Source organism: Melopsittacus undulatus, chromosome Z, assembly GCF_012275295.1.
Source record: "Melopsittacus undulatus isolate bMelUnd1 chromosome Z, bMelUnd1.mat.Z, whole genome shotgun sequence".
NCBI classification, from domain to species: Eukaryota; Metazoa; Chordata; class Aves; order Psittaciformes; family Psittaculidae; genus Melopsittacus; species Melopsittacus undulatus.
The window spans coordinates 87316126-87604483 of record NC_047557.1 but is presented as its reverse complement, the minus strand read 5'-3'; the positions used below and the strand labels follow the sequence as shown (position 1 = coordinate 87604483).

The following is a 288358-nucleotide window of genomic DNA, read 5'->3' as shown; positions in this document are numbered from 1 at the left end:
ATGTAACAAACTAAAAGCAGCCTAACTAAGCACTTATTTCTCTTAAGCACCCCATCCTTCAGATCTGACTACAGAAAGCGATCATAATTTCTCTCATTTCATAGGTCCAGTAACAATTATGTGGATGTTCATAATGCTGCAGCGGGATTCTACCAACATCCATTACTGACATGAAAAGGCACTGCTTCTGACAAGCCTTCCTATAGAAGGGCAGTAAATATTTTCTTTTCTTCAAAGTCTAGCTAGCTTAGCTCTCCCATGTAATTTTTACCTTGGAAAATTATACTCCAAGAATATTCTTTTAAAACTGGGAATCTAACTCCAACCACCTGGAGAAAAAAAAAAAAAAAAAATCTAAAATGTCATGAAAGTGGCTGAAGTTATTAACAAAAGGAAATAATCACACAATCTCTTGCCTACTTCCTAACCAGTAATTAGTTACTTGTTGAACATAATTTACACTGTAATTTCTGATATTAATCTGAGAGCTGTTCTGCATAATCCAATACGAACTTTATCAAACGTTCATATGCAGAGGATTTCATAAGAGTAAACTTACTTGTCCATTGACTGCACCAAAAATACATTTTAAGTGGAAAGTCTTCCTGGTAAGAGTGAACTGCATGAGCTTTGAACTTAAAACAAAACAAATAATAACAATAAAAGAGAGAGCAGTAACATAAAAAAAAAAGGCATGCTATTCTAGTCTGAGGAACTTTTTTTCCTATTGATCTTTAGATATGAAACTATATCACAAAGTTTTAACAAACCAGAATTCAAATCAGATGCAAGAAATTTCCACGGGGACACTCTTTCCATTCGATCCAACTGCTGCCCAGAAGCAGCACCTTCCTGCCAGTGCCCCCAGGACCAGCGATGCTGCGTTTGCCTGAGCCCTGCACAGACTTCCCACGAATTGGCAAACCTGAACCCACAGTTCCCCACGAGTGGGGAAGAAAGGAGCGCCTCGAATTTCGGGGGTTTGTTTTGAAATTTCCAGGCATATAATGCAAACTCGCCTTCACCGCAGCTTGCCCACCCTGTCTTGCCCAAGTGGAAAGCTGCTGCCAGGGCTGAGGACCCCGGAAGGCGGCGGGTAGCTCTCTTCTAACACTATTATAGCGTTTTGAATCCCGAAACACCATTACAAAACACACCCTCTGGGCAACTGACTGAAAACTTATCGTCTAACCATGTAAACCAACCATAACCCAAAATCATTACTAGAGAAGGGCGGGGGAGGCTCCTACAGATTTTATAGCAAAGCACCCTGTTTTTTTAGGAAAACGGTGGGTATTTTTTAGAGTAAACTTCGTTATTTACTTATTTGACTTACGATAACCGTGCAAACTAAACCAAAGCTGCACTTCCATGTCACCGTTTCAGCCAGAATACAACTAACTTCAATAATTCAAATCTAACACCCTTTAGCAACAGGCAGGAAAGCTGCTCAGTGAGCATTCCTTTCTCCCACTCCCACTGTCTTTCACTTGAAAACGATGTGCAAAATAAGATCAAAAGACTAAAACCAAAAGAAAACAGCTACTTTTTTGAAAAGATATTTAAAAGTATTTTTACGTACTCTATCTGCTAAAAACAACAAAAAAAAAAAAAGATAGCGAAGGTCAAAACATGCAAACCTACAAAGTGAAGATGTGGCAATTCCCTCTCTCCCAGCAAGATAATTTCCATTTTAGCTTTTCCTTTCTCTGTTCACTCTAAGAAGTTCCAAGTTCTTTCATAGGAGGCCGATAAAAGACTAATAAACCCTATCGTAACCCCCAACTCCTGCTCCAAACTTCGAGCGGAAGTACAAATAATACCGGACGAAAAATAAATACGTCTACTGAGATGAGAAAGGGGATTACGCTGAGCAAAAGGCGAAACTCAAGCGCACTGAAAAGAGTGCACAAAACTGCTAAAAACTAGAAGTCGCCTCCCGGGTCCCAAATGACTTTCTAAGCAGCGTTTCGGCAGAGCTACGCGATGAGAGCACTGATATATTTGCCACTTTACGAAGCGGGCGTTCCAGGGGACTTGGAAGGCATGTAAATGCCCACAGACGCAGGGAAACATCCCGCGAACTTTCAGACGCGGTTTATCGCGCCGATCCCTGGCAGCCGAGGGGAGCGGGCACCACGCACGGCACCGCTGGAGCAGCCGAGGGAGAGGAGGGTTCCCCGCGCCAGCTCTTCTTCAGGAAGTTGCCAGGGGAAGACCAAGGTGGACCCGACCGGCGGAGCCGGGAGGCCAGGGGGCCACTGCAACGCCCCGTCCCTCCCTTACCTGCCCGCCTGAAGCACTCCTGCCCCGCGCTGCCCTCGGCTTCCGACGCCGGCCTCTCACCGGCTCTCCCCTGCCTCATGGCCGCTGAAAGGCAGGACGCTGTCCGGGGCCGCTCCTCCCCACCAGCCCGGTCGCCTCTCTAGCCGACCACTTGTCACCCCGCGTCCCGGGGCAGGTACGGGCAGGGGCACAGTCCCTCCGCCGCCTGCCTGACTCCTCCGAAATCCCCTTCTCCCGGAGGCGGGGGGAGAGGGTGGAGGGTGGGAGAAGGGAAAAAAAAAAAAAAAAAAAAGAAATAAAAAGATGTTTCACACGCTCCCTCTCCCAGTCCTGGCGGACACAAAGCCAGCGCTTATTTCTCGATCATCGACTTGGAGGGGAGAGGGAAACTAAGGAAAAACAAAAAAATAACCTTAGGGAAAGAAAACAAGCCCCGCGCTGCCCGACCTTCCGAGCTGGCGGCCCCCGAGCACCTCTCCGGCGCGGTTGTAGCTCCGGGACGGGGCGATCCCTCCCTTGGCCCGGCGGCGGCAACTTTTCCGCCTCCAGGAAGCTTTCGGTGCAGCGGAGGCCGGGGCTGCTCGGCGGCGGGACTCCGGAGAGCGGGGGGTGCGGAAGAGCCGGGGTCCGCGGGGGTGGTGCGGAAGGCAGGGGGGGGCAAGAAAGTGGGTGCCAGGGGGGGCTTTCCGCCCCTTTCGTGGGGCCGGCACGGGCAGCGTGTGTGGCCAGACGGGGCATCCGTCCCGCGGGGCTCCGGGATCAGCCTGCCCTCGGCAGCTCCACTTTGTTCCCCGGCTCCGCGGGGCGCGGAGGAAGGCTCGGGGGGCGCGGATCCATCTCCCGCGGGCTCAGGATGCCAGACCGCCCCGCAGGGGGAGGGCGGAGGGAAAACATCAAAAAACGGAAAGAGTTTGGAGTTTCGTTAAGAAACAGGCGAAACACAACGCCGAGTTAAAAAAAAAAAAAATAAAAAATAAAATAAAAGCCAAGAACTCGGAGCAAAAGCGCAGCAGGACTCCCACCGGTACGTCGCTCCGGGAGATCCAGCTGCCCCGCTCCGCTGCCCGGCGCAACTCCTTCTCCCCGGCAAGGTAAGTTGATCTATTTTGTGTGTTTGTGTTAAAATGTGTGCGAGGGAGAGGAGAAGGACTCACCATTTCGCTGGGATAACAAGGCCAGATCGGGGTCGGATTGGAAATGCTGAGGCTTCGCCTGCTTCCTCCGCGACATGCTGGCTCAAACATCAGCTGGGGCAGAATAAAAAATTACTAAAAAAAAATCTTCTCAAAATTACGGAAATCGAGCCTCCCCCCCCAGCCTCCCCAGTCCTCCGCGCACCGCGCATGTGTCCTGCTATAATTATGATTATCAATAATGCATTGCGATTAATCATAGAGGGGCTCTTTGAGAGGCGATTGGCACATGGCCAGCTCTATTCAAACCAGCTCGCCTTAATCAATTAGGCGCTGATTTGCTGGAGACCCTTGTCTCTCCGCCGCTCCCACCCAATGAGTCGATCCATGTGGCGGGAGAAGGGGCTGGATTTCCCTAAAGCTGTTTGGATACAGTTTAACCCTCTTAGCAACCCGCCGGGGCTGCTCCGCGCCATCCCGGTTACTATAGGAATGTGCTGTGTCCCCTCACTCCTGCCTCCAGCCCCGACGGGCTCCCCGCGCCGCCCTCCCTCCCGTAGTTTTGCGCTGCAGTTCACTTTTTCCTTCCCTTTTTTAAGGTATATTTTTAAGCCCCCTCTTCCCCATAGCCCGGGGGCAGAGCAAGCAGTGACCGGCAGGGGGGAGGACGCACTGCAGGGAGCACAGGGACCGCGCCCCCGCACCGGCGGCAAGTGTTTGCCAGGGGCAGCCCCGGCCCGCTCCCGGCCCTGCTCCAGCTGCCGCCGAACGTCCCGTTCCTGCGGCTGCACAAAGTTTCGGGTGGATTTTTTTTCTCTTTTTCCCTTTCTTTTCGTCCCCGCTTTTCCGAATATAGATCCATTTCCGCCTTCCCCCGGCTCTCTCCCGCCGCCCCCCAGCTCCCCCCTATCCCCATATATCACAGCCGCGGGGTGCTGAAAATAGGACGGGTTTAGGTTTTACCTCACACATTCCCAGGACAATTAGGGCACTGCTGGGAGCGGCGGGAGGACTGGCCGCCAGCTCCGCCCCCCGCCCGACGCGACGCGCCGATTGGCTGTGCCTAACGTCAATCAACCCGCGCCGCGCAGGGGGTGGCCGGTGTGAGCGGCGGCGGGGCTGGGGTTCGGACCGCTCGTGACCTGAGTTCTGCTCCAGGATGCGGGAGCGGAGCGCCCCCGGCCGCGCAGGGGCCACAGGTGCCCGAACAGGAGCCGGCGGGACGAGCGGAACCACCGCGGGCCCAACCGAACTTCGCCAACTTTGAGCTGCGCTCAGGGCTGGAGCTCCGGCGGGCGCAGCTGGGCCGGGCCGGGAGCCGGCCGGCCGTGCACTCCCGGGCTGGCGATCGTGCGTGGTCCCAACAGAGTACAGCCCCGGGACCGTGGGGGCTCCGCTCTCCCACCGTGCAACACCAACTTTAACTCCCGGGTGTCGCTTCCAGAGCAGGAACCTCTTGCAAACTAATTTCACGATCTCGAAATAAAAAGTAGAGTTGCAAAGAAACTATAAGCAAATTATACTTTTGAAACCCCGCGTACGCAGCGGCATGCGTACACCGTGGGTACACGGCGCATCCCACCGCTCTCTGCCGCCCCCAGACTCAGTCCACTGGCACCTAGAGCACCAAAAGTTACGCTGTGAAAAATAGCTGAACTCGGGCCATTTCTTTCCCCCCACCCTGACCCATCCAGGGCTCTCTCCTCCCACTCCCCACGCTTGATTATTTACTCTTCCTTAGAAGCTACTCCTTTTCTCCGTATTAATATTAACAAACTCTCTGTAAAAACAAGATGCTGATCAGATGCAACTAATTTCAATTTCAAATGAGCCTGTAAAAACTCGAGAGAGAGAGAGAAGTGGGAGAGAGAGAAATCTTCCCGTTCCAGGAGCCGGCTTACCGGCGTTTTCTTATTATTAAACGAAAGAGACTATAAAACGTTTAGCGAGAAGGGTGAAAAAAAAAAACCCAAGAGCCACAAACCCCAGCCAACCAAACGCATACGAACCGAAAAAGCCTCCCAGGTGCCCCTCCAGGATTTAGTGCGCGGTGCGAAGCTGCCACTGAGGCTCCTTACCATTCCTCCACAGGGCGAGCCTCCCCTTTCTCTCCCTCCCCGCCGCACTCGGTACAGTAGATTTTGAGAAAGAGACAAACGAAGCTATCAGCGGGGATGATGTTGAAGAATGAAGATAATAATGTTGCTATAGGTGGTACTTCACATGACATTATTTTTCACTGAATATTTAAAGAGCTGTTTCGGCAGAGATGGATACACTCAGCGCAGGCTGTCACCCGCCTCACCCCGAGACGGGGGGACGAACCCGACCCTGAACGCAGAGAAACGCACACGTTACTTACAGCTAGCCACGCGGAGATACACACTGAGTACCCACGCGCATATATTTACACGTCTGTGCCTGCATTTCTCACTGTATCAATCACTCCGTTAGCTTCCCACGGTTTCTACTCTAGCCGCTCTCCCAAAATTATTCGCGTTTACAATTTCATTATACATTTGTCGATTAAGCTCAAGACAAATTTCCCCAGATGTGCAGTACCTTTGCTTCGTGGCTGGAAAAGGCGGGCGTGAGCTGGTAATTAAAAAGCAACAACAGCAGCAACAAGAAGAAATCTAACCGTTTTAAGAAAAAGAAATTAATCTGGAGAAATTAAGTTTTATAACTTTTTTCTTTGTTTTCGTTTCTCTTTCTCCCTCGCTAGTGCATAAAGCGGCGCCTGGTATTTCATCTAGGACCTCTTGATTATTTATTGTTTGTTTTCCTCTCCTTCGCTGGGGGCCGGGAGGGGTGGGGAAAGGGTGGGGGCAGAGCAGCATTGCCAGGGCTAGAGAGAAATCGGTCTTTATTGTTGTTGATAGCAATACATCAATTAAACGTCATTGTCTCTAGCAGAAGTTGTGAGAGTTCACCAGCGTAAATACTCTGATCTCGGGTTCTCCCTCTCGAAGTTACAAATGACAGTGACAGATATTTTTCCCTCCCCGCCACACCTTGGAGATTTTTTATTCCCTCCCCCCCCCCCACCCCCCCCGTATTACTCTTTTCCATGGAGGTAGGAGGCTTTCTAATGTGCCTCAATGCAAATCAGCCCTGCTGGAAGACACCCGTGGTGGGGATCGATCTGCAGTTCATTGAGATGAGCACTGAAGGGAGGTGGTAAACAGGGGATAATTTGCAGTTCATTCTGCTGAGAGACGATTTCAATGAGATGCCACGCACTAGGTTGGATTATTGTTATTAAGGGTTGCGATCAGACACAACCACCCTTCACACGCAGGGGTTAAAAGCTATACAATCCCCACGTCGTTATAATACATCGTTAATAACGATCCGGGGGGGGAAGATACAATTGATTTAATATTTTCTGCAAATTTGCACGCCCGGAGCCTGTCGGAGGCGGCCGGTGCGCGGCGGCGGCGGCACTGCAGGGTCAGCCTGGCCCGGCCCGGCACCGCGCGGAGGGCGCCGTCTTGCTCCGTGAGACCCAACCGTCCGCATTTTCACCCTGAAAATACCTGCTTTGCAGTTAGCAGGATAGTTGCTCTTTTTTTGATTCTTTTCTTTCTTTCTTTTCCTTAATTTTCTTTTCTCCTTTTCTTTTTCCCCTTCCCTTCGCCCCCCCCCCCCCTTTTTTTCATTTTACTTTTTCTTCTTCCCTCTTCATCTTCTATGTTCTCCTTTTGCCCTTTTTTGAAACTAGAAAAAGATACACCGCCCAAGAGTTTCCAGCGTTGCTACAGCTGACCTCTCCAGCAAGCCCGTTTTTCAGCCAACCCAGGTTACATATCTTTTAGAAATGTGGGTAATTAGGGGCTTCCAGATGCTGCAGTCAGCTGGGAACTTGGCTTTGTGCTCCGATGTATAATAAACTTTTGAGACAGTCCTGGGGCACAGCTACCCAGGGGCAGTGAGCACCAGCAAGCAAGGATTGTTTTATTATCAATAGCCTGAACCACACTATTCAGCATGGACATGGCCAGTCCTGTGATTCCGTCGGTTTAGGTACGACTACTTTTGTTGACACGCTGTCAGCTCCCCCCTCCCTTGCTCTCTTCTTTTCTTTTTGTAAATTTAGTTTCTAATGAAAACTCCCCAGAATAAAATAACATAAAATAAAATGGGGGGGATGGGGGAAAGGGGCACCAGAATTTAATCCTTCTCCATTATTGCTGACAACTAATAATTGATCATTTTTGCTCACAAACACAAGCTTTTAGCCACATAATTGAATCATAAGCAACACGGGTTGAGCCAACGGAAAAAGAAGGAAAAAAAAAACAGAGAAAGAGCCTCCCCCCGTCTCTCCCTCCCCAAATCCCAGAGAATCGCAGTGATGGGGAACTCTCCCGCCCCCGAGATAAAAATGAACATGACTAATGCCACAACCGGCCAAGGTGGGATTATTTAATTCAATTCTTTCTTTACACATTTGCTGCCTTTTGTTTGACCTGATGGCTGGCAAATTTTTACACCTAGCTGTCCCTTCTGAGTTTATTGATGAAGGTGCTTCTGAAATGATTATCAAGAGATTTACAGCCATCACTACCCACCTACGGGAAAAGTAGTAAAATCAATCCCTCAATCAATCAGACCGCTCTGTGCATATCTTTTTAATCTGCTCTTTTAGCTGTTTTATTACAACACGAGCATTAAATATGTTTGTTTCAAATTTAACACGAATGCCTCCGAAGGACTCTGTCAATTTAGACATAAATCATGAAGTAAACAAGCTGGATGGAAAAATCCTCTTTCTCGGGCAAGAGAGTTAAAAAAACAAGGGATGAAAAAATACCAGCAGTATTCTACATCAGTGTACAGGCAACTATTCTGTATGTACAGCCCACAAGGCAGGAAAAATAACATACAGAAAGATAAATATGCAGCACTGCAAAAGACTTCCATGCACTTTTACATGACTACACAGAGAATCCAGGGAGTGCTAGTAATTACAAGTACTCTCACATTCTGTAGCCATCATTATTTCCTCTATTTGATAGATATTTTTATAGCAGAATGTCTTATTTCCCATGTTAAAAAATAAGCTTTTTTTTTCCTTTTTATTAAATACCATACGCTTGAGAAAAATATCTTGGTTTCAACACTATTATTGATCCCAAGGTATCACTCTATCCTTTATATACCTTTTTTAGGTTAAAGAAATAATTTAAAGGGTATTTCAGGTAGGCTGCTTAGATCAGAAATCTTTCTCATCAGTTTGTTACATGGCGGTCATCACGTATGGAAAGAATGAGTCCATTAGTTCTGTAGAGAACCAAGAATTTTATTTGATGCCACAGGGGAAGTTTTCTCTGCAAGCCACATGCCTTTACATCCCAGTTTAATTTAATTTTTTTTTTTAATATCCTACTGTATCAGCTATATAAAGCCACCATGTGCCTCCACCAGAAAACCAGAAGTTTAGAAATGAAGTGACAGAGATTTCTCCAGCCTTTGATACAGCATTTTAAAACCCATTCTGGGCTGCAAAGACATCTTCCAAAGACATATTGTGATGTCTCTCATCACAGAAATAACTCTGGGTAGAACAAGGAAAAGAGAAAAAAAGAAAAAGACACTGAAATATGTACATGTCAAAAGAAGAGTCATGAAAAAAAAAATCTGATATCAGATGATGAGATATAACTAGCTATCAGTCAAAATTTCCTCCAAATATCTTGCTTTAAGAAAAGTGCCTTTATACAGTAGGAAAGCTTCACAGTCCCAATTGCCATGCACCTGGGTATCTATTCGTGAGAGTCCTTGTGTCAGTTTTTAAAAATATATCATAGCTATCATTTCTTTGTCAAAGTACTATTTAAATTAATATAAAATAAGGAGGTTTGAGCCATTTAAAACCAAATGAAAGAGCAGGACCGAGGGTTGTATTTTTCAGGATATTTAAGGAAAAAGAAAGTGTTCTTAAAAGACTCTTCCCTTAGGATTTGCTTACCTTTGAAACAAAATTACACAAAAATTCTGTAGTCTGTCAAAACACAAATACAAGGCCAAAATCTCACATGGCGTTTTTTTCTGAAATAAAACTTACAGATGATTTTCTGCATGGTAATTAATCTAACAAAGACCTGTTGTTGTCACAAGATTTTCACTAACAAATCAGATTTGCAGAGTGTTCATTTTTATTTACATTTTAAGTTTTCATTTTAATCTGGAGAATATGCAGCAATTGCGGGATAAATATATGTCAAAGCTCATGAGAAATTCCTTGACTGACAAAATGAGCACAACAGCCCCTCTCATTTTCATGACATATTTTTGATTCAGATACAGTGGAAGTATTTGTAAGTACCTACATTTTGTTTGCATAATATCAAGGTGCCCTGATTAATGGATGGTGTTTACAACGTGAAAATTGTTATACTCTCTGCATCAACATGAGAAGCTTGCTTGGCAGCCGCTAGTTGCAATAAAGTAAATGCCTCATGAATAATGTTCTGCTTTCCATGCCTTAGCTAAGCAGAGTCCTCACCGTCCACCTTTTGCCCCCAGTTTGGTCCAGCTTGTTAATGGAATTGGTCTGCAGTGGCAGTGTGCAAAATATATTCCTCTGAGTGTGAATATGTTGGCTCACAGGCTTGCACGCACATGATCTGGGTTTTGTGGGGAGCCCATTTCCTCATGGAGCAATCTGATCCTCCAGCCACAGTTTTGCAGTTTTGTTTTCTTCCATTAGTGACCACTTAGTGTTCAGATGGCAAAAACAACCAGCACCTACCTCAAAAGGTACCTCCATGTGTTTCTGATTTCTTAGAATAATTCTGCAGCAGGAAAGAGGGGGAAGAGTTGAACACTCTGCTGCCAGCCAGCTCTGACTAAGCCATCAGCAGATACTACATCAGTGACCCAGAGGCAGCCTTAAAAACTACTGCTCCATAAACCCAAGATCATACAGTTACCACCTAGAAAATGAAACTCACAATTTCCTTTCCTTCCCTAGGAAAAGTTCAAGTCACAAGATTCAAAGAGCAATGCTCAAAAAGAGACTTAAAAAAGACCCTTCCTCACAAATCCAGAAACCAGATTTGGGATTAGAAAAATTGTTTCCATCTTTACGTGCTTTATATCTTCACCTGGCTGTACAAACTATTTCTTAAATCTCACCCTGAGTTACATATTCTATGTTTTGGTCCTTCTTCACAGAACTTCAAGTTTCATCCCAAATTGCATTCCATCCTGTCCAGGACTGCAGAACACTTTTATTTGCATGTTGTAAGCAGCTTTCTGCAGTCTAGCTAGCTCTTCCCAGGACTGTACACAATCATTAAGCTCATCTGAGCTCGCTCCTAGCCACTTACACCCTAGAAGCACCAACTAAATAAGAACTTAAACATTGAGTAAAGGCATTTGATGCAAAAATCACACATGCAAAAATGAAAGTAGCCCCAGTCTGCACTGGTTCAGCAATTCGACCATCATTACATCATGTACGTACTGCAGCAGGCAAAGCAAAAAGGGGAGAATCACACTTGAATGTAATACAGCATAGTGCATTTAGGAAGAGCCTACATCAAACACTAGTGCTTATTCTACATCCATTTGTAAAGCTGAAGGATACATCATGCACTCACTTCAGAGACAATGAAAAGCCCGTTGTCCTCAGAAGTTTGCAATGCAAGTACTCAATCCTGAACATATTACTGGTGAAATTCATCCTTGTGCAGGAAGCTGAGCATTGACAGGGCAGCATGGGTAGTGCTACAGTCTAGAACATGAGCAGGGGCAAACAGTAACAACAGAGCACATTGCTCCTGACCACCGCGCTCAATGCCTGAAAGCTGTCGTCCCACCCGTGGAGCTGGGGCAGTCGGCGGGTGGGCTCTCCCAGTCTGCACTGTGCTAGCATTAGCAAAAATGTTTGCATGACATCCTCTGCCAGCAAGGGATGGAAATCTCCTGAATGGGGTAACAGTGCATGGTATGATAACTTCTTAAGCTGTTCCAGCTGTTTGCAAATAAAATATGCGTCTAAGCCCCCAGTCTATACAAACTGATTTTGAGAGGAGCTGTATTTGTGTGAGTGTGCCAGATCAGGCCCATTACAAACTTTGGACAAGTATAAACAACTGTTACATAGAAAAAAGATCTAGAGAAGACACCAGTGACATTGATTAGCATGTAAATACTATACCTTTTAGTAAGATCTCTCTTGTTGATATGTTTAGTTGGCAGCTACATACCTTTGCACTCCCATACATTTTAGGGCTTGAAGTCGCTTGCTCTGTTCTCTAAAGTTTACTCAACCTGGCTCCTTCTGCAGTTGAAGCAGCTTCCATTTTAGTGCTGCACAGAAGCACAAGCAAAGCTACAATACACAAGAATAACAGTTTCCTGAAAACATAGAGCCAAATGCATTATAAACGTGCTGAATTAAGTGGAATTAAACAAAGGATAAATATGGTTCATTCCGTCCTCCCCTTTAGTAATGTCCTCTCTGACACTGTACATATAATCTCACAACTCAATAACATTGCTGCATTCTTTTCAAGCAGTATCATTCGCTTAATCTTTGTTTCACTCCTAGAATTTTCTAATAGCAAAACTCAATTTCAGGCAGTGCTGGTCTCCAAGGGCTGCCAAACCTGCTGCTCCTTTGCCCCACCAGTAACGGATTGCTCTAAAGCAAGACAAAACCTGCCCGTGTTCACTGATGGGCGTCACATGGAGCAGAAGCAATTAGGTAAACTCAGTGCAAAGGTAAAAAGTGAGATGGACATGAGTCTCATGGGGGAAAGATAGGTAAATCTGTGCTCAGGGCCAGCACTACCACCACCAGCCATGCAGAGCAGGCAGCTGCCTAGGGCTGCAAAATGTTTAGTTACACTTTCTTGTGCCAGTGACTGTGCCTTGTGAGAGGCCTATGTTTAATGTTTTGCCTAGAGCAACAAAATCCTGTAGCTGGTGCTGGCTGCTATATTCAGGGAGGTCTTCAGGAATCGCTTGCTCTGATGACTGGGAAAGCACTCACTGTTTCTCTGTAAGCAAAACAACCATGATGTTTTAAGAGCACAACTCCTTAAACCTCCTGTTCAAATCTGCTAGTCGCAGGTAGTCTTGGCTCTTCAAGGGGATTACTCAAAGATGATAAAAATACCAAATAACCAAAGATAAAAACTGCCGCTGGTCATTTGCATCCATTTTTTGTGTTTGCACACAATTGTTTTTGCCATCATTGTAACCATTAACAAACCACAGAAAGTTCAGGTGGAATTGACTCTTGGAAGTTAACTGTAGGATAGTCTTTAATGTCTTGTTATTCTGCTTCCTTATTCTCCTTCTCATAAAAAAAAAAATCAATTTAAGTGATAACTTGAATGTCTAGAAACAGCCACAATTTAATCTGGAAGAATTCTACACAAGTACATCAGCACTGGAAGTGTATCTGCCTAAAAGACTATGTAATACTACAGAGAATTCAATGGCATTATTCAATACTGCTTGGAAACATTCATTTTATAAAACTTAATATATGCTACAAAATTTGAAATTAATTGAAAATATTTTAGTTTTATGACAAAATGTACAGTAGATGTTTACGCTGTATTCAGTAAATATGAGCCATAAACCCTAAACTAATGCCAGATTTTGCTAGACCCAAGACTCTGGGAGAATCCAGGTGTCAGCCCACACTCTCTACCCCTTTGACTGTCAACCTCAGGTCCTGTTTAGGTAGAGAAGACCTCAGTAGTGGGGCTCCATGGCCAAGGATCAGGGCCAAAACTGTCTTGGAGGCATTTGGCCTCAGTGCTCCAGTGACTCTCTTTGCCTGTGGATCCTATGTTTTCAGAATGTCCAGGACGTTTGTGTGCAAAACTTGTCATCATCTTAGAAGACTGCAAAGGAAAATTTGTGAAGTTTTCCTTAAAGCATTTGTTTTCAAACCACCCAGATGGTGCTGGATAGAGGTTTGGTCTACCCAATGAAACCAGTCACACTTTTCAGTACATTTTGAACACAAGTTTATCAAATGGCTCAATGGCAAGGTATTCTAGGTTCCTTGAAAACGAAAGGCTGGACCAGATGATCTTTTGAGGTACCTGCCAACCTGGGCTATTCTATGATTCTGTGGCAGGGCAACATATTTTACATTGGACTATATTATTTGCATATTTACTGCTTTATTATATCTTCCAAAATCAAGCAATCAATATAGTTTGGACTGTATTGTGGAAAAAATGAAACTGCTTGGCTGACACATGATGGTGAACTAACTGCATTAGAAGCTCTGTCTCTGATTTCTCTTTAACTCAGAAAAGGACAAAAAAATCTGGATTTGTTCTGTACAGAATTGTAATACTGGAGGCTAAAACTTTCCTTCTCAATGTAAAAACTTTCCTTCTCAATTTAAATTCATTTGAAATTGTTATGCTTTATAAACTTCCAAATGAGATTCTAATTGTTGACAGACATTTTATATTACATGTGTCTATCACTTTGATTTAATATGCATTTTCAATGAAATTTAAAAAGGCCTCTAAGGTGGCAATTTAACAGCAAGACATGCTGTGAATTTTAGATATAAAAAATATCTAGTTTTTAAGGATTTTTTGAACATGGGAAAATGTCCCTCCAGGAAAAAAAAAAATTAAAGATTGTCTGTATGACTGAATTATCAGAAGCTAAATATCTCCAAGAAGATTACCTACTGTTTTAGTCAATCACAGTCATCAGAGGCAAAGCAGGTTTTACATTTATGCAGCACTTCAGCAGTGCACTTCAAAAAGTATTAACCATGAAAGAAATAAAATGTATTTGGAAATCCTGTGTCTGGTTTATTACATTTCTTGACCTGATTTAATTTTCTTCTACAGAAAACCCACATTGAAATTCTGTAAGTAATAGGTACTTCTTGTCAACTTTGATAAGAGACATTTGAAAGGAATTTCAAATATATTTTGAAAGATAAGAGCAAAACTAGCTTGTCTGTGTCCCTAAAAGAGTGGAAACCAGACCTAGGAAAACATGCAAGCTACAGAAGGGACCTGTTATATATCAAGTCTACTTTTGAAATCATCAGAACTGTAGTTAATGTATATGCCCTAATCTATAGACATCAACAGCACAGCAGGAGCAACTGCATCTTTAACATAGAGTTTGTTAAACAAAATTTTAGCTACTTTTAAATACTTGCATTTTCTTCATAACTTTAATACAAACATCTTGACTTTGGCTTATTTTATATAAATAGCTTTAGATCATCTTGTTTTAGTGGTCCTGCAGGGTGTCCCAAAACCTACACTTGATGGCAAGAATAAACATTCATTAAACTTCAAAGGCTGCCAAAAAGTTGAGCTATTTTGATTTAGAGGGATCATTTAAATTAATCTCTGTGCTTGTGTAGAAAATATGTAATGTAATCCATTTCTCTGTCTTCAGCTTCAAGTCACTTACCATTGGGAACAAAAAAAAAAAAAAAAAAAAAAGCTTTACTAATGTTTCCTGTTATGAACAACTTGGGGAAAAATGAAGAAAGACTTCATATAATTTTAAAGAATTTTGGCTTAGTGACATTGAGAAACAAATATTATAATGCACAACCGTATACTTATATCTCTGTGTAACGGCTGTTAAAACTAACATACACAATAAAGTTCTTCAGTGGGAGCAGTAAAACCAGATTTTTTGCATGTGTCTATTACATATGTATATAATATTTTTTTAACAAAAGAGCCAATTACTTTTTTTTTTTGGCTTTCAGGCTCAGCACCCCAAGTCTTATGCTTGTCAGCTGAGTACTCTTGTGCTACAGAAACCTCATGATCACCTTTGTAACATATCTCCCTTTTTGCTGAGCCCCTCTTAGAAGTGGGAGAAAACTTTAATAGCATGAAGAGCTTGGTTTTTAATTTAATTATAGTTTAAAATTAGTCCACTCTTCAGCATAAAGAATTATGTAGACCATACTCTGTCAGAGGCAGCGAGGGAAGAATAAAAGGAGTGAGAACCTTAGCTATTGTAAATCACTGTAATGCCACTGAAGCCAATAGGACTCTCTCAATTTAGACTAGCGAGGTTGTGTCCTACTATTTGTGCAGAAATGTTGAGGCTATAGCTGTATCCCTGAGGTGTATAAACACTTGTTGAAAGCTGACTGTTAGGGTGCAGGGGGTGGATTGCTCATCAGCAAATAGGACCTTGCTGAAGGGAGCCTTCCATTTTTGGGGAGTGGGAATTTTGCCTGAGTAAAGAGTACAGATATGATCCTTCATTGTTCGGGGGTTATACTGTATACAGTGAAACAGTAATGTCCATCTGGACTTTTGAACTTGCACCCGTCTGACTGTCCTATACTGATTCATGCAATGTACTGTACATGAATGACCAGTAATGTTTACAAAATGAATTAGTTTGACTCCAACACTCTAGCCAGAAAGTAATCAAACTGAAAAGCCAAGCTATTTCTGAAATCCCAGCTTCCCTAGCTAGAAACTGCATGCTCTGTCTCGCTAATCAGTGAATTAATGTAAAATGTACATGTTCTATACTGAAAGACAATTAATAACAGCAGTGATTCTGAGCAGTCTACACACATTAACTATTCCACCCCCATACTGCTATTTTGTGGTGGGCAAGTCTGATTGCAGGGTATGGTGCAGAGACAAAAAAAGTGAAAATGTCTATCAGGAAGTAATTAGATACAAGCTGTAGTATGATTTTTTTCCTAAATTAAATTCCAATTAACATTTTATTTCACTTCCTTCAAAGCAAAAACATATATTTATAGACATATATTCAGGAGTCTCCTTATGCAAACATTTTTACTAAGGTTATTCATAACTGGTGTCCCTAAAGTCTTGGAAGCTCTGGTTTATTTTCTCATCAACTATCCTAATTGAAGCATTCAACAACATCAGAACTGTCTTCAAAATGATCCTATAAAAACCATCAGCTTTTGTTAGATTCATAATAGTATAAAAATTATCATGAGAGAAAACAATCTTATTTAAGCATTTTGTTTGGGATAGTCTGAAACTCGAAATGGATCACAGAAATTTCCCCCAGAAAACCAGCCTCCTAATCTGAAAAGCACCACTTCATATAAAGCTGGAAATGTCTCAGAGCCAAATTGTTTGCTCCTGTAAATGGTTAGAGCTCCACACAGGGAGGATATGAAATGCGGCTCTGTTGATTTTCCAGCAGAGCATCTGAAACCCTTTCCCCACCCTAGTCAGTTAAAGTGAAATTGAAAGAAAAATAAACCCTGATTAACATGTGAGCTCTTCATTTGATCCAAATTGGCATAAATCTACTGGTTATCTGACTTAAACAGAGTTACAACAGGACTTGACACCTAGAAGATCCAGGCCAGGGTATTTTCATGTGGGTGGGTGAGAACCCTGTTATTCAACCTCATTCAGGCTGAAAGAAAGAATGCACAGCAGAGCTATAGATCAGCTGTGAAATCAGGTTTTTTTTGCAGCGAGGGAGGCTAGAGAGGCTCATTTCTTCCAAAATTAGCAGCTGCTAGTGTGGTGTGTAGCTCAGGTCAAATAACAAGTGACCATGATGCTGCCCACACCTCCCCATCTATATCATAGCTTCATCCAGCCCCTGATAGCTTTTATAGCCTGACCAAACTTGCAAATCCAGGAGTGTTAAAAAGGAATAACATCTGAATAAAATAGCTTGGCAGGATATTTTTAACATTACTGGAAGTTAGTAAATAGGTAGATTTAGCTGTAGCTTCTTTTAAGCAAACATAAGTCCACAGATTGTCTTTTGTCGTCTCAGGGTTTCTACAGGAGCACACAGAATTTCATCAGCGATCTTTCTACACTTTATAGCATTATACCTTTTTACTGTTATCTGTCTGTACCCTTATCTGGTGTGTTATCTACCAGTTGTATGAAAATAACTATCAGTGCCTTCATGCCACACAAGTATCAATAGGAAGAATGGCAGTGGCTAGTTTGCACACTTGAAATGGTTTATTTGTTGCAATCCTGTGCAAAAGATGTTTATCAGTAAGCACCAGACAGCCATGCAGAAGAAAGAGCCTTAATTCTGTCTGAGACAGCCTCTTATTGCTATTGATAGTTAGCATCAGTGTCCAGTCTGAGAAATGGAAGTGCTGCGGGCAACTTCAGTCAAGACACCCTATTGATCTACTGCTTCCTTTGCGTCCCTGAAGCTAAAGAAGAAAAATAAAAAGGGGAGGAAAAGCTGGCTGTATAAGGGGCAATGCAGCAGTCTATGACTTACCATCATTCAAAAGGGGTGTGTATGTGCATGGATATTCCTGATATTCAGTACCTCAGACAACTGTAAATCACACACACAGCAGTGATAAATATAAATGTCAATGTGTTGGAAATGTCCTTTATATAAGGGGTGTCACTAGAACTACATTTTTAGCATGAAACATTTTTGTTGCTTTTTATTTTTCATTGACTTATTGTGCTTCTGTTACATCCTGTCTAACACAATCAATCTAAAGCATAATATCTGAGAGTCCTATTCATAAATAATACATATTTGGGTCATTTTCATTTGTATTCTACAATGAAGATTTACAAGCCAGAAACAAAACAAGAAACAATGTGTGGAATGCTCTTATTCAGTGGATAAGAATATATTACTGTGATCAATTAATCTGCTTTTCTCTGCATTAGGTGGACATCTTTATGGTACATCCATAAGGGTTTATAACTTAGGAGAGACAGAATCAGCTCTAAGGCTCTAACATAAAATGCCTGTACTCAGAAAGACAAACTTTTCCAAAGTTGGTGGTTTTTTTTTTTTTTTTTTTTTTTTTGTTGTTTCTTTCTTTCTTTCTTTCTGTTTTTTTGGGGTTTTTTTTTCTGTTTTTTTTTTTCAGTGGGAAATGTACTAATTTTGACAAACCCAACTATAGCAATACCACGTCTATCAAGACAGTATGTTGCTCTGTGCCGTATGCTACCTCTCATGTTAAATGAAACATAAAAAAACATGACTACATTTTACGTAGTTAAAAGTCAAAATAATAATTCTGGTGATTTCTATAGTGTCAGTCACCCAAAGATTGTCACATTCTACTACAAATAATGCAAATTCATTCTATAGGATGGCAAACTTACAGAAAGAATCACAGCTCAAGTTTTCAGCTAAAAGTTATAAGTAAAAATTAAGTAAAAAAAAAAGAGAAAAATCTGAGTATAAATTGCAGGAGCAAATCATAACAGGAAAGGTGAAAGAAAGACAAATTGGTCTTAAATGGTTAGTATACCCATACCCATGCAGCACCAGTAGAACTGGTATTCTGATGATGGGTGATGTCAGAGGAGTAGCAGTAATGGCCCAGATATTTATAAATCTTATATGAACAGAAGTAGCAAAACTTAGGGCTTGGTGAGTAAAAATCAGTCAGTGTTAACTTAGGAAGGAAAGTCAGAATACACAGGGACTTTGCAGACAATACAAACCAGTGTGAAAAAGCCAGGGTGAATGGTGGGATGAGGACAAGGCTGGCCACTGTGGTAGTTCCCCTGCTTGCCTCAAGTACTGGGAGAGGCAGGCTGTGCTATGCTCAGTGCTTTGGGCTGTGGACCTCCATGTAGGTTATTGTATTAGTTTTTCAACCCTGGAAATTTGCTACAAGCTCATCTCAGATGAAAAGTGAAATGAGTTTTGCAACTATGGCAAAAAAGCAATTTTATATTTCATAGGCCTTTTAAAATCCTTTTCAATAGAAAATAAAAATAACAGTAAGGAACAACAACAAAAAAAGGCTACATTTCTATTCCTGTTTTTATAGTTTGACGTTGCAGATGTTTCTGGGTCAGAGGTGAACATGTCTCTAGGTGTCAAATGATGCAATAACCTGAGTCAAAAATGGCCCAGTCCCCAGAACCATGACTGTGTGCCAGAATATCTCCACCTCAGAAGCTTGCTGGCAGCAATGTGCTCCAGGTGTCTTACACTACACAGTCCTGGTAGTCATTTTAATATTTTCCATGCTCATGTAAATGGACTTGATGTGTGTTCATCAAATGTGGGAAAATCCCACAGAATTGTATGCCATCTGTTTATAGGTAAAAGGCCTGCTTTGCTAACAATTTAGTGCAAAGTCAGAAAACAGAATGAAAGCAAGCCCGCTTTTGTTTTGTTCTGTTTTGGCTTTATAAATCTGAGGCTTAACATCATATCAAAACCCTAACAAAGTTCAAAGTTTCATTCTGTTTGGATAGCAGTCCTTTTCAGATGTATGAATATTACCTGAGCCCCATAGAGCTCTTAAATATGCACCATGTGGCTACAGTCTAGTGAAACCCTGAGCACACAGCATTCAGCAGGACACGGTGAGGGTTCAAGGTCCACATTTTGGGTAGTTCTTTGCATAGATGCCCTGGATCAGAACTCTCTATAAAACATTAGCTGACAGCATTTCAGCACTTCTGGTTGGCCTCAAGTAAGATAATCAAGCTGAAACAAAACCTAAACTGGTCATTTGGAAAAAGCATCACCTTATTTTATTTGCCCTTTTGTAAGAATTAAAGGCAAGTTTAATTCAATTAATATAGTAGATGTCAGCCAAAGTGTCCATCATTATTGTTTTGGTCTCTTTTAAACAAGATTGACAGAGAAAAGGAAGGCTGTGGTTTCAATGATTTTCAGTGTCAAAATTGTATTTTTCTACAGCAAACTGATAACCAGACCAGGAAATTTACACCTGAGTATGAGTCAGATGTTGTCAGAAGTTGACAACAAAGACTGTTTCAAAAGCATATTTTCATTGTATCCCATCAGGGAGTGAGATCTTGTCTTGGGTGAAGAAGAGTTAACATAGCTGGCAGGGGAGAAAAACATCAGAAGAAAACAAACTGACAAAGCTAATCAGATCCAGACATATGCAACGTAAAATCTCAAATGGGATTCAAGGTAAGCTAACAGGATACTGCAACATCAAATGCTGTTAAACATCCAATGCAACCTGAAGAGAAGACAGAACAAAATCTCTGTTAGAGGTATACACCAGATGCTCAGCAAGGTAGGTTATTGAGATCAGCTCTACTGCTTTACATGGGCTTAACCCTGCCTCTAATGGTCTAAATTGATATTTTAACCTTGCCACCAGCATTGTACTGGGGTATAAAAGTTGAGAAAAAGAGTGTGAAATTGCCTATGGTCAGTTAATTGAGAAAACAACCAGTTCCCCACAGTATAATCTACCCCATTTGCCAAAAGAGACATGTTTTATATGTTTCAATCAGAAAAGTGCAACTCCTCCAGTAATGTGGCTGAGACATTTACTTTGAAAATGAAAAGTCTTATTTCCAAGGTCAATCTGAGGCTTCCTGGGTTCAGACTAAAATACTCTGTGGGGCCAAAGAAATATTTACTGGGTTCTAGGGAGCAGGGAGTAGATGTGCAGTTTGAACATATTTCAAGTCAGCCTGGGAGGTCTTTCTGGTTTTATATATTTGTGTCTCCTCAGACAACCTTTTATTTATTTTGTTTTTCCTGAGAAATTGAAAGTGAAGAAAATGATGACATTCTTGCCAGTACATTTCAGTTGGGCCATTACCTGCACTGAACCAGAGAACCTGAATTATTGTCTTCCTTTCCAGAATGCATTTCTTTCCAGTGCATCCCATTAAATTATATGGTCAAATTTTGCCCAAGAGCTGCCATTTCTCCTGTGTTAAACTATAAGGAGTTTCTGTATAAAGCAATGGTTTGCTTTATGTGACCTTTGACAGTGAGAGTGTTGGGAGAATGACATTAGATGTTGTAGAGTTTATGCTAGATGGAGCTTCTGAGGCAGTCGTAAATTAAACAACAGAAATTTACAAATGAGCTCCATAAAGAGTAGGTGATTGGAAGATGCTGCAAGTTAACATCTGAATAGAGAAACTATCACCTAGCCCAGGAATGGCAGTAACAGATTAAAAGAGATATTCAATAATATCTATCATATATTTAAAAAGAGAGAACTCCTTACCTGCCAAAGGAGCTTGGGAGAATAAATGTCTCTGTGTCAAGGAGACTGAGAACAAGTGAAAGAGGATGATAATAATTGCCAGAATCTTACTTGCTTGGAGAGATAATATTGGGCAACCAGTTTAACAAGGCAGGTGCCAAGAATCCTCTTGCAGATGTTATGGAGCAGCTTTCAAATACAAGAATGTACAGGGACCCACATCATCTTGTCCTCTCTGTTTTCTGAGTTGCTAATTAAACCAGGGAAACCTCCAGTGAGGTGTGATGACCTGAAAACAGGAGGTAAAGAATCAATGTTTTAAGTGAAACAGCAATTATAAAAAGATCTACAGCTTCTTCCATTGTAATCAGGTAAATTACCAGGAGTGGCATAAGGCACCTAAACTGAAGAAAGATTGGAGGAAGGGGAAGTGTGGGGAAAAGAAGTTCCCTTGGGAGATATCTAATAGGATGCTCAGTCTGTGTAGAGAGCAAAAGGTTAAGTGAAAATGAGGTGAAGGAATGATCAGATATAGTCAGATCAGAGACGGTTAAATAAAGGAATGTACTAACCTCAGATAAATGTGAAGAAGCATGTCTGTGCTGAGTGTGTTGGTGTAGATGTTCTTCAGCAGTTCAGGAACCTGCGAGGAGGAAATCCTTGTCCCCAGTCCGTATCAGTCCTAGCTGAAGCACTTCCCAGCAAAGAAACAGAAGGGCTAAGGGCTTCCTCTCTGCTACTCCAACAGTGTAAAAGGACATTAAAATGCTTCTAATTACATCTACACCTTTTGCAGGTCCCTATTTACTGCTAGTGTGATAGAAATCATTCTTAGCGGTGAGAAAGGAGGCCAGCCAGGCCTTTGCTTCCTTTCTCTGTGGTATTGAACAGTGAGAAAGATGCTGTTTAAAGAGTATGGAAACAGAAGTACTGATAATTACTCAAAAGCTACAAACACTGGTTGCTGCCACTTTTTATGGGTCAAAAAGCATGGGTTTCCATAACAATAAATAACATTAGGTTTAAACACATGCATAGTATAGCAAATAAATGCTTCAGACACAGTCTATGAAAAATTTCATTAAATATTTTGTTAAATCTCCATTCTGAGACTTCTCAACAAAAATAGCCTGGATAAGAGACAGCATCAGAAAAGGTCAAGTATCTGTACTGACCAGGCGTGGAAAGGACCACAGGAATTTTGTCCAAAAGCCTTTGGTGCTTTACAGCCTTTAAACCCCAAGATGAAAATTCAAATTCTTAGACACATAATTTAGAGGTTAGTATTTTTTTCTGCTTTTTCAGGAGCTCATTTAACATAAAGACATAATATTTAACATATTTAACAATTAGAACTGGGAATTACAAAGTTGGAGCTTTATCTTATCTGCTAGTTGCTAATACCCAAACTGGATTTCTGAAATTTTTGTGCTTTCAGCAATTTTGGTGTTACAGCAATTCAAGGAGAGAAATTGGTGTGTGCTCTTTTCAGTGTTTGATTAGTCACAGAACTCATTAAGTATAGCTGAACTTATCTTTAAGACTAACACAGATCCCACATATATTTATGTCAACCCTAAGCTACAATGAAAGAAGTGTGAGTCTGTAAATGAGGACTTTAAAATGAAAGAGGTGGTTGAAGCATTTTGACCCTATTCAATTAAGGTCAATTTTCCTCTGAATTATACCTGTTTCCTTGTCTGGCATTTCAGTTACCTTCCAAGTGTCCATCAACAGTTTGTAAGTGGCATTCAACAATGAAGAAGAAAGAAAGCTGCTCACAAAACTCCCCTCTTCTGCATGCCACAAAAATAGAGTTCCACAGGAAGAGACAAAAAGTGTTTGGGTCTCAGTCATCTGTGCCTATGGGAAAGGAGTGGTGAAGAGAGGCCAACAGCTCCGGGAAACAGGGGTAGGAGGGGTGAGTACAAATCAGCTTTATGAGCTAGCAAATGATGGATGGCTACATGCCAACTGAGAGCATTGCATACAATTGATTTTGCACTGTTGCGATTATTAAAGGTTATTTTACTTTTAATTTTTTGTGGTAGGTGTTCTTACTTTTTCCTTACAGAAACCCTTGATTTTCACTTGCTAGATATTCAGATGCACTTGTCACATCCAAAAGGTGATTTTGGTTCTCAGATGCCAGGAAACCTTTCCACTGATCAAAACACAGCTGCACAGGCTTGCTTGATCTATTAATGGGTGCCACAAGTCTGGGGTATGTCTGTCTATACCTGTGAAAATAGATATAATTAATTATAACAGATATCATAAGTATATGCAAATCCAGGTGGTAAAAATGACTTACAGTAAGACAAGTTTTTCAGTTGCCAAACCAAATCAAGATATCAGAATCACTTAATCAAGCATATAGAATGTGTACTCAGACTACTGCTGTTGCAGGGACATCAGCAATCTCTTAATCTGTTTTATTTCACATTAAGCTTATTTTTTTAATGAAAGATGTTAAGAGACACATTTTTTTTTAAACATACTTCCAGGCTGTTACCTTTCTGCAGCCTTTAAAATGCTTTTTCCATTATTTCTTGCAAGTTGCTTGGACTTACGATGTCAGACTGTAGGACTACATGCATTGCTATTTAATGGACATTGATCTTAGGTATTAAAACAATGAATGAGCAACTTTCTGTTTTATATAAAGTGCTTTCAGTGCAAGTCGAAGAACAGAATGTTTTCTTATAGGTAATCTTTTTATCCATTACAGAAATACATACCACCCCTTTTACTAACAAATAAGAGAGAGGCAATATATTCAGTATGCTTGATTATATTAATACATTTTATATTACAATTTTATCTTCTTCACTCTGACATTTATTTCTCTTTTAATGAGACAAAATGCCTGGCCAGGAGCTCTTGACTTTAAACGCATTCTTAACATCAGCATATTAGCTGTCACATTCAGGCTAATAGGCTTAACTTCTCTGAGATCTTTGTTAAATAAGACCCAGCCCCCCTGATTTTAAAAAATTTTCACTTAAATGGCACTGGAAAGACAATAATGATGCTTCATCATTATCATCATATGAACATTTTTTATTATTTTTTGCCCCCAAATATCTTTATCTAAGTGACTCTTCTTGTAATAAAAGATATTGAACAAAAAGTAGATTAACAGAGATTTTGAAGTCTTGATTTGCAACAGTTCATTCTGAGCCCTTCATTTTATTCAGTTTTGTACTGTGAGGGCAAATGATTGTAGCTTTCATCATGAGCTCAAGCATTACATTTTAGCACACTGATCTTAAGTGCATGCAGATGAGTGTAACATATATATATATATATATATATATTTTAAGGATATTACAAGGCCCATTGTAAGCATATTAATACAAAAACAAGAGGGCATTTTTTCATAACCATGGGTAACTCTGAGCAATGTTTCAAGGGACCTCTGGTTCCTCTCAGGAATCTAGATGAAACAATTGCAGGTTTTGAATATTTTTCAGTTCTGACTCTTAAATCTCATTAGCATTAATCACATTATCAGTTCAAGGGAAATCATAAACAAAAATATGCAGCTGATGTGATCCATTTTTAAGAACAATTTAGAATCAGATTCCTCATTAATTATGTCTATTTTAATGGAAGGAGACAAAACCATTTACATGGCATTTGGACAAAAGTCCCATCCTTTTCTTCCCTCTTAATCCAAAACAACTCTGCAGGATTTGGAGTGTCTGCAAAAATCAAAACAAAACAAAACAACCCAAACCAAACCCAAACCCAATAGTGATAGATTTTTTGTATATACCCTATTTTTTTTTATTATTTACTTTTTTTTTCCTACTAGAAAGAAATTGAAATACAGTGGTTAATTCTTTGCTCATTGTTGACCAAAGGACTATTTCTACTTTTCTTGGTGGCATGGTGTGTGTCTCAGTGGGTCAGAAGTACCAGTCAGTATCACAGAAACTGAATGCACTCTTGAGGAGTGTTTCTATATTCAAGCTGCCTTTCAGTGGTTATGATATTTCTGAATTCTTACTCTTTTCTTGTGAAACTGGGAGATAGTGGTTATTTGCTTCCTTGTTTGTATGCATTAGGAAGTGAGAGAAAAAAAATTGAATTCCATCTGCCTGACTGATTTGGCATTTTCAACTCAATTTCTCACTTTCTGCTGAGGAATACTCCAGCTCTTCTCACTACTATACACTGTTTAAGTGCTGGACATATGCTACAATAATAACAATTACAAATAATTAGACTAATGGGGTGAACAAATAACACCAATTAGTTGGTGTGATGATGTTTCCATGACAAACTCTGGCCTTATGGAGTTGTTCATTTTTAAGCCTAAAATCTGTCTGATATCTTTTGTCAGGCAACAGTGTGACTTTGCCACCTCAATTATTAAATCTCATCCGTGATGCACACAGTCATGGACTGCGTGCCCACTTCAGCCAAAATTTCAGTCAACACCTAGTGCAGAACTAAGTTTAGGCTTAACTGTATAGGCTTAGTCATAATAAAGCAGATTTCCTGATGAATACTTATTCAATAATTTAATTGCATATATCCAGAGGAAAGTTTAAAAGAGATATTGGTGTGCACATGTACTTGGTTACATACTGTCAAATCAAACCCTGGTTCAGAATAACATTTCGGCCTGTTAACTCCAGGCTCATTAGCCTCAGTCATCAAACACAGTGAACTTACTGACATGTCTAAACTTCAGCTTAAGTAACATTCAGAATAGAAATATTTTATTGAACTGAGAGTTAAATTGAGACATGCTTTTGTCCAGCCACACAGGACAATGCTTCTTGCTGAAGGAATAAGTAGGCATGTGCAAGAGACTAAAATATTTGATGTCATAACATTACTGCTAGAATTGAATATCTATGAACATAATTCTCAATCTGTTGACATTAGGGTGTTCCTCCCAGCACCCTAATAGGTATTACAGTAACACTGAACAACATAAGTCGATTAGTATGATTTTAAAAAACCTTTACATGTTCTTAAAATTTAAACCATATTGCATCAGAAACACCAGTCAGCTTGAAGGCTCTTTATGCTTCTCCCCCTTCCTCTGCTAACACCAACAGTTCAGTGAACAAACCAACATTTTTATCTTTTGTTTTTTTCTTCCTCTCTGCACCACATCTTGACTGTAGAGAGAATGAAATTATATAATCATGCAGCAGATTGTCAGTAAACTTTTCAGGTCTGCTGAAACAAAATCCAGAGGTCTACATGTTCACTGAAATAAACAGGTATCAATGAATTTCGGATGATTCACATTATCTGCACCGTGTTCAGTCAGAGGGGATAGATGCTCTTCATCCATTCTAATATAAAAACCAGACACATCAGTATAAAATCTGGACTTACCCCACAATTTACTGCCACATTTTCCATTCTGCAGCTGACCTGTGATAACCTCTTACTTGCAGACAAGGAACGGAAGCTGGAGGCAGTAATAATCCAGAAGTCTTCCAGACCTCATGAGCTGTGTTTCCACAGTCAAAAATTTTCGGGGAGAGACAGATAAATGTTTTGTTAGATTAGGGACTTAAAAAAGAAATATGACTGGAGAAGTCACAAGTCGAAAGGATGGTGACTGTTTTTGTAAAACTCCTAACTGGGTCACCAAACACAATCACCAAGTGGCAGCGTTCTTTACTGGATATTAACTCACCAAGATGTTTCTCCACACATGTTCAATACTTCTTGTAACCCATGTTTTTTTCTCGAAGATCACCCTTCACAGCCATTAGCACACTTGGTAAGAGTTGGAGGCCTGGCTGCAAAAAGTGCTTTCACAGTGTTATACAGTTGTTCCTCCTCCCTAATGTCTCTGTAATAGGCAGTTCAGTGCAGCCACTAGAGCTTACACCTATCCTATTTTCTTGTTCACTGATGTTTATGTAACAGTGATATCACTGCTAGAGTATGTCAGTCAGTAACATCTTGGAAACAGAGGAGGAAAAAAGAAATGCTCAGATGAATTAATAACAATATGAATAGTCATATTGCCTTTTGTTAAGAGGTTATAGTAGCTCAAAAATAAAGAGAAGGTCTCAAAGCTAAGTTGATTTGGCACCTCAGTGGAGTTACAGTACCTTGGAGCATTAAAACAAAAAAGAATCAGACTGATAACTTCTAGTAAAGTAATGACAGGTAGGTCTGACAATAGAATCCTGTATGTACTTCAGCAAGTCAAAATCTTATCTAGTTGCTACATAGTGTAGAAAATACAATTTTTTAAAGCTTTTGGTTTGTTTTCAGTCTCAAATTTCCAAATATTTGACAAGTTTCTATACCTGCTGCAAAAATACCCAAGTCACAAGCCAGTCAGATAAAAATCTGTTCAGTGTAAAAAGGGAAGGGTGTAGGGTGGGGAAGGAAAGGTTTGTTGACAAGTTTGCTACACTATTAAAATGTGTAACCACAGCCTGGAGCTAAAATCAGCATTCATTTGAAGTTCCTGTTTGATAGAGTATATATATTCAGCAAAACTGTATCTTGTTTTTGAAGGAGATGCACCCTAGTAATCAATGTATAAGACTAGAGAAACACAAGTGATAAAACAAGTCCAAAACCATGCTTTGTCCCATTTGGAATTCTTGACAACATATTCTTAATTGAAATAAGCAATAATACAGGAGAAAAAGGATGAGGAGGAGTCACAAAGGCGTTTATCAAGATGAATCTAGGCACACACTGACTTGTCTAAATCTATATAAAGAAAATGGTCTGCAAGTCACTCTGAAAGTGATGGGAACCCATGCTTCAAACACATGTCTTGAAAGAATGTCAGAAATCTTGTTCCTCTTTTGGCTGCGGTTACAGATGCTTTCTCCAGACAGTGGGCTCACTAGTTTCGATTGTCTGGAGTACTCAAAAGTACCTTTTCCCCTGGAAGATCGTCTGCATATGCTTACAATAAACATTAACTAAATCAAATGACTTTCACTTCTGGATAAATACTTTCAAGGAAGTCTGTTAGAGACACTTATAGTAAATAGCTGTTAATTAGTTTTTCCAATCTACTTAGGTTGTACTAATGAACACAATCATTTCTAACATACGCAGGTTAAATTCTGCTGCTCCTGATATGCCTGCAAAGGCCCAAGGTAAAATGGAGATATTCTGTTGCAGGAACACATGGAAGGCACTTTAGGACAGATGAAGAATCCTGTAGGTCTTCTGTGTCTGAGCTCTGCTGGCTAAGGAACAACCTGCAGAAGCTGCCTGCTTTCACTGTCAGACAGTACCCCTGGTGCCTGGGCTGAAGCCAGGCAAATCCTGTAGCTTTCTGGCCACAAAATAGATAAGTTACATAACACGGAAACTCCCAGGTCTGCAAAGACAATGAAACCACATTTTCCTATAACCGCTGCTTCCCCTTTTTACACGTTACCAACTTGTAATGGCCTGTTGTAAATGATATAATAGTATCTCTAGAGATGGGAACTAGGGATATAGTATATCTAGAGATAATAGTATATCTAGAGATGGATTCTAGAGAATAGAGATTTTCTTATGCTTGAGCATAACCCTACACCAAGAGGACCATAGCCTTGATGGGATATTTCAGGGCATTACTGGGAGGACAGCAGTCATGCTAATCCTGTTTGCTCAACACCTATTTGCTAAGGCAAAAGATAAAACAGAAGTAAGAATTAGAATTATGCCTATACCACAATTTGAAAACAATAATGTTGCCTCCAGCATTTTGAAGTTGGTTACTGCAAAATCCCTAGATACAGCAGAACAAAGCTGTCGTGGTTTAAAACCAAAGTGCACAGCTCGTGCACTTACTCCCTTGTTCCCCCAACTCCTGGAGAGTTAAGAAGGAGAATCCAAAGAATGTAACCCCCACGGATTGAGATAAGAACAGTTTAATGACTAAGGTATAACACAAATCACTACTGCTACTACTAATACTACAAATAATAATGATAAAGCAAATAACAAGTGAAGAGAATACAAAACCTCACCAGCCACCGACCCATAACTCACCCTACCCTGCCCGATTGAGCACCAACCAATACCTCCTCCATCCCCCCAGAGCTCTTCTGGGTATCTCTCCCTGTTACATCCTGGGTATGCCGTGCTATGGTATGGAATACCTCTTTGGCTAGCTTGGGTCAGGAGTCCTGTCTCTCCTTCCTCCTGGCTTCCTCTCCTCCCTGGCAGAGCATGAGGCTCAGAAAAGGCCATGGACAAACCAAACATTTGAGCAGTAACCCAAAACATACTTGTTATCAGCAACCGTTCCCAGCCCGAAAGTCAAAACACAGCACTGCACCAGCTACCAAGAAGGAGAAAAAACGACTGCTGCTGCTGAACCCAGGACAAAAGCCCATGGTAATTTGCTCTCCCAAGTCCCAGATAGTACTGAAATACAACCCAATTATTTTTAGAAATTATCTTCTCTATTTTTGTGTAACTTAACAACTTTGAATACCTAAAGAAGTACTGCAGCATACCATGAGGCTTAGACCTAGCTGAGAAATCTGCATACATCACATAAATCATATGATTCCACAACTCATTAAGTCTAATTTATGGCATATGCAATTAAGCACCTTTGAATTGAACCCAGGTCTCTTGAGATAATAACACTTAGAACTTATACAGGGCTTTTCATCTTCAAAGTGCTTTACAAACATTAACTAATTAACAACATAATAAGACATGAAAGGCCAATGTACTTACCCATAGTGCTGCATAATCTCTGTATAATTCGATTTTGATCATTTTCAATGCAAGATCCAATCTGGGTGCACAGAGTAGCTTTACTTGTGGTCACCTTCAAAATCAGGAAGCATGACTTTACAAAGGGTATACATATCACATATAGCTGAATTCCCAGAGTATTTTCCTTCTCTACTATTTATTGCTGAGTCAAAAGAACCAACTCCCAGAAGTGAAGGAAAATATGGGAAAGAGCAGCTCACAGCAGTCTATCAAGAGTGTTTTAGTTTCTGGGACTTTGGAGTCAGAATAAGGCAGGAAGGAGCACCTGGAGAATTCTCTGCACTGGATTTCTGGCACCACCTAAGTCTATATCCTTCCCAAGGTAAATCTAATAATTGGATCAAATTGTTCAAAGTTTCTAGGGACTGACTAAACTGTCAGGGAGAAGACACTACTTCAGCTCAAATAAATTTTCCTGATAAAACCTGCAATATTTTCTCAGAATCATAGAATAGTTAGGGTTGGAAAGGACCTTAAGATCATCAAGTTCCAACTCCCCTGCCATGGGCAGGGACAATTCACACTAGACCATGTCACCCAATGCTCTGTCCAGCCTGGCCTTGAACACTGCCAGGGATGGAGCATTCACCACTTCTTTGGGCAACCTGTTCCTGTGCCTCACCGCCCTCACAGTAAAGAACTTCTTTCTTATATCTAACCTGAACTTCCCCTGGTTAAGTTTAAACCCATCACCCCTTGTCCTATCAGTACAGTCCCTGATAAAGAGTCCCTCTCCAGCATCCTTGTAGGCATTATTCAGATACTGGAAGGCTGCTATGAGGTCTCTACACAGACTTATCCAGCCTAAACAGCCCCAGTTTTCTTAGCCTGTCTTCTTGCTCATCTCTGCTCTTTTGAGAAAAGTGTGAAGTATCCAGCATTTATTTTATTTTATTTTTTAGTTTTTGGAGTTTGTTTTTTACTTTTTTTTTTAATCGGTGTAATTTACACACAAGTCTTTTGAGACAGTGTTCATTTGCCTTAATATCTCAGTGAATATTTTCTTGGTAACAGCAATATTGCAGATGTTATATCAGGTTACTGAAATCCCTCCTGAGCATTACGTATACAGAAAGATGAACAATAAAAGTGGAACAAATAATATGGGCAGTGTTAGTGACCATTCCTTCAGAAATCAGCCTGTATCAGTGATCAGTCTCATGAGCTCTGAATGTTGACCATTGTTTGTCCATATTCTGTGTTTAAGCATCATCTGTCCACCAGCTGAAAAGATAATGGATATCTTGGCAATATCTTGGCAATATCTTGGCAATATTGCTTGTTTCTCTCCAGACAATGTCTGTCCTTGTCTCCTCAGGGATCCTACTGTGCACCAAAAATCAAGCATTTGGAGACAAGTGCAAAATTATACCAAGCATGTAAGAGAGAACTCTGCACATGCACCTCTCTAACTCTGCACATTAAAAAATCTCAGAAAGAAACACAAATAACTCAGTGGTAGTGGTACAGGTGGAGCCCCATGACAAATTAAAGAAAATGAGGCATACTGTGGACCAGAAATTACACGTATGCGGAAGCAGCAGGCTTTTGTGCTTCCCCACAGACAAACAGTTCAGGACAAATCCTGAAAGGTAACAATCTCACAGTCGTAATACCTACAAGAGATCCCACAATAAATATAGGGCCTAATCAAAAGTGTTACATGCAAACGTAGAATAGAACTGTCAAAATGTTTTATGCCTAAACTGTGAATGCTAACCTTCCTGTACGTGTTGTATAGCGGTACCTTTTAATTTGCCTGGAGCACAGTTGAATAAAGCAAGTATCACAAACACAATCAAATGGATATTTGAAAGTGCTGCTCTTCACAATAACTGTGTGTTTGAGCAAAGCTTCAAATGTTGATCGATTGATCACCAAAATCAAAGAATACGTTTCCCAAATGAAATTCTACAAAGGACTTAATAGCCCCAGAAAAAAAAAAAACCACATAAAGCTCCATAGAACAACAGTCTTCTCTAAAATATTTAGAAATGCAGTTTTTTACTGCTTTCCTGGTTTATAGCTTAGCTCTGCACAGATCTAGAGTAAAGAATTATGCACTTCTGATAAATCAATGGTTTGATTCAGTTTCAGTGTGGCAAATTCAGTTAAACAAAGATTGAAAAGAGATTGAAATGCTCTAAAGACATACTTTAAACTTTAAGGCAAATCACTGTCTCTCTGGTACAACTGCTCAAATGACTTTTGAACCTTTAATAAACAAAATTATGACAAAATATAGAAAATGTTCTCTAATTGCAAACCACGAGTGAACATTCTTATTTCATAAAGCACAGCTCTGGATTTTTTTTTTCTTAGAAATAAGACAGCTCTATTCACATTTATTTGCTCCTTTGGAATTTTCTTTCCTCACAACATTGCCTGTCAGAGAAGTACTATAAGGTCCTTTTAAGGGTATGTAAATGTGAGATACTGGACATATTTTTGAGCTTGTCTCAGGCAGCTCTGTTGAGCTAACCACAGTTCACGAGAGTACTTACGGGTATTCTCCAGCTTCTCCCAGCATTGGGACAGATACAATAGAGAATGACTAAATATGAACCATATCTACTAGTGTTCTGATCATCTGCCATCTCCAGTGAGTTGCATTCTGCTGCTGTCATGATGCTACACTTCCAGTATTTCCTTTTTCATAAACGGCTTTCTCTGTTGGTCAGCTTCGGAGAATAACTGCTCACCAAGTACACCTGGTTTATATTTACTGACTTTAACCTGAAGAAAAACAGGATGAAAAAAGGAACAGTAACTTTCAACCTGAAACATACCTATTTATTTCATGACCTTCCTTACATTTTGTCCTTCTAAAGGCAGGTTTTCTTGTACCACCCCTTGCAGTAGCCTCATCAGTTATACTCATCATGATAAAACCTGAGCTAAAGTACAGATTCTGCAATATGGTACCTCTGTAGAGTAAAATTCAGACCTGCTCATGAGTAAGTAAGCCCTCAGCACCCTTGCCTTTATTCCCCCATCTCAGTCAGAGGCATTTGTCCTGAAGAATATGATGGGAATTTGACCCCATCATGTGACTGTTATCCTCATCTGGAAATTTTAAGGGAAAAACCTGAACAATCAAAACCAATTTGTTGATTTAAATGAAAGTTTTTTTCAGCAACTTAAAATACCAACTGAAAAGCCTCTACCTTCAAAGCTTCTGACACTTGATACTGACATTCTGATTTTACTGAAATGATGATTTATAGCCCTTAATCTTTCCCACAAGCCACTGCTTCATTAAAAGGTAAAAAAAAAAACCCAAACAAACCAATTACCCACACTGCATTACACTCTCAGTAATTCTTAGTAACAGAGATTACACTGACCTGCAGAATTTTTCCTTTTACTACACAAGTACCTTTCTGGAGCATGCCTCTATGCTGAACACCTCTTGTGTAAGAAGAGAGAATTCCAGGACTTCCTAAATCTTAAATAAGTGGAATATATATTTCCTTATGACAATTAGGCAGTTGACTTTCCACCTGTAGCTCTGGAAAACTGGAAAAGAAGCATGCCTGAAAGATCCTGTCAGGAGAAAGAAAAAAAAAAAAGAAAAGAAAAGAAAATAATGACTGAAATGATGACTGGCCAGAGTAGACAGAGAAGTCAGAAACATGGGAGATCAAGAACCTAAAGGGAAGAGATATTTTCATTCTCCTTACGTTTTTACAGAGCATTTCAGCTGAGATTCATTTCACGTAACAAAACAGGATTTATCTCTTGTTGCTCTGTGCATTATTTTGAGGAGGACTTTCAGCAGTCACACAAACAACACAGGGAACTTCCCATCTTTCTCCACATCCTCAAGGTGTCTCACTGGTATTTGCTGTTTTCCCAGACACTCACCTGGAATACACATTTTTTCAGCAGCAGCTGGGTGGGGTAAGGAGCATGTTATTCTACTCTGTCCTCTCTTTGCCACTTAATGAGATAGTGCTGCTGTACCCCTGCTGCACATAGACCTGCCTTCCCCTCCTTCTGATCCTGCACTACTGTAACATATACTTCAGTTTCTCAGTCAGGTGGAAACAGCGGCAATTCTGCCTGTGGACTCTTGCTTTCATATAGGTTTGCTAATCACATGAATATCATTAGTCTTACACAGGTGATTTAATAGCATTGTTAATCCTATTTTAAACCTACAGAACTGAGACATACAGTAATTGCTTGGACAGGAGGCTAGGCTCAAAACCCAGGTTTCCTGTTAAACTCTTCAATATTCATTAATTTTCTGATACTTTAGTTTTTTTCTTTTTGCTCTAAAGTATTTGCATAACAGTACAAAAAAAGGTATCAGAGACAAAAACAAATCAATGAAAGCAATTAAATGAAAGTGTTTAAATAGATAATGGTGTTTCTTCTTCCATATGACTGTCTTTCCATAAAATAAGGCAAGATGAGGCTCTTCCTGTACTAGCAGATAGCTGAAACCCTGCAAAGAGTTACTGAAGTGTTAATATTGATCAGACAAGATGGAACATGTTACTGAAACAATTGGTCAGACTAAAGCAGTGATGGCACCATAAGGGATATTATGGATGGTTGAAGTATCTGAGGATATCTATCTTTCTGTCTATCTACCTGTTTTCCAAGATGTCTACCATCATTGAAGTTGGCTACCAAGGGAAGAATGGCAGCACTTAATCATCAGCAGATAAATACTGTTCATGCCATTAACTGGGGACTGGGTCAGATTTTCCTTGTTTGTACCTTTGCTGCTCTTTCTTTTAACTCCACAGTTCTGAGACAGCAGCATTTTCTCACAGCCTGTATGTGTTGTTTTGGGACTTGTGTCAGTGGCAACAGCATAGCTCTGTGTGTCTGCCAGATTTTACTCAATACAGCTCCTTTCCAGGAAAACAGAACAGCCAACTGATGAGAGCTGTTATAAAATTTCAAACCCAGAGCCATTTCATAATATCTGGAATATGATTTGGATGCAGCAGCAGTGTGACTAGTCTGTGCATCTGCTCCTTCACCTGCAGCCAGATGTGGCTTAAGAGCAGAGGAAATTTCCCAAGCAATACCTGCTGTAAACCCACAACTTCCATAGCTGCATTTTCTATATAGTTAGTATTCAGCAGAGAGACTGCAGCAGTGCAGAGCTGTGTGCTTGATGGCATTTTTCTTGTTCAAACCTTTTGAGAACACTTTACTGAAGCATATAATGCTGCCTTGAAATTGGCCTCTAAACATTTTGAGAACTAAAAATGCAGGCACTTGGCTGGGTGTTTTTGCCCTGTGCCATGGTTTGCTCAAGGAAGAAAAGCACACCATCTCCCACTTCCAAAACCTCCTCTCAGCTCAGTTCTCATCAGTCTGTCCGTGATCATGAGATTCCTCCTTAACAGAAGGGTTACTCTTTTTTTTATTTTCTTGGTTTTTTTGCAATGTTTACATTACTAGTCAGGATCCCTGGTATAAGATTTTCCCTTTTTACTCTAGGCTTTTATATGGTTTTAAACTTTTATACAGTTTTAAACTCTTAGAAGAATTAATTTATCATTACAGAGTCTTACATTAAAGACAGTCTTCCAGGGGTAACACTGGGAGTAATTACAGTGCCTTCTTATTTTTATCTGAAGTACTACAAAAGGAGACTTAGTCTAAATTAGGCAATGGAGTTTTTGCCTTAACATTTGGAAGGTTAAATTTTGCCTGTAACTGTCAACTTCTCAGAATAGGAGTTGGCATTTGGAGTAATCCAAAACTCCTGCAGAGTTACATTACTGTGGCAGCCAGACTGGAGTAAATCTAGGAGGAAGATCTATTGGTTCAATTACTGCTTGGGGTCAGGACATGCCATAAATTATTACATATGCAAATGAAAAACTCTGACTGTTGATGAAAGAAAGATGGATGGATTTCTTACATACTCATAATCAGTGATAAGACTAAGTATAGACTGATGTATAGTCATTTATGTGTAGATTTTTGTTCTTAAATTTTACCTGTGTGCAGGTAAAAATAAATGATTTTTTTGGTTCTATGTGTTATAGTGTAAAAATAAACTTAAGTAGTCATTTGGAGGTCTGTTTTGAACATCTTCTGCAATGCCACTTGATTTTTTAGAAACAGGTTCAGAAAGGAATTCAGAAGATGCTAATTCTCATTCTGTTCTTACTAATCTCAATGTAAATTCGCAACACTGCTCTGCATTCACTGTAGACACACCGGTGATATATTCGGAAGGAGAATCAGTTCCTTTGCTTTATGGAGGTAGGGTGTGCAAACAATGCCACAAAACTAACTCACTCTGATTTGTGAATGTTCTTCAGAGTGAATGAGTGCTGATACATGATAAGATGACCTTATCACAACATAAACTCTATGGTGCTTCAAGAGATTCATATATATATATATACATATAAAGATATTACTCTATTGCACTTGTTTTGCTGTTCTTTAAATGCATTATTTGTAGTCTTATTTCTCAATATGATTAAAGTTGGAAGAATTTGACCCCTACTTTTGTCATGTAGAAAGTCTGTTACATCAATAAAAACTTGTTGAATTTCTCTTGTGGATTATCTCCTTTGGGCGAGAAATTTTTACTACGTGTAAGACAAAATGATTATGAGAATAGCGTGAGCTATTCAACGCCACCTGCTGCTGCAAGGGAAAACATTTCCCAGATGCACCTTGACTGAGCAGAAAAGAATGCAGAACCATAGGAAAACTTGTTCTGCTTGATAGTAAGTTTGCTTTGCAGTAATATATCACAACACATGAGGGAATATGCTTTACCAAAACTGATGCTAACTTTTTCCAAGCAGTCAGTGAAAGCCACAGAGTTTCTAAAGGATATACAGCATCCCTCCCCTACATGGTAGTTTCTAAATTGTTTTAATTCTTATCGCTCTAGATAGAGCAGTTTTCAAAGCTACTACAGGATTTCTCAAGGTTCCTATTCACTGCGTTAACATAAATCTCTTGGCCACTGCTCTTGCTGTTGTTGTTATTTGAATAGGAGTTTACATGGTGGTGGATGACAACTAGGCAGTAAATTAATGGTTACTTTGGTATTCTCCAAGATCAGAAATTAGTCCATACAATACAGTTATTTATAAGAGAAAAAAATATTAAGAAATATATTTTAGCTAGTTAGAATATGCACCACTTTGGAGACAAAAATGTTCGTATATGCAGGAACACAGCTTCCAAAAGCAACAGAATAAAATCTATTTTCTCAAACCTGCAGATAAGAGGTTACAGTTTGTCATTTGTACCTTTTAAGTTCATGAAAGCTAGTGGTGCTGTGGGGTAAGAGAGGTGTGTGTGGTGTTTGAACTGTGATTATTTGGTTCTAGCCAGACACCAGTATAATTTGGAAACAACTCCTTAAAGCAATGAAACTGTACATGCAGAATCATACAAATGAGAACAAAGAATCAGTTTTAAAAATTTTCCTATGCAATTCTGACAATCCTTTTAGGTTTGTGAGGAGGCTATAAGAAATAACCTGGTATGCATTATTCACAACTTCCGTGTGGTGTGGAAACACCAATAATAATGAAAAGAGCATAATTTTTTTAAGACTTTTTTATTATTATTAAGTTTGATTTTACTAGTTCTGTTCTGAATCAATCATAAAAGTAATAAAGTCAAAATTCAACCAACTTCCTCTTAACGAATGGGTACTTCAAAGTGGACAAAATTTAAGAAAAACATCTGCAACACAGCAGAAAACCAAGTAAACTGCAAGCGATAGTAAATTTAATCTCTGTTATGTTGGGAAAAAACCCAAACAAGCAAACAAAAATCCTATATGTGCATGATGGTATTTTTTAAAATGCAACAAAGCAAAAATCCACATTGGGGAATTGAAGAACTGAACAAACTGTATGTCTGCTTGAGTGCTGGATAAAAACGAGTGTGAATCCTGCTTAATGCTGTTCCAATCTTCAGTGTCCTAATGAGCATGGTCACTTGGTATTGACTTTTGGTCTGTTTCTGTAGATTGGCAGCTTTTAGGAAAGAAAAATGCTAATTTCACAAAAATCACAAAACCTTTACTTTAAAACTTACAAGAAAGATGCAAGAGTTTAGCAGCATAATGGTGTATTCTTAATATTCTTTATTTCTATACCCTTACCCCTATTGTACCACTCATTTAACAAATATGCATTAGGTTTACGATATAACTGCTCTTTTGCAATATAACAATTCAGTGCAAGAAAATAAAAGCATATTTTAGAGTAGTAGAGTAATATTCTGTGGCAAAAGAAAGTTCTCCGCTAAACCTTCTGGACTTATATAAAAATGTGGCTTATTGATCAGGCTTATTGTAAATATTTTAAAATTAAATTATTATTTTATTTCTGTGAAAAGGTAGATTGGGCCCATTATTCCAGCTTTTGTCTCAGAGATTTTTTTTTTTTTGTATAGATATCTTTTTAGATCAGGCTCAGGAAAGGGAATTTTTTACAGCTGTCTCAAAGTACATTTTATAACCTGCCCCCTTCTCCTCAGTTTGCTTATAGCCGATGACAAAGTAATTATAATATATTGAACGCACTGCCTCTTTTATTGCTTGCTTCTTTACTGCTTTCCCAGAAAGTTTGTAGTTAAAACAATTTTTACAGCTTTAAAGAATTGAAGTGAATTCATTATTTCTAGAACTTCAGCCAGAAGTAACCATATTTTCAGCAGTTGAATTTTCATTAAAATTTACAAAAGACCTCTGCCTTCACTGATTTATTGTTGCATTAGGTAAAACTACACACAGTGTATAAAATACTGTGTTACTCCACTTGTAGTCTGATCTAACATGTTATCAGTGATTGCAAGTACATTTTATAACCCTAGCTGCTGAATCGAAAAAAAGGTGATACAAGCATCAATCTCCAGGATAAAATCAGAGCACTTTCTACCACCGTATGACCTTAGTGATGCCTTTGGATAGTCTTACTTGTCTAAGTCCTTGCAACAATTACCAAGGGATGGTTCAAAAATGCAGCTTTAGTGGCGCAGACTGGAATTACTAGCAGCATCAAAGACTTAAACCTCTAAGATTCCCAAGCACAGGAAAAGAATTGAGGAAACTGATGTCACTGAAATGGAGCAGAGCTGCAGACACCAGCCACTAGTTTGTGCTCTATTGTCTGCATCCCTGAACTCTGCAGTGTCATTAGCAAATACAAAAAGCTATAAATAAACAAACCCAGGTACAGATAACTAGACATGAAGATACAGTTGACTCTAGCTATAGCTGCCAAACCTTATTTAGAGCATAAGGAGGCACAATTAATTACATAGTCCTAAATATAATGATATTCAAATTCAAATAATAAATCAATTTTTTTGTAAGGCAAAGTACTGAGAGTAAAAAAAAGAATTAGAAAAGACAATAATAAAAAAATATGTGAGCAATGTTTATATCTGATCAAAAAACTATCTGAGCAATGTTTATAATAAGCATTATTTTTTTTTTCAATTAGCATTACAAATTTTTAAAATGTTCAGTCCTGGCAACCCAGAAAGTGAATAAAAAACACACCTATGAACAAACATAATCACTCCTGACAAGGAGAGAATCCCCAATCATTTCATCTCTTCTAAAGTACATTGGATAATTATTAAGATAAATATTATATGAAGGATGGAATTAATTATATTGTATATAATCAGACACTGGTCACAAAACAAGTTGTAATTTGTTTTCCCCTAATTTGCATTTAACTTCACAGGTATTTCAGGAAATATAAAATAACATGGTTTGAGCAGTTACAAAGATGATGTAAGTTTAACTTAAAAACTATGTTTCAACTCTTAAAAATAAATTACTTACAATTTCAGGAAATAACATACCACTCTCATGCAACCTGCAATTGTTGTCACAAAAATAATAAACTCATTTTTGGAGGGGAAATATCACAATTTAGGGCAATTCATTTGGAAGGTCTGATAGAGATACAAGAAAACAGTAGGGTAATTTGCATTGATATGCTAATCTAAATTCATATATAGTGTCTACTCAGTTAAAAAAGTCATACAATTGTAACTTTATATGGAGAATTAGCAGACTGTTTTAAATATTCCACTCCTGTAGATGATCAATCTCTTCAGCAGGCTGCAGCCTTCTATAACTTGTAGTCATCAACAACTTTTTCTTTTTTTTTTCTTTTCTTTTCTTTTCTTTTCTTTTCTTTTCTTTTCTTTTCTTTTCTTTTCTTTTCTTTTCTTTTCTTTTCTTTTCTTTTCTTTTCTTTTCTTTTCTTTTCTTTTCTTTTCTTTTCTTTTCTTTTCTTTTCTTTTCTTTTCTTTTCTTTTCTTTTCTTTTCTTTCCTTTCCTTTCCTTTCCTTTCCTTTCCTTTCCTTTCCTTTCCTTTCCTTTCCTTTCCTTTCCTTTCCTTTCCTTTCCTTTCCTTTCCTTTCCTTTCCTTTCCTTTCCTTTCCTTTCCTTTCCTTTCCTTTCCTTTCCTTTCCTTTCCTTTCCTTTCCTTTCCTTTCCTTTCCTTTCCTTTCCTTTCCTTTCCTTTCCTTTCCTTTCCTTTCCTTTCCTTTCCTTTCCTTTCCTTTCCTTTCCTTTCCTTTCCTTTCCTTTCCTTTCCTTTCCTTTCCTTTCCTTTCCTTTCCTTTCCTTTCCTTTCCTTTCCTTTCCTTTCCTTTCCTTTCCTCCCTTCCCTTCCCTTTGCTTTCCTCTTTTTTTTTTTTTTTTTTTGTGGGGGAATAATCTTGTGAGTTTGAGCTCTTAGCATAGATTTACAATCCCTAAGTATATGAACACATCTATAAATCCAGCATTTAAGTCAGTAGTGAGCTTTCTAAATCCTTAACAAACATCTTTTTTGTATCCCTTCATGTCAGATTTAATTGTCGATGATGAAAGGTATGTATCTTTCCAACCTGAGCTATCCTATGATACTATGAAAGCATATAAGGAAAAAAAAAAGGAACTTTTCATCTTACTTGAAACATCAAACCAAATTAAATAATTTCAAGTTATCATTCTTAACTATTGTATGGTTTTGGACAAAAGCTGCATAACAGTAAGGTGCAATAAGGCACACTGAGGGAAAAGCTCTGTTCACAAATACGTAATTCTTTTACTTATCTGGCCTGGGAGGATGATATTTGAGATACATTATTAAATAGTACACTGCTTTTATTAAATTATTTTGCATCCTTTCAAAAGATCTGTTGTCTATTCTATGGAATATGTCTATATTCTATGTTCCATGCCTTCTACTTAGTTGCCCGCGACAGTCAGTTAGGAACATTGGTGGGGGATAAAACAGAAATAGACTAAGCATACAGACTTGCTGTACACAGACTTGCGCTGCTTCTTTTAAGAAGAAACCTAATCAGTGTAACTCTAGCTTTAGTAGTTTCCATACTAATACTGAGCTCAAGTAGATACCTTACTAAAAAAGGCCTAAAGCAGTGATCAAGACAAACAGCTGAAAAGCTACCTGCAGTTACCAAGCCCTTTTGGCTAACTTACATCAGGACAAACCACAACAGTCACAGCCTGTAATTCTTCAAAAGCTGATGTCTTTTCTTCCCTGGGACTGCTTTCCTTCTGGAAACCGTTCGCGGTTATACGGTTTGGGTCCAAGTTGTGTATAAGCATCTCTATATGTCTTCAATGGATACAAGGAGGAAAGCCTGGGCACATTAAAGTCAACAGACGCTTTCCAATTGTTTTCAAAGATGCTCTAATGTCACCCAGAGGGAACGGTTCTGTTCATGTTCCTCAGGTCCACATTTGATCTGTGTAACAGATCCTTTGCAGCTGAGATTTCTCTTAATTTGTTCTTGTGTGGTCATATTTAAACAATGATAATGCGATTCAGACTGAATATTTTTTGTTAGAAAGTCTTTATCTGTCATATGAAAAGTGTTAAACTTCATTTTCATAGATGATATATGTTTTAATCTAAAAATGATTAGAGATATTTAAGAAGATTTGTTTTCCCACACAAAATGCTTTAGAACTTCTGAATAAAAGGATTCATAAAAGTGTAAAAGTACTCTACAAAAATTACAGTGACAACAGATTTTGTTTACAGCAGCCTTGCAAGTACGCAGGCTTGCAGCACTGCATTCAGAGCAGCAGTGGTTATACAGCCATGCTGCTTTGCACAGCTGTTTCAAGACAAACAGGAAAGCAACGTACTTGACCGGCAAAGCTGACAGTTTCAATAAGGCTGACAAGCTAACAGAAAATGACAGGGGTGCTCTTCAGTGGGTAGGAAGGGCAACAGCAAACAAAGAGAAAAGTGGTCTTGAGAGAGCACTATTTTTAAGGAATCCAGTTAAGCACATTGTTGCAATATTTTAGGATTGTTTTGTTTGCTTTTTAATTTTAGAAGCATCAAATTTAGGTGTGACAGCCCAGATACCAGCAAGTTGATGTAAAACGGAGGAAATTTGGCTTGCGATGGATAATGACAGAGCAGAAGGAGGACAGAAGATTGTGTACTAGAGAAGGACATAGAATAGCTTCATTTTCTTCCAGGTTTGGGTACCTCTGTAAAATATCAAAATATCCTAAATGAAGTGCTGTTGGGCAAGTGCTTGGAAGTGACAGGGGTGGTCAGGCATTGCAACAGTACAAGTGAATACTTATCTTAATACATTCTCATGTAGTTTTTACAACAGCCTTCTAGAAAAATCATAGCACACAGTTCTTAGAGAGCCAGATTTGACATGGCTGCTGCTTACATCAGAAACTGTTCCTAGGATTTCCTGAAGGTCTAGGAGTTAAATTATCTGCTGCATTAAATTCACAAGTTTAGCATTTGTTGGTGCTGTGACCAGAGGTTAATATTTCATTAGCTGACTGAACCATCAGTTGCTCGTTACATATTTTTGTGGTCTTATACATTTAATTTCAGCAGATTTTGAGTAATCTAATTGTCTGAATGTTAGATGAAAGCCATGTATGTGATTATTTTGTTACCTCAGAACAAAGCAATTTTGCAAATAATTTTCTTTTGTAGCTGATTGGGTCAATACATTCAGCCAGCAGTTTCTGGCTGCAAACATGCTGAATGACCACACTCTCAGTAAAAACAGAGAAGAAGGGAATATAGCAGTCCTCAACAAATACACGACACTGGGGCTACAGCTCCTTTTGGCACAGATGACTGCATGCAATGGATCTGACAACATGTGGTGTTCTGCAATAGCCCATCCCTGATGCAGGTGAAAGCAGAGTAAGAACATTAAAGACTTTCAAGAAATGTGAAGGGGTTTGAGTTACTATGTTGTTTGAATCCACTTCTAAAAGCTACAGAAATTGAATACAACTTTTTACAGGGTTTTCTAATCCAGATGCTCAATAATATCCCACAAAACTTTGCTTTATTTCAAATACGCCACAAAATTTGAATTAAGTCCTCTTTTATGCATTTGTCCAAAACCAAGAGTAAAAATCTGAAACTCTTAAAATTGATATGCTATTGTGTGGTTATGCTCCTACTCAGAGTAACTAATTGGATAATTTGGCTGTAAAACTGACGTAAACAATGTTAGTCTGTTGAAAGTTCACATTTCTGTCGACAGTGAGTTAATTCAAATGATTTAAACCTGTGCTTGCAAAGTTGTGCTTCAGCAGCGTCAGGAAAAGCAGCTATGTGGGACAGGGGCTGAAAGCATTAACCAGAGATGTTCCATTTGAGAGCACAGGTCTGCAAGTTTCTCACTGAACTATAAACTTGCTAAGCAAATGCCAAAATAAAAAGCCCTCAACTTTTCTTCTGAAAATACAATGAGACCATGTCAGTTCCAGCGGGCAAAGAATGGGAGTCACGGAGGATGAAGAGGTGCAGTGCAAGAGCCAGAAAGCAAGCCTGAAAAGTAGAGGGAGCAGGCTATTTCTCTTTGTTATCGAGTGAAATGACTCCACAAATATGACAATAAATCACTGCAGGAATCAATCTGAGTGGAGGCAACTGCTCCATGCTGATAATGCATCAATCAATATTTAATGTTTACACTTTAATTAATCTGCACGTAGGAAGCATTCTTTCAGTGACAAAAAAGTGATGAGAAATAAAACACCTTTTATATCAAACAGCAATGAATGGCTGCCTATCTGTTAGGCTTTGATTGGGCCCTCAATTGATCATTGCAGCCTTTTTTGATTGTACCAGTGTGCAATGTCACATTTGGGTATAAAACAAACGCAGTCTCTGTGTAGGAAGGAAGGGGGAGCTTCTGAATCTGCTTTTGAGTGATTACAACTTAATCAGAACAAAGAAAGGCTGATAGCAAAGTATGAATTCTTTGAAAAGACTGTGCAGAAGCACATAAAAGATTTTCAACATCTGCACCAATGACACCTATCTGAACAGATTTTTACCATGTATTACAATTATTGATACCTACTAAGGCTTTGTATAGAAAACCAATTTAGATGTTGACTGGCAGAACTGCCTTCCCTTATCAGAGCTACCAGTGGAGGCCAATAATTAGTTTAATTCGTTGTTATTCTGTACGGCAGTGAGGTGCCGGCTGCTGTATGGACACAGGAGAAGTCACAATTCCTGCCTCAGACTGTTTTGCCTCAGTGCTCTGTTTAACTCTAGTAAACTCTAGTTTCTTCTTCTTTTTAAAAGGTCTGATTCATCATTCATTGATGTCAACTGAATGACTTCTATTGACTTCAGCAGGCATTGCATTAGTCCATAGATGAATGGTATTGAAAGGCATAGTGATGAAAGACAAATGAAAAGACAGTGATATTAGGCCAGTAATGTTCAATTATTCCTTTAAAAAAATAAAACTATGGCAGTACATTCTCCATCCATAACTAGAGCTTTCTTATGCTTATTTAAAAAATTATTGAAATGTACAGACTTTTCACATAATAAATGTAGGATTATTAATTTAAAAATATAAAGAAAGCTTAGCTCAATTTTAATGATTAGAGATCCTAATCCAGATACAGAATTGCCACAGACTTACAGAGGGTAGAACCCAGGGAAATTTTACTGTATTTTGTATATCATATTCAAGTTATTTTGTAAAGTGTGTCATGAAGTTAGGCTCATGTAAAGAGCCTATGAAAATGCCAGTTAATTTAAATGTTTTAAGTAGACCTGCTACTAATTGAAAAGTAATTCCAATTTATTTATTTTTTTTTTCCACTGAAGAATTTCTGCTGTTTTACTTGTTGACAAATAAAAGGATTCTGCTTAAGATCTAGTGACACCATTTGATCAAAACCCCTTCCCAGACTGGGAATTGCTTAGTTTAGGGTGCCTTGACTGCTGGTTTAGACAATACTTGAACAAAACTGGAAATAATATTATGGCATAAAGTTTTACACTAGAAGTGATTTGAAAATATTAATCCTGAATCCTGCAAGCAAAATTCTGTTTCACTGAGACTTAATGATTTTTTTCTACGATTGACAAAATTTTTCTGGCTATTCCAAAAGTCTAAAGCACCCAGAAACACACTCCTAAGACTGCTGGCATATTTGGATACTAGGAGCAGCAAAGTATTTACAGCATAAATGACATCAGAAGACTTCCATTTATTGGTCAAGAAGTTTTGAAATATAGTACCATACAAAAATTGGAGAAGTGTTCACAGAGGAAATGAAAGAAGATGAATATGACATTTAAATGCAATAATTAGAACTTAAGTCACATTATATGTCTGATGTTTACTTGCTATTCCCACTTAATTTTTTTTCCACTGAACTTTGTATGTAGATAAACAAAGCCCCAAAGGTTTCATTAGCTCCATAAAAATGGAGACAGTGCCTTTTCACCAAAATCCATAAATAGCCTTTCAGCAGACTACTAACATACACACATATATCCACACAAAGAGATGAGTCTGCAGTTTATCTTTCCATAAAAACTTCTTCCCCCTTCTTTGCAAATCAGATGAACAAGCTAAAAGAAAGGGCAAAGTCAAAAGAGAGGAATGCTTTGTTGTGATGCATGATCAACTGCAAATATTTATAGAAAAGATAAAAACACTACTGTCTGCACATCAGGATTGCCCTAGGACAGCTTTAACATGCATAGTTAATGTTTATGGAACAAAACCAACTTACTGAATGTGAAATCTTTATTTTCCTCATATGCACCCAAACCAGAACTAAAAAAAAAAAAAAAAAAAGAAATAATTACTTGCTTGATAAAATCCTGAGGGGACAACAAAAACCTCTTAATGTTGTCACTGGTAGGCAGAAAAACTCACAGTTGCATTTTCTGATGATTTTATTCTGTATAGAGCTTGCTGCACACAATTAGAATAGCAGCCCAATTTGGAAAGCCAAATACTGGCGCCTATGATCTTCAGTTTCTTTGAAGCTTCAGAGAGGTGCATGGTGTGTCTGCAGCAACAACCCTGACATGCAGGGAGATAGGTCCTGTACTGTGATTTTAAAGTCCTGTTAGCTGACCTAAGAACATTACACCATAACATTCTTTGCCGTAGAGTTGAAGCAATTCAGCTATCAAAGCATATGCTTCCTATATGGATATGAGACCCCTGGAACCTTCTATCAGAGCTGTGGTGAGTTCCCAGGCCTTATCACTCTCTCTGAATGTGAAGCCCAAGTTCTAGGATGCTCTCCCAGCACCACTTCTGGCCACATTTGGTGGCATTAGCCTCAGTACTTCTACCTGTTATAGAAAGAGCACCTAGTGAGATTTAAGTGTACCAGTCCCTATTTAGCACCAGAGCTTAGGCTACTTTTCCACCTCAGTCTTGTCACAGCTGTCTGCTGCATAAAAAGGGACTGAAATGCAGTAAAGAAACCTTGAAGACTAATAATTCATTAACCTGACAAATGAAATGTAAATCCTATCGATCAAGAGTAGAACTTCTTGGTTATAAAGGAAGCATATATTATTCTGACAGTATTTTCACAAGATTAACTGAAGTTACAAAGGAGGCAACCAATTTGATTCAAATAACTGTCTCTCCTCGGAAACATTCATGATTGTAGTCATCAAGCACAGATGGGGTAGTACTACTACCACAGTTTTTAAAGATTTCTATAACTGCATAATATCAAAGGAAATGGGGTTTTATCATGCACAGCTTTTCTAACTGCTGATCCTATGGAAAATGCAAAAGACTGACTCCTGCACCACTGAATCATGCTACTGCTAAATGCCAGCATGGCAGTGACATACGCAAGATGTATATGGATCTCTTCCACCACTAGGCATTGAAAAGCTCAGGGCTTATTGTACAACTAATGAGAACACACATACTTGCAGTTGGCCTTCCACCACCTGTAGAAGGTGAAAGGCAGCCAAAAAGCTACAAGACTCCAGTTGCAATGAATTGAGGAAAACCAAGAGCATGGCTCAGATTCAAGTCCTAGGCTAGTTATAGCAGTAGAATGCTGGTGCCAATAGACCCACTTAAGAGTAGAGGGCTCAGAGCAAAAGGCAGTCTCTGGTATTCCATGATGGTAAAATATATTAGGGCAGGCATCAATTTACCTTGGTTAGTTATGTTTTTAGTTATGTTGTAGTTTGGTGCCCAGGGGCCTAATTTATAATTCTAATAATAAAAAAGTATTATGAAATACAAGCCAAGCATATGCAGCTTTTAGTCTATTTCCTCTCTAAGGAAAGAGCTAAACTGTTAAGCTCCAGCTTCTTTCAGTATTTCCTATTTGCGACAAATGCAAAAATCTGAAATCAGCAATGTACCATTGCAAGGCTTTTTATAGAGTTCAGGTAGAGCAAGTTAAATGTCTGTTGTGGGTTTGTTTTTTTTTTTTGATTGGGGTTTGGGTGTTTTTGTTGTTTGTTTGTTTTTAAATCTTCACATGATATTTCTGGTGCCTCAGTATCACAGCTGTCACAAAGGCTGGTTTTGCAGATAAACTGTAGTGACATAGAAGCAAACCAATCCAGTTCAGACATCCTTCCCACCTCAGAAATATTAGCTTCCCTAACTTTACAGGACAGTACTTTCACCTGCATTCTTAAAGAGAGAACATACAGGTCCACTGAGGAATCTCCTAAGGATGGGGAAAATCCTAATCCATTTATGAGAGAGGTTCCTACTCTGGTTTGCTTGTAAAAGTGAACTCAACAGCCCAGATGTTAATGTTATACTGTATTTGCCCTAATTCTTACATAAGAATTTTGGGGGGGGGTTAGGGCGTGGGTGTTGGTGAATGGGATATGTTCCATTATTTCCTTCCCTCTTAAAGAGACAACATAACACCCTGTGCCAGGCCAAGTGAATATCTGGTCCTAGCTCTCTAGGTTCCCTTCCCGAATGCACTTACTAAGACACATTTAGCACAGCAGAAAAGCAACTTGTATGTGTGTGAGACCAAGTTAAATGTTAATAGAAGATTATGTTTAATGATTCAGACTGTCAGTAACTTATTTAAAAATATGATATCAAAGAGCTGACTAGCAATTGTCATTGTTTTTATGATACATAGTATTTATGCTATAAACAGAAATTTTAATTAAAAAGAAAAAAAAAAAACAACCCTTCAGTCATTTTGACTCTAGTTTCCACTGACTAATGTTGATATTGACAACAAGGTAATATTGGTCATCTTATTTAAGCTGAATAAATCACAAAGAAGACTTAATAAAAATACAGCTATCAAACATAATAAAGTTCCTTAATCTTAAAAAATTATTCTTTACTCACGTGAGCAGTCAGTGGCTCGAATTCTGCAGTCCTTAATCCCATAACATTACCTCCAGTGAGAATTGTTCTCAATTTAGGATCAAAGACCATAGTTTGCTGGGGCCACTCTTTCAAGGGAGGATTGGGCCCAGACTTTTAATAAAGGGTTTGGTGACTTACAAAGGGGTAATTAAGATCTTTCTTTGAAAAATACAAAATGTAAAGTTCTTCTTTTGAATTATAACAGCACAGATAGCCATAGCTTGTGGATTTCTGAGTATTAACTACTAATCCACAAGTGAACTGGAAGGTTTTTTTTGTTTGTTTTGCTGTTACAGTATTTAGTTAAACCTGTCAACCTTCAGTTCTCAGTAAGTTAGTTTTAAATTTCTTAGCAAAATATGTTATCGCATCTCTGCGAATAGGTTCAAGAGTTGGAAACATTTCCCGGTTATATGTAAAACCTGGGGTATTTTTTCAGTTTGTTTTTGTTTTTGTTTTGACTGAAAAGCTTGCACTTTCTTATTTTTGAGAACCCAAACCATGAAGTTTTGGAAGCTAACCCACAATAAAAAAGTTTCTGTTTTCCTTTAGTGACATACAAGGATTTCTGTTTGTCGGTGACAAACATGCAATAATTAGTATAATCATTATAGCACTTCAGTAAAAATCAGATTCTAGCCGTAGGTGATTGCAGCTATAAAGTTTCCAGAATAGGAACAATGAGCCCTATGAAACTAATGAAAAAAAATCGCCAACTTCCTCACTCCAAATCTGAGTTTTACAAGGACTTCATTTCTTCCTGGTTGCCAAAACTGAACAGTTTATTTAAATCTAGTTTAGGTGTCCAGGAAAATAATTTTAATGTAAAATAAAGTAATGTTGCACCAATGACAGGATAATTAAGTGGTTTCAAAACTGAGCAATATTTAGGTGGATTTATCGTAGCATGACCCAATAATAGCAATAAAGAAATAATATTCTTATAGATATCCAGACATGCCCCTAGCTGTATCACTGTACTGTAATCAAATGAAGTAGAAATCTAATGACTACTTTGACACAAACAGGTATTTAATATGCTGAAAATGTACCAGTTTTTCCCCCTAAAGCATTAATAAAATCCCCAAGAAAATTAAAATCCAGGTCATAGCTAGATTCTTTTGAAACTGGGATTTAAATGAAAAAAAAATTTAGTCCCTGTAAGAATTCTTTGTGCTGTTATATTTTTATAAGGTTAAAGCTAAAAATAAGATAAAAATCTTTTTGGAGGTTGCATTAAAAATAGACCAGGTGTGTTCACAAACCCATCACACATATGCTTGTTAAACAGATGTCAACTAATAAATTAATTAAGGCTACTCAGCTTTTGAATTAAAAAAAAAGAGTTGTTAACAATTTTTAGGGGGTGATGTTCTCTTCACTTACAAGTTTTTCATGCTTTGCGTTGATTGTACAAGTCACTGATGCTTCTCAAATATTTTCCAAAATGGAAAATGAAATCACTGTCAGTCTGTACCACAGAGAATTTAGTAACCTGTTTCTAGGCAGTTTCTAGGTTTGATGCTAGAGAGAGATGGCATGAGTCATGAAAAATGAGTAAGGAAACAAGGTTTCTACACTGACTTGATGAAAATCTTTGTTAGTAATTCCTGCTGTCACACTCAGAAAATCAGTATTTGCATGTGAAATCGTGACAATTAGCATCTGAGCTGATCAACTGAAAAAGTATTTTGTTATGACCTTAAATCCTACTGTACTTATAGGACTTGGAAAAATAAATAGAAAGGAATTTGATAAGCAGTGAAAGGTCCTGAAAGAGCAATGTGACTCCTTGAAACATAAGCTTTTCTAGCACTTTAAGGACAAACAACATTAATTTTGAATTTCTTCTTCCAATTATACAAACTTAATTTGTTTTTCTTTAAAACAAACAATTGCTGGAAAAATGAATTAGTTGGTGTAGGAGCTATTAAACATGGCCTTTACCCACTGCTCTTACACAGAAAAGGTGGCCCTGAAAAAACCAAAGCTGATTAATATGAAAGGCAGCTAACCCAAAGACTAAAACTTGAACTGATTGGTGTGTGCTAATCTTTCTCAAATACACTTATGAAAGCTAAATTTGCTGGCATTTGTCATTGCTATGCAGGCTAAGTATTCATGTGAACGATATCTCCTCGGTTCTGAGCAAACCACTATAAACCAAGGAATTTTGTCCTCACTGGTAATTTTCTGAATCTCCTGTCCATGCACTGCTGCTTGAATAGTAAACACTCCACAATCTGGGGTCATTTGTGATAAACTTTGTTAAAAAGACACTGTTCATTACTGATCATTTCCTTAAGCCTCAAATTGCTTGTAAGGAAAAGATTGAAATTCTGTGTTATATATTTGCTTTACTGGGTCTGCAATCAAAATAACTCAACATGTTAGCCACATTAATGAAATACTTGCCAGATCAAAATCTTAGTCACTCCTAGACCTGTCATTGCCTATTGATGCTTATTTGCAGTCTATCTGGAGACACAGGAAAATCTTAATAGCTTTGGACACTCATTAGCAAGGTACCATGGAGTCTTAATCACATAAAGATATTAAACTATTTTTTCTTACAACAACAACAAATGGAGGAAATTCTCATTACTTATTAAGATGTGGTACATTCTTTGCATATTGAGTTTCTTCTTATACTTGAACTCTTATCCCTCATCATTCTATTTCTGAGGCCAAGATCAAAGTAGATCAGCCTTACAGAGCTACAGATGAGTGGCTGCCTTTCAGAGAATATTAATGCCCTTTTGAAGAGCAGTGCTGGGAAGGAGGTGTAATCCCCTGGAGAGAGAGCCATGTGAGCGCAGTTGTACTGAACAACTGTAGCACGCTCACTGGATCTGCTGTTAGAGTGTGCAGCCTTGCTGAGTTTGGAGCTGCTTATCCCAGTTTAACAATGTGGCCCAAATCTCAGAGCAATAGCAAGACAGTCTTTTTTGGAACTAAAGAATCGCGTAAAGTGGATTCTGGCATAATGGCACAGAGCAATGTGGTTTATAACAGGAAAATATGTGACTGATTTTGTATTTTACATTGCAAAATTTTCTGGTTTTTCCAATTCAGACTTGTGAATTTTCTGGTTTTAGTTTTCACTTCTCACTACTTCACCAACTGAAGGACTGGCGTTATTGATGAGCTTGTTGGCAGTGGGCAAGACAGTGTCACCCTTCAATCTTCCACTTCCAGCAGCAATCCTGCCATACAGGGTTTCTTTCTTGCCTTCAGATTGCTTGTGAGCGTTTTAAAGGGGAATTACTTTAGACCCTTGTTAAAGGTAAGAGTAAACATACTAAGTACCAAGACATTCAGTGGGTATCATTACATGAAAAGAATAAATGTTATAGTCATTATAGAGGAAAAAGTAGTAATAAAAAGTATTACCTGCATTTATAGCCCTTGTAACTCAATTTTTGTGACAAAGCAAAGAAGTAAAAACATTCCTTTCTGCCTTTCAGTGACCCCTATAAGAAACCCCCCATGGAGTCATTTAGGATAGTAATTTGAGTGAATAGATGCAGCTTTTATTTTGCTTGCTCTTCTTAAATTAATAACCTTTACCAGTGATAAATCTGGAAGTTTCTAAAGACATTTGCAAAAATTCCCTCAAATTAGTAAGAAATTAAAAGAAAAAAAAACTTAAAAGACATTTTCTACAACATAAAAGAGTGACAGAACACGGAACTGTGTTGTTCAAAAGTTAAACTGTACATAAAATACCCCTCCAATATATGCTGCCAGTAAAAACCAGGGCAAAGCAGGTCATTAAAATGTCAGACTTGGGGCAGAATGGAAAAATGTTGTGTTTAAAAGTAAGCATGTAGACATTTTATAATTATTCCCCTTTAAAATTAACTGTTCAGGAAAAACAAACAAACAAACAAACAAAAAAAAAACTAACCCAACCAAAACAAACCAAAGCTAAACCTCAAACAAACAGCTCTCCATCTTCAGGATGAAGATTCAAACTCTAGTCCTAATCTTGTTTCTAAGTGAATGTAGGTAGACTTTTGGGGTCTTTATGTAGCTTCTAGGTGTCAGCTTTGTGTATGAAAAGTCTTTTTCCTTTATCCAGCTTTTCGAAAGGAAAATACCAATGTCATTCTTATACTAAGGCTGAGTATGAGTAACAGGAGCACTAGAAATGATGGGAGCCCCATAGACAGCAGGGGAGCCTTGGAAAGATACTGAGGTGCCACGCACAGCCCTGTGCTTGCAGGGCTTGCACTGACAGATTATCACATTTGCTGTTGTGATGTTGTTAGTGTCCTACTGCAGGACTTCAGCACTGCGACTGCGACCTACGGCTTTAATTAAGCTTTATTCATCATGGAACCCATGGCTTGTGACCTACGGCTTTAATTTAAGCTTTACAGAGCTCAGACTAGGAAACTGTTCTCAGTCCTCCTCATATGAAATAAAATTGCCCATTGAAACTGATAGAAGATTCGTTAACATAAAGAGACACTATGCTAGTATGGGGGAGCTGAAAGCCATGTTAATGCTATTTAGTTAAATTAATGTTTTACAGTCCAATGCATAGAGTTGTCATGGTTTAAGCCCAGCCGTAAATCCATACAGTCTCTCTTTCACTACCCCTCTTCCCCCCAACCCTCCCCCCCATGGACAATAGTAAAATGAAACCACAAGTCTGTATCTTCAGACAAGAAGTATATTGCAGTAACAAAAATTAAAATGTTGAATCTTGCTGTCACTTCCTATTTCAAAGCTTTCTGAGCCAGTAACAAAGACTGATATCCTCCTGGCTCATCAATCACATTCCAGTTTTGCTTCCCTCCTATTGGAAAAAAGTGCATCATAGCCCTGAAGAAAAAATATTTTCATCTCATTAATTTTGGCTTTTTTAAGCAAAGTGTCCGCATATGAAGCCAATATAATATCTGCACTGTGTCTTTTACTGAGCTGAATTCCTAAACTGTGTCTAAAAGGTGGCAACATTCTAATAACAACTGCCCAGCCAGTATAACTCCACATTAATTGGGCTAGTGTATCTTAACAGCATTGCTGATGTACACAACGTTATTCCAGATTATCCTTGGTTTAATTAAAAACAAAATGAAACAAAACAAAATAAAAAAACCCAAAACAAAAACCCCTCATAAAACTCAGGTAAATTTAATGATCAGAAAATAAAAATGTTGTACCCTTAGGCAGTTTCTAGGACTCTCACTGAAGTACATGCAGGAATACAGGTACCTTATTTTGTCTTCTAACATCTCCATATCTGTGTTCCCTAAAACTAACAAACACAACTGCTGAAAGTACAGGTTGTCACATTTACAGACAGTGATTAAAACCAACATTCTGGTTTCCATCTGATAAGACCAGAGCTCCAGGTGGAGAGACAATGGAGAAACACAAGATAGCACTAAGAGATTAAATTTTTATTTAGTAATTTTTCTTTAAAATACCTTCTACAGTGCAAATATTTTTGATTTTGGAAAAGGCCTATAATAATGGTTTGAGACTTGTTATACTCAAAATATGCTGACCATGGGAGTATATTAATCTTCATACTTATGCTTTTTTTTTTCTAGTTCCTGGTAATTTAAATATGATAATCAAGTATATCAGGAGGGGACAGAGCTGTAGGTCAAGTTCTAAACAGGTATAACTGACTTAGAAAAAAACAAAGACTTACATCTTTTAGACTGCTGTGGTTCTACCACTGTTAATAACAGGTCTGTTATGGTCAATACTTCCTCAGTATGTATGATGAGTATTTCTTAGTCAGTCTTACAATGGTAGCTCTATAAGAACAGGAAAAACATACTGTATATACACATTTTTCAGCTCTATATTTTCCACTCTATGGTAAAAATGGTGAGAACTTATTGGGATTAAAATTAGATGTTGGAAAGATGGTTTCTAGTCACACATAAAGTCTGTGAGTAGAAAGTATAATTTTTTTTTAAACAAATTTTAAAACAAGAGAATTACTTTAGTCCACTTCAATACTTTACATCATTTCATTGCAGTGTTTTGACCCAGTAACAGGAGCCTAAAGTCATACTTTATTCATCATGGAACCCATGGCTTGTGACCTACGGCTTTAATTAAGACAGCACACCCTGAACCTGGAGGGCTGTTATGTAATTAAAATTATGGGTTTGGACACCCTTAATTTTCCTACTACGTACAAGTATTCAGGATGATAATTCCAGTTTAATAAGGTTTATTATCTTATGACACTTCTGGAAGTTCTTAATTCTTTAAATGTAAGTAAAAATTTTGTTTCTACCTGCGTTCTGTGTACCATCTTCTATCAATAGTGGAGATTCTAGTACCAGAAAATAGGTTTTGTTTTGGGTTCTTCAACTTAGATAAAAAAATTGGAATAACTCTCTCAGGAAATACTAGCTTCCTTGCAGTTCTTTGTGAGAATGTCAAAAGCTGTTTCTTTGCTGATTTATTGTATAACTCCTCTTATTCTCTTCCTGGCCACGGGCTTAAACCAGCAGCCAGTTCTCCAATTACCAAACTACCAAAAAGATGTAGTTTGCAATACACATTCAATATTTTATAGTTTTTAAGATCTTCAAAAAGATTTACTACAGATCTTCTGAAATCCTGTGCCATATTCCAAGGAGATCTGTTAGCAAGATGCTTTTCATGAGTATTGGCTTTGCTTGCTTAGGGGTTTAAGTAAATTGGGCTCTCTGCTATATTTCCAGAGTAGATTCAATTGACACCCACATGGAAGCAACTTGCTCACTGTCCTCAGGTCTCCACATACTTGATTTCTAGACACCCAGAAGCAAAAACATATTCCCCTGAACACCACATACATGCATATTTTGAGATATAAGACCACATGATAACATTAAATACCACACAATCTCCACCATCACAATCTTTCTTCAGGGTTTCTATAACTTAGCAATAGAGCCAGCACATAGAATCATAGAATAGTTAGGGTTGGAAAGGATCTTAAGATTATTTATTTCCAACCCCCCTGCAGTGGGCAGGGACACTTCGCACTAAACCATGTCACCCAAGGCTCTGTCCAGCCCCACTTAGAACACCACCAGGGATGGAGCATTCACAACTTCCTTGGGCAACCCATTCTAGTGCCTCACTACCCTCACAATAGAGAACTTCTTCCTTATACTTAACCTAAACTTCCCCTGTTTAAGTTTGAACCCATTATCCCTTGTCCTATCACTACAGTCCCTGATCAACAGTCGCTCCCCCGCATCTTATAAGCCCCCTTCAGATACTGGAAGGCTGCTATGAGGTCTCCACACAGCCTTCTCTTCTCCAGGCTGAGCAGCCCCAACTTTTTTCAGCCTATCTTCGTACAGGAGGTGCTTCAGCCCCTTGATCATCCTCATGGCCCTCCTCTGGACTTGTTCCAACAGTTCCATATCCTTTTTATGTTGAGGGCACCAGAACTGCACACAATACTCCACGTGAGGTCTCATGAGAGCAGAGTAGAGGGGCAGGATCACCTCCTTTGACCTGCTGGCCACACTCCTTTTGATGCATCCCAGGATACGGTTAGCTTTCTGGGCTGCAAGCGCACACTGCTGGCTCATAACCAAAGTATAAACCACAGCAACTTGTTGACATCAATCTACTTTGTTCTTATAATTTCAGAGGGGTTTTTAAAGATCTAGTTAGCAAGGTCTCTTGGAGTCTTCTTCCAGAACTCCCATTTCCTGGAAGTTCCTTTTCACATTCTCAGTTCTGGTCAAGTCTGAAAACTGTGGGCCTGTTTTTCTAGTTGATGGCTTGTCTTGTACTCAAACCGGCATTACCACTAGCACAAAGAATCACATCTACTTTACCAGCAGGTATCTGTTTCCCCAGGATTTCCTCTTGTCATACAGAAGAACTGGAATTTCTATAGTAATGCAGTGAATTCAAACAACAGGTTAATCCATTTTTTTAAAAAATAATAATTAATAAGCTGTTTGATAGTCTGCAGACTTCTCTGGGCAGGGAAAGCTGCAGCATGGTTAGACAATGCAAGACACCTGTGTTCACTAACTTTTTAATTCAACACATCTTATCTGCTCACAGCCACATCTAATCTAGCTGATTTTCCCCAGTTACAGAAGGGAATAGACAAGGAATAATTAAAATTAATTGGTCAGCCAGCAGAGCTGGGGGAGTTGCAAGCTTCTACCAATGGACAGTGATAAAACACTTTCAGTCAGATCAACTGCTTTTAGATGTAATGTTTGGCATTAAGAAAAGATGACTTGAGCAAACCCAGGCTGCCTGCAGTATTTTATAAAATGTGCACATGGTGACTTGTGCCAAAGGACACGTAGCATTGTACTCTACTGTCATTGGTATGAGCTGTTCATGAAAACATCTTTAACTGGCCCAGTTATACCTGGAAAATTGAGCGACTCACACCTTCACTTTCTCTTCTCATTAACTCAGTCACTCTGTTTCTCTGTGCTGGAGTCAACAGATCTCACAAAGTAGCCCTGTGTCCTGCAAGCTGCTCAGCAACTTTAAACACTGTGCTGAGGTGTAGATCTATAGATGCTTTCCACTCATTTCTAGCCCTCAGATTGGGAGAACATTTTCTAATAAACAGAAGGATCTGATTTACCTTCATTTATGCTGGCATTACAGCACTGATTTTGAAATAAGTTTTTTGAGGTAATAGTTAGAAGTCTAGCAGCTTTCCCATATGAGCTGTCACCACTGTCTGTGCTGCCATTGGCTTTTCCTTAACCAACCCAGTTGAAAAATGACCTAGTTAAAAAAGAAAAAAAAAGTTAGATTAGTTTGAGTTCAGTTCACTGTGCCTGCGGAAACACTTCTGTTGGAACAAAGGCAGGAGAAGCAGCAGGAGCAGAAGCTGCTGCATAACTGCAAGTGTAGCCACATTCCTTGACATTTGAATAGATGGCCAGACTCACTGAAAATAAAATGGGTTTAGGTGGATTCTAATCTTTTCTTATAATAATGAATTTTATTTTTTTTTTTTACATTCCAAATAGAACCTATCCTCAGAAATTGTGGTTTTTTTCCAGTGAAACTGTTCACACAATACTTTATGTTGGCAGCTCATTTCTGTCTTAGTCATGTTTTCGTTTTTCCTTTAGCAGAAGTTTACAATTACTCCTTAAAATGTTTCCATTTTCTGTGATCATTGAATGTGAATGAGGTGACATTTTTAAAAATAATTGTAGGTTTTGTTTTTTTTTTTTTTTTTTTTCTGGCCAGAAACCATGATGTTAGATTCAAATATTCTTTGTCTTTTAAACTGTGGTAAAAGTTTTATACCTTTCTAACAGCAGCATCTGCACTAGTTTGCCTATCCTTTTTTTGCCAAAATCAAAGTGTTATTTGTCATTATCTGACTTTATCTAGTATCTGGTAATCAGATGTGTATTTGTCTTTTTATTTAACCTTAAAGACATGAGGCCTATTCTCCTGAATTTGTACTTGAGGATTTCTTGGGAGGACTGCAGAACAAATGGTATTACAGCAGTCCAAGCTTCTGAAATGCAAAGGAAGATTTCTTTGCTTTTCTTTCTGTCAGTTTTTTCATTTGTTTTTATTGACCTCAATTTAGATCAAAGTTCTCATAAATAACTGCCATGTTGCCAACACCTGCAATTATGCTGCATTGTTCATAATGCTTCAACTGTTCTCCAAAACCCCATTTCTGGGAGTCATGCAAATTTTTGAGAAAGCTCATCCATTTCTTATTTTTATTTCTTTTGCTTAAAAAAATAAGATTTCCATTTGCAGGAAAAGTATAAAAATTATGCCATACATTTACAGCAAAAAGTGCAGCATACCTATTTTAAAAGATTTTTTTTTTAATACAGTCCCGTGACTTTTGGAGTGCTGACTCATGATTTTTGCATGCTTGACATCAGCAATACCACAACTGAGAGAAAATCTTTGTGAAAGATTCCTTTCTAGTCCTCTTGAGACAAAGGGATCCCCCAGGAAAAAAAAAACAGAGAAACAACTGTTTCTTATTCATGATAGTTCTCAGTTGAAAACAAGCACAAACCCCAGCTTTAAAGCAAACAATCTGAAATATCTCCCAAACTATTCCTGCTTGTTTTGTTCACCATGAAGACTCAAAAAAAAAAAATACAAACACATTTTTTCTTTTCTTTGCTAGGATGGTATTAAACCATATAATGTATAAAAATGAAACTTCTAGTATAATTAAATATTTTTTTAATAAGAGGTTTCTTTCAATATGCCAGATTCCTCCCTCCTTCTTGTCAAGCACTGGGGACAGACAATAATTTTTTCATTAATGATGCAATGTTATTTTTAATTATACTGTGTACTTTTTTAGTTTCCATAAAAGAAATGCAATAATTTTATGCTTACATTCCTTCTGTGTAATTAAAATTGTTTTTCTTTACTAAGAAATAAGTATGCTGAGAGAAATATGGAAATTTCACTGGAAAAAAATAGATCATTTAAAAATAGATCTTTTTTTAAATGAGAATTTTAACCCATGAGTTATTCCACTTTCATTGTAGTACACTGGTTTGATCCAAGACATCAGGTTTCTCCTAGCTGGGCACAAATATTCCCTATTCCTAATTATATAGAAGGTAATCAGTAGGTATCATTGACATTGCTGGTAGTAATGGTAGAGGGAATATAATGTAATATATTATACTAACAATAAAAATTTGATTCTGGAACTGGCTGGCTTAGTAGTTAAAACTAGACTCATTTATCAAAAAAAACTTCCAGATAATTCCAAAGAGTTTTTTCTGCATTAAAACTTAAGGATTAATTCCTTCTGGGTGGAATAAAAATGGTCAGTATGTGCTTGTATTAGAATAAATATTTTTGGCATAAACTCTTTTAGAGGCAAATCAGGTGAAAAGATGATTTACAAAATTGTCATTGTCATATGGCATTAATGTGATAGCTCATTTCAATTGACATCTGTGAGAAACTGTTGGACATGACATTTCTCTTGCATTAACCAGACTTTTTAATTAATTACGCAAAGCTGAAAGCAGACAAACCCAATAAGACTGAAAAATAAAACTATGTTCAAATAAAGGTACACATTAACTAGCTAAATTCATACTATAACTGAGTCTAAATCTGTCCTGTGATACGTATTATCTTCAAATAGTAAACACCATCAGAATTATCATTGAGTGCTGTTCAGCACATAATATGAAATCTTGTCCAGCATCAGAGATCACTCCTTTTGTTTTAGCTATTTGTTCTATATACAAACATGAACAAAAATACTATTATTACTTCTAAATACTTTTAATAATTCTAACACCATTACTACTACAAAAGTATTATTATTTCTTCACCATTAGCCTTTCAGGACAATATTGAATTCAAAGACAATATAAGTATCTTGTTCAGAAAATTGAATATCCTGAATAGCAGACTATAAAGTATGTTATTTGATCTCTGCTGCACTAGTCCTTTAGCTGACCATAAACCTCATGCTGGGTGTCTCTAAGCATAATACTTATTTAAGAATGACAGAGCACCACTTCATAACTGCCTCTTAACAATATTATCCTAAATTTGTAATAACTCTCTGTAACCACTCATTTACCCAGAAACTAATTTTTGTCTTTTAAATTTAGCATTTTTAAATAACACCATATTTTCATGCTACCTCAGTAGAAATATAGCTGAATAAAAAGTATTTCCAACTTTTTTATGCTTTCACTTAGTAACATGGCATTAAGACACCACAAGCTTCAAATATATGAATAACAAGAAAACGGCCTTTTCATTTTTCCCCAGAGGTGCACACATCCAAGATGATGCTGTGTTGTTTAATCAAGACTGGGGGGAAAAGATCCTTTATATGACAATGTCTTGAGAATTTCAACAGTTTTAATGTGGCTTGAGCTTGCCTATATGACATCTTTTCTTTTGGGACTGTTCTCCCACAGAATGAAAATCCTATCGTAATATCTCAAGCCACCATCCTTTCCCTTTACAAGTTTAATATGATTTCTGGAAAGGGCTCTATGACTAAAGTCAGGGTAATCCTGGAATGTAAAAAATAAGTTTGTAATATGAGTTCTTGGCTGTACAGACTGTTGTTGTAGATAAGGCATGATGTAGACTGAAAGGACCATTTGTTGGCTCTTTCTTTTAACACAGTGTATGAAAACCCATACTGAGGTAGTCTGCTGGTTTCATGCAGTGTAGGAGAAGAAACTGTTTCCCTTTAAATATATAATTTGGCTTCTGTTTTTCAGTTTGCTTTCCTTAGAGCACTGACTACTGACCATGACTGCAGCTGATAGAGGATGTCAGGCTGATATGCTGTTGGTCTTACTCTACCAGAGTGCCCAGCTCGAGTGTCTTCTTCATATTAAATCAAGCTTCACCTGTGAGGTCAATGAAGCATTTCCCTCCAATCAGATTGGTATGAACTATTAGATTTTTTTGTCTTCCTTTCCTCAGCAGGTTTGAATTATCTAAAATAGAGAATTTTGTCCCCCCTATCCCCAACTACAAGTGAATGAGTCCAAAAACAAAATATTTGGGAAATTAGTCCTTGTTTACAAAGATGAAGTAAAAAAGTTCTTTTTGTGTTGTTATAAAAGCTCTCCACATGCATGTCTGTAAAAGTACTACATGCAGAGCTATTTATGTTATTATGCTTTTAAATAAAATCTGTGTAAAGTTCCAAAGAATGTACCATGGTCAATTATTGCATTAGTTGCTCCCCCCCATCCACCCTGCAAAACCACCAGCCCCAAATGCTCCTTGTTGTCCCCAAACCCACCCCATGGGGCACCCCAACACACACTCCCCCCAGTATCAGGGAGCTGGGGGGCAGTCCCAGAGTGGGTGGCTGCCTAATGTGGGGTGTTCCTTCCAAAAGACCACCAGCAAGGAGGTTGGGTGAGGGATGAGCATGAGCACCTGAGATAGGGAGCACTGGGAGGGACCCGAAAGGACTGACAGGGACTGGGAGCACCTGCAGCAGGTAGTGGGAACACTGGAAGGGATTGGGAGTTGAGCATGGCAGCAAGCAGGAAGAGACCTGTGGCAGGGGCTGGGAGTATTGGGATATTGAAACCCTAGCAGTATCTGCGGCCATAGTGGCCTATATTTGTCTGTGCTGGTGCAAACTGCTCCATACTGCTCCATACTGGGATGTGTAAATTTGCAGATGACACCAAGTCAGGCGGGAGTGTTGATCTGCTGGAAGGCAGGAAGCTCTGCAGAGAGATCTGGGGAGGATAGATAAATGAGCTGTGGCCAATGGGGTGAGGTTCAGCAAGGCAAAGTGCAGGGTCCTGCACTTGAGCCACAACAGCCCCAGGCAATGCTCCAGGCTTGGGGAAGAGCGGCTGGAAACTGCTCATGGGAAAGGAACTGGGGGTGCTGGCTGATGGAGCTGAACACAAGCAGCTTGTGCCCAGGCAGCCAGGAAGCCACCAGCACCCTGGCCTGCATGAGCACCAGTGTGGCAGCAGGGCCAGAACAGTGATTGTCCCCCTCACTGGGCACTGGTGTGGCTGCACCTCAAATCCTGTGTTCAGCTCTGGGTCCCTCAGTGCAAGAGAGACATTGAGATGCTGGAGCAGGGCCAGAGAAGGGCAACGGAGCTGATGCAGGGCCTGGAGCACAAGTCTGATGGGGAATGGCTGAGGGACCTATTGAAGTTTAGTCTGGAGAACAGAAAGCTCAGGGGGGACCTTATCAATCCCTACAACTGCCTGGCAAGATGGAGCCAGGAGGGGGCTGGTCTCTGCTCCCAGGGAACAAGGGACAGGATAAGAGGAAATGGCCTCAGGCTGCACCAGAGGAGATTTAGATGGAGATGAGGAACAATTCCTTCCTCAAGGGGTGCTCAGGCATTAGAACAGACTGCCCAGGGCAGTGCTGGAGTCACCATCCCCTGAAGTATTCAAAAACCGTGTAGATGAGGCCTCCAGTGCCATGGGTTAGTGGTGGCCTTGGCAGTGCTGTGGTAAGGGTTAGACTGGATGATCTTAAACATCTTTTCCAACCTGGCTGATTCTGTGATTCTATGATTATAACATAATCAGAGCTGCCAAACTATCAAAATAAACTTCCAAAAGTCCTTTATTTACAATATCAAGATTCTAAGCAAGTACCAGTTGAATAAATGCTTCTGCAATAGTGCACATGTATGTAAATTACAATGACCTATAAGAGGAGTAACTCCAGCACCTGGTGACTGAAAACAGTGTTCTTCAAGTTGTTATTCACAGCCACATCTGTTTGTCCAGTGCCTGGCTGGACAAAAGTCCCTAGTCTTTCAAAAAATGTCCAAACTTGTACAATCTTTCATTAAAAATGATATTGAATTGATAGGCTGATACAAATGTAAGTGTTCTGACAAGTTGAAGAAGAGCAAGATGGTGAAAGTGACCTGAAGTGTTTTCCCCAGGCACATATTATCCATAAATATCAATAATCTAAAAAGAATATGGTGGCAGTACAGATTGAAAGTATTCTTTCATAGGCTATCTTTTCAGTATTGACACCATATGTTGAAATGCTGTCCCTCAGAAGGAGAATGGAAATATTTCAAACATGCCTTTTCTTTGTTATGTTTTGGTGCACAGATTTTTGTGTTAATACTAGAAACAAATACACAGGCTTTTCTTGGCACGTATTGTACCACACTGCAACAACATAATATTGTTAGCTAGCAATTAACCTAAGTATATTCATCCTCTAATTATCATATAACTTACTGTACCACCCAGTCTGGGTAACAGATTTAAACATGTTTATCCTATAGCTATCCAGTGGTTTGTTTTCTCTAACACAATAAACAGCTGTTTGCAGATAAAGATAAGCTGTGTTGAAACTCTTGCTTTGATTCTGGCTGAATTATGTATCACTGAGATTCATCATAAGATTAAATGGACAAATTCTGGCCCATCTTCTTTTATTAGCATTCTTTTACCAGGGTTTTGGTAACCAGCCACTACCTAGAGACCCCTGCAATTAATCCAGCTACAAACCAATTTGGTTTTGCAGCATAAATAAATAACTTGCCAACCCACTGACATTCACAGAGGATTCTCTCATGTTCTCAAGAAACAGGTAAAACAGTTGTAATGAAATGTCAATAGAAATATTGGCAGATCAGAGCCAAATGAGTGAATATGCAAGAAATCTTAATCGTATTAATTAGTACTAACTCTTCAGAAATCCTTTCACTTACCATTGGGAGGACTAAAAGAAATATTTTATTTCTGAATAAAATATTTCTGACAGCTTAAGTGAAAAAATATTTTCCTGTATCTAAAAAGTAGATACTGATTCAAAAGTTCGGATGAAACAGCATCAGTGTGAGAACAATGCAAATAGGTCTCCACTTTCTGCGCAGATATGTCCTTATCTTTGATACACTAGGAAAAAAAAGGTAAATCAGGATAAGGAGTACAGAAATTTGACATCTCTGAAACATAAAACTCATCTTTCAAAGACTGATTGCAATCTCTTGCACTATCTATTTTAGATTTCTTATTTCACTCAAATGTATGATAAACACAAAAAATAAGTCTGTGATACCATGTCCTTTTTTTCACACAGCAGACCTTAGCGATAAAATCCCTCACAACTAGAAAAAGACATTGTACTGCTGCTGCTCAAAGAACTTGTAATGGGTTTGTTACTGCTACATTCTTGGGGCGGCGGATCTACAAAAAACATTGTGGTTAAAAACGCACCATGGCCTATAATGTGGTACAGTTTGCTTCCAGTCAGCTGAGTTGGATCAAATGAAAACATCTAAACGTACAGTTACTCTTTCCTACTTGCTGCATTTTGAGCATTAATCAAAATAATTAGTGCAGCTCTGGAGCTCACCAAAGTTGAAACTGTTGGCTTTTCATGCAAGGACAACAGAAAACTCATCATAAAATCATAGAATAGTTAGGGTTGGAAAGGACCTTAAGATCATCTAGTTCCAACCCCCCTGCCATGGGCAGGGACACCTCACACTAAACCATGTCACCCAAGGCTCTGTCCAACCTGGCCTTGGACATCGCCAGGGATGGAGCATTCACAGCTTCCCTGGGCAACCCATTCCAGTACCTCACCACCCTAACAGGAAAGAACTTCCCCTGTTTAAGTTTCAACCCATTACCTCTTGTCCTCTCACTACAGTCCCTAAGGAAGAGACCCTCACCAGCATCCCTGTAGGCCCCCTTCAAATACTGGAAGGCTGTTATGAGGACTCCATGTAGCCTTCTCTTCTCCAGGCTGAACAGCCCCAACTGTCTCAGCCTGTCTTCATAAGGGAGGTGCTCCAGTCCCCTGACCATCCTCATGGCCCTCCTCTGTTCCAACAGTTTCATGTCCTTTTTATGTTGAGGACACCAGAACTGCACACAATAACCCAGGTGAGGTCTGACGAGGGCAGAGTAGAGGGGCAGGATCATCTCCTTCAACCTGCTGGTCACTCTCGTTTTGATGGAGACCATGACACCATTGGCTTTCTTTGCTGCAAGTGCACAGTGCTGGCTCATGTTCACTTTCTCGTCGACTAACACCCCCAAGTCCTTCTCATCAGCGTTGCTCTGAATCTCTTCTTTGCCCAACCTGTGGCTGTGCCTGGGATTGCTCCACCTCAGATGTGAATCATGACTTTCTCCTCAGAAGATTACACTGAAGGATGGATCCCGTCCAACACACATTTTAGTTTGCATACCTCTCTTTTTATATTTAATGTCATGAACAACAGATTTTCTAACAAGGAAGAGTTGAATATACTAGCATGAATTTGTCTGGATTTTCATTTTGTGTTGATTTCCTTAGCACAAATGAAGTGATTAACAATAATGTTTTATGAACCTGTCTTGGTGAAACCCTAGTCAGCACACCTGTTTGGTAGCTATTTTGAAAGTGACTTAGCTGAACGCTCTTACGAATTTTAACTAAGAAGACATGATTTGGCCAGAGACTTTAGCTTTCCCATTATAATGACACCAAGTATGAAATAGACAATACACATGTCTGCTTTTTTCTGTTTAGCTAAGGTGTCAAACAGCTGTATGAAGAACAGTGTCTGCAAGGCTCCGGCAGACATTACTTCATGTAAATTTCATGATTGCATTTACTTTTAATTGATCCTGCAGTACTATGCCCCTTATAGAGTGTTTTAAATCAATGTCAACCATAAACGGGTATTAGCTGTTCAAGATCCTTTTTTGGTTGCAGTTAAATATTACTTATTTATGAGTACATGAATAAAACTCTAACTGTGTCAATGCAAACATGGCCAGAACTTTCAGAACTCTTTTCCTGTACTTCATAGACTAAAGAATGTCAGACACCCAAGCATGGATTTTTTGTTTTTCCATCATGAAAGATTCAACAGAACCCTTTGAATGTCTTCCCTTCTGCTTTTTCCCCATCCCTTTATTAGCTGGATGTGACTGTAAAAGTTCTGTTATGTAGTGAAAAAATCAAGTGCAAGAGAGACTCTTCCAAAACTTGCAGTGTTCTGGCTTTCACTCAGCACTTTCATGCTACTGAAACATGCACTCTATTAGCTAGGACATGCATGATTCTCTCCAAAATGAACAGATATTCTTAGCCCACAGTCCCACCATGGACAATACTAGTAGCTTGTGGAAATAATTGCTTCAGAAGAGTTATTCCTTTGCAACTTCATTTATGAATGTTTTTAACCCACTTGCACTGTGCAGTAAGAATGACAACTCACGGAGTGGCTGTGGAATATTGCATCAACCAGATCACTTTATTTTGGGATGGCCTTCTCATACATATTTCACAGCCTAAACTACCTCCAAAGTATTACTCTAAACCAGAGGTTTGTTTTTGTTTTCTTATTGCAGAGCTGTGGAAGCAAATGATCCAAAATCTTGGATAAACCTGCCATGGTCACTGTATTTAGGTTAGTTTTCTGATGTTAATTTCTCAAAAATCTGTCAATGGCAGAGAACACGTGGAGGAATTAGTGAAGTTATGCTATACGGTCCCTGGAAACTTAAGAATCTCTTACTGCTCAGGATTGCTGACATAGAGCTGATGAATGCACAGCAATGAAGTGCAGAATAAGAATGCCATTCAGTCTATATACTACATTTCTCCTTTTAGATCCTCATAAAAATTAGGAGAGAATGAAACAGTATGGGAGACATCTTAAATATCATCAAAATCAAGACAAAAGAAATTAAAGATGGTAAATTAACTATAAAGACCATTAGCACTCATGAATTATAATGCAAGGTAAAATATCACACTGAAACAGAAAGTAGAGATACACAGAGAAATGTAATTTTCTTACTTGATTTTTCCCTTTTATGGATTAAATTTTACACTTTTAGAAGTCTGACTGTTTTTTTCCCAGAGTATAAGTTTTATAGCTCACCTAGACCCAGAATTTTCATTCTGTAGAAAATAGCAGAGTCCCACACATTAAATATACGACATATCATTCCATTACTGTGGAACAGTTTGCATCTGAGAACATAGCAGAGAGTAGAGAGCTCAGAACTAATATATTCCTCAAACCTGACTTAACATGAATCTTACAGATGATGTTGAATTGCACCTGCTTGGAATTCAAAGACAATTGTAATGTCTTTAAAATCTCCATCCTGTATTTGACAGTATGCTTGGAAATTTTGCTGACTGTTCTTTGAAGTGTAAATTCCACTGAACAGGCAACCTGTGAAGGAAAGTTAATAAAAACAATAGTACTGTTTGGCTGTGCAAGGGATGATGCACATGGGGCCTGCTGTGCTTACAGCAGCAACAGAGAAAAAAATCCTACTGTGTTTGCAAAAATCACTAGCTTATTTCTGAATGAGAGCTGCTTCTTTCATATCCTGACTTAAAATACAATTTATAACTTCATTGTTTTTTGGTTTTTTTTTTTTGAGTAACAGTAAAGTTTTTCTAATCTATTCAGAAGAATGATACCAGGTTTGGCCCCAGCTCAGCAAAGCACATGTTTAACCTTCTGTATGTCACTAGTTTCTGAAATCAATGGGACTGCTTGCAGTCTGAGAGTAAATCATGTGCTTCAGTGCTCTATCACAATAAGACCTTTACAATTGTTTTATTCTGTACAGATAATTCTAGGAAGTCTCACAGATCCTCTGTGACTTTCACATATGATGAAGAAACTCTGCTATAGGTAGGAGGAAACTTTGCTAAACATTTCTTTTTATTGCTTTATAACCTTGTGACCCATTTCTTTGTCAACATGATACCAGAATTTAAATCTTGTTGGAGATTAGTCATAAGCAGAGGGAGTTAAATTCATGTACAAAAGGAAGGCCTTTCTTGGCAAACAAAGAAAGGAAAACAGACATATATAATAAAGTAGTGGTACATATATAAATTATATCTGCAACAAATAAAGTTTTAATTTAGCTCTGATGTGAAAAAAAAGTTTGTCTATTTTTAACCTGCAAAGAGCAAAAGACATATCTTTGCAAGACTGTCTTTGAAGATACTATTTGGGGTACAGAATTTCATTAATGAAAATTACATCAAATGGTTTTTTTGACCTGCAAACCTTAAACATACACTTAAGACAACCAGTACTGCTGGAAACAAGTGGCCTTGCTGCATGAGGACTGATTAGTAACATTTTGACTGAAAGTGCCTCAAATTACTCTAAACACCTTTGGGACATCAGGAGCTATACTACCAAGCTTGATAGTTTTACAAAATAATTATGGCTATTGTCTCTGGGAGAATATTATTGGAATTTGGATAGACTCCATCTGAAAAACAGAATCTTGTAATGAACTTTTGAAGAAGAAAGAAAAATGAAATTGGCTTTTTCCCCTCCCTTTAAATGTATTTTGTGACTTGCTCAGGCACCATCTAACAAATAGCATCACTTTAGTAAGAAATATTAACCCTAGTCTTCTGAACACCGATCCATCTTTTTTGGTGCAATAAAAAATAAAGATTCAGCTCACCTACTTGTTGCTGGCTGAAGAGCCTTTTCTTACAAACAATCAGTTTCTGATGAAAATTCTTATGTGCATTTAAGGTGAGAAACTACTGCCTTCACCCTGGATGAAAAACCACTCTCACCTTTACCTCAGGATGCTAAAGTGGTTTATGAAATAATGCTTGTGCTGTCAGCATTTAAAAATAAAGCTTAGTCCAAACACTCTCCCCTCCCTTAGATATACAGCAAAATTTCACAAAGCTTCATGATAAAGAAGTGAGAGCAGGCTGCTACTGAGCATTGGCTGAATTTATACCTATGGTCTTATTTTTTTTCAGTCACACCTGCATCCACACATTAGTTCCCACATTGCTCCTTTGCTCCTGTCTAGCTGTGCTTAATACTTGCCTCAGGTGAAAGCCCTGATTCCTCCTTACCTACAGTGTCATTACGCAGGGGGCAAGGTGGCAAATCTTTAACAAAGCTGAGCTTAATTTATCAACCTGAATCTGGTGAGCAGGGCTGCTGCTTCATGGTGTAAATACCCCTGTACCCTTGCATTGGGGAAAAACATAGCTCTGCTGATAGAATGAGAAAATATTAATGAAAGGAGTATTGCCTGAATATGCTGACAAAAAAAATAAACCAGTGTTCAGGGTATTTTGCCTGGCTGATGTTTGATTTGTCTGCTTCACTCTGCATCCTTTCTCAGGGTACAACACTGAAGGTTTGTGCACACTAACTTCTCCATCCACGTAGTTTTTTTTTAAGACACAGAGGTGCTTTGAATTCACTATGAGAGGTAAAAAACTAATTCCTAGCACCTACCTCCGAGTTCAGTGATGTATTTCAGCCCTGCACATCTGACATGGAGTAAAATATCAGCATCTTACAGTAGCAGATACTAATTAGAAAAAGAAATGTGTTAGTTGTCAGGCCTCAAGAAAGCAAACTTAACATTCTGACAGCAACTAGAGAGTGATAGCCATAATCAAGCATTGTCCCTGCTTAGATCAGTGCCAAACAACCTCGCTTACTTCCAGCTAATTCTCCATCAGAGACTATCTTTCTTTACAATTCCAAAGAAACATGTTGTCAGTTCCCACCTGCTGGCATTGCTAGAAATAAAACCACAGTTGATCGGATGCAGTAGGTCAGCAGAATAGTGCATTGAACTGTTGTTTGTGCTTCCAAGCTGTGGTACAGAGGATTCACTAACAATTATTAACCCTTTCTCAAGTCATAGCTCTTATTATGCTTTCATAAAGCAGTAAGGTTTCAAAAATGAAAACACATCCTTTTAGCAATTTCAAAGGAAGCAAAATTTGGGCTTGCTCTCAGGCTAAAAGTTCGATTTCATTTGAAAAACAAAATATGTTAGAGAAGAAAGAAAATGCAGATGTCAGCCTAGTGACACAGAGTAATCTATTTGCTCAGTGCTTGTATTTTCCTACCAATTTTGTATTTTTCAAAAAGGACAATAAAAGAATTGTGCTCACTGCTAATTAATGACAAGCTGGTAAAAGCATCTATCCATTGTTCCATTTATTTCTTCATTTCCAGCAGTTAACAGCCCTGTTCTGAAATGAATCAATGTCGTTTACGCAATGCTGTCACCCCTATTGTTTCTTTATCATCCTTGCGTTTTCATAAATCGGAGGTGTTAATCCCTTAATGGCTTGTCTCAGAGCCCTGAAATGTATGCAAAATGGTAATCCATCCCCTAAACATTTCACATTTACGCAGGCACCCTCTTAAATATGTTTACTATTAAAATGAATCCTTTGTTTGGATCTAACCCTATCTGTTTGTTTTCTAAGCACTGAATCATGGCAGGTATGCGGATTCTAAGTGACTATCAAGTAACCCTGTCCTATGGGAAGCCCGGCTCTTTGTCTCCAGAGGTGAAAGGCTTTTTCTTTCATTATTTTTTTTTTATTCCCAAGGAGTCATATTATGTACATATGAAATTGAGTGTGAGCCTGTCAGGTTTTGAAGAAAAAATCAAAGTCTTGATGCAAAGATTACTAAGGTAAGAAAAAGACACATACTGCCCTTAGTAGTCTTTGGTTTGGGCCTGAGGAAGCAACATTATACCCTCTCTCCGAGACTAAAAAGGAAAACCAGCCATGACATTTATCCATAATAATTTCAAAGCAACAGACTTTGCTGATAGATTTAATACCTTGGTATTCAGAAGTAGAGTGGAGTGGGTGATTAAATCTTCGCAGAACTGGGACAATAAAATTTCTGGGACAGGCTGCCCCTTACTATCTGCAGAAATCTGGGTAGGTACCTGGACAACCGATCTTTGCAACCTTTTGTAGCCAGCATCAACAGAAACATTCTTACGCTGTAGTACATTTTACAAGCTTTTGAAAGTAAATTCTACACAGCTAATGGCTTCATCCCTTTTAAATATTTTTTTTCCATTCTGATTTAAAAAGGTCACTATCAATGCGAATATTTCACATGCACTTTCCTGAGTGTGATTTACAGGAATTTAAATAATTGAGTTTCTCGCATTGACATTATATGCCTTTAGGCCAGGACCAAAATGAACTGCATTGAAACAACTTTCTAGGAATCATATGCAGGCAAGTATAGGTTAATTTCTATAGTCAAAGTGCAACTCATTTAAAGCAAGATTTCAAACAAATTCTGATCTAAGAAAGATATAGCTTGATGAGATATGCTAGCAATAGGATGAAGATGGAAACAAAAAAAAGCCCCAAACCTTAAAATGGAAATGTCTGACAAATAAGCAGACAAGCATTTCAATAAATTAGGGGAGGAAAGAGCATTGGTGTTAATAAAAGTAGCAGGATGAATTAAAAAATTCCCAGCAAAATAATTCTTAAAACATCATTTGTGTATTCTGTTTGATTCACTTTTGTTTCAAGTTGCAGATTCTGTATCAGTTAGAAGTGACACTAAAGTTCTCCAACAATGTATAATTGTGTGATCTGTGGGGGTCAAAGGATGGATCCTTGGAGTACTGACAGAAAGAGTGAGAAGATCAAGGCTTGGCAGTGACCGTAGCATGCTGCTACACAGCAGGCAAGCATTGGGGTTGAGCAGCTGCACCAAGGAGGGTTGAGCTGCCTTTTTCCTTTATGCTCTTGTTTTGATTTGTGTTAACCATCCATTGTTCTAGGTGGGAGAGCTAGATTAAAGGACAGGGTGAGCGAATAGAGCTCCCATTCAATTAGAGGAAGCAGGTCACTTCAAATTCCATCACATAAGCAGATGATAAATAGGAATTTGAAGTGTACCTGGAGAGGTGTGTCATTTAGAAGTAGGTACCAATAGCCTGATTTTAGCTAAATCTTAATTAAAATACCCCGCAGTCTTCCCAAAGGTTCAACATCTGCCAGCACTGAACAATTGAGATCTCTGAAATTTTTCTTTTGCCATAAATTTGCAGCACTAATTTTCAGAGATAGAAGTGTAGCACAATGGGAGAATCAAAAAAGATGGGAACAAGTGGGGGGAAAAAATCACCTTGAACAGTTTCTGTGCATAGTTTCAGGATAACCTTCTGCATGTTCATGACATATTGCCAGATTAGATTGATGTTTCATAAATACTTTTAAGCATGGAGAAAAATTTGAGTCTGTAGAACTTTCAGCCTTTTGCATATGCTGTGATCTTTCCCAGGGGGGAGATACCACTAAGAATCATTCACTTGCATGCATTTATGTGCATTTCCTACCAAATAAAAACTAGCAGGTTTCACAGATTTTATAATAGCCATTCTCATAAGATTCCAAGCTAAATTTCCCTGGGTGTAGAGGTTTTGAATAAACTTTACATGTGAATCCAAAGTGACGCATACCGTGATCCACAAATCCACAAGGTTTGCTGGGCATTCTTCATTATTCATTAGCTTTCCCTAAACAATGTAGGATCTGGGGACCCTAGCATACCTTGTTGTCTATGCAGGTGGGGGAAGGGTACATTTTGGGCCACAAACTACTGAGTTATGTTAGCTCCTGAGTTAAATTAGTGGTTACACCTTTCATGGAGACTGATGGACAACATCTTGTGCACTCTGGTGATTTCTCTCTGGCTTTTTTTGTTTGACATAGGTACTAAAAAATCCCCCTATGCTGTATGAAGAACACCTTTCCTTGGTAGAAAAACACAAACTGAAGAATAAAGGGTTGGTATCATATTGTGTCTAAATTAATTTCTTTTTACGTGATATCAAAGTACATCACTAGGACATTCAACAAGATGTGTTTTGAAAACAGAAAATTGAAATTAGCAGCTCTCCAAAGACCAATAATGCAATTGTTCCAGGGGTAAAAGGGTCGCAGATAAATTGGAAATGTCACTCTCTAACTATAGGTAGAAATGACATAGTTATTTGGGCATAAACCCATCCTCTTCCTGTGGCATAATGTATTTTTTGAAACTTCTAGGTTCCTCTACTGACATGTTCTCTATTTGCAATACATTGTGGGGGCACAGATCACTGCGTTTTGCGGTGTGTGTGGGGAGTGGACATCTTTGATCAAAGCAAGTACTGACAAACTGTACGTGAATTAATGAAAAGGATGAAAAAGAGACAGATCTGGAGCTGTTTTCCGGTGATTTCAATTTAAATATTTTTTTGTAGAAATGTCTTTAATTATGTAACTTTTTTTTTTTTTTGCTGTGAGAATAACCATGCAACATGACTTAAAAATCAGGATTTCCTGTGACTTGACTTTGAATATGATGGAATTATCTCTACAGCACAGCAAACAGCAGCATTTCTGTAGCTCTGTTGACTGTTCTAAGTCATGGAGGAGGCAAAATAATTGAACATGCATTTGCCAGAAGAGTCCTCCAATATTCTGCAATATGTATTTTTCAAAGCTAGCACCTAAAAAATTATCCTTGAATAAATTTGAACTTGTGGGCACAGTGTTCTGAGTCTGGATTTTTTAAACCTAATTCTGATGCAAAGGTAACTACTCTGATTGTTTTGATTTAATCAAAATTTAAATCTCTAATTCTAATGCCTTTTCAATCTTTATTCAAAGTGACACATAGGTACTCTGTGACTATGCATTGCAAAGTTAACAACTTGTTATTTGGCCTATCAGTTGTTGAATATTCAGCCCCTTGTTGGAATTGTTCAAAATGTAAAACTACTTCTGCTTTTATTGCTCCTGTCTCTCAATTAATTCTTAGAGATCATAGTTTCTCCAGAAATCAGTTAAGAAAAATACAGAGCTGTTGTATTTTTAACTTCAGAAGCTGAAGGTATCCAGACCCTCTTTGTAGCTGAAGGAAGAAAAGAATTAGGAGGAGGAAAAACAAATTAAATATTTCACCTTCTAGTGATAAGCTAATACAGAAATATACCTGGTTTTAAAGACTTTGTCAGCAGCTTAATAAAGAATTAAAATAGTCCATGTATTATTTTAAGATCACCATGGGAGTTACCAATCAAAATTTTATATGATTCCATGATATTCTTTGAGGGCTGAAAGATTAACTGAATTCCACATTATTTTGTTCTGCTTACATATTTGTTTTTTAACAGCCATGTAATTTCATGGAGTCTTTAAGCCTCACTATAATCAGAGAAAATAATTTTATTTGGTGAGCACTGCTCAACCTGTTGAGAAAAATAAAACCAAATGTTTACACAAAAAGCCAATTAAGGTATATATTTAAAACTAATGTAAAATTTCATAATAAACATTAAAATTTTCAAGTAAGGCTATTGAATACATAATCAGACCACTGTAATTAAGTCCATCCTAACAGTTTTTCAGAAATAATTGCCAAACCTCACATATGTTGCATCTAGCTATCTACATGCATACTTAGTGGCCAGAGTGAACTGGGACTCTGTCAGTTGATTATTTCTGTAATCAAACTCCCCTTTGATAAAATGAAGCATCACTTGAATATCACCTAATTGAATTAACCAAAGAGTATTTATTAAAGTTTTTCTAGCTACCATCACCAGTGGGAACATTTAAAATAATTCTTGCTCATATTAGTATTTCTTTTTGTTTATCGTTGAGAGCAGCTGTCATGCATGGGGAAAGTCAACATTTCTGTAATGTTTGTGTGATGGAAAATACTTTTGCTCTTTGCTTAACAAATCCTTAACCTCTCACTGATGAATTATTTGCAGAATTTAGCTACAGTTTGTTCACAATAAGATTCATATCCTGTCAACCTAACTGGAAGAAAAATATTCTTAGCCAAATGGTGCAGAATTTTATGTGCCTGGTCTAGATCTTATGGAAATCAATAGAGACTCCTACAGACTTCAGTAGGCTTTGGACGAGGCTCTAGATGTACACTAGCTTTAGTGAAACATTATTTTGATTTTATTTTTGTGATCTCTTACCAGCTACCAAATGGGCTTGTTTGCTTCACCAGTGCTAGCACCTTCTGGCCTAGGCTGGTCTATGTCTTCAATGAAAGGATCATGTTTACTCTTATTTAGCTTTGATTAACATCATTAACCTATCATACACTGAAGCAACTTGCAGAGCAAATTGGCAAGCCAATTTCAGCTAGCAACATAAAGCAAAGAACAGCTTGGATTGTGAGATAAACATACCCAGAGGTGCAGTTAGGATGCTGAAATTATTAGGTGAATGATAGGAAGCCAAAAAACCAGTGAGCCACTTGAGCAGAGAGTATAAACATAAATATACAAAAGCATGCCTTAGTGCATGCGCATTTTATGTTGATGTGTTAATACATTTTCTGCTAAGGGTTTATTTAAACCATTTTTGTATTCCCTGCAATTAATTTATCTGCATAAAGAAGAGCTACTTCAGGCTCACTTAACAGGACAGTGCCTTATGAACATGCAACCCTGTATGTTTTCCACTGCTGTTTATAATTCTTCATGCTCATATCTACAATTCATGAGAAAATTGGCTCGTGAATGTTTCCATAAAGGTTGAACAAAGTATGGTGCTGTTAACACTCGCACTGTCATGCACAGAATCAAAATGTGCACACTCTCATTCTATTCATCACAGCTCAAAGACATTTTGGCAGTGATGTTATCCAAATATTATTAAAACTTTGAACCCTGTCCCCATAAATTATAGCAAAATGGCTTCAGAGCCATTAGGCAAGGAGGATGTATGGGCTCCAGTTGCTTTGGAGTAATTATGTGCTTAAAAGGAAGCGTGGCTAAGCATTCTACCAGTAAAAAGAGAAAAGCTATGATCATTTGTTACTGCTTCAGTGCTGTACACAGTATTGCTCACACAGGTCAAGCCAACCTTACAGCAGGACAATTATCTGCCTAGAGAGACCAAACATCTGTTATTAAGTACGCAGAGGCACCACTGCAGCATGCTAGAAATCTTGTCCACTTCATTGGTTTGGCTTATGGTGATGTACTTCAAACACTTGGCTAACCCTGTACAACATCCCCCCTTCTTATTGTTACTGCAAGAGTTCAGCTTTGAAATATGCAGTACCTTCACTCCCCCATTACTTCCTTTAACATACACACAGCTGTTAAAGATGATAGTGTAACTTTAGATGAGTGTCTCTTTCTCTTTTCTTTTCTCTCTCTCCCTCTCTCATTTCTTCAAAAGATGTTTTGAGATGTTCTTGTACATTTTTAAGTCACCAGCTGAGAGACACTGTGGAGATCAGGAGTGTGCAAAAGCACAGGGACACACAGTTTTTATACTACAAACCAAACATTGTTGGATTTCAAACATTCCCTAAGCTGTCTAACAAGGTGAAGGATGCCTTTCCACACAATAGTTATGAAATAAGTGTTTAAAACAAACAGCAGCAGTGGAACAGATGTCACTCACCTGCACTCACTGACAAACAGGTAGAATGATCCTCTCCCACCAGACTGATTAGGCACCTGGAGTAAGGACATTCTGAACTGTACACAATATGCTCCACTTTTTAATAGCTCTGATGTGCAGAGACAACAATTTTCTCCCTTCTGATAGAAACTGCAGATCTAACTGACACATTTGCTTTCACAGGGCATAGCAAGAGCGCTAAAAAAGAGTAATGAATGGGTGGTAGAGATGTCAGGGTTAGAAATGAGATCTATCTTATCTGTCTTGGGTTTTTCTAAGGAGTCTATCACAGTGTAATAATCAAACCTCTGGAGGAGATGTTAGGTGGGAGAGATACAGAAATTAAAGATCCTAAGAATATTTTTTTACAGGCTTTGATGAAAAATGTACAACTTCAGTATCTGCTTTATACACACTGTACTATTGTAAGGGGAGCTGATAACAACAGGCAGATTTATGCTGTCCTGAGATTTTATCAGCATAAACTTCTCTTTAAAGAAATTCAGATTTCCTTATCTTAAAAGCAAATACTATAATACCCTGGGATGAAAAACAGAGGCCCACAGTGCTGTGTGAATAGGTAAAAAATAAAATAAAATTAAAATGAACAGAATCACAAGTGGAAAAATCCATCTTATGTTAGATGACATTATTGTGTAATCACCAGATTATTTTGCCCCTTAGCAGAGAAAGGGCTTCAGAGGAGAAGACATACGTCATCATTAGGATGCATATCTTGATTCAGCCTTTCCCATCTACAATATACATTATACATATTTTCAATATGTATGCTTCTGCATAAAAGTAAGGCAGGGAGTTTGAAACTGGACCAGTGAAGTATGTCTTCTGTTTGAACTTTAAATTCACTCATGCCTAGCCTTGAAGGAATTACAGAATCAATTCAAAACACACCCATAAAGGGAAGACTTTAGTTAGGTTTTTTTTTTTTTTAATTTCAGATTTGTTTGTTCTAAAGCCAAGCTCACAAACTCCTCAGATATAGTCCTCTCAGAGTTATAGCAGACACCATGTCTATAATGGGTACATTTGTTAGACAACAGGCAAAGAATTCAAGACCAAATTCACAAGGCAGTATTTTGGACAAGTCTGAAAATGTGTGCACTAGCTAAAAGATTTGATTTATCCTTTTAAGATGACATTCCTGGAAAGAATTGTGACTAAATAGGTATATTCCTTTGAATCACTGTTGACTTTCATCAGTGATAAGCCTTGCAGCATTTTCAGTACACTCACAACAGAAAGAAAACTGATCCTTTTAAATAAGCTCTTTCAGAGGGTTTGTGCCAAAATGTTCATATAGCCTTTCTAGAATCTTATTTAATAGAGAAATACATTGCACAAAGTATCCAGAACTGTGATAGTTTGGAATTACATTTAATCTAATTTGGTCACAAGAATTTGGGAATCATTAAAGTTATCAGCTCAAAAGAAACCTGTAAGGGCTCTCTGTTTCAGTGAAAGTAATTTTAATTATGCAAAGAGAAGAGGGGAACTCACCTGCTGCTTTTACCACAGAGGCCGTTCTCTACCATGGAGAAATGGTCATAACACAGCACAGTCTCCAAGCCTCCTGATAATCCCAGCTGCAGCAGGCTACAAGCCAGAGCCCAAAGTTTTGGGTGAGAAAGAGAGATGCCAGGACATCACAGAGATAGAATCATAGAATCATAGAATAGTTAGGGTTGAAAGGACCTTAAGATCATCTAGTTCCAACCCCCCTGCCATGGACAGGGAAACCTCACACTAAAGATCTAAAATAACTTAAAAAATTACTCAGAAGTTGCACTGGATTGATTATTTTATTATTTATTTAGGTAAGAAGCAAATTCCAGAGTACAGACCAGGCAGAACAAGATGACACCTCTACAGAGATGTAGCTTGAATAGAGAAAACATAGTAACTGGAATATGATTCGTTTGTGGAATGTGTGGATAAAAAACGGATAGAATAAAGACCATGACCATGAAAACAAAATTTCATAAATAGAGATTCACCCTTTAGTGACTGGTGCTGCACACAATGTACATTAATTAATGCAGTCTTGCAAATCCCTGCACTCTTTATATTTGACTATTATCAATTATCACACTTTATACAAGACAGAATGTTAGTCACTTACACACCTTTTCATATAGTCTAGTTTCTCTACACTATTTGTGTTTGTACACTTACATGAACAAAGAAGTATTTGTAAAATATATGATGATAGTCTAATTGCTATTTAATGTGGGTATTTATTTATGCAATAATGAAAAACTAGAATCTGTAAAAATATTTTCAAATATTGTCTGAATTCAGACTATAGGGGAATTGCTCTGTAGAAGGAAGATATTTTCAGATGTGAGGCTTTGAAAAGCATGAATGGAAGTACTGTGGAAATGGCTGAACTTTAGGGAGGACGAACATCCCATCAGGGAAAGTGATTAGCACATGAGAATTATAATTTTTGAATTGTAACAAGATGTTTTTTTTTTATATAAGTGTAAAGAGGAAAATCACAGGATTGTGCACATGTGAAAGAGAAGACATACGATGTGGTGGCAAACCGGTTAACATTTAGGAAGAGAGGTCTGTCTGAGAATCTTTACTAGAAGAACATCCCTTTCAACTAAAGGTTAACAGTCCCTTATTGTTCCCAACTCGAAATTTCTAAGCCAGGTTAATACTGTGTTTGCCACTTCCATAGTCTCCACCAAATGCTCTGTCTCCATATTGTCATGTAATTTATGGTTTGTTTTCTTAGTATCATGGCATTTAGAAAGCTACTTAAAGAGTCCATCCCTCCCAGCTTACCATTGAAATTATGATTTTTCTTTACCTCTTTCCTTTTTTTCTGGAACAGTATATAGGTTGAGTCTGTGCAATCACTTGTCAGAGAACAGGGGAGCAGAGAGTGAGAAGATGTCCACATGTCCTCACACTATGCTCATAGTTAACAAAGCTTCTGTCTGACATGTCCTAAATTGTACTTACACTATTACGCCCTTGGAGTACCCAGATTCTCCAACACAGAACACAGAGTTGTGATATATAAATGATGTCTTGGATATTCAATTAATATAGTCTACGGAGATACATAAAATGCAAGGAGGAAAGCAGAAAAAGAAAAGCAAATTAGCAAGCTACTAATCTTTGGAGACTAAATCATGTTTCTTTACTTTGGCATGCATGTGTTTTTATTTACACTAAAGATTTCTGAATTTGTCTGTATTTATAGAGGGACTTGATATCTCTTCTTCCCTTCTGAAACCGGGCTTGGCGTGAATAGTACTCTTGGGATAAACAGGCCTTAACCGTCACTACCGAGTTAAGTACGTAATTTGCTATCAACTTCAATGTGAACAATTGAATGGTACACTTACATTCTCACTACCATGTTCCAAATGCTCTACCTTCCAACACGTGATCCACAGGGGTTTTGCACAGATGTAAAATAATGGCTATGGCATTATTTCAGGACTCAGTCTGTATGCATATTCAATTACTGACTCATTACCAGGTTAATGAAAAAATATGTCAAAATGGAGAACGTTTTTACAGCATAACTTTTTTATAGCAGTAAGACATGATGAAGACTATTACTTTTTAAGGGAAAAAATCTTACTCTAGACAAAACAACACATCATTTGGGTCTATACACACAGATACTGAAATCATGCTTAATTGAAAAAGCTTATCCATTCAAATTTCATGCTCAATTATAACATTTTTCCTCATTTTTGTGGGAAGAAAATTACATTTTCTATAATGTGACTGAAGTTTTTTTCCTACAGATGTCACATAAATATCACATTCTTTGTAAAGATAAAAAAAAGAAAAGAATCCTGGAGCAGGAGAGAAATCACTAATAACACTAATAGGGTAGAGCACAGAGTTTGAACAATAGTGAGCAGCAATAGCTCATCAAAGAAGCTCCTTCTTCTGATTGCCTCACTCAAAACAAACTTCAATGTCTTTTCCATGCTCCCAGATTTATTTGACAGGCTAGTGGAACTTGCGTTATTTCATCCCTTAAAATTTTTTTACCTCCATTTCCATATTTCATGTAAATATTGATTGCCCAAGAGATATATAGCTACTGAAACAGATTTCAAGCAGTTTTCTTTATCTGAACAAGCCTCCAGGAAGAAAAGAGAAACTCCATAAAAAAGCAGGTTAAAAAGGAGAAGCGTGGGAACAAGCTTGTCAAAGAGGGTTTTTGATCTGTCTCACAAAATATTTGACTGTGTGAGGAGACAAGTACAAGTAGATGAAATTTTCCATATAAGAAAACTCCTCCACAGTCTAGTTTCAAAACAAAGAAGTACACACATTAATGTCAACCATTCTGTGCCAACTGATTAATTTTCATAATCTTGTTTTAGGTTTCCTCTTCAATTGTCAGTTGTAGTTTCTTAAGAAATCTGCATGCAGCTGCATTTTTAAGCACTCTCTCTGCTCAAATGAACTAATCTCTTATATTGTACTTGTCAAAAAAACTACTTTCAATATTCTTTTTCCCCAGGAAGGCATAATTGATGGTAAAGTACATATTCTCAGGACCTTCCCTTACTGAGAGGACATATGCGAGACTTCAGTATAATTTTGGACCAAGTTTTCCCTTCTTGACAACAGATAGTCTAGTCTGTATTTCTAAAGTATTTCTTTATGCAGGTGAATGGTTAAACCATCACAGTTCAATCTGAAGGAAAAGATTACTTCACACAGGTATGATTGCATTCCCAAACAGGCAAGAATAGGTATTTTTACAAACCCTTTTGAATCTTTGTGTTGATGCTACAAAGTTACTGCTTCCTGAGGGCAGCTGACTCCTGCTGGTCATAGTGTAGATCTAGTTTCAGACAGCAAGTTATAAAGAAAGAGCCACCCCTAAAGATATGTGAAAAAAATACTCTAGGTATCGAGTCAATTTCCAAATTTCCATGACAAATTTGAGAATCAGTTTTTAATGTGGTTGCTACTTTCTCTCACTGCTAGATTGTGGTGGAGCTGGAAAATAACCTAAATAGTTAACACGCAATGAAAATTCAGTAGCCTATAGGGAAAAATCTTTCAGTCCATTTTCAAGAAGACACACATCCAACCAAAACATTAACAGTTTCAGTTAGCAGTAATCACCGTGGTAAGCAATCTAAGCAGGGATTGCATAGACATGGCAATGAAGTTAAAATTGAATATTAATATGGTCTTTCTAAGTTTAGTTGGTAGATTAAATTAGGAAAAGTGCCCTGTCTAGACAGCCTCAGCTTTGTAAACAAAGGAAACAACCCATTCTCTAATTTTTTATCCAGTCCTTTTATGTGTTCACCTGAAGAGACAGACCCACACATTCAAGTTCACTCCAAGGTTTAAGAAAAGCCATATATTCCTTTTATGGAATAAATTGGACACTTGGATTCAAAATTCTAGAAAGTTTTTGTTGGACCTTTCAGCAATTCTGTAGTGTTTATATGAGCATGATTCTGCCACTAAATTATTTGCAAATGTTCCTCTTTTGGGGGAACTTGGAGCCAAATCATAATAAGCAAGAGCAGATTGATCCAGATTAAAAGATACAATTAGTCTGTCTGATTAGTAAACCTAAAAAGTACTACTTAAACTAAGTTATTGTTTTTATGACAAAAGAAGATGTGCTGGCAGAACAATAAAGTCAGTGCCATGGATAAGAACCTTGCAATTTACTCCAAACAGTATGAAAAAAATTAAAAAAAAATCAGAATAGAGATACAGCAATTCAAAATCAGTAGAACTGAAATGTTATCAAACCAAAGGTAAGTCTGACAGTGCAAGTATATACACATATAACTGTACATGTCTGATTCTTTTTCATATCAAAGCCATTTTCATGTTATGGCAGGGGTGAAATTTTAATCCTATTAAAATCACATTCAAAATCACACTGAACTGCAGTAAAAATAGGCTCTCACATAAAATGGATCTTTTCCAGTAAGCATGCAGGCCCAAACCAGCTTCATTTTATAGCTCCAGTAGGACTTAGTACAAATTAAAATCAAAATTATATTTCCATGTGTGCAAATATATACACATCTAATATATTTGTTAGCACAGATATTGAATTACAAACTGATTCCTTAAGAGACCACGCCTTAAAATAATTTTTCTTCACTAAATTAAACATTTATGACAAATAATGCATCAGTCAATATTTGTGGAGTGGGGGGTGGACAGAAATGAAACTTATCTTATAAACCATTACTCTTAATGTAATTAATACATTAAGAGAATTATACTCTGAAAGATTTTACTGTGATCTGTACCACTTCTGTTCAAGCATTTCAAAACAAAATGTTTTTGCTACCATGATTCTGATTTCTTCTTAAAGCCTGAAATGTGTGCTTTGTATGTGAACCTTACACGTGGTTCAGCTGTGGTTGCACACAACACTGCTAGTAAAGTGAATTGTGGTCATAAAACATGGACATCTGTGATGGGCAGCAAAGCATACTCAGCAAGAATTCTTCCCAGCCTGGAAAACTGTGTGTGGTCATTGTGACCTGAAAAGGTACTATGCTAATGAATAGCATTTCATCAACCAATTCAAAGTTAGCAGTTCCACCATTTGATGCTTCTAAGAAGTCTGCTGAGCCATATGCAGGCCAATATTACTGGTTTCACACCACTGGCTTCCAAAATTGCTTATACAATATAGGACTAAGAGCCATGTCGTGCTTTCCTTCACAGCAGATCACTAAGACCATCAAGAAAAAGAGGTGTTTTTTTCCAAAGTACACTATGGGATTTTTGAATAAAAGCCATCACCTAATTTTGAAAGACTCATGATTGCAGAATCTCTTGGATAGCAGGATCTCAAGTGGGAAATGATAATTTTGTTCCCATGTCTCTTCCATCTAGAAAATCTGCTTCTGGGAGGCAGTTTCCCATCTGCTGCTGAGTACTATGATGCTATAAGTGTGACTATAGCCTAAGCAGTTTCAGGATGACAGTGAAATGTGCATTTTTAAGACTAAAGGGAGAAGGAAAAGCCTGATGTTGAGACAGGAAGCTGATGAGTCTTGTAAGAGCTGACTCTGCTATACACTATCTTCCTGAGAAAAGGAGATGAGCAAAAAATGCTTTGCAAGAGATAGGAAGAAGTCCATGGAAAAAATTGCTGAATATTTTGAGAGACAAAGAGAAAATCTATAAAAAAACCCAAATCACCAACCCTTTCTTTGAAAGGTACTGATCTAAAGCATATACTCATGCTTTAAATCTAGGATTATTTGTGAATGACATGTACATTTGTATAAGTACTTATTATTGTACATCTTCCTGTGTATAGGTAGTTCTGCAAGGGATTAATCTTGTCTCACATATCCATCATGATCATCTAATCATCATCATATTAATGGGTTTTTTTTATTATAGAGCACATTTAGATTTACTAAGTATGGATTTTGTGTCAAATAACGTTAGGCATTACAATGAATTGCATAAGACTCAAAATCTGGACTGCAAAAGTAACATTAGTAAGATAAAAATAAGTAATAATACATAGACTGAAGACTAGGAGCAGCAAAAGTTTTCACTAAACATCATAATGAATGACCATGGGCGAAATGAGCACTTTGCTGTCCCTGGGAGATAAGGGCAAAAACTTCAGGAAGCAGAATGTGAAGCATTCCTACCTAGTAAACAAAGTACAAAGTAAACAAAAGATACACATGCTGGTACCTTAAAGGACAATGCTTGCTTGCATTCCTGCAATTAAATGGAAAAAGCAGCACCCAGTAAGGATGCAAGGAGAATGTAAGTTATCTCTGAGTGGAAAATGAGGACTTGACAGATGTGCAACAGTTGCTCCAAACAAGTGCATCATTGTCTACTTTTTCCCAGATGCAGCTGCCTTTCAAAATGTTTTAATAATCACATATTAAAATACCAGATGATAGACAAAATATATACATATAAGCTCTCTAAATAACTGAAGTTATCCTACAAGGCTTAGCATGTAGACATGGGAAAGTTAAGGGTTACCCTTTGTCCTGGTTTGAGCAGTAGCAGTCATTTTTCTCCTTGGTAGCTGGTGCAGTGCTGTGTTTTGACTTTCGGGCTGGGAACGGTTGCTGATAGCAAGTATGTTTTGAGTTACTGCTCAAATGTTTGGTTTGTCCAAGGCCTTTTCTGAGCCTCATGCTCTGCCAGGGAAGGAGGAAGGCCGGGAGGAAGGAGAGATAGGACACCTGACCCAAGCTAGCCAAATACCATAGCACATCATGCTTGGGGAGGTAACTGGAAGTTGGCTGGAAGGGGGGGAGTTATCTCTTTTGGGTTGGGCTCGTTTCGGTGGGTGGTGTCGTATTCTCTCTCCTTGTTTATTTCCTCTATCATTGTTTTTATTGGTGGTAGCAGTAGTGATTTGTGTTGTACCTTAGTTACTGGATTGGTTTTATCTCAACCCGTGGGAGTTACATTTCTTCGGTTCTCCTCCCCATCCTTCCAGGATCGGGTTGGGGGGGGGGGGGTGGAGAAGGGATGTGTGGTGCTGCGGGAGACTGAGGTGGGGTTTTAAACCACGCAAACTGTGTGGATTAGTTTAAACCATGACACCCTTGAGGGCCAAAATCTGCCCCCTTTCATACAAACCTACCTACACACACATGCACCCTCCCCCAAATTCCGGTTTGACCACAGCTATTTTCATAAAGCTTGTGATGTGAGAGTACTCTTATAAAATTATGAAGGCAAGCATGACAGAAAGATGTGGGTAACAAATATCACAGCATACAGGTATTTTTGCCTCTCTCTAGTTTCTTGGCAGTATACTCACTGTTGATGAACCTCATGTTCATCCCTGATACACCTTCAGAGTAGCTGCAAAACCTGTCTGAACTCCTGGGTAATGGTCTTGTGTCTGGCTGAGGATGATTTCTGGGCTACATTAAACTTACAGTGGTAGAAGCAACTGCAGTACAAAATAACTTTATGGCACTTCTTATGTTTTAGAATGTTGCCCTCTACATTCTGCATCTCCCTTCACTCTCAGAGAAATTTTTGCAAGGGAGCTGAACTAATGGTTATCAGTTTTAGAATAGTGGTCTCACTCCTTTTTCTTCTCTGTCTCACCTAACTGATCTCATCTGAGCATTAGCTCATATACTTAAACCTCTTAATGAAAAGGCTTATTTTTCTGTAAGTTATTAATTTCTTTAAATGATCCACAAGGCAGAAATAACACCCTCAGACTTGAGCTGGACTTATATGAATGTCCAAAAAAAACCTCTCTCTTGTTCAGCAAGTTCAGTGAGCCCAGGTAGTGGGAATTAGTCTTTACAGACTTTATCCACCAATGGATAGTGATCACACAGCCTCCTGAAAAAAAAAATGTTGTTTATTAATAGTAGTTAGATGTTTATTCTCACCTAAGACCAGCCATTTCTGGCAATCTGAGCAGGACTGTTGCTTCTCATTCATCCCAGACAGCAGTTCTGCCTAGCCAGGTTGTCCTGAACCACAATACCCTATCTTTCAACAGATCATCCTTTAAAAAACTACCACTATTTTTCTTTTTTCTTTTTTCTTTTTTTTTTTTTCTCCCCGTGTTTGTGGGACTTTTCTTGCCCTGGTTCAAACAGCTGAAGAGGAACCTTCGGAGCTGATAGAACTTTCCTAAATGGCTCTTAATGGTGTGCTGAGAAATTTCAACCAAACCCATTCCTTCTCCTTCTACCTCCCCTCCATTAAGTGAAACCAGTGTATTTTTACAATAAGCACTCTACTAAATGTATCTATACATAGACTGATTTGATTATTATTGCAGGGCAGCTCTGACTTTCCAAAGCAACTTGTCTGAGTCATCACTATGCAACAGAGAAGTCATAAAATGAGAAAGCAGAAAAGAAACTGGAACTCTTCTCTTTAACATTCCTCACTGACAACTTCTTCTTTATGTATTAGTAATGCTTTACTAATTTTATATACTCTACCTACCACTGAGTCTGAGCCACAGAGAGTACACACTTAGGACACAATTTTTATGCAATAATGGAAGGGAAGTATCTCTTATGAACTTAAACTGCAAAGCTTTGGGAGACTGGAGAGAAGCCTGGGACAGTAGAACCAGAATATGCTCAAAACACAGAGTGAATATCCATACTGCAAAATTACCATAAAATATATAATTACAAGTACTTTGTAGTTCACTGTTTTATCTTACCCCTCCCCCCTTGAAAGCTGCACTGTGACATAGCAGTCGGTATCAAGGCTAATTGTGTCACCAGTAACAATGACTGTTATAATTCTGTTTTATTATATGTAAATTCTCCATTTGTTTCTGCAGCTAATATGTCCCTTAATCTGGTAACAGTATGGCATAGGTGATTTCTGTTTTTACTGGCAACAACACATTCCCTGCTGTGAAAATATGACTTGTCATGGAAAAGGCTTAATCTTGAAATTCATCTATTTTTTGTTTCTTGGTGGCCTCTAATTGCAAGCTTGAGGCAGTGCACAATAATTATCAGTCTGCAAGCATGAAAAGGAGTAAATGCCAGTCAGGCTATATGGTTGCTTTGTGCACACAGCAACATCTAAAGAACTCTGCCATGTCAGTGTGGGGCTGGCAGCTTGCTGGTTCAGTGTAATGGCAGCGATTCAGCTGGTAACTGGATGAAAAATTGCAGCAGGTTTCCCTGTTATGATTCTTCCATGCATCTCTGTCAATGGCAGTTTACATTCTGGGATTGAGATAATTTGTTTCCTGTTTGCTCACAGCTTCAGGCTTTTCTTGTTTGCCACAATGGATTTACAGCCCTCCCCACACAGCAAACCACATCTAAGGGGTTGAGGGATTATAAGGCTTAATACTTTACAGCTCAGCACATGTAACAGAAAGCTAAAACTTACTGTAAAAGGAATGATGACTAGATACGCCTGTGAAATAGATAGATGCATGTGTGCAGGTATGTATAAATCTATGTAGAAAGAAGCCTGTATAGCAGTCCACACAGAGGTGAGATGCTAGGGTAAAAGCTTTATTAGCAGTCTGCCTTCTCATAAACTAACAGACAAAACCTCAGGAAAGAAATAATAATACAAATAACCTTTTTAATGGGTTTCTTCCCCTAGCCCTACTTGGAAAATGGTTGCAAAGTAAAATACATACTTCAAAAGACTTCCAATAGTAAGAGCTTTTTATAGTTTGATTAAAAAGATGTTGCTGTATTCATACAGTCATTAAACATTAAATGAGAAACACAAACCTGAACAACCTGATCCGGTACTTACCATACATACCTAGCAGGAGAGATGTTTATATATTCCATGATACCAGCTTAACTAGCCAGATATCTTAAATATTTTACTCACATGCTTCACTACCATCAATACATGTACCCTCCCAATGCCTATCTGCTAGCAAGAAACTGCTACTATATACACTAACAGTGTGTATATATAGGCAGACACAGGAGTGCTAAGGCCTGCCTTTAACTCCTGCTAAAATTAACAGGACTTGATTTCAGCCTTGAAAAATGTAACCCTATTTCTCAGAATAAAACATGGGTGTAAAGCAGTAAGACTAGAACAAAATGGTGAATGTGTGATTAAATGGAGACCTGAATAAAAGCTGCCCAATCTACCATCTTTCTTACTCAGCTATTCTTTTTCTTTATCTATGAAAGGAAGTACTGTTTGTCTTTATCACTCTTGTCATGGTCAGCAAAACTGGGTGAAACACATAATTTATTTCGTAAATGCCACCTGGTTTTTATTTTTCTATTCACTAACTGCTTGGAAGCAGTTCAGCTTTTCCTTGGAAGTGTATTTGTATTCAGAGAATTATTCGTGGTTGCCAGCTTGTTCACAAGCAGCTCATTACAAGTGTTCGTTCTTTAAGTACTTGGTTAATTTTGATTAGATAAATGGCTATAGGGTATGTTTCTGTTCCTGACTGGGTCCCTAAGTGTTCAGTTTCTTGATTAAGTAATCATGTTTACAAATTTCCAACTCTCTTTCTCAGACTGTTCTTCAATATTTATTTAATATACATTATTTCAAACATTTCTGCCATGAGAAAATAAGCTTTGTCACAGCAGTTCAAGCAACAGTCTCTGGTGACTGAAGTTTTAGAAGGCACATTACTTATATGAGTGAGTACAACTGAGGTCGTCTTATTTGAAAATGCAAACACGATGTATTATATTGCTTAGCTGTAAGAAAACTATTCCTTAGAGGAGTCAAAGTGTATAATATGAAGCCCTTTGAATACACTAGAATATTTTAAAATATAATGGCATAATTAGATTGTTAGAAATGTTTCTGGAGGAAGATCACAAAATCAAATCCACTGGCCTGCCCTGCTTCTTTTGTATGGCTCCAGTGATACAAAACAGTCTTGAAACTGCCCTCATCAGCCAGTTTATTATGCTTACGTCACCAGAATGGTGCAAAGAGGTATTTTAAAGATTGTCTTAGGCACTGACAGTGAGACAAAACATTGCTATATTAGCCTCGTGTTTCTGTCATATTCACTCACATTTGCTGTAGGGTGTGCATATGAGTTATAAAAATGGCAGAGGTGCCCTTTTGGGATAGCATTATTAAAGGATCTGAGAGCCAAGTTCTGAGTTAGGCTGGAATTTAAATATCAATTCTTTATGTCAGATAAAGTTGACGGGAAGAGTCGAAGGAAAATTCAACCTAGATGCCAGCAGAGGTGGCCCAGCAGAGGTAGCCAAGGAACACAAATGACAAAAATAGAAACTAACCTCCTTTGCAGAGATTGTGTTAAAGCTGCTGTTTAAAATGATCACTATGAGCAGATTCTCCTGAAAAGAAAGGCAGGAAAAGGATAACCCACTTCTGCCAACTGAGTCAAGCCACAGACTCCATGCAAAACTGACACTAAGTATTTTACTCTTTACAAATAGTCTTTATAATTGGGATTTTAAAATAATCCTTCTTAAAAGGGATTGCAGCTGTAATCAATTTGTGGAGGGCTGTTTTAATAAGAAGCTGCTTGAATAGGATTAACTATGAGACCCTAGACCTCTTTCCTCCAGTCCTTAAACTCCTATTTGAAACATTTAGATACCCCATAAATTATTTATTGGTCTTACAAGGTGTCATCAAGCTAAGAAAATGATGCTTGACAAGTTGAAAACCGTAACCATTTCCACCAATTTGTTAACAGCCTCTCCCACATGGCATGTAATGTCTCACTTCTGCCTTGTCTTACAGGAACAGTAGTTACATTCACCTATTGCACCAAAAACACCCATGTAGAGCTGGCAGATCTTGTGCATTCTGTTTATTTCAGAAAATATTTTTTTTGTAGCTTGAACAGAGACTGTCAGAGTGGATTTCCTTTTCTTTGTCAGGTTCTTAAGGAAACAGAAAAAAAAAAGTTTTTTTACTCCCCTTGTCTTCCACCCAAAAATATCCCTAGTTGACTCTTTCTTTGATGTCTGAATTACGCAGATAAATACCTCAATAAGCACAGTGTAAAAAAGAATAGTGAGAAAATCTATGTGGGCTTTTGCCAAGAAAAGAGAAATCACCCCTTCATCTGAAATACGTCTCTCAACAGCTGTATCTGTCAGCTAAAGTAGGCAGTAAGACTATTGGAATTTCTTTTGCAGGGTTTCTCTGGCAACACTGGTTAGGGAAGACTGGCAGAAATATACTGGGAGAGGAGACATAACTTTTCTCCAAGGGACCTAGCTGAGGACCACTTCAAACATGAGGCAATTAGCTTTTAGTAAATACCATCTGAATTCAGTCTTTATACCTCTATCTGAGAAAGATAGAAACTCACTGCACCTGAAACTAGGGTTTTGCCCATCATTACTTCTTTTGGGAAGGTAACACAAGGTTTCATGCTTTCTGTAACGTCTTAAAACAGTGACTTCCATACTGACAATGATCTACCATTAATTACAGTGGTTTTGTGGGCATCATAGGCCATAAGCATTTCTGCCTAAGGATTTTAGTTTGGTTTTGTTTGATGATTTTTTTACACACACCATGATATTATAGATTTGATCCAGGGTGCAACCATGAAGCAGTCTGTTGATGTATCACATAAAGCAATTAAAAAACTGGTTAAACAAAGACTTCAAAGTGTGAAGCTCTAATTTATTGCAAGTCATTTGTTTATTGTATTATTCTATTAATACTAGCTCAGTCAGCCTTCAACTGCTATAATAAAACTGTCCAGGGGACCAGGACTCATGGGGGAGTGACCTCTAGTTTTGAAAGTGTACAGTTTCCACAGACAGAATATCTGAAACTAAATCCACTTAAAAGCACAAAACTGAGGAAACTACAGATGCACCCAAGCAAGGTTTTGTCTAATCTACTTCCTGATATAATTTCAAGTTCACTGAACTTCTTTGATGTTTGGTCATTTTAAGAGACAGTGACCACTGAAAACTTCTGTTCAGTCACGGTGCAAGTGACACAAAGAAAAGCAGCAACTACTGCTATTATGAACTATCCATGTACGTCTGAATTTATTAGACATTTAAACCTTTGGACCAGGTGTGATCATTTAACAGAAAATCCCTCTGTCTCTCAAAAAGTGAGAAAACAATATGAAGTGAAAAATAAAATAGGGACATAAATCTATTACTACTTTCAAAATTAGTTAAGCTGTTTGTTTCCATCTCCTTATAGACACCATGAGATTACAGTTTTGATCCTTTGTACAGCCCATCTGTTCAGTACGAAGCAGTCTCAGTATATCATATAAAGCAACAAGAGAACCTGGGTAAACAAAGACTTCAAAATGTGAAGTCTCTGGTAGTCGCAGTTAATATATTTAAAATATAATACACTGACCTGGTTTTTCCACAAACTACTCTTTGAAATAGATAAGTCTGACTAGACTGGAAACATAAGCAGAGATGTCACTGAAAACATAAGCTTAGATTTAGTGCAAAAATGTTGTTGCTTCCCTCATCAAATTTTCAAATGCATGCATATGATTGACTTTTAAGCCACTTCAGTACTTTAAAAATTAGTACTCTGCTTCAATTCAGAAACCTGGATACGATGATTTCAGAAAGATATTCGGTGAAAGCAAATAGTCCTTTCCTGTGTTTCTTTGAAAGACTTGTTCTTGACTATTAAACTGTACAAATTGTGAGCCATAAAATTATTGTGAATTACATAAGAAAAACTAATTTTTAGGAAAATTAAGTTTACAGGTGAGAAACATTCAATAAGAAATGCCTGAATATGCAGAAACATCTGTATATAAGTTCTGACTTGTTCTAGGTAATTTGCAGAGCTTATACGATAGTACCACTTTGGTCATTCACAAAGACATTTTGTGGTTTTACAGACACACACAGAAGTAAATGAGTTTAAAAAATGTAGAAAGCAATATAATTTAGCAGGGGGAAGATGAAGAAATTCCTGAGCTGCTAACAGAAAAGAAGCACACTGGCCTAGAAACCACTTTTCTTTCCATAATTTCATAAACGGAGTCAGTAGCCTGGGACAAGCCTGTTACATCTTTAGCTTTGAACAAGGGTCAATGATGGATAACTGACCTCCTTTCTCACTTTTATCAACAAATGTCAAAAAAGGCAAACAACAGCAATGACATCCTGCCCAAACAGCCAAGAGTGTTTCATTTTCTTTGCACTTCTGTTTCCTCTGTGCCTTTAATCAGGGCCGGGGGATGTAATTGCTCTGTCTGGGCACAGCTTAAGGCATGCTGTGCAACTAACAATTAGTTTAGAGACTGAGATCTATAAATTTTGAGAAAAGAGTAAGAGGATTTGGTGTGCTTGAGCTATCCTTTCTAATGAAGAAAAATATCACACCGGAAGGGACCCAGAGTGTTATCAAAGCAACTTAATATCATCTGGTAGTGATTTGTAGGCCCTCATAATCTATTGTGATCATGTTGAAGGGGGAGGAAAAAGTCCACGTGTTCCATTATTTATGAGATTTTCAAAATGATGGCCGCCATCTGTGCAAACGCCACTAATCTCAGCCACCGTCTTCATGGCAAATGGCTCCATGAGATTGTCCAAGGGAAGGGAAACACTGCAGGAATGTTGGGCTATTTATTGTTTATAAAAATAAACCAACTGGACTAAGACATATGCGAGGAATTTATATCAAACAGCTGCAAAAGCAAGTTGCCTCAATAGGGAGGGTGCACTGATGATGCAATTGGACCACACTGAAAGATCTCTCTATTAATCTTTAGACTATACATGACACTGTTGAGATACTGATTTGTCCTCATCTACACCCAAACTCACCTTACAAGGATATTCTTAAAATAATTTTTGAAAACGGTTTATATAGACTAAAGCTAATTTATTATGTGAGTTTATTAACTCAATAAATATAAACAAAGTCTAAGAACAGTATGTCCCCACACAAGCTTACCTCTCTCAGACATTTCCTCCTTATTATCTTAAACAAGCACAGTGCAGATACTAATACTCAGTGTCAGTGAACCTTCAACTCATGTATAGCAAGTTTGTAGGATTTGAAAACTCTTGTTTTATGGCAGTCTGATCCCATTAAAGTCATTTCCTCATTTCTTAATGAAGACCAAATCCATCACAAAAAGAAAGAACATTTACTGAGAACAACAACAAAATGATAAATGATGTCACAGAAAAACCACAAAGTACAATATTTTAGTATTGTGCCCACATAACAGCATCAGACAAAGGGGGAAAGAGCTTTAAGAAGAGAGACAAGCTTCTTGCCTTTGCAAGGCTGGTTTACCAGACATGCTTGACACTGGAGAGAATCTTATTTAACTGTTAATGGGTTGGTATATCCACAGCAACCTCTGGGAAATCCTCTTTCTAGCTCTACATGCTTAAGAACAGCTATCTTCTCTTTTCATTAAAACTGCATGCACTTTGAAACACCTGCCTTCAGGAAAACTCTCAAGCTGATTGACTCTAACATGAGAATTAATTCAGGCTGCTTTAGTGCATGGACAAGGCTCCACAGAACAGCGTGTTGGTATTAGGCTGTTCCATAATACAAACTGGCAAGGATTGCTCTTTTGGGAATCCTGCTCAGCTGGAATTCAAGCACTTTGTTTGACAACTGACTTTCAAGGTATGTGTCCTTTTCTTTTAAACAAACACACGATGGTTGAAGCTAAGATACAACAGTGCATATATACATACATAAAAGCGAATAAAAGACAGTTTCCTAATAAATCATTTGCTATAGTTTATAAGTGTTATTTACTCATGTTGATGCCAGAATTTCCTAGTTAGAAGAGAGATGCATTGTTTGCTTAATTTATTTAAAATGACTGATCATATAAGCCACTGGTAGATACCAATTAGATTTTCTGGCTTCTAAGAGACTTTAGTATTCGGGTCTTCCTTTTCTTAGATAAAAATATTGTTGCACAGTCACAAGATATTTTAGCTCAGATACAGTAATAATCAAGTGAAGTACACACTAGAACTGGATTCTTGTTAGCAAAAAACTCAACCCCAAACCAAACCCCTTAACCCACTTGAAGTACAGCTGATGTTTTACAACCCCACTCGAGCACTGGTCACACTGATCCAGTGAGTGATTTCTCTGAAGCACAGATTTCTAACACTTGCCAATGCACAACACCAAATATGCCACAAAGCTCCAAAATTACACTGCAGACCTTCCAACTCTGCCTCTTTCTTATACATGTATATTTGCAAGTTCTCTGTCCACACAACCATGATCCCTCATTCAAAAAACACACACCTGGACAACGGTTCAGGTCGTAGTTTTCTTACAGTTATGGCTAATCAATAAAACAGCATAAAGGCTGTTTAAATTTATTACTGAACTGACAATTAACTTGCTCTTTTACAGGTGAAAAATGGCTGAGAAACAAGTTCAAATATATCTGTTGTCTTAATAATCACTGAAATGCAATCTTGGTGCTGCTCAACGTGTAATTACCTGACATTTTTCTTTGACAGTAAGGCATAGAAATTCTTGTATTTCCTTTTAGTCTCTGGCTGCTCATTTCTGTTCTTGTGCTGCAGCTAATCCTCTTTGGTGTGCTGAAATCTATGGAAGTGGCCTCACAAAAATCTGTAGCAGCACAGCAAAAGTAAGGTCTGTGACCCAGAATCCAGGGAACCATTGAAGATGACTTCACCACTAAAGAAAGTAGATCCTAGAACTGCATCGTCAATAGACTTCATTTCTGACAAGATTCTAAATTGGTTTTAGTTTGAATACACATGGAGTCCTAAAAACCACTTTAATAAAACACTGAGTTTTATTAAAGTTTCAAAGCACGCTAATTCTATCTTATCAATTAAAAGAGTCTAAGAAGCTAAGCTGGGAGCTTAATCATACCTCTCAGGACTAAATCAAGACATTTTACATGGACAATGGTCCCATTAATACTAAAACAATGGGCCTAGAACATTTCCTTGCAATCAATGATTCTCTCCCTGTTTCCTAATATCTGATCAGATATTTGAATATATGTATGTGTCTTTAGGTCTACTACCAAACATATATATGTTTATAATACACTTTGGATTATACTCAGAAAATATTAAAGGAAATCAACTAGAGATCCATGTGCATAAGATAAACCATGTTTAGCTTATAAGTAGGTGCTGTCATGCATGACCATGCTCAGCCCATGGTCAGACACTGTCTACAGAAACAGTTTCAACACCCTCCCTTCAACTTATTTCTTCTGTTGGCGGATGTTAGCCAAGAGGACGGGGGTGAGCACATCTCAGTTCAGTTTCCCCAAAGGAAGTCTCCTGCATTGGTACACTTCTTCTCATCTCCTGGTGCAACTTATTTCATTCTGAGTTATATCACTCCAACTGTTTATGAAGTCACATTATAAAGTAGGTTATAAACTGATTTGGGTTCAAAAGCTGTTGTGAATTGCTGGCAGCAAGATATGTGATGTTGGCATCAGCCTCTGAAATCAGCTGTGCTACATGAGAAATAGTGGAACTCTGCCTAAGGTTATCTTTACCCTGGCAATTCTGTGTATCTTATGTCACTAAACTCACAAACAGGTCACAGACCCTGATAAGAAAAAATTGCAGAGCTTGAGCCTCAGCTGTGAGCAACCTGTCCAAGAGGAAACTTTACACTGGCATTGATTTGTAAAAATATATGCACAGTGACCCACGTAAGCACCTGTTTTCAAATACAGAAACAAGAATAGATTGTGTCCTCTTGTATATGCATATAAGAAAAGTAAAATCATGCTAGAGGATATTTTGCTTTCATTATTTGAAGCACAAACAACCAAAAATTAAAAGTCACTAACTGATTACTTTTTAGGCTTCATTTAAGAGAAATTTTTAACTCCAGTATACTTCCTACTCTTATCAGCATCAGCCATCCATAGAACTGTAAAATACCATGTTTGTCACTCTTCTGGAATGTAAAGGTATGTACTACCTGTGATATGTTGTTTTAGGATTGCCAAGTGATTCATATTATGATTAATTCATACTTTGCTGGTGTGCAACAGACATTTCAGAGTATGCTAGTAACTTTCTTTTTTTCCCACAAGTTATTTATCAATCTTTCTGCACATTATGATATTTTTTTTCTATTAAACTGCATTGAGCTACCACTAAGGAGCTAGCTGAAATTGTGGAATTTTCTTCGTGTTCACAAGATATAGGCAAAAATACTAAGCAAAAAGGGCTGCAGACTGCAAGATGCACAATTGCTTCATTACAAAATGAATAGAAATGTTCCATCTCTGCATAGTCTGGATATTCTTTGTGTGCTATCATAAAGAGCCTTACACAGAATTTCTTTCTAATTAACAAGTATGTGCATCCAAGAAAAGATCCTTAAAAGGTCTTAAAGCAACATATTATTTGAAATTTCATTATTCCCACCATATTGAATATTGAAAGATTAGATTAACAAACACATACATACAAAGTGGATCTTACCTTTTAGTTCTCTGCATGGACACATAATTTGAGAAGTTATCTGTCCTTTAAAACAACAAGAAAATATCTTTGTTTTTTTTATGACTTTTTTTTTTTTTTGCATCAGAGAGATCCTCCTTTGTTATCAGGTATCACAACACTTTCTGAGGAAGGTAATGTTCCAATATGCTCTTGGAGGTAGAATAGGAACTGGTTCACTGCAGTTTAAGTAGTTTACCTAGCAGGGCAAAAGGTGAGCTAGAAGATTGCCTACATTTCTATTCCACCCTCCCATAAAATAAATGTACGGCTTTCTATCTATTTATATAAGTATAAATTTTTATATCTATTTATATTTCTCAATTTGTGTATATAAGTATAAATATTTTATATCTTGTATTTTTTAATATCCTTAAAAATGTAAATAGATTTTATCTGATTGCTAAATTCATATGATTCACTCATGAAGGAGTAGTTTTTAAGCCCTGGAATATGACTTGGTTATTTTTATAAATTTGATATGTTGAAGGCTAAAATGGCACTTCTTTCAGCTACTACATACTGCAGTATTGCTGTGGAAAGAGACAGTTTGGTGAGGTCTTCACTGGCAAAGGCTCTGACCGCAGCACCCGAGCCTTGGAAGTCAGATGCAGGGACTGTGAAAACTTAGACCTTAGGCGCACTGTATGAGAGGGTCTGGTTTGAGACCATCTTAAGAACCTGAATGTACACAAGTCCATGGGCCCTGATGAAATCCATTTGTGGGTCCTGAAGGAGCTGGAAAATGAAGTTGCAAAGCCACTGGCCATCATATTTGAAAAATCATGAGAGTCAGGTGAAGTTCCTGACAACTGGAAAAAAAGGAAATGTAACCCCATTTTCAAGAAGGGGAAAATGGATGACCCAGGGAATTACAGACCAGTCAGTCTCACCTCTGTGCCTGGCAAAATCTGGGAGCATATTCTCCTGGAAGGCATGCTAGGGCACATGAAAAACAACAAGGTGCTTGGTGACAGCCAGCATGGCTTCACTAATGGCTTCATTGTGCGCTCACAGCCCAGAAAGCCAACTGTATTCAGGGCTGCATCAAAAGAAGTGTGATCAGCAGGTCAAAGGAGGTGATCCTGCCCCTCTACTCTGCTCTTGTCAGACCTCACCTGGAGTATTGTATGCAGTTTTGGTGTCCTCAACATAAAAAGGGCATGGTACTGTTAGAACAAGTCCAGAGGAGGGCCATGAGGATGATCAGGGGACTGGAGCACCTGCCGTATGAAGACAGGCTGAGAAAGTTGGGACTGTTCAGCCTGGAGAAGAGAAGGCTGCATGGAGACCTCATAGCAGCATTCCATTATCTGAAGGGGGCCTTCCATTATCTGAAGGGTTGCTGGTGAGGGACTATTCTTTAGGGACTGTAGTGATAGGACAAGGGGTAACGGGTTGAAACTTAAACAGCAGAGGTTTAGATTGGTTATAAGAAAGAAATTCTTTACTGTGAAGGTGGTGAGGTGCTGAAATGGGTTGCCTAGAGAGGTTGTGAATGCTCCATCCCTGGCAGTGTTCAAGGCCAGGTTGGATGAAGCCTTGGGTGATATGATTTAGTGTGAGGTGTCCCTGTCCATGGCAGGGGATTGGAACTAGATGATCTTAAGGTCCTTTCCAACCCTAACTATTCTACGATTCTATGATTCTAAGTGTATACAAAAAGGTGCTATCTTTTGGAGTTGGCAACTAGCATGAAATTTATAAACTTGTCCAGATTCATAGGTGTTGCTAAGGACATTTTGGGGAGCTATACGTGTTTGCACCAAATATTTCATTTGTCAATAGGCTAAACAGGAACACTCTGCATATATATATCTTTCTGCTCTATATTCAAAAAATAAAAAATTAATTTACCTTCCCTAAACTCTGTAGCATCACAAGCCAATATTCCTCAAAGACTACATAAATGCTATCAATGCTGCACATTGCCATTTAAATTAAAAACTGACAGTTAAGATCTACCTCTTGGCAGAACAGTGCAAAAGAAAGGAACTTATTTTTATAGAGTGCTTATTTTTAATAATTATATGGATTTTGTTTTAGTTACATGATTATATGTTCTATGATTAGTTAATGAAAGCTGTTTATAGTGAAAAGTGACCTGGAATGGACAAGACTAAATTTATGACTGTTTTGAGTCAAAGCCAGCTGAATCCAATGGAAATGAAGAGTAAAGAAAAAGACTTAGTCTAACTGTCAGAGAGACCAAACTTTATGATAAAAGCTTACTTAATTTGTAAAAATCCTGTAATGGACATAAAAAATAATTTAATGCACCCATCATCATTAGTTTTTGCTTTGATCTGTAATACACTCCTCCTAGACCTGAAATATTCTAAACCGATAAACTTTGTGAATATAAAATTGCCACAAAACTGAAAACTGAATAAACGATGAAGCATTTTAAGATTCCAGTCAATATTGAACAAGCTCACCACAGTCTCATACTTTGTCTCATCACATACAATGACCAGACTAGAAACAGGGGATTGATCACGTCAAAACCAAAAGGGGAAAGAAGAATCAGGCAGACATTTGCTTTGCTCAAATAGCTGTCTGCATTCAAACTGGAGGTTGCTGTCCAGGCAGTTTCTCTGGTAGCATGGTTCCCTTAGAATTTAAAATAATATTTGACATTTATCCCAAGCATAGTGAAGTGTGGGGTGAAATGTGCTTAGACACTAGAGCTGTTTTTCACTTCTGATAATGCTATTTTCTTCTGTTTTTCATACTCACTGTAGTAGAAATTGCCTCACAAAAATCACCTTTTCCTTACATTGTTTTTCTGGTTGTTTTGTCTTTCTGAGGTGTTGTGGAATAATAAGTATCATGTAGTACTGAGTTTACAATCAACAAGACCTGAAAAAATATTTTGTATAACATTGGGAGGCAGAATATGAGCTGATTTTTCAGATTGTGCAGTCAAGTAAAAAATAGTAGATTAGCCTAATGGAGTGCCTTTTTGTTAATATTTTCCTATTCTTAAAAAAATAAAACTGTTATTCAGATTTCAGAAATGAAGGAATAAAAATCAAAGTAAGAAATGCTCTCAGCATTCTTGGAAAAAGTGATTCTTCATATTACCATTTTTATGGGAGTGACTGTCAATCATCAGTCTTCAAAAATGTCATAAACACCCACACATGCTATTTCAAAGATACCTAATGTAGGATATATAATACCATATTTCAAACTGGATTCAAAGCTTTTCATCTATCTAATAGTTAAGAACAAGGAAAAACACAAACATCAAATGAAATGAAATGTTTTGTTGATGCTAACTGGAAATATAAATTTAATAAAAATTAATAGTCTATTACATATCCATTTAAATTTTTTTCATGTCTGAATGATGATAGTGATCCTGAAATGCCTGCATCCATAGAGAACTACTGATTCCAGCAGGCGTTTTGCCAAGCAGGACCAATTAATATTATGGCTTACAAATTTCTTCATTTCTAAAAGAAATCAATAATGTTTGACAGATTTCATCCCATTCTGACCTGATCTCAGTTGTTCATCAAGCATTTAAAATTCACAGAAGTTGGGAGGGAAAAGTCCACAAACATACTTATGGAAGCTACTCTTTTTCCAAAACAACAGAAATGTGTGTCACAGCTCCTAGGCCACCAGAGACTCTATTAGCAAGGTGTAACAAAGATAGAAGATGCTCATGACAGATTTTCAGCCTTTTTACAAATTATTAGAAAAATAATCAGCAACAGTACCTTTGGATCTGTACAAGGCAACAAATTATAGTTTGGTTTTGTTCTTGGTGTAGTTGAACTAAGAGAGAAATGCTGTAGAAAGGATCTACCAGATAATCAAGTGACAGTTGTGAGCAGGTCTACACAGTCATATGTAGGAGCAAACAACTGCTTAGAAAAAACTGCAACAGAAAGTAATGAAAAATTATTAGGACAACAGGTAACTTTAAAGTGCTTTAACCTCTGTTCATCTTTGATGTTTTAAAGGAATAGATTTCATTTAATCCAGAAAGTTTACAAGTTACTACAGTGACAGCACTCTTGGTTGACAACCAAATGGACCAGAACTATTTATGAAAAGTTCATCAAACAGTCCAAGGACATAGTCATAGAGCATTGACAGATGTGGTTAGAACTTCCCAGTGAGACTGGTAATCCCTCACTGTGCTTTGCTCTGGCAGGCCAGGGGCTTTATAGGATGTAACCAAGCTCAAAAAGATATTATAGGTTCAAACAATATTTAACCTAAAGATTTTTTTTTTCCACATCCCCTAAGGGAAAAAACAATGCATAGGGTGCTGAGGCACTACTAGCAAAGCTATGGCAGGAACATCATTCTCTTGCCTCTCATTGTCTGGGGCAACTGGCAAGGCCACACTTGCACTGCATGCATCTCTCTGTGTGGTTTCTCTCTCTGGTCTGGTAAATTAATGGAACTTCAAGGCCACTAAAAATACTGGATATATTTCTCAATCTCAACTCCATCTTTCAAATGACTGCATTATTTATTCATTAGTACTACAGTCAAAGTGCTGTTTCCTTTGTTACTTGGTGAAATAAATGAAAGAACAGCAATATCACTCTAAAACCCAATTTACAACTCTTGGAGGCTCCAGATGATTGTATCATAAAATTCTCCTTGCCCTCTGCCCTGTCACCTTTTCTGCCTTGCATCTGATTGAAAGTCTGCTTCTTGTCCACTGCAAGTGGCTAAAGGCTGACCTGATGGCCCAAGAGAATATAAGGATCAACAGATTCCAAGTGGAAAGTAGAAGAAGGACATTGTTATAGTTAAAATCCTGAGCTTGGATCAGAGGATCAAGCTCTACATGTAAGGTGTACCTGCAAATATATTTCTTCTTTGGAATAATACTGAGGTGAGAAAGCAGGGAATACTGAACTGTCAGAAAGTACACCATGCAGACACAGTTCCCCTACTTGAAGGTTTTATTCAGTTCCTTGTTTGCTTACTTATTATATGGGACACAAAATATCTATCTAAAAAAAATAGACTTGATTACTTCCTGAATCTTTATTTTCATTTATTCTGAGAGACACTAAACCATCACTGTTTCTCATATGTAACTGAGCTTCTCATGAGTGTAAGACACAGTTCAGTCCATTCTGCTCTTATAAGCTTCCCCTGGCTAAGCTTGCAAACTTACTACCTGTTCCTGCAATGTTATAAGAAATACAGCAAGAGGCAGGCAGTTTAAATTGTAGGCAGTTTTTAAATCCAATAGCTTTGGAACAAGATTCATATTATATGTTCAGGTGTTAGTCTTTTATAATTATAGAAGTATTCTAGTTTTGACTATTCAAAAATTTCAGCGCAGACTGGACTTGGGTCCTAACCCCTGCTACTTTTGATGCATACTTGTAAAGAAAATCTTAAGCCCAAATGCTCATATATTAGAATAAAAATATTTCGGAAGTTTTATATTTTTAAAAATCTATGCTTTTTAAACCTCATTTGATGATTCTCAGCATCCTGCCTCCTGAACACTTGGTGACACAGCAATGTGACTATCAGAATCAACTCTTCAGTCAGATAGGAGGGGAAACTTCACTTCAGACTACCCTATTAGCACTTGAGATTTTTTGCTGACTACCTCCACTGCACTTTACCATGTGCTGTGATTTTCCAAAGGGTTGTAGCTGTTAAGCACTCCGTTCTGACCAACTTTTATAGTAATTTAAACTCCAAGAAATCATGTATGTCATCAAAGAACAATCCTTAAATGCCATATTACCTCTCACCTCTCACCTTTCAATTCCCTAGGAGCTACTTTAGACTATTAAGACAGTCAAGTTACTCAGTACCAGGAAACATGCATTGGTATCCCCCCAAATATTCAAGCTCACAGGAAAGTGCAAACGCTTGACCTATGCAGATGCCTGTGTGTGTAACTGTATGGGAAAGATAGAATGCATATATGTGTATGACAGTCAACTAGGAGATGGCTCCTGCTGTTTAGTTAACTGTTTAAATACACCCAGCTACTCTCAAATGGGCAGTAAAACACTAGCTGTTTAGGAGATGCAGACATGTAAACTATGACTCAAGAGGAGAATCTAGTGTGACAAAAGCAAATTTAGTCTTTACTATTTGAGTAGGCAGCACAAAGAAGCTAACGGAGACAGAGTTAAGTTAAACCAAGTTCAGAATGTAACCATTGCTAAGATATATTTAAGCAGCAAAGCCCAAATTGCTTAAGGACATAAAAACCGGTAGTTTCTATTGAAATCTAACATGCATTATCTGGCAATGCATTATTTCAATTATGAAAATATTCACATCTCAGCCGACACACGTAATGAAGCTTGCTACTTGCCTTGTACATAATATAAAGTAAAAGAGGGTATGTTTTATCATGATCTATCATATCTTTGTCTATTGTTCTGCAATCCATTTGCATACCTAAAGGGAAATGGCCTTTTTAATTTCTTTCCCCTCTCCTAATCATCTGAGGCCTATTAAGAAGTGTTCTGTATCCTGTAATCAGGCAATTTATACAATGTGCACCCTTAGGCTACAGCCATTGCAAACAAGCTGAAAACCTCCTTTACAATAAATGATTAGCATGGGAAGACACCATTCATAATTAATTTTTTTCTGTTTGCATTGGCAGATGGTCCCAGACATTGAAACATGGCCTATTGCCCACACTTTTATTCTAAAGAGAAAGGGGCAGCCTTAGAGAAAAAGAGAGATGCCTGTAAGACTGCTTTACTTTGGGAATAAACATGCTCCCCAGCTTTTCATGAATTCGGGCATGTTAAAGACTGAATTCAAAGACTGTGGAAGTCAAATGAAAATAAATTCTATGAGCTTGTGATTAGGACCTGAGTTAAAATCACAAGAAAAATGTTGACTTGAAGGACAGTAAGACTGCTTTTCATCATCATTTTCCATACAGGTTATTCAGGTTAAGCAGACATACTGTGCACGTGTATTTGAAAATGATCAGCTTTTTATCTGTGAAAGCTGGGTACTCACTGAGGCAGCAAATAAGAATTCTGCTTTTAGCCACATTTTACAACATGCATTTTCCTGCTTCCACAGAAGGACAGCTGATGACAGCTTCATTCTTATTACTCATGTATTTGCTCAGTGTTTGTATGTTGCTTTTCAGTACTTTAAAACAATTTCTGATTCACTTCTGAGTTGTTGGCATCATTGCAAACTCCCCCAGGAGGAGATCCAGCCAAGCAGACTGTCATTTTAGTGGCCTGAGCCAGCATTTCCTTGATGGTGACAGGATAGTCTTAACTACTACATAGCAGATTCCTAACTTAAGAGTAGAGCCTTCTCTCATGACTCAGAACACTCTGATCCTCTCTTTTGCTCTGTAAAAAAAAACAGTAAGCTGCATTTCCATATGTGATCTCGAATGTGTACTAATCCAGTCTCACTGAAGTCCACAGTGTGTTTTGAGTTCTGGTACTGAAACCCAAAGTCATTGGCTGCTCATTCAAGATCATTTGTTTGGATTTATACATACAAAAATGCCAAATTCCTGGGTGATCTCTGGGGTGTGGCACAGAGATTACAAAGTTTTATCTAAAAATGTTGTTAGCTTTAGCCACATCTATCTGTGATATCTAGTCATAGCTATACTTGCCAGGAGGACACATGTACCGTAACCTCCTGGGGCCAACATCAGATAATCCACATAAATTGGACCTTCTCCAAGGAAGACATGACATTGTATTACTTCAGGTAGTGACACTGCCACAGAGCAAACACACAGTTAGAGGCCATACTAAGTTCTAGCCTGCTTTTATTCCACTCACTGAGACTCCACAGGCTTTATAAAGCTCTTGCTGTTGACTTCAGGCATCTTTCTTCTGAAAATGTCATAGTTGGCTTGTACTAGCACCCAGAAAGCACTAGGTGCTATTTTAAACTTTCCAGAGGAAAGAGAAAATAGAAACATTTAGCCTCCAAATGTTTTCCTGCTCACTGAAGCTAATCTTCAGCGTTGTCCCATTTCCAGAGGCACAATTAGGCCCAAGAGCCAGGCACAGGGGATCATCTCAGGGTGGTACAGCCACATACAGTCACTTCCAAGCAGCACGTGCATGGGACAGAATCTAGGTGCAGACTTTCCATTGCGGTAAATCATATAGACTTCTGCTTTAATAAGTTTTTGGGATCACCAGATTTTCTTAGTGCTGCTTTGGTATTCTCTTTTTTCCATTGCGCCAAAACCTACTTGTCTGACAGATGTTTTGAGATGCCAACAGGAAAGCTGTTTTCACTCTAATTCTAACCTGTCTCAAAGTATCAGTTTTACCACCACACCACATGGATTTCTATGCGAAGGCTGAAGAGTTTCATCTAATTTGGAAAAATAAAGCTTTTGAGTTTTCAAGTGTTGTCATTTACCAAATGTCTCCTAACCTTATGAGTCCTATCTCAACAGAGAACTGATGAATAAGCTCTCTGAGAATTTCCAGTTTTTATGAAATAATCAACTTTTAAAAATGTCATGCTCTTTCTGCAACTCAGAACCAGCTGGATACTAGCTGAGAACTAGGAGTCATTAGATATGCCAGTGGCCCAAGGAAATGTACTCTCAGAAAACCAATCTGCTTCCTTCAGATAAATATGTTACTCTTTCTCACCCTTTTTTGCAGTTGATGCAAAACCATAAAAACACATGTTTTTGTCTCTTCTATGCAGTGTTAGTAATGCCTGTAGTAACACTAATAGACTGTTATTGAACTTTAGTTTGAAAACTAGCTTACTTTATTAATATGACCAAATACTGAAGCCACTAAAAGATTGTTTTCGTAGCCCTTTATTGCCTATTCGGTACAGATGGTAGCCAAGGCCCGTGTCTTCCCCTTTCCTTTCAGCCACAGAACAGCAGCTTTCCCTTCTCCCTCCCACACTGACAGACACTTAAAATTCAAATTGCAGTTATACTAGATCATAACAGCATACAGGTAAGGCAGAGGTTGGGTGTAAGCTATTTGACAGAGCCTCTTTATTTGTTTGGATGACTTAATAAGCTGCAGAAGCTGAGGTCATCCAAACCTCTTAATCATGTTGCAGGCTAGTGCCAACAGTTGTAACAGAAACTGATGATGTAAAACATGCTAAATATACCAAACCCAAGTTTCAGACAAGTCAGTCTGTAACAACATTATTTTCTACTTGAACATTGCACAGCAGTGTGCTTAGGTTTATTTATGCTTATGCTGTTCTTGATAGTAATAGCCAGAAACCCCATAATAGCCAGAAACCCCATTTCACTTTTTCAAGGATGAATGCAAAGACTGTTTTGTCATTAAACAGTATGAAATCTGTATTGCTTTACTTTCCAGGTAGGCAGAGCACAGGTTTTCAAATTGGATTTGAGAATTTAAGTTTCATTTTTTTGTAGGAAAAATACCACTCTTCTTATTAAAAAATACTAATTATTACAAGACTGGGGGAAGAAAGGAAAAACAAATTTATGACCATCACCATTTTCTGCCTCTTACTTAATTCTTTACAACCCTAATTCCGTCAGTCAAGAATTCCATAAAAAGAAAGCATAAAAGTCAACAAAAGAAGAAAAAAGAAAACAAAAAAACACGCACAAAATTGATTGATTCGATAAAATATAAAAGACCTAGGCAGGATTTCAGACTGTGATAAAAAAAGTTCACAGGCAGAACTTACATGGATTCCCTTATGGGTAAACCATATTGGAGTATATTAAGGAAAAGAAAGTAAATAGAAAAGATAGTAGAGGAAACTCTACATGGTTTTCCTGGGACACCATTGTGGCAAAGCCAAAGGGTCAGATTCCAACATCTAACACACAGCACGTATTGCCACACAAGTCTAAAAACATCTGCTGACACTCGTAAATTGCCACATGTTTGGATTTCCAACAAGATCTCACAACAAGCTGTGTTACTGCAAGTCATTATTTCCTTTGAGGGAAAAATGTCTCTAGTGATGTTAAAACTCATGGCAGGATGTACTATAGTGTCAGGATAGCTCACCGGGGAGCATTCCTGCCTCAAGGCCAAGAGCTTGCATATAAATTTTGCACCTGGATAGTGGCTGGGGAGAATGGGACTGAAAAATAAAATCCAAAAGAGTCAGTGGTTGTGGACAATGACATACTGACAAATCCTGGAAGAAGAGGCAGACAGCCTACCATTGCTTACACATTTCAGAGCTCTGCAGTGTGGCAAGTGCATCTGAGAGATGCTTATGCCAGCACTTGCCTTTTCAAAGGTGTATACACTAAACTAGAATGAGATTTAGCGATTTTCCCACCACCCATGTTAATCAGCTAATCTGTGTTCTTATATCACAACCTAAAGAACTGCATCTAATATTTTATCATAAATATGTGGCATGTACTTGTTGAGTATTTTTTGCAATAGGGAATCAGAAGAAAATGATCAGAAGCACTGAGTCAGCTTGCTGATTGCCTGATATTCTCAAACCAGTTCACAAGATCTCAGAAGTTCTTAGATCCTTTATTTTTTACGATGTCACACAAAAATATGTGGTTTTCCTATATGAAGAAAAAGCAATAGAAGATACTGATCTGGGATGGCTTAAAACTAAACATTAACCACCTACACAAGACTCAACATCTTGCCTGTTTTGTCTGTGCTACTACTTTGAAAGCACATCATCTTGGCCTGCTTCTTGAAGTGTTGCTTCAGTAGCCTAAAGTTAGGACTTAACATACAAAACTGTTACTGAATTTTCCCAAGTTTGGACACAGAGAAAAGGGAAGAAATATCAACTTGTTATTGACCATTGATAGGCAAGAAGAGGCTAAGTTACCAAAGTGAAGTGTTCTTAAGTTTCTCAGTGGAGTAAAAATTACTATCATGGACTGATTTTTGTCTTCATAATCCTGATGAGAGATAGGAAAGTGCTGCTGTAGTCTTATGAGGGGAAGCTCACGCTTGCCAAAGTAATCTGCCATGGATAGTGGATGATCCAGGAATTAAACCAAGTGGAACCTAGTTAAATATTGAATAAAAAGTATTTTGCTGAAATTAAGGTATGAAAATCCATTTCTTATGGATGCATGTTATGCAGTACAGTGACAGCCTTTAGAATAAAAAATATAGATTTATGTTTTACTATGTTTTGCAACACGAAAATACATATATTTACATTTGTGACTGCTGTTTAATTTAGTACCTTAAATGCTCCAGTGACATACTTTTTTTTACTAAAAAAAAAAAATAAATTTACACTGACTTGTGGCTTGTATAAAAAGTGGAAGGTGAAGAAATACTATAAATGTAATACTATGCTTTTCTAGATATACTCTGACTTCAACAGTACTACTGATTTCAATCATGTGGTATTGTTGAAGTATATAAAAAAAAGTCTGTCACAAAACCCACAGAAAAGCAACAATCAATTCATTAGTGAAAACCAAGAGAAATTTAAATTAATACTTTGCCTAGGAAACGTTATCTTCTCATTAAAATCTCATAATTGGCTTATACATTTATTCAGAATATCTATTATTGCTACAAAACTCAGTTGAACTAAGATTTGCACTAGAAGTATAGGCTTAATTTCCTAAAAAAATCAGTTTATTATACAAACAAGAAGCATTCTTGTGCTTGCAAACTTAAGAATATAAATAAACTTCTCATGCGTAAATGTGCTGAGTCAATTAAGAAAAATCATTTACTGCGTAAATCTCTCAACTTTTATTAAAACACCAGGACATTATAAATATACCAGCAAAGGATTTCAAACTGGGATCAGTTGGAGTTCCCCATTTGTTTTTTTAGACTGATCACTCATTACTTTTTCTCTATAGATGTGCTGGCAGGAATTTATTGTAGCTTATAAAAAAATGTATGATTCACAATATATACCCTGGATATATATATGTATAGACACACACATATCTTATTAACTAACTTATTAATGAGATTTATAGAGGGTGGGATCCAACATTACAATACCATAGAGGCTCAAATGTCACATCTAGTGATGTTTGAGAAGGGTTTATCTCAATTTCTGTGACATTCCTTGGAGATACTAACCTGCATCTTCATGTCCCTAAATCTGACTCCCTGTTTGTATTACAGAAGAGATCGGAGTTTGTGCTTTAACTGTGTAACCTTGTAATGAGACATAATTTACCAGCACTATCTCAGTACAAAAAAGTCTTGTATTATATATTTTTTGCTGGAGAGTTTTCCTTAAACATGTATTTAAAGGCCTAATCTTTAAGCACAGTGAAATCAGTCCAAAGTGTTATGGATTTATGGGACTTTGGAAGAGCAGTTAAGAGGTTCTTATTCAGAAAATCACATTTTTCTCTTAATCTGAACCATTGCATATATTTAAACAATAATCAGGAATGTATACAATGTTAGCATCAATGCAGTTGAAACTAGTAGGATTTAAGACTCAGCATTATATAAGTGGTTAGGCTGACTCTTTATAGCCTTATATACCATGGTTACTCTGATGTAGTTTTATTTCACACAGAATTTTTCAACAGATGGAAATGATAAGAAGAGAAGGCAAAGGGCACAGCCTAACATTTGAGGAAGTAACCTTATGAAACTCTTGAGCAACATTTTGGAGTAAGATAAATATGCACTCTTTTTGTTTTAACTAAAGCACATGATAATGTGATTTGCAATGGGGAGGTTTTAAAATAGAATGTAAGGACATGGCACACTGACAATATTATGAGATAACTGGTTATAAACATTCCTCATTTTTCATAAAATCCATATAATATCGATCTGCAACAGTTTTGACTCACTAGCTTCAGTTATGCTGTTGTAGATGACAGCAATACTCTGAAAAATGTTAAATAAGATCCTTCCAGCTGTTTCCTGATACACACAGGAACTAGTGACATGAAAGTTTTATACTACTTTTGTCACTGATAGTGACAAAAGTTTGTACTATTTTGTACTACCATACTACTACATTCATACTCTTTGAATGGAGACCAATAAAATTTCTTCAAGTTAAGTTTGCTTTTTCCTGTCTTGTTCAATTGTGAGGTGGAAAGAAAAGAACAGAAATGATGGATTTTAACAATATATACTTGAATATGCAAACACAGACAAATATACATAGCACAGATGTTATTATTTCTCAAAATGTACCAGACTTACAATCTCAGTCTTCCAGAAACAGTTCAGAATTAATTATTTTATGAATACGTCAGTTGAGTGAATGAAACTAGTTATGTGTTTTTAGATAAACAGATATATAACAGCAGGTAAGGGATTAGTGAGGAAAAAACAAATCCATTAGCACACCTATTTGCAATTTTCTTAGTATAAGTTAAAATATAGTGAGTCAATACCCTGCTTAGCATAAAGCAGCACACCTTACTGACATTGGAGTACTTTGTACAATTCTGCTGTCCTCAAGAAAGATATGGAGTTGTTGGAGCAGGTCCAAAGGAGGGCCAGGAGCACCTCCCATATGAACACAGGCAAAGAAAATTGGGGCTTTTTAGTCTGGAGAAGGCTGTATGAAGACCTCATAGCAGCCTTCCAACTATCTGAAGGGGGCCTACAAGCATACTGGAGAGAGACTTTTCATCAGGGACAAGATGTAATGCATTTAAACTTAAATGGGTGAAGTTCAGGTTAGATATATGGAAGAAGATCTTTACTGTGAGGGTCATGAGGCACTGAAACAGGCTGCCAAAGAAGTGGTAAATGCTCCATCCTTGTCAGTGTTCAAGTCCAGGCTGGACAGAGCATTGGGCAACATGTTCTAGGGTGAGGTATCCCTGCCCATGGCAGGGAGGTTGGAACATGATAATCCTAAAGTCCTTTCCAACCCTAACCATTTTCTGATGCTATGAATGGAGCTATGCTGATTTATACTTACTGAGACAGCCTAATACATATAAAAATAAATTCTGATCCTTGACATATTCCTGCAACTCCCATCAGTCCAAATATGGAATCTTGTTAAATTGGTATTTTAAAGATTTGATCAACTGGAGAAGAAGTCTGAAAATACTGGTTTGGTTTTGTTTTGTTTTTTTCTTGTCAGATGATTAGTTGAAAAAACCCAGAAGTGAAATAAATTGTAAAAAATCTCTTCAGAAAGAAAGTTTAATTTTAGGAAAATAAGAAAAAGAAATTAAAATAAATAAGTAGATACTCAAGAATTATTACCAAAGATACTCCAAATATAGATTATGATGAATTTTGTTCCGTTCAACAAATAACATTTCAACACTCCCTACAAAGGAGTAGACTACAGATGTTTCACCCTAAAGTACTGATGCCATGGGGGTAAGACAGTTCCTTGAGACATCAGAGTCCTTGGTTAAAGCTCTGCTGAATTTGGTGCATGGGCAGAAATTCATATTTTTCTGTCTTCCTAGTACATGTTCGAACAACTATGATGCGAGACTGATTCTCTCTGCTAAATGATGTACGAGTTGGCCATGCAAAGTGGATCATCATCAAGAATCAGAAACCACATTGTCTTGGGCAAGGGTAAGGGCACTTTCTTGGAAGTCTACAACATGCTTGAGCCAAGGCATCTCATGGCATTTATTTGGCAAGAGGACGCAGCCTTTTATTTCTTTGGCTTCCATTACAATGCACAAACCCAAAACATTTCGAAACGCCAAAACAGTTCATTTTGACATTTTCAAAATGAAACATTTCAACATTGTGTTGAAATGTTTTTGTCAGTTTTGTTTCTACTCAGACTATTTGTCAAATAGTTTCAGCCACTCTGAAACTTCTTTGTTCAGAAATAAATGTTAGCCTGACTTTTTTTCTTTCCCCATAGCTTTGATTTTCAAACAGCTTACCTAGAGCTCTACTTATACTTGGTAACATTTTTTGTCGTATTTTATTTCAAATGGTAATTTTAAGGCTTCTTGTAATTTGCAATGCAACATATTGCTTAGTGAACCCCAACCCTGTGAGCGTTTAGAAGACCCTATGGTGTTTAGAAGGAAATAGGATATGTAACATTCTGCTAATTGAATAAGACAGCTTTTATTAGTAACCAGTGTCTTTCTATTTCCCACTATATCCAAGATATTTACATACACCTTTAATTTGCAGGTTATAAACAGCCAAGTCATTGCAATGTAATTAGTGATTGCTAATCTATTTATATGGAAATTATTTGGCAATTAATGTTTTACAGGAAAGAGTAACAGCTAATTCTGGCCTTACAAGACAATCTGTCTAATGACACATTTCCTACACCTCAGAAGCAACAAACAAAAAAACAGGTTGACATTGGTATCATAGAATCATAGAATCATAGAATAATTAGGGTTGGAAAGGACCTCAAGATCATCTAGTTCCAACCCCCCTGCCATGGGCAGGGACACCTCACACTAAACCACGCCATCCAAGGCTTCGTCTAACCTGGGATGGAGAATTCACAACCTCCCTGGGCAACCCATTCCAGTGCCTCACCACCCTCACAGTAAAGAATTTCTTCCTTATATCTAATCTAAACTTCCCTGTTTAAGTTTTAAGCCATTACCCCTTGTCCTACCACTACCGTCCCTAATTAAGAGTCCCTCACCAGCATCCCTATAGGCCCCCTTCAGATACTGGAAGGCTGCAATGAGGTCTCCATGCAGACTTCTCCAGGATGAACAGCCCAACTTTCTCAGCTTATCTTCATACGGGAGGTGCTCCAGTCTCCTGATCATCCTCGTGGCCCTCCTCTGGACTTCGTCTAACAGTTCCATGTCCTTTTTATGTTGAGGACACCAGAAATGCACACAATACTCCAGGTGAGCTCTGACGAGAGCAGAGTAGAGGGGCAGGATCACCTACTTCGACCTGCTGGTCATGCTCCCTTTGATGCAGCCCAGGATATGGTTGGCTTTCTGGGCTTCAAGCACACACTGAAGCCAGCTCATGTTCATTTTCTCATTGACCAACACCCCCAAGTCCTTCTCCGCAGGACTGCTCTGAATCTCCTCTTTGCCCAACCTGTAGCTGTGCCTGGGATTGCTCTGACCCAGGTGTAGGACCTTGAACTTGGCATAGTTAAACTTCATGAGGTTGGCATCAGCCCACCTCACAAGCGTGTCAATGTCCCTGTGAGTGGCATTCCTTCCCTCCAGCATATCAACCGAACCACACAGCTTGGTGTCATCAGCAACTTGCTGAGGGTGCACTAAATCCCACTGTCTATGACACCATCAAAGATGTTGAACAAGACCGATCCCAGCACCGATCCCTGAGGGACACCACTTGTTACTGGTCTCCAGCTGAACACTGAGCCATTGATCACAACTCTTTGCGTGCGGCCATCCAGCCAGTTCTTTATCCACTGGGTGGTTCACCTATCAAATGGATGTCTCTCTAATTCAGAGATAAGGATGCTGTGTGGGACAGTGTAGAATGCTTTGCACAAGTCCAGATATATGACATCAGATGGTTAAAATCCAAAACTTTTAATAATTAATTTCTATATTTTTTTTGTGTGATTTTTTTTAGGAACCTTAGCTGTAAGTTTAAATCAACAGTAGAAAGGAATGCTGAAATGAAATCCTGCATCATTGAAATCAAGTGAAAAGAGCAATGCAAGTTTCAAGAAATCTCTGCAGTCTTGTAGTGTGTTTTCATTTACAGAGCAGAGCAGAAAAGCCAGTATTTATGATCTCACAGGGGAGAAATTACTTTAAAATGCATATTTTGGGTTATTAACCTTATTTGAATGCACTGAAGAGTCAATGATGTAAAAATATATTTTACAAGCTTTACCAAAATCTTAAAAGAATGGTATACAAAGAAATGTCAGACTCAATACAAATGACGACATGAGAGTGTTTACAGACTATGTAACTGGATGGAAAGAAAATTTAAATCTAACCCTGGATTAAATGTTCTGCTGACTTTAATGGGAAAGTTTCAGTCATGCTCAAATATGAGTATGTACTTCCTAGATGTAGCTGACTCTTTATTTGGCTCAACAAATGTAAATATTTTATCATGTATTAACTGTAGGAGGAATTAAGTGCATGTAATTTTGACTTATAAACAGAAATAGAATTTGTAGCTTTTTAAAGACATAAACTATGTAAAACTATGAGAATTTTAAACCAAAAGGTTTTTTTTAAGCAATAAACTACTTCAGTTTATAATCAGCCTATTCAATGGTATTATTATTAATCCTTTGAACTAGAGTTATTTTGCTGATTCTACAATTAATCATTATCAATATCACCTCTTTTGACTTATCAAAGGAAATAAAGCAGAAACTTTTTCTACTGAAGAATAATAATAACAAAAAAAAAATAATAAAGAGGTCTTCATTAAATGTATATTCTAAAGCCCAGTGAAATCAAGAGGCAATTTCAGAGTCTTCAGGATACTAAGTATTTTGAGTCCCAAGGTAATAAGTATTTTAAGTCCTAAATTAAACTAACAGTAGCAATTTCTCTATCATCCTCCCAAGCCTGAATTCTCCACAGGGACAAAGAAAATGCATTTAATCACATTTACCTTGTTAATAATTATGTATTTTATCAACTTTTTTATGCTCAACCAAATTCTATAATCTAACATGCAAGAAAATTTTGCAAATGAGCGTTGCACCTGGAAGTGTCCCTGCCCATGGCAGGAAGGTTAGAACTAGATGATCTTCAGGTCTTTTCCAACCCTAACTATTCTATGATTCTAAGTCTACAAAAACTCAGACCCAACTTACAGTCAACAGGCTTGGAGGCCTCACGACTGCAAATGGCGAGGAAGGCATTTGGGTGCCTGAAGTGTAAAGAAACATTGTGCTTCTCAACATTATGTGATTACTCAGGAACTTCAGTGAGGCACACAGTTTGAGCTGTCTGTGGGATCAGGATCTTATACCAGCAATGATATTGTCTCCAGAAATTCACACTACTCTGATCCTCTAGAATCAATATTCAGAAGATGCACTCTGATAATAAAATAAAATCTGCTAACAAAGAGACTCTCTTAAAACTTCTATCTTCAAAGAACAGGGCAAGAAAGTTCAAAGATTACAAAGAGAGGAAACAAGCTGTTTCAAAATATCTGTGAAAAAACCCTAAAGTTTGTTGGTTTTAAGCTTTTCTTGTCATCATTCATTAATTTATTTGCTCACTCAAATCATCAAGAGAGTAAGAACTAAATCCTGACAGAATCACTGCACAGAGCATTATTTTTAATCTTGCATGTGTTACTCAAAGCCTTGTGCTTAGAGTTACAAAGATATGTCTCGTCTCAGAATCAAACATGATGCAGTTCCTTACATTGACTGGTAACTGTTAGTAATACGAGCAAAAGACATTGCACGGCTGGTGCCAAAGCTTTGAACAAAATTACTTCCTTTAACACACCGCCACCTTAATTATGTGCTGGGAAACATAAAGCAGGTCAGACAATTTGTACTGGGACATCATAATTCCATCAGTATAATGCTGACATTGCTAAAGATTTATGAATGGAATGTCGTAATTATTTTTTTAGTAAACATATCAAGTTTCACTAATGGGGGGGCTGGAAGTACTAATTAGTTGTTTTGGGTTTTTTTTTTTTGTGTTGTATCATATAAGATGAGGGGAGCAGAGGGTGGAGGGGAAGGATCTGTGACAAAAACAAGAACACACACAATTTATGTATGGCCTGTAATTCAAGCAGATGTTCTTATATAAGGGCTGAAGGGATTAAAGCCTTTCTGCACATAATTCCATTTGCTAACTACCTTCTGTCTGCACAAGCCTTCCAGGCTATAATGGACTTTTGTTAAGTTACATCTCTTTAAAAGTAAAAAAGAAAAGAAGAAAAAGAATTAAAAAAAATTCTGCCGTTAAGTATCAGGGTTTGGCAGCTTGACTGAGGCTCTTTAACCTGCAACCAGTTGGTTGTTTCCACTGGATATTCCACTGGAATTATAATTGCATCCAAAAAGCTATGACTCTGATGGAGCTTCCTTTGGAAATCCATTCAAAACAGCACTTAACCAAAGTAGTCACATATGCTGTCACTGCAGAAAGAACTTGTACTCATGCTAAATCTGAAGAATTCATATTAAAATAATAACCGGAGCCTCTCCCCTTGGTGTCCATGCTCAGATTTGTCAAGATAAATAGGTAGCTCAAACAGAAGAAAGAGGTAAAACCAGTTATGAAAATACTACAATACTACAATGTGGTAATATCTAATGCAACGGCAAAAGTACAATTTGGGGCCTGAACATTCCAAAATTACTATTTTTAACTTGCCTGACAGACACACTGCACCCAAAATAAAAGTGCTATCCACAATAGTTTAACTAAAAACTATATTCATGTATGTAAAGAAAAGTTGGACAAAAATCTTTTCTTAGACACATTGGTGCAATTCCACCCTGATATTATTGTCACTCAAAATATACAACAAGAAATATCCAGGTATGTCTGCAGGTAAGGCCTTTTTCTGTGATCACCTGTCGTCAGATACTAGACTTTCTGCAAAGGAAATTTAATAATTCTTGCAGCAGGAAGGAACTATTCAAGACTCTAGATCTCTATTATTCTTCCTCCTCCTCCGTGAAAACCAGAAAACATGCACCACGATAATATTTCTAGAACAGTGACGTGACTTTTCTGCTACATTTCCCTCTTATGAGTGAGGAAGGAGACACAGCCATGAACTAATCCTACTTGCATGCTGTCATGCCTCTACAAATGAAATGCTTGTAACAATAGCACAGCCCTTGTACTGTCTCTTAAATAATGTTCCAGCTCTCTCTATATGGAGAGAGACAGAAAAGAAAGACAACAGGATTCAGTTCTCAAAGTGAAGCTGGAAATGAATTTTCAGTCATGTTGTTAAATAGTTTAATACAGTTTTTAAAATTTCATAGAAAAGATTAATAAAAATTATCTTTGACAGAGCAGGGGTAAATTGCGGTTTTGCTGGATTTCATAGAAAAGATCAATAGTGTCCAACCACCATATACAAATTACTTTTAAATACATAATTTAAAGGACATCTTTATCTATATTTACAGGTGTAGGTAAACTGACAATCAAGTTCAGGAATTTTTTGTATAATCATATCTTATAGTCTCTTTGCTTCATGAAAAGTTTCCTGAATATGTTGCACAAACACTATGGATTCCTAGCAGAATGTAATTCAGTGTATCTCAACATTTCTTAAATTATCTTTGAAATAAAGAAAATTTACATAAAGCACAGAAGTACATGACCCTATAAATGTGACAGTTAATATGCAGTGATAGGATAGATTTCTGATCTCAGAATAAAATTAACATTAAATCTTTATCTAGAGATTGGCTTTCAATTATCCTCATATTACAGCACTTCCAAAGAAATCTGGATAGCATCCAGATAGCTTGGGATCACTTATTTTCTTTGAAAAGGCTTTTAATATATTGTTGATCGTAGACACTCCCATCTTCTTTTGCTTCAAATATGACAGAAATGAAACTTCGTTTTCTATGCCAGCCAGCTGCAGCACCTGCTCTTGTGCTTACTTTTCGTATTTCATTAGTGATTTGAAGCTTTGTATAAAAGCTCATACACATGTTATCTAATTGTAGTCTTCTTATTTATAATTTCAAGACACTGAATATAAAGTAGAGATTGATACTGAATTACATGCTTCAGTAGTATCAGTATGAGTACTGAATGTAAAGGATGTTTTTGTCCCACGTCACACTTGAACTGCCTTAGAAATTTTGCATATAAAGGATAGAAAAATCCCCAATTCTTCTAGAGACAAAGTGACAAAGCATACTTATTTGTTACATTTTTGTTAATGACAATATACTGGGTTATATTGTCAAGAAGCTACTAATTTTTTAATTTCTTTTTCCTCCCAACATGTCTGAAACAACTGATCCTTCAGCATTCTGTTTGGTCAATAAAAGTAGCACAATCTGGGCAGCACAGTGGAAGTTTCTGAGAATGAGACAGAATAAAAACTTTCAAAGATCAGTACTCCACTGTGAGATCTGTTTCAGTGACACAATGATCAGTTGTAGGTGGTGTTAAAGGAAAACCCTGGATAGGAACTTTATTCATAATCCAAAAGAGAAAACCAGTCCTCAGAGTGATTTAGACAGGAAACAATGTTGTTTGAATATTTTTTAATCTTATTAATGTTTATACTTCTATTTCTAATTTTTTTTATGCTTATGTATCAGATATTAGAAGGATTTTTTGCAGTGTGAATGCTATAGTTAAAACTATAAGGTGAAACTACTAGCTTATTTGACATCTATTTTTGGTAAGAATCGTTTCCCTATTCACTTACAATATACAATCTGTACTGAATCCACTGTACCTAGAGAAAGCATTAGAAAATCTCATATGAAATTTCTGTAGTGGTTTCAAAATTCTATCATAATTATTTTAAAGTGCTTGCTTTAGAAATACTTACACTTGCAGTGAAAGGAAATGAGTGGTGGAAACTTTTCTTCCTTTCTATATATACCTTCCTCATACTGCTTTTAAGCACTTCATTGGTGAAGAGCACATCACAAAAGATTAAAACATGGGATAAAAATAAAAACTGACATCTTGGAAGAAAGAACAGATGGTGAAATGCCAACATTACTGGTAGTAACAAGAAATTCAGAAGTGTAAAAGGAAGCAATAGTACAGGGCACAGCAACAGCACCAAATGAAACTTTTCTTCTGTACAGCTTTAAAGACTATTACTTGCCTGGATCAAGGACTTGTGCCACCAGTGGTCTTGATAAGAAACATATGGATGCATTTTACATTGGTGTGAGGATGCGATTCTGGTATTATTAGATCAGTCGACACCACTCCCCCAGGGCAATAGGCATATTGTGAGCATAATGGTATTAATTCTACTTCATTTGCTGCAGCTTAGTTGTTTCCTTAGCATCAAAATCCTTGTAATGAAAAGACAGAGGTCAGAAAGTTTTCCAGTGTACTAACATTCCACAGTAAGCATATTCTTAAAGCATTCTGTTGCAAGGGAGAAGTTATTAAAAATAACACATAATTACTTCACTGTTTGCAAAGACTCAGCTGTGCATCTCACTGCTGTAACCTTTCATTGGAAAAAGCACAAGGTACCACACTGTTTTGTGAATGTTTGTGCAATCAAAGGACTGCACATGAATGGAAGGGTGAGTAGGAAGAATCTACTTACATATATGGAGTACTCTGAAGGGTTGGCTTAGAATGAAGCTTAATTTTGTTGCTAACAATCACATAAGTGAAAAACAGATATTTCACCCATCTATGACTGTTAGACAAAGGAATTCTGGGGTCTCTTCAAACTTCACCTTTCTCAGCTACAGCTTTTTTTTTAACCTAAAAGATTTTTTTTTCACTCATAGAATCTATAACACTTGCTGTGTACAGAGTTTGCAAAGATTTCTAATGAGAGCAAACCCTTAAAACTCCTTTTCTTTTTTTAGATAAACATATTTGATTTTTCCAGTCATTATCATTTTAACTTGCAAAGTGACATTATGCCAAAAAGAAGGAATTCATAAATTAGTTCCAATTTAGAAAGTTTTCTTGTCATTGTATAAATGACAGATCTTTAAAAAGATGACTTAAAATGAAATGCGATAAAAAAAAATTCACTTTTGTGGCAGGTTTTTCTTCTCTCTTTTTTTTTATTTGACTGAAAGAATAAAACAATGTGCTATCAAAAAGAAATGAGTAGTACAAAAATTACAAATGTGCATGGGCAGGAAACTCAAATTCTTAGATTGTTTTAGGAAAGCTAAATTTAGTTGGGACAGTAACTAAACAAGATGTAAGCAGAAAACACTTTGCTAAGTTTAATTCACATGTCAGTAGACATTAATAAAGCATAATTCACATCCAGCTTCATATTTCTAAACCTGATGGTGGTTAGAACTACTGTTATTTTGGATGTTGAACTCAACTAGAAATTTGCTAATCCTGTTACTAGGCTAACGTGTCACCCACCTATTTTTTTCTATTCTCTTTAAAGACTGTGAAATTCAGATGCAGATTTGGGTTTAGCTTTCAAATACCTTTAATATTTGGGAGCGTTTGATTTGAATTCCTTTAGCAAATGCATTTATGTAATGAAAGAGATGATAAGTGGGGGAATATGAGAAAAAGACATGAGCACAAGAGATATCAAGATAACAGTGGAAGCTAGTGGAAGACTGCCATCAGTAAAGGGGAGGACGTAAATTAAGGGTTATATGTGAAGATTTTTTTATAGTAGGAAAGCATTCTTAGTTTTGAAACATTCAAACAAGATACCACTCCAGGCAACTCCTAGGACTTCTGGCACCAAAGTGATCCTTCAGTGAATTCATTACTCTAGCTTGAGCTTGGCTCAAAGTGTTACTTAGGAGGAGTACCACATGGCTGTTCTGGACCCATGGATAGCAAATTCTTTAAAATATTCTTACTAATGTAAAAGTGAACTAAGTAATTTAACCACATGGCCATTAACCTATAGGAAATAGCTTCCTAACATCGTCTTGTCTGATACTAACTACCTCGAGCTATACACAAGACTAATGTCAAGATGTATTTGGCACGTTAACATTTATTTTTGTGTTTAGTAAGTATATCCTTGGTTCTGTAATACTGAGATTCTATTACCCTGTTTTTCTATTTCAGGTGTCTTTCCTGAAAGTTTTAAAATTGCCAAACTCACAAATTCGCTAAAATTAAGCTAATCAGGGCTCTGTTCAACACCTATTTTTTTACTATTAATTTCTCAATGAGTTTTCACTATGATTTTTTGGTGAGTTCTCACACAAGAAATTTTATCTTCAAGTTTTAGGCAAAAGAATTTTAGGATAAAGTTACTTTTTCTTTCTCAAGATTTCACAATACTCTCTTGTGATTCCTGCATCACTACACACTGTGACTGGCAAACACTAATTGTTTGAGTAGTTTTCATCATTTGCAGCACTGTAGAAACTTCAGTTGAAAGCAAGTCTTTAGGCAGCTTAATGATAGCAATGTGCAGGTTTAAAAAAATACATCTGTCACAAGCCACTGGATATCATAATACAATAAAATACTTTGGTGTTCTTTGCATTGCAAATTGGTACATAATTTATAGAAAACAGGCTTTTGTAAGGAGTGAGTTCTACCATCAGCTAAAAGAACACTATTTGATGTGCAGATATACTGCCATGGTGCTAGTCATTTGAACATAATCCATTATTTATACCTGTAAAAATAGTGATTGCAGGACACAATTTCTAAGCTTTCTTTTTGAGTGCCTCTTTCATAGTGTGACAAAATTTGTCTGTCAATACCTGTTTCTGTAAGAGAAAGCTGAACATACAAATTTTCTGGATGTAGTTTAAAACTATATTTCAGACCAGTCATGAAAGAATTGCTAATTCTTGAGGCTCATTTCTTCTAAATAGATAGTTCCTGTTTACAAGCTGGTTCCCTCTCTAGTCTGACCAAATATGGAGGATCATGGAGTGTAACTAACAGCATCAATTGTCTCTGTTTGTATGGGTATACATATGTGTATGCATGTACAGATAGACACACATGATCTTTCTGAGGGGAATAATTGCAACTGAAGTCTTTTAGAGCTGAAAATATATTCTACAGTATTACCCCCAAAGCTGCTTGCTATGGTGAAAAAACTGATAAAATACTGTTAGGAACTGAATAAAAAAGGAGAATTCAGGACACAAAGGAAGTAACATCTAGAGGTTAAAAATATGTGCCAACTCATTTGTAATCACATCTGAGAATATTTGTATAAGACATCATGTATTATGATCTCAAGAAATAATCCTTTGAATCACAGAGGCATTATGAAAACTCTGTTTTCCTCATCTCAGCCTTACAGGAAACACAGATTTTGCATAATGCTTTTAGAAACCTTGAAAATAACATTTTAGACATGAGTTTCAAATCACATTGGGGTGTATATGAGGATGCACACAGCTATGTTAAAATAAAGAACAGGAAGACAGCCTAATCAAGTACCAGCTAGCCTCTGAAAAGTCTGGGAATATATAGGAAGCAAGTATCAGCTTTGAAAAGAATCTTAATAACTTTCAAAACTTGTCTTATTAACACTGTACATAAGATGGGACACCTCCATGAAAATGTTAAGATGACAAATATATTAAGGCAATAAGATACAACCACACATTACCTATTGAGATATTATTCTAGAATAAGCTCAGCAAATAACCTTGAGATAACCTGTTTTCAGAAAAGTTTAGATTCTGAAGACAAATGGGTCATTAAGTTCAACAAAGTAAAATTCAAGGTCCTACACCTGGGTCATGGCAATTGCAGGCACAGCTACAGGTTGGGCAAAGAAGAGATTCAGAACAGTCCTGTGGAGAAGGACTTGGGGGTGCGGGTCAATGAGAAAGTGAGCCAGCTTCAGTGTGTGCCCAGAACCAGCTATATCTTGGGCTGCATTAAAAGGAGTGTGACCAGCAGGTCAAAGGAGGTGATCCTGCCCCCTACTCTGCCTCTTGAGACCCCACTTGAAATGTTGTGTGCAGTTCTGGTGTTCTTAAGATAAGGACATGGAGCTGTTGGAGCAATTCCATAGGAGATCACAAGAATGATCAGGTGACTGGAGTAGCTCTGGTGTGAAGATAAGCTGGGAAAGTTGAGGCTGTTCAGCCTGAAGAAGAGAAACTGCATGGAGACCTCACAGCAGCCTTCCAGTATCTAAAGGGGGCCCCTATAAGGATGCTGGAGAGAGATTCTTCATCAGTGACTGTAAAAACAGGACAAGGGGTGATGGGTTTAAACTTAAACAGGGGAAGTTGAGGTTAGATACAAGGAAGGTGTTCTTTACTTTGAGAGTGATGAGGCACTGGAACAGGTTGCCCAAGGAAGTGGTAAATATTCTGTCACTGCCAGTGTTCAAGGTCAGGCTGGACAGAGCCTTAGGTGATATAGTTTAGTGTAAGGTGTCCCTGCCCATGTCAGAGGTGCTGGAACTAGATGATCTTAAGGTGCTTTCCAACCCTAACTATTCTATGATTTGATGATTCTATGAAAAGAAAATAATTTTATTACTCCTTTACATATCTTATGCTAACTAGAAACAAAGGTAAATTGGAAAAGTTCGGATGAATTCCTGCCTTAACCCAAAGAATTTCCCTTAATAATGTTGACACATACATTTCACCTTCAGTATTGGAAGTACAGTGGAAGACCATCAAAGTTGGACAGGAACATAATGGCACTACTGGATCAACTTCCAAAAATAATTTAAGTTTTTGAACTTTAACAGCTGTCAACATATAAACAGTTAATTGCCTTTCATAGTTATAACTTTGTCTTCATTATTCCAATGTAATAAATTTAGAAAATGTCTGCCTCTTCAAGCAACCAGACTTATTTCAGTGGGGGATTTTGGATCTGAGTCTATCTAGTACAATTTCAAGATAGTGAAACTGCAACTGATAGAAACTTCAGCATGATTAGAATGATCTGTTATCCCCACATATAAACTTTTCTGGTTTTCTTTTTTTTTTTTTTTCCTGTGTAGTAGACCTCCTTTTATTATTTTAATGGCTACATTTAAGGCAGAAAGTGAAATGATTTTGGGGGTAATGTTTTAGTGTCTGTTTCACAATGGTTTTTATTGAGCTGTAAAGTACTTGCATGCATAGAAAAAAGAAGGTGCATTTTAGAAATAAAACTATTAAGTAACATTATCTTGCCATGGATCATTCCCACTGGGATAGAGGCACCATTTTAAAAGCATAACTGAATTCAATTAAAATATGATAAATTTTGATCTCCATCTTACCCACACTTTCAGCATTGCATGCTGATCAAAAAGCTAATAAAAGCATGACTGTTTATGTTTAGCAGCTTTTGCCTGATCATATGTTGTACAACACATTCATATTTTTCCATGACTACTTACAGTAGGGAATAACTTGAGTATAACAGCCTTCTCATATGCCCTATATGGCGACATATGTGTGGATGGACACATATGTCCCCATACCTAATTAGAAATCTGCTGTCCATCAGTAACAGTCACTGTTACATGTCATTCACCAGAAGATATGCTTTTGCATACCATGGCAAGAGCAAGTGGAATCCAGATAAGAGAATGAAATGACTGCTTATATCTGACACAAAATCACAGAAATGTGTGTCCAAAGTAAAATTCCCAGAAACAACTTTATTATATTTTTTTTCTGTGGGGCTAACCCAGAAACTGCATGTATCTTCTTTTCTGTAAGCAGACACCAACAGAAACCTTGGAGATATGTGTAATTATTCTGAAATGACCATTTCCTGATTCTCTCTGAAGAAAATGGAAACTACTTCAGTTAATTGAGAGTTAAATTAGTATGCATTTCTGAAATACAGGCCCCATATCTATGTTTCAGGTCACTAGATCCTATGATCTGTACACAGGAGATTAACAACATCTTTTGAAGTTTATTGTTTTTCCTATCACATATATGAACACTACTTAATATAGAAAAGTAATATTAAATCCCAGGTACACAGTATGGAAACACCATTTCTGCTTTACAGATGGCCACCTGAGACATGAAGAAATTAAGTGATTTTTTCCAGTGTCAGACAAGAAACTTGTGTCAGAATGGAGCAAATTTAGGCTTTCTGAATCTTGACTGATTTTCTGAACAGTCAAACTATTTTTCTTTTTTGGTGTATATAAACCTCTAGTTGCAAAGTGGGTTGGTAAAAGTATCATGGGATGAAAAAAAGAGAAGAATCATCTGACACAGTATAATATAACCTGTATAGCAGCTGCCTTCTCTAGAATTATATCCCAAAATCTTATATAAAGTTAAACAACACACTAATTAAAAAAAGATAAAGAAGCAAAAGAATAACTAAGTACCTTAGACAAAAAGATATTTCAACTGAGGCATGAAAATAAATGTAGGTAATAATTATCACTTATGCAATTCTTTTCATCTGCAAAATGCTGTATAAATATTACTTTCAAAATCCTCACAACATCTCAGTTGGTGGATAAATATTAAGCATAATGTAAAAAGTTATGCCCTCATATGATACAAAGCAATTTTTCTTCTAGAGAAAAAGGTTGAAAGGCAAAAAAAAGTTTGTTTAAAGCACCTGAGCTAGACACATTCTAAAGAAAAAACCCTATACTGCCATCCAAGAGGGTTGTAATTCTCATAGGCATACATGAGCTAGCTTTAATTAATCTAGCACCGACTCAGCACAAGTACACAACTAGGGTTCAACAAGGCTACAAAGTCTATTCCAGATACCAGGCAAATAGTGTAGGACAGTTAGGCTGGATTGCATTCAGCATTAAGTGGTCATTAGCAGGATACAAATTAGCTAATTAAAAGCTGACCTGAGTACCTTGTTCAAAGGGCCGTCATACAAAGCTGAGGCTGAAACTGTAGAGCTGGCTCCGAAGTTTTCTTCAACAGCTCAGAGGCAGCTATGCAGGCACACACAGTGAGGCTATTTCACACACAATGGAGCTGCAGTGAAGATGGAGCTTTTACACCTGCAGAGCCTGCCAAAATAATGTAAAAGGGCAAAAGGGAAGGTGGTAAGTCTAATCAAAGACAACGTTTTGGGCTGAATAAAACACTTAACTGCATGGAAAATTCCATTAGGTTGATTAGACGCTTGCCTTAGGGCCCTCTTAAAACACCTGTTTAAAAAAATAATAATAATAAAAAAAAAGATAGCTATTGCAATGCGGCTTAAAAATATTGGAAAAGCAGGAAATGGAGCTTATTAGAGCTCAAATTAGATCTGAGATTTATGTGAAGAACATTTGGCCTCTTTAAAAGGCCTGCTTAATCCCTAGACGGTTTTTATTATTTCTATTATTATTATTTATTTATACAGTGGCATAGGTATACATGGTGCTTTACAGACAAATAAAAAAAATACATGGGTCCTCCCCCAGAGAGTTTAGTTTAGAGGCAAAGAGTCAAGTACATGAATAACTTCTTTTATAGAATAACCTCCCTGGGAACCAATGAGACTTAAACTACAACAAAAAAAATCAATTTACTAACATGATTCTGCCTTCCGGGTCAGACCCTCTGGTCTCAGACATTCAGTCTTAAGTCACAAGTGTAGAACCCAGTTCGCAGGAGTAACAACCTGAGTTTCAATAACTTCTGTTGAGCAAATCATAGTGTTTTGTTCCAAGTTATGGATGATAAAGATAAGCCAAAGCAAGACAGGGGTGAAGATAAACTGGCTTTGTACTGCTAAGTTAATTTCAGTGAAAGTTTTTCACTAGTATTTGTAGTATTTTCTCAACTGGAGGAGCGAAATTAGCCAGTGATTGAGAAACAGCTACAGGAGGCGGTTTAGTGCAAAACAGGGAAGCTGCAGTTTGTTTTTGTTCCTTACTGTACACTCGTGTTAACGGGCTGTTTCTTTAGGGATGACTGATCAGATCTCTCCATCTGTACTCTCAGACTTCTGAATTTGAATATTATTATAGTGAATGTATTATATTTCAGGTATAAACTTGAAGTAATATTGTGTAGAATTGTTCTTTCTTATTTTACTTTTCAAAAGCACTTATGCTTCCTGTTAAAAACCCCTATGTACTGTCAGTTTCTCTGGAAGATGATGGGATACTATTTTCCTTCTTACCATCATGATGCTCCTATTTCTATGTATGGAAAATTGGAGCTACCTCAAGAGACTTCTCTTTTGGAAGGTAGCGATGAATTGTCCAAATGTGCAACCCTACTTGCCTGCATATAAACTTTTAATAATGTTCATTAAACTTTATTAGAATTGTATATGCGGCCAGATCAGGGTTACAAATTAAAACCTCAATCCAGCAAACACTAAAAGTGCTTTATTCAAGTAAAAAAAATTCCTATACTCACACACTTAAATTAAATCTGTAACCTAAACACAATCCTTTTTTTTTTTTTAATCCTCTGGTATTAAATTTAGAAACATACAGTGAAGAAAGAAATTATATGTTACTACTGCACAAAAGAGCAAAAAATTCCTCAAGTTTTTTGAAACTTCATCTTTAAAAATTATCACTATGTATAAAAAATTTCTGGTGTAACAAGTTTGGAAACACAATGAACAAATGAAATATAACCATATGCATGTCATGATACACAAAAGTCCTGGTCAACAGGCACATTGAAGTCTGTAGAAGCTTTGCAATAATCTTTACGGGTAAAAGGATCAAACTGACAGAACTTGATCTGAGGGCCCTGTGAAGCCAGTAAGAATTTCCCCATTGATAGGCTTTGAATCAGATGTACAGTGACAAAGAGAACTGCAGGTAAAGACACATCCATTAAAGCGTAAAGAATTTTTGCAGAAAAGAGATATGAGTGTCATAAAGCCAAGGTCAAACTCCCATCAACCAGACAAGTATGTGTGAAAGAGTTATACCTCTTTTAGGGCTAAATACAGTATTTCTTGATATTTATTTACCTTGAAAGAAAAGATAAATTAATCTATTTTAAAAACATGTTTTTATTAATTGAGTAATTTCCTTTGACAAAAAAATGTTTCCTATACCCGTTCGCAGTTATAATATTTTTTTATTTGTATCTGACATGAGACTATGTATCATTATTCATGCATAATCTGATTCCAAGTGATACCTTGTTCACAATTTGTTTTGTGTATTTTCTTATGTAAGCAAGAATTAATATACTCAGACATGGAAGAAATATGGTATATTATCTTTTATTACATTCCTTTAGAATATGACATACATCATCTTTAAGTTACCGACAACATTCAAAATAGCCTGAGGAAAACACAAATAAATACACATATGAGCAAGGACAAATACACATATGAGCAGGGACAAGTACACTGACTGGAAAATTCTATGGGATACAGGCTTGCATATAGGTACATTAAGCATGTGTACCTATGTAAACAATGGAAATCATAATCTGACTCCAAATTTTTGAATAAGCATTAAAAAAATGCTTATTGTTTGTATAGCTTAGATAATAACAGTCACAGCTTGCCCTCCTACAGCAACTAGGTGATAAAACCTCAGATCTTCCATTTCAGTTTCTGCACATGGGAACATCCCATGACAATTAGTACACTCTTTTCTAAATGCTAGCACCCTCCAGTGTGCACACCCAGTAACATACACCCATCTCTTGTCTGGGGAACTTCCTGCTGCAAAGATAGCCCTCCAAGCAGGAACGCAGATTAGATGTGAAGTAGCAGAGGTTTTCATACAAAACCAGGTTTGCACAATTCCACTTTGTGGTATTCAAGGAGTGATGGAAGTCTATAAAGGCCTGGCAAATCTGACAGAGTAAATCAGATGAGAAATTACTGTGAAAATTTGGAGACTTGCCTTCATTTCTAAGGCAACCAGGCTTCCTGTCCTCACTCTTTTTCTTCCACTGATGCTTCTCTTAGTCATTTTCAAGTAGCTTTACATGGGTGAAGTTCTCAGACCACCTAGACTCAATACAACCTACTCAAGTCTTTTACTTTTGACTATCATACCTTTTCATCATGATAAGTCACAGAGCCTGAAGCCTTTCATCACATGTAGGCAGGCATCTCCCCTGAATGTCTTTTTGTTGACTGTGAGGAAAAAAGGATATTCTTTTCTTTTTTTTTTTTTTTGTTCTGATACAAAAGAATGTTTCTATTAAGTAGATGAATTGGGAGTATGATGAGTCACAAAGTTATGTGCCATGTAACTGATTTATGTTCATTTCTGTGTTTCCTACTGCAATTCAGTTTGATACTTCTTGTTGTTTTGGATTTTGATTATATGGAATGTCAGGAAAAACTTTTAATGGTCAGAATGCTAAGAGACTCCCTGACTAGTTAATAATCCAGGTGTTTGTTTCTTTTTCTTTTATCCTTAGTCATATTTATCTTTCTCTCTCAATAGTTAGCTTTGTTTTTATTTATTTTTATTATGTTTGGGGTTTTTTTTAAATGTTTGCAATTATTGATTTGTGCCTACATGCGTGGTTTTGCGGCATTTTAAGTAGTTCTCATATTCACATCAAGGGAAGATAAAATAGATAAAACATCTCTGAAAGAATTGTCTATGGTAGTAACTAGGTTGTTGATCTTACGAAACTAAGCTGTGTGTTTCCGTTGAAATGTTGAAGGGAAGTGATGGCATCAAGAGGGACCTAGACACACCTGAGAAGTGGGCCAATTCCAGACTCATGAATTTCAATCAAGCCAAGTGCAAGGTCCTATACCTGGGTAGGAGCAATCCCAGGCACAGCTACAGGTTGAGTGGAGAACAGGTTCAGGGCAGCCCCACGGAGAAGAACTTGGGGGTGCTGGTCGATGAGAAAATGAACATGAACTGGCTTCAGTGTGCGCTTGCAGCCCAGAAACCAGTTGTATCTTGGGCTGCATTAAAAGGAGCATGACTAGCAGGTCAAAGGAGGTGATCCTGCCCCTCTACCCTGCTCTCCTGAGACCTCAGTTGGAGCACTGTTTGCAATTCTGGTGCCTTTAACATAAGAAGGACATGGAGCTTTTGAAACAAGTGCAGAGGAGGCCCATGAGGATGATCAGGGGACTGGAACACCTCCTGTATGAAGAAAGGCTGAGAAAGCTGGGGCTGTTCAGCCTGGAAAAGAGAAGCTGCATGGAGACCATTAGATAGATGTGTCTGTGAAAGTAAATCAGCTGTATAGAAATCAATAAAATTACACAAAAAATATAATAAGGAAAGACTCACAATAAGCTTACGAATAGGTTTTGCAACTCTTCCTTTATATTTAGATTTATCAGTAAACTAGGAGCCATCATTGTCTATTACCAGGCACATAATCTTCAAGGCTGTATTTTTTGATTATAGTTTTCATGAACATTGCCTCTAATGAAAGTACCTTACCTGCTAATTCGTGTCCTGACATGGCATTTCAGAAGAGGAAGCTGGATTACCAGACTGTTTTACAATATAATGAGTAGAGTTTGGATGATCATATTGTAACATACTTTCAAATGGAAAACTGATCTTACTCTTAACTCCAGAACTGTGATCTGTTTCCAGAATATTAAAATCTCAATATTCTCTTTTTATGAGTAAGGTAAATATAATTTTATTCCCTTTTTAGGATCATGAGATAATTCAGTTTGAAAGGGGCCTCAGGAGGCATGTAGTCCTAACAACTGCTCAAAGTAGGCTCAGCTATGGTCAATGAAGAGCAGTCAGGGTTTATCCAGTTTGATCTTGAAAATCTGTAAGGATGAAGGCTGCACAACCTCTCTGGGTAACCCATGCCCCTGCTTGGCTTGCCTTGGTGGGAAAAAGATTTCTCCTCATCTCCAGCCTGAAGCTTTCTTGTTCCTCCTTGTGCTTGCTGCTTCTAACTCTCCCACCATGCATCCCTGTGAATAACCTGGTTCCATGTCCTCATGAACCCCCTTGCAGGCACTGGGGGCTGCTGTGAGGTCCCCCCAAAACTTTACCTTCTACAGCTGGATAAGTCCCAACACCTGGGCCACTTGTAGTTGTCCTCCACTGAACTCACAGCAGGTTTGCCAATGTCTTTCTTGTTTTTGTTGATATTTACTAATAAACAACAGCAGCTATCGCAAAGTGATGGGCAAAATTAAATCTCAGAATCCAGTGATGTTTTCTGATTGAAAAAATTGGGTTTTGCTGGATTGAGATGTCACAGGTAGATTTTTTTTTAATACCTACTTCTGGCACACTGTATTTCTGAGTTTGCTTATTCTTACCTTTGATAATAATGTCTCCCCCTCTTCTAGACATTTAATGACTTACATATTCACAAGTCACTAGAGAAAAAATGTTGACATAACAACATTTTTGTGCTTCAAAGTAATAGGAATAATGGAGAGATGGTACTTATTAAAATATGATTACTGACTTGAACTGTATAGAATGGACATACTTAGAAAATTCTTGTCGTCCCAGGAGCAAAGCTGTATATTCACTTTTGTTTTCAGTTCCAAATAGCAGGAATGTTAAACTGGAAAAAGCACCTATTTTCAATTATGGCACTTTTTTGTGCTTCTGGCTTTTCCAGTGATTTAACTTAACTGCAGCAGTGAGAGGCTGGATGAGAGCAGTGAGAGATGACATCATATCTGTCTGAATTAACAAGGTGATAAAGAAGTGTAGTAAGTGAGGCTGAATGGATCAACAAGTAGAAGTATACTTTCCCATAGCTGCCTAACATAAATCATGAGAACTCCCGTCTTTGGGAAAAAATCTCCTTTGAAGCAAGACTAATTTCACATTCTTGGTTTTTGTACATGTTAATATTTTTCATGGTTCTTTAACCTGAATGGTCTTTTGACTTTTTAAGTTTTAATGTGTCATACGTCTTTATGTTAATAAATAACTGCTAGGGTCGTTTCTTCCACTTTATTTTTCTACTATTCACACTGTACATACTTCTACATATTTACATTTATTACAAATGTTCTGCCTGCTGTATCTATAAATTATAAAGCATTGCCTGTATGTTCTACCAGGTTTTATTAATTACACTGAAAAATACTTTCATTCACCATGTATCGATAATTGTAACCAACTCTTGTTTTCAGTCAATAGAAAAATGTTCAGAACTAAAGAATAATCTTTCATTTCAACATATACAATGAAGACGTGTTTTTGCTGGTGTGTATCATGTTTAGAGCTGAGAAACAAGAGCCTAGAAAAAAACTCCCATCCTTGATTTGGTCACCAACTTTCCTTCTGATCTTGAACACATCAAACAAAACTTAAGCTAAAACTTTGTTTTCACAGTTTCTTAACATTAGATTGAGATATGCTGTATGAGGGACTGAAGCTGCCCTTCAGGGTCACTTAATGCTGCTTAATGCTGTGATGTTACAATGGCCTGAGTTGCCTCCTGCCACCCCAGAAGAATTGAAAAAGAATATCCACACAGTGGAAAAGAAACACCAAGGATGGCTAAGAAATATGTTTTCTAGGAGTTGGTTTAAAGAGTTAGTTGGACTAAGACCCAGGGTTAAAAGAGCTACAGTAACTCAGGATTTTGGGTCTCAGCTGATTGTCCACAGGTTTGGCTTAGTCAAAACTACTCTGATAATTTGCAAACCCTAGGCTCTGTAGGCCCAGTTAAAACTCATTAACAATTCCAGAGGCATGATTCTTACAGAAACATCACAAAAGAAACATGCACAAAAGAAGGAAGAAAATGTGAGGAAAGGTAAAAGGCTTTTGACAGATGAGTTTCATGACCAAGCATATGCAATTAATAATGGGCTGTTTTAAGACTTAGGTAACCTGGACTGACAAAAGTTGGCAAGTAAACCTCATTGGTATCTCTGAGAGAGGAAGCTGTAAGGAACCCCATTTTGAAGATATTTTTATGTTACTGGGTTGAACATTCTGCAAGTAGACTGAAAATCCTGGAAAAGTCTTACTTTCCAGTTCTAAGAAAGAACTACAGAACTGGATCTGCTCCCTAAAACTGTTTTTCTGCTTCATTTATTTCTCCTGCTGTTTTCCTACTTAATTCATTTTCCCCGTAGAGGCTTGGGCTTCAGCTCCACTCTCTAGATAAACCATATCGAGACCAGATGGGGCAATATGTAATTGCAACATCAGAGTGTGCAAATCTGTAGATGTCTCTGTAAAAAGAACCAAGTAATCAACCAAGCTCAGTGTTAAAATACAAAATGTCTTCGACTGGACATTCTGGCTGTTTGTAAGCCCTCCAGTGTCAGAGAGGATAGATTTATGTTTAACATTTGTTGATTGATATTTAGTAATTTTTCTATCACAAAAATAAGTGCAAGACTACCAAGTCCTTCAGTCCATACCTTTAATTATGCTTGTTGCTAAAAGGAGAAAACTGCACCAGATCCTTGACTGGCATACATGAAATAACATTAATTTCTCCAGGGGAGAAGTACAAACTTGAATTATGGAGTAATTAGTTCACAATATTGTGATGGTTCATAAAGAATTCTTACAAATTAAATGAACTGCAAGTGGTCTTGATTATATATATATATATATATATATATATATATTTATTTTTTTTTCAGTTTTACAAATCCCATCCACTCCCATTCTTTCCAAGCTCCTTTCCTGCTCCTTAAGACTACAGTGGACTATAATCATAAGGAAAAAAATCCAGTACTCAATCAATAATTGAGTGGTAATACCATTTGGTCCACTTACCTGTGATAATAAGCAATGATGAAACTGAAAGTTTTTTTCAGGTAATCTAGGTCTGAAATTGTACTTTCCAAGAATGTACAGAATAGGATTCTTACAACAACACTACAGAGCCTGTCTGGTATATAATTACTGACATAATATTTGTGCAACAGACCTCTAGGAAAACAGGAACATGTTTTTCATTATTTTTCATTTCAAACAGGAAAGCTGAGTAAGACAGAATAAAAGACTTTTTGCAAGAGTCATACATTAAACTGTATTGAGAACAGGGGTTCTTGAATCTCTTCTCTCCTTTAACTCAGATTGCTAAACCTTTTTTTTTTTTTTTTCTGCAGCCATAAGAGCTGTCCAGGTGTTGTAGACTGCTTATAAATTCGTTGCTTTTCTGCACCACTGCTATTTCTCTGCAAAGTGGTAGAATATAAATATATAACTTTGACCACTGCTGTCCATATATTGTCTTTGAAGTCCCTATTTTTGTTTAATATTAGATAACTGATAATGGATTCCTAATGATACCATTTTGCTAAGGAACCCTCACAATTATTTACTAAAGGGTGATTTGGTGTGCAAATCGTAGAATCATAGCATAGTTAGGGTTGGAAAGGACCTTAAGATCATCTAGTTTCAATCCCCTTGCCATGGGCAGGGACACCTCACACTAAACCATATCACCCAAGGCTTCATCCAACCTGGCCTTAAACACTGCCAGGGATGGAGCATTCACAGCTTCCCTGGGCAACCCATTCCAGTACCTCACCACCCTAACAGTAAAGAATTTCTTCCTTATATCAAATCTAAACCTCTGTTGTTTAAGTTTCAACCTGTTAACCCTTGTCCTATTACTACATGATACCAAGAAATACGTGTTTAATACAAGCCTTTCTCTGCTTTATTTGTCTCATTACTGCCCCACTCTGTTCCCAGAAGTGATGGCTCAGAGATCTTACTGAGTGCTACAGGAAGGGAAGAGGGAGCATGTAATGTTCCCCCAGCTCTGAGCTAGAAGTTGCCATGTTGGTGCTAAACACTTCCAGGGCTAAAAGTACCTGTTGCAGAGAATCCTTCTGCAAAGTAAAGATACACTGCATAGATCATAGGTCTAAAAAGGTAGAACATAGAGAGATTTTTGTGTAAGAGACTGATTGCTTCTGCCCAGACTGCTCCTGGATAATGTGAAGGATAATCTCATTCAAATAAGGAAGATATTTGCATTTTGCAAATAACTGGCAACAACTTAAGCAAAAGATTAAGATGATTACAGTATTTTCTTGCTCCTTCACCAGAAAAAAATGTATTTATATTTACCAGAAATCTCCTATGTTAACAGTTATTCCCAAGTAAATCTTTTCTACCATATGTATGATAGAATCTTTCCATCATCTGATAGATGTTTCAGTTTCCTTCCCCACCCAAAAAAAAAAAAAAAAGAAAAATCAGTTAGTTTGTGATGGAATATTTTTTAGACTATTTGTATAGCCCACCTTGCCATGAATGATGGGAAAGGCTGATAACTGCAAGGCTTTATCTATACAAAGGAGAAATGTAAGCATTTGTTTGCTGAGATTGGAGCTAGTTGACTCAGTCTGATGGCACATACCTAAGGTATAAATCTCATTCAGCAAAACTATGAGTCTTTCTCCTGAAATTTTATTGTATTGGTTGATCATGAGCTATAAGTTAACAGACATTTCTAAAAATTGTTTTAAAACCAAATATATTGTTAGGATAACTGACATTAATATGATAAAAAAAAATCCTAATTTGAATAGAGAGCTAACAGACATGAAAGAACAGAGATAAGACAGAAAAAATGGAACTTGAGTCTATTTCTAACACACAAAAGAATTACCATCTTCCTATCAATATGGTGATTAAGCTTTGTCAACCATGCAACAATTGCTGCCCTTGTTTATTTTTTGCATTGTCAAAAATAGAAGCTGCCTTTCAAATGCAAAAATGTAAAAGTCACCATAATTAAAGGAAATGCTACAAATTCCTATTAATGAAATTAAAATTTAAAAAATAAAAAAAGGAAAGAAGAAAAGAAAGAAGGAAGGAAGGAAGGAAGGAAGGAAGGAAGGAAGGAAGGAAGGAAGGAAGGAAGGAAGGAAGGAAGGAAGGAAGGAAGGAAGGAAGGAAGGAAGGAAGGAAGGAAGGAAGGAAGGAAGGAAGGAAGTTTAAAGCCTAGATGTTTAGACAGCCCTGCAAGCCCCCTTGTGACCTTACTTTGATATTTAACAAAACATTAATCTTCTTGCCAGCAATTATAAAGAATACAGTGATGTAGCTGGGACTCAGTGAGTGAGTAATAGTAATTCCATTGTTCTCTTTTATTTATGCCTTGGCTGTACCAGGCAGATGAGGTAAGTTGGGGCTTTTTATATGTTATTATTCTGAACTGGCAATACATAAAGGCTGATTACACAAATATCTGTCTGTTTCTGAAGCACTGTTTCACACCTCTTTCCAGCTCATGATCAAAGCGTTTCAACATTTTATTATGAAATCATGATTCCCCACTTAGTTTGCATATGAATCATAGTCTTTTTTTTTAAAAAAAAAAAACACATTGGTGTACAACAGTGACAGTGCCTTTTGAACTAAGGAACAAAACAAGGTGTTACACGTTACTTCTTGAAGGCAATGACTTGCTGAATAATTCTGTTTGTTGGAGCACAGTCCAGCCTCCCTACTGAATACAAAAAGCCTTGAGACCAAAGTTGTTTTTTTTTTTTTTTTTTTTCTGTGAACAGGCCAAAGATTTTGTTTCACTCAGTAACAAAAAAGTAGAACCCTATCAAGAAATTGAGAAAATGCTGCCATGTAGCTGTAATTATAACAAATCTAAAAGAGCTTCCCTCTGTATTTCTGAAAGGCAATAGTTATACTAAAAAAAATTTAAAACCACATTTTTTCAGTTAATAATATCCCATTGTACAAACCTTGCATTCTGAAAGGTTCTGTGTGGGTTCCATAGATGTGTCATAAAGCACACTAAAAGAATGCTAAAAAGGAGGCAAAGCATAACCTAGTAAGTTATAAGCTGGTATCCTGCACCTACTTCCTAGGAGAATTGTTATGGTATCTTTAAAGTTCACACTTACTATATTTCAAGGATCGACTTCAAAACAAAACCCACAATGCTCAATCTTTTTGTTTCAGGAAGAAGAGGGGTTAAGGTATCCATTCAATTTTTTACCCTTTAAGAAACTTGTATTTCAAAGTCTTAGAACTGTAAATCAGGGATAAGAATTCCACTGGCTTTTACAAGAACAACATCTAGTTGTTGATGCTTATGTTAACATGCATGTTTCTGTATGATGTTCTTTTAAATATAAAACAAACATACATGTGTTTTCCCTCACAGTAGTCCAAAAAGTGTGCCATTCTTATAAAACATGTTTATATTCTAAGGATTTTTTCAAGTTTGCTTTACAGAATACAAGCATGAAGTGTAAACAATCTTATGAATAGAAAGAATATTTTATTAGGCTTTACTGTCAGTGATTTGCAACTATTCATTTGGTTGAATGTCTGCCATTTGTGCCACTTCAGTCAAAGCAGGAGTTGGTTGTAATTTTTGGCCTCTTTTATTTGCAATGTCATCTCCTCCTTCTGCTCACTTCTCTCTATTGGCAGAGATGGATTCAGCTCATGTTTATAAATCTGATAATGTCACCAAATCAATATTTAAGGTGGGAGGGTAGAAGAAATTGCTCCTATGTTTCATTATGTGCCTAAAGAATGAAGGATCTAAACTGACCACAGTACTTCCATATGGTTGTACAGTGAAAGATCGCACTGCCAAACAGCCTAGCAAAGAATACTTGGTTTGTTAAAAGATTTTTTTCAGATCATCAGTAGGTGGCTAAAGTAATTAAACTTAATACAGCATTTATTTTCTGAACAGCTAAAGGCTTAGCTTGTTACACTGAACAGTATTTTCCTCTTGGAGTAAACCCATGGAGATTATCCAAAAGCAGATTCAGCTCAATGGCAGCTAATGTAACCTGGCTCTGTACTCCTAGTGGGACTGCAGTGTTGCGGCTGTGAAAACTCATACATCTTCTGTCAGATGATATAATTTCTTTTACCAGCCAATTCAGTACATTAGAAACATTTTGCAAAACTGGCTACTACTTCAGACATCCCCTGTGAAATAATTTTGAATATCCATGTTTAACTTAATTTCTTCAGTACATCTTAAAGCTGGGATGGGTTTAAATTTTGCATAATCATCACTGCATTTTCTATACTTGCTTATTTTAAAGCAGAACAGAACAGCACTGAGTTGGGTGAGATTAACAATTACATTTTTATAAGTATAAAGACTTTATTGAATTAATTAATACATGTATAAAACCCTTAATATTATTCAATTTCCCTGTGCAAACTTCATAGAGATGCCAGATCAAACAAAGAGGTGTCCCTGTCTTAAACTTCAAAAATAATCCATCTGGTCCTATTCACAGAGAGGATGCATCTTTGAGTACCTTGCAAAGTCAGTGCTCTCCATGCGTGAGACACAAACTTACAAAGGCAAGAATTCAGAGTTGAGCCTTAAGCCCTGTTGATAATTTGTTTCATTGTCACAGCACATATGAGATATGTAAGACCCCCAGCATCTCTGAAGCTCCTGTTCTGTTCCCGCACAACAGGGGTGAACTAAGGATTGCATTGTATCCATATCCCCTCAGTTCTGGTGCCTGGGTAAGCATTAAGGAAGACATTTGATGTTATTTGAACGAGGTTTTATGATGATGTTGAAAAAACAATATTTGTGAAAAGTAACAAAATCCTCTCTCAAACTAAGCTGTGTTAAAACTGCCTCAATATATCATGCAACTTATTAGGAGAGATTACACCATTCCTCTGAGCTATGAGTTTAGGTAGTACTGGAAACCATAAGAGAGAAGAAAAGGCACCTGTGGCCAATTCTGTAAGAAAGACAGAGAAAATATATTTTTGCATGACAGATACTTACATGATGAATCTAGTAAATTTCTACTTCAAAACCTGATTTTATGGAACAAAATTTATCAAAGCTAATGTTTACATTATTATCTTAATAATTACTTTGTAGACTCATGAATCACAGACTTTATGGGATAGATATTGCATTAGCTGTATTTTAATGTACCACAATGACAATTACTTTTAGAAACACTATTGTAACATATCCATCACCATGGAGTATTTCAATAATATTAAACCCATACAGAACAGTATCATAACTAAATGCAGCTATCAAAGCAAGCTTTGTTCAAAAGGCTTAGAAATTATTATTCTTTACCTCTTTTCTACTTAACAACACTTAAGTGTTTAGAACATGTGAACCTTCCTGTACAATGTACAAAACCAATATTTTTAATATCATCAGTACAGAATTAAGCTACATATTGCATGGAAATCTGGAGTACATCTTGAGGCACTCAGAAAGGAGAAGGCTACCCAGGAACAAAATGGTATTTTATTATGCTGATGCAATTAATGTGTAATATTTGTTGTGTTGCCGGCTTATGTAGTTTTGTATTCTCTGTCTAGAAATATCTGATCTTTTTGCAGGTTAACTAGAGGTAAAAGTGCTCGCCATTCTAGATATCTAGGTCAAGATGAGTTTAGGTCTTCCAAATGCGAAACATGTAGAGTATTTAAGTATTGTTGACTTGAGGACATCTTTAGGAATGAAAAAAAGCACAAGCTCAGCATGACTAGTAGAAATCCTAAAGCCTAAGTTATTTTCATTTCAGATTTCTGAATTAAGAGGGCAAAAGTACTGTAATGCCCAGAAAAAAAGTTGTATGTAGTAACAATTTAAGAAAAATACTGAAGAAGCATAAGGTGGAACAGCAGGTTCTTCTGGGAGTAAAAACAACCTTCACCTTCCTTAGGGTAGGTCAATATTGCTCTGTCAGGACTCTAGCTGTACTAAAGCTAGCTGAACATCTAAAGAAAGCAGTTATACTTCTTTGAATGGCCCTGCTTCCAGAACTCTGAAGGAGAATTAGGACAGAACTGAGTACCCTTATAATTCGGGAAAGTGGTCAGGGAAAAATAGAGGAGAATATAAACACTGTCTGATTAGCATGCACATGTCTTATCTTTAACAGCTGCACAGTTACTAAACTTCTGCTAAAGCAGATTCTGAAGAAATGTTGCTTTGTGTCTCTGCCTTGAGACTTCTGTTGTGCCAGGTAAGCTTAGCCGGGCTTGCTCTTATTGCTGTGTGGAATTTAGAGTAGCCTTTGGCTCTGCATATGAAGAGGCTGGAGCCCACTCCTGAAGTGATTTCAACCTAATTTCTCACCAGCTGGGAAAACTGGGAAGGCAAAATTTTCTTATACTGAGGCTACTTTACTTTTTTCTAACCAGCTTTGGTATTATGTTTAACATATCTTTTAACAAATTAACAAACAGATTCTATTCAGGTAAACTGGGTATTAAAATTTGGGTGGTAGGATGCACTGTATTAAACCCAGGCCCTGTTCATGAACTTCTGGGCTAGGCCAAGAAGTACAGAGTTACTAAGGTGCCTAATTCCTGTCCAATTCAATAAGATTTTAGTATCTAATTCCTAGAGTCTGCACCTCAGAAATATTTGTACAAAGCAAACGATTTGAAATTTGCTGTCCCAGCCAACTTTATGTCATTTTAGGTACAACAATGACTTAGCGAGCACACAGAAAAAGACTCCTGACTGACATAAGCAAGGAGGTAAGCATTAAGCAAGGAGGTAAGCATTAAGTATGCAGCTCCTAAATCAGCCACATGTTGCACTGCTAAGCAGAACTGTTAAATACTTCTAAAAATTAGGCTTTAAATGCATACAGGAAATGGCTACAGGACTAAGCCATATATGATTTTTATCTCAACCATGACAGTATCTTTTGTCTCTCGCATCTGTTCTCATTATGGACTCATTTTCTTCTCTATATTTGCATCCATTTTTTAAATCTGAATATTTGACAAATATTTCCACTGGCTTACATCGATAATCAAAGTCTGAAAATAATGCTATGTGCTTAATTCATTAGGAAAATAAAAAATATATTTACACTATTTCACTTCCAATGTAATGTTACATTACTTTGCAAATTATTCTAATATTTGGCTATATAATCTCAGCAACTTTTACAAATTAACAGTAAGGAGTGTCAGTGAACAGCATATCCACTTGAAATAAATTTAGATGCTACTTATATCTGATATACATTCTTTCCAGTTGTGATAGGACTGATGTAAGACCATCACTTCAGTCAGATATCTCCCTCTCTCAGATATTTCTTTGCTCTCTGTTTCAAAAGTCTACTGTTAACAGTCCATAAAAGGTCTTCCTAGAAGTCTGATATGTTGCATGGGGTCCTTAGCATGTCTCTCTTTATTCATGCTGAGATGATATCAACTGATTTTCTAGCTCTTCTCCAGGTTCTGTGCTGCAGTCCCTTCCCCTCTGAAGTTTCTGTTTTCAGAGATGACCATTACTTTCTTATATTTAATTCCTCTTAAGTGCTGTAATTTCCCAAATGTTTTTAATTCCATAAGCTGTTTCCTGTGATCTTCTCCAGACTACTTCTCAGCATGGTTTTCAGTTTTCTCTGGGGCTATATTTTTTTTATCCACCTCTTCCTTTTCTCTCTCTTCCCTCAGCATACAACAGCACTGGCCTCCTTCAGCCATAGCTCATTTGTCTGCTTAGCATCTGTTTGTCATTCATATCCCTTGATGTTATAACACTCATCTTTTTCATATTCTCATCTATAGCCCACTGTGAATACTTGCACAGTGCCTTAGAGTCACCATAGAGCATTAGTTCTATTTATTCTAATAGGATATTTGCCTCCTTATCTTCAATAGTCTTATTCTTCCTTAGGAAGTTTTAATGTTGTCATCACTATTTCAAATTTACTGTTTCCTGCAGCTGATCTTTAATTAGAAAGCTGCAATAGGATGATGTATTTGCAGAAGCCACACTTGTCAAGCCTGTAAATATAAGAACCCACTCCTAAACAGAGTTTGTGAGATGCCAAAATGTAGGCCTTTCACTACTTTTGTTACAGATAAGGAAGCCCACTGAAAATGTCCTGATTTTCCAAATATTCAGGATACATGAATACCACAAATAAACTGGCATAACTTAATAAAAAAAAAAAAAACAGAAACCAACCAAAAAAACATGCACTGACACCGTGGAATTAACAATTGGTACAACAATTGCTGAAATTGGCACGTAGTGGGCATGCTCTTTTAAGTTTTATTTATCTATCTCCTCTGTTTCTCTATGCATCCCTGATTAGGTGCAAGCTAAGCAAAGTAAATTTTTTTTGTACAGTTGCCTCCATCCTGAAGCTATTCTGAGTTTTGTCCATTGCTCTGAAATTATTACAATCAGTATTTATTTCTGTTGAAACTTGAAGGCCAGAATCATATATTGAGGCTCAGCTGGGACATGTAAAATACACTAATTTTTTTTTTTATAAAATAAGAATGCTTGCAAGATATGCATCCAAGAGATATGGTGAATACAAAACAGATGAGGAAAGCCCAAGGTAAGGGTGAGATGATAATGGCCAACGTAATAAGCAGTGCTACTGAACTTCAACTGCTTGGCTATGATTAAATTAATTTAGTAACTACCACCATGCTAAGAAAAGGAAATAATGGCAGAATGGTAGTTTATTATCTTCTCCCTTCTGTAATTTACTCAGCACAAAAGTATTTATTAGAAACATATTTATCGTGTACTCACTTTTGGACATGCCATATGTTCCTCTACTTATGATGTAATAATTTCTGGATTTTTTTTTTTTAAGTGCTGTATAAAAAGACTAAAGCTGAAACTGGAAAAAGTCACTAGATATCAGCACTGAATGTGAGATCAATTTCATAGGAAGAAATTCATGCCTTTAATGAGAAGTTTGCTCTAATGAAATGAAGGAGATCAAAGCTGATAGAAAGCAAAGCTATGTAATGAAACAGTGATTTAAGAAGCTTGGGACATTAATTTTATTTTCATTGTAAGATAGCTTACTTGCCTTACTGTTTGGTATTGTTTATTCTGGTGTCTGTACATGGTTTTGATTATATTAATTAGATTATTGGCCAAATTCTAAACTGCTGTAAATCAAAATTGCTCTTATGACTCCAGTGAATGACAGTGACTTATACCAGCTGATGATTTACCCTTCAGTGTCTTACAAATACAGGATAAAGATTTTGCAAAACTTCTAAAAAGGCTTGTTTCTTTGTGAAAATGTTACAATTTATTGCAGTTTTGCAAATGGATAGAATTTCTTGTTGTAAATACTTTAATTAGTTTTATAAAATGAATTTAAATTTAATTAAAGATAAAAAAAAGCACAGTGGAAATTTTTAAAAGGATAAAACCAGCAAGAAGCACTCCCAGATTTGAGTGCCATTTTAACAGTAATCTGAACCAACATCTGAAACATGTTATATAATTTTAAACATATACTAAAAATTATTTTTTTCCATCTTAGAGCAAGTGCAGACTCAATAGTTGTTCCAAAGCTTTTAGTTATTTTCCCCCTCAATCTCTAGACATAAACAAACAAGAATGCTAATTAAAAATGTTACTTCAGGCAAGAGTCTTGTCAAAGTACTTAAACAGAGTTAAAGTCAATGATCAGAAGGTAGGGTAACCTCTAGAGAAAGCACTCATCATGTAAACATATTACATTTATTCAGAGAGTGATTCCCCAGCAGTTTAACAAATGGCTTAATATATTATTGAAAAATATCACTTTTGCTCTTAATAAGAAAATCAAATGTGTGCTCCCTTCTTTTAGTGTATATAGCGAACATGATTCCAAAATGTATTTCTGATACTAAGCATCAGGGAAGGTTTTACTGGTGACTGTTATACCCTTAATTCCTTAAATTTTCTTTGATTCTCAGAAGCTGTTGTCCATGGCGCAGGACATAGTTTTCACACTATGACTACAGTTTTACAAGGGTTTATAAAATTTTCAATACAAAAGGGAAAAGGTACAGTTGATTTCTAAAAGGATGTCAGACTAGCTTGTATGCAGACACAGTTAACATGTTGACAGCTTGGCTGTTCTTTCAAACAACCAAAGTAAATCCAACAGATTTTGCTTGGTTAGGTCTAAAGTGTTGGAAACTAAAAGCATTTCTTAGCCTCTGAAGCTGACTACACATACATTTGATGTTCCCACTAGAAGGTGACCTAAGCATTTGAGTAGGGATTGCTGAGGTGCTATTACAGCCTGGATGGTCAACAGGTACAAGGTACATCAGGGGGCACCTGTTACCAAGTTCAGACACAGTCAACAAGATGTGTTAGACTTTGACCTGGAAAGCATTTATGCATGTCAACAGTCCAAAATGGCAGGAACTGATGCCTCTGGAACACAAAAAAATCTTCACTGAATATGGAACATTCTATTCTGCCATCCGACTAAGACCTATGACACTTTGCTGAGGTCTTCATGAAATTCAGTAAAATCTTTAAGGGAAGCTAATGGCTTTACGGCTACTGTATTCCAGTGGCACTCACTGGCCCTCAAGGGTCTTCAGAGGTTTAGAGAAGCTAAGAGGTTTGCAAGGGTACATGACAGAAACAAGCTCTGCCAGAACCCAAGCAGACCCAGGATGCATGGGAACACAGGGCCTGAGACAGCACCGTGATGTATTTGCTCCACACAGAGGCCATATTGGAAGCAACATGTAATCCCATTTACAAATGTAAAGCTTCATCTGAAAACTTTTGTCTGTTTTGCTCATGTGAAGAAGCAGATCCTGAATTTGAATAAGCACTAACAGTTTGAAAATTTATTGGTAGTTTGTATTTATTGCTATCTCATTTTAGGTGTCCCTGCAAACTGTCTGCTATGTCTGCACACAGAGGGGAAAGCTCCTGCAAGAAAGTGTGACCAGGTTCTTGATGCTCTAGGTTTGGCTTGGATGGTTTTCTTCTGATATACGGTGTTAATGTTTTAGTGGTTCTGCAGAATTGTCATTAGTTTATCAATCATTATTTTGTCACTTAGTTGAGTATTGTGTTTTATATTCTCCCACTTTCTATTTTTGCATTATATTTTTAACTTGTAGGAAAAATGTAAATGTCAGTCTGACAAAATACAATGATGAAGTACAAAAGGAGCAACAGGAAAGTTTACCATTCAGATTCTCATATATACTGTAATGTACTTTACTGTAGTCAAGGCAGTCTACTTAATGTTCTAGACAACAGTCATTCAGTAAATTGAACCTTTTTTCATGGAATTTCTGACAATTTTGTGTAAATTTTAGAAAATTATCAGATTATCATCTTATACTTCATCTCAATATGTTTGAAACAAAATTAAAAGAATTTCACTTTATTTCATGTTCCAATTTTTAGCTATACATTAATATAAAAATATGTTGTTACAGAAAGCTACAAATTATTAGCATTACAAAGCTAATTTAATAATAAAACAAATATGTTTGTATGCTTAGATAACAAAGTGAAATTTAATTATGTTTGTGTACGCATATTTAGGTAGCTTTCTTCAAAAGAAGAAGCTACATGCTACAGTTAGTACCATAATAAGGATTTGTATAGACAGTGGAGCTCAATATGCAACTTCAAATGAACTTGCCTTCTGTAATTTATGCCTTTCTTTTTAAGACAATATGTCCTCATGTTTTTCCAAGAATAGATGTATAACTTAGTGTTTTGGGCACTGATCCAGTTTACACATTTCCTGATCTGTCCTTATGTTACTGGAAAACTTATTCCAGGATGAAAGCTCAGTTTGTGTAAAAAATAAAATCAATTCAATTGAACATAGATGACTGTTGCACAAACACATATATACTGTGTTACACACAAATGTTGACATTTATCGGTATCATTTAGAAGCAACCAAATAAACTCCTTCTAGTGAACCTGGTTTCTAGTGGGTGTATTTATGTAACATTTGCACTGAACTTAGAGCAGGCTGTGCTCTGTATAATGTTTCAAATAGCAGTGCTAAAATGGTGCATTTCTTTCTCATTGAACTAAAATTTTATGTTTCTGGCAATAGTTATGGAAGATAATGTACTTGTTAGCAAAAAAACCCATTCAGAAAATAACCTCACTCCTACTTTGATGTACAAATGTAACAACAGAGTTCTTTATGAAGGGATATGGTCCATCTTAATTTTACACGTTGTATTCCTTTTTTTTTTTTTTTATTCCTTATGTCAAAGATGTTTATCTTAGTGAAAGGTTTCTCCATGGATTATTTCTCCATGGATTATATTTTCCTTCTTTTCTTTCTAGGCTACAATCAAGACGAATGAACTTTATCTTTTCAGGAAGTTAAAATTTTTATTTAGAATGTGAAATCTTGTTGAGTCCCAGAGTTAAGTGCATGGTTTCAATGCTGATATGCTTTGAACATATGGCTCTCCTATTTCTAGCTATATTTAACATTCTTTTATCTTGAAACATTTTGCTTAATTTCTCAGAAATGCGTTTGTTTAAAAAGAATAAACCTTTTCGAGAATCAAGTCTCCAGCCAGACTATCTTTTTCCTCTATTTATATGCAGGACACAGTCCTGGCAACAGTTTAACTCCAGCAACTTGGAGAAATTCCACCTGGACTGAATGCCCCACAACCAAACTGGCAGTGTGCTCCAGAAGATGGCTCACTATCAGATGGCAACTGAAAGTATATTGCATTTCTCTTTTCATCAAGGGAAATGAAATCAGTTATGAAAAAAAATTTATCTCAGGGCGGTGGGCCTACATCAATTTGTTTTCAGCTTGGCCTTGCCCTCAGAGTGCTTTACATTCCAGGTTTTTTTTTTGCAGTTCCCCAGGTCACACTGGGATTCCTACTGAATCTGGCAACAGTACACTTCATTCTAGATTACATACATTTCATTAACATTTTGTTTAAAAAAATTCCACTCCCAGACACTTGCCTGTTAAAAGTTTCGGATGAAGGGTCAGGACCTATGAGATACAAAATCTAAATCAACTCAACAGAAAATATTTCAGTGTTTCATGGTGACTCAGAAGATGCTAAAAATACATTTTTTGGGGACCATACTATTTCCAGTATCATCAGGAAAGAGCCATTCCTGGAGAACCATGAAGTATCTTGAGAGTTACAGTAATGAAAACATGTACAAACTTGACTTTAAGTTTGACTAGAACCATTTTCATTAATGAAATGTTCTTTTAAGCAATCTGGATTGGATCCAGAGTGTTCACCCCAAAGAAAAGGCAATATCTCCTGTTTTATATACATGCATAGTAATGATATTACATATCAAGATAAGGGTACTTCATCTATTAAAATTACAAAAATGAAACAACTCTTGAAGATACAGTATTTTTATTCTTTAAAAGTATACTCTTTAAAAAGCAGAATTGAATGCCATATACTTTTTATGCCCAGGGCATTGCATCCAATCAGTTCTGCCCTTATACTTGCATGAAAAGAAAAGGGAAAAGTTTAAGGTTTTAATGACAAAGTAGGCATCTAATCTGGGCTAACCAGATACATGCATGTAGCAGCATTCTTCCTGCTTGCAGATGCCAGGTGAATGTTCTAGCCACCTCCTAGATAACTTCTGCATCAATTTGGTCAATTTCTCTTACAAAAGTTTTAATTTGTAATTTCTAAAATTACATAAAGATAGTCCAGTATTATTGTACAAATATTTACTGGAATAGAGATGCAAAATGAGCTTTCACATAGAAGAGAATAATCCTAGCATTATGCATCTTAGAGCAGAGGCAGCTCTCTCACTTAGACCAATCACTGTAATCTGGATGCAATTACCTATATTTTTTTTCAGAAAAGATTTATTTTGAAGGAAACTAGAAGGACTTTATGCATGTTTCTGGTTTTTAATGAGATGATTTTTCATCTGATGAGATGAAAGACATTTTTCTCAAATGATTCTTAATATTGCTCTACAAAACAGATTTGTCATGAGAAAAGGTAGCTAAAGCAAATTATCTGTTAAAGTGTGCTGCACAGTCCCTTACTTTCTGGAATGTTCCACTGAATTTAAGAGAAATACTCTACTGGAAAACTACAACTCAGCATGAATAACTGTGTGACTGCCTGCCATTTATCTGTCATGCTCATCTAAGATCAGTGATCTTTGGGACAATGTAATGCACTACACCCTTAAAGAATGTCCCAGCAGTGGTAAAAAGCAGAAAACCTTAAGAAAGGTACAGATTAACGACTTAGATTTATTTCCTAGTACCATTAGGTCTATTACATTCAAGTACCTTAAAACTGAATAATAATAATAATAATTTTTTTTTTAATTACAAATTAAAGACTAACTAGGACTATAATGACATAAAATAATGATGATAGACTACTGTGATGACAGTTCAAAAGGGATCTAATTTATCTCTGAGATATAAGTATGTGCTGGCAATACTTTTATTAAATAGTAAACCTATGCATTGGAGATTCCTGATTATTATATATATTGGAATTTACAATTAGAAAAAGTGGCTACTCATAGACATTATTATTTAGAAACACTATCTTTTTTATGCAAAGTACACACTACCAGAATTATTTAAAGTAGTGTTAATACTGAGAAATAAGAATTGATTAAATGACAAAAACAATTCCCAAGAAAAATAAGCATTGAAATCATGGCAGAAAGGTGGAGTTCCCGATGACTGGAAAAAGGGAAACATAACCCCCATTTTCAAGAAGGGGAAAATGGATGATCCAGGGAATTACAGACCAGTCAGTCTCACCTCTGTGCCTGGCAAAATCTTAGAGCAGATTCTCCTGGAAGACATGCTAAGGCACATAAAAACAACAAGGTGCTTGGTGACAGCCAGCATGGCTTCACTAAGGGGAAATCCTGCCTGACCAATTTAATGGCCTTCTATGATGGGGCTACAGAACAGATGGACAGGGGTGGAGCAGTTGACGTCATCTACCTGAACTTGTGCAAAGCATCCGACACTGTCCTGCATGACATCCTTGTCTCTAAATTGAAGAGACATCAATTTGATAGGTGGACCACTTGGTGGATAAAGGACTGGCTGGATGGTCGCACTCAAAGAGTTTTGGTCAATGACTCAATGTGCGACTGGAGATCAGTAACGAGTGGTGTCCCTCAGAGATCAGTGTTGGGACCTGTCTTGTTTAATATCTTTGTCGCTGACATGGACAATGGAATTGAGTGTGCCCTCAGCAAGTTTGCCAATGACACCAAGCTGTGTGGTTCCGTTGATACACAGGAGGGAAGGAATGCCATCCAGAGGGACATTGACATGCTTGTGAGGTGGGCTGATGCCAACCTCATGAAGTTTAACCATGCCAAGTGCAAGGTCCTACACTTGGGTCAGAGCAATCCCAGGCACAGGTTGGGCACAGAATAGATTCAGAGCAGCCCTGTGGAGAAGGACCTGGGGGTGTTGGTCAATGAGAAAATGAACATGAGCCAGCAGTGTGTGCTTGAAGCCCAGAAAGCCAACCATATCCTGGGCTGCATCAAGAGGAACGTGACCAGCAGGTTGAAAGAGGTGATCCTGCCCCTCTGCTCTGCTCTTGTGAGACCTTGCTTGGAGTATTGTGTGCAGTTCTGGTGTCCTCAACATAAAAAGGACATGGAATTGTTGGAACAAGTCCAGAGGAGGGCTACAAGGATGATCAGGGGACTGGAGCACCTCCCATATGAAGACAGGCTGAGAAAGTTGGGGCTGTTCAGCCTGGAGAAGAGAAGTCTGCATGGAGACCTCATTGCAGCCTTCCAGTATCTGAAGGGGGGCTATAGGGATGCTGGGATGGACTCTTCGTTAGGGACTGTAGTGATAGGACAAGGGGTAATGGGTTAAAACTTAAACAGGGGAAGTTTAGATTGGATATAAGGAAGAAATTCTTTACTGTGAAGGTGGTAAGGCACTGGAATGGGTTGTCCAGGGAGGTAGTGAATGCTCCATCCCTGGCAGTGGCACCATCCCTGGTGGTGTTCAAGGCCAGGTTGGATGAAGCCTTGGATGGCATGGTATAATGTGAGGTGTCTCTGCCCATGGCAGAGGGGTTGGAACGAGATGATCTTAAGGTCCTTTCAAACTCTAACTCTTCTATGATTCTATGAAACAAGAGTTGCCCTTACCAAGCTAGCTACTCCTTAGGGATGCTCTGGCTGGCAGCAGTTTCACATGTCTCCAGCTTTCCAGTACCTAGTCCTAGGGGCTGCCAGTCTTTCTCTTTGGCATGAACTAAACTTGTCTCCCACTCATGCCTTTTTTTACATCTCTTTGTCATTTTCCCTTTAAAAATTACTACATAGGAAAGAGAAACTATTTAACACTCCAAGTCATGAAATATTCTCCTGATTATAGAGTAATCATATTTTATGTGTCAGGATGGTAAAAGATTTTATTGCCTTTGTCAAGAGCAATATGTACAAAACTTTTGTATCACAAGGAGGCACAGATTAGTCAATGGTTAATTGACTAAACAAAATATACCACTGAGGCCCAGGCAAGAATCATAATAAAGTATTTGGATGGCTTCTAATTCCTTAATAGCCTACAAGTCTTAGAGCTCCTATGAGAATCAAGGTGTATACATCTTGTAAGCACTCAACTAGTACTATTTTGAATATCCCACATATGTCAGCAAAAATTGATCATAAAATCAAAAGATCTTGTCAGTCTGGTGAACAGAGGACAAGAAACAATCTTAATTACCCAGAAACTCTGTTTGAGTGATAAATGCAGGAGGAATTGTAGAAAAGATCATTTGTAATATGAATTTTCCAAACTATTTTTACATATCTTTGCAAACAAGGGAAGAGTTAAAAATTCAGTGTCACTGCTGTCATGATACTACTGTAGGGACATAGCCTTCCTTCACCTTCTGGACTCCTAATACAGTAACATCATTGCTCAAAATGACATTTTATCAGTTTCCACAGAAATCACACAAATGCTGAACTAATGCTTAAGGGTGGGTTCATTGGGGCATTATTCAACATTTTGTATACTTGTAATGGAACCTTGTTCTTCTATTTGCAAGTGCAAATTTAAATCTTTCCTGGTTGGAACAGAGAATCTTATCTCTGGCCTGGTATTGTATAAGAGGAGTCTTCCATTAATTTTTGTTTTTCAACTACTCTTGGCACAACCATATTTGTTTTTCTTACATACTTATAATGGTTTAAGTTCTTTTAAGATTTATAGGAGTTACCCAACAAATTTAGCAAAAACACCAGGACAAAAGATAAATGAAACAAAGGAAAATTATTACATGGCTTTGAGATACATCAGAAATAACATATCAAGACCATTAAAAAATTTGTAGGTTTATAATTTACCTATTTTTATAGTGATCTAGATTTTTTCTGCATTTTAATCACTGCTACCCAATGAGAACACAGTTGAACTACCTATACTTTCCCTCAGAATTATGTCTGACATATTTATAAATAGTAGATTTACACCTTTTCAAAGGTGCCTCAAAAATACAGTGCATATTTGTATAAGAAAAAAATTAAGCTAGTTAACTTAATGAACACTGTTTTATATTTGTAATTCTATCTCAGTCATCATTTCATTGGCTTCAGAACAGAAAAGATATTACATGCAACACTTTTGTAACTACAAGAAAGGATAATAGAAAAGCTGTAGGTTGTATTTCCCTGACGTAATTAATAACATACACAACAATATAAGCAATATTAACTCCTTTAAATAGCTTTGCCCTCATGATTGTTTTTATGTCTTTATGTAGAAATATCAAGAACAATTTCAATATCAATAATAACATGTAAAAATTAAAGTTAATAATAAAACCAGACATCCCAGGAGCTATACCTTTAATGGAAAGAACAATGAGAAACCAAAATGAAGGCCTGCATACTTGCACAAGCAGTCACCTCTTCCTGGTTAAGCTATTCTTCAAAACGGAATAGTATAGAACTACAGAGTGAGCATTCTATGGAAATTAATGTTCTATGTCTCATGCAGAAATGTTAATATAACATATCCCAAATATGTGCATTTCATCGTTTCTGTAATAATATGTTCTGACTCTGAAAAAATCACTATGCTCAAGTGTTTAAGGGACCTTAAATATCTGCAATTATTTTTTGAAACCAACCTCATTTTTTTGTCAGTTTCTCTTTTTTTTTTTTTCATTTCTTTAATGGTGTCCAACCCCCAAGACAACCTTAATAAAGTCATTATACAGGTGGAAAGAAAAAATGTAGTCTCTGGATTTCAAATACTGGCGACACTCTTCATGCCATTAAGACCAACACAAGAACCTTTTAATTTAAATGTAATCTCCAAAAGACCAAATTACCAGCAACATGTTCTCATTAATTCCTGTAAGGGATACTCAAGCTTTGACCCTTTATTGTTGTACTTATCGAGAAGTGGCTGAGATTTAGGATTAATAAGCCATCACTCATTTAAGTGGTCATTCACGGCTGGGCGGGGAAAAGATAGGCTCATCCTTTTGAAGTGGTAACAGGCAAGTAAGGCTGCTGTAATAGGCTGTGATTATTTTCAGTATGAATGCTCCCTCAGCTTTCTAAAAATTAAAAGGAGCACTCATTTTCCTGCTTGAGTATTTCTCACACTTGCAAAAAATGAACACTTTGAAATGTAAATGATTTAATCTTTGTAAACCCCTTCTTCAGAGGGAGGTACAGCTTCATTTACAAAATGAAGACATTTTAGGAAATGATTATCATTGTAAAATTGAGGTCAGCAGGGAGCCTGAGTTCAAACCCTTAGAATATCAGCAGTGTAACAAGTTTGATCTTCCTTACTGCATTGCTTGCATTTGCTTCTCTGGGTTCCAGCAGAGAGCCATTGTCAGTCTGAACTTGTTCCCACTCGTTTCCCTTAGTTAAATAAAATAGTTATGCTTATTATTTAGAGTTAGTCAGTCCAATAAAATGCAGGACAAAACTAAAATAAAAAAGGAAGTTTAAACTTATTTTGATTAATTTATACACTATGTAGTTATTCAACTTAGAACATTAAATGGTTGACAGCACTGAAGGCAATTTCTTTATAGTTTAGGCAATAGCATTGGGTAGTTTTACTGTACTGTCCTACCCATGTTTGGGAAGGAGACCACCCATAATGGTGAGAGAATATTTAATTTAAAAATTAAACGTTAAGCACTTAATCTCTCTTCTGTGACTTCTAAACAGAATTACAATTATTGTTGGTGGCAGTCTAGGGGTTTATGGTGTCACTCAGGCTTATTATGAACTCGTGCAGATAATAAATTTGTATCATAAAACACAGATGATAACAGTTACCATACGACAACAGCCATTGACATGAACTACAGAGTCTGACTGATGTGGACAGCTTCCCTGCGCTGATAGGCACTTCTAATGAAAATGATGGAAATCTTTCTGAAATGAGAATCAGGAGTGATGAGTTATAATACATTATCGGTGATCTTGAGATACAAATTCATTATCTTTTAATCAATATTATATACTAATTTTCAGTGAAGTTACTTATCTCTCTGCAATTCCTGAAAAGTCATTTCTGTATCCCAGCCTGATACACTGGAAAGTATAACTTAAAATGAGAGCAAAAATCTCAACTTTCTTACATATATCTTGCTACACCGCTGAAGTTACACCCTTCAGTATAAACCCACCCTTCAGTTACACCCTTCAGCATGGACTAAACTCTACAGTTACTCTGGGCAAGAAATGCACCCATGTATCTACAACATATGACTGCAAAATACGAAATCAGACAGTATTCAGTATCTGTCCAATATCTCACCAAAGGATAGGTAAGAATGATGGGCTGCTTGTAGTCAGGTAGTGCAATATAGTTTGAAACAAGTCTAAAACCTTGGTAGCCAAACTTGCAGGATGCTTGTCCAAAGCAAACTTAAGGATGTTTATCTTTGCTAATGATGAAAAGCAAAACATTGGTAATGGTTTTTCATGTTCCACAAAAAGAGAAGAAAACACCCATGTTTCTATAAACACCCCCCCCCCCCGAGTTTTCAAAATGTCCCAAATGCAGAAAAATGTTAAAATGTTTCAAAAAAAAATAGAAAGTCTAAAAAACATTAAACATACAGCAAGTCTCATTGCTTACTGTTTTTTCTGGGTTTAAGCAGGTGTTTTGTTTGTGTTCACTGAAGTGTGAGGCAACTGTTCTCTGAGTAATGAAGGACTCCATTATGAGCACCATTCCCTCCCTTTCCAAGGCAAGTCTGCAAGCTGGGTGATTGCTGCAGAGGGGGAAAGCTCCATACCTTTCCCTTTGGGCAGGACTTTTTTCTCAGTGGAAATAAATATCCAGCAAGTCCTGCAGATGTAAAATGAGCAAGTGTGACCAGAAAAAATATGAGAAAAAGTCACACAGAGTAAATTGAGGTATTAATGCACATGGTCACTCCTGGTGACTTTATGAGAGTTCTGCATAATACGGACCTGAAAGATAGCTGTTTAGTATTAGTATTGTCCTCTTAATGACAATATTACTCCTTTAGCTATTTAAAGGTGTCTACAAAGTTTTAGATTTGCTGTTTGTAACAGAAGCCAGGTTGTGAGAGGGTCTAGAGCTGGATGAATGCAAAAATAAGAATATGTCTGTTTTGATGAACTGATACTGTAACAGATAACAAAAAGCTATTCCAGGTTGTAAACTCCCTGGGGCAAAGACTACTCGACTACTCATTCATTTGTAAAAAGAAAACATCAACACACTGTATGCTGGGTAGTAAGTTATCCCTCAGCCTTTCCCCATCCCATAGACTGCAGTACTGGGGCCAGAGCACAGCAGGATTAAAAATTGAGTGCAATGAAACTTTACTGACCTAGAAGGGAACTCCAGGAAGCTCACAAAGATTCTGAGATCTCAACTTTTAAGCAGGCTGTGACTTTAACCAGTAGAGAATTTATTATTATCAACAACTCTACCTTATTGCCAATGTTTAATATTATTTATTTATGAAGTGGCTCTCAGTTATTTTTCTCAGTTGAGAAAGTAAGTCTAACACATCTTAATTAAGTTTCTCAGAATGTTGAAGAGTGAGGTTGAATGAAGTGAAGAGTGAAGAGAGAACAAAGGTGTGGGCACGAACACTGAATGTGCTATTAAACTCAGGACCGGAGATTACAATGGTACTACTATGTGGATTAGGCTTCTTTAGCTCCACATTCTGGGCAACTAATGCAGGATTTTATATAACATTTTTTGAGAAGTTGAAATCAACTCTGTAAATCAACTTCTGAAAGTCATGAAGTAGGCATTTTAGCTACTCACCTAGAACTCTTCAGGAATAATCTGCTTTGAACTACTTAACAAATACTGTGTTTTGTCATTGACTCATTGTCTCTGAAGTTCCCAAAAACTTTTTCCAAGTAATTTTCTTAATATTCTCTTCAGTGACAGATATTTTACACATTAAATCTATTTTTCATGTTAGCCTAATGAACAAGAAGGCTGATGTAATCCACTAAAGGAGCATATATTCTAGTTTTCATTCATGCTTTAGAGTATTGTCACAGTGCAGCACAAAGGAATAATCTGATTTTCTCATAAAGCAAGAACAAATCATGATTGAAGGATTTCTTCTATTTAAAGCTATGCTTTGCAAAACCTATTGAACTTTTTAGAAGAGTCATCTCTAATGCATACACTAACTACATAAAGCTGCTGCACAGTTGCCATTCAAGAGCTAATTTAGTACCAAAAGGCCAATATTGCTGACTTGCAGATTACAAATATCATGAGCTATTAATTTATTTATATTTAAATCAGGCTAAAAGATTAAGAGAACCTTCAGTAGATCCATTTACAATTAAAATGAGTGTAAGTTTGAATTACTTTTTTATGATTTGGTACAGCTGGGATTTGAAAGAGTTGCCGCCAGAATGATGCAAGCATTTGCCTTTGACAAAATAATGCAAAATTTGTGTAAGTGGGTGAAAGCGCATCAGATTATATTACCTTGTAGGTCAGCTGGAAAATACAGTATGTATTCTGATTGTGAGAACACAGAGTGAAAGGCAAAAAAACCCCCAGGTGCTGGGTGATTCAGTCTGCAGAGAGAGGGTAGGGGACGACGGCAGAGCAGAGGCCAGATTCCCCCTGTTATCTTTCTGTGGTCAGAGTCTAAAACTAGCAGGGGCGGTTCTCATAGGTTTGACCCCTGAGCAAAGATAACTCTTTCATACCCCCTGTTCCACTTTTCCACTTTGTATCCAAGTCCTCTGCTATAAAATGTAAAACCAGCACATAGAACATACTGCTTTGGAGGTCTGCCACTTGCATTCAGGCAACCATTTGTACTTTTGCAGGCGTAATCAATCTCCTGTTGCTATCAGCAGGGGAGTGGGGCTTTGCTGCTTTATGGCTTAAAAGTAGTTTTGTGCAAATTCTATTTCCCTCCCCCCTCCCTTTAGCTCCACTACTCACAGGATTTCCAGGGACATGGGCTAGAGCTGAGAAAAGAAGCTTGTTTGATTTAAGCACAGAGGGCTTTTTTGTGTGTGTGTTTATATTTTCTCTGCATCTATTAAGGGGCGAGGGGGAGAGACTTCATTTATATGTTAATATTAGCTGGCACCCTGACTAAACTGACAGAACTATTTCATGGGAAGCTGACAAATTTTGTCAGCTAGGCTATCTTTCCACATCTCAATAGTGGCAATAATCTTGATTAGCAAAACAATTGGGGGCCAAAGAAGTCCTGCTGCTCCAAAGACCCTCTTCTCAGGTTACAGTTTGCTAATGTGATGAATCCAGAGAGTCCTTCAAGCTTGAAAAAATTTCCCAAAGCACTGAATTTAGGCAAATGAAGGGAACCATTTTGGAGGCTGGACAAAAGGGGTTAATTTGATCGACCATGTCTCCATAGTCTTATAACAATCATTTACTTAACAAGCATATAGAGAGTCATTCCATGGAAACTGGTGAAGTTAACAGAGGAAGTTCGAATAGAATATCTGTTTATCCCAGATGTGTGGGAATTTTAGCCAAAAAAGAACAACACATAATTGCTGCCTGCGGTACTGAGTCTTACATAGAAACAACAGCAGAACTGAACAGTTCTAAACACGTTATGAAGGCCTTGACTATGAAGCAGTATAAGCTTCCATTTCGATTAGCTTGTTGCATTGTTAATAAAATAATGAGAAATAGACAGTTTCAATGGAAATTAACTAAAAAGGTTTGTGCAGTCTTATTTCTCAGTACAATTTATGGTATCTATTTCTGTTTGCCATCATAAGTGATTTAGTAGTATTTTTGAGGTATATTGATTAATCTTCACAACTTTTATTGCTTTATTACGTAATAAGCCATATTCTGAACTATATTTATGCAACTCATATCTGGTGTATTTCTTCTAGTGGAATTGTGTTGCATTTTCTTTAAAACCAGAATCAAATGCTCACTAGAATTATCAGTAGATGGAAATGTGCTCGGTCCAGGTCAACTTAGAGTATATAATCACAATGAAATGTAGCCATCTTGGCTTTGTCCATGGTCTCACACTTATTTATGCATGTAATTAATTAATTATTAATCTGCCATAAATTGATCGAAAGTAGCTATTCTTCATGAGATAGATTCTAATAAATTCATTAATGGCTGATGCAATTTGCAGACTTGCATTGAAAACTTTACAATAAAAAGTACTAACTAAAACTTCACCTCTTTTCACATGGTTCCTTCCCCTCCCTCCCCCCATTTACTTTTGGAGTAATTTCTTTGTTCTGTGACTGAAATAAAAATAACCATTTATATCATGTTTTATAACATTAAGGAATTTGACCTAATTTGTGCACACTGGTGAACATTAGCTTAAGTATACATTTTGCTAGACATCAAATACAGGGTACTTAAAAATACTGATCTGTCTTTGATGGGTTTCAGAACTAAACTTTACTATACATTCTGCAACTATGAAAGAGGAACCATTATCATTAAGAAAGGGAGGAACAGAAACCCTGACATATTTTTTCTTGTTCTGTTATACATCTATCGTGTTAATGAGAACTTTTATACATTCTCCATATTCTCCTTAAACTTTAGAAAATTGTTTGATAACTTAGAAACTATGATGAAATTCTGCAATTTCATTAACTTTAACATGAGCCAGTAATTTTTTTTTCAGTTCCACTCAAATTTGTGATAAGATGTGAATGGAACATGTTTTTTTTTTTTAAATTTATTACATGCATACTTAAAGATAAATACATGGAAAGAAAGATATACTAAACAGATTTGCTCCACAGCTAGCATACTCTTTCACAGTAACAGCATTCAGGAAAAAGACCATGTGGAATCTCCACTCATAAAAAATCTCCAATATTTACACTAGCATAGAATAATGTTCATTTATATTTAATTTGCAAGATGGATATCTGAATTGTAGCATCAGAAGTTCCTCTCTTCCTTTGAAATCAATTGAATGCCTTTAAAGATTAAGTGATACAGATTACTCAGAAAAATTCTGTTTGATGTCAGTTGAAATTTTGCTTGAGTTAAAAGATTTACCAATAACATGGCACACTTGCAAACAAATGAAGCAGACTTGCAAGAGTTTTCTCTTCCAGTATCCCCTTCCCATTATTTGTTTGAAAACTCTGCACACAGCCTCTGTTTTTCAGCATTTTGTGCTTCCAGATGTTCATAACTGGATTAATTTTTTAGGAAGCTGAGGTGCTCTGTTTCATACCATCTGTCACACAGTACCATAGTTGAAAAGGAAAACACATTATATGATTAACATCAAACTGCTACATGCTCATTAGGAGTCTCATATTTTTTATCACATAGATCTCTACCTCTACAAAAATAGCCATCTTATAACTCTCTCATTTAAGGTTGCTTTAAACTATGGCACATGTTACAGTGACAGTAGCAGAAGAGAAACTTTACAGTCCTCATGCATGAGGCTAAAGAACTCATTCTCAGTCTATTTGTGGTAAGAAATTATTTTGCTTTCATTTGTTCAACTTGTCAGAACAGCAGAAAACATCTAAATATGAAGTTTGTACCCAAACAAAAACTTCCTTATGGCATTATACTTGATTCATATCTTTTTAGGTTAATACAGGTTCAAACAACTCCTAAGCTTGAAATTTTTTGCACTACTAGAGTGGCCCAAAACTGTGATTCTGATTATGCACAACTTAGACTCTAGCAATGCCTCTGAGTAAGGCTTGGAAGCCCCCACTTGAAGAAAGACTTCCCCACCTATACCCAGCGTCACCAGCGGTCAACTGAACACCAATGCACTGCAGTCTGTGAGATCAGGTTGAAGTGCCCTCTTTCAGGGAATCTTGGAGAAGGTGAGGATGGAGACAGCCTGGAGATAACACAGTGCTTTGGGGTTAATTTCTTTGTGATATAGGATATTTCCTTGCAAATTTTTGTTGATATTTACACGATGAGTTCAGACAGTGACTAGCCATACTTCAAACTGTAATTGTTGGTTGACAGTATGTATTCTGGTCTTGATGCACTGCTGCTGAGACAGAGAGTGTTCCATTTAAGGTTTTGTTTATGCAAGGTATCCAAGGCTTCTGTCTGTAAAAAGACAGAACTAGCATAGGTACCAATGCTGCTCTGTGATAATTTTGGTCCCTTCTGACACAGTTCCAAAATGATTGTAAGTGAAGAATAAACTCACATTGAACACTGGCATACATGCTTTGCACAATTTTAAGGAAAATAGCTTTGGTCTGCTTCCAAATATCGTCAGCAGGATGAACACAGAGGGCAACATTTAGTTATAGATTAAAAATCCAAAGTACAAAGAGTTCTGAGCAAATAAGAAAAACATATATTAAGCAAACCAGAGGACAAAGATCACTCTCAATTCTCTGTGCTATATTATTTTTAAGAGGTGAAAAAAACCATACAGAAGTCATTGAACTCTGTGATGTCAATATCAAGCTGAATCATACATGCTACAAAGAGTTATGAAATGTAAAAGCCATGTAAAGCATGAGGAGTTTAAATGAACAGTGAACTCACTGCATTTTTAAAATTTCCCAATTAAACTCCTTTAAGTTGGAGAGTACAGTGACAAGTTGTACATTAAACAATCAAGAAAATTTGAGGAAAGCAAATCAACTATAAAATTCTGTTACTCTTCTGTTACTGTAATATGTTAATACCACTGGAATTAAATTGAATTATATAATCTTCTGTTAGTAAGATTATATCTGAAATAACTGATTGTTCTTGTATCTATGAGTAAATGAAGAAATCAAAAGAAAGAAGGATTTCTTCCATTAAGAAAATAAGAACACACTTCTCTGGAGGGACAAATTCTGAACTATTGTATAAGCTGCAACTCACCTTACCTGGTCTGATTTTGAACAGTGTTTTTCAACTGCTCATCATGTAGCTCATACATTGTTACCACTCATGAATTATTCTGAGAAAGTTAAATGCAGCTGAGACCAGAACAATACATAAAGCCTGTTCTCCCACTTTGATTCTTCAGCGAAGAATCAAAGCTAAGTATGTGTTTCTGTATAAAGAGTTGAATTTTGCCATGAATTCTGGACAATAATTTTGTTGTATCACTATTCTAGGGTATAAACAATTATCTGTCATCCATTGATAACACCAGAATGGTCACCCATCTATTATTATAATAAAACTATTTTGTCAGAAAAGATTGCTAGAAATCACCCAGTGAATGTCTAGGCTATCAAATTAACCATAATCTTTCTATTCCAAGCAATCTCCAGACTGTGCTTCTTCTCTAAAAATTAAAACATACAACATTGTAATCTCATCATTGGCACATAGAAGTATTCCCGTTATATTAGGGATTTTTTATAAATAATGCATCCCGCAAATTTATCTGCTTCCACTCCAACATGGAGCTTTTCAAAATAATTCTTATGTCATGATCAGGGTAAACAAAACATCATATTGATTGATACACATATATCATCTTCTCAAAGAATTGTGTTCTCTGGATTTATACACAGATACTTTCATTACTGTTGCAGTTTGCTTCATATCTTTCCTCAGATCTGCTACCTAATAATATTTTATGTAGGTGAAGTGTCACAGAAATGGCTATATCCCCAGTGAAATATAAACTCTGAACTTACTTACACAATTGTGCATCTTCTTTAACAAAAGCAACTTGATCACTTTTCCAGCTGTTTTTCTTTATGAATGTTTTTTTTCCTTATAAATAGAAATATAAAAATAAATAAATATTCCACATGCTTACCTTTTGAGTTCAGCTGTGTAAGTCAACATTTATAAAACATCATAGAGCATGAGATAGAAACAGAAAAATAGAGATTTTTTCCATCCTTTGAATTTACACAATTTATATATTAAGACTTCTTGAACAGTCTGAGGTTTGATAACATTAGTATCATAACTGAAACTTTCCCATGTTGTGTCAGCTTCAATTCCTGGAGCAGTGTTACTGCTGAGAGTGTATTGGGCTAGATTTTTAATGCTCTGTAACACAAAAAGCAGATTTCTATTACTTTTAATCAAAGGATTTCTTCAAATTCTTGATGAGATATGAATCAAAGTTTGGTCTTCAAGGTGAATTGTTCATTAATCATAAACAAAACATGATTAAATCAAGGACGCTTCAGCACATATTGTAAAAATAAAAGCTTTCACAAGCTTTTTATTTAATATTAACTTCATTATGTTTTTTTTGTGAATTCTGGGAAGTTGGTTATCCCAGCTTAAAGTTAATATTTCCTCAGAAAAAAATGATATCATGTGATTATTCCTCATGCAGTTACATAGCTTTCTTCATGTTAATGGTTAAGCTATTTCACAAATGGCATTAAAAGAGAGGAGTGCAGAGAAATTCTGTTGATTCTGTTGTGTCCTTGAATTACTCTGACATATAATATGAGCCAAAGTTTATAATAGAAAGAATGAAGAAAATACATTCAGAGAAGCATATCCTGTTTTTATGAAACTACACACGATAAAGAAGAGAAATGCAAACATAACATATTTGTTATCCTTAGATCTCAGGATGATCAGTAGGACAGTCTAGTTCTTACTTGGAATGTAGAACAGTCCTGTAAAAAACTCCTCTTTCCTTTTCTGTTGTTTACCTTCTTTTAAATAAATTGACCAATCCACTGAAACAGTATGGAAGCTGCAACTGTTAATGAGAAAGGAAAAGTGGGCATACCTTTTTTTTTGCACTACCTAGGGGTTTCACTAATAACTGGGTTTGTTTTCTTTTTGTTTTCCTTTTTTTTTTTTTTGTGGGAGGGTGAGATTGAATCATGAATATGCCAGTTTCTAAAGTAATAGTTTTTATTCTGAATGTGGAACCTATGGATAGCACCTCTCTCCTTTATGCATAGTTTACATCCACTTTAATAAACCTCAGTTCTTGCACATGGAGGTTATCCATCTCAGCAGAGCAAACGTGAGGTTTGGAAAGAGTAGTGCAGCTTTGCAAGATGTTACCTGACCAGGTGGAAGAGCAATAGCTTAAACCTGAATGCATAAGCAGGGAGACTTTAACTGACAGAAGCCAGCATCTGCTTTTCAGGAGTGTCCAGAAGTAACAAACTTGCCATTTGGGTAGGAGGGTTTTCCCTTCTGTTTATTCTCTCAAGGAAATGCATATTAAAAGTTTGGAAGGCACATATGAAAAATTATATAGCATAATCAAAATAGCTGTATCTCTGTGTGTACCTGCCGTTTCAGGAATCATTGACAATCATAGTTAATAATGACACCATTAACTGATTTTTTTCCCCAAGAGCATATATGTTATACACACAATACATACACAAATAGGTCCTCACCTGCTTTCAACAGGACATGCATGCAGCAAAAAAATGGATTGCCTATAACTCTGACAGAGACACTACATCTGTAAGACCTGCAGAGACTGCAGGAGATAGTGTAAGACTCAAGTAAAACAAAGCATTTAGCCTTGGGAAGCACATGAGACACCCAGGGTCACAGAACCCTGCTTCAGGAAACCACACTTCAAGATTACAGTGAAATAAAATAGAGGGGGAAAAAAAAGAGAAGAAATATTAAAAATTCAAGAGGATAGATACTAAAAGCCAGTGTAACCAGATAGTGGCTCACTGTTGTATTGTCCATGTATTACTGTAGCAAGTTTCAAGATGATTGCACTGCAAACCTATATCCAGCAGTCACAAAATTTTCACTACTAAGGTACCTCCTAGATTTAACAAAGACAGTGAGATTATCCAGTTTTATAAACTAGAATGTATGTTTTAAGGAAATATCATGGCTAATCATATAGGAAACAGGACAACTGAAAAACTAAATCAAGAAATCTGCAGCCACACAAAAGTTTGGCTTTTCAAGGGTCTTTAGGTACTGGTCCAAAGAATCATGTTATGAAATAGAAAAAAACCCCAAACTCAAAAGATACTGTCACTCTGTGTCATGAAATTCACATCAGGTTCTTCAGCTTATCAAAAGTACTGATGCAAGTCCTAGAGGGCTGCTATAGTATCTTTTCCCATATCTTATCCCCTAAACCTCTACCCGTAATAATGAGCTACGTAATCCTCATGTCATGTGATATAGTCATCAAAAAGTGATGTACCTGCACATAACACATACAAAACAATATGAGAAGATACTTTTAAAAAGAGGAAAGAACCTTAAACATTAATAAGTAGCAAATCTGTGAAATCAAAGCATTTTCCTCCTTTTTTATAATAGCCTTTCATTCTTTTTATGATTTGTCTTTGAAAGCTCTTAAGCTCTTCCTGTGGATGACAGTTGATATTGTTCTTCCATCCTGCTGCAGACAGGATAAGGGAGGGAGGGAAAAGAAAAAAACCCTATTGTACAGCTTTTCGTCTCTGAAACATGATTTTTATAATTAATATATACAACTGAGAAGAGAAAGGTACGTTATAATGAAGTGCAATTAAGAGGTGTTTGTTCCTGTCCCACACATAAGATGACTATAATTTCCTAGGCTGTTTAGAAGTCAACCATTATCATTACATTTCACACATCTTTTCTACTTTTTTTTTTGCACTTCTGATTTTGTTTATTTTCAATTAAAAATCCAAATAAACATGCATACAGAAAATCTGATATTCAGGTAACACCATCTTTTAATTATATTGTGCAGTGATCATTAAACCTGATGCTTATGCAAACGTATTTCAATTTAATTTCATAGGCATGAATGGAACTGTCAATTTTACATTAGATTTAAATTCATGCAAGGGAGCACAGAATGTGCATTTACCCAGTCTATATTGCATGTAACCACTGATATATTATTAGAGGAATGATTTAAATATGTTCTTTTGGAATTATTGTTTATTTTTATATTCCCCAAAATCATATCACAGCATACTTTTCTGTTTTAAATTTTGTATTATTTGCATTATTGTGGTGACTACTCCCATATACTCACACAAAGAAGTAATCACTGCGTGGAAGGCCTTAGGAAGTGAAGATATTAAAGGGACAAGCTGTGAAAAGAGACAGATTCTGACTGATATGATGCTGACATTTTTGTTAGCCTTTAATGTCACTCCCCTTAGAGAGTTCCTTGGCATTTATATTCTGGCTGAAGTTAGAACTCAGCTAGCTAAAGTCATGGTAGATAGAAGCTGTGAGTCCAGTCTCTCTTGATCCAAAAACCAGCCCAGTTATGGCTAGAGAAGTTCAGAATTAAAGCTGAATCTGTTTTTTGAGCTGAACTCTCATCAATGCCACAAGGGACCTAAACAAATACCATCTTTCCACTTTAAATTTGGAAAACCTTTATGAACTAAATTGTGAAGGTGCTACAAAGGATCAGCTGCTGATCAGTTGCAGATAGGCAAACTGAAAATTATGGCCTAATTAAAGCCCATTGAAACATATAGAAAGAGTAACATTGAGCACAGTGGCCTTCTTCATGGAGGCAATTTACTTCAGTAGGAAGTAGATGTTATTGAAGTATCTTCAGATAAGAAAAACATTTTCTTTTTTAGGTACCTTTACTGCTGAATGTATTATCTACCATAAAATTAGCTGATTTTTTTTTCCAGTTTTGTTCATATGTTATTATTTCTGTGGAAAACTCTGATAGACATGATTTTAATTCTCTATGTGCACTTGTGCCAATTAAGCTAAATAATTCATTTGTTCATACAATGAGTATGACCTCATTTTACTGGAGTAAATATTTTCTTTCAATTTTTTTTTTATGTTTTTGTTTCTACAGAATACTTCCTGAGAAAAATGTGTCCATATTAGTCGCAACAAGCTAATTCCAAACGATATAACACATCATTGCAGTTCCTACTGCTGTTTTTTGGTTTTGTTTGTGGCTGTAGTTCAAAAAAGATCTAAAGAGATAAATCTAATGACATTTTCCATGTTGGAAAAATATATATTGTCCTTTTAGTCTTCCAGGTTATCAGCAAATCTTCATGCTTTTGTCTCTCCCTCTCTTAATACACTGTTCCAACAAGTAATTAGCCTTATTTGGCTGAAACGGAGTTGATACAAGCTATGAGATTAACTTCTGCAAATTAAATTCTTCAGAAAACTTTATCCACATTACTGTCCATTTGATTCCTATATTAAGTGCACTGACTTGTATTTGATATTTTTCTGACTTTAATGCTGCTTTGTTCAACTATTAATTTAAATTGATGGAAAAAGCTTTTCTACTAGCTTGACATATTACTTGAAACTATGCAATAGAATATACTATCAGGTTAATGTTATCTGCTGTTGCTATACTTTTTTGCATTGTTTCTCTTCATCTTCTGTTTTGTATTAGAAGTAATAAAAACTTGTATTGCAAAAAGCCTACAATTCAACTAGCTCTGTTCCAGCAGTTAAAAAACCTTCAGTTTGCCAAAGCACGAATCTTACCCCAGCTGCTCTTTGGTAAGATGTGTTAGAGTGACCATACAGATTTCTCACTTGCATGATGAAAGACAGACTTGGTGGTATTTGTATTTTATTTATTGATTAGAAACAAGGAGCCAGCCAGAGCCACATTTTTCAACAGCTATAGAAGATTAAAAGTTATATTTTAAATATAAGAATACAGTACCAGTTGAAAAAGTTTCCAGTCTTGCTGATTTTATTTTTTGGGCTGCTCAAAAGTAGTAAAAATAAGAAAAGACCTTCCTGTCTCAATATCCTTCCTAGACTTCCAACAACCCTGTTATTAACCCTTCCCTTCCTTCTCCTTTCCTGGGAATTATCTACAAAACATCCAGAAGCTGGTGAAAGGAAAAAACTGAAACTGCATGAGATAAAGAGCAGCTGCCCAGGGAAGCCACATGCAGACTGTACACAAATCTTCAGTTACAATCCTTACTAAATTCGAAGGGATTATTTCTGTGAATAAAAGTTCTAATGCTCTAGCATGCACACAGTCCTGATCTAAATGGAGAAGTGAAGGGGCTTTGCTCCTCCTCTCTGTTGTCCTTTCTGGTAATTTTCTCTTTAAATATTTATTTGCTGCTTACTGAATTATTTTCCTAGTTCTTATGAACTCATATTCATTTTCATAACAGTATGGAGCAGACTTCTACTATAGAATCATAGAATCATAGAATATGCTATTAATCATCCTTATAATGTCCTACCATTTGTTCTATAATAACAGAAAATACTTACTGAAAATTCAACATGCCGGAAGGGTAGGTAGTGCAAATCATATACTTCCGATTATATTCATAGTTTAAATTGTTCTACTATTATAAGTGATATTGTTCTAAAGAAGACATTTCACAACACATCTTCATTCCTTCTTCCAAGGTAGTCTTTAAATTCAGACACAACCTACAGTTCAAGTTTGGTTTGCTTAGAAAGGCTCTAAATACTCCCTGTAGCACAGCAGGAGGCTCCTTTAAAGCAGTTAAGATTGGTGGGTGGATTGAGAAGTCATAAGACCACAATTATACCCCATTTCAATGATATATCTAGAGCAGTGACTCCAAACAAAGAAGCTGAAGTGTATGGAAGCTGATATGTCTTCAAGACAGACTTAAAAGTACCTGTCTGAGCTTTAGGTTTGAAGCTAATGCCAGGAGCAATTCAGTGAGTTTTCCTGCTGGGAGCCAAAGATGCTGCTGAATCATTTACAACAGGCTGTCTGGAGTATCTGCTTCGCAAAGAGAGTGAAGCAAAATGCTTTACTTCTCTAGGTAATGCAAGCCTCTAGTCTTCAATTTACTTGCAGGTAACTACAAAAGGTTTTATTTTAAACTTTCCCCAGGCAGAGATCCCTTGCTCTCTTTTTGATCACCATCCTCTGCGTCCTCAATACTCTGCCCATGTTTCTGAAGTGCATGGAGGTAAATAATCAGCATCAAGAAGAGAACTGAAACTCTGGAAGAGGTTTCAGAAGCAAACATGATTTGCTCCAGATGAAATACCCATCATGTAACTCAAGGTAGCTAACCTCTGCTGCTTCCATAAAGGTAGGAAAAGCCTCTCATACTAACACAACAGGAAGAAAAAAATAGTAATCCACGTGCTATTCATCACAAAAGGAATTTATTTTTACACCTTGGAAGTCATTTGGACTCTCTTGAAACTAAGCACTGTTGAGATCAGCTCACCAAATCAATACAAGCAGAAACTTTATAAGATGCACATGTCGCTCCTTTCTGATTTTGGCTAAAGGAGTAGGAACAAAGTTAATCTCCTCTAGAAGACAACTGAGTCAAAACAGCAAACTTAACAACTACTGAGTGACCAAAACTGCTTCCTGCTCCCATTTTTCTTACTGGAGCATGTCAAACACAAGACATTGCAAAAATATGTGAGACAGAGTTCTTGTGAAACCACCCTTGGCCAGGTACAAATTAAACAATCAGTCCTTCTCCCTAATTGAGGGGGACTCTGTTTCTGTGAGGAAAAAGAGTAAATCAGTGTTTGCTGATCCATCAGGGCATAAGACTGAGGGCTCAGTCCTGGAAATAGAGACAAAATCCTATTTATCTTGTGCACATTTATGAAAATTTGAAACACACTAAACTCCAGAAATAATAGCACTGAACATAGTGTATTACGTAAACACTATAGGTATACTTGAACATAAAGACACATCATGTGCACGGAAATAAATTTATTTACTTGGCCGTGAAAGACTTCAGCTGAGTTTTTATTTGAGCATCCTAGTTTACTAATACATGGAACAATTGATACAGATAGCCTAGTGTATACCAACAAAAATAATCAGACAGCTAAAAGAATCATGAGGGAGAATTGAAGAAGTTGGGGGACTTTATCATTCTAGATAACAGTTGCAGAGAGAGATAAGAGTTTTCAAAACTATAGAAGTTCGCTGCAAAGAGCCTGATGATATCAGCAAATGACAACTTGTTTAATTGGAACTAGGAGAAAACTCAGGAATTTATGTAATAAGGAAGAGTTAGGATAGACACTGGAATAAAACACTGTGAAAGGACAGCTACACTTAACAATGTAATGGAGTGCCGAGACAAGCTGAGTGATCTCTGCCACAGGAGTATAGGAAAGCGATATGACAGTCACCTATCCAGGACTAGCTGACACTGCCTCCAAGCAGAGGAGTGGCATTGTGACATCTCATGGCTGCTTTCAGATATATGGCTCCCCTATCCTAGAGACCTTAAACTAATGTGGATATTTGCATTGATCAATATAGATCTATTGCGGTATATTTTAGGGGAATCTGCCTGGCAAAAAAAAGAAGTCTTTGTTAAGCTCTATCATGCATGGAACAGACTTCGATGGAATTATTAATCTATACATTCATATTTTAATTTACCATGAATAACATAATAATGTTAAACTAGGATTTCATTTCCACAAACTCAGTAAAGGTAAAAATATTTTCTGAACTATGACTGGCATTGCAAGATAATTCTCTGTGTAAGCTGTAGATGATTCCTAAATTGTGACAAAAAAAAAACCCTTTCAATTTTCTCTTTGCATTGAGGATCAACATAATTTAATTCTAGGGCAAACTGTGTTTCACAGATATTGTTTTCTTTTTTTCTTTCTGAAGCATATATGACTTTTCTATGAGCTATCTTTATCCTGAAGCCATGCAGTAACTCAGAGAAATACATACAGTGAGATGCATTTCACACAAATATCTGGTTTTTAGAGCAGGCTCCCAACACTTGTCTGCAGCAACTGGAGGTTACTGGGGTCCAAAGCTCACATGGATACAGCCTGATTTTGCAGCTATTCAATGTAAAGATACTTTTTTCTGAAAAGTCCTCACAACTTTCTTCTCTTCCCACATTACTGATACCTGCTGTACCAGAGCATCTTTCAGGTTTCAAAAACTTATCCACTAAGCTTCACAGCCTTCCTGTGAGGTAAATACCAATTCATTATCTCCCTGTGAAGAGGAAGAAAATCCTTACATTGTGGAAAAGTTGGATGCAAAGTTTTCCTTTGAAATCTGTAGCACAGACCTGCAACTTCAGTATTTGTGGTTAGAAAAATTTGTAACTTAAGTATTTTTACTTGCTGTTTATTTACACTGAAAACTTTTCAGTACTCGTTAGAAGCACATCACTCATCATATGTTCTCATTTGCTCAAAAAATTAGGTGCTTTTTATTTATTTATGAAAGCTTTATTGCTGAGCTGCTTCTAATATTTTCTCTTAATCTGTACAAGAAGAATCACAAGTTTGAAATGTTTCATTTTTTATTCGGTGATCTGTAAAGCATACAAATACTGCACCCATTCAATGAAATGCTGAAGTTTTCATCTCAGTGAAAGAATATGACTTTGATATATTTTGAGCAATAATGTTCTCACAGCTTGGTTTCAGAACTACACACTACTTTGAATATTCCCATAAATGGCTTTGTCTATCAACATGCTCTCCAGTATTACTTTTCAGAAGAAATATCTCAGTTTTTGTGTTAGCTGAAGTACAGGGAATATGATATTATGGTATAATTGGTTTAGCTGAAATAAGTATTTTTTATTAACCTCAGTGAAGATAGGATTTCTCAATGCCAAAGAAAAAAACTACCGAAAGATTATAACTCTCCAGAATTTGACCCTAGTGATGGGAACAGAATAACTCTGCTCATCAGATTTCTACAGTGAAATCCCATTTTCCACTGGCCCTTGAGGATGGTGATAGTAGAAACATAATTCTTTACAAATCCTTTTGTTAGCTGCAAGACAAACACGAAGAAATACTCAGAATATGACAGACACAGACACCAAAAAATACAACTATAGATGTTGATGTCAGCTTTGACAGCTACACTGCTGACTGGCATGTGCATGTTGACAGCTGAAGGGCTAAAGTAGGAGGGGAAAATATTCCAAATCAATTTAATTGATGCAAATCACTACGACATAAGTAAACTATAATATGAGCTATGAAACAGGAACACCACATGCATGCAAATTCATAGTACTTTGTGAATTTTTATAATAATGTGTGATCCAAGTTATCCTCTCTACCTGTAAGCATATTTTAAAATAAAATTCTGATGAAAAATACTGCATTTACCTTGACAAAAATGAAAGACTTACGAAGGTTCATACACTAAACCAGAAATAGCTACTGGAGCACTGCAGTACCTGCAGATAACCAAAAACCCCATAGCCTAAGAATTAGTTGGGAAATACACTCTAGGATAGCTGTTTTGCTATACTTCAGGGAGCAACACACATTTCCTAGATTTATCCTTCATGCTCCCAGTTATCCTTAGTTTATAAAAAAATTTCTTAATTCAGTATTTTGCAAAAAAAAGTACAAAAGAGATTTCTTTTTCCTAAAAAAACAATATTTGAAATAAATGACAGAATATTTTTGTTGTCCACAGAATAATCTTCAAACCTACTGTTTATGGAGGTGTCTCCAAAGTAGTTGATCTGTTATACACCTACAGGTAAACCCTCTCTATGTGGACAGAAAACACCTGGCAACTCATGCTTCACTGCATAGGACAGGCTTTATCTATAGTCCCTCTTCCCGGTCCTGGCTGCTCCAACGCAGGGAGTGACTAGAAACATGTCGATAGAGACAAGGCCACCAATGCTGACCACTCCTAGCTCCCTTCTTCTCAGGACTCTGTAGAGGGGGGCATGGTTAGGCTGACTGGGTGCTCCCTTATGCCTTCCTCCCCAAATGCCCTCCCACTGCAAACTTGGAACATGTACCTTATCCATATACGTAACTAATGGCAGGAGGGACTCCGAGTTAGGTTAGAAATTGACTCCAGCTACTTAGACAATTTGCCTAGGTCGTAGCCCACACTCTTGAAAACTTCATGATAACTTACTTTGCCAGCCAAGAGCTCTCTCATTTCCAGGTGGTAAATGATGCCTAAGCTTTTCAGTACACTGCTGAAATAACAGTCTTAGTCTGTTCTGTATTTCTTTACTGATAATCATAGGACTTTGAGGTAAAAGCCATTTATGTAAAGAGCTGGACCCCATTTCAGTTTGAATACAATATTGTAACCTCTATGAACAGGAAAACTAAGGATTATTATTATTTAAATGTTAAAAATACTGGAAATACACACCCCCAGAAAAGATCATTCAGGTAAGTAAATACCATTAGTCAGATGGAAGCCTGTTTCATGGGCTCCTATTTTGAAGGTCCAACATTCATGAATGAAACATATTATTTCAGTCCTTAAATCTGTGCACAATTTACTATGAAATGTTGATTCATAATTCTTCTCAAGCTTTTAATGCAGGAATTATACATATATTTTAAGATAACGATACAGGCCACTTCATAAACACTGTCTTTGATGCAAAAGATCAGACAACTGTTACTGGCTTTTATTAGCAAAGGAGGAAAGAAAGGCTTGGCGTCAGCAGACAGACTATTGTATGTATAATATCTGTAACTTAAGTTTACTCTGAGTTGGCTCCTTTGTAAATTCCCCAAGCTCTATGAAATCTAGAGTTGGGGCTGATAAAAACACTGAAAAATAAAAAGGCATCCAAAAAACGTTTTATAAATGCAGCATATTTTATAAAAAGCAATTTCAAATATGCTCCAGGTAGACACATAAAATCTTATGAATAAGTTCAAAGCATGGTTAGAAAACTTTTATGCATTCTCTTAAAATAAAAAAGAATGCATATGTATGATTTGGAGAATCTTTGCTATAGGTCTGTGTGTGCATGTAACAGTCTGAATGAAATTGTTTCTTTTGTATGAATATGCAAATGTGAGGTTTTGTTAATAAATAACTTTAATTTTTGCCCTGACAAACAGATGTGCCAGCATCAGAATAGATACCCTTATTAAACACTCTCTACTTGATTCATGGTGCAGTTAGTTTTCTGGGAAATTTCATATGTAACAAACCAGTATAGGGCACTGACCTAGTAGCAAACTTAATGGAGCCACCACTGTGTACCAAGGAACCAAACTACTTGGGGTAAGGACGATGGGGGGGAGGTAGACAAAGGGGAGGCCATGCTTGTGTGATCTCTGATTCATTAGACTTCCCAGAAAACAACTGTTCATGAAGCCTGTGTGTATTAAATGTAAAGGCGAGTCCTTGTAGTAGAATCTCGAAGCAGCAGCAATGAAAGTGTCATCGTATGCCTCTTCACCTTAGCTCAACCTCACCAGTGAAACTTATATATTCCTCTAGAGGTACAGGAGGATTAATCATTAGCTCTTGGTAACATCCAATGTATTTTTTTTTTGCATAATACATACTCTTTATTTATTCCAGTATTACTTATGATATTGAAATAGATTAGTATTAATTGATGAAAAAATACTTCGCTTTATCTTACTCATCATCTATCAAGAACAGACCTCTTTCATAAGCCTTTTAAATTCCTTGATTAATAAGAAGGAAGGTAAGGAAGCATTAACAAGCTAACTCACTCTTTCACTGCAAGAGAATTAACATTTTTTTGCATTCCCACAGACTTCTTATTTTGGTTTTTTTCCACTGACTGTTATGGGAAACTCTTACATTATTGGCTTAATACTCCTATTAGTGACAGAATGATATTTTCAGTACCCATCTAAGGTATATTGCTAAAGTTTCAGTTATTTTATAAATTTAAAAAACTAATCTTATTAGATTAGATTATTATTATGTTACTGAGACTAGCTGTTAAAATGTGGAAGTAACATCAGAACGTCACAAGGCAACAAAAGTGCTACTTGAGGCAAGAACTCTCCTAGCTAGATATCTAACTATGAAGTCCCCAAATTAGACTAATTGCAGTGGTGTAATTGTTAAGCAAATCAGTTAACATGAGTTCATCTGAGTATCATTTCCACCCTGTTACCAGGGTTAACTGAAGTACTTGGATTTTATTTATAAAACCTGTGATATAGAATTGAATTTCATATAAAAAACATGAACAGTTTGTAAGTAATCATCTCTGGAATGAATTATCAAGACTCATTATAATATATAATAAAAAGAACCTAGCCTTAGATAAATGGACATTTTAACTCTTCCATGAAAAATACTTGAACATTTAATAATAAGAATGGACTTTTGTCTGGGGTACATCACTGAAAAGGAGGAAAACTGTTCTCTTCTATGCTTTATCTTAGAGCTCATGCAATATTGTATAAATCTGTCATTCAAGCCATAAATTCATGAGTCTTTTTCTGGCAAGGTGAAGTGACTTAAGAGCTTCATAATATTGAGCCCAATACCGTCATTGTAGTTACAGCTTTTTCTGAGATTTACCTGGCAAACTGGATTTGGATTTAAAATGATGAAGCAGAGATGAGCATTTCAAAATTACCATTGATTAAAATACCATATTTGGTAAAATATCTGTTTTTGTGTATGTTATTAACAGAAATCTGTTTCTTCCTCTGGGTTTACCATCTACTTACATGAAGCCTGGAACAGATGAGGAACCAAGAGCGGCTCAAGCTAGCTCAACTGCCTCAAAAAGGGCCAAATTATCCCCTAAATCCACCTTATTAAAAAAATAAGAATATTTTCCTAACAAAAAAAAAATCATGTTTTTGGCTGGGATTGAATTGTTGACCTACTGAAACCAAATTTCACTAGCCCAGAATCTGAGCAAAACCTACTTGGTCCTCACTTTTCACTTATTCCATTTGCTGTTACTGGTGACCACATACCACACAAAAAAATGCATTTGGGAAAGGCACAAAGGGATATTCAGAGTAATATAATCCCTGACAGTAACATAGAACATTTAAAGAGCTAGATGAGGAGATAAAGTGAGGTACGATGAGCCAGTGTAATTTCATTAATATCAATTGCAACATGGCACCATTTGAAACAATGTTGGAACATGGGAGCCTGTTGTAAACAAGGCAAATGGAAAGAAAGAGAAGCATTCACCAGTGCTTCTGATCTCCTAAGAAAAGTAAAAATATCAGAGGCTGAGAAGTAGCTGTTTAAAATCCCTTTATTTACCCACTTCATTTAGTAAATGTATTAAATTAAACTGCAGATGTTCTGCTGTCTGCACAGCAGGCTAGTTGCAGTCTTAGCAGGCTGTTCACTGATAGAAACATTTTATGTAACATAAATAAACAAACACTATTTTGTTAATTAGTAAATTAATTATTTTTCAAAAATACTTCACTAGACTTTTTACAGCCAAAGCTACTGTAGTTCCTATTTTTAATAGAACTTGCAACTGAAGAGGGAAAACGGTCATCTCTTTGAAATAGTATCTCTTAAACAACTAATTATCATACTGTAACCATGTTTTAAGTTGTTATATATTTCGACAGTACTTATAAAGTCAAAATCACTGAAGCTAGATTGAAAAGAAAACCAGACTGAAAGGAAAACAATGACCCATCCTAAAGAGATGTGTCAGGAATATTAGGTTTATGTAATTAATTAAATTTTTAAGAAGACTTTTATTGTTAATGATCAGAGGGAGATTCTCATAATATCAAAAGAGAACAATATACTGGAAGAAAAATGAATACTAATAAATGTAAAGATATAGGTTCTTATCATAGAATCACAGAATCATAGAATGGTAATGGTTGGAAAAGACAAGATCATCTAATTCCACACCCCCCCCTTGCCATGGGCAGAGGTGCCTCACACTAGACCATGTGCATATTCATATAAGAAATCAGAATGCAAGACCTACAGAAAAGAAGTTCATTCATAATTAAAACAAGAGAAAACATATAAAAATCAAACCCAAAGTCCACCTAGTATCTGATAGCTATATTTCATTTCATCATTATGCTCATTTGTTCCAACTTGCTGGTTCAGTAAAATTTTTAATAGACAGATGGCTAATTTTATAATTTCAACCCAATTTTTGCTGGACCAACTCCAAAGATCCAGTGTTAGTGTAATGCCAGGGATAAAGGTCAACAGATTAAGGGGAGAACATATGCTAATGTCAGCATTTCACGTAGTCTTCTTTAACAGAATATACAGTGCTAAGCTCAGGGATTTGCACTGGCTCAACACTAACACCATATGGGTGGCCTGTTGAAAAGTAATGATGGCCTAAGCATAGAATCTTAATCAGGTACTGATGGCCAATGAATCAAATAGCACCACACAAGTAATCACTAAGTGATTAAAAAAAATTACAGAAGATGTATTGCTGAAATTACTCTGCTAACTAGAGAAGTGATTTTGTCTTAGCTAAAGCCTGTCACATCATTACCTCTTAATCTTAACCCCAATCTTTTTTATCCTCATACAAATCTCTCTCAAAGAAAAGGAAGTCAATTTTTTGGCTCCTATGAGCATTCATGTGCATAATGAAAATTTATTTGCAATTTGATAACTCTACACTATTTATTGTTAAGAATTTATGAGAGGGGCACATAATGGTTTTTAATCCTTTCAGTAACTGGTAGAATGCAATAGAAAAGCTCCTTGCAGATTTCATAGACAAGTCTTGTTTAGTTCTTCGCAATAATTTTATTTAAATTGAAGAGATTACTCATTTTTATTAGGTGAGCAAGGCTTGACTCTGTAGTATACACATAATAATTGTATTACACATTAGTACTGCACAGGTAAAAAGATATTAGGTATACGTGGCAGCTTGTACCACTTTATAGAGATCTGCACTATGTGACTGTAGTCGGATACCTGTATACACTTCATTTTCTCTAGTAAGGAAATGTTGCCTAAAATAGCCTTGACTATAATAGGAACTTATGAGAGGCAAAGCCATGGATGGTTAAACAGAACCTATTTCCCTAAAAAAATAAAAAATAAATAAAAAATAATCCATTAGCTGAAGAGTTGCAGCTAGTTTCTTCAATAGAGGGACTGCAGAAGTCCAGCATCATACCTATCAGCCCACTTTCAAAGATAAATTTTACTTTTTCAACCCATTTTCAGTTCCACAATGTGTTTACTGGGAGGAGTTTCACATCACAACCAAAGCAATCTAAATAATCTCACCTCAACAGTGGCAGTCTCTTCCCTTCCCATCTTGTCAACTTGGTATTTTCAAATTTTCCTATCTCCATATGGTTCAGCAGGAGAGATTTAGTAGAATACAGATAATTTGCTATTGCAGATGAGAAAAAATAGAATAAATTGGATCAGCAAGAAGACACGTTTATCTCTGAATTAAATGGAGGGTAGGAGGGAAGAGGAGGAAAGGAGGGAATTGCCTCCTTCACTTTCAGATTAACACAGATGTTATGTGAAATAAAACACTGCAGCCTACCTGCTTAAAATTTGCAGAGGGATGAAACTATTTCAAAGTTTTAATCACACAGGTACATCTATAGCTGACTTACATGCATTTAACTGGGGAGATAGGGACCTGGGGGTGAGGATATGCAGAAAGCAACTTGGACCAGAATACTTTTTCTTCAAAACTGCTGTAATCTTTTACAAACAAGCAGTTACAAGTAAAAGAAATAATTTCAAGTAATTGACCTTGATACTTTTAGTTCTAAAGTATTGAGTAAAATGCTAAAAAGAACCCAATATATTTTTGCAAATTACAGCTTTACATTTAAATTGTATACTTCTGCTTATGTAAAGAAACACTTCACCATGGAGATGGACTACCATCAAAAAAGAGGAAAGAGATTTTAGAAGTGTTTCAAATCCTCCTTTACGAAAATTTGATCACTCTAAACCAAAGTCATCTCTACAAGAAACTTTGTTCACTAAATTTCACTTCCAGAAAATAACTACCAACCCTTTCAGGCATGACCACAGGAATTTATTCAAAATGAAACGAGTATGTGGAACAAAGCCCAAGATACTATCTATAGAATCCAGCATTCAATTCAACCAGGAAAATAAACTCAAACTCAACTTTTGAAAATAAGTGTTCCTATCACCCTACTTGGATGAGTTTACCTAAATATCAATAGAATGTTACATTTCATTTTTACCCAATAGGTAATGAAAGCAGATTCCCGTATAGAAAATAGCTCTCTAATATTTAAAATTACTCTAGGAAAATAAGACTCATTGTAAAGAGTAAGACTTCTGTATCAAGCCCAAGATCAGTAAAAATAAAAACTGCAAGAGATAAAAGTGATTTACAATGAAAAAATCTCAAGGTAACTTAAAGAGTCAAGGGATGAAATCTTTAAGAGTTTTTCAATATTCAAAACTGAATAACTGTAGTCTTTACTTTTGCTGCTAATATGAAATGCTCTCACTAAATTTAAATATTGTGAAAAAGACATTCAGACTAAAAACAAAACACAGCTTAAAGAAATGTCAGACATGTACAAAATTACTGTGAAAGAGGAAAAAGAAGGAAGAGAAAAACCCTGAAATTAGGCCAGTTTTTCGGCTACAAGCCAACTGTTTGCTCTACTTTGCTTTATTTATTAGTTCTTAAGGTATTTAAAACTTGAGCATTAAAACTGGAGAATGATTTGCAAATGAATGCAGTTGCAGTTGTGAAAATATAACTCACAGCTGAATGTGGGTTATTCAGACAAATGGCTGCTTTGTTAGAGGAGGGGAAGTGAAGTTCTGTGTTAATTTATTACAAACTGCAGCATTTCAACCCTGATGTCCAGGCAACAATGTTTTTTATTTCAAGTAATTTATAAGTACTTCCCATAGCACTTAACAGTGATGTCTTTGGCTGTTTCACCATGGTACCAGGGTGTATATGTATTTACTGTGGGAATTTGTTTTTAATAAAACTGTTGTAAGGCATTTTTATTCCTTCTCTTTGTTACATTAGAAACATTCACTGCATAAGTAATGTATTTTTTTTTCTACTTAAAAGGCAGCAGATTATGGCCAGCACCGTATTTGGTTGTGTAAAATAATGACAGGTTAAGTGATTTCTCAACCAAAGCAAGTTATTTCATTTGCCATGATTCTCCCCCACTCCCATTTTAATGCTGGTGACAGCAGATGACTTCTTTAAGGTCCCTGTATTGGTATAATCATGTCAGTGCCCAGATTAGATCTGGTCAACATGAAAATCAAAAACATCAGGGAAAAACAAATGCTATGTCTGGCTTACCCCAAATAACTATGGCATCACATTAAGCACATTCTAATGTTAAAAGATGTGGAGTTTTGTTCCTTGTTTGCCCCACTTTTTTAATTATGAAATGCTTTCAAAAATTTAACACAGTCATACAGATTCATTTGAGGTTGATTTGATTTACAATCAGTCAGCTCAAAAAAATAGAATATAACTGAAAATCTAAAGGCAGCATACATCTGTATAGATGCTTGCACATAGACATATAAATGCATATACAGACTATGTGTATACACAAATATGCACACACTTATAGCCCCCCCAAGCCTTTCCCTCTTATTACTTCCCCCTTAATATTTAATCCTGTCATGCTGCTACTGTTGGATATCTTTCCTACAAAAGGTGCCTTACTACATTTATAAGTAAGAAATGAACTGTCATGACTACCTGCTTGGAAGAAGTGATTGCAAAACTGCTATGTCAACAGCTAAATTTGCTTTAACAGTTGATCTTGCTGACAAAAAAAAAATATATATATATATTTTACAGCTAATCCTTATTTAATTTGAGTTTAGACTAATATCCAAACAGTGGATCTTGCTACACTTTTGTAAGGTCTTAAAAACTTAAACATCAGAAATGTCTTCTTTCATATAGGTAATATATATCATAATCCTGTAATATGTTTCTTCTCATACTTTCATACCATTTGTTTCAAAGGTTATGTAAATTGTTACAACACTTATGGCAAAAACAATTACATTAATGTAATTCAGTATTAAATGTCATGCTCCAGAAGCTTTTGCAGAATCACTGTAGCAGTACACAAAAAGTACAGGATAAATACATCATCACTTAAATACTCTGATGTTGGGCAGCACATGTAAATTTAGGTTTAGTTGCTTTAGTAAATTTAGGTTTAGTTTAAATTTAAGTTGCTTTAAAATGAATATTTGTAACTAATTTTATAATACAGATCTTGCAAGAACTGTTTTAAACTTATATGAGAACAGTTGACAGATATTGAAATATATAAAAAAGTTGAAGGTAACAATAAGCTTGTTTTTCTTAGACAAAGTTAAAGCAACCAGCTTCCTGTGCCTCTGCTCTAAGGTTCAGACTCCTATTTAAACTCTGAGGGATAGATCCTTGGCAATGGTAACTATTTTTTAGTTTTCCTTTCTATTTTTTTTTTTTCTTAGTTGAGAACTTAGTTTGAAAGACTCAATTCTTCTGCCACATCATACTGGGAATTTTCCTGCCCAGATTCTAACATTTAGTATTTGTCTAAATAAGTTTATTTTATTTACTTTATACCTACCTCAAGCCACTTAGACGTTATCTATGGGAAACATTTTTGAACTCTTCTTACATAATAATTGTGCAGAGAAGTTCTCATCTTTTGCAAAAATAGAGAAAACTTAATCAGTTTCATGTGTTTGTTTTATTCTCTTCAAAGCCGAGAAAGCAAAAAAAATAAATACCACCCACCCCCCAAAAAAAGCACATAAAAATGCTCTTCAGATCTATTTCAAAAATTTTACATCAGGATATAAGCACACATTTAGCAGGGTTTTAAAATAGTTTCCATAGAACTAAGTAACACCTTGAAGTTCTCTCACCAGAGAATACTTAAGCCTCTCATATTTCATGTAATCTTACTGATTTTGAGTAAAAAGAGATAGAATTTTTTGTTTGGATCAGCATTTTATCTCAAAACCCTTCCTCCCCACTCCCTCCCTTGCACAAAGTTTAGTTTTTTTTCTGCTTCTGAATTATTCCAATGTATTATGTAGGACCAGATCATTAGCCCTGACAGTAGCTTTTCATAGTAACGTGGCAAAACTGCTTATTCCTGTTCCCAGTCTGACTATCCATCGCCGTGATTAGCACAGAGAAGCAGTATGGGGAGAGAAACGCTGCAGAACTAAACATGTTTCCCATTGATGCAACTGAATTACTACCCAGTGTGCATGGAAGGCCACAGAAGAAGCACAAAATCCAGGGGAAAAAATTCAAAAAAGCAGACAGCAAATGTGTACACATTTGTAAGGCTAGTTCTCAGTGTAACATCAGAACTTAAAAGGACTGTGAAACATGGTTTATAGATATGTTATTTATTTTCTACAGAGGAAAATGGCAAGTATACTACCAGCTTATGATTATTCCAGTATTTTCTCAACTCACTAGGTGAAGCTGAAGAGAATGGAGGTCCCTCACAATATTTCCAATGGAAGTTTCTGTACATTGAATTGGATTGCAAAGCAAATATCCCATCTACCTCTAGAAGATGTTAAAATCATATAATTTGGAGAAACAGATAAGTAGTTTTATGAATTCCACTGGGTTTCTTCGAAACACAAAACTATTAGGGTGCACCACAGAAATTATGGGACACCCAAGAAGAGGCATTTGGATGATAATGGAACTCCTAAGAGAACCACATCTTCTTAAGAGCAGGGCTCAGTAGGGAACAAAACATCTGTTTCATGAAAATTAAGACCTTGAATTTTGTTGCTTTTCAAGTGAGAAACAAAACTAATACCTACTTGCATTTACTGTGAAAAAAAAATGATAGAATGTATGTCATCTAGCCTACTCAGCAACTTGGTGATCACAGCTATTCCTAAAAATCTTAGAAACTTTGGAAGTTTACATCTTAAATTAAAATCCAGAACAAACAAAACCTCTGAGATTTCCCATGTCCTGAGAGTGTGACCTACACAGTCGTATTTCCTATAGCTAATTCTTCCTGACAGTCTCTAAGCAATAAAATTTGATAGATATTTTAGTGGCACAGATACTGAATAAGTTTAAAAGCTAGCTTCTTGTGTAGAAAATAGCATTTACATAACTGTCCTTCAGCCATTGTCACACCTCCAGCCCCTTCAGGGAACCATTTTCTGTTGAGTCTTCCCAAAGTGCAAGGAAATGCTGCAGTAGTACTTTTTAACACATCCCCCTAGTTGGCACCTAATAAGCCTGTTCAAGCTTTGCATGCTTTTTAGGAGTGGGTAAAGTAGTGAGATAAAACCAGAAAAGAGAAAATAATCTACTTTCAGAGTATGCTTTTGGCAGATAAATAAGCTTGTATGAATTTATATGTCTAGACATGCACACAGAAATTACCCCCAAAATTCTGAAGCGTGTTGAAGTAAGGCACACAAAGTGTGGGATATGACAACATTAAAGCTATCTCTGCATAATTCAGCTGCTTTGCATGCATGTATGATGATACAATTTTTAAATACTACCAGCGTTTTTGTCCTTTTTGTTGTTTAATACAAATTTTATTACCACAACCACTATAACATAATGGGGAACTTTCCAGGAACTACGAAATAGTCTGTAACATCAGAAAGTCTTAATCTGCCTTTTGGCATCTCCAGTGCTCAGGTATGCAATGTCCAGATGACTTCCAGACTTTTCATCATACCATGATGATCAGAATCTTTTTTTTTTCTTAATCTGCACAATTAGATTGTCAGTTTTTCTCTGTAAAGTACAAAAAATATGTGCTTTTAGAGGAACATGAAGTATCACAACTCTTGACTACTGGATCAGTTATTACAGAGCTAAGAGAGCTCAAAGATATTTTGTCACTCATATTTAAGTGAAAAAGCAAATCTCTAAAGCTTCTTAGAAGTTCAGGTTGCCTGAAGTATTAATAGTACACTGTTCAGTCAGGAACACAAGGTGTTTTGTTATGCAAGTATTCTGTGAGGTATTGAACAGTTAACTATGCCCGTTATTATTGTTTCGATTTAGGCTGTAATTTCACAACACAGAAAAAATTTGGTTTACTTTCTAAAACAGAAAAGACAGGCCAGAATGGAGTTACTTAGCTTTCATATCATAGATCACATTGGTGAGGTAAACTTGAATACCCTCAAGAACAATTAACCTCCAGTCTGAAAGGTTTTCCAGTGAAAGATTCTTGTTGGCATTATCAGGAACTCTTGTACTGATATACTGAAAATTAAAGAAATTGTACAGCAGATAACACCACCACCAGACAAACTGCAGAAGCACAGTCCTTTACTATGACACTTAGATGAGTCTCCTCATTGAAAAAAAAAAAATATTTGAAAGTGGAAATGTTCCATGAAACTGAGGCATAAAACCCCCATGAATTTGCAAAACAGTACTTCTCCTCATTCCTGTCATAGCTGACAGGACTTAAGGTTGAGAGGTTCTGGACTAGCCTCATGAGAAACCAGATTTGTAAATCTCCCGTCATATAAATGAGACATGAGAAGTATGCCATTTTTAAGGAATTTTGAGTTCTCAGTTTTGAACTTGCATTTAAATCACTGAGATTAAAGGAATCCCCCTCAGAGACTCCATGAACAAAACAGCAGGAATCCTATTTGAAGACAAATAGAGCTCATTCTTGTTCTAATAGGCATGTTCACAATAACAGGGCACTGCATTAAAATTGCTACAGATAAATGACACTAAACTTACTGTGAATGAATCTGGATGAAAAACTACATTTCCAAACCCTAAGTCTTCAAGATCCTAAGGTCTCATTCCAGGTTTATACCAGAACACTCCAACAGAGTCAAAAGCTCTAGAAGTACAAGCAAAAGCATGTATACTTCATTCTGTATTTGAAATAAGGTTGACAAACAGCATTAAAAGGAGTGGGAAGAATGGTGAGGGAAAGGCAAGTTTCCTCTTTCAAGTCATCCAATGGCTGTTCCTTGACATAGACACTGATAAAAGCCTGTGAAGAAAAGTTAAAACTGTGTGGTTTAACTCTATCTTCAAGATAATTGTAACTGTATTTCCAAGACTAATTGTAAATGTCTTCATTCTTTTCTACTTTACAGTCAGACTGCATTCTAATAAGCCAAAAGAGTTATGAGCCCTTTGCAACACATGGTGAGAGGGAATGACACCAGTTTCCTTCTTTCTTCTTAAGTATGTTTCTGTATCCTCATTCTAACTTTAAAAAAAATTAAATAAATTCTGGTTTCCACAACAGCTGACTTTCTTCCTACTTACTCTGAAAATACAGTAAGAGTAGTCTGACATTTCAGACTTGACACATACAACTGTACAGAGAAACTAAGGTAAATGACAAAAATAAAGCTCTTTTCCACCCCCATTCCACAGCAGCCATTTTGACATCTCTAAGCTGTTAGTTAAAAGTAGTATCTCTTAGACATTTAAATATTCCACATTAGCTTAATCAGCAACACATAAAGCTTTGTTTTGACTCCTGCATTTTCACCTGTTTGGTTTCTAACACCTACCACTCTGGGAGCTGCAAAATAAAGACATTCATTTCACATCCGCCTAAGAACCAATTACACGCATTGCAAACTTTCTACTCTGCTCTCTGTTGTACATCAGCTGCTTTAAAACCATTTAAAAGCCAACAAACGTACATACACAGATTTCTGTGGTCAGAACATCTGCACTTTCTGAACTGTTTCTAAAGCAGAAAAAAAATGCCTATTCGTATAAAATTTGAAGAAAAATTGCCCACAGGAGGAATGGGCATTAGCCATGCTTCACTTCCCTTCTTTTTGTTGACATATGAAGCACTTTTTTTCTCTTCCTTTCTTTCCAATTCACAGTGGGTCTAAAGAGGTGAATCACTGCACAGAGAAAAAGAGAGAAAGAGAGGGAAAAAAGAAAAAAAACCCTACAACCCTCTTTTTTCCAGGGTGGGTATGAAATATGAAGGCCCAACAATTGTCTGAGCTCAGTGCATTGGAATAACATTGGTTAAATTATGGATAGTTTTGAATAGTGTCACTTTTTTTTTTCTCTGCAGATGGTTGTTCACACAAGGAGTCTGGCCTGCATAATTGTATCACTAATAAGCAGTAAGGCAATTAGTTGTGTAAGTGTGCTATAATCATTCTAACAGAAGAGATGACGAAGAGACAAAAAAAAGGAGGGGGGACAAAAAATGTCTTTTCTCAATTCATCAACTGACAGCCATAATTAGATATATATAATTGAAAATTCCACAGTAGGGGGGCCAGCTTACACAAATGAATTTTCTTTGCTTCTCTTATGCACTTTTTCCTTTTGCCTGAACATTCCCCCCAAGAAAAAGGCAGAAAATTTGTCATTCCAGGGGAGCGTATACTGTATGAACCACAGGCTGCTCATTCAGAGCAATGATGTCAGAATAACAACTTTTCCCCCCCACTAAGAAATAGACGGCTTTGAACTGAGCCTTTATTAGCTGTTTTCAGCCAGTAGAAAATAATAAAAAAACCCCAAACCAAAAAACCCCCAAACCACTAACCCAGAAAAACCAAAATCCACCAAAACCCCACTGAATCCAACCAACCCCCCCCCCCCCATCACAACAAAAAGAACCCCGAAACCTACACAGCCTTGGATGATCTGTACCAGTTTGCAGAACATGAAATATAAAACTCAGAGAGGAGAGGTCACCTTTTTTTTCCATTGACATGAAGACAGCTTTTTTTGGTGCTGGGGGAAGAGTTCTGAGTTATAATAGAGCATTACATCATCAAGTATTATGAGAAGAAGGGAATTTCTTTTGAGTGAAGCCTGATTATCAAAGGCTATAATTAAATTTGGACTAAAAATGCCCAAGTGCTTATGAGTTTGTGGAAACTATGCACAGAACAGCTTTCCACTGAATTAATCAGCTTGCAAGTTTTCATTATTCTAGAGCTTGTCTTTTTAAACTGTATGCTTACAATCACAGCTTTTTTTTTTTTATCAGCAAACCCTCCTAAAATTTAATTGGACTAACCTTAACTGATTTTTTTTTTTTCCCCTTAAAGAGAGGGAATGCTAAGGCTGGAGCTTGTTAATTAAGTTCTTTAAATACCCCCAGCTGTGCAATAAATTTTCAAAGCCACACAACTGCATTTTTTAAAAAATGTTTGCTCCCTTGCTTTTTAGTCATGGTTTTGAAAAAAAAAAAAGAACAAACAATTTTATTTAAACAAACAAGTCTTCTGTGATTAAAAGACTTAAGAAAATTCCTATACATATGGATGATCCCACCTGATGAAAACTGAAAGATTAGAAAATTTCAGCTGATTAGAATATAACTGCACATTACAGGACTGTTTTCAAGGACTACAATTATTTTTTTTTCTAAAATTCTTTAACAAAAAAATAAAATCAATCAAAGAAGCTTCTGTCTTAGACATGAATAAGATAAAATATCATGTGTAGTTCTACAACAAATGCTTCTATCAAACATCAGTGAAAATTTACTGAACTTTTACGCAGACACTTCCACAAATTCAAGATCCATGTGTTTGTCAGGATAAATCAACATAGTTACATTATTTTAAAAAATATCAGTGCCCAGGGTTCAAATCTGAAAACCTCACAATAAGAGCATGAAGATGACATGAAAACATGTATTTTAACATCAGCTCCTCTAAACACATATTCTAGTAATTTAGCCAGCTATATAAGTCTAACTTCTTAATGTTAGATGTACTAAAATATTCAACACCAAATTCTCCTCTATTCTCAATTCTCAAAAAAGAAGTGATTAAATAAATACCTGACATGGAGAATTTATTGAACATTATTAACCATTACAGTCTTAACAGTTATCAGTAACTTTTGTCACTTTTGGATAGCTCAGAAAGTTTGTTACTGAAGAACATATAAGTAGTGTAATATGGTCCAACATATTAAAAATTAGTATCTTCTTATTTACCTCATAACAAACCACTAAAGATTTGATAGGATATTGTTATGTTCTCCCTGACAAAAAGAGCTGGAAAACCCAAATGCTGACTTCTACTCATTTTAGTACCCAGATTCACTCTATGTTTTACAAACGTACATTGTTTTAGAAGTCTGAGACATCCCAGCTCTGGCTTTTAAAAGGTTGAAGTACGCAAATGAAGACAGACACCTCAAATACCAGAGGCAGAATATGAGACAACACTTTGTCACCTCTATAAAAGATAAATATGTCACCAAAAATATATCTGCAACAATGTGTCACTTAAGTCCCAGACCACCCAGTTTAACAGAATCTGAATGAAACCTAGCGAGATCAGCACACCTCACTGAAGAGAGGATGCTCCTTGCTTCTATTTTAGTCACAGAATGTAGTCAAAACTCTGCCTGTGGTTATCTGTCTTGGAGAGCACACAAGTGGGTAAATTGATTTGAACTCACAGGTCTTCCCAATGCTAAGATCTTTTTAGAGCAAGATGTGTATGGAGAGTTTTTTCCTTCTCCATTTAGGTATGTAGTTTTAGGCCCAATCTAGACCTAACAGTTAGCCAAGTTAACAGCTTTTGTTCTGGTACACTTTAACCCCCCAAAATTTCAAATTACCAACAAAGAGCCATGGATTGCACAAAAAACTTGGAATGGAACTGTTGAGCACTTGATACCACAATATATATTCTGTACCTCTGTTTGTGATTGCTATCAGAAGCATCTCATGGAATCATAGAATCATAGAATAGTTAGGGTTGGAAAGAACCTTAAGATCATCTAGTTAAGTTATTGGAAATTTTATGGCCAGTCCCAACACACTCTCGAGGATCCTCCTGACTGTGTGGATAGACTTACTATTATAAGACTATATTACTCAACCTGCAGTGTCTGTCACATTCAGAAAAAGCAAATGAATCCTCAGTTAAAATCTTTACTTGTTTGTTCATTATTTCAAGCTGTTCTTGCAGTGCTCATCTTGCCTATAAGAAGATAACATTTTTCATTAGCAAAAATACAATCAGATATGAACAAAGGAACTAGACTTATCTTGGAACTACTTTTTCGAAAACTGAAAAATGACAACTGCTTTTTTCCTTTTGTCAGAGCAGCTATCTCAGGTGTTCTCTCTTGTACATAATATAAATCATCAGATATTCTGAAAACATATACTTCAGGATTTAAATTAATATGCATTCTACTGAATTATTTTCCTTAAGGAACTGAGGTTTTACTTTATCTTAAAAGATACTTGGCTGGATTTCCATGGAACACAATGACACATTTTGTTCTTTGTGTTTCTACATAAGTAATGACATAGTTCCTCTAAACCATGAAAAAGTTTGCTTTTGACCAAACAAGAATGGATAAACTGGGAAATTCTATTCACTGGTTCTTGAATTAGACCCAGAACACTGGGATGAATCTTTTCTCTCCTGCAGACCCCTACCAAACCTGGCTGTAGCTGCAGTGGCACTGTATTGTTTCTTCCTTATTCACTGGGTATGGTAGTATCAACACAAACTGTACTCAACTGCTGAAAGCCTGATTCTCAAACATATGGATATGTTGAAAATTAAATTGCAGGGTTTATTTGAATTTATAGACAGCTCAGTGAATGTATTTTTGAGATACAGTCTCTGTCAAGGAGATAGATGTCACCTGCCATGAGGAACATGATTGTATAATGTTAAAATGCCACATTCTCTTTGTAGGTAATTCTATTCAATTGCTTCCTGCAAAGATTTGGGTAATGAACACTTGAGCATCTATGGTGTGGGCTTTTTTTTTTTTCCTACTTTTCGCTCCACCTTCTCAGAATCTTGTTTTGGATTTGTATTTCTTTATCAAATATAAAACTGCCCAGATTCTTTGTTCGAGTCCCTTTTTGCATTACATTACTGTGGTGTTTCCACTCTGTTATTAAGATTGCTACACTTCTAAACAAGGAAAATCTAGCAGGACAGAGTAAAGAATATCCATGTGAAATTATTAAATCTGTGAGGAGATTTATTCTCTAGAGTCTGTCAACACTGTGGGAACAGTTCAACACCCTTGCACTTAAAGAGTTTCATTATTTGTTTGTTTAGATTCAAAGATTTCTTTTTGATTTTTAATCATCTAGTCAATTTTAATTGCCACCCTATTGTACAATTTACACCCAAATAATCCTTCTCATATCTTTTACTCATTTTCTGAAGAACAGCATCTGGTCTGAAACACTAGATTATATAATGAACAAACATAAGTAAACAGTCTGTAAGAAATAATTTAGCACTCATCTGTAAAATTTTTTGTTGTTTTTACAAGTTGTCTGATTATTTAAATTTTTAAAACACTTTGACAAATTTACTTCATTTACACACAGTCTGTAATCTTCAACTAAATGTTATTTACTATTTGCAGTTTTATTTACTCAGATTAACAATTTACAAACAAGAGGCTAAACTAAATTCTACTTGGTTTTGTTGAAAATTAAAAAGTGCAAAGCTGAAAATACAATCAATACATTCTGGCTCATACCAAAACAACAACAAAAATAATATAAATATACTAAACATTTAAGTTTGACCAAAAGAAATCCAAATAAAACCCAAAACAATACAAGACATCTGATGTCCTTCTCTCCTCCAAAAGGGTCTCAGGTTAGACTAGAAAATTCTGGTGAGAATAATTGAAGAGTACTGACAAACCAGGGTCTAAGATCACTCAATGTAAAGCTCAAAACAGAAAATGAAAACTATTTGCAGCTAATTCATAAGGGACCCATTTTCTTTTCAGGATTCTCTTGTTTGCAGAAATGTCTAAGAGATGAAACTAAAGTCTTTTGAGAAGATCAAATATCCCAAATCTTTACTAAAAGACTGGAGTAAAGGCATCCTTAAGAAGCTAGAGATGTGATTTTATGTGTCTATCCGATAGAAAAAACATGTATATTGGATGCCTGGAAGTTTTTTATTTTTTAGGGTTTTTTTTTTGCCTTGAGTGGAACATCTACATTCTGTGGTATTCCCTCAAGAAAATTATGATATTTTGCTTGATAAATTATGTAGGCTCATTCTGTTTCCAAATGACCTTTCAAAATTTCTGACAGTAAATACAATGCAGTATCACTGAAACATACTTCATTCTTAAAAAAACAGACTGTCTTTGTACCAATCTATGACTTAAAAAGATAAACTAAACAAAACAAACCTTTACAGGTAAAAATGACACAACAGAGTGCAGCAGTAAGTAGACAATTACCAGTTACACAATTTTTTTTTCTTTCTGAAAAGTTAGAGAAAGGCAGATCAAAAATTTCCTTTTCTTCTGTTTGCAAAGTGTTACATAACTGCTGTAAAGGGTACCTTTGGTTTTAACTAAATCTAAATAAACAGTCTATTGCTTCCATCTTCTTCTTGTGGATTCACAAAGGTGAGATCTTTTCTGGGGAGAGAAGATTTGAATCCTCTTAATGACAACATCAGAGGCAGAAATAAAGGTGTGGATAAATTTCTGAGACACAGCTAAAAAAGCAGCTTATGTTTTAAAACCATGCTAAAATAGATTTTCAAAATGCCAAGTATTTGCTTTTGAGTACTTAACAGCTGTGCAATACTAAACTGTAACTTTGACTCCATCTTCACATATTAATTTCATGACTGCATACTTTTTTTCTTCCAGAGACAGCATAGTAAAGAGTAACCATTCCTTCGTAGTTTCTGAAAGCTTGATTTAGTATCGCTACATACCTTTTACATAGGTGTTCAGGTTGAAAATCTTAGTAGATTAAATACTTCTCATGATTTACAGCCTCTGAAATTACTGTCAATCTTTAACAATGCTCTTGCCTTTTGGGTGGCAACAGAGCTGTGAACTAACAGTGAAATGCTGAAATGATCAAATCTCAAAAAGCTAGCATAGTAAATACAAAAATTAACCTCTTTTCTACCTCTACCCTCAAACTCACCAGTCTTCAAGCCTCATCTAGAAACAAACAAAAAACAGTTATAGGAGGATAGAAGCCAGCTATCAGAAGTGAAAATGGAAATCAGTTAAAATACGGATCACAAACTTCAATAATAAGCATTTTAAAGATGGAACTACATAAAAAAAGAATAAAAAAAGAATTAAAAAAATTACTTAACACAAAAAGGTTTCCCAGATTATGTTAAGGTGATTCTGGCTCCAAAATAAAATTATATTCTACAGGTTAGCATGCTTTTCATGCTAGTATGTTAGCTGTGCTAGCATTCATGAGAACTAAGAAACTCTAATAGAGCAGGATGTCAGGCAATGGCATCTTTAGAATGGAAGAAAATGGGCTGGGGAGATGCAGTACAGGTAGACATATCAGAAAAACCTTCTTCCCCCCACTGGTTATTTTTACTAGCAAATCTCTTGAAAAGCACTGTACTGTACCAAAGACCTTGATGTTTTTAAAACAATGAATTTATGGGCACTAGAAGTGTAATCTACCTGCCTCTGTTCATTGAAATACATCATCATTTTGTGCCTTGTGGTAGCAAAAGTAATTTAGAGGATCCTGACAGAAATAATATATATGTCATTAAATCTGTCCATTAATATACTCACGGTATTATAAACATAGCAGTTTGTGGATGACAGAAACTAAAACCAGCTCATTTGTTTGTGTCAGTATTAAAATGTAATACATTTTCTTTTCAGATTCAAGCCAAGTGAAGAGAGCTTTGTGAGCAGAAAGTTATGTCTAAACAAAGTACAAAGAACAAAGGTGAAAATGTAACCTTTGAACATCATTTCCAATTTACTTCAGTTCTTAGATGTATTGAGAACAATAGTCTCAACTCAGATCCAAGATCAAGTTGCTCACAAACAAACAATGCTCATTATCATAAATAACGTTCCTATTTGCAAGGGAGTTATAAACTGTAAAACCAAGGCTTTTGGGGAACTTAGTCTGATATAATCAAACACTACAGCTATTAACATCTATTTCTTAAGAAGAAATCTAAGCTGATTTATCAGTGTGGTGAGACAGAAATGAATACTGAGCTATGCAGAATGCATATAAACAATTCTCAAGCTTGCCTACCTACTGTACAAAGCCCACATAAGTGCCCTTCTATCCATACATCAGACATTAGTGCATATTTATGTACTTAAGAATGACAAGTGTAAAGTTACAGGAAAAAGGTAACTTTAGCTGCTAGACTGAACACTCACAATCTTGCCAAGTGGATGCGATGGAAGTTGTTCATGGATATCCCAGAATTTAAACATCCCTTCAGACAAACATCTGGTTACAAGTAGGACATAGTACATGAAGCTATCATCATTTGTTTCCTGAGATGCACTATTCAAAGGCTCTTTTCACTATGTAGATATTATTACAATCCCTTAATATATAATATCTATAGCATAGAGCAAACGTAGAGGCAAGCATCTGTCAGAAGAAGAATCAAACATACTATATTATCCTAAAATTGTTATGAACATATCTCGAAAATTTCTTCCATCACATCCTTGTAAAATTCACTAGTAAAGTCTATGTACTTTTGAAAACTTTCAGACTATAAAAAAATGTACTGTGACACAAATGTAGTAAACCCAGTGTTATATTCTCTCTCTAAATTCTACAAAATCCAGTAATAACTAATGCTTGGAAATATCGTGTAATTTCACAACAGCTATACATATAGTGCCTGCAAGGTGGGAGAAGACTTCCCCATTTTTCCATCTTCTATATGTCTTAGGGAATGTAATATTCGTAAATATCCTGTAGGAAATTCCCGGTGTCTAAACAACTGACTAGATATCTTCTTTCTATAGAATTCTTATATGTGAGCTGTCGTCACCTAACATCAGAACAGGGTATAGATCAAGAAGAAATGCATTGGTTATGTTTATAAATCTGTAAAGATGGTAACTTCAGTGACTGAGACCTCTTATTTATTTAATGAAAATTCAAGTAAGCAAGCTTAGATGTCTGATCACCACAGTTTTACCTACAGAAAGGAATAGATGTAACTAAACTAACTACCATCTTAAAAAAAAAAAAAAAAAAAAATTGGAAGAACAAAACCAAAAACCAAACCAGAATTAATCTGGGTTTGATTTTGTATAATTTAGAAAAAGAGCAGATTTATGTTCTAATACAGAAAAAAGTGGTCTTCTGAAAGATTCTAGCAGTTGCACTTGAATGTCTGGCTTACCAGCTCTGGGAATGAATCCTCTTTCTTATACTCTATAGTATACTCCTCACAAAGGTATATAACCCAGAATACTGCAAAAAAATTTTTTTAAGACAACCTCTAAAGGAATTTGGGAATCTCAGGGTCAGATTGCTAAATGGTTCAACTTTCAGGATACTGATATCTTCAAATATTTTAAGTAAATAATGAGAAAAAGAAAAACAGAACTATTTTCCAGATCCATGCCAAATCTTGTCTAGAGTTTGAAAATATCTCCTACTAGTGATATTCCTTATGAAATGCAATGATATTCATCAACAGTTGTGAATAATTTGAAATAATTATGCATATTAAAGAATCTTTTACTTGAAGCATAAGAGTGCATGAACGTACACAAAATTAAGCAAAATGATTGACCTGATCCACTGCCACAGCTCATTATTTCAATTTACTGAGGTCCACTTGCTTATAAACCAAATAGTAGCTGCATTGCTAAGACATTGCTATAGCTTCCCATACAATGCTAGGACATACAATGCAGCTTTAAGCCAGCATTTTGAACATCAGTCCATGTTATAGTACATTTCATTAGCATAACTTCAGTTATCAGTTTGTTTTCACTGGAAAGAATCTGTTTTATACTGTGTCAAAAGTTGGTCATTTTAGCTCTTACCTGATTTTTAATACAAGACGAACATCTAAAACATCAGAAATACTGTGTCAGAGCTGGAGTGCCTATACCAGCAAATCTCTGAGAGCAGGTACACATTATATCCTGAAATTTAGTACAAGTAATGCCATTAGAAACAGAAGCTCAAACATTGACTAATGCAGATGTTATGCCTTTACCAAGGTTACTGGTGAAACCAAAGCTTTCAATGTGACAGGATTTGTGGTAAGATCTCCTGCAGAGATCTGGGAGAACAGCTGATACATAATAGGAAGATGACTGCTTCTTGCTTCTGCATATGCTCCAGCACAGGAATTTGCCTGTTCAGGCAGTAGGATTTTGCCTAATTCAAGCAGTTGGAATTTGCCTAATTCAAGCAGTTGGAATTTGCCTAATTCAGGCAGTAAGGAATCCCCCAGAAAACTCCATGATAAATGTTCAACAGGTATTTTTCTCCCAAATAATTGTTCAACATGCATTTTATCATTTAAATATTTTGTGCCCACAGCAAAGGATGCTAATAAAGTTGCTTTCTGTGTTCTTATTTTTGCTGGTATAGTAAAAAATACAAATATCTGATGAGTTACCATGTACAATTTACTAGTGATAAAGGGCCTTGGAAATAAGAGCTGATCAGCAGCAACAGTTACCTGGGAAAACATCTACCAAAAGAAGCAAGGACACACCGTGCTGTAACATGGCACAATTTGCTGAATACTGCTGAATGTTTTTGTTTCCCTGACAAGGTATCACTAGCAGATCTGACTAGAGTACGACTGACACTGTCTGTGACCAGTCACAGCATCACAGACACTGCTTTGAACAGCTTCACAGAAAAATAATTGTTTCATGGTTTCCATGTTTATCATATGTGTATGAATACATATATTAAATAGCAGGGATGCTTCCTGAGTTGCAAAAGCCAGGTCATATCCTTTTTCTGCCCAGTTCAAAGCAGTTTTTTGTTTCAGATGACCTATCTCAAGCAGAGACATGGACACACCTTCTACATCTCTTAGGCAATCCTATTTTATTCCACACTAAAAAGCCTCATACATACTTCATGAATACTACTTCAAAACATATGTATTCTAGCAGAATGGCATGCTTGTGCTAATTCAAAATGCCAGCAAAATTGTTTTTGCTGGGTGTAATCATAAGTCTTAAAATTCAAAGTTATCTCCCATTACATTTAGGGACAAAGAGGTTTGAAGTGTTATCACAGTAGTTTTTTGAAGTTTATCTTTCTCATTAATTCTCCATCAATAACACTGCTATGTCCAGTTACTCAGATTTGCAAATCAAAACTAAACTTTTTTAAAAAAAAAATCAATATGAAGCTGAACTAAACTGTCTTTGAAAAAACACAGAACATTGTAACTGATCTGCTGTTACTTGAATTCATCGTCCTTTAGTAGTGCTAAATTATTTTTAGTATGCTGAACTGTAGTTCCCTTACCTGTGTGCTATTGAAAACTGTCTGAAATTATCTTCCAGTTCTATTTCAATTATGTTTTTGTTTAGTTTTGCATTAAGAAATTTTAAAATCAACTGTCAAGACCTCATTTGGATTAGCTGGAATTCTCAAGACTTTTCTCAGGAGTTCTGGAAAGATCTGCTTGAGAGTAACCTTCTCAACAAAACTTATAAAAAAACTCCCAAACTGTACTCCTGATTAATATCCTGCAACAGATATGATAGTAAATATAGATTACTTATAGATTCTTAATTCACAGATCCACTAACTGCTTAATAACAACATAGCAATAAAAGGTATTATTACACAACACTTGTATCTGGAATTATTGCACTTGCACAGTATATTACTGCAGGCCTCCCAGAAAACCAAGTTTGACAAAATCAGAGTGGTTTATCTGGAAACAGGACTCACATATTTATTAGCCTATAAACAAAGTATCAGAGTTACTTACAAATAACTGCATCATGCACAATTTCTCTTTCTGAACTCAGATCTGTTTTCAAACTATATTCTTTACTATGCTTGTGTGTGTGTGTGCATAAACATACGCATACATACATGTAATCCACAATTCTCACAGCCACACCAAGAAAAAGTAGACCCTTAAACTGATTCCTGAAGTTATTTCGCAATCAAAAGAATATGGCTAAGATTCCATTCTCACTGCAATGTTTTGCTATGAGGCATCTAGGTCTTTTCATAGAGGCTAATTTACAAACCAAAAAATGGCTTTTGTGCCTTTCTCTCTCCAAAAGGGGGACTTTTTCCCATTGTGATCAATATAATGCTGTTTTCTTTGAACAGTGATACCAAATTGTTAAATGTTTTACCCACAGTATGTCCTGGTAATTCAATCCTCTCGATTTGCTTGGGTGTCCCAATGTTTTGAGTTCAAACAGCAGAAGGCAACTGCAACGCTGGTCAGTCCCCTCTTAAATCTTATGGATTTCATTTGCTGTGTGGCCTGAGAAAGGTCAAAAGGTTTTCACACAGAAGTAGAATTTGAGGAATAATCACCTTATAGACCCACTAAATCAATCATAATTAATGCACTTGCCTAGTTCTGTCAGAGAATTGCTGCTAGAGGGCAAAATAAAGAGGCCCCTTCTAATACAATTTGAAAAGAGATCAGATCTGTCATTTCATCTAATAATTGAGCCAAATGAGAAAAGAGAAGGGTCAGAGTTCATCTGGTGACCTTATATAAACCCAATAATACATAATTCATTTTCATTTTATGGAATTTATAAGATGCTGTAAACTGTCAGGATACAGACTCATCTGCTTTAGCTTCCACCAAAATCTTCCTGCTCATCATGCAACACACACATAGCTGCCAAAACTTTTAAGTGGTATATTCTGGCAGAATAATCCAAAAGCCTTCAACAAGGACTGGTATTTAATTCATTCTTCCAAGCGTGCAAAGTTAATAACTGAATAAATCACTCGCAGCTCTTTCTGAATGATATAAAACCTGTAATTTATTTACTGAGTGTTACAAATACAGTTAAAACATGTTTTCATGCAAAATGGTTTCTTTTTTATTATTGTTAGAAATGATTTATCTACCTCATCTTTTTTTTTTTTTTTTTTTGTGAACATATAATATAAATACGTATGCCCTTAGAATGGAATACTTCATTCCACCCCAATTCCCAATTGATCATAGTCAGCAGAACTCATTTCCATTATCACCCACAAAACAACAGTAACTAGAAGATATAGTAAAAAAAAACATTTTTCCTTAAGCACGCAGGTTGCTCTTTTTTTTTTTAATAATATTGCTAAATATTCATTGAAAATATCAAGTGTTACCCTTCCAGCCTTTTCAGTTTCTATGCTGAGCTACATTCTTTACTCAACCACTCTGCAACAACAAAGTTAGAGCTTTATCTGAGTAATAAAGGTGAATTGATGGTTTATGAGTTGTTTCTCACTGCTTTGTCTCCTTTAACGTCAATACACCAACAGGTGGCAGAGCATCTGGGCATTCGTGACAATTTCCTAAATCAAACCTAGGCTTCTGGGGAAAAGAAATTTTTTTATTGTACCAGTCAACACATAATTGGGGGAAGAATTCAGCAGGGAAGCTATTGACTAATTCTTAAGTTTGAAACACAAACAACAAAATTTGAAAGAATATAAAAACTGAGACTATATCTAAGCAGATATGTGCATAATAACAAAAGATATAACAAGTCAGCACAAAACTTGACCTAGTGATGACTTTGGACCCTCATGCCTATGAGAACTGTAACATTATGAAAACCAAATTTAGATAATACTCGATACTAGGTTTATTTAGAGATGAGGGGGGGTTATACGGTTTTTTATACTATTTGTGAAATACTCATGACTGTATATAGGACAAAGTACTAAATAACTGGACCAAGATATCGCTACTGCAGTCTATATTGTCCACTACAAATTCTGCTGAATAGAAGCTTTATGGAAGATACAGCACTGTGTGCTTGATGGCTCATTGGCTTGACACTCTTCAGCTTCATACTCCTGTCCCACACTGAACTGCTTTGTGTAGCTGTGACTAAAAAGTTTCCGTGAAGGGCAACAGATGATTCTCCTTGACATTCCTATGATAATTATTTCCTAGACCGAGTAGAAGGTTGTGTTAGCAAGCACTGGGCAGAACACATGCTATGCTCAGAAAAAAATCACCCAGTGCTCTGAGGGGTCCCCAGCTTATTCAGCCAGTGTAATTAAGATCTGTCTTAAATTATGACAAAGTCTGTTTTAGTATCTGGCCAGTCAGTGTAATTGAAGCACAAATTCAAAGTAATTTTTCTGCTCAGCTGTACCAGGCTGAAGGCTGATCCCTTTTATTTTTCATCTACGATACAACTCCACAGAGATCAATTAGGAAGCAAAAATAAAATTCTATACTAAACCTAACTGTATCATATATTGTCATGTTTCCAGTTAAATGGATAATATATGAAGCAGCTATTCAACAACACCACTAGTAGCAACACAGCACTGCCCTTTTGTAGCATCACCAATGCATTATTTTTTAATAGCTTTACAAAGGATTGTTTTCTGTGATATTCATAAAGAGGAAAATGAAAACACAGAAATAACAGGTAGTTTTACACCAAATACTAAAACTGAAACGAAGTCTTGTGTTGTTATCTTGTTATAGTCTTCCCCTTGTGATTCTGACCTTATATTGCAAGACATAGAAGATATTTCACTCGTTATTTAATGGTAAAATTCAATTTGCATACATGAAACCTGCAAGAAATATGGGTCACTCTCAAGTTATCTTTTATCTATTTACCCATTTTTAGTTCGAAAAGACAACATCCTTGTATTTGTCATATTGTTTAAATCTGACCTTTGATCCTAAGGGTCACTGCACTCCCTGAGGTCATCTGCCCATCTGATTAACACATTCCATAATTTTGGAGGTGGCCAGTTTAGTACTCTATCCCATTAATCATGGCTGTCGTAGTTTAAACCAAGTCCCCCTACTCCCGGAGAGTTAGGAAGGAGAATCCAAAGAATGTAGCCCCCACGGATTGAGATAAGAACGGTTTAATTGCTAAGGCATAACACAAAACCCCTACTGCCATTTACTACTACAAATAATAATGATACAGCAAGTGAAGAGAATACAACACCCCACCAGCCACCGACCCATAAGTCACTCCACCCTGCCTGGCCGAGCACCATGTGCTCCCTCCTCCATTTTTCTCCAGAGCTCCCCCCTCCAGCCTTCTCTTTCCCAGTATGCATCCTGGGCATCACGTGCTATGGTATGGAAGACCTCATTGACTAGCCTGAGTCAGGTGCCCTGTCTCTCCTTCCTCCCAGACTCCCCTCCTCCACCTGGTTGGAAAAAAACCTTGAACAAAAACACCCTCAAAACATGCTCAAACCATGACAATGGCACTAGAAGCAGCATGAAAAAAAAACACTAAAGTTATCAAATCTCCACAGGAGATTAGGATGTTAGATAAGCACATGAAGTTTAACAAACAAAAAGTACATGGACAAACCCAAAGGCATTCAAGGCCTGAAACCTGACACAAGCAAAGCAGCATGACAAAAACATCAGAAAATTTTCCTCTCTTTCATTTTTCTCTTCCTAGATTTCATAAAGCTGTGATATTTCCTTCTAATTCAGAAGACAGTGTGAAATTATTATAAATTTTAACACTATCTAAACTCACACTGCAATACAGAATTAGGTTAGAAACAACTCAGATGAGACAAGTTACCAGCATGAGATGTCACCTGCAGAGCAGCATCAAACATTGATGTTGTGCAGTTATCAAGGAAGGGGTTTTGACTGTTGAAACTCAGTCAGCTTGTAAGTTGATAAGAGGAAAAATGTCTTTCTCATGAGGGACTTTTATATATTGCCTATTATAGAGTAAACAAAAATATGAACATAGGTGAAATAAATTAGAGAATAAATAAAGCTTTGGATCTTGCCACTTTGCTATCTAGGAAAGTTGTTCCAACATTTTCAACTCTTCCCTGGTCTTTCCTTCATGTAATTTTAGACAGCAAGAACAGGGGCTTTATTACTGTATGTTCAGTTCCTAACAGAATGAGATTTTGCTTGATATCTTGAACAAATGTAGTAGCTGAGTTTGAAAAGATGCTGTGGCAACTGATTCACATAGTTGATCTTTCATTGTATTTATTAATCTGACTTAAAAATTAAATTCCCATCCTAATGACAGTTCCTAGAACAGCCAGTTTCAAACTTAGAAATCCTGTTTTGAATTAAACACTCACTATATTGAAATATATGCATTTCCCATGAGGAATTTTATTCTCAGTAAAAATCATTATTTTTTAGATTCTCCATTAGAAGAATTTTCAAAAATACTTGTTTTATAACCAATTACACATGGATGCTCTCTTTCACAGTGCAGTAATGGGTACATTCAATCTAGAGATCTATCGTTAGTTTTCTGTTATATAACTTTGTAACAGTGATGTCTATTACAGAATATGACTATTGGCATATTATACCTGAATATGTAATTTTACGTGTGTTAAAACACACTATATTAGGTAATTTTAGCCTGTCATAATGCTACTGTTAGCGTAATGTTACAGTATGGCAATAAATAGATTACAGTTTGTTAGATTTATTTTGAAATTTTAATAGATTTTATTTTGGAAAATTATTTATTCAGCATTGATTGAACTACCTTATCAACATTTTTAGATCAAAAGCACCATTTTTCTGCCAGAGTAAAATAATTTCTCATCTTTACATCCACTATGCATCATAACTTTGGTTTATTGTGAAATTCAAAAGTAGAGTAAAAAAAAGAAAGAAATATTTTGTTTTATCGTGTAAGGAATTATTTCTCAGAACAAAATACTTACATTTTGTCCTTTTCACATTTAAAGGTACAAAATTAACATGGTATTTGAAAAAATGATTTATGGAAACAGCTTTTGTTAACAGAAAATTACTATCTTCAGATTCGCTAAAGTTACTACTATGATAGAAACAAGCATGAAATAGTACATATTTTAAACAAAATAACTCAATTTCCACAGCCAAAGTCTTTAATCTTTGGTTTTCTTGTTTTGCTTTGTTTTGTTTTATTTTTTTTTCTGGGTTTGTTTTTTTCCTTCACTTTTACTTTTTTGTTTTTGTGTGTGTGTGTGGCTTTTGTTTCATTTGGTTTTGGGGGTTTGTTTTCTTTGTTTTTTTTTTTTTTTTGTTTGTTTCACAATATGGACAGATCTTTGCATTTTACAAAGACATTTTATTTCCTACTAAAAAAGCATTTTGGAAGTGACATTTTCTAGAAATGCAATCAGAAGATTTATCACTACTAGTCTTAATATGTGCTTTCACAATTATAAAAAGTAAGAATAACCACAAAGAAGTAAACCAACCTGTACAAAATTGCTTGCTCAACATCCAAGACAAGGGGACAGATCTGTTCACAACATTCTGCTGATTCTAGTTGTATACAGCTATCAGAACTTTCAAATAATACAAGACAGACAAAATGTGCAGGAAAGAGAAACTGTGTCTTGCCCACAGCTCTATAGGAATCAATATGACTGGCTTTGGCAATAACTTGTTCAAGCTGAAGAAGCTGCAGCAGAGCTAAGTTTTCTGACAGTACAAACACAGTCCTTTCCCTGTGCTGTAAACCAGCCCTCAATGGACAAACGCCAGGAAGGATAGCATGGTCCCATAGTAATGATATTTCAACCTAAAGGTAACTAACAGATTGGAGAGGAAAAAACAACCCAAACTCCAAATCTCCAAAACTTCAAAACCCAAAGCTAAAACTGTAGTTACTCATCTCTTTGTTGCTATTTAGCACAATTATAAATCTCACCTTCTTCCCCCACATCTTAATCCATTCTGATTGAATGCTAATGAGTACAAGGCTCACATAAAAAATGAGACTTCAATTTGTGTCTTCATTTTTTCAATGTATTTTTATGAATGTAAATAATTATACAAGCAGTGGGTGAAAACAGGAATTTATCAGATCAGCTGGAAGTCTGACAGAAAGAAGTTTCCATCTAGTTTCTTTATCATCTCAAATAACTATTTTTCAAAACATGTTATCATACTAGCCAAAGCTTGTATGCAAGAAATCCCCCAGTCTGTGGCTAAGAATTTAATTGTAGTTTACAAAGAGGTTTAGGGTTGGGTCACATGACAGACAGGAGAGACAGAAATCACTGCAGATATAAGCATCAGCAAATAGTTTCATTTCTCTTATAAGATTAGGAGGAGACTGAAGCTGCTTGAGATCATGCTTGCAAACTTTAGGTGATGTGGGAGGCGGGGCAGTTACAAGCCTAATTCTTTAGAGGATCCCACTATTTTCCAGGCTGTTCTGAAATAGCATCTTTGCTCTTTCCGCGCCTCACTAAGTCAGCCTTCCAAAAGACGTGCTCTTTTTCCTATGTGCAGCTGACTGCAAGAGGGAGATTAAAACCAAGCTGCTCTTAACTGCTCTGTCCAGTTAACGGCAGACCACAGCAGTAAATCACAGAATAGTGGTAAATAAGAAGGATCTTGCACCTTTGGTGCAAGGCCGTGTGGAATATGAAAAGCCTGTACTTTCCCATCTGATCAGGTGAGACACAGGCCAGTCTTACTTGAACATCTATGTGCACTGAAGATATTTTAGTGGACAGACATTTCTGGGATTAGAAAAATGGTCAGTGTAGACTTGACTGTCAGCATTCCAAGTCGTTCACTTTATTCATAATACTGCATCCTCTGCTGCTTTCTAATAATTCATATGGAATTTGTGAGTTCTGTCCTCCAAAATGTAGTGAAAAGATGCAAGCCATGTCTCATTGCGAGATGCACAGATTTCTGGTGTTGTTTTCTACATGAAATATAGAATAATTATGTTATCTTTAAGCACTTTAGTCATGTTTTAAAGTATAAAAGCTATTAGACTCCCAAATTTATAGTTCTCTATGTGCTTCAGAGAAGTACACATGGCTATTACAAATAAAATGCATGCATAAATACAAAATTACACAATTTGGCCACTTAATCTACTAAATTTGTGCACTCATTTTCATGGCTCTCATTGAAGATGTTGCTGGGATGAATAGGAGATGCCAGTTGGTAAAAGCAAATCAACCTGTGATGAATTACTACTGGTTTACCCATATGACTAGAACACTGCTTCCTTATATTGCTTTATGTTATTGTTTCAATCACTGGAGATGTGAGTCACAACCTAAGCACAGACAGCGCCAAGTACTACAACCAAAGGGACATGAGGTGTTTCAGGGGAGGAAGACTGATGTTGTAAGGGAAAGGCACATTAACATTATGTGGAGAAAGAAGAAATCCACAAACACCTGAAGTACAAATTTCAGTTGGTAGGATAGCTGCACTCACCTATCAAAATTCCAAGTTTCACACATGAGTGGCAAAAGTTTCATATTAGGTGACAGAAATTAATTAATAATTTAAGCACATACTTATCTTTTAAGACACTGAGATTTAGACATTGGAGACTTTATATATTTTTTCCTGATTTTTCAAAAGCAAGAGAGAAAAATCAATTTTCTGCCTTTGAAAACCTGCTTCTAACAAAGTTTTCTTACTTTTCACCCTGAGGCTATAAAGAATTTGAACTGGACTTGCCTAGTTTAGCATTTAAGTATGGAACACCACTGTTTCCCAGCTGTCAGAGCATGGTATGAATACTGAGAAGGCACACAAGACCACAGGAAGGCTGTGATTTGTATCTTTTTTTTTTCCCATGTTATTCTACTCAACACTGTCAAAGAAGCACCTGAGAAATTAGAGTGCTACACAGTGATGCAGTTCTCAAGTCTCACAGACAATGAGGCATTTCATAGCTCAGTGTGGAAGCTATAAAATACTCTCCATATTTTGATTGATTTTGCATCATCTGTAAAATACTGTCCTGCTACTCCTAACACTTTTATTCAGTCCCTTTTTACTGCTACTTAAGCATTTTTGACTGATCCTCTGCACACCTAGAACACGACAGACTCTTCACTGTTACCTGTTCAGATTCTAGCGAGACATTACTTTGTCATTAACATTAAAAATTTATGGTCACAAGCAGATTTGTCCTAACATTTTTATTCATATGGAGGGATAAGGCAAACTAAGAAAAGCTTTTCCACAAGTTAAGTGATGCTCTGTCAATAAAACTGATACAAACAAATGCAGAAGTTATGATTTTGATTCAGAATGCTCAGAGTGTTTTAGTTTAGATTCTTTTGGTTTTCCCATCTTTTTAATATTTGTTTTTATCATTGTCCATATAATATTCAAAAACAAAACAACGCTTGCTCTCTATTTGTATGGTAACCATGTCTACCTCATCTCCAAGTACTCTGCAGTTTTTAAAGTGTTTATATCTTTAAAATAGTGAGATAATGAAATGACATTTATTTTGTTGCTGCGGAAACTGGAGAACAGGTTCCTAAATCATGCAGAGGATCTAGTTAATGAAGCTTCAGGTCTCCAATTCCTAACTCCTAGCTGCCTGCCTGGGCAGGCAATCTAGAACCATAAAGATACTATGGCACTGTGCAAGGAGAAGACCTTTTAAAACTCAGACTGTAGAAGTCTCAAGCCAACTTGTGTGAATGCTTGTTTGACAACTACTAGATGCTAACGTTCACTCTCAAAATCTTGATTTTATTTCAAGAACTAAATACATTCTCTTGTCCCTTGGATTTGTATTTGTTCTTAAAGCATAGCTACAGGAACAGAGTTTGTGGAATAAAGAGGAAGGGAATTGAAGCTTCAAATACCTACATCCTAGACTGAACTGACACTCATATTAATTCTCATCTGTGTATACTCATACCTATAGGTAAATAAATTAGAATACCCCAGTGTTCCTCACATTACTATTAAATCCTTATGTATAAAAATATGGTTGACAAATTTATTTTTCTCCTTAACACGTTGTCTGCTTAACATTAAGAGAAAAGAACTTCCCATTCTTGCTCAAAGGCTGATAAGGCAATTTAAAAAAAACCACATTGCATCGAAAGCTTGAATGATACTTCTGTGATATCTTAAAACAACCAGCAATTGACCTGTCTTTCCCATGCTGTAGTGATGCTCACATTTAACAAAGCAAATGGAGAATTATGATTGTTATCTAAAGTAGGGCACAATTAAAGAAAATGAGATTTGTTTATAGAACAGCGTTGGCTTGTTTTTTTCTTTGTTGCTAATCATGAGTTTAATTTTTAATGGAAAAGCATTGCTAGCTCAATTAACACTCAATTTACATGTGCATCCATAGACCCAATTAATTAAATTTTATTGATGCCTAGTTGCTCCTTAAAATGCTTTCCAAATGCCCTCAAATTGATTTTAAATGGTTGTTAGTGAAAGTCTGTATGTTCCTGGTGGTAACCCTACTGATTATTATACATATGTACGTTACATCCTGTAAGTACCCACTGCTTTCCACTTTTATATGAGAACGTGTACTAGTGTAACAAAGTGTCTAGAACAGCATTATGAAAAAGTCTCTTAAAAACTTTGCAATGAAATACAAAACATCAGATGGAGGTTTTGGTGTGGTTTTTTTGGGGGGGTGTTTGTTGTTTTGGTTTTTTTTTTTGTTATTTTTTGTTTGGTTTTTGTTTATAATTTGGATACTCTGGTATTCATGGATATAACATGCCAGTGTTTATTCAGAAGTGAATGAGCAGAACATAAACGAGCATTCAACAGAGTGATTAGTGACAGGTTAGTTGCCTCTGATACAATATCACTAAATAATCCTATGAATAAAGTTACTGAACCAGATAATAATAATTTTCTTCTGGGAATGCTTTCAGGCTTTGTTACAGACTTTTTCTTCTCCCTTTCTTAAGATGTCTGTTAACATTTTACTTCTTTTATCATACTATACAGATGTGCTTGTGTCGTTGCTGTTTTATACCAGCTGAAAAATTAATGAATTAATCCTTGTGACAAGCCTTTGAGACAGAAAATTGCTATTACTTCTGTTTTACACTTGGGGAACTAAAATACAGAAATTGAGAAACTGATTTTAGACCTTTTTTTTGAGGATGATGGGAATTTGTGGATTTTAACACCAAGCAACTTTCCAGAATTCTCTAAGTCCCAACCTTCAGAAATTTATCTTTGCTTAAATCTAAGCACAGTATGCCTTCCAAAAAATATCCTTTACTTATGTTGTTCTTTATGAAATTAATTAAATCTATTTTATTTGCTGATATGAGTTCATTTTCATATTTTAGGATTACTTCAGTTAATGTGCCCTCCATAGTTTTCTGGGTGGTGGCAAGTTTCTGTTTTACTTTCTAGCTAGAAGACTGTGTCTTTCCACCATACATCATTATGACAAGACCCAATAGCTGTAAATCCTTCTTTTCTAGCTCTGTGGGAGGTTGATTTTCATGACATCCTTTACCCTCTGAGTAAACACCTGTTTAGCCCAATTATTGCCTTGTTCCTTACCTAGATTATATCTCATGTGAAATGCTATCTCAGCTACAATAATGATAAAATAGCTGTCTACCTGTCTCATAAATATATTTTTTGAGCAATTAACATTGTTTAAAATGTTTTTAATATTCAGTTTCACTGGGTTAGCATACTAAATTTCACTGGGTTAACAGACTGAAAGTCTAGTTCTTAATCATACCTCATAATTAGCCTTAATTTACATAGTTTATATGTTTTGCAAAAGCTAGAAAAGTATATTAATATGTGTTCATATGCATTTTTCATATAGAGGTAGTATTACTAAGAGGCATTTTCAATATATTAAAATTGTATTCACAATCTAATGAAAAAGATTTTTTTCTAAATTGGGTTGAGTGTAACACTAAAGCCTCTAACAAATACTATCCAGAGGATTTTACACTATGATTTTCCATTCACTGATTTAAACAATATTAACCATCATATCAAGTTAGCAGAAAGACAATCAAGATGAAATCTTAATTACTAAAGAACTGTCAAGAGACATTAACAATTTCATACTGAATTTTATAAAAGTAATGATTGTCCTATTACATATGCTGTAATTCACCTTTTCTGACTGTTATAATAGTTTCCTCACTTGTTAAACACTTATTTTCTCACTACCTGCCAGCAGATTCATAGGTGGCCCCATTTAGAGAAACTGAAAGAATGCTAAAGAAAGAATATGAAAGAAAAAAATAAGGTTGGAATGAATTACAAATTACAAAATATAAAAACAGGCTATTGCATTTGAGAGATGTTTAAAGGGAGATAATAAGCTATTAAGAAAGACATGATTGATTATTATGTACATATAAAATATAAATCATGGTTAGAACTTGAAGATTGAATCAACATTCTACATCTGCTAAAATAATCTATTTAATATTTTTCTTCAAAAACCTATGTTAGTATTTATGTATCTCTTAGATCTGTTCCTAGAGATACAAAAAACACTAACTTGCTAGGACAATGTTAATAGAAAATCTAGGAAAAATGCAGTGAAGTGCAATTTTTCATAAAAAAACTGATGTAAGAGTAAAATTGATCATTTAGGCAATTAATTGGTTTCCAGATTTGTTTCATATATTGTTTAGATATTCAACCTTAAACTCACCTAACTTGTTTTGCAACAGTAAATGTGAATGCCTAGTGAGACCAGAAAGATGAATCCTTTCATTAACAGCTACTTCGAAGTAGGAATTGTTACTTCTTTAAAATGAGATCTTATTTTCAGCTTTATTTTCTCAATAATTTGAGGGTTTTGTTTTTTGGTTTTGTTTTTATTTTGGTTTGTTTGGGGTTTTTTTGCAAGAGAAAGGGAAAACCTGAAAATTTTTTTGCCTACTCAGACCAAATAAAAATTTAATCAAAGAAAATTTCTCAGCATGCTTTGGACTCTTGTCAGATGAAAACAACCTCCAAACTAGTCAAGACTGTCCAGTATAATCACATACTTTTGGAGTTACACCTTGAGTAATTACTCTGTTAGATTCAGAACAAAGACTTGCATGTGTTTACCCTGCAGATCCAGTGAGTGATGAAGAGAATGTACACGCATTCATGAGATTCAATAAAATCAGTAGAATTTTTTGAAACTTTGGTTCATGAAAAGAGCAAAAATAATCCTATTACAGCTTGAGTTTTAATTTTAGCATTTTTTAAATAAAAACTATAGGTAGAAAAAGATTTCTTGAATCTTTGTTAGTAAACAAAGATAGCAGTAAATGAGAAAAAGAGAAAAATATTTAGAATTTGTATTTCGAAAACCATCACATTTGCAGGGAAAAAAAAGTGATATTCCTACAATTTTTTTTTCCAAACTAACATAGAGAGGGACACTGCTAGGATTATGACATCCTAGAAATCCATGTTTTGTAAAGAAATCCATGTTTTTCTGTGTGTCTGCTTTAAGATAATTCAGCTGTAAAATTAAATTTTTATTTGCTGTTTTTATTCTTAAGGTTTCTTAATATTTCTTGAGGTCGCCAGATTAAAAATCACTGATCTTCAGCAATATCCTGCTCAGAATCAATCACTTTAATGATTTCTTTTGCATAGTGTTGCTCCGGTGACTGCTCTTCAAAATGCTTTTGCTAAGGTTGAGTATATGTTGCAACCACTCTCACAGTGCAAGAGGGAAACTGTAAATCAGCATGCTTGCAGCTGACACTGAGCAAAGATACTGTGGATTTGTGAATTGTATAGGAATGTTGAACTCAGGACCAAATCCTAGCTACCTTGGGAAGCTGAATGTACAGATCTTGCTTCCAGAAGAGATAACACTAGAAATTAGGAAAAAGAAAATATACCCAAGATGATAAAAAAACCCAGACACAATGCTGTAACAATGCCTAAGAACAACTTAAAGCCAAAAGAGCTGCTTGGAATTCATATGGTGTAAGCTGAGATTGTAAGATCTGGGTCATCAGATGATCACCAAGGTAGAACCTAACTAGCTTTTAGGGTTTAAGAAAGATTTTCCGTTTTTCCATATGGAGATTATGCCATTGCCACTATGTAAGAAGGCTTGTGTATTTCATTCACCTACTTCTGAAGCCTCTGGTCAGACAGAAGATAACAGATCAGAAATACATTAGGTTTAATTTAGGGGTAAGCACTCTTAAAAGTTCTGCAGACATACCAACACCCTCCACATATTCTGTTATCTTTAATCTGTACTGACCTTTCATATTGACATTTTAAGTAAGTACCAATGTTAGCAGAAACAAAAACAGATTCAAAGGCTTTAAACAAACTGGAGCCACTCATCAGTTGTAGACAACATTAGTTGGTTTCTGGTATGAACAGAGCTTCCAGTTCACAATTTTTCTCCATTCCCAATTACTTGCAGGGTTCATGGTACTCACCTCTCCTCCTCCTGACTTTCTTGACTGAATTTGAATGAACTATATAGTTGTGATCTGACAGGTAGATTTGGAAAGGGGGAAAAATATTTATTCAAGCCACAGGCTCCTCATACAATGAATTGCAGACCATAGTTAAAGCTCTTTGAATAGCAAGTTGGTGCTCTAGTCTTATGCAGGTCTGTGAAAATTTCAGACCTAGACAGTCTGGCAGGTCACGTTTCAAGAGACAGGATCTCTTCGGAGTCAGCAACAGTTTTGATGGCATGAGAACTACATGATATGGGCCACCATGTAAGATAAATGTGGAATTGCCTGGCTGTTTCAACCACTGTCAAAACCCTAGTTCAATTTAAAATGTATTTCTGGCATTTAATTCCAACCCCCAAATCATAAGAGCCCATAAGCTACGTTAGTGAAGTGATTCAGCATTTAGCACTGCACTGTAAATAATATGCTATACAGCATGTTCAATATGAATTAAAATGTTTTTCTCTGCATTTTGTTGTTAAGAAATTTTCCTTTAAATGGAAATTGTATTTCAATTCCAAGCAAGCAGAGCAATATTGATGTTCTTACAGAAGTGTATTAGTAAAAATAATCACTAGTATCATTGAGAGAATATCAGTAACTGTCATTCAGGCAAGTTCTGCCCTTCCCCTTGCATCCAGATTTAAATACATCATCTTCTTCAAGTGTGATTTAATGCCATCAACACATCTTTCACCTTAAAGACAGGCCTATGCAGCATGTTGGCGTTGCATCTCCTACTCCTTAATATTGTAGCAGTTTCACAGCTCCAGGTGATTCGCAACAAGAAAGTTTAAGGATGTAAGACTTGAATTAACATCTCATAATAAGCTTTTGCTCAAACTCATCTTTCTCAGATATTCACAAGAAATATACTCAAACCCCAAATGTTCACAGGATCCTTGTCTGATTTTATACTTTCCCTTCATTTAAAAGTATTTTGCCTTATACAAAATATATAATCCTTTTCACCTCCAAATTAATGAAATATGGTAGAAAAAGTAGAATAATGCAGTTTTAAAAATAATAGCATGATCAAATAATGAGCTGCAATAGAAAGAGCCTGGTATGTAGTGATTTCAGTCTTTCTTTACTGAGAAAATCTGGGTTTAGGTTTTTACACTCCTTTATTTTCCATCTGTTGCACTCACTTATGAACTTAATATTTTTTAAGATCCATTAAGAACAATTAATATGTCAACAAGTCCAGATAATAGAGTTAAATAACCATCTAAGGCCCTTTCATACTTGGTATTATTGAGCATGTACAGAACTCAGAAGCAGAGACAGGCATGTGTACTTCCACATTGATACATGTTTTATTAATAATGACCTGAAAGTGATATTTATACATGATGGCATGCAACAATTCAGATTATAAATCACTGGAGTAATTTTTAGCTTTATGTGGAGACTTATGAAGAAGAGCAACATTAATATAAATCCATTGAAGGCTAAAAATAACTCTGCCTTGGTGAGGCCGCATCTGGAGTATTGCGTCCAGTTCTGGGCCCCTCAGTTCAAGAAGGACAGGGAATTGCTTAAAAGAGTCCAGCGCAGAGCCACAGAGGATAAAGGGAGTGGAACACCTCCCTTATGAGGAGAGGCTGAGGGAGCTGGGTCTCTTTAGCTTGGAGAAGAGGAGACTGAGGGGTGACCTCATCAGTGTTTACAAATATGTAAAGGGTGGGTGTCAGGATGATGGAGCTAGGCTTTTTTCAGTGATATCCAGTGACAGGACAAGGAGCAATGGGTGTAAACTGGAGCATAGGATGCTCCATGTGAACATCAGGAAGAACTTCTTTCCTGTGAGAGTGACAGAGCACTGGAACTGGACAGAGCCCAGGGGGGTTGTGGAGTCTCCTACACTGGAGATATTCAAGGCCCGCCTGGACAAGCTCCTGTGTGATGTATTCTAGGTTACCCTGCTGTTGCAGGGGGTTGGACTAGATGATCTTTCGAGGTCCCTTCCAACCCTTGGGATTCTGTGATTCTGTGATATAGTGTTGTTTTAACCACAGTACTCAAGGGTGAAAGCAAGATGAGTCATGGTGACTCAATTAATACACCTTATCAGGGGGAGCAATATGAATGGGAAGAGGCAAGGGAGGCCTTCTGAAAAAGGATCTAAAAAAAAAATACCAAAACCAGAAAACCCCAAACCAACAACAGGAAAAGTAAGAACAATAAAACAAACCAAACCCAACCAAACACCAACCAAACACCACTAAAACACCACCACCATCAAAAAAAAAACAAAAAATCCACACCAAAATTTAAAGAGATTTTGAAATGTCAAGGCACAGACAAAGGAATAAAGTAATAATTTCAATATTATTTTAGGAATCTAGCCAAGTAAGCTACAAAGACCACTCACAAACAAGCAACAATACAGTTTACAGTATCAGAACAGATTTAACTAGGATTGTAGCTGTTTCTTTTGCATGACTTGCAGATAAATGTTTAATAGGAAGGCATTCTGTTTAAATGTTCTTTAAACACCTCATATCAATCATGTACCTCCAGTTTTCTTATTTAGGGTGCATATAGTATATCAACTAAATCTTGAGTATCTGAATGGATCAGCACTATTCCAGCTGTTCACCTTTCATTCATAAAGAACTGTATTTCAGCAATTTTAAAATATTCCTACGTTTTTTGGATCCATCTGAAAGGTACCACTTCATTCTCTCCAAGTAAAGAATGAAAATTTTCTCCAGTGACAGGTCTCCAATTAAACAATACAATACAATACACTAATCTATTAGAAAATTCAGACAGCTTTTTAAATAAGTACAATCTAATTCAGCCACAACTTCAAATGCTCTGTGTGAAGTGAAAACGAATGCTCACAAACATTGCTGCCCCACAGAATCTTACTTGGTCTAATATTCTTACATTGGGCAGGGACACCTCACACTAGACCATATCACCCAAGGCTTCATCCAATCTGGTCTTGAACACTGCCAGGGATGGAGCATTCACTACCTCCCTGGCAACCCATTCCAGTACCTCACCACACTAACAGTAAAGAATTTCTTTCTTATATCCAGTCTAAACCCTCCTGTTTAGGTTTCAATCCATTATCCCTTGTCCTATCACTACAGTCCCTAATGAATAGTCCCTCACCAATATCCCATGGCAGGGGGGTTGGAACTAGATGATCTTAAGGTCCTTTTCAACCCTAACTGTTCTATGATTCTATGATAGTAACTACAACAGAGACCAAGGCTCTGGAAATGAAAGGCTGACAGATTTTATGATTAATATGCAAGAAAAAGGAAAGTAAAACTAACTATAACTTTGCAATGAACATTTGACTTTTTTCTTCTTAGTGTTTAGTGCTGTTACATCAATGCAATATTATAAGGGCAATTTTACAGGCCATTCAAATTAAATAATACAAACATCTCTCAAAATTTTCAAGTGAATGAAAATTTGGTTTTGGTATAAGTACACAACCATCTCATTGTCAGTATAAAGTATTGAAGATCATCACTACAACATAAATCTCTTGCACAGTTCAGTCTAAGATAACACCCATCACATTTTCCTGAGGACAGTTGCTCCCTGGCTGTCTCTTGAACTGAACACGATAGCTTGGAGTTAGCTCCCTGCAGTAGTTACTGTCACTGTTTGCATGAGCAAAACACAAGCAAAATGTACCAGGCTGAATATTTCCTAGCTCATAAAGAAGCACGCCTTAAAAGAAATATAGGGGTTTAGATAAAGTTTCAAAGAAATATGGCTAATATGGTGGAAATTTTGTAAGTAATGAAATCTCTGAAGGACTTGAATTTTGTTTCAGTTTTGTTCTTCTCTTCATTTTAACTGTAAGATTCCCAGCTTGGGCTAAAATTATAATTGGAAGGAACCAAAAGGTAACAAAATCCCCTACAGCTCCTTTTCTTCACTATGCTAACCTCAAATACCTGCTAATGCCATTCTAAACCTTAATACTTTATAGAGGACATTTCTACAGAAACAAACTATGTGGAGTAAAAAATACATCTGTGGGAAATATTTTCTCTCCTCTTTTGGAGGGGTGATTTCTAACTGAATCAAATAACCAAACCTACCCATATAGTTTGTATTTCCAAGTAGGAAGAAAATATTCAAGAATGACCTGAATGTTTTGAGATTTTGCTATATAGGCTGAAATTTTATCAGAATAACCCTTGAGATTCTAGTATCTATGTGCAAGCCTCAATCCAATTTTACTCATCTCTTCAAATCTAAGTATCTGATTTTTGTTAAACCATAAATGTGTACTTACACATCTTTCCAATGAATAACTCTCTTCTTTTTATGTGCCTATTAAATTACTTTTAAAAAATCTGTAAAAATAGTCTGTAACAATATAAAACTTAAAAAATTTATTTCTTTTACCTAGCAAATAGCGTGTTCTGTGCACATAGTTTAATTTGCTTGTTACACAGAACAGACTTCTGATAATTCCAATAGAGAAATTTGTTTTCTTCCCTCATATGTTACTTGCTGTCTACTTAGAAGGAGACTTTAAAACTAATGCAAATACAACCAAGATGGGAAATTCACATACTACAAATCTGCCATCTTACAGAGCAAGGACACTTGAGAAAATGTATTACAGAAAGTTATAAGACTACAAAGTTAACATTGAAAATGGAAAAGTATATTTTAATTCAGTTTCAATTAATCTATAAAGAAAGAACATCACTTATGACATAAAACCACCAGCAAGACCTACAAGGGCAAAACTGTAAGAATGAGAGACCTTAAATCACAAAATTATGTAGAGCATTCCAAAAAGTATCATTACAAAAGCAATAACGCAGGGCCACCTATGGTTGAGCTCTCAATTTTTTTCCCTAAAAGCTTTTGGTTTTTGGTTTTTTTTAAATTTATTTATTATTTTATTTTTTAAAGTGAGGACTTCAGAGGCAATTGTTAAACTAAAAGCACCCCTCTAGGTTTGGGATGAAACTAAAATTCGATATCTTCCTCACTGTAGAGCAATATTATGTTTCCCCCCCTTACAGATTTATTTCATAAAAATGTCAGCTATTAAGTTAACATTATTTAAATGGCTTTAGGTTGTAGTTACTTAATGCAACCTAAGTTATATCCATAAAGGTCTGACATTGATCCCTGGTTGTATAAAACATGATACAGAGAGGCACTAAATAAATAATCTGTATACTGCTTCTAAAGCATCTCTATTTATCACTGCATTAATGATAAGGATCTGATTAAAGTGAACCCTAGCGAGGGTCAAATCTGAGCACAAGCTGTAATATGATCTGCAAGAGTGCTGATAACCTGAAACAATATGAAGAAACCCCATCAGATAAATAAAACAAACCAGTTGTCCATTAAACAGCTCAGAAAGAGGCCAACAAAACCAAATACATGCGGAACCATTACAGATGGGTTTTCCTCTTGTTTCTTTTACTTTAAAGAAGCACAGAAAAGCAGCACCTGAAGATCAAGCCAATCTAAAGCTAAGGAAATAACACTGCTCAGAATAGCAAAGGCTGATCTTAAAGAAATAAATGTACAGCTTCTCATGAGAAATAATTTAGATGTGCCCTTGTCTCTTGGAGACCTCAAGAATTACCACTAACATCTAAATAATAAAAAGAAATTGTTTTTAAGGCATTACCAAATACATAACGTGATCATTCCAGATTGTAAACAAAAATTATGCATTTAGGTTTAAAGATATTAATTCTTTAAAGGCTCATAGAACAAATAAAAGGATATCTTACTGGAAAAAATTCTCACAAACTGTTTTTAAAAACACACAAATTTGAAACTTCTTTTTTGTTGTTGCTGTCAGAAGTGCATGAAAAAATTCCAAAAGGTAGGTTGCCTCATTGCCTTTTACTGAATGACATGGAGCTGTTGAAGCAAGTCCAGAAGAGGGCCATGAGGATTATCCAGGCCCTGGAAGACCTCCCATATGAAGACAGGCTGAGAAAGTTGGGCTGCTCAGCCTGGAGAAGAGAAACTTTGTGGAGACCTTTTAGCAGCCTTCCAGTATCTGAAGGAGGGCTATAAGGAAGCCAGAGTGGCACTCTTCATTAGGGACTGTAGCAAGAGGGTGATGGGTTTAAACTTAAAGAGGGGAAGTTTAGGTTAGATGTAAGGAAGAAAATCTTTATTGTGAAGGTGGTGAGGCACTGGAAGAAGCCGCCCAAAGAACTGGTAAATGTTTCAGCTCTTGGAGTGTTAAGGCTAGGTTGGACAGAGCCTTGGGCAATGTGGTCTAGTGTGAGGCATTCCTGCCCATGGCAGGGGTATTGGAACTATCTTAAGGTTCTTTCCAAAACTAACCATTCTATGTTTCTAATAAAACTATTGATGTTTTACAAAATAAGAAAAGATTTCCAATTATTTTCAAACGTTGAACCTCAAACTTTCTTGTATTTTTAAATTAAACCAATCTATGCATTTGCTTAAATTATAACTTAATGGTTAAGTTAATGGTTCCAATTCACTTTGAATTCTAACTCATCTTCCAAACAGTTTCTCAAGCTTTTTAAACTAAGAGATTCAGGCCAGGTATACTGCACCTATTAAAATCAATGACAATGGAATCCAATTATTATGGAATGAGTGGGAACTGGGTTTTCTCAAGCCTATGGGTCTAACAACCTTTTCCTTTGCATAACAATGCATGTTATAAATGTAAAAGTTCCCAAAACATTTTTTTTTACAAATGAGACATGACAACTTCTTAGCAACAAGTTTTACAGTGAAACAGGAATAAATTTGGTCCTGCTGCTGCATTATTCAGATGCTAAACATGGTGCCAAATTCAGTGCACCCAAACAAGATAAAAAAAGAAATTTGCATCATTGGAGCAGACAATTCTGTGTTTGCAACATAGAACATACCAGGAAATTTTACAGTCAGGTTCTATCTAGATTTACATTCTAAGAAAGTCTGATTTTTCAAAAGTGATTTAGGAAAAAAAATGTAAAAGAATACATTAATATTTCAGTCATGTAGGTTTTTATGAAGCTGGTTTTGTGCCACCTAGAGTTTTCTCCTGGCTACGGAAGACAAGTCCAGTATGGGACTGGGGCAAAGACAAAATGAAGCTTTATCTCCAAGGTCATTATTAATAATCCTTCTGTTCAACCCACTCTCCATTTATCTTCAGTGAAACCATGTTAACAAGATGCTTATACACCTATTTCAATGAATAAAAATATTCTATTGTCCCAAACTCTTTTAGAACTGCCTGCTCAGGACTCTGACATGATCTGGAGGTCTTTCTCAGAAATCCAAGTATCGGGCAACAGCTTCACAAATATCTGGTTTTCCAAACTTTGTGCTGAAGCTTCCACTTACATCTTTTACAGAACTGCATGCAGTTCATTTTATCCCTATGAAACAGGAATTATTTAATTAAAATCTCCATTTAATGTAAATGTAATGAAACACCTGTTTTCACCTAAGAACCTGAGAAATTAGTAGAAATAGGACACTGTTAAGAAGTCTATGATAAATATAAATGCCTGTACATTATTTGCAATCTCCTTTGTTTTTTTGTTTTTTTTTTTTTCTAGAAGGCTGCATCTCTGGACAATTGTGCAACTGCAAATTTGCATATCACTTTTAATATGTATTTAGGCAGAACACATTGAAACTTCTTGATAGTTTAGGAAGTCAAAATTTCACATATTAGAGGCCAATTATGTGATCATTTCTGAACTACTAAATATTATTACAAAATCTGAAGCAATCAAGGGTACAGCATGTTATTAGTGCTTAACATAAGAAAGATACCTTCACTAAATTAAAAGATTTATCTATGATTTGAAAATTGAAAGACTGTTGGAAGCTAATTTATAATTATAGAGGTAATTATCTAATATACTTAAGAGTCTCTCTGGCTCCATGTCTTGGTAACAGTATGGCCCCATGTGCATACACTTTGTGCAACCCCTGCAACATGGCATGTCTGATACACCCGAGCAAAGCACTTCCAGCTGAGGGCCAGCTGGAGGCAAATGCAGAAAGCCCTCTCCTTCTCTTCCATTGACTTGTATTCAGTATCTGATCTCTGTCAAACATCTCTTTGGAACCTTCCAAATCTTCCATCTCTGTGGAACAGCTTCTAAAACTTCCACCATGTTTTGAAGTTAATGTAGGTAAAGTTAGCCTCCTTTTAGTTCATCCACTGAACATCCATCCTCACAAAGGATACTAAACAGCACTGTATCCTGTGTACTTCTTTGCATATATAGCCCTGCTTTTCCCCACCAGTTATCACAGCTCCTGTCTTACATACACCTATGATTTATGTTTATGATCTTTTTGCAACTAGATTTCTGGCTTGCAGCAAACCTTTTGTCTGTAGATGCATTTTAGGAGCATGTTAGACCTCAAAGCACTCACCAATCTCATTGTCTACTGATGAGATGTTTTGCATCACCTGATAGTTTCTTAAAGTCTTCACTTGTTGCTTTACCATTGCTGTAAAAGCTCAGGTCATAAAAAAAACCCAAACCCCCAAACCTAAAAGATACACTGAACTCCTCCTGAAATGTTGGATCCAATTGTATTTTCTTAATGGCAAAAGAAGAAATTTATATCAAATTCCATATTTAAGATCAAGAAAAATATTTTATTTTGAGATACTTCTCGAAGGGATTCTATAAGAGACATGACAAACTACATCCATAAAGGTGGTAAAAATAAAGTAATAATCTTTCCTTGTTTCTTTTTCCCTTCTCCCTTGGAGAGCACATGCCTAAATCTCCTATTTCCTGAGAAAGTCCTAATTATCTGGCTCTGGTGTACAGCTCCACCTCTTGCACATTCTGGTACCTGCTCCAGTAAATGTTTATTTTGATCAAATAGAAGAAGGTCCCATGTCTCCAGCCCAAGGCAACACCTTGGAGGTAAAAGCTGCAGGTTCAAATCCACCTAAACAAAAGAAATCTAAATTTTCAAGAAGATGCAGCTACGTGCTAACTGATAAGATATAAGTATTATGGCAGAATCATTTTGGATCATCAAATCTATGTTTTTCAGTTACTGCAACATTCAGTGAAGTTCCAGCAGCTCTGTCACTAAGCCAGTTGAACTCAGCATCTCTCAAAAAGGCTGTTTTACTGTTGCAATATCTGTGGTAAAAAGGAATTTAAATCATTAAGCATCTAAAATAAATGCTGAACAATTTTATCAAAGATAACAGCAGCTTGTTTTCAACACAGCCACAAATCTGACCTGCTGACATTTACCAAAAAGCTATTTTGTATTTTCTGCACTGAAAAGAAATCCGCTGTGTTCATACTGTGTCACATACAAAAGTAAGTCAGCCATGGATTAACTTCCATATGTTCTTTTAATTGATTTAACAAATATAGATAAGATAAAGATACTTATGTGGCATTGTAAAGAGCACAGACTAAGACCTTGTCACCTTCTGTGCCTTTTCAATACAGACTTTTGTTGGTATTTCTTCTGAAAGGAACAGACTTTACAGCAGCTATGCAGGAATTTAAGGAGGACGATACACAAAGAATGGGGGGTCAATTTAATTTTTTTATAAAATTAATATCACTATCATGCAACTTTCAAAATACCTTCATAGTTGCTTTCTTCACAGTTGAAAACACTACTAGTGGTATGCTTCTAAGCTTAATTGCTATGATTTTATGATTTCTATGTAGATTTAAAATCCATTTTAATCCCTCACAGAACACACCCTTTAAAGCTAAAATCAGCTTTCTAGACACCCCCGAGAACTAGAAGCCTTTAAAAGAATATTTTTCTGTCCCTTTGAAGACATGATGACTCCCAGACTGACTAGTTTTCAGTCTTAATCTCTGAATGGATACAGGCATTTGCTTCTTTTTGGTCATACCATGTTACATGCTGAGACAGTGGTGATCTGTGGGAATTCAGTAACCTGTTCAGAATTCTACATTTTATAAGAGAGAAAATGTCAGATGTGGTCAGCTTCTTACCCTTTTATGGCTGAGTTTTATTATTCACTCCTGCCTCTTACTGCCTACACCTCCTGAGCAAATGTTCAAAATTCTATTGAAATTGCAGAAGCTAACTTCCTCTGCAAAGGATAATACAGATGCAAAGGAGGACAAGTGTTGTTTATTAGCAATTATCATGAAAGTCCTTCCTGTAATTAACCTCACTTCAGGGACACTGCTATTTGCACTTCAGATATCTCATAAACAGGGGCTACATTTTCATTATTATTAGGGAAGATGAGTCTTTGCTGAAGAATGCTTATCTCAGGTCAGTGTTAACTAGCTTTTGTCTGCATGAAATATTAGTCACTGGTACCTACAAGATTACACAAAAGTCTGGATTTGGGCTTCTTTTATAAAAACAGTTTTCTTCTTCCCCTTCATATATTCAGGATACATCACTAACAGCATCAGGGCTAAGTAATACCTAAAATTCTCTTTTCAGTTAAATGTGCATTTGCCTGTATGATCATTGAGTCATAACCAAGAAGAATTCCAGATTCTGCCCAGCTAATGGGAGGTCTAAGACACTGAAAAACCCAACATTTCCTCTGTAGGCCATAAAGAGACAATGGTGAGGGATTTGTTTTAACATTTTTCAAGCTTTCAGAGAGCTGAGCCACAAATCAGTGCAGTGATGTATGCCTTTTGCCTGACAAATAAACCTCCACTTTACTCACAAAACACATTCCTAGATTTTTGTTTTGTTTTGTGCTTTCCTTTTCACTTATAATTAAACAGTCTGGACATTAGGAGATGGTAGTGAAAACTCCACGCACAGAACCTAAACATATATCTCAGTTCGTTGAAACTAAAAAGGCTAAAAAATCCAATAGCCCCTCATGGCCTCCAAAAATACACGCAGACAGAATTTCCATGTCCCATCACTGACTTTAATGGGAGACAATCTGCATGGAACTACCTGAAGCCAGAAGACTAGGGCCTTCTGAAGAGTATTCAAGAACTTCACATGTTTTGAAGAGATGCAATGAGTAAAGAGTAAAGTTAAAGCTTTACTAGTAACAAAGTATTTAACAGCATAGTTGTGATTCTTGAACTCTGACTGCATCCTGAATTAAAATCTGATTCAGGGGGCATAGCATTTACCTTCTTTGCCAATTTAGTAATCAGGATATGAAGCAGAACCCCCAGAAAAATAAAAACACTGATTAAAACTAACTGGGACTTGAAATTCTTCCCATATTCCCTATTTTGAGTAATTTCATTTCACACTCTCAAGTGCTAACATATATCAAAGCCTGTAGAAATTTATATAAACTGTAAGATCAGAGATGAAAATGTTCCCTTACATTTGGTGCAAGGTTATTGGCCATTTGTCATTTTACTGTTATTTTTCTCTTGTGGGAGATGCTAGGTAACAGCAAGACAGAAGAGTAGACCTGGATATTGCATGCGATCTGCATTTGTACATCCACTTCACTGCAATGGTAAGTTTTTTGGAAAAAAAAAAACCAAAATTTTTGTTTTTCTTTAAGTAATTTTGAATGCTGTTGATACAGATTATGTTTGACCAAAATGAGGCTGAATGCCATCTCTTGACAAGATTTTCTTCAGCATATACAGTGAACCAACTGCAGACCTAAACTGTGTACAAGCTTGTTTTTTTCTTTCCCAGTGGGAGTGGCAACTGAAATCTGGACCTTTGCCACAATGGTTGTGCAATTCAGATCACAGTACTTATAGAGACGAGATGGTCAGTGCACCAGCATACTAATGCATCTGACTACTAGACTGGCTATTGTTACTATTTTATAAATTAAAGTGAAACCTTTGTTTCATGTCAGAAAATACCATTCCAGGTAATTTTATGTTTGAAATATAATGTCCAGCCTTGCCACCTATTTCTAAGTGACAGTTTTGTAAACTCACTGTTAAAGTTTTCAGCTGCTCTAACAATGACATTAGAAAGAAGACAAATATTTCCTACATTTTTTCCCTTTTATTTTTCTTTTTTTTCCTGTAGCCTATGAGTATACAACTCTGTGGCTTTCAGTTGTGCATAAGAATTACCTAATAGTTTATTACAGTCAGCTTCAGGTTAAGACAAAAGAGAAATTAGCAATGCAGTGACAAGAACCCTGGCCTGAATAAATCACCATTGCACTTATATGATGTCTCCAAATCATCAAACATGCCTTTTTTTAATCAGTTCTCTTCTCTCAGCAATTAAACGCTGATATTTTAAACAATTTAAGCAGTAACAACAAATAAATCAAAGTTGGAGTACAGTACATTATTTCCCAGTATCAGACAAAAAATTAACAAACCCACTGTATTCAATTTTATTCGAAGTTTTAAAAGATTTTCATATTCGTAAATCTTTTCGCATAAAATTTTTTCTCATTAAGAAAAAGGGAAAAAGTCACAAGACAGGGTATTCACGTTTGGATAAGCTGCTGTGATGGCCTCTACAATTACAGAAAGACAGGAATAATTTTTAAAAGATAAGTTACTAGTTTTGGAAATTATTTTTTTTACATGTGCATCAGGAGCAGGAATAACTTTTTCAGCTTTAAGTATTGACAGGGATTATATCAAATAAACTCTGTTGGCTTTCCCTTCTGCCTAGCTTGTAAAGTATACTTAATTATAACAAAATGGTACTTTGCTCTATCAACAAGTTGTGAAGTCACTTGCTCAATCTTTTTCCTCTCATTCTGTCTGCTATTCCTTTTTTTCTAGTCCTGTTTAATTTTTTTTGCATTTCCTGATTTTTATCTTGGGAAAACAAAAGGCAGCTGCACTAAGTTACATGAAACAGCTAACTGACTCTGCTAGTTAGTGATTTGCAGGTTCTAAACAGTGAGCTGTGTGAAATGAAAAGGGGAGTGTCATGTTGCAAAAACTCTTTTCTCTCCCCTTTCTACAGCTGTATTTCTAATCAGCAGAAGATACATCTTGCTTGGAGTCAACCCCCTTTCTCTCTGCACATTCTTAACCTTCTATCTTATGCATGGATCACTGGTTAGCTTAGAAATGCACAGACACAAAAGGGAGAGCTGACATGTGAGGTTTGATGGCAATAATGGCTGTTTATAAGCCTAATCCATCACATTTAGTGGACACCTCCATTTTTGTCCCTCTGAAAAGGTATAAATAATAAAATGGTATAGCTTCGGCTCAGAGGTGCCTTGGTAAATATTTTAACTATTTACAAGATCACATCAATAACAAAAGAAGCATCTGTACCAGCCATACAGAGGCCTCTGAATCATTAGAATAGTACCCAGATGGTTTTTACAATTCATCAACAATAAAATGTCATCATGACAGAGCTTTTGTGATATCATTGATATTTTTATATGCCACTGTTCACTACTCCAAACTCTCATTCTTTTCCCCAAGAACATCTTAGTGAATATTCCTGTTTTCCCAAGGGGAAAAGAAAAAAAAACAAACCAGAAAACAAAACCAAAGAAAGCCAAAAGCCAAAAGAAAAACTTATACTAAGGATCTTCACACAAGGTAGGTCCAGCTGCAGTCATTCCCTCCAAATAATCAAGGATCCAGATCACTAACACATCTCTGAGGCACATGTTAGTTGGAATACATTAAGGTTAGCATCGTGTCAAATCCCTTGACACACTCAGGCTACTTGGGCAGTAGCAGTTGATAGTTTTTTGTTTGATTTTAACTTTGCTTCTGTCACTATCACATCCAGCAGGTCATACACAATGTCAAATCATAGGAAAGGAAATTCAGTTGTCACAAAATTAATCTGATGGGTTTCCTATTTAAGACCTGACAAATCAGCTCTAGGGATAAAGAGAAGTTTATTCTCTTTCTTCACAAAGCAAAATACTTGGAAGTGACAACACACAGGTATATAGACAGCATTTCAGATCTAGGCTTTACCTAACTAGAGGCTCTGGGTACTTGTTTTTTAGGTGCCAATTCAAAACAAACAGGAATAAGCCATGAAATTTTAGAAAAGTGCTGAATCCCCACTTGTTAAAAACACGTTTCACACTTAGTTATTGAATAATTTTATACGAAACCAGTAATAATTTTTAAGAAGAACAGGCTCCAGTTTTTAGCTGCTTTTATTCTTATTCATGCATATTATAAGCCAGGCTGGGCTTTAAATAATCTTGTCTAAAGAATTTTCTCAATTCCATAATATTTCTTCAACTATTGAATTTTCTGTTATTAAGTTAAAAAAGTCTTTCTTAAATGTTACTTCAGATAGCTTAAATTGTTATTTTATAATTTCTATACATGAATACTAAATATTTTCTCTCTAACTGATCAAAATCTTGATAAAAAAAATAATTTCCACCAGTGTGAAATGTACAAAAGTGCGAACACATGTAAGAAAATGAACATTGGTTCTAAGGAACATGATTACCTGCATTCTTTATATCCCTACACACACACACACACACTTTCTGAGAAACATGGAATATGTGATACAGAAGAAAGCTAAGAACAACAATAAAACTATGTATTTTTCAAAATAGCAATACTGTAATATACAGCTTGAACCCTTTTCCCTCCCAAAGATAAGCAAAACTGTATAGAAGTAAAACAATTCAGAAGCATTCCTGAATATCAATGCTACCGCAATTCCAAAATTTGGTCAATAAAATTAACAGCCGTCCTTTGAATGGAATATCACACCTCTAAATGAGTTCAAGCTGGTGTTGTTATTGTCCAGTGGAATGTGAGATTTACATTTCACAGCTCCTAACCAAAGTAATGAATGAATCTGATCTCATAAACAAACAATTCCAGTTTCATGTTATTTCAATTGCCCTCCAACAATGTGTGCCTCCACAAAGAAAAATATCATGTTTGTGCTCAGCTCCAATTCTAAATGGGACCATAATAAAAGGACACTATAAAACCCATTTTCACAGCTGAGTTTGCAATTTAATAAACAGATGCAAACAACAGTCTTGGAGATCAACAATTAAAAAATAAATTAAATAGAAGACTCCCTACATTCCAATGGGAACAATTAGAATAGCCTCCAGCAATATGCAGCAGAGCCATAAGGCATGTGTCCTTGGACTGTTCACAGGCATCAACCTTTGAAGTAGGTTATCATGACATCAATGCAAATCAGTCAGATGATTTCAAGGAAAAATCTAGTTTCTTTAGTTGCATGATCCTAAATATTAAATAATTACTCTTCGAGCACCAAATATTTTCAAACATATTATACTTGCACTGAGCTGGCATTATATATTTACTAAGAAATTGCATTCCTTACTCTCTTTTACTTTCCAAAAAAAGTCATCACATTTTTTTTGCAATGCAAATGTTATAGTTCAATTTAAAAACTTCAGATCTTAAAAATAACATTTTGATCCTGTTATTTTATACAGTTTTCCTAAGTGCACACAGGTAGCTCTTGGGGCTTTCAGTGAAGTCAGTGAGAAATTTCCCCTCAACATAAGTAAGAATAATTAATCTGAGTTCTTAAGAGTCAACCTTTTAAATAGTATACTAAAACAAGGGTGATTTTGCATATTAGATGGTTGCAATTATATTTTAATTTGAGTCTCAGATGACATGCATTAGGTTATTGTCAGTGGCCAGAGATTTCACAAGAGCACAGTAATTCACCAATTACACCTACTTTTCTCAGCAGATTTGAATCTTGGTATTACTCAGAGTACAACAATACTACATTAGATCAATAGCAATAGAGTGGAAGGGAGCGGGCAGACAAGAGTCTAGATTTCCAGTGAAATTTTAACAACACGCTTGTTTTTTCTGGATCACAATCAGACTACATGATTGTTGATCTTTGAATATGCATATAGATCATTAATTCTGTGAAACGGTAAGTGGTAAGAATCAGCTATGTGTTCAGGAAAATTACTGCTTAAGGTGACCAAAAGTAATAGACTAACACAATTGAATTTCTATAGTAAAGCAATTAAACCCCACGCTATTAAAGCTATCAGAAATCTACACCATGACCTGAAGAGCTTAAACTGCAATACTGGGGTCAGGCAGAAAAAAAACAAACAACAAAACAACTCTATCTTCACTTCCTTCTATGGCTGGTACAGCCTTCCCCATTGCTACTAGCTCAAAATGAGATGAATGTTTTGGATTTTAATATTACTTAGGCAAAGTTCTTAAATCTTAGAAGTCTTCTCATTTTGTAGGATCCGGCTTAATATTTATTTCAGTATCTAGTATGCTAGTAAAAAAAAATTATTAACAAAATTAACACCCCTCTCGCACCCCCCCCCAGTCTCTCACCCCCATAAAATAATCTCCCCAGTAAAAGTAAATTTTAATGAAAAAGACTGTACTTCAAAACTCTGACCTGGCTAATTGCCCAAGCAAGGACTCTGCTTAACAACAGACTAAATATAGCATCAAGAAATAAGAAACTAGCCAGTGCTAAAATATATTGTTTGTCCTTGGCAGATCCTTTGGACTAATTAAGAATTCATTTGGCTTTTCAACTGTCACTAGAATCCTCTGATTACATGTATGATTATATTGTGATGGAAGTAGTGTAATAACTAAACTGAGCACTGATAAGAGCTTCAAGAGAAGCATCTTCACCTGGAAAATATCAGGTTTGAGGGGACTCCTGCTCCCCAGGATAGAACATACTGAGAATCCCATCATAATTTGTCACAATAAGCTTTACAGAAAGACTAGAAAGGCAGAAAACACAGTGATATGTGAAACATTATCAAACTGCCTAGGTCACAAGCTTTATCTGTGCATTTTTGATGTGGATAAATGAGTTGAACTTTGAAAGCAAAGTGGTGAAATACCTTTCCCATAGGAGACTCCCCCACTCATCTAGATGGTACTGCTTTGATTTCAAACCAATTGTTAAGTTAATAAAACTATTTTTTAGTCTTGACATTCTGTATGTGCACTTGCAGGTCCACATTTAATTTCTATTCTTAAAGGAACCTTAGAACCACAGCTTTCTTAGAATTTAGTAAAATTTTGCATTCTGTGTGAAATATGTGTTTGTGAAATATCTGCTACTTCATGAGTGTATGAGTTAAAGGTTATGTAAAGGTGTCACAGAAAATGAGCTAATTGGTGCTCCTCTGAAGTGTTAGTTAGAGTAATTTTTATCAAGATACTCTAATGATTTATAAAGTGCAATTTTTAAAAGTGATTTCAGAATGTGTACTTTAATGCCTCAGCAATCAAGAATCAGCTCAGAAAATAATGATCACTTTTATGGTAACACACTTCATAGAGCTCTAATCCCATCAGATGGTATTTTAAACACTGAAAGTAGTGTCAATTTCTTCCAAAATAAAGTTATTTCACGTTGCTTTTTAGTTAAAATATGACTTAAAATGACGGGCCCTGAACAGAAATCTTTAATGCTGGTAAACATCCCTTCTGTGAAGTCAAGCGGTCAGCTGAGCACACTACACACTGCATTTTTATCAGTCTTCTCAGTATACAGTGAAAAAGTCAGGTAGCAAATCGCTTCTCAGGTGATTGTGCAGGCTCTGCTCCAAAGTCCACTTACATTAGTAGGAACATTTCCATTTATTTTAACAGGCTTTGGCTCACATTCCAAGAAATAAGTGTTTCACTTACATTCCAAGTTAGCACAACTCCACTTAATTATTAAACATTGGAGAACTAACTGGACATTTCTATGTAATAAAATTTCTAGTTACTGGAAAGAAAACCTTGATACCTTTTTTTTTTTTTTTCTTTCAAGTGAAATTAGTGCTCATAGCAGATGTGATATCAACAGTTTGAAAGTCTATATTTTGATGCTGGAAGCTTGCACTCAGGCATACTGGAGTTGATGGTTGATTTTCTCCTCAATAACAACATGAGGAAAGATACTTAACCATACCTGAGTTCTTGAGATTTTTCATTTGTTTTCATTGTGCAAGTCTATTACTGTCAAAATGGCAGGTTTTATTAGACAAATTCAACCTACTGTTTGAGGCATGCTGTATGTCAAATCCACAAATTATGTGAATCTGATACAAGCTGAAACTCTACTGAGATATCTACGGATATTTACAGATCTTAAAGCTACCACTTCAGTCACAAGCAGAGCAATCAATATCTGTATCAGACAGACTGCAAAGGGAAACCATGTCCAAATGTTTGAGGTTTCATATGATTTTTTTTTAGCTATGATTTTTTTAAAGTGTTCAATTTAGCAATCATACATTTTAACATTCCCAACAGTTGTTTGTAAAACATTTCACACATGAAGAATAAACATTTTGCTGCAAAACTACTCTTATTCGAAATCTAATTTGGCCTTCACAAGCTTTTGCAGATTCTTCATATACTAAAACAGAAGTGGAATGCAAGATGTAACAAAGATGTCATCAGCTACCCCATCACTTCCCTAGTTTTGAGGTCATTCTGTGCAGGACTAATATGTAGCAGAAAAAAACCCCAACCCTAATCAGAATGTGGAATACTAGCTGATAATGATTCTGGAAGACTGACATCCTGCCCCCTTCCCTTCCTCCTTCCTGTGTGTTCAGTCTATTTTGATGACAAATTGGAGACACCTTTTTACTTGTGAATTCACATTATGGAGTTTCCTTCTGTCTCAGGTTTGTTATATCAACTTTCTATGAAGGGTTTGCCAGAAAGCAAACAGGGAAAAAACCCAGTATCACATTCAGAGAACTTGACCTAAATGTTTAGCAGTTTCTAGCTGTTAGCTGAAGCTTTTTTCCTGCAGAAGATTGCTGTTGGAGACAGAATTACACTGTAAAATGCACAAACTTGTTATTTTGAGACAGCAGCAATTCCCCTAACATTTCCCAACCCAAGGTGAACAGATGAGCAACTTACAGCTTTTCATACATGCACAAGACCTAATTCTCATCTCAGCTGGTATGAAAAGTCTAATGCTTTTAGTGATAGAGAATTTGATCATTCATGAATTGCACAGTGTTAATTGTGGAAACAGGCTGATTCAAAGGAAGTTCACAGTATCAACATCAGTATAAAACTTAGATCATAATTTGACTCCTTCACTGTAATAAGGATGGTGAACCCTTTACCAAAAAACCTTATTAAAGTAGACCTCAGAATTGAGTAATATTAATAGCAATGAAATGTAAGAAAACAACTGCCTTAAGGATTGTATGCTTTATGCTCAGTAATAATAACCCCACTTTCTATCATTTGCATTGGTCACTAAACATAAAGCTAAAAGCAAAAGGCAAAAATCAAATTCCTTAGGATTCATTGTCTTTCTCTACTGCTAGATTCATCAAGTGATCATTAAGCATATTTCATCCTGCAGTTTATGACTCAGTTTCCCTACTTGTAATCTGAAATAATAAATTCTTTCCTAGAAATAGTTCTAAGCCTTTCTGAGATCTACATGAATTTAATTCCTAAAGTTGTTATCTACAACAAATAATTCTTTTTTTTAGTTTGCTTATTGCCAACATCATTCAAATTACACAGCACATAATTCATGTATGTTTCGTAAGTTTAATTTACTGATTTAAGTCAAAAACATCTTTTAAGTTAAATGCTGCTATCTAGTTTATTGTTCAGCTTGTACTTTGCTTATTGCTGTGTGCCTGCCAAATTCATGTAATCAACACAACAATCTAACTGCAATCAAAGACAGTGGGAGTATTTATAAAGCCAATCTGCTGCAGCAAATATGAAAGAATACAGACATTACAGTACTCAGTAATAACAACACAAAGGGAATCAGAGTGTCTGCTGTTTTCAAAAGCCTTTTTCTATTCCTTCCATAATTTCATTTCCAATTTTCTTATGGGCAAACAACTATGATATCAATAAAATCTTAATGCATATAAAAATTTCAGCTAAATTAGCAATGAAAAAATCAGAAAGTGCATATTTCCAATGCCTCATGCCAACAGAGGTAATCCTTACACAAAAGAAAGCCATGTGTTTTCAGCCTATGGTAAGACAAACCCATCTGTGATGGCTTATTTCCTGTCCAGATATACTGCACTCCTCTTTATTCTTCACCTGATAGTAGACCACATGCTTCCTAGAAGTATCAGTTTTATTGCAGAAATTCAGATCAACTCTTGGGCAAGAGATGGGGCAGCAGCCTGTTTCTTGCCCAGTTTTAGGGAGTTCTCTGGCAGTGCGGCAGCCAGGGTTGGGAATGCCAACGGTTAGACTGTGAAAACTGCTCTTTCTTATTATCATGGCCAGCTACGCAAACAAGCAGGGATTAACTGTGGACACAGCTACTAATCTCTCCCCAGCTTGGGAGTCCTCCAAACAAAGTCATGTTTGATCCCAGGGGACATGGAAATGAGAAGGAATATGCTTCCACTAGAAATGACTGCAGGGAATTGATGCACAGGATAGATGAATTGTCCTGGTAGTCTGAAAATAGACCTTCAATATCTAAACCCTATCTACAGTTTTTACTGTTTGAATGGGTTTTCTCCCACCACAGGTTAGTGGAAGAGGATGACTGAATGAAATGTTAGCCTATACTCCTTTTTTCCCTCCTCTTTCAACATATGATTGATACTTTGTTTCATATCTACTCTGTAATTTCTGCTTGACAAGTGAGCTGTTAATTTCTCAATAACTTTTTAATGACCATCCCCACTATCTTCTCAGTCCTGCCTAAGCATTCATGCATTTAGTTTTTACAATGATGGGATAAAATACGTGTATAATATTATTACACCTCTTTTAAATATAGGAAAATGCAGCAGAGAAAGTTAAGTTCAGAAGTTTTCAGTAATACTAAGTGCCCACTTTGGGAGCCCTAAGGCTTTACTCCTCCAAGTGGCTTTGCAGTGTACCATGTGCACATGTAGGCTCTAAGCAACAATAATGACATTCAGCATTCAATCACATGTCAAATCCTATGGCAAGATACTTATACTACATAATGATCATAAATTGATTTGACTAGCATCATAATATAATTCTGTGTCACTGCTGGCTATAACTATAGCATAAGTAATTGTTATGCCAAAAAAAGAACCCCACCTCATCTAGTTTAAGTTAATTGTCTTCAAACTGCCTGTATGACCAGGTATTTAGATTTACGTCAGTCCCCAAACTCCCATTTAATTCTCCTCATCTGGCAAGCCACAGGACTCACATGAGAGAGCAAGTGAATGTATAAAAGCTCTGGGAACAATCAATGAGTTTGGTTGTGAATATGGTCTTGAACATGATCTGACAGGAATATACAGACATGGTCTTGTAGCGTGCATAGCAGATGCAGAAGTATATCCTAATTCTCCAGGGCAACATAAACCCAGTTTCTTCCTATACACAATTCATCTACTTTTTTGCCTTCTTAACCAGCCTGCTCTAGCCTGCTGCATTTTATTCCCACTTTGGTGTCGATCCATTTATGTTCTGTTTCTGATCTCAATCTCATCTGCATTAATCAGAAGTGACTCCCATGTCCACATGTGAATGAGATCAGAAACCATCTCAAGATGCAATAAAAGTGAGGTATCAGATCTAGGATAGTTACAAATATATTTTCATTGTAATTAATTAAGCTCATTAACAGACCTGTGTTCAAGAATGTTTTACATTTTTAACTTGTTTCAGTTTTAATATGTTGGGCCAACTTCAGACAGTGTAAATTAAACAGACTTCAAGGGATAATAATGGGTGATTCTGGTTCACAGTACAAAGTGATAATGACTTACCCGATTTCTGCCTTATCAGTAACATTTCCCAAATATAAAATTTTGGTGCTTTTCTAACAAGTGATTGAACTTCTACTGCAATATTGAGAGAAATCTGACCTCTTTTAGCACCACTTAATTTACTTGTTGTGGGATAACCTGAGAATTTATGTGGAAGAGCTCATGTTTCTCAGCAAACTTGAGTTGCTTTTAAGTGGACCTGTAAGAGCACAGAGTTTTGCCAAGGCAACAGAAGTTTTCAGAAAAAAAAAAAAAGTTTTTTGTTTGTTTCTGTCCATTTGAATGCTTTAGATTGAAAAATGCTTTGAGGTTTCACAGGTTCATGGAAAGAACTAACCCAACCAAACTTGTCAATTGTCAAGCATTGTCATATTGAAGCAAGAAGAGTTGTCCTGATTTACACTACCAGCACACCTGCTCCTAAACATTATTTGTGTTAACCAGTATTTGGGTGAACTGCAATATTTCAGGCAATTTTCCTGGCAATTTTCTGTCATTTTCAGGGTTGTGTTAGTAAGATTTGCAGTATTTGAACTTCACAAGAGATTGATGGAAAACTGTGGTTTGTTAATATAAAAAGAGAAAGTGCTATTCTTTGAAACAAAAAAAAAAGAAGAGGGAAAGAACTTTAATTCAGAAAACAAACTTTCTAGAAAAAACAAGAAGAATCTGCATTCAAGGCAAAGACCTCATAAATATTCAGTTCATAACAGCTTAAATAAAGAATTAATATTTATTAATAAATATATTTTATTAATAATTATATTTATTAATAAATATATTAATATTTAATAAATATTCAAGTTCATAACAGCTGAAGAACAGCTCAACTTCAAACATATCATTGTCAGGAAAAACAAACACAAACTTGCCCCAAAGCAAAACAACATTAGAGAAATCAGGAAGAGGACAGATAGGCAGTTATGGACATGAAACTCTTTGTACCAAAACCAATTAACCCTAACCTAAGGCAAGCCTTTTTCTTCTAGCCCTTCATTTAAAAGTTTTACAGTTTATAGCCTGTGTTTCTCAGGAGAGGTCTAGCTCTGCTCTGATTTCACATTTCACAGCAGCACATATGTAATCCTGCTGCAACAGAGAGCGCATGATCTAGCTGACACCAGGGAATCCACTTTTCACAAATTGGAAATGCACTGGAACTGAGCTGCAACCAGAATTCACTTCTACTGAAAAAGGCCATACAAGTATGTTTGCAAAAATGACATATTGGAGTAATAGTCATCACAAGTTGTCAGTCCCATCCTGCATCTGATAACCCTGTGGGGTTTTTATTCCTCCTCCAAGACAAAACCACAAAAAAAACCTAAACTCCCAAACCACCAACACCACAACACCCCTAAAAAACCCAACCCAGTACACTATTGTTTGAAAGACAACTCAATTTTTTAAACTGGATTTTAAAAGTTAAGGTTAGGCTTTTGATAGGCATGTATAATTGCCATTAATATCAAGATTGGAAAATGCAATATGACAACCATTTCATTGATATACTGCCTTCAAGTACCCAGAGAAATGCATGCTTGAATGTCCCCACATGATAGGAGCAAGTCACCAACTGCATAAAGAAGCCCTCCTAGTTTACATAAACTTGCATGTTTAATGATCTTTTGAATTTTTTGAGATCTTAAATCCAAAATAAAATACACATGTACCTAATCTGACTTCAAGGCAGAACTGTTCCAATAAAAGAATTCAGAAGAGGATATAGTATGCCATGTATCTAGATGCAGACAGTGAGAAAAACAAATCTGTTAGATAGTAACCATTTGCAAATACATAAAACCTATTTCATGCCATGGAATTCATTAAGTCAGTTTAATAATTTCACAGAAATACTGAATTCTACAGTACTAACTAAAAAAAAATCCAAACCAAACAACATAATGAAAAATTTTTATCCCTTTTTTAAAAACCATAAAGGTTCATGTCGATGTTTAGTATCATGCATTTCTGTAGCTTCATAACATAAACATATATTGCTGCAGTCGATATACATCTGCAAAAGTACTCTTGCTTTACATTTGTATTCTTAAATGTAGTGCAGCTTTCTTATGAAAATTTGCATGAGAAGTAATCTTATGACTTACACAACTTTTAAAATATGTCTATCTGATCCATTCTCATCTTATAGAGTCTTGTCTTTGCTGAGCTTCATCTTGGAAGACAGCTTTCCTAAACTTCCTACTAGCTTTCTAATAATTACATAGTTATTTTCACACAGGCTTTAGGCAGCAAAAAGTTCTCCTTGGTGGATTCAGAAGCATCAATATACACATACATGACAAAGGAGCATCAATAATATCAGAAAAGAAACCCTAGCATTTTAGAGCAGCTTGAGCCATGCAACTTTACTGGTTTATACTGTAACCCAAACCTACATTGTAAGAAGGTGGAAGTACAGTTTTCAAAACTATATATTCTTCTTTTACATCAAACTGCAGAAACACTTGTGCTACACAATTTTTGATTTCTCTTTGTGAAAATAGCTTCTAAAATTGTCTTATTTCTTGGAAAGAAATACTGGTCCCATGGTGGACTGGAGTAAAATGAACAGGAACACTTGTTCAAAGCCTCTTCAAGATTTTATTGTATTATGCCTACAAAGCACAGCTGGGCTTCTTAGACATTGATACATGTTTACTTCTGAGTATACGCTACACATCTTAAAAGTGACTACAAAATCAGAAAAGAAATGTATTTTTCTAGTGATCTTCTAATCATATGTAGAGTTTGAAACCCAGCTTATTTACGGCAATAAAATGAAAAGCTAGTTTATAAGTTGTTCCATGACATAAATGACCAGCCCACCAGGAAGCCACATCTGTAAAATACAGAGATGAAACCACCAAAAATGCAGTTCGAAGAAGCATCAAAAGCATGTATCCAGTACTCTTCTCAAAACAGGTATTTTATTTTAGTGGCTCATTTAGGCTTCTGTTTTTTCATTAGGTAAAATTAGACTCTATATCGTTTGAGATCTTAAGCCTTAATAAGCAAAATTATTCTTTGTATGAATATTTGTAGCTAAGAGTCAAAAGAGTGTGTCTGCTTACAGAATAGTTGATTTTTGTACCTGGAGAAAGGCTACCCAAAAAGTATACACTGTTCCCCCAGATTATTTTTCTGCAACTAATCTATAAAACAGCTGTGTACCAAGACCTAATGCAAATATTTCTATATGATTAATAAACTCAGGCCAGTACTATGCTCTGAGATCCCATTATTCCCTTTACAAAGGGTTCTGGTATACCAGAGATGACATAGAGACAGTGAACGAAAAGTTGGCTTTGTACCATCTCAAGATCGCACTATATTAAAGAAATTAAGGGAACATTCATTCCAGCCTTATTTAGCTAAAGAAACCTTATTCTGTCTGTGACCACATTATGAATATGGCTGAGCTTCTAGTCTACCGTATGTTATCCTTGTTGCTTTTACAGAAATTTACTTTTCACTTTACATAAGAAGGGAGATTAATTGAATTTGAGTACTCATTTTCTGACCTGTCCCTTCCCTTCCCCTGCTACTTCCAGCTAAAATCCATAGTCTGATTTTCACTACTTTCCTTAGCACTCATTCCCTACCCTGGCATTCTTCCACAGACCTGTTACCTATTTGTCTAGGCAAGTGGCAGCACATACAGTACTAGACCACAAGCTATACGTGTATGAGCTGACCAATAAATGCGCAACAAATAACCAACACAGACTTGGAAATAGTAAGATGCTCAGTCTACCCACCTTTCGCCACCTAGGGCTGCTGACTCACCAACCTGCTAATTTCACTAAACCAGCATCTTTGTACTCTAATCCTGACAACAGCAAGACAGAGATAGACTTAACTAAGGATATTTATCACCAGTGAAATCATACAAGCCTTGTTCTTCAGAATAAATCTAAGGATTTTTCCAAACAATCTTTCTCTACACAACATAACACCTGTATGACTAAAAAACTACAAGTATGCTATTCTGGACAAAAAATTTTCAATACAAGTAAACATAAAAAATTATCCCTAACAACAACATGGGCAACAAATGGTGTTATTTTTTCCTGCTCTAGTAGTAGTATTAGTAACAAACATCTGTGTCACTAAAATGCAAAGAAACCTTATCCAAATTAAAGATCCCAATACGAAGAATGTATAAATGCAACAAACTTGAAATTTTCAGGATTTAAAATTTGTAACAAGGAATTTCACAGAATGTTGATTCTTAGAACTGCTTGAAAGAGAGCAAAGAGGGTGAAAGAGCAGCAAATGTTAAACCAGAAGACTTCAGTGTGTCAAGAACAAATACTTGTCCTAGAGCCAGAGCTCATGATTATGCCTTCTGTTTTAAGCTAAGATTTTCAAAACAACTTGAGCAGAAAGACGACCATTCTTCTCCCACATTCACTAGCAGGAGAAAGAACACTTTGAAATCTCTTATTACATTTCAGTTTTAAGAATCAGTGGTATTTCTGTAGACCGAAATGAAAAATAAACAAAACAAAACCATGTCCTTAGGTGTGTTACCTGGGTCATCATGATTCACAAATGTTCCTGTTAGCAGTTCACTGAGAAGCCTGCCAGGTTAATAATTAGATCACAATTGTTTTCAGTGACATTTTAGAACAGTAAATATGAACCTGGCAAGCTTCTTAAGATCTCAAAGACCTCAATCTGTTAAAGGGTGCTTGGGTGACAACCTTTACCTGAAATCTCACATATGAGATGCACAATGCAAATTATTCCCTTCTGGGTAACTATGTGATCTATGCAAACAGGTACTGCTGAACAGAAAATAATCTCTAGGCACTCCTGTTTATTTGATCTTGTGCCTTAGAGAACCACATGTCAAAATTTATTTTTATAAATGTATTTTTGTAAATAATTTAGCGCTTCTTAGTTACCTGTTTCTGAATATAAGCAATTTAAATTACTGGAACTGTTTATGTTGTAGAGAATCCAATACAGTAATAAATTTTTATACAAAGGGTAGACAGTATTAAGATTACATTTAACATATATGAGGGTAGTGTTTGTCACCTAGAGCCTATTGAGAAAAGCATCTCCTTTTTTATGGCAGTAACGCCATCATACATTTTTTTAATGTAAAATGGTAACCATCATTCTTTTGCTTTTGGTGCTTAAATAACTTTATTAGCATAATCCCTCCCTTGTTCATGAGAGATTACGTATGATCACATTATGTACGTATGTATACGTACTCTGGGTCCAAATAACTCCTCTATGCCCTTTTGCAGAAAACAGAAACTGGGAAGGTCTCTACTTGTTCATCTAACCTGTCATCCTGCTTAAATAAGTATCAGTTATGCTTTAAGCCACTGACTTAAAAAACTTACAGCAATGATGCAACATAAGATTTTTTGAAAACATTTTCATGTTAATATTCAAGACTCAATAAGCCTATTTTGTAAGTTGTTTCTAAATGAACGAGTTAAAATCTTGGTTTGATTCCAGAGATGAACGTCTGGAAGTGTTCCAATATAACGGCCTGATCTTGAGTCTGTTCAGTGAGGTACCTGAGGAAATATTTTTGGAAAACAAAGTGAACAACATCTATTGGACACAAACTCTAAAAAATGAGCTTCCTCTTCTTCCTCTCCGCAGCCTCTCAGGAGAGATAAACTAGTTGAGACAGGTGCCACCTAAGGTAAGCAAACTGATCAAGTCTTAAGGCATTTCAAGTAAGATTTTCAGTATTTGTGCTCTGTGCAAAGAATAAAGATTGTGGCAGATAGTTGGCTTGACTAACTAAAATGGAATTATGAAAACATCCTACAAAGGTCTAGATTCTAGCCCCAGACTAAAATTATACATGATAATGTTGTATCTCAGGGTCTTATAAAACTCTTACTACACAAGAGCAGACAGAAAATTCATAGAATCATAGAATAGTTAGGGTTGGAAAGGACCTCAAGATCATCTAGTTCCAACCCCCCTGCCATGGGCAGGGACACCTCACACTAAACCATATCACCCAAGGCTTCATCCAAACTGGTCTTGAACTCTGCCAGGGATGGAGCATTCACTACCTCCCTGGGCAACCCATTCCAGTGCCTCACCACCCTAACAGTAAAGAATTTCTTCCTTATATCCAGTTTAAACCACTGCTGTGTAACTTTCAACCCATTACCCTTTGTCCTATCACTACAGTCCCTAATGAAGAGTGCCTCTCCAGCATCCCTGTAGGTCCCCTTCAGATACCGGAAGGCTGCTATGAGGTATCCACGCAGCCTTCTCTTCTCCAGGCTGAACAGTCCCAACTTTCTCAGCCTACCTTTATACAGGGAGGTGTTCCAGTCCCCTGATCATCCTCGTGGCCCTCCTCTGGACTTGTTCTAACAGTTGCATGTCCTTTTTATGTTGAGGACACCAGAACTGCACACAATACTCCAAGTGAGGTCTGACGAGAGCAGAGTAGAGGGGCAGGATCACCTCCTTCAACCTGCTGGTCATGCTCCTTTTTATGCAGCCCAGGATATGGGTGGCTTTCTGGGCTGTAAACGCACACTGAAGCTGGCTCATGTTAATTTTCTCATTGACTAACACCCCCAAGTCCTTCTCTGCAGGACTACCATGAATTTCCTTTTTGCCCAGCCTGTAGCTGTGCCTGGGATTGCTCCAACCCAGGTGTAGGACCTTACTCTTGTCATGGTTAAACTTCCTGAGGTTGGCATCAGCCCACCTCACAAGCATGTCAAGGTCGCTCTGGATGGCATTACTTCCCTCTAGCGTATCAACAGAACCACACAGCTTGGTGTCATCGGCAAACTTGCTGAGGGCACACTCAATAACACGGTTTATGTCAGTGACAAAGATGTTAAACGTCTCAACACCTATCCCTGAGGGACATCATTCATTACTGGTCTCCAGCCGGACATTGAACCGTTGACCACAACTATTTGAGTGCCACCATCCAGCCAGTTCTTTATCCACCGAGTGGTCCACCTATCAAATTGATGACTCTTCAGTTTAGAGACAAGGATGTCAGGTGAGATACCTCTTCCAATACCCCATGGAGGGTGAGCTCAGCAGGGCTTAGCCAAGTCAAATGTTTAAAGATGGAGATAAGAGAGCAAAAACTCTTTTTCACATCTACAGAGTTGTATACTTCACAGATTCTCTGAGTACTGCATTCATTTTTGGTTTATATTGCTTGGTAATTAGTTTGTTTGCTGCTGTTGAACTGCTGAAATCTAGCATAGCTCAGGACTAGGCCCAGATTAGCCATTTTGTGTTTTTGATTTAGAACATGTATTTATGTACTTCACCCATTAACTGGCAGCTACGCTGTAGCTGAGACTATAAATAACTAGTATACGAGAAAGGTGAAGAAATCTAGTTGTAAAAGGGCATAGAGGAAGTGCCAAAATAAAATAAGTTGGAAGAAAATGATTTACCAAATCTCATTAATACATTGTGCTACAATCATGTAAGTTAACAACGGCAGATATTTAAAGCATGTTTAATTGACATAAAATATTTCAGTATGTAACAAAAGTTTTGTAATATAAAGTACTGACAACTGGATGTTATCTATAGAATTGCATAAGTACTTGCAGATGGAAATGTAAATTACTTCTCAGACAAAACAGCCAGTGCAATGAAAGTGGCTTTTAATAAAACATGAGTGCAGTTAGTTTTAGAAAAAAACCCCATAATTATTCTTTTTCAAGCTAACATGTATCAGTGGACAGCCTCACTTTGCTATGTATATTCTAATTATTTTGATTATTTGTATTTTTTTGTTTTAAAAATGTTTTATTCGTTAGATTCTTTTGAAATTTAGATATATGGGTCTTTCAGCTACAGATTATGACCTAAAAGTATAAGAACTGTTTTTGCAGAATTACTCTCACATATCCTTGGAGAGAAGTTTAAACCAAATTATAGAGCTCACTTCTTAAAATATCAAAAATACCACTTATCACCAGAGAACAGCAACACTTTGCAGAAGCATTAGTTATCAAATAGTGTTTAATCAAGCACATTTTGGAAAACAAGAGTCACTTGAATACTGACAGGAAAAGACACGGGTAAGGGGAGCTAAGGGGGGATACCCATTTCCAGATAAAACAAACCATTCCAACATTTGCAGATAACATGTTTTCATCCTGTCTCTGTATCTATAAATGGGAATAAAATAAGTGAAAAAAATACCATACACTCTTGATACTATGTTGCAGGGAAAAAAACCACCATGTATTCACATACTTAAAGATGGTAAATAACATGAGATCACTGAAATCATCTGAGCACTTAGGGTAGATGCTTTCTCAGAAGTAAGATTACAAAGGTTGCTTGTTCTCTGTCATGGCTAGCGCTGTAATACCAACTCTCATAGGACACAGTTTCTCAGCCTACTAGAAATCAGAAATAAATGTGATACTGAATTTGAAAAAGACTATAAAGCTGACAAATTGTTCATGGATGAAATATGTGCAATATTTGACTCAGTTAAAAGGAAGTTTAAGCTGGCATAAGAAGCAATCTAGGCTACAGATTTCAGTTTCATGTATCACAATAAACAAGCTCATCTTCATTTGAAGTATTTCAATGGAACATGGCACTTTTTCTTGTAAATAAATAAATAACTAAAATATAGAATCAACCTAGAATTTTTGAATATTGGTTGTTTTGTGTTTGTTTGGTTGGGGTTTTTTTGTACACTGACAAAGAATGCTATAGACAAAGTGAAGCACAGCTCTCCTGGAAAAAAGAACTGGATATAGCAGGTAGCAGATCAAATGTCTTCCTTAAGTATTTTTAAGGGTACAAGATGATACAAAGAAGCCCCTTAACCTCTACGTTTGATTGCCTGTGTTCAGTCAAAAATTAGATTGCATCAAAACTTGTTTTTAATTAGTTGAAAGTGACATTAGAAATAATAAGTAAAAGTGAGGTAGATCAAGGTCAAAAGAACAGCCCACCTATGAGAAAAGCTTTTTGGAGATTTGTCTGCTATAGCAAGAAATAAAGATTATGCACTGAGCTCTTGTAATGAGGAAAATAATATCAAGGTAAATAACAGTACAACTTTTATGAAACAGCTGCCACTAAACTTTAAAGGCAATATTATATATTTTTATTTAATGTAAAAAAAATTCAAACCGTCTGCTCTTAATCCTCATGACATTGATCCACTGAGTATAGATCTTGCCATGAATTTCTGACATACAAATGGATTTTAAGGAAATGTGTAATACTGTGCATAAAACACGAAGGATATGATGATGCCTTCAAGAGCACAGTTGAAGTGAAAAGGACTCTGACAAGAATGATGTTGAAACTTAGAAAATTTTTCATCTATTGTTTTGAACACCTTTCTTGCCAAATGTGTTCACCTCATTTTAAGTGGAACCTCAATCTAAAAAATAATTTTGAAACCATATACATATTTAATATAAGCACTGTTAATTTTTTTTTTTTTAGTCTTTAAATTTAAACCATTACACCCTATTTCTATTGTGTGTGAGAATATTCCACTGCTCAACAATCTAGTACTTTTGCAATCATTAAAAAGCCATCATAAGATAAGGAGAAATGACTAATTCAAAAGCCACAGAACCTGGGCAACAGAAACAAGCACTAAATAGCTTTAGTTCTATAACTGTTGGCAGGAGGATGTGCAGGGAGTTTAGGCCTTCAAGAAAACTTGTATTAAAAAAAAAACCCAAACGTGTTGTTCTTCACTCGTCTTTATTTCAAAAATTCATTATCTTCAAATTAAAATAAATGAAACCAAAAAGCCCCGACAACTTGAAACTGTATTCATAATTAAGCTACATATACTGTGACATTTCAAAAAGTGAAGTGATTAACACAGTGCAAAATAAAAGCAAACTAACAATTCAAAGCAGAATATATTCTTCTATCAACTCTTACAGAAAATACAGCTTTCCAAATACTCTACCATACGACCATTTGTTTTCACTGTAGTGACAGCAGTTCAGAACTAGCTTAAATTGCCTTTAAGTGGCATAGCACAAACACGAGCTAAAACTCATTCTGGAAAGCATCCAGAAAAGTAGAAGCTGCTCAGGGTAATTACAAGTTGCACTCAGGGTTTTCTCCTGAAGCCTCCAATTCCACACCAACCCCATCATCTACTCTTTGGTCCAGAGAAATATTTCCAAATAAACATATATGAAGTTGTCTTGCTCCATGCTTTTCCCAGTGTGGAGAGACCATCCCTCTGGCCTCGAAAAATTCAAACTGACCCAAACTTGCTATTAATGTTTTATGAGATTTACTATAAATTCCTCAGCCCGTTAATATCAACATATAATTTGTGAGAAGTATACTGGAAACCAACAATAAGAACATTGTTAGTTTGACTTAGTCAATGTGTTTTCCTAGCTTTTATATGCTTTCAAACATACTTGAGCTGCATCTCTCAAATGTGAACATCCCACTGTGCATGTAGAGTTGGGACCAGATGCCACTGATATGCACAAGCCGAGCCAACACGAATGAAACAATCTGTTGGGACTAAACTGTCATTCCCTGAAATGTTATGTTATTTAGTAAACCTTTAGTAAACAAGCACATGTAATCCCACCGAAGAATTAGCCAAGTTCAAAACAAACCTCTGGAAAATCTGAACTTTCATGTACAATGAGTATATAACATACAGAAAACTTCCAAAACCTTAGAAGTTTTCTCTGTGACATGCTTCAACACAAAATATAAAGGGGTTAAATTTCCTATTTGTTCACAGCCTGCTGCATCTTTTATTGAGCTAGATAGCTACATCTTTGGTTTATACAGGATTTTTTTTTAAATGCTGTGCAATAGACATACTAGAGTCAAATCTAGAGATAATAATTAATCCAACCTCAAACACTATAAAATCTGTTATAAATTGTCTTATTAGTTTGCTTTCTATATGTGAGTAATGTTCTCTGTCAGGGAACAACTGCACTATATTATATTGACTTTGCTTTGAAACATCTTAATAAACGCTATTGTTTAAAAGCACTGCTTTTTGAGTCTAACTTCTTTCTTGCCCAATTCAGTTTGAATAAATACTAGCAATCACATATGTAATTTAAAAAGAAATAAATTGCACTTCACATTTTATTTATTGAACGAATAGACCAGGCTACACAAACACATAAATATAGGCATAAAAGCTCTTTGCTTATTTACACTCGATATTAATTAACTACAGTGCTACTGTTCCTTTTTTTTTTTTATACTGTATATAGAGTTTTTTACTCCCTCATCTGGTCTCCTATATGCTAATCTAGAAATTCTTTCATCCTTCCATTCTGATATTTTCACTCTGTTGAATGCATAAATAGTGGCTTTATCTGCTATATTGATGATTTAGTCTAACATGGTATTAATGAAAGTGATATACATACTGAAAATCTGCACCCTTTAAAAACCTATCACTACAGTCTTTGTAATATCACAAATTAGAGAATAATTTATCTTAAAGCAACAAAACTTGTAGACCAGTACAATGATTTTCAGATGTAGTGAGGCTTGACAAAGCACTGTTGTGAGTAGTCATCTGAAATGGACTTAGATTCATCTCTCTTGTGAATCAATGTCACCATCAATGATGAAGGTTTCACCTACATTCATTAAACTGACAGTGATGAAAGGAATTCACAACGATCACACTTGCTCATCTTCTTAGGGGTCAGTCAACTCAAAAACACATTGCCTCGAGGCACTCAGTACATAACATCCTTATCTTTAAGAATCAACCTGCATCCAACAAGTGAAGCTGATATGCACCTATAAGCTGATTTGAATAACAATACATTGTGCTGCCAAACAATAAGCTAGTGGCTCAAATTCTATTTTATGACAATGTGAGCAACATTTGCTGGTGGTTAAATATTCTAGAATTGTACTGAAACCTAAAGGAATATAAATGAAGTAATAAAGGAAGAGAAGAAACTATGTGATAAAAAGGTTCAATGAAAATAGAATTAAGCAATATTTTAAATAACTACACTCTTATTAAAAGCTTAGTATGACAGTGATGAGAGAGTTCATAAAAATATTTTAATAGGCTTTTTTTAGCATCATCTAACTTTCTTAATAGAACAAAACATGCCTTGCAAGAAAAGAACTAAATGTGCAGAGAAGTGCTTATTGTATATATATAAGGGTTTTCAGACAGTTTGATTTCATATGAGGTTTTTTTTATCTGTGATTCAAAAAGTATCCTTCTTGATAAAAAAAAGTCAGTTCCATCTCCACCCACTTCCATTCTTACAAAGCCTAAACATTTTTCTTTTTATATTCTTCATCGTCCTACAGAAAGAAAGCAGGCATACAAAAGGTTAATTATATTGAGCTGTAAAGGATCTAACACCATGGAAAAAGTAGTGTCTTCAACTCTTTGACACTTTTTTCAATATCATACCAAATTAACCTGAAAATTTGTCTCCATTATTGTTTATATAGCAGATGTTGAACCAAATTATTAAGCTATATTGTCTTGTCTTCTGTACTTTTTTCTGTGCAGAAATACCTAAAAAAAGCAGGAACTTATCTCCATTCAAGGCTCACAGGAACTTACCAAGAGAACTGATGTGTTTTAAGAAATGTTTAAAGAAGCACAAAATTTGCTGCCTCTGAAAACAGGCAGCACTGATGAAGCAACAAACTGACGTGTCATGAACATATACCTATCTTTCTGTGCAGCTTAATTCCGTAAGTAAGGCATGTTTCTGTGGGTAGAATTCTAAGGTGATCACTTTCAGCAAATTTCAGAAGTGAATAAAGCCATGAAAATTCTTCTCAGTAGAGCCTGGCTCAAAATCTCTAATTTGGATTTGAATTTTTCTGAGCCTAGGACCACAGGAGACTTTTCATGTAGATCACTTGGATTATCCAGCATAAAGGAAATACAATACAGAGCTAAATATTATGGTGGAAAATTACTGCTTCACAGAACAAAACCAGGAAAAAAAAAGTCTATACATGTGAAATATCTTTTTTATATTAGTAACTAAAAGTTTGCCATAAATGTGCATCCAGATTAGCAAGTTTCTGTTGCAACTCCCACAAGCCTCTGAGTCCATAGACTTCTAGAACATATCTGTATTTTAGTGAAACAAATCAAATAATAACCTACTGCCCTCATTTGAAAGTTTATAGTACACAAAAAAATGAAGGAGAAAGAATGGGAGGATGAGAACTGAAACACACATAAAAATGAAATGCAAGACAAGGTAACTATCAGCATTTTTCACAGTTCTCCACTTGCTAAATTTACAGTTCTAAGGTATTTTGGAGAACATTTGGCAGGAGTAATATAGGAAAGTATAAGGTTAACATCAGAAAAGTACTCAAAGATACTGTGATTTTCTCCTCTATGTATGATACATTCAGAAAAATCCAAAAATAAGAATAAATTGCTTGCAAGTTGAGTTTACTATCATTGCTGCACTATTAATATTTCACTGCTAAGAAGAATTTTCCTTTCTGAACCCCAGATTAGATGACAGTCACTGCAAAATAATCATGCACATGCTCTAAATAAAAAGCAGAAAGCAGCCAGACAGCCTGTGTTCAGCAGTCTCCTGGGACTTTAGGAATCATACCATGATTAAAGAGCCTTGGTTATGATGGTAGTAAAATTTGGCAACAGTGAAAAAGTAGAATAAAATTATGCTTTGAAATTATTTTGCCCTTCCTTTTCCATGGAGAACAATGAGAATTATTTCACCAGCTAATCTGAATTCTGATTCATCCACTTTGCAAACCAGATATTTATTTTGAAATAAATCCTAGTGACTGTCAAAAGTCCTTCAAACCATTAAAAAGGATTTCCAAACCAAGATCTAGATCCTTCTGATCATAAACTAGCCCAATATTTAGAGGATCTTTAGATTTCCTTGGAATGGTTATGTCTATTGAGTACAAGACAACACTAAGCAGAGATGACTTGAGCTAGCCTGGATACAAGAATCAGTATAAACCACAATGCACCTGCTTTTATCCCCAAGAAAAGCTGCTGGTATAGTATACTGCAGCTGGTCTCCAAACTTAAGCTTGCTTATTCAGAACTCTACATTGCATACTTATTCTACATTATTTCCTTTCTACTATGCAGAGGTTGCTAAAACGAAAGCCATGGATACATTGGCAAAGAGCATTCTTTTTTCCTCTGTCATTGCTGCTGGAGGAATTTGCTATGACATTGGCATTAAAAAAAATAATATATAGCATTTCTACATGAAACTTATACAGTATATGTAGAAATAAAGTAACTTCTGTAACTCCTTCACTGAAAAACTTTGATGACAGAATGCAAATCTATTACTGTATCTGCTGCTTCACATTTTTGTTTACTTTGTTTTATATCAAAACACCTAAATTACAGTGTGAGAACCCATTTATTTATCTGAAAAACATTTCCAGATTTCCACTATTAATAGTCATACCTCAACGACAAGAAGTTCCATAAGCCCAAACACTTGTAGGATCCCAAAGTCTTTAGAGTAATGATGTTTCACTCTAGTGAATGAAACAATGAAAACAAGAAGGAAGGTAGCAACCAGAACGCTTCCTTATGGCATAATATTCTGATGCAATTTTGTAGATCCTGTTTTACAGACAGGAATAAACAAACAACAAAAAAAATTGTCATGGGAACACCTTATTCTTTTGTCTATTATCAGTTTGTTGAATTACAGTTGCTCAAGACTGTCAGAAGACAATCTACCAATCAACTAAAATCTGACATTTCAGAAGTACTACTGCCAAGCAAAATCTAGAGGAAGTACTAACAGCTGACTTGCCTCCCCCCTCTCTGTGGCTCCAAAAGATGTTGATTCTAGCTTTGATTTTATTGTGAGGAAAAAAAAAAATCCATGATTATTCTATTTAAAATTAAAGACTTAGTTCCACCTAAATCTGATCAGCAATTTCCAGGCCTACTCACTACACAAGGAAAAGTCAAACATGTCCCAGCAAGAAAAAAAAACAAGAAACAAATGCACAAAGATGACCCTTGTTCAACACTTTGCCCATAAATCTGGGCTACTTCCCAGTGTATATTAGCGAAGCCATTAATCATAGTATCATTACAGCAGGCTACAATGATTGAGATGCAGGATCTCATCATACCCTCACCTCAGTAGTTGTTTTGTCTGTGCCATCACTGTGTGCACGAGCACAGGCATGCTCCTCACTGGGTATTGTGAGAGGTAAACTGTTTTAATCATTCAGTCACAGCAACAGTAGGAAGTAAAGCTGTGCAAAGGAGCTTTGACTTAGAGGAGAATTAAAACATTAATATAAATCTGTTCCTATGATTTGCATCTAAGTAAATGTATGTTTTTCTTTAAGCTAAGTAAAATAGAGCTGTTGTTCATATATGCAAGTTCCTGTAGCTGGTTCTGGGGAAATTTCTGTATCTGCTTTTTTATGCCAAGACTACTTTTAAATGTGTGCACATGGAGAACAAGGATGCACGCATGATATGCTAGAAGTGAAAAACATTCTGTGAAACAGAAATCTTACAAGCTAATGATTACACAAGTGAACATGCTAAATGTTATGAAATCACATGTGAAAGTATAGAGCTTTATTTAAAGCCCTGTTTCCACCTGTAATATAGTGATGTAACCAATTATATGACCACAAGCAGGTTCTTACTGTAAGATATAAATAAAAGCACTAATACAGTTATTATAAACTAGTACATGTTGGTTATGGATTAAGGCTCAAACAGAGTTTGACCTACAAAATACTTGAAAAATGATTTTACAACATTATAATGTTGGACTTAGAAATATATTATGCATTTATCTGCGACAAAACAACAAAACCCACCAACAACCAACCAAACAAAAACCCAACAACCAACAAATTCTAAGCATCTGCTAAAACAGGGTCTAGACTATTATATAAGAATGTTAGCCTTTTCACCTGACTGAATTTATAATCCTAATACTTCTGGAGGTCTAAGGCATTAATAGAACAATTTGTTATTGTTATTCCTCTTTTGCTCCTATAAAGGAGCATAATACCTGTATTAATATAAATACAAGCAACATGAGAAACTGGGTTGTTTTTAGCAATAAAGCAATTTTCATCAATAGGTTATGCTGGTGTAATACTATGAAAATGAAAAAGTAGTAAAATATTGTGTACAAGCCCAATTTTAATAAGTAACTTTAGACTTAACTCAGAAAGGATTACTTACTTAGAAAAAAAATTGCTTCTTTTTCTTTCAAAGTAGACCAAATTTCTTGACTTTCACAGTATATTTCATACATATATATATAAAGCAACCTAAAGCCAAAATAACAATTTTCCTTCCTATTGATATCCCTAATGCATGCTGTATCTTCAAGAAGCTATAATTTCTCAGTGAAGGAAAAATAATAACTATTTAGCACTACTTCATGGAAATAGAGGTTGCTTTTTTAAGGGAACAAAATTATTAACATGAAACCATAATAAATGACAATTCAAGCCCATTGTGATTAAAACCACAGCTAACTGTTTAAATATCTTGATCCAAGATGCATGCTACTTAAAGAGCTGTGCTTACTTCCAGCTGACTGTGATTCTGTATGAAAATAGCTCCTACAGCAATCAAGGTCAAGATATTAAAAAAAAAGTTCCACAATTAACAGTTCTAAAATACAGTGTGTGTTGTATATAATTTTTTAGAAAATTATGTTAATCTTAAGACTTACAGTTTGTTTTTATGTGAAAATCTTGTAATAAAATCTTGTTTCCCTATGTGACTAACAACTTTCTTTTTTTAACCTACAATATTAACTGCTTTAAGTTAGGGCATGTTTGTAGTCACTTAAAACCCCACCATGTACCTCGTTCTTTTCTTCTTTTTTCTATATAACAGATTCATCTTTCACTTTTTATATACCTTCTCCAGTAAATCTCAGCAGCTTTTAAAAATTACTGAAAGCACATTGTATCAAAAGTAAATTAATTTCAAAATTTGAAATCCATTTAAAAGGCATTTATAGAAAATGCGTGCCTTACGTGGTACAAAAAAGAGAGACAAGCAAAGCAATAAAAGTGGAAATTGGTTTTGCCGGTTTCTCAGTTTTCCACCAAGATTCCAAATTTTCTAATTTTTCTCAGTTCTTCATCAACAGTTCATGTTGTGAACCTGTATCCTGGAAAAAGAGGAAATTATTCTGAAGCCCTTCCAGTTTATTTCCTTCCATTCTCTCCTCTTTGACAGGCTATCATGTAGCATTGTTAAACTTTAGCATCCCTTCTATATGTTTTCCTACAGTGTTCAAAGCAGTCTGTTCCAAAGACTGTTTATTCCAATGAAAAAAGAAAGGTAAAAGTACATGCTAAGAGTTTCATCTTCGCAGTTCTCATCACTGACCAAATACTTCAGTCTTTTTCAGCATGGTCATATCCCAGCTTCCCAGTTCCTAGGGCTGTTTTGCTGCACTGCTTTCTGCTTTGGCAAATTGTAGTGATCAGGTTCTGCAGTTGCAAAATTGAAAAATAGATCTGCTTGCACTCACACTTCAAGAAGATACCAAAGATTCAATGAAATTTGCCAGAGGCAGTTTTTTGGGATTAGCCTTCAAAATCACCTGTCTATAGCAAACTCTAATTACAGTGCTCAGGGCAGCATGCTAATAATTAGCTTTGAAGACCAGCCTGTTTTAAGTTCTTAAAATGGTTTCTCACATTGAAAAAAACAGAAAGACAGATGCAGATTAAAAATTTACTACAAATCCATTTGAATGAACATTATATTTTTATATAGACCAATATGCCTGCAAAATCTGTACCCGAGAAACTATAATACCTTACCTGTCAGATCAAGACAGAAAGTTTTCCCAAGGCTATCTTTGGCCAACATCTCAGCCTGTCCCTTTACCTGAGCTTACATCTGTCTGAATAAAAACAGAAAGCAACAACTCCTGTGTCTGAGGTTTGTTCAGTGGCACTTAACTTTCACCCAGGAGGCTTCTGGGAAGAAAACATGATCCAAAAAGCTCCCTTGTAATGCAAAGCTTTAGGTCACCTGATCAGTTTTCAGGAGATTTGAAATAATATGTCAAAAAAAGGGTGAGAGAGGTATAATTTCTAATTTGAGAGGTGAATGCAATGTAAACCATTGGTTCAGTATTCCTGCATTGATAAATTTTCATCAGGAAAAGGCATATTTCAATAATCAAATGAAAGAGAGTTTCAGACTGCCTGGGAATATATTTTTTTTCTGCCTTATTCTAATACCAGAATATTTCACAAGTGGTAGTGTCTAGCTAGAGTCCTTAGTTATGGTTCAGTATCATAAAAGGAAACTTCAAAAAATTTTATTAAAAGTATACAATCTCTTTTTTTGCTGTATAGTTAAAATTTTACTGGTTGAAAAGCCAAGACTGAAGTGTTAAAATTTTGTCTAGGTGCACATTGCATATAAAAATATAAGATTATTTTCTCATCATTCAAATAAAACTATAAACCACATAATTATGTCTAATATTCTGCTTATTAAAAGAAAGTAAATAGAATAGAATAGAAAAAACTTGATTCATACCAAGACTTAAAAGCTGCATTTGTTTAACAGAAATGTTTTACACTCAACACCTGTTAAAGTCAGTGGGAACTTCAGATATTCAGCCCATCTGAATCTCGGGCCTGAGAACATTGAGAGAAGCCATTTTCATTATTTGCCGTACTTTTATAGCACATAATGTCATTTACAGGGACACAAAATCTTATCAAACTCCTTTTATTTACTATACACTGTGTAGCAAGATTAAAGTACCTATCAAATTCTCTTATATTCCTCAAATTAATGAAGGAATAATTAATTTTATAAGGGAAAATAGGATTAAACTTAGAAGTAAAAAGTAAGAGGTAAATGGAAAGTGAGAAAGCACCTGGATTTCCCCTTTGTTAGATGTTTGCTGTGGAAACAATCTACTCAATTTTAAGGAGAGTTGACATCATCAGGAAAAATATCTGCCATCATTTCACAACTAACTGTTCTTCACTGATTTTTTTAAGTATTGAGTTAAAATTCTTATGCAAATAAATATTAAAATAATAAAAAAAGGAAAACTTCTAAGTAATAAGAAAAGAAGTAGGATTAATCCTCAAAATAAAAAATCCTCAAACTAAAACTGGGAAGCTGTATTTGGTCTACAGAGGTACTTTATTATCTATACTAATTTTTTTTAGTTTTTTCATTAATTTCTGAATAGCAACCTTGTATTCTGTTGAATGCCAGCCAAAAATCCAAGGTGTTATAAAACATTAAAAAACATTGCTTATAACAATGCTGAGAAACAGAATTGTACCATTTTAATAGCCATATGTCATAAAGACTATTTTTATTTAGGAAAATCTATTTTAATTTAAACATCATAAGCCCATGAGCTATAACAAACAATATTTTTTACCATATGCTCTGAATTATTGCAAAGAAAACTGTTACTTCTCCTCCCCCTCCTTTAGAAGTCTGAATATACATGTGTGTTTATGTGTGTGTCTGTTTACGGTGAAGGAAGGAAACCACTAAGCTCCATTAGTTGATGTAATGGCAAAATACCAAAAAGGAGTTCTTCCCTTGGGGTTCCTTTTTATCCCATATCTTTCACTAGCCCATTTTCCATATAATCCCCTTCTTCTAGCAGTTCTCCACAGCAAGCTGCTAGTGGTAACAGCCATCAACCCAGATGATGTGGAAAGTTGCTATAATTTCTTTCATCTGTTCTTTTCCTGAATTCATGCACTGTATGGCTAGAAGGAAAGTCCCCCTTACCAGGTGCTAAGAAATGCAAACGTGTGTGTGCATTTGTGACCTGCTTGGAACTGGAAGGAGAATTACAGACTTCCTTCCTGTAAGCCTTTGAGCAACATCACTAAGCATGAGTTTTGAAGTCACATTTTTCTTATGCATCTTTTCTAATACATAACATCAATGAAACAAATTAATGCTTAGGGCTCTTTTAGGTTATTTTATTTTAGAATTTAATTATTTATTAAAGCCTATCAATAGTTACTGATAATGAAACTGGATTTTAAATTTTTATCTTTTTGTTTTTCTTTTTTTAACATTTAGAAGTTTAGGGGCTGATTTAATGGTTACTTCAGGTGCTCATAACCATGGCTACACACAGCTGATACTTTACAAGACTTCAATGTTAAATTGCAGATGGCAAACATTGCTCACATTGGACAGCTCTGTGAGCTGCAAAGGATCACACTGAAAAAAATTAAGGCTTTACCATAACTGTTAAACATAAAGCAAACCTCTCATATGCTCACTGCCACTTTACTTAAAGCAAACAGAAAGTCACCATATGCTTAAGATGGAATTTCCTTATTTAAAGAGGTTTTACAAATAAATTAGCCTGGTTAGTTTAAACTATTGAAAGTCATACATGCAACTAAACTCATCATGCAATTTAAAGAAGACTGAGAGGAAACAGTGTAATTTCCTTTAAAGTGAGCAAAATGTTTAATAAATCAGTAACAAAAAGCAATAGAATTATTCATCTGCTTTCTATAGAATTCAAGTAAAAAACACATATATTTCTATGTTCGAAGTTAGGATATAGTGTAAACCATTAGTCTCACACTAGCAAAATGGCATCTTCTGTAAAGAAAGCAAGATAAACGAATAAACAACCCCAAACCCACGAAAAAACCCCAATCCTAACAAAACCTCATAATATTTCTAATTATTTTTGCATCACAACAGTGCACTAAAGAAGATGGGAAACAAAGCACAATTCATAGGTAAGAAACTATTTATCAGTCCTTAAAATTGTCTTAGATTCCTGTTTAAAGTAGGAAGCTGTTAAAAAGAAGAGTATTTAAAAGCATGAAGGCCTCTTCTCCCCAGTCACCAATTCATTCTGTGGTTTGGAACAGCATGTGAAAGTGTTTTCTACAAAACAGGTATGTATGTAGCTCATTGCCAGCTGCTATGAGCTAGGACTATGTACCTGCAGTCCAAAGATGTCTTCTCTAATACAGCTGGTAGTACAACTGTCAGAAGCAGGGGACAAGCCCATGGTGTGTTACAGTACTGGAGTGCACCAGCTGCATGGCTGTGGGGCTGGAGGTATCCAACTCCCCAGCAGCAGCCGAGGCTCACAGCTCTTCCCCAGACAGGCACTGTATTTGCCACAGGCAGACCACTATCATCGAATACCCACAACTTGATATATCACTTGTAAGGTAAAAATATTGTTACCATAGAAGAAATTTGTGAAGTTCAACAAGTACTGTATGGATTGTTGTAAATTATTTGTTCTCTGGTTACATGTTGTCTTTTACTTACTCATTTCTAAAAACCACTGCTCCTTTCAAGATATTCTGCGCTATATTTTCTGAAATCACCCTGGCCTCTAAATCTTTGTAGGTACTGAACTTTTGCAGATGCTGTTTGCAGGATTCATCCATTTAAATATCTAGGGTATTTAAAAGACCAATTGAATTGCAATGTGAACTATTTAACTAAAAAAAAAAAACAAAACAACAAAACAAATACTGTTTGGATCTTCTAAGCTAGGATTTAAACCCATGACATCTAAAGATGACCACTGTCAGATTCAGATAGATGCTGTCCATGAAGGGGCCAATTTTGTTATTACTTGTATTGATGGTTTATCCTGAAAAATACATTTAGATCCATGTCAGCCAAAATAAGTAACACCAACTGAGCTAAACCCTAAACCCACATCCCTAAGTAAAACAGATCAATCAGTAAGTCCTCCCCCTCCATTTAGCTCATAGTCATTGACCATGTACAGAATTCCAGAAAGACTGCAATCTATTCCTTAGAGAGGTAAGCAGCAGCTCTTGTAACACCCTGCAAACACAACTGCAACTGCTCCAGATTCTGCTCGTGAAGGATTCATATGTTAGTCTATTTAGAGGGATTTTGGGGGTAAATGAAAGTTCAAAGGACAAATTGCTCTTCTTGCTAGTAGTTTTGGCAGCATACAAAAATATTAAGCATATTAGGACATCTCCCTAATCTCTCTCTCTCTGTATTCAGTTTGGTACTGCTTACACGAAACCCTTCAGAATTATTATTAAACATAAACTAAACCTGCTCCTCTAAACCAAACATCTTTGAACTTCAGTCAGTTCCCCCAGACAAATAAGCTGCTTTGAAAATTATTTCCAGGGTGATGCCTGTGGCCATAGAGATGACATTAAGTGAAAAGGACAAAAAATATAGCTGGTGATAAACTGCATGGTTGGATGACACACTTGACTTCCAAGTCTGTGTTCAAATGAGGCATACATGCCAAGATTTTTTATGAAAGACAAAATTAAAATGTATCACTATCAAGCTGTAACTGACAAGGTATTGTGTGGTGGCTGTTAACATTATGCTCCATATATTTATTGTTTGTCATTTTTCTGGCCCTGATAAAGGCCTTTTAGAGCTGTAAATCATGCTATTAAATCTGCCACTAGAAACAGAGGTTGTTTGGAGACTGAAAAGATGACACTGAATCAGTACTTGCAGGTTTCTGTTTCATGACAGATCTTAACTATCACATCAGAGATGACATTTATTCTTTGAATTTGGCATAGTTTCAGAAGTTAAACTGTTGGCTTATGACCTAAGTTGAGAAAAAGTTCTTTTGAAGATTAGGCTGTTTACCACAATAATGTATTGTATGGACACAATATACAATTAAACACATATGGCTTAAGGCAAGTTATTCACAGGTTTAAAAATATTGATTCATTCACAATAAACATTCCTATTTACAAAATTAGCCTTCTCTCCACGTTTTGTTAACAAAGGGACTATAATATTACTGTGATGATCTTGATTGGCATTAATTGTAACAAAATTCAATAAAGCAGCTGCTTAGGTTTCCTGCATTAATACTTTGATCAACTTCCAAACACAGGCTTAGAAACACAAAAAACTGAAAAGAACAATATAAAATTATACAAAATTTGAAAGAGATCTGATGGGAAAAATATGACATATGGCACACAGAGGAGAATACCTTCTTATTAATATCAATATGGAAACTATCTTAGTAATCTACATCACAACACAGACCACAGTCCATAGCACCTAGGCACAAGAGTCTGTCAACACTGTCCTGTGTCAAATTATAAGAGTAAACAAAATGACAACAACCCTCCTCCCCTAGAAAAAAAAATACAAGTACAAAATGATCTTTCATCTTCAAGAAAGATAAACATTATATACATTCTTATTACCTGTCAGGGTAACTTTTAAAGACATGCGACAGAACTTGGAACTAAGAAAAGAAACTCTATAGCATCAGCCCATTAAATGGTAATTTTATTTATATAGGACTACAGGTAAATTAACAACTGCAATATTACTAACCTGCACACAACTGTATTTGACAGAACGTACATTAGAAGGAAAGCAGACCTAAAGAGGCAGAGATCTTTCAAGTACCTGGTGCAAACAATAGCAACAAAAAGATGGCTGTATTTAGAACCAGCTAACCAAAGGAGAAAATTCTGCAGAGGAGACAGTAAAGAGTCCTCTTACACATTAGGAAGCTGTGGCATGTCTTATACCCACCAAAACCCACAACTTTTTAAAGATTCTTGCTTAGATTATAGTTGTTTTTATTCTATCCCATTAACATTTCACTATGCATTTCACACCATCTGAAAGAAAAGTACAGAACAAAAATGCAAAACATAGAGTTAAAAAAAACGGAGAAGCACAATTCATAGATGAAGTAGTTTCTGGGTATAACATACACTTCACATTAGCTAGAAATAAATATATAATCTATTAATGTGATTCTGAGAGTTCCACAGAAAGCTAGCGATGAAATCTCAGTTTTACCCTAGCTGAAAACAGAATGGGTAGTTAACACAATGTCAAGTCATGTGCATTGTAACCAAGATGATGTCTTTGATATTGTACATAGCGTCAAAATACTGCATGGGTGATAACAAGAACTGCTGCAGGCATAGTAGGATAGACTGCTGTGTGCTTAGTAATCAGAAACTTTTTGAACATCTGACTATAAGCACCCTTTATGGCTCACTCCTCTTAATGAAAATTTATAAATTATTTATTGGATTTGTCAGTTAAAATTAAACAAATAAACAGCCTATTGCAGCATGAAACCACCTGATTTTATCCCCCTTGTGAATCAATGACCTTCAATGAATAAGCAGAAATGTAAGATATAGATATCTTTATATCTTTATATCTTTATATATATATATATATAAAAATAAGATTTAGAGTATCTCAGGTTCATTTACTTGCACACAAAATTGAATGTTCATATTTCATTCAAAATTATCTTTAGAGAAAAAAATTTCTTCATAGTATAATATTCAGTAGTTTTCAATGAATTGATGAAATATGATCACTTCATCACCTGCATTTCCTTTACTTTCCCAGGCTATTAGAAAGAGTTTTTTTACTGTCAGTCCTTAAAATTTTTCTGGAATATAATCCTAGCATCAGCTTAAGTGTAATTAATACTATGTTTTTATTTTAACAACATGCAAATAGTGAAAAACATGGCTATTAAACCATTCCTGCTGCTGTTTGTATGTATCAGATATTTTTCCCAGAATTCTTTTCCTGTTTTAGTAAAGAAAAAAGCATTACATTTTATTGTAAAACTAAGAAATATATGAGAGCTAAGTATGGAGGAAAGTATTAGTAAAGATATACCTAAAGTCTCTGTGGAAATCTAGTTTATATGGAAGATTAGACAATTTAACAACAAGTATACCAAAAGAGCGGGACACTGCAACAACTATATCTCAGCAGTGATACATAGAGACCATGAAGATTTTTCTGTGTTATTATCTAGCCATTTATTCTAAACACTGTCATAACACTTATTCTGTAAAATGGCAGGTACTTCACAGTACTTTTTCACTAAAATTGAGGAAAGGGACTGAACTAGACAAAAGTAAAATCTCTTGTAAACACAAAGCTTAGAGAAAAGAAGCAATCATTTTTAGAAAATGGAGTTTTCTTCATGCACTTGTTAGGGGTGACACTGATGCCACATTCTGTACCTTTATACATTCTAAAATGTGATCTAGCTGAAAGACATGCTGGATTTTAACACAAGTCAAGTGTACATTTACTTCAAGAGGTTGATATTTAGTAATCAGTGATATAAAGGAGAAAACTTGATCATTGGAATTAAATAATCTTGACCCAGATGTGTCATTCAACTGACTGTTCTATCAACAAAATATCTTCCCACCTTTTAACTATAGAGAGAATATGGCAGAGGGGTTGGAACTAGATGTTCTTAAGGTCCTTTCCAACCCTAACTATTCTATGATTCTATAATTCTATAATATACATATTTATATACTGTTTTAAAACAAATGCTAATGGGAGTGAAATTCAGTTCTCAAAAAGTCTGGGCAAAACCTCTAAGCACATCCTGAGCTCCACTTAGAGTCTCATCTTGAAATAAACTGCTGCAAATGAAATTAACTTTAACCAAACTTTTAAAAAACATATAGAAGTAATAATAATTAAATTTGTAAATAAGCTTATTTTGCTGTAGATCTGAAAGCCAGTAATTCTCAAACAGCTTCTGAAATGTCACCTTTTTTGTAGCCTAATTGGTTACATCAGTAAATTGCTAGGTGAGTGTTTCAAAAGGATGCAGAACAGGAATAGAAATACAGCTTTATGAGAAGTGAGGTGTGAGGCCATTAATTGTATCCACTCCATCAGAACGTTTTTAATCCTACTGACCAATTAAGTAAAAGGCATTTTGGAGAAAGTAAATATAATAGTCCTAAATATAATAGTCCTATTGCTGAATGCAATAACAGATATGGCCAATGCAATAAAACATGAAAATAAATTGTTAATTAACTTAATGAAAATATTTCTTTAGTGATAAATTCTTGAATTCTTTTTTCAAATTATTTAAAAGAAGAATGAGCAGACTAGTCCAAACCAGAGCAATCTGAATATTAAGTTTTAAAATCCCAGTCAAGCTAAATTAGTAGATTTGTTTCAAGAAAAAATATATTTTTGACTTTGCGTCCTATATCTGAACAAAAGGAAAGGGTTCTCTACTTTGGATACTATGTGACCTTATTTCCTCCTGAAACTATAAATTGCACAAAGTTAGATTCTATTTAAACTTCAGAAATTCCAGAGCTTGCCTACAATTGATGCCATGCACTGGATCTATCAAAATAACTGTGAGAATATTTAGCTTATTTGAAATACCTACTTTGTTTATGCTTTCTTTAAAGAGCATTTCTTGCCACTAATTAAACTTCCTACAGTATTTCTAAGTTCCTAATTTAACTATGTGAATTAATTAGATCTCAGCTCTACTCCCAAATTCCTTTAATACCACTTCCTCTCCCTTCAGTTGCTCCACATGGAAGAAAGAGCATATACTTTCTTTTATAGAGCAGTCTGAGATCTGTTAAAAGGAAACACTGAATAACAGATCCTTATATTCAGAAATAAAAATCAGCTTTAGTGATTAAATAAAATGCTTGGTAAGTAAGGTTAAGACATTTGTGGTAGCTTTAAAAAAACAGAAACAGCAAAACAGCACATTTGGGATATGTAAACATCAAATTCAGAGTACAAATGAAGCATTACAAGCTTCCAAAGATGCTTATGGAATAGAGACTAGGCCTAGTTTACATAATATCAACTGCCTAGATAGTTTGTTTTTAAGATGAGAATTAACTCAGGAATTTAACTAAACAAAGAGCAAGGGATTCCCTTCAGAGATAAACTATGAAATAATTCAGTTTCCCTTGTTCAAAAACCCAAATCTGGTTACTGTGCTATTGATCGCACAAGACATGTTTGGATAAACCAAAATGGATAAATATCAAACACCAAGTCTGACAACTGCAAACTTTGTGATGTTAACCTGGTATGTTTAGAAAATGTAACTCTAAATTTTTAACCTCACCACACCAGTAGTCATAGTGTTTTGGCTCTTCTATTTAATAGCTATTTGTACAAGTGAATAAATATTTATTGTCCTATGCATACCGTATAACACACACTGCTGACTTACATCCCTAAACTAGAAACTGATCACTTTTGATTTTAGCAGTTTGTAGTTCTTACTAATATAGGTAATTTTAATAATGAAAAACATTAATCTGAATTTGTACAGGGACAGTAAGTGTATTTGTGGTCTGGACACTGAAACAAAACTTTTCTCTAAAGCTGACTGAATGAATAGTCCGTGATTAACTCCTGTTAAACTGTCATTAGTGTTACTGAGGTATAAGGATCATCTTAAACTCTTAATCTAAAAGACAAGAAGCAATAGAGAGGTGTAGGACAATGGGAGAAAACAAAACTAAAGGAAAGCTAATGTGCTGGTTTGTCTTATCATATTTGTGCTTAATCCACTAACATTATAGTTTCTAAGGGTTTATTCCTTTCTGAGCTATTTGAATAACAGATTTTTTTTCCACTTTCTTTATAGAAAAACTATCAAAACTACTGGCTGTAGTTTGAGGAACAATGTGACAATTGGTTCAAAGTAGCCCAAAGAATAGTCTAAAGCAGTAGAAAAGCAGACTACCTAGAGCAGCCTTCCTCTTTTGAGTATTTTAAACACTAATGACTATAGAATATTGAACAGATACTACCTTATGCTTAGTATAAACCCAGCTTGAAATAAGGCATGCAAGAGGCCAAATAAGTAACTTATTTTTATAGCTGAGTTTTATACACGTGAATGTTAACAACAAAATCACTGCACTGATGATCAGGTACGACACAAGTATAATTAAGTATAATGTCTGTATAATATGATGTAAGATCTAGCATACATTTATAAATGTAAAAAAATTTAACTTATGAAAATGTTTTCATGGAAGTCTGAGCTATTTACTTTCTAAAAACCTTTTAGAATTTGTACTATAGATGGGACTGTAAACAAGGTACCCTATAAAATGATTCATTACACCTGTAAAAAACAGGTAGGTGCAAATATAAAAATTATAATGATGAAATAAGTGGTTATTCATTTCCTATTTAGTTTTACTAAAATAATTTGTTAAAAAAAGGCCAATTTTTTTGAAAATTATAGACAATCTGTAGTGCACAGAAAATTACAATTCTGGCAGATCCTTAGTAATGGTCCTGTAGGACCACAATTTCCCAAATAACACTCAGGAATATGAATTTGAAAGCAAAGGATATGTTTCTCTATTTTATCAACATTTCAAAATCTCAGGATACCTTGGAAAGTAACAGTTAATAGCCACATATGAGCCAAATGATATGTAAACCACAGTAAAAAGCTTTCACTGTAATTCAAGAGATAGATAACATGATTAAAAAAGAATCGTTACAGAAAGGACACACTCAGGGCTGTCTGGAGAATATTTTCTCCATGTTCTCACTGCAGCATTATATCAACTCTCACAGACATTCAAGGCAGCAGTGAAATATCATAAGCATATATTAGTGTAAGTAGTCTAGTGATTTAAAAAAAATACACTTCTTCACAACGTACTCATATTGAGTTACAAAGAAGGAAAATAAGGAGGATGCCTAAAAATCAAAATAGAAAAAAATCTGTGTATGAGAGCTTTGAAACTAACATTCTCTTGGTTTATGATACCACTGACTCCTTAAAACTATCAGAATGGAAAAGAATTGCTGTGACCTACAGAACTGTAGGTATAAACCTACATGTACAACTTATCCCTAAAAACTGTCTTCTTTGCTATGACTATTACATGTACACAAACACACCGCTCCCCCCCATGTGTATAGTTATATACATGCATCTGAAGATGGATGTACTCTCTTGAAATACAAAAGAATAATATATTAATACATGTGTATATTATTTTTTCTTGGTTCACATAGCAAAATGTTATGGTCAGAACACTGTTTTTTTTTTTAATTTTTTGGTTTTACTTATTATTTTGTCAGATTGCACCATACTTAAGTCCACAGAAGAAAGTATTATGGTGGTATCTAAAGACAGCATAGACCTGGGGACCTCTAAAGCTAATGAAAGAACAGTTGTGGTCATGTTTTCTAGAACAAGTTACAATGTTCAGCAACATTTCTGGGACTAAATAACAAAACATTTAATAAATATTATGGAAGTGCTTTTAAACTGAAATTACAAACCATATACACTGCTTGTTTAGTTATGCTTAGTTTCAGCTTCAGTCTTCTCACCAACAATAGAAACAATACACATTTATTTTTCTTCAGAAGAGAGAAAAAAGTTTACATTTGAAAGAAATATACTGGACCACTACTAGCTTTTGAACTGGAGGGGTCTTTGGCTACCAAAACTATTAAAGAGTAATGTTAAAGCCTGCTGGAGACTGGAACTCTCAGGGCTATGTTCTGTCTCATATCAAACACAGATAAGTGGTCCCCTGTAATTTTTATGACTATGGTGTCAAAAGTCTTCCATCCAAATTGCAATAAATATTGTAATGAAGTCTGGAATCAAGGCCATTTGTACTTGCTTGGGGCTGAGAATTAAGATAGCCTGTTTCTAGTTAGTCATTAGAAAGATCTAACATCCATGCTAAATGGTTTCCTGTCCTGAGTACTTAAAACTAGTTTTAGTGAAATTGACTTCCTGAACATTGTCTTATAAGAATCTGAATCTTACACTTTCCCCCTCCCCTAAGGGTGGGGTTTTCAGAGACTGTCTCCTAAGTGAGTGTGATTATTTCAAATTAATTAGGAGCTCCTGCAGATAGTTCTCTAAAATCACATATTTTTATGCTGATCTAAAACCGATTTTATCAATATACAGCAATGCAGAAGCATGTTACTAAAGAATCTGGAGAAACAAGAAGTGATGTAACCCTCTTTACTTTCTCTAAAACAGAACTCGTGCAGATTTATCTTCCCCTTCTCTCCTGCCTTACAATTGCATTCATTATTTCAATTCACAGAGACAAATTAATATTACATTTGTTGAAAAAAATATTGATTTGGCTCAAAGGGATTTACAGATGCATTTTCATTTGGATTTCAAACCTATGCTCTCTACCTATGAATTATACTCAAACTTATCTTAAACATTGACAAAAAATGTGAAAATCCTCTATAGCTACCATAATTAATTTTGAACTCAAACATACACTGTTCCCATGATACAGCATACTGATTCTTCTAAAGGATGATGCATGGAAATTTTTTTCAATGAGCTAAGCTTAAAAAGAACTTCTAAAATAAGATTATTTAAGAATAAAGTTATAGAGAATCAAATTCTCTATATGAAAATGTAATTATTTGAGCACAAATTGAGAGTCTTTTCTGTTTAGGTTGCCCAGATTGGCCAAATAAAATGAGTGACTTTGGAAAAGCTTCTCCATCATCCTGATAAAGACCCTGCTCACATTGTTAGACTTTGCATGGATAGCATACCTGACTCTCATTAAGTGTCTACTAACTCCTATTAAGACAGATTCTAAGGAACTATTTTGTGTAGGTATTCATAAAACTCTTTCAGAAAACAGAAGCAAACACATTTTATTGCAAGCAACACCCATAGGCAGGAGTTAGAACACTAAATACTTTTGTGGATCTACAGCTAGTCATCTATTGGGAATAAAAAAAAAATGCTAATCAAAATAAGAAAGTATTAGAGTGTTATAAGGAATTTCAGGTTAAAAAGGTTTATTTTAGGAAAAAATACTTGATTTGGAGAACTGACAGTGAATAGTGTATACTTTGTAACCTTTGAGCTATTTATTAGTCTAAGCATAATTTTTTTCCTCTTCTACAATGCATGGTTTGCCTATACTGTCCCATAAATTACATATTTACACTATGATCTTCCTTGTAGATGCCTCTCAATATTTCAAAATTGACTTTTCAATGTAGATACCTACAATGGTATACCTGTTGGAGAGTAGTTTCAAAACTACCCTCCTCATCCCCGGATTCCTAAAATAACCTGTACCATCTTTCTGCAAAATAAATCTTACCAGAATATTTCATACGTGTTAATTCAGAAAATCTATGAGCTTTTCATTCATATGGTCTGAACATATTGGTGGACAATGCACTCAGTTCTGGACTTCGCATTCATGTGTACAGTACTTATCAAATACAGAAAAAAAGTAGTAAACAGATCTCAACACTTCTATACTTGTTCAACTAAAGATGGTGCATTTCAACCAGTATTTGATAGAATAAATATCTCTCTTTGTGTTCTCTGACAAAAGCTATGAATTATTAATTTTTACCATTGTATTCACTGAACAACTGTAATTGCAAGTAAATGCTGAAGTTAATGAAAAAATTAAGGAAAAGAGCTTCTTTATAAGAATTAATGAAACATTTTCACAAAATCTTTTCATACACCAATAATGTCTAATAATTCTTTATAAAGCTGCACCTCCATCTTCAAAGCTTAACAATTATAAAAAAGGAACACTCACCTATGAAAAGTTCTGGGTGCTATTTAAAATCTGAGCACTGGTTCAGATAAGCACTTGGGAACATCTTCATTAAACATGAATAGTTCATTGGTGTTATTTTCACTTTAATCTCAATCTTTAATCGTTTATCAATAGACTGGCATACACCAGTGCATGGGTAGCTGTTTCTTTTAAAGGTTTGGGATGTGGTAGTGTTGTTTGATTTTTTTTTACTTTGGGTATGGTGGGTTTTTGCTTGGTTTTGTGGAAATTCTTGCAAATGCACACAAAAGTTCTATATGCACATATGCAGCAACTCATCTTTGACAGTTCTGACCTCAGAGGCTGTAATGGTGGCCAATGCAAAAACCTAAAACATTTGAATACTTGAAAATTTTTAATAAGATAACCAGCAGATTGAATCTCTGTGTCATACTCCACTACAAGGAAAAATCACCTTCCCTTTTCCCAAAGTTTTTGTTCTAGGTAGAATAGTTGAAGCGTTTTGATCAGCTGATTGGTCTGCCAAGGCCCCTTTGCAAAACACAAAGTGCTGATATAAATGCTCCCTCATTCTGTAATGTTATAGGTGCAAAACATAATTAGGAAAAAGTAAGAGCTAAGAACATGCACAGGATTTCTAAACTCTTCAGTTGTGGGTATTAAAATACCATCTTATACTCACTTATTTTAATTAATACCTATATCTGATATAGACAGGTCTATCTATATTGAGATGGGCATATTCTGTGCATTACACATTAAAAAAAAAATTATTAATTGTGACAGCAAACAGCTTGAATATTAGTCTGCTTGAGAGTACATAAGTTGCTCAGGCAATCCTCTTCTAGTAGAACTATGGAAAATATAATTACGACCCCTTCAAATTATTTGCAGCTATGCATCTGAAAAAAATAGTTTAATCAGAATAAAGGTAATATGTGCCTTTAGTTGTCAGTAAGTGAACTCATATGAAATTCATGTGCTTTTATTTCAGAGAAATATACCTGCTGTGGGATACTTCCAGTTATGTTAGTCATGCTGAAGATTAGACATAATTATGTTGGTAGGATATGCTGTAAATGACAATCAATGAGCTTGCCAGTTTTCTTCTGGATGATTTAGAGATAGAAGGAGACAGAAGTGTAAACAGTTTATGATTCTGTGGTTTGTATTTTAGGATCTTTTCCATTTTGCCTCATGTAATCACATCAGCTCCCACTACCAAACAGGAAGATGCACTGACAGACTTGCAAAGAACTGTCTCCTGTTTCCAGGATGAACACTATACAAAAAATAGCTACATTGCTTCAAGAAATACGTGTGACAAAAGACTAAGTAAATAGGCAACTTTCCTAAAAGTCCAATGTCTAAACCAAGTTTAATCCATCCCTGACAAATGAAACAGCATTATTCAACAATATTTGAAATACATTCAGTGTTATCACAAATCCTTCTATAGTACACATTGAAACACGAGGAAGACATCATACATTATATTGCTACCAATAAAAAAAAATCTGCATTTTGTTAAGTATTTAATAAAAAAGGAAACATTTCTATTTTACATTTCCACTTTTCTAAACTACCATTTTACCTTAGTACACTCAAAATAAGGAATATAGAATCGAAATAAAAAATATAGAATGCAGCTTCTGTATTAATAAGAAGAAATGTGTAGTTTCTCACATTAATATCCTTGTATGTATTTTCAACTCTCTGTAGATTCGGACTCAAATTTTAGACCACTACACATCTAGTGGTGCAAATCATAGGATCATTTAGGCTGAAAAAGACTTTTAAGATCATCATGTCCAGCTGCAAATATGAAATCATTTGGTTGTAAATTCAAGCTTCAAGTGCACGTTAGAAATTATTTTTAATAGTATATCTATTTTAATCAGAAAAGTCTGCATAGAAAACATGAAGGATGAAAGTGTTCATTGTGTTTTTGTTTCCAAATTAGGTTCAAATTTTTTTTCTGGTTTGTGCAGAAGACTGGGTTACAGTGATTCTGCCTAATGCTGATTTAAAGCCAGGAGTCTCTCCAGAGACATACCAAGAGAATCAGTGCATGAAGGCTAGATTTCTTTAGGCCAGCAGAGGAGACACAGATTTGTCAACACCACCTTTTCTTTTGGATTTATAAATATGTGACAAGTAACTTTGTTTATACAGATTTGGACAAGATTTAATCACCAACTAACTTTAAGAAGTCAAGTTTATCCTACTAAGAAATTAAAACATTGATGGCATTCTATGGTATCTGGCCATCTACAGCCACTGATGCCATATTTAAGTGATGTTATTTCTTCTAGTACATTAGCAAAATGAGGCAACATTCTTTTACATCTTTATACTATGCTCCAAGTTTGTCAGAACATCTTCTCTCAACTACCTTTCTCCCTTGATATTAATACTACCCTTATGTCTTCTGATTTCACTGGCTCTATTTATATAAAAGGAAAAAGTTTATTAAGAAAGAGTTCTTTACTAAACACAATTGTGCTGATTTTTGTGCTTTACGTATCCTTAGTTCAGCTACAACAGTACATCTCTCCCCCTTATTAAAGTTGTAGGATACCTGTCACTGCAGCATGGAAAGGATCAACCCATTCTCAAAAGTCATTTGCATTGTTAAAGGCATAATATTTTCTTTCACAATTTTCATTAGCTTTTGGCATATGAAGAGGTGTTTGGGTTCGCTATTTAAAAAAAAAAAAAAAGTTATTTTTGTTGATCTGGAGCATTTTAAATCCAGCTTCCTGTGACTTCACTCAATATTGCTCTGAAGTAGATTGCTCTGAAACAGAAAATGTTAAGATATTCATTAAGTGTCTGAAGTCTAAGTTACATAAGTAAATGTAATGAGACAGAATTTCACCAAAAGCATTCAAATGCAGTAAGGTATACATGACATGTATGGCTTAAAATAGAAATATTTGTTATTTTTATATTTTAAAATTGCATTATGGAGGAACTGCTGTGGCCTTTTCTTTAAGATATCTTTAACATCTTTTCTGACAAGGAAAGCAAACTGTTGGAAAGAATCTGCTTTCTAAAAGTGTTTCTTTGATTGCAAGTGTGAAAAAATGTAGGAAAGTTTTTCCCTGCTAAAGTAAACTTGTTAATGGAATTAGCCAGATCTAGGGAAATCAGCAAGTGTTAACAGCTAGTCTAATCTCAGTTTAATCAGATAACAATTTTAACAAAATTTATCACAAAACATTCTCACAACTCAATGCAGATTTGTTAGATAGGTCACAACAATCAAAATATGTACTCTGAAACTTTTGATTTCTGTGAGGATTAGTTCAAAGAAATGGGAATCACTTTTTCCCTTCCTGATTCCCCTCAAGTTCTGTCCGCACACTTTTGGCAGCTTCTGAGCTGGACCTTTCAAAGTATTCTGAGAAAGCTGAAGTCTTCACATTTGCAGCCTGTCTACAAACAAAAGCTCTTATGACTGCTAGAACTAAAAATGCTTTAAGCAAGACAGATAAGCTTGTTTGGAAGGCTACAGGAAAAAAAAAAAAAAAGACAAGGGGTCTGGTTGTGAAAATAGGATTAGGAACTATTTGCAGCTAATTTAAGTAAATGGGCACTAATACAAAAATGTATTTGCCTGCTTAGAAGGGCTGCAAGTCCACCCTGAAAGTTACTTTAAGCATACATTATAAAGCCCAAGCACCTAATACATTCTATATGGAAACAAGAATTTCTTCCCGGAAGATCAACTTCCCACTGAAGTAAGTGTCTGCTTAAAAACTTCCATAGTTTTTGTCATACTCTTTGCATGAACACAAATTCTTAAATAAAATAACCATGCAGAAAGCTTATGTTGTATTTACAAGTCAGCAACAGGTGTCATTTCTTGTTATAATTCAAGGACAATCAATGCTATATTATTGTCATTAATAAAAAATGAGTCAATAGGCACAAACTTTTAATATAAGCCTAATTATGAGTGTCTCTTTGCATGAAACTAAAGATATTGAAAATGTTGACATTGGAGATGTGCCCTTGAACCAAAAGCCAAGTATAAGTCAATAATCTATTATGATTTTCATTTTGCAGAAGTAGTGCCATTATTTCAAAAGGTCTCAAAAATCAATTTAGCATTTAGTATATCTGTGTAATAATGACATCCTAATTAAAAATTCCAATCTGAATAGCACAAAGGATAATGTTTAATCTCTAATCAATGAGCACTGAGAGAAGAAGCTATAGGTGCAATAACCTTTCTTAATGAGGTTTATTGTTCTTTCACTATTATATATTCCTTCATATTTCTGATAGCTACTCTTGCACTCTGAAAATATATGCATGCAGACATTCTCCAACTAACATTAGCAAATATGATTACGAGCTTTGTAGAGCAAAATGAAGAAGAAAAGTATGTATTTGATTTTTTATGGATTAAGCTGTTATTACTGTGTAGGGAACCTGACTGGTAATTTTATTAACATACAAAGATCTCCAAACTGACAAACCACTTTAAAGTTAATGTCCTTATTTATACATCCTTACACCTTTGTCAAGCTATTTATCAGATGAAATGTATATAAGATTCTTCCCATGTATCATCAGTAAGGGTGGCAACTCTCAATTTAAAAAAAATAATTTTTCATATTCCAATTACCCTTATTGAGACTGTGGATTCTGAATAGCTACCAGAAAACAAATTCCGCATAAAATATCTCAAACGGCAATAAATACATTTCCTTACATGTGTTCATCAGTGCACTGGATAGCTGCTCAATTACCTGTGTGCCAAATGATTATCTGAGGGCTCAATTTCATCTCCATTACCCTTCCCCCACCTTATATTTCAGTTATATATGCTACTGAAATGTTAACACAACTTTGAACCTGCTATTTCTTCAGTTAATTTCTCACTAAGAGGTGCTGGAGTAACAGATGACATAATTATTCAATTATTATGCTCATTTTACATTCGCTCTTTCATGGCTTTGTATAAGATGGGCCTATTGGTCATTAATTTCAGAAACAGTGCAATCTTATGCCACTACAGCCTGCTATAGTCCTCTTCATGTGTGAGTAAAAGTCTAATATACAGCAGAGGTCTGTCAACTTATAAATGCGCAGATTGCTTCAAACTCAGGAAAATTAAGTGTATGGCCACACTTTTTGTTCTGCGACTTTCTGTTACTTTTTTAGAGTGTGCTAATTACTGTATCAAGCATTATATATTTTTTAAATTAATATGAAAACCTCATCAAAACCCAAGAGTTTCAGTGTAGTGTCTTTCAAACCTTATTAACAAACTTTATTAGCATATTGTTTCAGGGCTTGGAGGGTTGTCCATATAAGCTGAAAGGTAATTCATGATAACCTGTCCATGCAACTGAAATGGCAAGAAATTGTTCTCAACAGGTGAAAATTTTTTTAAAACTAGATCTTTGCCACTGAACACACCAGTAAAGGGTAACATAGTTAATGAGGTCTCATAGAACCCTACAACTGAAAATAAAGATTTTCATGCTGCATTGCATGAGTACTATGGCACAATTTCTCACTAGGATTGCTTGGAGTTATATGTGGAGATAGAAGAAGAAAAACAATCCAAACCAAACAAACAAGATAATAAACCGCACACACACACACACACAAAGAGCCAAACAAACAAACAAAAAAAAAGTAACCACTTGGTATAACTCCTTTTCTGTATCAAATACAGAGAAAGATGACATATTTTCAGAACCTCTGAGAACTTTGGAAGACAAATAAAAGTATGTTAATGCAACATGCAAAATATATCTATAATGTAATCCATTCAATCAAAGCAAACAACTCACTTTGTGACAATGCACATGTTTTAAATTCAGTGTAGCACTGATCTATGTATTCCATTTTCTGCTTTAAATGTATACCAGATCCCTGACCTTATCCTCAAGGTCACCAAAAATCTTAGATATTTTAGGATTTTCGTTAACATTCTAAAAAATAGAAAGTCATATGTAATACACAACAGGAATAAAGGATTTGTTATAGAAAAGGAAAGTGGCATTAGTCCCCAAACTGTCAATGCAAAAGGATGCCAAATAGACCAAAGCTACTAGCTGAGGTTTGGAATAGGTCTTCTCCCTTCCTTCCTCTCTATCAATCTGGGACACCCTAACTATTCTCAGTATATGCATACATAAGAATTCTGTCTTCTTGTTTTCTAAAATACTGATTAACTTCTATATGCAAGAAGCTTTCATGCATCAGAAATTACTATTTTTATACACTACACCCTCAGGGTGTAGTACAGTATAATCTATACTTACATGCTTTTTCATGGAATGTGCTCGTAGCCAAAATGTGAGAGCAACTATGAGAAAATTAAATAGAACAAGAGCTGCCATGTGCTCCACAATTAAAGGAAACACTAAGTAGCAGAAATGGGAAATAAACAGGACACTGTGTTATGCCAAATACCAAATGTGAAACCAAAATATCTGCCAAGCCTCCCTATTTGTTACAATTTTTCCATATTTAGGTAAATTTATGTAATTATGTACCCTGCAGTGGTAATGGAACTGTGCTTTAGCCCTTTTGCAGCATATGCTGTTGGCATAAATATTCTCTTTTGAGGGGAAAAAAACCCAACTTGGCCAAGATTACATATGTGGATTTTATATTGGCATCGTGACTGTGCCTAACAGCTGGTCTTAAATGTAATGAAACTGTGTTGGATTTATTTAGTTAAACAACTTTGCAGACTTTAAGCATATGCATTTCTTATAGCTCCTATGTTTTTGAATTTGTTTTGATCAGAGCACTAACAGTTGCACTATTTCTCTTAATATTTGAAATGTATCTGTGAGCCAAACAATAAGCATATTGAAGATTTATTTTCTCTTATCCTGCATGATTCCAGTTTTAAACAGTGGGGTCACATCTACCAATGTCCTATTCTTTTTCCTATTATGTGTTTAACAGAAGGTGTGAAATGAACATGCTCTTGCCTGTTGAGTTTTTTCCCCAAACAATCACTAACGTGTTCATCAGTTTTACAATCGGGAAGATGTTCAGAACATTTTACTTATGTGTGTGTGTGAAAGACACTTTGGAAAAGACATCACTTGCCTTTTTTTTTTTTTCCTTTCTTTTGTTTTCTTTTTTAATAGCTGCACACTGGATGATTTGTCAAAAGTACTGTAATGTATATGAGAAATATTTCCATGTCAAAGAGAATATAGATGCTGTATGCCAGCCATGTCCCAAAGGTGAGTGAGGTTACCTCCAGCCAGAGAACCCCACAAAATACATCTGCAAGTTCAAGGCAATTGTTGACATGCACAAATCCTGAAATAAGCTCAATATTACTGAGTACTTATTGAAGTCCCTTGAAGGCAGAAGCAGCCTTTGAAACTATAGATAGATCCTAAACTTCTGTCTCATAATCATAAGCAATAACATCCTGGAAACACATGAACATATCTAGAAAGCAGTAGAACAAGCATGAGGCAGAGCTTATATATACTAAGATAATATGAAACGTAACCCAATAATTTTTAAAATATCAATTTATTTGAAGATGATTAGTGTTCTTCTTGTCATCTATAAACAAAAAAAATCAAACCACAAACTCTAAATGCACAAAATCATACAGAACACAGAAATATCTGCATCTCAATCTAAAATAGTAGTTATTGAAACATCAGTAGAAGGTAGCGCTAGATCCCATTTTTAAGAATACAAACCTCACTTGTCAAAAGGTCTTAATGCTCCAGTTGTCTATCAACACTGCCTTATTTGTACACTCAGTGTAAGATTTCAGGTCCTTCCAAAGGCTAGGGAAAGACTGAGAACTATCACTGCTCAAGTGAAACAGCCTAAGAGGTTTGCTGGCACTTCCAAAGGAATTGCCATTGCCTGTACATGTGTGTCTCCATTACATACATAGGGAAACCTCACATTTCTGAGAAAGCAAACCTCTTGAAAAGGTTTGACCTCTTACGTAATGCAGACCACCTAACCTCATTGTGTAGGATTTTTAGTAGGTGACTTTTTATTATTTTTTTTGAAAGATTAATCTTCATGGCAGGTCCTGATAAAAGTTGGTTATACCTTGTTGGTTTCCTCTAATAAGTTCTGACAACACTGTTAACTCAGTAACACACTTTAGTCTCCTGAACAAATTAAGAGAAGAATGGGTTTAATAATATGCAAATATTTAATTTTGCTCAAAGCAGTGAGATTTAAGTGCATTAGCCACGTACCTGCTCTCTCACTCCCTTCCCCCCTTCCTCCTTCCCCTGTTCCTTGAGGAGAATCAAAAGAATGTAAGTCCCATGGGTTGAGATAAGAACAGTCCAGTAACTAAGGCATAACACAAAGCACTGCTGCTACTACCAATAATAATAATAATAAGGGAAATAACAAGGGATAAGAATACAACCTCTCACCACCCTCCTAATACCCAGCCTGACCGAACAGAGATTTAGCCCTTTTGGGTAACTGCCTCAGTTTATACAGTGGCCATGATGTGCTGTGGTATGGAATGTGTTTTTGGCTATTTTGGGTCAGGTGTCCTGTCTCTACTTCCTCCCAGCTTCCCCTTCTCCCTGTCAGAGCATGAGACTCAGAAAGTCCTTGGTCAGACTATAAATTACTGAACACCAAGCTAAAAACATTGGTGTTATCAGCACTTTTCCCAGGCTGGAAGTCAAAATAGCAATACTGAACCAGCTTCTACTAAGAAGTAGAAAAATGCAGAACCCAGGACACCTTAGCTAGTGCAGTTTCCTTTATTTGATGCGCAACTAAAAGTAAGAGTAAGTACAGGTGTAACTTGCCTTGTTTGAAAGCAAAATAAATTTTTATAAGTCTATCACCAGTGTTTTTAAAGACAGCAAATTTGGTGTGAACTTCATTTAAGAGTCCTGGTATGACAAAAAAATAAAACTTTGGGGAAAAAAATTAATTAAAGATTTATCAGAAATAACAACTAAATCCAAGAAGTCTTTACTTACCTCTTGCACCAGCAAATGACACTAACACAACATTCATTTCAGGAGAAATGTGGAACTGGCTCTATGTTCATGAAGATTTTTACATATATTTATAAATTATAAATCATATATTATAATTATATGTGTTTGTAAATGTGCAAAGTCTCTACTTTCCTAAGCAAAAATGCTCAATGCCCTGATCTTTATGACTGAACAATGAAAGTACTATTATCCCTTACATAACTACTGTATTATAACTGTGTCTGATAATAGAGTATAAAATTAATTTTTCTGGATCTGGTAGTATGTTTCTTCATATTAGAGATAAATGTTGTATATGTTTATAAAAAGATACATAATTATATCTTACTAAGTAGATTGTTTTAATTTAAATTTGTTTTGCACCGTTTTTGTGAAAGCTGCTTCTTTCATTCTATATTTTTAATCTAAGTTCTGATACAGTTGACTATTAATTTAATTTTATGTCATATATATATATAAACTGCATTCAAAGAATTTACCTGACAAAGTCTTTTAATTGTACCAGAAATTTCAGGGGCAGTGAAGGAAGCAGATGAGAAAATTTTCACTAAATAGCACTACTTATGTTGAAAGATAACATATCACAGTCTAGTCATACCCAGTACATGGGATACTTAGAGTTAGACAGATTTTTAAGAAGTATGAAAACATCACCCCTGCACCCCCCATATATTGTTGAACACTGAAAACAATGCAGGAGAAATGAGGTTTTGAAAGACTCTGTGGCTTGAGCAATCAACAAAAAGCTGATTTGTTAAAAAAAAACAAGACCTAAAGTTAGTAGTAGTTTAAATTAATTGTGCAGCTTTCGTCTTCTGTTTAGATTCAGAAATTATGGGTTGTTGAAGAATTTCAGTTGAACATAATCAGTCTTTATAATAATGTCTGAAGATTTCACTTTTCCCAGCCAAGAGTACCATGAACACTAAGACATCCTAACTGTTTACATTACAGGGGAAAAGCATCAATTTTTGGCCATGTCCTGATGGCTAGCAACTTTTACACAGGAAAAATAAAAACTAAAAATACAAATCAGACCTCAACCTTCAGTTATGCCCTTTAACCTACCAAATCCTCTTAGTGACATTTTGAATAGACTTAGAGTGCATGCTGACCATTCTTCAAAAATTTAGGCTAATAATTCCATTTACAAATACAAACACAACCAAAGTGACTGATAAGTTTTGAAAATCTTAACTGTGTCATCTCAGTAAGCTTACAATTCTTTTTTTCAGTCTTCAACTGCATCTATATTTAAATCCACTTACTTTTTGACAGCTTGTCTTAATACAGTCTTAAACATTCACAAGACTTATGTAAGAACGTTTAAACAAGCAAGGTATAGCTCTCTGTTAAGAATTTTGAAGGAACCAGAAAACATGCAGGTACATTTTAAAGTGGCCATCATATCCTTACCATTATATTTTCTTACTTTATTGTAAGCAGTAGCAAAACAGCTTAAATGTAACCCTGACATATGTACATTAACAATGCTTTGAGTGACTGCACAAAAAGTGCACCACAGTCAAATCTTGATCTTGAAAAACAAGGTAAAGCCCTATTCTACCACTGTTACTAATGAGGTAAATTCTTGTGTGTATTGATTTTAATTAGTTCACTTGTGGAAAAAAGTCCTGCACTGCATGATTAAGAGCAGCAATATAGCCCTGGGTAAGGACCAGACCTACTTTAAATTCTAACATAATGCACAAATTGTCAGTATCATAAAATCTAATTTTACATATATATATAAGAATGCATGCTTTACTAGGGTTTTTTGTTTTGATTTCAATGGTCTGCTCCAAACTTTAAAAGACTACATTGAATGTATTATACTGAATCAAAGTGCAAAAAAATAATGATAAATATTAACATAGGACAGAAGTACTAGTTGGAGACTGGAGCATGGTGACAAAGAAATTCATAAAAGTGTTTACAGTTGAGGAGTTTATAAGGTTTTCTGTAGCTGGGAGGACACCAGTGATGCATACAACAAGAATTATCTCCACTAAATATAAAATTAGACCTTCATTTCACTGATGTACTTAGATGAATGTTTAATATAGCAATTCTTCTGATTGTATAGCCATTATGCATATTATTCCAAGATGCATTTAATAGGGTATGATAGTTGTATCCACATGAATTATTGAAAGGACATATCATCAGAGATTAGCTCTGTACATTAATGACTAAACATTCCTAGCGTATGTCACCAAAACCAGATCTAAACTTATACAGAAATATTTTGTTTGATAAATAAAAAGTACTTTTTAAATGGCTGAGGTAATTCTGACTTTTTAGTTCTCAAAAGAATTATTTCGTCATTCTGCTCTACAAAACTCTCATCATTCAACCTTGTAGGTGCACTTCAAAAGCTTTAAGAATCTTACATTTGTTTTCTGGGAAGTATTTTCTCATTAACGTCTAACATATGTACCCTGTAGGCATGATTCACACAAGCCTTTGGAATTCTAAGGAAATGATGATCAGTCACGGAAATGTGTAAAGATTCAAGAACTCTGGCAATTTTCACTTCAAATACTGTCAGCAAGTTACTATTCTAAAAGTACGTTTCTCACCATATCACTGAAAAAAATGCTGTGCACTCTGCAGCTATGAGAAAAGTTACACATTTAATCAACTCTACTATCTGAAGGTATATTTCCTCAAAGTTGATAACTGAATTTGTTACATTCAGAGAAATGCTAATTATACACAAGAGGTGTTCGGTAGATCCTGAATAAAGTTTATACCTTAGCAGAGGAAGCAGGGTGGAGAAGGGAACAGCTAGCCAATCAGCAGATGAAGCATGTGCCTAAATCTTCTTGGTCCTAATTAATCACAGAAACCATGCTCTGACAATAGTTTAAGTGTCAACTATATATTTTTTTTTAATATCATCCTTGGAAAGACCAACTTGTACATCTAATAATAATGAATGTATTTAAGTAATTGATGGGTTGTTTTAAAAAAATGAAAACTATCTACTGGATCACAAAAGAGCTGGTAAAAATTAAAAGTAATGAGCTCATTTCTATAAAAGTTTATGAGACTGGTTTCATGCTGACAAAGTGGGTCCTGCAGGCAGTACCGCTCCACCTGCCTGCCAGAAAAAGAAAAATCCTCTATTTCAAAATATTTTAAAATCTTTTAATGAGGTATTAAAATGCAGCTACAACCCTACAGGTAAAATAAAAAGATTTTGCGTGTCTTTGAGGTCACAAATAAGCTATATTACAATACAAAATAATTTTGAGAAGACACTAAAAATAATATTTGTCAGCAGGAATTACTACAGATGGAAAATTCTCTTGACATCATAATGAATGATGTCAAAATATCAACTAAATTCCCCCAAATAATTTTTGAACGCTTCTCAAGATTTCAAAATTAACCTTGCATGGTTTGCAATATAACTATCATGTAAGTACGTTATAAGATACAAAAATACAGTACAGAGAACTAAGAAAAAGAATTGAAGTCACATGGATGAATGTACTTGCTCATTTTCCTTCTAACTGGACAAAGGCAGTTTTAAAAATGAGAGCTCTAGCAGCCTGAGCTCTGAGAAAGGACTGCCATATTCATAAATAACATGCACTGTTACATCCAAAATACGACTCACTCACAATTATCTAAAAACTTAAGAGACAAAATAAACCAGACAAAAACAAATTAGTTACTTTAAATCTGTGCATAACAAAATCTAATCAGTAAAATCCAATTATTAATTTTGTTCTCCAAGTAGTGCAAATATCTGTTTACATGTTGTAGTGGTATGCATGATTTAAAAAAAAAAAAAACCAAAGAGTAGTGTTCTAAATTAGATGTTTATAACATAATTTTATTAACTTGAAATTGTCAATGTGAGACCCTGGATGTTTAAAAAAAAAAAAGTAGTTATATGTTCAACTATCATTTAAAATATGATAAATCATGCAAATTATTCTTTAGAAAGAGTGACCTAAATTCTGCAAACCTAATTCTGCATTCATTTACGCATGAAAGCTACAGTAAAAGTAAAATCTAAATTTATGTTTTGACAATACAGTATGACAAACAGCCAGTACATGGTAGGAATTAGATATCCTTGATAATCAAACTCTGTGTATATTAGAATCATAGAATCATAGAATAGTTAGGATTGGAAAGGACATCAAGATCATCTAGTTCTAGGTTTCATCCAACCTGATCTTGAACACTGCCAGGGATGGAGCATTCACTACCTCCCTGGGCAACCCATTCCAGTGCCTCACCACCCTAACAGTAAAGAATTTCTTCCTTATATCCAGTCTAAACCTCTGCTGTTTAAGTTTCAACCCGTTACCCCTTGTCCTATCACTACAGACCCTAATGAATAGTCCCTCCCCAGCATCCCTGTAGGCCCCCTTCAGATACTGGAAGGCTGCTATGAGGTCTCCACGCAGCCTTCTCTTCTCCAGGCTGAACAGCCCAACTTTCTCAGCCTGTCTTCATATGGGAGGTGCTCCAGTCCCCTGATCATCCTCGTGGCCCTCCTCTGGACTTGTTCCAACAGTTCCATGTCCTTTTTATGTTGAGGAAACCAGAACTGCACACAATACTCTAAGTGAGTTCTCACGAGAGCAGTGTAGAGGGGCAGGATCACCTCCTTCGACCTGCTGGTCACTGATGCAGCCCAGGATATGGGTGGCTTTCTGGGCTGTAAACGCACACTGAAGCTGGCTCATGTTCATTTTCTCATTGACTAACACCCCCAAGTCCTTCTCTGCAGGACTACCATGAATTTCCTTTTTGCCCAGCCTGTAGCTGTGCCTGGGATTGCTCCGACCCAGGTGTAGGACCTTGTCTTGGCATGGTTAAACTTCCTGAGGTTGGCATCAGCCCACCTCACAAGAGTGTCAAGGTCCCTCTGAATGGCATTTCTTCCCTCTAGCATTATCAACAGAACCACACAGCTTGGTGTCATCAGCAGACTTGCTGAGGACACACTGAATTCCATTGTCCATGTCAGCGACAAAGATATTAAACAAGACCAGTGTCATGGGTTCAGCAGTAGCTCATGCTCTGCCAGGGAGGAGGGAGAGATAGGGCGCCTGGTCTGGGCTAGTCAGGGAGGTATTCCATACCACAGCACGTCCTGCTCGGGGAGGCAACTGGAAGCTGGCTAGGAGGGGAGGGGGGAAGCTCTCTCGCTCTTCCGGGCTGGCCTCGTGGCGGTGGGTGGTATCGTATTCTCTCTCCCTGTTTGTCCCCTCTAACATTGATTTGTTATTGGTACCGGTAGTTATTTCTGTTATACCTTGATTGCTGGACTGATTTTACCTCGATCCGTGGGAGTTGTATTCCTCTGGCTCTCCTTCCCATCCCTCCGGGAGTGGGAAGGTGAGGGGGGGGAGGGGAAACAAAGGGGGAACTGTGCAGATTTAGTTTAAACCACGACAACCGGTCCCAACACCGACCCCTGAGGGACACCACTCGTTACTGATCTCCAGCCAGACATTGAAACGTTGACCACAACTCCTTGAGTGCGACCATCCAGCCAGTTCTTTATCCACCGAGTGCTCCACCTATCAAATTGATGTCTCTCCAATTTAGAGACAAGGATGTCATGTGGGACAGTGTCAAGCACTTTGCACAAGTCCAAGTAGATGACGTCAACTGCTCCACCCCTGTCCATCATTTCTGTAGCCCCGTCATAGAAGGCCACCAAGTTGGTCAGGCAGGATTTCCCCCTAGTAAAGCCATGCTGGCTGTCACCAAGCACCTTGTTGTTTTTCATGTGCCCTAGCATGCCTTCCAGGAGAATCTGTTCCCAGATTTTGCCAGGCACAGAGGTGAGACTGACTGGTCTGTAATTCTCTGGGTCATCCATTTTCCCCTTCTTGAAAATGGGGGTTATATTTCCCTTTTTCTAGTCGTCAGGAACTTCACCAGACTGCCATGATTTTTCAAATATGATGGCCAGTGGCTTAGCAACTTCATTCGCCAGCTCCTTCAGGACCCGCAGATGGATTTCTTCAGGTCCCATGGACTTGTGTACGTTCAGCTTCTTAAGATGGTCTCGAACCAGATCCTCATGTACAGTGGGCCCAAGGTCTAGGTTTTCACAGTCCCTGCGTCTGCCTGCCAAGACTCGGGTGCTGCTGTCGGAGTCTTTGCCAGTGAAGACTGAGGCTAAGAAGCCATTCAGAACCTCAGCCTTCTCCCAGTCCTGTGTAGCCAGTTCTCCCGAAAGTTTCCAGAGGGGGCCTATATTGGCCTTAGTCTGTTTTTTAGCCGCTACATACCTATAAAATCCCTTCCTATTATCTTTAACATCCCTTGCCAAGTTTAGCTCCAACTGGGCCTTAGCTTTCCTAACTTGGTCCCTAACTACCTTGACAACATCCCTGTATTCATCCCAGGCCACCTGTCCTTGCTTCCACCTTTTATAAGCCTCTTTTTTCCTGTGAATTTTTCTCAGCAGCTCCTTATGAATCCTGGCCCTCCTGCTGCACATCCTTCTAGTCGGGATGCAACACTCCTGAGCTTGTAGCAGGTGATCCTTGAATGGTAACCAAGAGACTTGGGCCCCTTTACCCTCTACAATAACATTAAGCAATAGTTAGTCAGTTCAAGGTAGAAAAAGATAGAAGTTGCTGGTGGACTTTCCCATAATGATGGTCCTCAAGGGGACAAGGTAACACCTGTTCTCTGGATAAGCCACAATTTCAAGATGCAGGTAGAAAGGGAAACAAGTCTGCAAATTTGAAAGATGGTCTATTTCATAGAGGAGGAACTTGGAGGTAGATCTGGGTAGCCAGATGTATTGAACAAGTTGGTTTTCGTCTGACTCTGATCTATATTGCTACTTCTTACCACTTGTATATGTCAGAACTAGAAACCCTAAAAAAATTTCCTCCAGCAATCATGAAAAATTTGCAACAAGATGTTTGTAGAGGTCATCAAAAGAACCCTTCAGAAACTTTAAGACAAATATTTTATTGCAGTGATGCTTCTTTTTCAAAATGGCTTTAAATTTACACCACCAGGGATGCACAATACTAACTATGTTTCACTAGGTTAGTATTATGTGAGAAAGCTAAAATATGTATACAGCTTTAAAAAATGTATAATATTCCTGTCATTCTCTAAAATGGCTCTCCCTCCACAGACACTTATTACATATGAAAATATGTTTAAGTACAATATATGCAAAGTGTATTTATCATAAGAAAATATTAGTCAAGTAGTTTTCAAAATTTACTGATTTGAAAAATAGCAGTATGAGAACAACTGTGATTGAAACCATTCAGAGTTGTGGTGCTCCCAACTACACTGTTACCAAGCAAAGTAATTAAAAAAAGAGGTTAAAGTACCTGATAAATAAGCCATTTCCATTTCTAAGAATTATTTTAGATACAAATATAAAAGGAAAACAAGAAAATGTTTAGAAAATTAATGAATATCAAATGTCCTTTAAAACCTGCACTATAAATCTCAGAAAGACATGGAAAAAATAGGTACTACTTTAAAATGTATTAAAAAAAAATCAGAATCCCAATGTGAAACTAGATATAATTTTCATTCATGTGCTTGCTGGAATCATACATGTATTAAAAATATGCTTGCTATAAAACACTGAAGTTTTAGTGACTTTCACATTACACTCATGCCATCAATAAAACCAGAAACTATCCTCAAATCAACTTGCACATTAAGAATATTACATTCTTCTTCACTTTCTCTGTATTCTTTTTTCTATAGAGTTTTGATTTCTTCAAAATTCAGAATCAGGTTTTCAAAGTACAGAATGTTGCAAACTGATTAATAGAACTCATGTTCACTTAGACATTCTTAGTAGGAACTGCAGTAAAAGGTATCTTAAACCAACTTAGACATAAGGTGGAATTGAGACTTTTTTGTCTCTGAAAACCTGACTATAAGTTAGGGCTTCTTATACTTCTGTGAGATAAAGTATTTGAACATATTTAAATACTATATGTATTGATATATGTATTCAGAAATACAAGAGATATTCAGAAAGCGTAGAGAAATATTGTCATCTCAAATAAAATAAAACTTGATCTACCCCACTACCAACCCCTCCCCCCCTTTTTTTTAGTAAAGTGGGACTTTTAAGCATTACACTATTTTTCTTCTTTGTACTGTTGTTGACACTCTCAGAACCATCTTCAAAGCACGGTACTCTTTTGTGTGGTGTAAAACCAGTATGCTTCCAATTTTGCCATCAATCATCTTTAATAGCATATGCTATTAATGTAATTTTGTTATTGAAGATTCCTAAATCTATTCAGTGGTTTGCACAAGACAATTACGTTTTTGTTATATGCATGCAGGCAATCAGATAGCGCCTTTTTAAATTAAAGCAATTAAACATGGTCATTATAAATGGTGGATTATTAAAAAAAATCATGAAGTGTCAATATGACAGTCTTTGATTTAAAATAAAATGGTATCTGAATGGAGAGAACATTTTAATTATTTCATTTCAAAAGTGTACTTGAAAAATCTGCTTTATGAAAGCTTGCTGATGTTGGGATTTTTTTCAGTTTTTACAGTGCTATTGGTGGTTTTACTGATATTTCCTAACATTTTGAAAATCCTTTTTTTGTAATCTATAAAAATATTTAGGAAATAGGGTCACTTTCCAGTAAAAGTAACTTTTTTCCTTTTTCCCTTTTTTTGCTTATTGCACTAAAATGAAAAAAGTAAGAGAAAATCAGCACTAGTAGAGTAAGATCTGTTTAGACAACATTAAAAAAATTTCTACATCTGTATGTACCAATAAAAATTAACAAGTTATGCATATCTTTGCCATAATAATTTAAACAGCTACATTATTTTGACAGACCACTTCTTCCTCTTGTCTTCTTTCCTCCTGCTGTAACCGGTTACTCCCCATCTACCTCTGTAATATCAAAGCCACTCATTCAGAGAGGAGCTTCAGCATTTGTGTAATGCATACACAGCCCTACAGGTACCAACATTAATTTAAAATAGCATTAATAAATTACTATGCATTGATATATAGCATGCCATGCTTTCAGTTTTAATGTAATTGTAAGTTGATGAGTATCAGCAAGAACTCTAAACTTCCTGAGTGTTCCTCCTTCTATGTCTTATGCTGCAGAAGTGTGAGGAACATGATTAGGCATATCTGGATCATCTCCACATCTGATAAGTTTGGAATATAAATGGGAAATTTGAACTATGAAGTTTGATAGCTTTTTACACCCAGATGTGACAGAATTACAATGAAATATCTACAGATTGTGACATTATACAAATATCCTCCATAGACAGAAAGACCTATTAAAACTGCTTAAAATATGGTCCTTCACTCCCCCAGTCCAAGATTTATGTCTGTATCCTGTAGGCACTCAGGTAGAGTTTAGGGGAAGTTACCTGTAAACACAGGGCTTTCTTAATTACTTTTGTCCTTAGAGCCTTCTGGAGAGTACTAAGCTGAGTGGAGTAAAATGCAGTTGTTTTTAACCTACAGCTGAATTCAACATGCAGGCATTAGCCTGGCAAAACTGGAGTCTGAGATTCATTTATATCTTTGAGTTTAGGGAATATTTCCTGCAGGAAGTCTACCTTACATACTTGAATAAAATAAAGCCAACAGATTTACTTCAGAACCACCGGACATACCTCAAGTTTCATACCAAATGAAGATTTATACTTAGAAATACCAAGAAAACCATAAAACAATGAAAGATGATAAATGTTTGCATGTGGGTTTATTTACTGTGCTACTGAATATGAATAGGACACAGCTTTTACCTTTAAAAGATGTGCTAGCTCTGATTACTAAACACAGTAATTAAGAGTAATCAAGATTGCCATACATGTTCTTATTTGAACTTCACTATGGTTGCTTATCACAACCTGCCTGATGTTGATACAAGAGTTTCCCTTCTCCCATCCTGTTTTCCATCTCTCCCCTCCCACTCCAAAGGCAGTCATTAAGATACAAAGAATCCCCCTTACAGTCTCTGTGTTCTACCTCCGATGATGCTTGAATTGTAACATTACAAGCAAAACAACCAGCGATAAAGGTATCATTATAAAAACACCCTTAGTGGCAAATTTTATTGCCTTCACTTTTATTGTACCCATTTTTAATTCAGGGCTATATAGGGCTATATAGGGCTTTTATCAAGAGCTAGTACAGAATTCTGCCAAGACTGATTGGAATATTACTCAGTTTCTTATGTCTACTGTATGTTCAGCAAAAACCAATGCCTCCTACAAAACTGAATCTAGAACAGTAAAATTACATATAAAAGTGGACTCTGAAAAGGAGTGAAAAGTAGTTGTCCAAAGAATGTCTTTTTAGGAACATGTACCTCAAATACAGGCATGCTGGAGAGCTTACAAATGAAGTTGTCTCAAATGTAGTGTTATACAGTACTCACTATGATTTACTACTCATCTTTCCATGCCATTTCATTGAGACAACTTGTTGTGAGCAAAATAAAGGCTAATACAGCTTTAACAAGAGCTTAAAAATAAAAAGACCAACAATATGACCATTTTGAGAGAAAAAAAATCAAAGCATTTGGAATGTTAGAACTTGCATCTTCTTGTTTTGAAAGAGCTAAGCATGTCTTGTATCTCAGACCAGTATTTAGAATTGTTTCTTTGAGGAAAGTAGGTAAGGAGCAAAACAGGATTTCAGTGAAAAGACAGAGAAAGAAATCTGCTCTGGAGAAATGGTGAACTCCAAAGCTTTCAACTGTAAAAATTAGAGTATTTGAGGATTATCAACCTTGTGGAGTACACAAAGTAGTTTAGTTGGCATAAATTGGTGGATAAGCAACAGTGTAAGATATAAATCTATATGGGATACCAAAAAGTGTGAGAAGAAATATTTACTTCTATACAGTGTGAGAAGAAATATTCCCTTTCATCCAAGCACCACTCGGCACTTTGGGGTCATTAGTTCTCTAGAGGTAGTTGTGAATTTGTTCTGATACATTTTGGAAATAATGTTTAATCCATTTTATGAATTATATCAACTACATCTGACCTTATTAGCAGCAAGCCTAATACAGACTTGTGCCTACCTGTCACTGAAGATTTCCCCTATTTTTTTTCAGAATAAAACCTATCAGATAAAAGTATTAAGTGCAATTAGCTTTTTCTGCATTGCTTAATTTGAAATATCAAGGCAATGAAACAAACAACAACAAAAAACAAAACAGAGGAATCCACCACCTATATTAATGGATGTTTCACATCAATTTAACCTGAACCAATATATTTTCTTAATGACAAATCAATGTCAAAAATAATGAAAGAACTTAAGATTCTGTGTGCTTTCCTAAAGTCTTTGCTGTTAAACAGGGTTGTACAGCCTGCCAGTCTTACATTTTTTATTGGCTGTGAATATTATTAGACCCTGTTGTGGTTTACAGTATAGAATAGGTAGAGGCCAATTATTTCTTCTACATTCTTTCAGGAGTAACACATTTGAAAGGAGAAAAAAAGAAGTCTATATATCAACTAAATGAAATTGAGGATTTCAAAGAAAGCTAGAAATAACTTGCAAATGAATATGTTATGAGTTTAATTTTCTGTTATCAATACATCTTTACAGGTATGCCTGCATTCTCTCCAGATGACTTTTCTCTTGAACCCATGATTAGATGCTAAGGCCAAGAATTCTTTAAAGAAAACAAAAAACAAACAAACAAACAAAAAAACCCTACCACATTTATTACAGTTTATTTTAAAGCCAAGAAAGAGAATTTCAAATGAATAAAAACTTAGCACAAAGTATTACAGCAGAATCTATAGGCAAGAACATACATGCATTAGGCACTGTGCAAACAAGCAAAGGGAACTTCTTCTTATGAAGGCTTTTAACCTTCAGGATGGCAGGTGAGTACTATGGATAGGAGGAGAGGATGACCATTAAAATTTACGTCAAAATGTCGTTTTCAGAGATGGGTCTATAGTTTTATTTAATGGGCCAAGGATAGAAATATTGACATCCTTTCCAATGCAACAAGCTGAAACGAGTCTTTCCTAATGTCTATATCTCTTTAATTTCCAACTGAGGTATGTCCTTTTGGCTGTCCCTCAAATTCCTAATAGAAGAAAAATCTTCCCACCTTTTTTTCCACAGGTAGAAGGGATGTCAGACAATATATCAACTAATATTTGTATATTTCTGTGAGAGAAACAGGAAGCATGAAAAGAGTCAATACACAGGACAAAAGTGCTTATCGACATTAAGTTTACAACAAAGCTGGGTGTCACCACTGCCTAGTAAAGTCAGGAGGGATGACAACTCCACAGGAAACCACTGTAGGGCAGAAAATCTTAATAGGTCCTTCAGAAGTGCAGGTAAACATATTAAGGCTATAAGTCAGAAAAAAAAATATGCTTATAGTAGTATTTTAAATGTATTAAAATAAGGCAAATTGTGACTTACCAGACACAGACTGGAGGAGGCTGGCTAGCCAACATTTGTTATTATTAGAACCCATATGAAGGACTTGCATACTTGTGGGTATGTGCTCTTGTGTGCATGTACAGATATATGTATTTATAAAAAGGTATTTTGGGGATAAAAAACTCTAAGAACAAAAACCAAAGGAACTTAGCAGATACACCAACATATATGAAAACAAAAAAAACCCAAACCAAGCAACTCCAAAACTCTGAAAATAATTAGATGGAAAATGACAAAATTTATTAGAGAGTTTAAACAGCAGCAGGGCAGAATGCATAAAGGCTGAAAGACTGAAGTAAATCAAAAGATTGCATTTAGAGTAAACTGCTAATATGGGGACAAAAAAAACTCACTGAAGTTTTCAAAAACACATAAATTGATAAAGCCACTTTCCTAGACAGGTGAAAATTTTGATCATTTAAAAATGCATTTGGAAGAGTGTAAAAAAAATAAAGGCAACTTGATGTTATAGCTTTCTGCATGTTCAGCATCCTATTTTTAATTTACTTTTAAATAGTTTATCCAGCCAGAAATATAAGAAGCTTAAAAAATTAAAACTAATAGAAGTTAATTGCAGTGATACTCTATGTTATCAGCAGACTGAATAGATTTGCAGCCTACTATAAAGACTGAGAATTCTATCGCAGCAAATAGGGCTATGAGCAGAACATGGATGGTTATTTACAGGAATCTGCAAAACTTTCAAGGCTGTTATTGTTTTTAAAGCAACATTTATAAAATGAGATCCTTAAGACAAACAAACAATTACAGAATTCTCTTTAATGCCAAGACATGCCTGTACCTTGCAAATCTAATGTCTTTTAAAGTGCTGGGTAAAGATGAAAACACTGACTTCTTTTTTTCTTTATTGGGGCCTGGAGGGAGACTTGCAAGGAGCAGTTTGTCCATCCACAAGGGGCTGTGCTAGGGCTACCAAGCTAATTTACCTCGTGACCCAAGTCAGATTTTTGAGCCCATTCCTTCAAAGGTGAAGAACTAGGGTATTAAGCTTGATTCATTTAAAAGTGCCATACCAACCTAACAAATGTTTTTAATAAGATCTACAACTCTACTGGGAAAATAGTATAAGAAAAACCCAAGTGCTCCTTTAATGTTTAAAATTCAATTAAATATTTGCTGTAGAATAAGACCAAAAAATCAGAAAGCTCCTCATTGACTTCATTGCATCAAATCATATTTATGTTAGTTTATGAAAACTAATAATTTATATCATTATGAGAAGCAAATACAAAAGCTGAATTCAGATACACAAAATTTTATAATGTTCATTGTGTGTGAATGATTTCACCTACTTATCAAGGAAAAAACACGAGGATATATGCTTAATAAACCCATTATTTTAATTTTACAGACTGAGAAATTTGAGAGAGAATATGTGTTCCCCCATTTCTCCTTATATTTTTCTGGAGTATGGAAGCTTATTTTAAACACCTACCTGTCAATTGGGAATTTAATTTTTCTCTTTTATTTTAGATTTTCAGGCTTATTTTCTTGTCCGTCAGGGTAACGAATGTAAGCCCCTTAGAAAAAAATGTTTGCTTTTCTCAGCTGCCTCCTTATAAATAGTCCATACAGTACATATATAACTTTCAAATTACTTCAAGTTCTAAATAAGCATTCAGGCGCTCACTCCTTATTAGCATGGCCTTAGGAAGAAAATTCTTCCATGGAAGTCCATGGTCCCAAGAACAGAATTTTGGTTCTAGAAGAATTACTATAATGCAAAAAGTAGATCAAGCAATTAAATGTGCCAGTGAAGAACAGAATTCAAATGAGTTCATTATGCTTGAAGGAATCTATAATCTCACTACAGAAGATAGTGAAAGAAACAGAAAGAGCGCAATGCAGTGTCATTCCCTGCAAGTGAAGCATCTATTCAAATATCTTACCAAGTGCTAGACACCTAGCAAAGCTGTTGAAGCTACAAAACCCTTGAAAACCCCAATTCTCTTGGGAATGGATTACTGTATTACAGTAAATACCATGGTCAGCTCTTTGCAAGTGAACTCCCAGTACATACAACAAAATAATTTGAAATGAAATCACTGTCATTATAACGAAACAATTTGGTTCTATTCTTGACAATAACATTTGACATTCCTGAGGAGTTGTTAAAGTGACTGCGTATAGGCGCTTTTAAGAAGCTAGTTGTTTCTTGAAACTATTTGGAAACCCACATATTCCAAAGTAGTGATACAGCTATATATATGCTCAAAAGCTTATCTTACCACCGATACTCTAAAGCAAGGACCCAAGAAATCCCAAGAACTCAGTAAACAGAAGTCCCATATCTTTCATGCTCCAAGGCACTCCTCAAGGACAAGGCAGAGAAGGTGATGTTTCCTTCCACCCTCCAGATCAGCTGCTGGACAACCAAAAAGGTTTTCTTGTAGCCAGCCAAAAGTACATTGAAGTCCATATGCTTCCATAAAATACAAATAAGCCAGTCAAATTATTTCTTCCAGCCAGTGGTACTCATTAATAAGGAGACAGAAAAATGTTATTTATTTCTCAATTATATGCTTTACAACAGAAGCAAGCAATGTGATTGATTAACCAGAGCAAAAGACTATGAAATCAAAACTCCTAAGTCAAGCTGTCATTTTGTGTAAGTTGCTAACTTCCTTGTGCCTCAAGCTTCCAGATGTACAGTTTGGCAAAAATACATTTTCAATGAAAAACAGATGTTCTCTCAAAAACATGAGTTCTTAAGGATAAATAAATATATTTTACTATGCAAAAGATTTCCACATCTCCTTTAAAGAAATAATTACAGTATTTTGGTTTAGTTTTAGAACTTGGGTATGAGGAGAAATTCCTATTAAGGAGCCTAACATTGCTAGCCACCTTTCACTAATTCATATACATACGAGGAGCATACATACGGCAGTGCAATGCAAGCAAACTGCTGTTCATGTATTACACTACTTTGCTGTAGTTTTCACCTTTTGTACTTTGTTACAAATTGCCATCTGCACCATGTATGTTAATAGCTAGATGATAGTATTATACATAGAGGCAACCACATTCCATCTGCTGTGCAGTTAGGCCACACATAACTCAGTCCCACCTTTAGACAAAACAACTGCTGTTTACTCAGGCTGACAATGAAATTAAATGATTGATGTCACGGGCAGCTACCATCTAACATTCAACCAAATGTGCACTTAGCATTTAGGCATCACCTGTTCCAGGCATAAAACAAAATGGGCTTTTTTCACAGTAATTATTTGTAAAGAAAAGTCTGACATTTCACTCAAAACTCAGCACAGAGGTAACTTCAAATACCCACCAGAGAAAAGTTACCCTCCAATCCTTATCCCACTATTTGACACACTAACTTACATGCTTAGTAGGTACATTGCACTTTCAGAAAAACTTGCCTCTTGAGCACTAATAGTATTAAAATATTCAGAGCATTATCTGAAAATGATTAAAACTTATCAGAGTATGACAAATTCCCATTCTTAAACCATGCAGGTTCCAATATTAAGAGCTTATTTTTTAATAATAATGAGAGTTCAGATATTGATATGCACCAACTAGCACTCAACTCCTGGAATCAAATAAAGTCTTTCTAAAGTTTCAATGCATTCTTGGAAAGCAATCAAAGGCCTCTTTTTCCATAAGTTTGTTATTTATAGAAAAGCATTTGATTGTTGCATTGAAGTGTGTACTCTATGTGTAAAAAGGTGTTTATGGGTTTTAGTACAGTATAGTTAATACCCAGGCAATACCTAGCCCTTTTATAATAAAGAACCCTTACTGAGAGGATATATATTGTATTTTTCATCAAGTGTACAGCATACAATTACATATGCTGGTGGTCTATAATGTAAGCCCCGGTTGAGTCAGCCTATAGTTTATAGATTTGTTGTTCCATATACAATAATTAAGAACAGTTACATTTTTGTACTCAGCTGAAAGTATAGAGTAAGATTTGAGAAAAATATTCATACTTCAAAGAAAACTATGTAAACTTGCAGAATAATTTAAAATAAAAGTTGTGCTGGTTAGGAATTAATATATTCTTTCTGCTAGTTCTGGATTAAGAACTACACATTTTCCCACAGAGAAAGAAAATAAAAGGTGTGAAGAACACATAAAACAGACCTTCATGCACACAACAGTAAGATCATATTAAGTAGAAATGTGATAAGCACAGACCTGTCTACAGCATAACTTTAAGCATCTATTGAGCTGTGCACTTTACACTATATCAAAGCTCATGAGAAAAAAAGCCACTCTAGAAAATTAAACCCTTGTTCATCACAATGAAACCCTAAGAAAGCATTACCTATTCCCAAACATTCAGAATCTAAGTTTATTATTGATTCATAGTTTCTAATACATGAATATAAATAAGTATCCAATCATGTAACACTTAAAGTTAGAAGGCAAAGTAAACTCAAGCTTTTGCAGCTTGACCTATTTCAACCTCTGTGGACTATTTAAGTGTGCACAATTTTTATTGCTTTTGGGTGGGTTTTTTGTCCTTTTTTTTGGGGGAGGGGGGGAGGGGTTGGGTTGTTAGATTAGATTTTTGAGTTTTTTTAAAGTATATCAGAAGAGAGAAAATAAAATTAATATCACAAAACTTGTAGTCTGAAAAGCTACCTTTGGATGCTTACTAGAATCTTGAATGTGTACAGGCTGAGGGACAAGTTCTTTGAAGTGACAAGTCTTTTTAAAACATGCATAAGAATAGCTAGATAACAGTTGTGCATCAATAGTATAAGAAACATTAAATTCCAATATGATCTACATCTTGCATAAACTGTTACAGCAAAGTTTTCTTTCAAGAATTAGGCACATTTCACATCACAGATTTTAGAACTGTTATCATACTATCATTGCAATTGAGCGAAATACTTAAGCACATTTTGTCAGATGGAAAGTCCCTTTCCAACTTCCCAGAGTTAGAAAATGTGGCAGAGATTATGTCAGTGCTGATACCAAACTCTCAACACTCCTAACTATCCTGGTAAACTACTTGAGCTGCCTTCTGTATGACTGAACAATCTTGACGCAATTTTGGTCTAAAAAAATGTTATCTACATACTCATAAAATGAAGTTCCCTTGGAAGGCTTTATGGTTAAGATTTTGCAATGCATATTTAAGCCCTTTCTTTAAATCAGGCCTTCCAAAGAATCTTTAAATAAAAACAACAGAATTCAGAAAAAGTCACAACTATGATTCTGGGTTTTCTTCATCAGATCAGTGGCTCCTGATTCTTCAGCCTATATAGACAAAATTCTTACTCACTATTCATTATCTAATTAACAAAATAATAAAATACTACTTACAGATTTTTAAGGATAATGAAAGAAGGTAAACATGTGTACATGCACACAAACTTTTCACACTGTGAAAATAAAACAAATTAAGCAAGTGTAATGTAGAGTAAGCAAATATCTAGGTGGTCAGAGAGGTAGATTAAGTGGTAAAACAAGTATAACAGCCTCACACAATTCAACAATTAAGCCAAAGAGAAACACAGATTTAATATCTAATTACAAGAAAGAACTGTGAAGTACATCATAATGCTATTACAGCCTGGGAAGAATACAGACACATTATTGTCCAGGAAGCTAAGGATCAGGTCAGGAAAGCTAAAGCCCAGTTAAAATTGAGTTTGACCAGGATGTCAAAGATAACAGGAAGGGCTTCTATAGGTATGTTGCTGGTAAAAAACAGACTAGGAATAATGTGGGTCCTCTCTGTAAGAAAACTGAACTGGCTACTTTGAATTTGGAGGAGGCTGGGATTCTCAATGACTTTTTTGCCTCAGTTTTTACAGATAAGTGCTCTGACCACACTGTTCAAGTCTTGGAAAACAGATGCCGGGTCTGTGAGGATTAAGACCTTAGGCCCACTGTAGGAGAAGATCAGATTTGAGATCATCTTAGGAAACTGAATGTACACAAATTCATGGGATCTGATAAAATCCATCTGCGGGTCCTGAAGGAGCTGGCGAATGAAGTTGCTAAGCCACTGGCCATCATATATGAAAAATCATGGCAGAGAGGTGAAATTCCTGATGACTGGGAAAAGGGAAATAGAAGCCCCATTTTCAAGAAGAGGAAAATGGATGACCCAGGGAACGACAGACCAGTCAGTCTCATCTCTGGCAAAATCTTGGAGCAGATTCTTCTGGAAGGCATGCTAGGGCACATGAAAAACAACAAGGTGCTTGGTGACAGCCAGCATGGCTTTACTAGGGGGAAATCCTGCCTGACCAATTTGGTGGCCTTCTATGATGGGGCTATGGAACTGATGGATAGGAGCATCGCAGTTGGTATCATCTATCTGGACTTGTGCATAACATTTGACACTGTCCTGCATGCCATCCTTGTCTCTAAACAGGGGAGACACAAATTTAATGAATGGACCACCCAGTGGATAAAGAACATGCACTGATTAGCAGTTAGGGACCTCGACACACGTTTGAGGTAGGCAAATGCCAACCTTATGAAGTTCAATTAAGAAAACTGCAAGGTCTTACACCTGGGTCAGAGCAATCCCAGACACAACTACAGTTTGGGTGGAGAAGAGATTCAGAGCAGCCCTGCAGAGAAGGACTTGGGGGTGTTGGTTGATGAGAAACTGAACATGAGCCGGCTTCAGTATGCACTTACAGTACAGAAACCAAACTTATCTTGGACTGCCTAAAAAGAAGCGTGATCAGCTTCTCAAAGGAGATCTGCAAGGATGACAGAGAACTTTTCATCAGGGACTGTAGTGGTAGGACAAGGGGTAATGGGTTTAAATTTAAACAGGGGAAGTTCAGGTTAGATATAAGGAGGAAGTTCTTTACTGTTAGGGTGGTGAGGCACTGGAATGGGTTGCCCAGGGAAGTTGTGAATGCTCCATCCCTGTCAGTCTTCAAGATCAGGTTGCACAGAGCCGTGGGTGACATGGTCTAGAGTGAGGCGTCCCTGCCCGTGGCAGGGTATTTGGAACTGGATGATCTTAAGGTCCTTTCCAACCCTAACTGTTCTATGATTCTATGAAGTCAAGTGTTTCCAGAGGAATATATTTTGATAGAAACCACAGTGGTAAGTCATTTGCATATTTCTTTTTGTTAGCACACAAAAAAAAGTCAAACTGCTAAAATTAAGGTAGCGTATTGTTTGAAAACA

General features: G+C 36.2%; 1 protein-coding gene across 1 annotated transcript in view; it reads right to left on the bottom strand.

The window, feature by feature from the left end:
• Window positions 1-3785, bottom strand: part of SALL1 (spalt like transcription factor 1) — a 14047-nt gene extending 10262 nt beyond the window's left edge. Inside the window, exons 1-2 of the mRNA XM_031051837.2 lie at window positions 3625-3785; window positions 3441-3533 (exon numbers count right to left, since the gene is read on the bottom strand). Coding sequence (XP_030907697.1) covers window positions 3441-3516 — 76 coding nt within the window. The 5' untranslated portion in view covers window positions 3517-3533; window positions 3625-3785. The remainder of the gene's footprint in view (window positions 1-3440; window positions 3534-3624) is intronic.
• Between the last annotated feature and the right edge of the window lie 284573 nt (window positions 3786-288358).